This window comes from Mus musculus, chromosome 8 (genome assembly GCF_000001635.26).
Source record: "Mus musculus strain C57BL/6J chromosome 8, GRCm38.p6 C57BL/6J".
Taxonomy (NCBI): Eukaryota; Metazoa; Chordata; class Mammalia; order Rodentia; family Muridae; genus Mus; species Mus musculus.
In genome coordinates, this window is record NC_000074.6 from 3,292,501 (window position 1) to 3,557,500 (window position 265,000).

Below are 265,000 nucleotides of genomic sequence, written 5' to 3' on the forward strand. Positions count from 1 at the left end.
CCAACTAGTCCTAGCACATCAAGTCACAGCAGGATTAAGCAAGGTTCAGCAAGGCTATGGGAAGGGGATCCAAAGGCAAACAACAGAGTCAAAAACAGCCCCTGCTCCAATTGTTAAGGAACCCACATAAAGATCAAACTGCATATGTGCTACAAATGCATAGGAGCCATAGATCCAGCCCCTGAATGCACTCTGGTTCAGTCTGTGAGCCCCCATAGGCCAGTAGGTCTTCTTGTGGTGTCCTTGAACCCTCTGGCTACTTCAGTCCTGTCTCACACTCTTCCACAAGAGTCCCCTAGCTATGAGTGTTTGCATCTGTTTCCATCAGCTGCTGGATGAAGCCTCTCAGAAGACAGTTATGCTAGACTCCTAACTGCAAGCATAGCAGAGTATCAGAGGTTGGCTCTCTCCCATGGGATGGGTCTCAAGTGGGGTCAGTCATTAGTTGACTATTCCCTCAGTCTCTGCTCCACCTTTATCCAGGCACATCTTATAGGCAGGTTAAATCTTGGGTCAAAGGTTTTATGGGTGGGTTGGTGTCCTCCTCCCTCCACTGCAAGTCTCTCCTGGCTACAGAGTTAGCCACTTCAGGCTACATATTTCCGGCAGCTAAAGAGTCTCAGCTAGGGTCACCCCCATAGACTCACAAGAGCTATCTCACGGATTTCCATTCTCTCTCCAAGCCCTCTTCCAGCCCTTCCCCCACACCTGATCTCCTTCTGATCATTACCCTCTCTCCCACACATTTCCCTCTCCCCATCCATCTTCAATGTCTATTTCATTTCTCCTTCTGAGTGAGATTCAAACATCCTCCCTTGAGCCCTTCTTGCTAATTAGCTTCTTCAGGTCTGTGGGTTATAGCCTGGTTATCCTATATGTCCAATGTACAGTTATAAGTGAATACATATTATACATATCTTTCTGGGTCTGGGTAACCTCACTCAGGATGATATTTTCTAATTCCATCCATTTGCCTGCAAATTTCATGATGTCTTTTTTTAATAGCTGAATAGTATTACATTGTATAAATATATCCATTTTTCCTTCGTCCATTCTTCAGTTGAGGGACATCTAGCTTGTTTTCAGTTTCTGGGTATTACAAATAAAGCTGCTATGAACATAGTTGAACACGTGTCCTTGTGATATGGTGGGGCATCTTTTGGGTATATGCCCAGGAGTGGTATAGCTGAATTTTGAGGTAGAACCATTTCCAATTTTCTGAGAAACCATCAGATTGATTTCCAGAGTGGTTGTACAAGTTTTCACTCCCACAGCAAAAGATGGCTATTCCCCTTTCTCCCCAGCATCTGCTGTCACTTGAGGTTTTGATCTTAGCCATTCTGATTAGTGTAAAATGTAATCTACGGATTGTTTTGATTTGCACTTCCCTGATGACTAAGGACATTGAATATTTCTTTAAGTGATTCATTAGACATTCCTCTGTTGGGAATTCTGTTTTGTTCTGTATTTCATCTTTAAGTGGACTCTTTGGTTTGTTGATATCCAATTTCTTGAGTTCTTTATATATTTTGGATATTAACCCTCTATCAGATGTAGGATTAGTAAAGTTTTTTTCAATCTGTGTGTGGCCGATTTGTCCGATTGATGGTGTCTTTTGCCTTACAGAACCTTTTCAGTTTGGTGAGCTCTCTTTTATCAATTGTTGATCTTAGACCCTGAGCTATTGGTGTTCTGATCAGGAAATTTTTCCCTGTGTCAGTGACTTCAAGGCAGTTCCCCACTTTCCCTTCTACTAGATTTAGTGTGTCCCGTTCTATGTTGAGGTCTTTGATCCACTTGGATTTGACTTTTGTTCAGGGTGATAAATATGGATCAATTTTCATTCTTCTATGTGCAGACATCAGTTAGAGCAGCAAAATGGTTTTTTTTACATTGTATAATTTTGGCTTTTTTGTCAAAAATCAGATGTCCTTAGGTGTGTGGGTTTATGTTAGGATCTTTGAATCTATTCCATTGATCAACTTGTCTGTTTTTGTGCACTATTGCTCTATAATACACCTTGAAATCAGGGATGGTGATATCTCTAGAAGTTCTTCTATTGTTCAGAAATATTTTGGCTATCCTGGATTTTTTGTTTTTCCATGTGAAGTTAAGAATTGTTCTTTCAAGGTCTGTAAAGAATTTGTATTAGAATTTTGATGGGAATTGCATTGAATCTGTGGATTGCTTTTGGTATGATGGCTATTTTTAATATGTTAATCATACTGATCCATGAACATGGGAGATCTTCCTCAATTTCTTTCTTCAGAGACTTGAAGTTTTTGTCACACAGGTCTTTCCTTTGGTTAGTTAGAGTTATACCAAAATATATACTCTTTGTGGTTATTGTAAAGGATGATGTTTCCCTGATTTCTCTCTCAGCCCGTTTATTGTTTGTATAAAAGAGGGCTACTGATTTATTTGAATTAATTTTGTATGCAGACACTTTGCTGAAGATATTTATCAGCTCTAGAAGTTCTCTGGTAGGATTTTTAGGGTCACTTATATATACTACCATATCATCTGTGAATACTTTCACTTCTTCCTTTCCAATTTGTTTCCCATTGATCTCCTTTAGTTGTCTATTGTTGTATCCAGAACTTCAAGTACATTGTCGAATAGATACAAAGAAAGTGAGCAGTCTATCTGATTTTAGTGGGATTGCATTAATTTTCTCTCCATTTAATTTGATGTTGGCTATTGGTTTGCTGTATATTGCCTTTATTGTGTTCAGGTTTGCACCTTGTATCCCTGATCTCTGTAAGACTTTTAAAATGAAGGGGTGTTGGATTTTGCCAAAGGCTTTTTCAGAATCTAATGAGGTGAGTGTGTGATTTTTTCTTATAGCTTATTTATATGGTTATTACATTGATATATTTTTGTATATTGAACCATCCCATGCATGCCTGAAATGAAGCTTACTTAATCATGGTGGATGATGTGTTTGATATGTTCCTGGATTATATTGCAAGTATTTTAATGAGTATTTTTGCATCGCTGTTTATGAGGGAAATTGGTCTAAAATTCTTTCTTTGTTGAGCCTTTCTGTGGTATAGGTATCAGGGTGACTGTGGCTTCATAGAATGGGTTTGGTAATGTTCCTTCTGTTTCTATATTTGGAATAGTTTAGGCTGTATTGGTATTGCTCTTCTTTGAAAGTCTGCTAGAATTCTGCACAAAATCATCTGTCCCTGAGCTTCCTTTTGTTTGTAGACTTTTAATGACTACTTCTATTTTCTTAGAGGTTATGGGACTATTTAAATTTGTTTGTCTGATGTTGATTTTACTTTGGTAAGTGGTATCTTTCAAGAAAATTTCCATTTCATTTAGATTTTCCAATTTTTGTGGTCTTATGAAGTAAGACCTAATGATTCTTTGAATTTTCTCAGTGTCTGTTGTTATGCCCCCCTTTTCATTTCTGATTTTATTGATTTGGATTCTATCTCCCTGCCTTAAAAGGGTTTTTTTCTATCTTGTTGACTTTCTCAGAGAACTAGCTCTTGATTTTGTTGATTCTTTGTTTCTAATTGGTTGATTTCAGCCCTGAGTTTGATTATTTCCTATTGTCTACTTCTCTTGAGTGTTTTTGCTTCTTTTTGTGCTAGATCTTAATGTATGCTTTTAAGTTGCTAGTATAAGCTCTCTCCAATTTCTTTATGAAGGCACTTTTCTCTTAGCACTGCTTTCATTGTGTCCCATAAGTTTGGGTGCGTTGTTCCTATATTTTAGTTGACTTCTAGAAAGTCTTTAATTTCTTTCCTGACCCAGTGGTCATTCAGTAGAGATTTATTTGTTCATTTTCCATGGGTGAGTAGGCTTTCTCTTGTTTCTTTTGTTGTTGAATTCTAGCTTTAATCCATGGTGGTTTGATATGGTAAAAAGGGGTTATTTCAATTTTGTTGCATCTGTTGAGGTTTGCTTTGTCAATTTTGCAGAAAGCTCCATGGGATGCTGAGAAGAAGGTATATTCTTTTGTGTTTGGGTAAAAGGTTCTGTGGGAATCCATTAGGTGCATTTGATTCATAATCTCTGTTAGTTTCATTATTTTTTTCTGTTTAATTTCTGTCTTGATGACCTGTCATTGCTGAGAGAGAAACATTTAAGTCTCCCACTATTAATATGTGGTATTTGATGTATGATTTAAACTTTAGTAACATTTCTTTTATGAATGTGGGTACCCTTGTGTTTGGGGTGTAGATATTCAGAACTGAGACATCATCTTGTTGGATTTTTTCCTTTGATGGGCATGAAGTATCCTTGCCCGTTTCTTTTGATTACTTTTGGTTTAAAGTCTATTTTATTAGATATTAGAATGGCTACTTCACCTTGCTTCTAGGGCCCAATTTCAGGGTCTATGAGAGACCCTGTCTGAGTGGAATAAGAAAAGAATGATAGAGCAAGACACCCAATGTCTCCTCTAGCCTCGGTTCATGGGTGCACATACACACACATAAACACACACACACGCATTATACATATATGCAATATAAAAACATGGATGAGGATAAGCTGGGTGGTCCCACTAGCAGCCAGGTCCCACAGGCAATAAGGTCCTATGGGCAGGGCAGCCAGGAGCCATGAACAGCCAAGTCCCATGAGTGGAGTGGCGAGGACAAGATAAAGGCAGGAGAAAAGCAGCCAGGTAGTTGCCATGCATGTGGGCTGCAGTAGACCTTGCCTGGGGTAGGAGCTCAGAAGATCTGATCATAGAATGGACAAGACACAACCACACTTACATAAGCCAGGGTGGTATTGAGGAAGAATTTGAGGAAGAATTCTGAGCTGGTTCAAAGCCATTCACCCAACCTCAACCATGAATGTCTGCCATGCCCAAGAGAAACATAACTAGCAGCAGATCATGATGGTGCATCATTCTACCATCACCCCTCCTACCTTCTTTTTTTTTTCTTTTCTTTTTTTTTTATTTATTACGTATTTTCCTCAATGACATTTCCAATGCTATCCCAAAAGTCCCCCATACCCCCCCTCCACTTCCCTACCTACCCATTCTCAATTTTTTTGGCCCTGGCGTTCCCCTGTACTGGGGCATATAAAGTTTCTGTGTCCGATGGGCCTCTCTTTCCAGTGATGGCCAACTAGGCCATCTTTTGATACATATGTAGCTAGAGTCAAGAGCTCCGGGGTACTGGTTAGTTCATAATGTTGTTGCACCTACAGGGTTGCAGATCTCTTTAGCTCCTTGGATACTTTCTCTAGCTCCTCCATTGGGGGCCCTGTGATCCATCCAATAGCTGACTGTGAGCATCCACTTATGTGTTTGCTAGGCCCCTGCCTAGTCTCACAAGAGACAGCTATATCTGGGTCCTTTCAGCAAAATCTTGCTGGTGTATGCAGTGGTGTCAGCGTTTGGAAGCTGATTATGGGGTGGATCCCTAGATACCTTCTATGAGGGTGTCCTATGCCCCAGTGCATTTGAAATTCTGGGTTCAGGAAGTTGACACAAAGGCCAGATTCTGGGGACTAAGCAAGGGTTATGCTTATTCTAGATAGAAACATCATGAGCAGTTAAATTAACAAGAATGTTCTAGAAGGATGAGAAGAACAGTGGAAGTGAGGAGGTGGGAGTGAGAGATTGATTCGGGAGCCAGATGGTATAACTGGATTAGAGACTGGATTAGAGAGGAACAGCACACAAGCAGAGGGAACAGCAAGTACAGAGAGAGGCCCCTGTTCACACCTGGCCTGCTGCCTGCTCACCTTTTACCGGGTATAGACTTGGGATGGACATGTAGGCACATGAACATCAGAAAACTTCCTATCAGCACTCACTTTGCCTAAATTTTAATTATCTAAGCAAAGTGGGATGATGCTGTGTTGGTGAGGGATCGATCCCTAGAGGAAGATAATCAGTAGATTGGATATATATATTAAAAGGGGTTTATTAGACTGCCTTACTCAGTATACTCTAGTCATTGCTGTCTTCCCATTGGAGCACCAGACAGCTGCTCAGCCCACAAGGCTGATGTCTCAATACTCCCAATGTGGCACTTAAGGCCTGGAGGATCCCAAGAGAGCCATGGTGTTCAGTCCCTGTGGGAAGGAGCTAGATTCTGATCGTAGCAAAGTATGGCAGCGGCAGCTGGTAGTGAGAATGCACTCACCAACAAAGTCAGGCAGGCAAAACCCAGCAGTTCCCTTGTACCTTCTTACAGCTGGGTCATCTAAAGGAGGTGCAACATACTCTTGGGGAGGATCTCCTCTCAATTAACCATTCTGGAGGTCCCTCAAAGTCCCACTCAGTGGCATGTCTTTTAGTTGAGAAACTGATAGAGATGTCATGGAAGACTATTGCTTGCTAACTTTGAGACCTTAGTTTTATGTGTTTAACCTGGAATGCCTTCAGAATCCAGGAGTCTAGAATGGCCTTTGGATATTTTAAAAGAGAGTACAGATATTATGGGCAGCTACATCATTTTCATGCCCTCTGTCAGGGCACAAGACTTACAGTGTCCCTGAAGTCACTCAACACTCATTCTGGGTTTTTTTTTATTAGATATTTTCTTCATTTACATTTCAAATGCTATCACGAAAGTCCCCTATACCCCCCCTCCGCCCTGCTCCCCTACCCACCCACTCCCACTTCTTGGCCCTGGCGTTCCCCTGTACTGGGGCATATAAAGTTTGCAAGACCAAGGGGCCTCTCTTCCCAATGATGGCCGACTAGTCCATCTTCTGCTACATATGCAGCTAGAGACACAAGCTCTGGGGGTACTGGTTAGTTCATATTGTTGTTCCACCTATAGGGTTGCAGATCCCTTTAGCTCCTTGGGTACTTTCTCTAGCTCCTCCATTGGGGGCACTGTCAACACTCATTCTTTACCCAAATACCCTCATTCTTAACACCTCATACCCTCAGCCTCCTCTTTTACCCCGATGGTGACAGTTGAATGTCACAGACTGTCTCCAACCACTGCACCTTCCAGCCTACATCCTGTGAACCGGGTCATAGGACATCCGCAAAGGTTTCCAGTTACCAAGAAAAATATGTGACTCAGCAGTTCAACCCACGCAGGAAACCTCTGAATCTGAAGAATAGGCTATTCCTTACCCATCAACTGCACCCCTCCCACATCCCATAAGCAGATTCACAGTTTTCCAAGCTCAGTTCCAGGAACGGTAACCTGCCCTGACCTCTTCTGCCTCAGACACACCCAGCTGGTGCCTCCTTTCCCATCTAAAGACAGGGAAAAAAGGCCATGAGATCAATTCCATCACCTCACAACTCAATCTTGATCTCTGTGCACACCCACCCCATGGCCCTCCTGCCTGCCTGTCTGCATCTGGGACCAGCCTTTCTCCTTTTTGTCACCTAGCCTTTGCAGCTTCCCACAATCTGAGTCCACCTTTTGTCATCTCAAGTTTTTCTGTAAAATGAGGAACACGAAACAACTAAGGAATCCAGGAGATGACTAAGAGCCCTTGATGCTGAAACATGAAGAGCTGAGTTCAATTCTCCAGTGCCCATATAAAGTGAAGCCAAGTGAAGCCACAGGTGCACCTGTAACCCCAGATCCATGAGGGCAGAGGCAGGAGGATGACTGGAGTTTGCTAGATGCCAGCCTAGCTTCAGGCTCAATGAGAGACCTTGTCTCAAAGGAGCAAGGCAGAGAATGATGGAGCAGCGAACCTGACATCCTCTGCTGGTTCTATGTATGCACACAGGCATTCACAAAATCACACAAGCACACATACATACAAAAAGCCATACTCAAAAATAAAGAGTAAAGTGATAGTTGCTTATGACTGAGAATGGGAGAGAAAATATATTGATCAAAAGATTCAGGTTCTAGAGATGTGGCTTAGTTGGTACTTGCTAACATGCACAAAGCCCTAGGTTCCATCCTTAGCATCCTGTAAAATGGGCATGGTGACCTTTCCTAACCCCACTTGAAAAGTAAAGTCAGGCAGATCAAGAGTTTAAGGCCAGCCTTGGTTACATTGTGAGTTTGAGGCTAGTCTGGGCCATAGGATACGTTGTCAAATAAAAAGGAAGGCTGCAGAGATAACTCATTAATTAATACTATGTACTGCTCTTACAGAAGACCCAAGATCTGTTCCCAATACCCAAGCCAAGCAACTCACAACCACCTATAATTCTAGCTCCACTTTTAAGGGAACCTGGTGCTCCTGGAATCCTAAGGGACCTGCTCTTAACCTCTAAACCAGCCCCCGTGGTCATCTTTGCAAATATGATTGGACAATGCTACAGTCCATCCCTCCCCTGTGGTCATCTTTGTAAATATGATTGGACAATGCTACATTCCACCCAGCTCACTCTCACTTTATAGTTTTATCCTTTTAATGTGCTGTACAATGTCTCTTCAGGGTTGCAGTTCAGATCCCGAGTCTGTTCTGTAGGCCTGATTGATCAGTAGTGGCTTGATCACAATACATTCTTACCATCTGCATTGACCTGGTGTTGGAGTTATGTTGGATTTAAGCGAATTCCACAACACAACCTGTGTCTGCACATTAAGTCCATTAAGCACTAGCCATCTTGTTTACATGGATTATTGTGTTACCATAGGGCTGGTGTTCAAACATATTCTCACTAAGGACAGCTTTATTTTCATCAAAGTGAAAGGCCAGGAGTGAGGCTGCTGTGAAACACTTTCTACTTGCAGGGTGAATTTTGTACTTATCCAGTTTAAACTTATTCCCATCTCATTACAAATGGATGAGACTCAGACTGTGGTTATTTTATTTGGCTTTGACAGTTACTGGGAGGTCATCCCTAATCTACTTTTCTAACTGCTGTACTGGCTTCTCCCCCAGTGGTGTACCCCAAATACTTGCTATTTCTCCTGGCTTTGTACTTCATGGTCCATCTTTCCTCATGGTGGCTTCCTCCACTCTCTTTTCTGTGTCCTTCTCTCCTCTCTACCTGCCTACCTCTACTCCCTCCTGGAGCTGGGTGTAGCCATTTTTATTCAGCCAATAGTTTTAAATTAAGGAGCAAGGTTTACACAACAAAAGCTGGTATATTCGCTGATAATTAGCTCATCTTGCGGCAACTAGACCTTAGACTAAAGAATTTAACATTACATAGCAACAGACCACATCTCAACAGAATCTGTTGCAATCTTTCATCAGGGCTGTCTTCATGCATTCACATCAGTCTTGTCTTTGTTTCCTTTCCTGCTGTTGTAGAAGGAAAAAAACCATTCTGACAAAGGCAACTCAAGGGAGATGGGCCTGTTCTTCGATTTGCAGTTCTAAAAGGATATACTATGGTGCCCGAGAAGATATAGCAGCAAGAAGAAATGGGTTGGTGGTGGAAGGAAGAGGCACAGTCAGGAAGAGATGTGGGCAGGTAGGAAGTGGGACTGGTTATAAAGCTGTGATGCCCACTCCCAGGGAACTACTTCCTCCAGTGAGGCTCCACCTCCTGCAGGCTCCTATTGTACAAAGTTTCCTCCAAACTAAAATATCTCTCTAGGAAGAAGAGAGGAGGAGGGTCCCCAGACTTACTAACAAACTAAACAAACTTTACCTGTCTGAGAAGATGAAACTCACAAGATTAACCAAGGCCCTCCCTAGGGTCCAGCCCAGCTACTTCTGGGGAAACTCTCAGACGGCTGGGCTGCCACAAGTCCTGCAGTGAGCTCCAGAGCCACTGTTTTCATATGCACAGCTTTTGGGTGCTGTCCCCCATGCTAGAATGAGCTTTGTGCTGGTGCAGCTTTCTTTGAGTCATCCCTCAATAATCCCTAGCCCATATTCCTAGAAGCAACCCCAAAGAAATGCATTAGCTCACCAAGTTGGACTTAAGTAGAATGGTTGCTTTGGCCTATTTTGTGTTCTCCATCTGGGATTCGTAAAGAGTTATGTGACATGTGAAGAGACTCTGGCCAGCTGGAGCGTGACAAAGGTGGCTCTGGCAAACCTTGCCCTTCTTCCAAATTCCCTCTGCCTTGCTACTTTCTAATGTTAACCACCAAGATCTATTCCCTTATTTGGCCAATTCCTCCTACTGAGGCTGACTATCAAGGACCAGCCCCCTTTGGCTCACCGAATTAACATGCTCAATTAAAATTAAACATCTCATCCTAACAGAGGGTTTCCCTTGTACCTTTATAAACTGCTTTTTTCCTACCAGTCATGTCTTTCTCCTCTCTATCTTGAGCCAGTCCTTTGTCCTATGGGACAAATACTTCTTCGAATCTCCTTTGTTCCCTTCCCCCTTCTTCCTCTATCTCCTGACTTTTTTTAAAGATTTATTTATTTATTTATTTATTTATTTATTTATTTTATGTATGTGAGTACACTTATCACTGTCTTCTGGTGTGTCTGAAGACACACCAGAAGAGAGCATCAGATTGCATTGCAGATGGTTGTAAGCCACCATGTGGTTGCTGGGAACTGAACTCAGGACTTATGGAAGATCAATCAATGCTCTTAACCACTGAGCCATCTCTCCAGCCCCTGTCTTTGTTCCTTATTCCCTGCCCTTTGTACCCCTAGGGCAAATAAATCTCCTTTGTGCCAAGAATTTGGTCTTGGGGGTCCTGAGCTGATACTTTTCATCATGTCTCCCAAATTTAAAACATCAAAAAAGTTCCATAACCTTCCCGAACAGCACCACTACTGGAAAGAGTGTGTTCAAACAAGTGAGTCTATAGCAGGTGTTTCAAGCCTCAGCAGACACATAAACAGTTAATTTCAACCTGTTTCCCTGGTGTGGCTAAACTGTCCAATCTTAACAGACTTAGGTAGGGGGTAGAAAGTGAGGTCTGCATGAAATCAGTAAAACAAAGAAGCTTCCTGAAGCACAGAGGCTCTGGAACCTGGGCCAGAATGCCTCTTTAATCTAGACCTCTTCGGATTCTAGTAGGACATGCTCTTTACCCTCAACACTGCCCAGAGAATCTTCTCTCTGTGGTGGGCAACAGTAAATGCAGAGAGTCATAACGGAGTCAGAGTTATAAGTGTGATACTGTGACTGTTCAGTGGCCTACCATAAATGGGACATCTGTATCAACCCCACAAAGGCTCAGAGAATGTTGCAAAAGAAGGGGGCAGAATGCACATTAAGAGCCAGTGGATGAGGAAGAGTACTGTGACATGTTATCTTCTGGAAGTGATATGGCACTGCACTCATGAGCTCACCAGAGCAACAAGATCATCCAACAATTAGGAAGCACTAATTGGATTAGGTTACCAAGTGAGAGTACTCAAAGGGGGAAGGACATGAGGTATGGGTAAAGGGAATGTCTCAGCGGGCCCATGCCAAGGCCCCCTGAGGGACCAGCCACACGATGATGGTATAGTATAGAATAGAGTTTATTCATGGCATAGGGAGGGGAGTTAAGAGAGTAGTAGTGGCAGAGAAAGGCAGAGAGAGAGGAAGAGAGTAGAGATGTAGAGGCAGGCCATGGCCCTGAGCATGTGGAAGGGGCAATGGAGAGGGAGCAAGAGACCAAGAGGCAAGAGAGAGAGGCAAGAGAGAGAGGCAAGAAAGAGAGGAGGGGGGCAAGCAGCCCCTTTTATAGTGAGTGGGTCAGGCCTACCTGGCTATTGCCAGGTAACTGTAGGGAGGAGTTTAGACAGAACGCTAACAGACATGATGGGAGGCCCTGGGAGAAGGAAAACATGGTGGGTTTCATCAAGTCGCATTGTATACATATGAATGTAGACATGTATTTAAATTGTCAAGAGAAAAGCACAAGGCTTTCAAATTAACATTTACTACTTAAACACTTATGACTCCATGGCATTAGACATATTCACAGAGTCATCCGGCCACCAACACCCCCTACCTCCATAACACTCTCACCTTCCTAAACTGAAGCTCTATGTCCATTCAGCACTAGCTGCTCATCTCTCTCCCATTCCTGCTCCCAGCATTCCACATTCTGCTTCTGTGGTCCTGGTGACTTGGGGATCTTCTGTGTGTGAAATCATGTGATGTGTATTCTTTTATGGAAACACTGTTACTGAGCACTTTGTCTTCAAAGTTCAACCATTCCAAAGCAGGTGTCAGAGCTGCCGTCCTTCTTAAGGCTGAATGATATTCTGTCACACATACTTAAGTACATGGTGTCTATCAGTTAGGTTGTCTTCATCTTTTAAGTTTTGTAACTAGAGCTGTTCTGAACATCAAAGAAAGAGGATCAGATGGGGAAGGAGATGGAGCAAGAGGAAGAAGTGGAGGAGGAAATAGGAAGGAGATGAAGAAGGAAGAAGGAGGAAGGAGGAAAGGACGGAGAGGTGGTGCAGAGGAGGACATGGAAGAGGGGCTGATCAAACAGGAGGAGATAGAAGGGGAAAAGGAGGAGAAGATACAGAAGGAGATGGAGAGATGAGGAAGAGAAGGAGCAGGCGATGGATGGAGGGAAAGGGGAGGAAAAGAGGAGGAAAAGATGAAAGAGATAAAAAATGGAGCAGGCACAGTCATCTATAAGATGAAACACAGGGCCCCCAATGGAGGAGCTAGAGAAAGTTCCCAAGGAGCTGAAGGGGTCTGCAGCCCTATAGGAGGAGCAACAATATAAACTAACCAGTACCCCCAGAGCTCATGTCTCTAGCTGCATATGTAGCAGAAGATGGCCTAGTCGGCCATCATTGTGAAGAGAGGCCCCTTGGTCTTGTGAAGATCAGATGTCCCAGTACAGGGGAATGACAGGGCCAAAAAGTAAGAGTGAGTGCGTAGGGGAACAGGGCAGGGGGAGGGTATAGGGGACTTTCAGGATAGCATTTGAAATGCAAATAAAGAAAATATCTAGTAAAAATTTTAAGAAAAAAAAAAGAAATGAAGCCAGAAGAAGGGGCAGAAGAATGGAGGAGAAGAATAAGGAGGAGGTCTCACTAATAATGAACCATCACCAAAAGTCTCAAAACAAGATAAAGAAAGTAGAATTTAACAAGGTGACAATGGGTGGGAAACCTCTTGCAGGAGGAATGACACACCTTGTCAGAAATAACTTTTGACTCAAGACCTGGAGAACTAGAAAGGTTCATTCATCCATGAAGATGTGGAGACAGAAAGCAGAGAGCAGTGAACAGATGAGTCAGTACATGTAAGGGTCCTAGAGGAACAGTCTGCAGCCATAGTCCAACCTGCACGTGGCCGAATTGTAGGGGGTCCTGTTTGTGAAGAGAAACACACAATTGCCATTTATAACAGCTAAGTTCCAGAGATGGCACAAAGACATACTTGGTAAATGTGACAGTCGTTGAGACTGGTTTCTGAACCGTGGAAGTCAGCACAGCCTCCTGGAAGAGTGAACTTGGGAAGTCACTTGGATGTACAGGCATGGTACAAGCACCTGCTGGAATACTCCCCAGTCTGGATCAGGAAAGTCGTGCTTGTGGAAACAATGGGCTTGGAGTCATTTTCCTCAGATCCCCTGACACAGTCCTGGGCCACCCACACCCTCCTGTCAGGAAAGCAGCTGGACTTCAGCACTGTTTTTGTATTCTCCCAAAACCCTCAGCCCCAGCCCAGGCACCACATAACAACTGACTCTGTCTTACACAATAGCCATGATTGGGAAAGAAGCAACCAAAGACAAAAAGAAAAAGACAAAAGAGAGAAAGAAGGAAGGAAGGAAGGAAGGAAGGAAGAAAGGAAGGAGAGGGAGAGGGAGAGGGAGAGGGAGAGGGAGAAGGATGGAGGAAGGAAGGAAGGAAGGAAGGAAGGAAGGAAGGAGTAAGGAAAGGAAGTAAGAGAGAAAGGAAGGGAGAAAGGAAGGGAGGGAGGTTGAAGTGAGACAGAGAGGAGAAAGAAAGTCAATCAAAATACCTTAAGGGCTGGGGAGATAAATTAGATAAAGAGATGAGATGGATGGATAAACAGATTAAATTGATGGACAATTTAGTAGAAAATGATAGATTGCCACAGTTTCCACTCCAGCGGAGACAAGAACTACACGGACACCAAGGCGGGTTCATGCAGCAACTTCTTTACTTGTGGCTTTCCCCCTACAACTCTCTTCCCCCACAACTTCTTCTTCCCCTGTCCTTCTTGCAGCTTTCTCTCTTAAAGCTCTCTCCACACATGACAAGGACAACAACAACCCTGCTATCTTGTGCTGACCTCATCTCGCTCCACACCACCTCATTCAATCAGAAATCACACATGCTCCAGGCACGAGCTCAGGTCGGTCACAGATAGGCTGACAGGTCTGAATCACGAGGAACAGTCCAGCCTGGCAGGCAGCCCACGCATGCAGCCTCACTGCACATGCTCAGGCAAGGCAGCAAACATGTGGGGTTCACGGGGCCTGGCAATGGGCCAGAGTGCCATCTTGGCCCATGTGGCTGCACCTGCTTCCTGCATCTCCCCCTTTTTGTTTTATTAGTAGCTCTGGGATCAGCATCTGTCTTAGGTTGCCCCCATCCGTGCCACATCCTTACCTGTCATGGGAGTGACAAACTCACTTTTGCCATCCTGTCTTAGGTTGGTATGTGCATGTGAGGGTCTTACCCGTCATTGATTACTGATCCAGCATGTTGAGCCAACATTGGGGGGATGTTCCTGCTTCCAAGGCTGCCATAGCCTGCACTAAGGCTCATTTATCAGCCCTGTGCTGCCTTCGCATACGTGCCATCCACCAAAGCATTCCTCCACACACAACAGTCAGCAGGAGCACTCAAAAGGCCATCCCTCCCCAATTTTTTAAGAATCCCACAGTTCCCTGGATGGTCTCCATCCATTGCTTTGCAGTGCAAACACGGGTGTTGTTCACGGCAACAATCGATGCTCGCAATTCCTTCATCTTTGTGTTGAGATCATGACTCCAATTTCCTAGCAACATCACACCAATTGCACGTGACAGATTTGCAGCTCTGGAAAAATTCTGATACTGAACAAAGGTTACACACATTCCTGCCATATGAGTAATGCAGGAAGCAAATACTAACTGCTCCAAAATATTCATCTGTTCCTGCAACCAATCCACTCTTTGGTTAACCATAAGGATACCAGCTTTCGAATTTGTATTCCAATGGAGCCAAAGTCCTGATTTCCTCTTTTCAGTCCCCTTGAAGGGAAGCTAGCATGGTGACTAGGCAAAAGCAAAATTTGAGCAATTCTATCTCCAGGGGAAATGGCAGACACCCCTCTGGGGGAGGAAACCATGATCTTATTTTTGTGAACACCTTATTACTTTCAAAACACAGAAGTACATAAAGAAAAACCTTTTATTCAAACTTGGCTATATTCTGTTCTATACCCCTATACCACACTGCCTTCTGTTCCCTGCCTGTTCACTAAATGTCTTTTCCATATCTTTTCAATGCTTACTGAAATACAGATTTTATAGGCATAAATTTGTAACATATTTACATAGAGCATACATATGCATACCTAAGAACTTTAAGTGTTTTTATCTTACACAAAACAATGGTCCCTTTCATAGTGTTGGTTTCCTTCTAATACTATTGGCTAGTCCTCCCATCCTCTAAATAAGACCATCTTTTCTCTTTTTCTTTCACTTAAAACATTCTCCTTTAATGGCTCAAGTTTCTACTACTGAGTCTTCAGGAGCTTTCCTGCAGGTTGCAATGTTTTATCTTTGAGGAAATTGCTCAAAAAGTACCTAACCTTAACTCTTACTGCCTTTATCAGAGTTTAAACACGTGTTCAAGATTTTATAAAGACAGCCTGGACCCCATAAGCCAAAACTGACTCCTTCAATCTTTGTACAACCTTCCACTCCAGGGGTTCATGATACCGTTGCCCCTGTTGGTCCTGAAATACTGGGAAGGCTCCCACAATGGCGGGCACATTTTTCCAGACTTCTGCATGAAGACTACACTTTCCCCTTTTGTCTCCCTCATCTTTATAGGGGGGAGGAGAAGGCAACGGAGGGTCTGATGGTTCAGGCCGCCTACCACACCTCAAACTCCAGTGATGACTACAGACATCACTGTGCTATCAGTCCCGTCGCTGCCACTAGTAGACCCTTCAGAGCTAGATTCCTTCTTCTCCTTTTTATCTTTGGCTTGTTGCCTAAGCTGTTTAGGTTTTCGGTGGCTAGCCTGAGAAGCAATCTCCTTAGCCTCCTCAAGCGCCGCCGCTCCTTCCTCTATTTCAGCATTGTACTTTCCACTGGAGTCCCTCAAGCACGCCCTGACCAAGTTCCAGATGGCTAACATTTTTACTTTCATTTTAGTCACAGTTGAACCCATGTTGCTGAAATTCCCTTCGTCTCTATTCCTGAGAACCTTAATGCTTCGTCCCTTTTTTCCCGGGGAACCTATCTGATTTTCTCCTTCATGAACAGAGACAATCACTTAAAATGATTTTAATAAAGACAACTTGAAGCACCTGCTGCATGGGCACATTGTATGTTGTAACAAAAGACCAGATCCTCTCTCTCCTGTGTGTATGCACCTATGTGAGCACAGGGACCACCACACAGGGACTATCATTCACTGTACTGATTTTAAGAGAAGCTCTAACAAAAAGTCTTCATAAAATACTTAAGAAGTGGGATACACTGCAGCGAAGTAGAATACTTAATACTTATGTAAATGCAAAGCACAAAGCTCAGAAGATAAGACAGAAAGGGATCAGTACAGAGACTTTGGGGGGGGGATCTGGGTTCTCAAAAATGAAACTTTCATTACATCATCTTTACATTTTTTTGAGAACAGGAAGAATCTTATACATCTTTACAGACATCTCACCGACTAAATAGTCAATAAATATTTACCTATGTGGTTAAACACTGTATCAAACAGAACTAAACACAACAAAAAAACTTAAGAGAAAATGAATTAACAGGGAACATTTAAGATAACTACAATAAATGTTGACATGTGCCTCTGACAGAGTAGAATAATTTTTGTAAGTTAAAATTCCAAATAAAAAAGGCTTTCAGCAGTGGTATGTTCTCAGTATTGTTTAGATAAAAACACAGAATTTAGAGGTAGTCACAGACTCTTACAGTTTAACTAAAGAGGTTCTAAACTGGCCACTTAGCTAAATTTCCTTACCACTGCTTACTAAAATTTCCTTACCACTGCTTACCAAAATTTCCTTAGGCCTGTACTTTCTTTCCTAACCATTGCCGACCAATGCCATGAGTTCCCCATATGGGCCACCACTTGTCACTGTTTTTGCCTCCTGCGGAGACAAGAACGACATGGACACCAAGGCGGGTTCACGCAGCAACTTCTTTACTTGTGGCTTTTCCCCCTACAGCTCTCTTCCCCCGCAGCTTCTTCTTCCCCTGTCCTTCTTGCAGCTTTCTCTCTTACAGCTCTCTCCACACACGACAAGGGCAACAACAACCCTCCTATCTCGCACTGACCTCATCTCGCTCCACATCACCTCATTCAATCAGAATTCACACACACTCCAGGCACGAGATCAGGTCGGTCACAGATAGGCTGACAGGTCCGGATCATGAGGAACAGTCCAGCCTAGCAGGCAGCCCACGCATTCAGCCTCACTGTGCATGCTCAGGCAAGACAGCAAACATGTGGGGTTCACGGGGCCTGGCAATGGGCCAGATCGTCATCTTGGCCCATAGATAGATAGATAGATAGATAGATAGATAGATAGATAGATGGATAAATGGGTAGATGGATGGATGATAGATGTACAGATGGGTATTTACAACTATAGGTAACAGGGCACAGTTCTGTAAACTAGAGATAACCACATCTACCCTAGACCTCTCTGGACACCCAGGTTCATAGCTTTCTGGTAGCTGCTTGTCTGGATCCATGTCTCTGGGTTTGTCTCTATCTATACTTTTGAGTGTTGGCCCTGTACTCCCATGCCCATGACCAAACAGCCTAACATCTTCAAACTCTAATCCCACCCCTGCCCTAACCATATTATCTCCAGCTAACTGAGCTTGACCTTGTTCCTCCTCCCTCCTCATAGCACCTTCGCAGCCTTGGGTGTTCCTGAACACACCCTAATCTGAGTTTTTTTTTAAGATTTATTTATTTACTTATTTAATGTATGTGAGTACACTGTCACTGTCTTCAGACACACCAGAAGAGGGCATCAGATCCCATAACAGATGGTTGTGAGCCACCATGTTGTTGCTGGGAATTGAACTCAGGACCTCTGGAAGAGCAGTCAGTGCTCTTAACCACTGAGCCATCTCTCCAGTCCTATTCCAAGATTCTAAAGCATATCTTTCAAGACCCTTTAGCTTTATCAGGAGACATACTTGAAGCTTCAGGGAATCAAGGTAAGGGCAGTGTTCTCTATTTTTAATATTTATTGTTATCTTTTTAAAAAGATTTATTTTATTTTGTTTATATGTGTCTGTGTTTGAGGATGTGAACTGTGTGTGTGTCGGTGTCCACAGAGGCCAGAATGGGTCATCAGATCCCTTGCAACTGGTTACAGGTGGTTGTCAGCCTCCTAAGGTTCATATTGAGCCCCAAGCTTTGCTCTTATCAGATCCCCTTCAACCCTCACTGGCAAATTCACTTGTGTTCCTTCCTGACAGCAGAACCCAACTTCTTCCAATGTAGGCTGAAGACCTGAAGACCGGCATTCTCTTGGCATCTTCTGGGCCTTCAGCCTGAGAGAAGCTTCTAGGCTGAACAACTGAGTTCTCAGCTTTTCCAACATTAAGGTCTGTACCATGTCAGCCAATCTAATTCACTTTTAACATATATGCATTCCATCCACTCTGTTCCCCTAGAGAATTTTGCTAATACATAACTCAAGTGTGAAAAAATAAAATGATTTCCCTAAATGGAAAAAAAATAAAGACAATACATAAAAATAAAAGTAGAGAAAGGCTTAGAGACTAGCAGAAAAACAGAGACACCTGAAGGGGTACTTCTGATCAGAGACAACATTCCAGAAAAGCCACATGTGCTTCCAGGTGATACCCACACATGTGTCCAGGTCACTAAGATATCCAGGCCCCTAGTACAGTCCTGGACTTTGAGAGCTCACTCTTGCAGGCAGATGGCTGGATACTGAGTCCGTGAGAACCTTGCAAGAGAAACCTTCACATCAGTGACCTGGCATGTCCCTGAACACCATGCCCTTCCTTCAGAGTTTCCAGAGTCCCTGGAACATACAGAGGAAAAGGAAGGCCGTCAATGCAGGTCATCCTTGGGAGCTAACTGGGACGGAGACCTACAGAGACCTTTCCAGAAAGACCAGAGAAGTGACTGGGAAATTCTAGGTTCAGGAAACGAAAATGTCAGGAAGTGGGTAGAGGAGTTACCCTCAGAGGACGGTGGGAATTGAGGCCAATGGGTCCAAACTGATGACCTTAGGAAATATCACACCCCTCCCCTTGGCTATGACCTTGGGTAACCAGGCAGTGAGCCAGGTATCACATCCTTACTCTTCCTACCTCAGACACACAAAATCTGGCTTGCACTGCCTTATATAGTCAAGGCTGGCCTTGAATTTCTGATCCTTCTGCCTTCCCCTCCTGAGAGCAGATGTGCACCTCACGTCCAGTTTCTTCAGTGCTTCATGCATAACCCCGGGGCCTTGTGCATGCTAGGTAAGCACTACCCCAATGGAGCAATATCTCCAGGCTCTCACTGCTGATAAGTATCTGAGCGTTCTGCCCTCTTTTCTCCTTATTACATCTAGAACACTGCCCTGTCCCCTACATGACAGAAATACCATTGCTGGAGCTTTTATGACATAAGCCTGGGCTCTGGCAATCCACAAAGGATGATTATCTCAGCTACTCATACCCAGGACTCCAACTAAAGAGATAAGCAAGGGATGGAAAGACGGCATAGTCATAAAGTCATACCTGAGTTTGATCACCAGAAACCACATAAAAATGCCATGGGTGTACAACTGTACTCCTAAGGCTGGGAATGCAGAGGCAGGAGGATTCCTAGGCCTGCTGGTGCCTGCCAGCATAGCCTGGCAGGTGAGCCCCACCATGACAACTTGTCTCAAAGGAGATGAACAACCTTCCTGAGGGTGAGGATGACTCTGGAAGTTATCTTCCAGTTCCCCACCCCCCACATATGCACACAGAGGAGAAGCAAAGAGGGAACTGTAGAGAAAGGAGAGTTAGTCAATAAGATCACATTGGGAAGAGAAACAAAGAGGGCATGGTCCATCGCTAACCCTCCATTGTCTAGGCTCTAGTCTATTGAAAGGTTTAAGAAGTTATCAGAAATCAGTGTAATCTGGGTTGGGGAGACGACTTAATGGGTAAAGGTGCTTGCAGCAATGGCCTGGTGACCTGCACACATCTCCCAGAACCCACAGAAAGGTAGACGGAAAGAACCAACTCCACAAACTGTCTCTGACCACCACCCTTGGCCATAAGCACACAAATAATAAGAAAAAAAGATTCCCCCGAAGCATCTGAGTCTCTCCTTGTCAAGCCAGCTCCCCTCTGGCTCTAAAAGGCTGCATCATTCTTTCCTCAGTGTAGGATTCCTGACAAAACTGTACTTCTCTGGGTCTGTGTTCCAATAGTTAGATAGTGTCAGCATCTCTCTTTAAAATACCTTCTCTCCTGCCAGGACAGTTACTGTGTCACCTCCTCAGCATCCTAGCATCCCTGCATCCCAGCCATCCTAGCATCCCAGCATCTCAACACCCTAGCATTCCAGCATCCCCACATCCCAACATCCCAGCATCCCAGCCATCCTAGCATCCCAGCACACCAGCATCCCAGCATCCAGGAGCCCACTATCTTTCTTTCCATTCTCCTCATGCCCAGCCAGAGGAAGCTTTCGAATATAAAACTCCAACTTTGGCATCTCTCCTCAAAAATCCTCCCAAGGCTCCCTATTTCCTTAAGGGGTACAAACCTATAATACTGGGCTAGAGATGTTGTGAATTTGTCACTCCTCCAGCCTGCCTTTCTGTGACTTAGCAGCACATTTTCACTGTCATTACCAGTTGCCTCATTTGTTCTCTCTGCCTCCAGGTCTCTCTGTCTCTCTCTGTCTATCTCTGTCTATCTCTCTGTCTTTCTGTCTCTCTCTGTCTCTCTCTCTGTCTCTCTGTCTCTCTCTCTGTCTCTCTCTCTGTCTCTCTCTCTGTCTCTCTCTCTGTCTCTCTCTCTCTCTCTCTCTCTCTCTCTCTCTCTCTCTCTCTCTCTCTCTCTCTTCCCCGCCCACTCCCACTACTCAGATCTTCCTACTTGCAAGGCAATTTCCCTAGCCTGGTGCCTGGTTCCTTATTATCAGTGAATCTGCCTGAGAGCTGCCCCCAGTAAACCTGCCTTCATACTTTCAATTTGGCTTGAATTGGCTAATTTCATCAGCAGATAAAACCTATTGTTTTGGTGCTATTCTGATCACACTAACAAAGGAAAAATAATTTGGCAAGTATCTCCTTTGTGGAAGGAAAAAAAAAAAAGGTATACCAGAACCCATACAGGAAGAAAACAAAAAATAATGGCTGGGCAACTTGCTTTAATTAGGATGTGAAGTATAAAATCCCTGGGTCAGATTGAACAGTGTGTGGCAGTTTCTTGCCTCCAAGAGAGCTTCTGAGACCCAGAGAATGACTTCCCCAACACAGCACAACTTTGTTTCCTCTTCTCCCAACACCCTCTACTTCCTGCCTTCCCACATGGCTCCTCTACAGTCTGTAAAGCTGGCCTTTGCTGAGACAACAACTAAGCCAGAGGGCACTCTGTCAGCTTCCTGTACGGTGTTCTGAGAAGGAACTGAACTCTAAAAACTTTTAAGTTAGAAATAAGAGAAATCTGCATTTTCTCACTTTATGGGAGGTTAGGTAAAACAGCTGTCGCGTGTATTAGAGTCTTTGAACTTTACTCTAGACAGAAGCATTTCTAGTCCAGGGTTTCTAGGAATTGCCTAGAGAAATACAGTGGCCACTTGAGCATTGGTAATGAGTAAGTGGCTATGAGAGATAAGTATGGGTTGCCTGATCCAAGATAAAAAGACAGGCCACCATTGCCAGATTCAGGAAGGGGACTATATTTCAGATTGACACTTGGTCAGTAGAAGATGTCTGATCAAAAAAAAAAAAAAACTATACTTTTTATCATTTCTTTCCTTTTTCTTTTAGAGACAAGCACAAGCTTAGGTCTATTCCTATCAGTAAAAGCATCTCCCCCTCAGCAACTACCTTTAAAAGGAGAAAGAGACGGAGCTTGAGAGATGGCTCAACAGTTAGGAGCACTGACTGTTCTTCCAGAAGTCATGGGTTCGATTCCCAGCACCTACCCACATGGCCCTCACAACTGTCTGTAGCTCTAAGTTCTTATTACCCTCATAGAGACATACCTGCAGGCAAAACACCAATAAAAGTTAAGTAAATAAATGAATATGATTTTTTAAAAAATGAAAAAGATATGCTCTTGAATCTGCATGACAAACTACACCCTTTTACTCTAACATGCTACTAAAGCCATTTTTACTTCTTAAAGATGCTGCTAACCATAAAGATTCGAGAGACCACTGACACAATTCATCATGGCCAAATTAATTAAAGCAAGTGTTTTTATTTGTAAGAAAGGGTTGCTTCCTCCTAAGGGGATGTTTGAGAGGCTGGCCTTCGATGTGAGGAAGACAAGGTTTTTGTAGCTCAGGGAAAAGGGGTTTCCAAATGGGGGGGGGGGCGTAAAATAGGAGAGGTTAAGGAAACAGAACCTAAGCATATCAAGTTAGTCAGAAAGACCTCCTGAAACAGAGACATGGTTGCAAGATAGTTGTAACAAGGTAGCCATAACAACAGGTAGTCAGTTATGATAACCTTTTGAAACAAAGTATAGTTGTTGTTGTTCCTGGAGCCCTCAATACAGAACCTTTTGTAATTAAGATTTTGTAGGAGCATAGCCCAATACTTGAGAAACAGAGGTTTAATCATAAACAGGAATAACCTTGTACCTAGTTGTAGTCATTTTAACTGTGTGCTAAACTATTTTTGACATGCCCAGTTAAAATGCACCTGCAGATTTACAAATTTATCTATTTACTTAATGTGCACAAGTACTTTGCCTACATGTTTGTATTTGTATTATGAGTGTACCTGGTGCCTATGGAAGTCAGAAGAAGGCATCCAATCCCTTGGAACTGGAGTTACAGGTGGTTGAGAGACACCATGTGGGGGTGCTGAGAATCAAGCCTGGGTCCTCAGCAAGAGCAAAAGTGCTCCTAACCACTGAATCACCTCTCTAGCCTCCAAACTGAGTATTTTAATGATGTTTTAAAAGGCCTGATACTGCCTTATAAACTTGATGAGTCTAAATATGCTAAGACCTATTTAAAACAATTACTTTTCTGTTGTGGTAGACAACTAGCCTCTTCTTTAATCTCCCTGACAGCGGCAGCAACAACACAAGTTCCTCACTACCTGCTCCAGTGTTCTGGATTCCAGAATGAAAGACACACACACACAGCAGACAGCTCAGTCTCCATAGCTGACTTGTCTGGCCTAAGCTGGAGAGGATGCACCTAATATGGAAAGGGGGAGGAGGGAGGGACTGTGAGGGAGGGACCAGGAGGGGAAGCAGTGTTTGGGATGTAAATAGATAGATAGGTAGATAGATAGATAGATAGATAGATAGATAGATAGATAGATAGATAGATAGATAAGCATATCATTCAAAATCTTGGTTTTAAAAATAAATGTGTCTTGCTAGCATGGTGTCCCATCTCTTTAATACCAGCTCTTAGAGACAGAAACAGAATCTCAATGAGCCAGCCTGGCCTACATAGTGAGTTCCAGGACAGTCAAGGCTATGCAAAAGCTCTGGTGATGTGATTTCCTGATCTCTGTCTCAATTCTGGTTCGACAACATGGTCTCTATTGCCTGAGGAGATTGACTGAGAGATACACGTTCCTGCTCCAGGTGCTGTCTGTTGGATTGCTCTGCTCTGTGCTGCAAATCGCTTTATTCCAAAGGCTGAGATGTTCATGGATGTGTATAAATAGAAGCATTTGGAGGACTTTAAGGATACTTTTGATGGTTGCCTCTTAAATATAAATGAACCAATTAGCAAATAGGTTTTCCAGGTCCATAACTTTGATGGGTTTATGTGAGAGATGATAACAAGTAATTTTTAATCGTCAGTTTTAAAACCTGCTTCAAGGCTTACAAAAAAAAATCATCTTAACGTTTACAGATAATCTTAATGCATTATATCATAACACATTTGAAATAATTATTCATTTCTGTTTTTAATTGTTTGCTTGTATATTTATTCAATGATTTTGTCTTTGAGTGAGGGTCTTACAACAAGGCCCTGGATGTCCCAGAACTCACTACATAGACCAGGCTGGCCTTTAACTCACAGAGATCTGTCTTCCTCTGCCTCCCAAGTGCTGGGATTAAAGGTATGTTCCACCCTGACTGGCTGTGTTTAGTTTTAAACAAAGATAGAGCACTTTAGGTAAATACTTGTTAAATAATTAACATACTTGACTCAGGAGGAACGAAGACCAGGGTGTGGACGCTTTGCCCCTTCTTAGAATTGGGAGCGGAATGCCCATGGAGGGAGGTGCAGGAGCTGAAACGAAGGGGTGGACCATCTAGAGACTGCCATATCTGGGGATCCATCCCGTAATCAGCCTTCAAACGCTGACACCATTGCATACACTAGCGGGATTTTGCTGAAAGGACCCTGATATAGCTGTCTCTTGTGAGACTATGCTGGGGCCTGGCAAACACAGAAGTGGATGTTCACAGTCAGCTATTGGATGGATCACAGGGCCCCCAATGGAGGAGCTAGAGAGAGTACCCAAGGAGCTGAGTGGATCTGCAACCCTATGGGTGGAACAACAATATGAACTAACCAGTGCCCCCTTCCCCCCCCACCCCCCCGGAGCTTGTGTCTCTAGCTGCATATGTATCAGAGTATGGCCTGGTCGGCCATCAGTGGAAAGAGAGGCCCATTGGTCGTGCAGACTTTATATGCCTCAGTGAAGGGGAACGCCAGGGCCGGGAAGTGGGAGTAGGTGGGTGGGGGACTGGGGGGGAGGGTATGGGGGACTTTTGGGATAGCACTGGAGATGTGAATGAAGAAAGTACCTAATAAAAAAAAATAATTAAAAAAAAAGACGAAAGTAAACAGGTGACTCAGGAGGAGTCCAGTAAAGGTCACACTTCACCCTGCTTCTGGTGTCTCAGACCCTACGAGAAGCCAGTGGTTTCTGTTTGAAGAAAAACAATTTCAGCATGTCTTAAATTCTTAACTAATAATTATTTTAACTTAATCTATAAACGACCACCAGGAAGTCCTACCTTCCTCTCTCTGTTGCCCAATCACAGACTTTAGCCTTTTGTTGACTAACTTGGGGAGCAGAGTTTGCAAAAAAAAAAAAAAAAAAAAAAAAAAAAAAAAAGCTGGTATTCCGCTCAATCCGAGGGCAGCCAAATCTTGTAGTATAGTATTTAGCATTTGAATACAGAGCAGCACCAGACCAACTCCAACAGATCAATCCTAACTCCATTTTAATATTAGAAGCCATCTTGCCAAAAGGTCAGAATAAGTTCATTCCTGTTTTCTTTGAAACATGGATTTGACCAAGTCTTGACCCATTTTCTAGAAGTTGACGCGTTCCACACCCTGTATCCTGCCTGACTGCCACCCTGATGATAAGATGTTCTGCCAAGTTCCTTGGAAAGCCCTTGTTGCTATTTTGGGGTGCTTTTTTAGGGGCGTGCCATATAAGCCTCACTTCTTTATGTTCGGTTTTGTTTTCTGAGACCCCACTTTATGGAGATAGCCCTGTCTGACAGAATATAAAGCCTGCTTAGTTGGACCAAAGAATTTGGGTGATGGTCTTTCTCTTGTTCAGTAGAATCAATAGAGATTTCATTAAGGTTTGATTCTGTTTCCAATAGAGTTTTTCTTAAGTGGTGTTTAAAAAATAATGGCTTTAAGACAAGAGCTTTGCCTTGTTCTTTACATTTAAAACCTGTGGTTAGATTTTATTTTTAAATATCTTGTTTGTTTTCCCTTTGGGTAAAGTCTTTGCTTGTTGGACGGTCAGTCATTGCCTTCACCATGGGAGAAGTTCTGATTAGAAAGTTATTCCTGTTTGAGCAATTCTACTAAGTTACATGCTAACTGGGGAGCTCATTTCAATGAACAAGCTTTTAAATCTTTCTATAGAATTAGGCCTATTCAATAAACAAATAACACGAATAAATTATCAAGATAAAATTATCAAAACTATAGCTTGGGCTTCCTTTTAAGATTTACCCCTTTGGGGGCCTGGAGAGATTGCTCAGTGGTTAGCAGCACTGGTTACTCTACCTGAGACCTAGATTCCATTCCCAGCATCCACATGGTGGCTCATGATCATCTGTATTCCTCTTCGGGTGCCCTCCAACACATGGTACACAGAATTAATACACGCAAGCAAACACTCATACTCACAAAATAAAAATAAAATCTCAAAAAAATAAATAAAAGATGTGTTCCTTTTAGAAAACTCCCATCATCTCCACATAAAATAAATACTTGACAGTCTATAAAAAATTAAATGCAAACTATATGTGCCTCTACTAAACAATTATAAAGTAGTGTTCCTCAAAGGCTAAGAAAAAAGAACAGCACACTAAAAGACTGTTCTGACTGAAGAAAAGGCACTTTATCCAGATACCTGTGGCCCGCAGAATCCCAGGGATGAGCTGCATGAACTAAGTTATGTCAAACGTTTGCCATCTCACTTCACACTGAAGCAGCTCCATGTGGACATCAGAAACACTTGGTCACGTCTTCAGCCCCAGCTAAATGAATATGTCTACATAGTTTGTGGGAAGCCACATGTGCCGTTGCTGAGTGGCACTGACTACTGCTGGCCACCACGCATAAGATTGGACAAACAACCAATGTGTACATATGCAGTAAAGTTTTCTGCAAAAACACTGCCTGGCCCAGACATGATAATGAGGTTCTGTAAGGTACTAAGAGAGTAACCAATCAGATGTGAGACATGCAAATGAGGTATGATAATGAGGTTCTGTAAGGTACTAAGAGAGTAACCAATCAGATGAGGAACATGCAAATGAGGCTTAGTGCATAACCAATCCGGGTATGAGACACGCCTCTCCTAGGCCTATAAAAGCAGCACCAGTTCTGGGCTTGAGGTCTTTTCGCCTCTGCAATCAAGCTCTCCCAATAAACGTGTGCAGAAGGATCCTGTTGCAGCGTCGTTCTTGCTGGTCGAGTCCGGCGCGCGCAAGAATAGTTTATGTTGCTTAAATACTTTTACACTTAGATTTTTTTAATTCTATATTATTGATACATACTATTTCACTTGGCATATTTGTAAGAATAATGGTAGTCTTTGTTTTAATGAAGATGTAAATGAGGATATTACATCCTTTCATTAAATATGTTTTTAAACCTCTACCTTACTCAAAAATAGTTTTTGTGTTTAAAACATTCATGTGTTTTCACTATCTTTGTTTTAATTTTTTTTTCTCATTATTCAATATAATTTGGATTTTCTTACTCTAGTTTTTAAACTGACCAAAATTTATTTTTAAGTCTTCCAAAGAAAACTCCATTTGGAGATAACTATATTTTAAATCCAAATTCTTAGAGCTTTTGCTCTAAAAACAAACTTTTTCCAATTTTAAAAAAGATATAGCCCAATCAATTATATTACTGAGTACACAAAAAATTAAACATTGTAAAAGGTACCATAGCATACGTAGACGTTGAACAAATAACCTTTAACTCCATTTACTCTAGCTAGAGATACCCAAAGATTTTGCGTCAACTCTGACTGTATAGATTAGACACAGCAATTGGTCTTTTAATAACAGCAGCATTTATGTCATATCTTAGGTAATGATGTTTCTTAAATAAATTAGTATTCAAGGTATCCAAAGTACAACTAAAAGTCAATTAAATAATTATTATATTTTGATGTGGTGGTGCAGGCCTTTAATCCCAGCACTTAGGAGGCAGAGGTAGCTAGATCTCTATGAGTTTGTGGCCAGCCTAGTCTACATAGTAAGTTCCAGGCCAGCCAAGGACATAATAAGTTCACATGGATAGAACATGTCTTAAAAACACAAAACAAAACAAAACAAAACAAAACAATACAAAACAAACAAACAAAACAAAACAGATATCCTCCGTATTTGTACTTTTCTAATAAAAGGGAAGTAGACAGTACTACAGCAGCACCTCCTATTAATCTCACTTCCATTTCTCTTCTTTTTTAATTTTGTTTTATGTGAATGAGTGTTTGCCCCATATGTGTCCGTGCACAAAGAGAGTGTTGGATCTCCTAGAACTGAAGTTACAGATGGTGCTGAGCCACCGTGTAGACACTGAGAACCAGCAGTCCCTTCACCACTGAGTCATCTCTTCATCACCATTTTTATTTCCAACCATTAACATAAAAAGCAAGATTTTTACACCTACCAGGACTATAACCTTCTGATTTCTAATGGATCTGGACTGTTGTTTCTATCAGTGTTGTTGATACTTGGTACATAAGACTCTTTCTTAAAAGAAAGTATTTTACAATGTGATATTGTTGTGTAATTCTTCCTTAATATGGTTTTACATTCACTGATTCCAAACTGAACCTTCCGTAATAGCAGTGTGGTAAGACAGATCTTGTCAGTGTCCACAGGTAAGACCTATGCTACTTTGAAGAATGAGCATCAGTCTTTCCTAGAGTTATAGTTAGCCAGTCCACAGGATGTTATGGCCACAAGACCAAACTGGACCAAAGAGGAACTAAAATTCAGGGGACCACAGAGGTGGCTCAGTTTCTCAGAACACGGGCTGCTCTTGCCGAGGATCCAGATCCAGTTCCCAGTACTCACGTGGAAGGCCAAAAACTGTGTAACTTCAGCCTCAGGAGAACCCTGCATGCTCTTCCTGCTTCCGAAGGCACGGTACACAAGTGATACAGAGACTTACATGCCGCAACACACTCTCACACAACATAGCATAGACCTAAGAGAGTTTTAAAGAAAAGTTAAAATTTAAAGACAATAGGTATTTTAAATGCTCACATATGAATGTGATGATTCATAGAATGCAAATAGCCATAAATACAGGAAGAACATACGGTCAATCTAGCTTTCTTAAATATGCAAATTTTGGTTCTTTAAAATGCGTGTTTTCCCCATGTGTCATCTTCACTCCATTAGACCAGACAACGTTCTTGATGATTTTAATTTTAGACATAATAATCCTATTACATGTTACATGTAAATGCTACATCAGATAGAGAGTATAAAAGACAAGAAAAGTCACAATGAAGCCGGGCGTGGTGGCACACGCCTTTAATCCCAGCACTCGGGAGGCAAAGGTAGGCGGATTTCTGAGTTCGAGGCCAGCCTGGTCTTCAAAGTGAGTTCCAGGACAGCCAGGGCTATACAGAGAAACCCTGTCTCGAAAAAAACCAAAAAATCCAAAAAACAAAATTTGGAGCTGTGACGAAAGGATGGACCATCTAGTGATTGCCATATGCAGGGATCCATCCCATAATCAGCTTCCAAATGCTGACACCATTGCATACACTAGCAACATTTTGCTGAAAGGACCCAGATATAGCTCTCTCTTGTGAGACTATGCCAGGGCCTAGCAAACACAGAAGTGGATGATCACAGTCAGCTATTGGATGGGTCACACGGCCCCTAATGGAGGAGCTAGAGAAAGTACCCAAGGAGCTAAAGGGAACTGCAACCCTATAGGTGGAACAACAATATGAACTAATCAGTATCCCGGAGCTCTTGTCTTTAGCTGCATATGTATCAAAAGATGGCCTAGTCGGCCATCACTGCAAAGAGAGGCCCATTGGACTTGCAAACTTTGTATGCCCCAGTACAGGGGAAAGCCAGGGCCAAAAAGGGGGAGTGGGTGGGTAGGGGATTGGGGGGGTGGGTATGGGGGACCTTTGGGATAGCATTGAAAATGTAAACGAGGAAAATACCTAATTAAAAAAAAAAAAGAAAGAAAAGTCACAATGACTAAAAGTTTTTATGTGACCAGGTGGTGGTGTTTTGTTTTGTCTGCTTTTGTTTTTTTAAGACAGGATTTCTCTGTGTAGCCCTGGCTGTCCTGGAACGTGATCTGTAGACCAGGCTGGTCTCAAACTCACAGAGATCTGCCTGCCTCTACTTCCTGAGTGCTGGGATTAAAGGCATGCACCAGCACTGCCTGACTAGGAGTTTCTTTCTTAATGGCCTTCCCAGATGTTCCCCTCTCCTAAAGACTGCTGGCCTCACCTCACATCAGATCCTAGGGGTGAACCTTCCTAGTTATGTGGACATATTATAATACTTAGCAAATTGTATGTGACCTTTGTGTACACAAAAAATATGATGCTTGACCAACAGGGGGCACTATGACTGAGAATCCCTGGAAGGAATTATGCTTGAAAAGGTTGATTGAGTCATTACAACTTCAATCACATAGAGAAATCAAAACACTGCAGGTCCAGAGCCTAATTACAATTTGTCTTGAGCTACCTCTAGCCCACTAAAGAGCCACTCCACACCCACTCTGAACAATACCTAGCATTCTACCTAACAAGATAAAAATCTTTTAGGTAGGTATTAACTCATCGAGACTCTAGTTTTCCACCAATCAAAGGGTTAAGCACTGTCAGATAGTATCTGAAGCCTATAGCAAATGTCTTCCCAGCCCACCTACCTGACGTATCCATCAACATATTTGAAAAGCACCTTGATTCATTACTGCATTGGCCATTTTTGATCTGCACTGTGAAAGGTAAATGAAATTACTATCTCATTGACATGTGGTATTTGAAATGACCTAAATCGATGTTCCTGGGTCACACATATCTGACTCCAAACTAAACAACTCTATCTTCTCCCTTTGGAAGTGACAGCTGAGTGTTTGTGTCTTGGGTCACCCTGACTGTCATTTTTTTCCTGGCTTACTTCTTTCTTCTTTGTCTTTTGTTTATTTGTTGGGTTTTTTTGAGGGAGTGGAGGGGCTTGCCAAGGATCAATGGCCCAGTTCCCTGTGTGCTAAGCAAGTATGATACAACTGAGCTACACTGCAGCCCTGAATGATATTGCCCCATGCTCTCACAGTTTTTGTATTCCACAAGGTGGAAGGAGAGAACCGACTTTCCCATATTGTCTTCTGACTTATACATACACACACACACACACACACACACACACACAGAGGCACACACACCACACACACAAATATACCCACACAAGAGACACACACCACACATACAGACACACACAGAAACACATACACACCACACACAGTGACATACACACAGAGACACAGACACGGAGACACACACACAGACACACACACACAAACACACACAGATATACACACAAACACAGACACAGAGATGCACACACAGGCATACACACAGACATACACAGACACACACACTAGATAGATAGATAGATAGATAGATAGATAGATAGATAGATAGATAGATAGATAGATGATAGGTGTAATTTTAAAATTGGGAGAGACCTAGTAAGGAATGATGGAATGAGGAGCTGAGCAGTGAGGCACTTCTGCACCTCCAAACACTCTAACCATTGTAGCAGGAGAGCTGAGACCCAGACAGCAACATCAACATTACTATAGGAAGGAAGCCAGTGGGCAGACAGAGACTGAGGTCCTCCCCTGGGCTTTCTACAAGGAATGAAAAAAATTAAAAAGCCCAGAATACCCAAAACTCAAAGAGGTGGCACAGCATTTTTGAGCCCAACTTTTCCCTCAGATGGCTGGCCCCTCCCATCCTGGGGAGTCCATTCCCTTACTTAATTATCTGAGGCTATCTGAGGCCATTTCTCTTTCTAGCACACAAAGAGATAGACACACACAGAGAGAGACACAGAGACACACACAGACACAGACACACAGACACACACAGAGAGAGACACAGAGACACACACAGACACACAAACACACACACAGAGATACACACAGACATACACACAGACATACTGTGTAATTTTTTTCTGTCCTGGGATGCAAGAAAATTTCAGTCATTGCTCTCTGAATACCAATCCTTATCTATAACATCGATGAAGTCAACAACTGAAGGCCAATTTGTGTGACACAGCAATGACTCATCTGAGGGGGAGAGGAACAGGAAGAAGAGTAAGAGAGGGAGACAGGATAGGTAAGAGACTGCAAAGAGTGAAGGGAAGAGTATCGGTGACTATTCTTGGCTGGCAACTTAGCTAACTCTGGAATTAACTAAAACCCAAGAAGCTGGGTACATGTGTGAGGGTTTTTTCTTGATTGAATCTTTTGAAGTGGGAAGGCCTACCTTAAATCTGGGCCTCACCTTGTGGTGGCAGCCTATATAAAAAACATGAAAGAATGAAGCTTCCTCTGTCTTTGCCCGCATGTCCTTGTTCTTGCTGGCAAGTCCATTCCTTCAATGGCACTAGAGTCAACTCCTTCAGGATTCCAGTGTCTACAGAAGACCACCTGAGACATGAAACATCATGGACTGAACAATAATTGGTGTCTTAGGGTTTTACTGCTGTGAGCAGACTCCATGACCAAGGCAACTCTCATAAGGACAACATTTAATTGGGGCTGGCTTACAGGTTCAGAGGTTCAGCCCATTATCATCAAGGCAGGAGTATGGCAGCATCCAGGCAGGCATGGTGCAGGAGGAGCTGAGAGTTCTACATCTTCATCTGAAGGCTGCTAGCAGAATACTGACTTCAGGCAGCTAGGATGGGGGTCTCAAAGTCCACTCCCACAGTGACACACCTACAACAAGGCCACACCTCCTAATGGTGCCACTCCCTGCGCCAAGCATATACAAACCATCACAATTGGATTCTTAGACTTTCCATTGGTAGACAGCCAGTGTTAAATTAGCTGGACCATGGCCTGTAAACCACCCTAAAAGTCCCCCTTATATATTTAATTTATATCTATCTATCTACCTATTGATCGATCTATCTATCTGTCCGTCCATCCATCCATCTGTCTGTCTGTCTATTTATCTCTACATAGATATAGATATTATATAGAGGGATATAATATATGTAGATATACATATATATTCATTCTATCAGTTCTGTTCCTCTAGAGAATCCTGACATTAGTTAACCCTAACATCTATTAAGAGGGAGAGAGAGAACGGAGAGGACGGAAGAAGGGAGGAAGAGGGAGGGAGGAAGGAAGAAAGAGAGGGAGGGAAAGGGAAAAAAAAGAGAAGACAGCGGTGCACAGAACATGTCTCCATCTCTGCTCTCACAAGTCCACAGCAGTAGCAGAGAAAAATGAAAGTTGAGAGCCTGACTCTCTCAATTAACGTTGCCTTTTGACAAAGTCTCATGTAGCCCAGACTAACCACAAATTCACTACATAGCTAAGGGTGACTTTGAATGTCTGATCCTTCAGCCTCCTTCTTCGAGTGCTGGAATTTCAGGTGTGCACCACTGTACCAAGTTTATGCAGTGCTGAGGATGGAACCCTGAGCTTTGTGCATGCCAGGTACACACCCTGTGAACTGAGCCACATCTGCAGCCCCTCTTAATACATCTGTGTTTGCTTACTTGTGACAGGTCCTCACTATATAGCCCTGGCTGACCTCAAACTCACAGATCCCAGCCTGCCTCTGCCTCCCAAGTGAAGACATGTGCCACCAATACATTTTTACCTAGGAAGGCCTCTGTGCTAGCTAGTTTTATGTTACCTTGACAAGAGCAAGTCACTTGGGAAGACGGAACCTCAACTGAGGAAGATATCCTCACAGTTTGGCCTGTGGGCAAGCCTGGGATGTGTTTTGTTGATTGATGATTGATGTGGGAGGGTCCAGCTGTGGGCAGTGCTACTCTGTTGAGAGTCAGACTGACCCAAGGCTTTCTCAGAGGCTCTCATGAAAGGATAAAGGGAACCTAGTTCTGTGTTCTTACTGGGGCAGACTTGACAAGGCCAGGCTGGGGCTGCAGCCCCTGGCCTGGAAGGGCTTAAGGGCTCAGTTCCTAGGAACGAGGCTTTTTTCCCCTGAAGGGGGAGATAACCCTGTGGTCATCAGTGTCTGGGGTACCCTGTGTTTTCTTTGCCAACATTGCTTAATTGAGCTTTCTACTGACCTCGGCCCAATCTCCCCTGCAAACAGAAGAAAAGATGCTGTTCTGATTAATACACTTGCTTGGAACAAATCATCAACTTGCCCAAGACTTCTAATCCTAGCTGTCTTTTTTTTTAAAGATTTATTTATTTATTTATTTATTTATTGTATGTGAGTACACTGTAGCTGTACAGATGGTTGTGAACCTTCATGTGGTTGTTGGAAATTGAATTTTAGGACCTCTGCTCGCTCTGGCCCAAAGATTTATCTATTGTTATACATAATACACTGTACCTGACTTCAGACACTCCAGAAGAGGGCGTCAGACCTCATTACGGGTGGTTGTGAGCCACCCTGTGGTTGCTGGGATTTGAACTCAGGACCTTTGGAAGAGCAGACAGTGCTCTTACCCACTGAGCCATCTCGCCAGTTCACTATCTGTCTTCTTTATTTCTCATCCTCCATCTTCCTCCTTGACACCTTGACTTTTGAGATCTTTATTCCCACATGTTCAGGTCACAACACCTAGGCAGGAGAAATGGGTGCTGTAAGAAAGCAGGCCAAGCAAGCCTATAAGTTGAGCCTCTCAGTGGCCTGAGCATCAGATTCTGCTTCCATTTCCCACCCTGTCTGAGTTCCTGCCCTCACTCCCCTTGGATGGAGTGTAATGTATAAGTGTAAGCTGAAAGAAACCCTTTCCTTCCCAAGTTGCTTTTGGTCACGGTGTTTCCTCACAGCAGTAGAAACCCTAAGACAGCCTCTAAGAGGGTCTACTCACTGCAGCCTCCAGGAGACAGTGTGTTACAGAGCCTTGCCTCATCTATTCTTAGCTTCTGCTTCTGCAAAATGGGCCACAGAGACCTGACTCTCAGGACACTCACAGAGATAGAGCAAGATATAATGGTATAACCCACATATAAGGCACTCCTTCCAAACAGCCATGGAAAGTGGCTTTAAGTCATGGACATTGAATTATAAGGACATTAAGTTCCCAGTTATATTAAGACATGGTTTTCCTGTTGAGGTTCTTGAGTCTTCTGTGGTTTCCCTGGCAGTCCAGAAACGGCAGAGGGGGTGGGTCCTCAGTCAAGAGTCACAGGGAGTAAGGCTCTGCTGTCCCCAACCTCGAGTAACTCTTGACCTGGGAAACCAGTCCTTGAAGACTCGGGGTTTGTCAAAAACAGTTCCTTGGGGAAAGGATCTTTATCCACTGTGTGTGGGAATATAAACTTTTGCGGCCACTGTGGGGGTCAGTCTGGGGGCCCCTCAAAGGGCTAAAAATAGTACTGCTGTGTGACCCAGCTACATCCTTCCTGCGCTGAGACCCTTCCTCAAAGGAACGAGCAGGGAGCCAGAGGTAATGAGGACACTTAATGCCCACTAATACCCACATCACATAATTGTGCACAAGTTAGCATGCACATACACACATGCACAAGCACACACACACCACATCACAGAGATATTTGTACATCCGTGTTTGTAATGAGCACTCTTGGGAAGAACGAAGCTCAGTGGAAGACTTGCCTCCTTTGATCTGTGGCCATGGGGCATAGTGCCATGCCTATGCAGGTGGCCCTGGGTTCTGTGAGAAGCAAGGCAGGAAGTAGTACTTCCCCAAGGCTTCCGTTTTAGTTCCTGCCTAGGTTCACTCTGTCATGGACTGCAACCTGTAAGATGAAGTAAATCCTCCCCTCCCAGGATCCTTTGGGTCATTGTGCTTATCACAGCAACAGAAAGCAAACTAGTCATGCCATTCACAACAGCTAAGAGTCAGAATCAGGCTAAATGTCCACCTACAAGGAATGTATACAGGAAATACAGTGCATGCCAATTTGGATATGAAGAAGGATGAGTCGTGTCCTTTGTGGGACAATGGATGGAACTAGAAATCCCCATGTTAAGCAAAGACCAGCTCAGAAAACCAAATGTCATGTGTTTCCTTCATAGACGAAATCTTGGTGTGTGTGTGTGTGTGTGTGTGTGTGTGTGTGTGAGAGAGAGAGAGAGAGAGAGAGAGAGAGAGAGAGGTATATGTAAGTCACTCATGTACCACGAATACCATGTGTGGAAGTTAGAGAATCGGGTGCCCACCCTCACTTCTGTGGGGTCCCTCTTGTTTGCCACTGTCTGGTGGCAATCTGGGGCTTCTGGGGACAATCCTGCCTCTGCCTGCCATCTCACAGTAGAAGTCGGGGACTGCAGACTTCGGTTACACTGTTTGGCTGTTAACTGGGTTCTTAAGGTACGGACTCAGGTCCTCAAGGCTAAATGGCAAATGACTTACCCACTGACCCATCTCTCCAGCCCAGCAGTTTCTGGGAGTTGTTCCAATCTTTGTTACAGTGTATTTCCTTTAAGCAGGAAGGTGGGTGTTGAATGCTACTGTGTGTCTCTGGAGGTCAGAGGACAATTTGAAGCAGCTCCTTCTCCCCTTCTACCTGTGGTCCCAGGCGCTCAAGTTAGACCTCATGGCAGTCACCTTTACCCTGTGACCTCCCTCCCTGGTGGTCTTTATCATTTCATTCTTGTTTGTCCTTGTTTTCTTTCTTTCTCTCTCTTTCTCTCTCTTTCTTTCTTTCTTTCTTTCTTTCTTTCTTCCTTCCTTCCTTCCTTCTTTCCTTTCTGTTTCTTTCTTTCTTCCTTCCTTCCTTTGTTTCTCTCTTTCTTTTTTTTTTTTTTTTTTTTGAGACGGGGAGTGGGGGGGGCGTGTTTTCTATGTAACAGCCCTGCTGTCTTAGAATTCACTTTGTAGCATAAGCTGACCTGGAAATCACCTGCCTCTGCCTTCTGAGTGCTGGGTTAAAAGGCATGCACCACCACAGCGGGCAGAAAATTATATAGGAAAAAGATACTACACAGTCCCAAGACTCAGGTGTGGGCTTCTACAGGGTGTCTCATTTAGATGTGTCTTCAATGCATATAGCTATATCAGTGCATATATATACACACACACACATACGTGTATGTATACATATATAAATGATCTTGTGGCTTTCTAAGTTAAATATAACTTAGAAAGAAATATCTCAAATGATATAATTTATAATAAGGTTTAAAGATTAAACAAAGCTTAAAATTTAAATAACATTTAAAAACTAAGTACGATATATTAACTGATTTACTTAATACATTTCCATTTGTAAATGATATTGTAAGACTTTTATGAAGTATATTGTTCAGATTTAGGGTTGAAAAGAGTGCTGATATGGGAAAATTCAAGATTAGAGACATTTCTGCCCTAAATAAGAACCGTTTCTTTGTTGCCTTATTATTTTCATTTTGTTTTTGACACAGGTTCTCCTCTGTAGCCCTGACTGGCTTAGAACTTGCTATGAGGATCACGCTGGCCTAAAACTCGGGAAGATTGCCTGCCTCTGCCTCTGTGTGCTGTGATTGCAGGGTATGTAGCCATGAGCTAATGTTTTGTTTTTAAATTTGTTTTTAACATCTTAGTTTGAGATGTCATTATGAAAACACACAGTTTTTTCCTCTCTAGGCAATTTTTGCCTGTATCTGTTGTGTCCACATTTTAAATCTTCATCATAAAATCTCGGGGTGAACGGTTTCTTTCCTTTTTCGTCTCCTCTTCAACTTCCATGTCTTTCTAGCCCACCTCACTATCAGTGATTGGAACTTAGCATGGTGCTCAGATAACAAAGATAAAAGCGTTAAAGACAGAAGCATCTAGAGACTGCCATATCCAGGGATCCATCCCATAATCAGCCTCCAAACGCTGACACCATTGCATACACTAGCAAGATTTTGCTGAAAGGACCCAGATATAGCTGTCTCTTGTGAGGCTATGCCGGGGCCTAGCAAACACAGGAGTGGATGCTCACAGTCAGCTATTGGATGAATCACAGGGCCCCCAATGGAGGAGCTAGAGAAAGTACCCAAGGAGCTACAGGGGTCTGCAACCCTATAGGTGGAACAACAATATGAACTAACCAGTACCCCCAGAGCTTGTGTCTCTAGCTGCATATGTATCAGAAGATGGCCTAGTCGGCCATCATTGGAAAGAGAGGCCCATTGGACTTGCAAACTTTATATGCCCCCAGTACAGGTGAATGCCAGGGCCAAGAAGTGGGAGTGGGTGGGTAGGGAAGTTGGGGGGGGAGGGTATGGGGGACTTTTGGGATAGCATTGGAAATGTAAATGAAGAAATACCTCATTTTAAAAAGGGAGGGAAAAAAAAAAAAAAGAAGCAGTTGCGTGGAGGTGATAGATAATGATAGTTCAGAGATCCGGCGGTTTATCCCCCTCTCACGCCCGGGATTTTTATTCTGTGAAGCCTTTACCAGAAGTGCAAGTGAAAGTTTCCTAAAACTCACATCCCAGCTCTGCCACACTTGGCCCTGTAAAGTCTTCGGGATTCCCACATCATCCATTTTTCCCTTCTCTTTTACCGTGATTACAACCCTGTGACAGCACAAGGCATTGGATAGTCCTGCCCTCTAGTGGTCACACAGAGGATAGCAACTATGATTGGCAGATTTTTTTTTTTTAAAGCCCTCTAAGGGATGTGTGTGTGTGTGTGTGTGTGTGTGTGTGTGTGTGTGTGTGTGTGTGTGTGTGTCTGTGTGTGTGTGTCTGTGTGTGTGTGTGTCTGTGTGTGTGTGTGTCTGTGTGTGTCTGTGAGTGTGTCTGTGGGTGTGTGTCTGTGTGTCTGTGTGTGTGTGTGTCTGTGGGTGTGTGTGTGTGTGTGTGTGTGTGTGTGCATGCATGCCTGACTGCCTGAGTGTGTGTGTGTGCATGTGTCTGTGTGTGTGTGTCTGTGTGTGTGTGTGTGTGTGTGTCTGTGTGTGTCTATGTGTTTAAGTGTGCTAGGTCAATGCTGTGTTTCTTCCTCAATCTATCTCCACCTTATTTTTTGAGAAAGGGTCTCAGCATCTCCTACAGAGCCTAGAACTCATTTAAGAGGCAGTGAGTCCCAAGAGAATTCCTTCCAGCCCACAGACAGAGGGGTGGAAAGTGGTATCTGCCCATATGGCAGAGTCTCTTCTTATAGTTCTCCTATTAAGTGGCATGTCTCAACAGAACCTATAGCCAGTCCTTCCCGTTGTAGATGCCCCCGAGTGGAGAGGGGTTGCTGGAGGTACCATAGTGTCTGCAGTAACAGGATTCTAACATTCCAGGTATCTTCCTCTCTCTAGCTCCACTCTTAAAAATAAACTCTTACTACATTATCTACTGTGTGTATGCACACATGTATGACAGCATACTTCTGAAGGCTGGGACAGTTTGTAAGAGTTGGTTCTCTCCTTCCCACCCTGTGGGACCTGGAGATAGGACTCAGTGGCTAAGGGCTTGATGGTAAGTGCCCTTAACCACTGAGCCATCTCACCATCTCTCAGCGAAGCCCAAGCTCACCATTGCAGACTGATAGGCTAGCCTTGCCCAGTGCTATGGTTACAGGCACACACCACTGCACACTTTTTACACAGCTGCAGGGGACTGCACTCAGGCCTCTGGCCTACCTTGCCTCCCAACCTCTGTCCCACCCACATCTTACTCCCCGCTGACTTTTCCCAGAAAGTTTAGCTTCTTCACAGCCTTCAGGTCTCAGTTCAAATGTCCTTTCCTGACCTTCCAGTAGTCTGAAGCAACAGCTTTCTTGGCCCAGCCTGTATCACCCTACCTTGTGTGCTTCCTGTTAAAACCTTCTCTCTGCCTGTGCCTTCCAAGATCTGTTTCTTGGGTCATGGTTCACCTCCCTCACCGACCTGTGATCCACTTTAGGTCCATTTATCTCGTTCAACAAACAGTACCCAGAACAAGTGGGTGCTTGTTAAGACTGGGAATGACTCCGTTGGTTGAGAACTACCCAGCAAGCATGAGGGAAAACCTGGGTTCTAAATAAGGCTGGACAAGGTGGCGCGCATCTGTCCTCTCAGCACTCAAGAGGTAGAGGCGGGCATACCAGCTCAGTCATTCTCAGCTACATATGGAGCTACTTTAGACCCAGTCTCAAAAATAAATAAATGTCAGTTTCACTGACGAAATAACCACAGAATGTATACATGCATTGTTGTATCTCCTGGTGCCTCCTGCATGCATGTGAGTGAATGTTCTTTTAGGTTCTCTGGATAGTCCCCATATGTCCCCAGTATGGAACTTTGAAATTCCGTACTGGTGTTTGTGTTGTGCTAGTTTGGGTCTAAGCAGTTTTTGATGTTAGGAGACAGATAAGCACTGTGAGGTCATATGTTCCAGACACCAGTGTGAGATTATTTCTGTCTGTGCCTGTGTAGTATGTGTATGCATATTCACTCTTTATGTTCACATGAGTGTAACCACCCTGTCAGGAAAGGGTGTGTGTGTGTGTGTGTCTGTCTGTCTGTCTGTCTGTCTGTCTGTCTGTCTGTCTGTCTGTCGTGTGTCTGTGTGCATGTGTGTATCTGTGTGTGTGTGTATCTCTGTGTGTGTGTGTGTGTGTGTGTGTGTGTGTGTGTGTGTGTATCTGTGTGCAGATAGAATCCAGAAGTCAACCCCTCAGGCATCATCTACCTTATTTTCTGAGACAGAGTCTCTCAGTAGAACCCAGAGCTTAAAGATCTGAGTCAGCTAAGCTGACTGGCTAGCAATCTCCGTATCCTCCTGTCTCCGCGCCCCCAGCCCCACGTTTAGAAACACACACTATCATTTCAGGACTTTTTATGTGGTAGCTAAGGGTCCAACTTAATTCGTCATGATTTATGGCAAGCACACTATTGACTGAATCCCCAGCCCTGGGAGATTGGGTATTCTAATGAGAGATACTACACCCCTCCTCTTAGCTGTCAAAATGTTGGAACACTGACCCCAAAGAATTAAACTTCCCTGGGAATCTCATGTTGAGGGAAGAGAAAATCTGAACCCTGTGTCAACCAGAAAGGAAACTGGTCTACCAGGAAAAGATCCTTATAGACTGATAATGTGTCAGATCCCTTGCAGGAGATACATAGCTGAGACAGTGTGGGGTAGTGATGGAGAGGACCACACCAGGAGAGACCATAGCTGAGACAGTGTGGAGTAGTGATGGGCTGGACCATACCAGGAGAGACTGTAGCTGAGACAGTGTGGGGTAGTGGTGGGCAGGGCCACACCTTCTTCAGGGGAGCTTAGCTATTCAACCTTTTGCTGCCAGGACCCCAAAGATGAAATTGAGGTCACTGAATCTCCTTATTTGTCCTTCCCAATAAGGCCTCAATTATCAAATGTCCTTCTCTGCTTAACTCCTTAATTAATGTCTTAGGGACAGGTGGCTGAGCCACAACCCAGCTTCTCACAGGAAGATTCTAGGCAGGGCCTCTACCCTAAGCCAAACCCCTAGCCCCTCACTGGAGAATCCTAGGCAGAGGCTCTGCCACTGAGCCATGCCACAACCTCTAAGTGATATTAGAATATGTTTAGATTGTTAAATCTATGTAGTTAGTGCATACTTTTAGCTCATGTTGTAGAAGTTAGCATCTGGTTCTTCCTCCCAGCCCCATGCTCCCAGAAATAAGATTCAGACTCAAAACATATTACAAGTACCTTAGCCATATAGTTAGGCTTTTCTCTGACTGGAACATAAGTTATTATTATAACCCATTTACTCTACAGTCTGCTGGTTACCTGTGTTCAGGTACCATGGGTCCATGGTGTCATATCTCCCTGGGCCAATCTCCCACCTGGCTCTATCCCAGAATTCCTTCTGCCTCCCAGATGTTCTACCTCCTGTTTTCTGCTTAAGCCATAGGCCATCAGATGTAATATTGACAGGTACCACATCCATATAGACATAAGACATTCTTCCTAAACATGTATTTACCTTTTCTGCTGTGGAAGCGACTCAAGGTCTACCCTCTTACTCAATCATACTAGACCTTTTTCATATAGCCACCAGGTCCTTTTATGTCGGCAGTCAGGCTTTGGTTGTTTATTCCTGTGCCAGTGTTAGTAACCTGGCCTGACTGTAAGCCTGTCTAGCAATCCTGACCTGGATAAAGAGGCTCATGGCTGGCATCTGCTAAAGCCAGCATTTTAAGACATAACTTTTCCAGACGAGGGGCTTTTCTATGGTCAGTTCCCATATTATTCCTCAGTTTTACCCCCAACCAAAGGCCCATTGTGGCCTTAACTCCTATCCCACTATAGGACCACCTCTTCACTATTCTGACCCTTTCAAGGCAAGGTTCATCCATGATCAGTATTTGAGACGAGACCAATATAGTTCCCCCACAATCCACAATCATTACACCTTCCACAGGCTGTCACTAGCTGGAGCTGTTCCTAAAAGGAATCACAGCCTGTTTGGCTGGTGTGGACAGTTCCATCATAGCAGGATGATCCACAGGATGATCTGTGGCTGGCCTATTTCTCAGTAGAAGCAACACCTGAAGGAGATAAGGCAGAGCTGCTCTGGGGAGCCATTTTGGAGTTGCCCTGAGCAATGTTTCCCTCCAGCAATATTTATGTGCCCTGACTTATATGAGAGGATCAGCGAGGCTGAGTGTGGAGTACACAGAGGCCCACAGGATCATCAGGAAGCAGAGTATGAGCTGAGGTGAGTTCCTCCTTCCAAGGTAAGTTTGAAGTTGGTCTGGGTCAACTCCCACATTCCATTCTTGGCTTGGGTCCACAGCAGCCTTGGTGTGGGTATAATGTACCCATTGCTTGACACCTGCAACTTTAAAGGCTGAGGCAGTGGACAATTTTTAAGCAGTTTTATTCACATCTCTCAAGAACCACTGGAGACAGGTATGTCTGTACTCTCAGAAGTCCTTTGACTCCTTTGGGAGCAGTGGAGGTGGATAGCCAAACATGATCTCAGAAATAGAGTAACCACATTTACAAGACAAAGACCAAAGTGTGGATACTTTGATCCTTCTTAGAAGAGGGAACAAAATACCCATGAAAGGAGTTACAGAGACAAAGTTTGGAGCAGAGACTGAAGGAAGGAAAGACCATTCAGAGACTGCCCCACTTGGGGATCCATCCCATAAACAACCACCAAATCCAGACACTATTGCAGATGCCAACAAGATTTGGCTGACAGGAGCCTGATATAGCTGTCTCCTGAGAGGCTGTGCCAGTGCCTGACAAATACAGAAGTGGATGCTCACAGTCATCCATTGGACAGAGCACAGGACCCCCAATGAAGGAGCTAGAGAAAGTATCCAAGGAGCTGAAGCGGTTTGTAGCTCCATAGGAGGAACAACAATATGAACTAACCAGTACCTCCAGAGCTCTGGGGAACTCAACCACCAATCAAAGAAAACACATGGTGGGACTTGTGTCTCTCGATGCATATGTAGCAGAGGATGGCCTAGTTGGTCATCAATGGGAGGAGAGGCCCTTGATCTTGTGAAAGTCCTATGTCCCAGTATAGGGGAATGCCAAGGTCAGGAAGCAAGAGTGGGTGGGTTGGGGAGGAGGGGGAGAGGGAAGGGGATAGAGGATTTTCTGAGGGGAAACTAGGAAAGGAGATAACATTTGAAATGTAAGTAAAGAAATTATCTAATAAAAAAAGAAGAAAAAAACAAAACATTTAATGCATTCTAAACAGTGTAAGTGACAGAATTTCTGGCTGGGGAGATCTGTTTCTTGGTAATATTTGACTGGTGGCATTTTACCCATTCTCTCAAGTGGTCTGGTGGTTGAGGGTGGTATTGCATGACAAGTTCCAAGTTAATTCCCTGTGTGGGTATGAAGAGTTTCCGCCCAACTTAAAAGAGTGCATAGCATATCAGCAAGTACTGATACCTTCTACTGGGTTGAATGGCAGTAAAGTCCATTCAAGATGTCCAAATATGTAGGACCCCTGGTTCTGTGTCAGCATGGAGGCCTCAGCTCCCTGCTTGAGATTGTTCTGAACACATTGCAAACTGAGTTTGCTAGCTTGTTGGATCCGTGTTGGCAACTTTGAACCCACCAAATACCTTTGCAGCAATTTCTGTAGGGCAGTTTTTCCAGAGGGGTTGTTGGACTGAGCAGAAAGCTGTGATAATCAGCCAGCCCTCTTGATTTTTAGTAGCTCCTTTGTCAGTTATTAAAACATACCCTGTGGCTGCTTTGCTGAGATCAGTGACAAGGATGTCATCACAGTATCCCAGGACTGTCCTGATGGCAGTGGATGTTATAAGTAAAGTCATCCAGAGACCTGCTGACCAAGGTCCATGGCTATGCAGCTGTAGGATTCGTTGTTGATGTCTGTGGTGCATATTACCACTAGAGACCATGGGGACATTCCTGGTCTGGGCAGCCACCTGGGACAGCACCTTCCAGGGGCTGTGCAGAAGTGGCTGTGGCGCTCTGGAGAGCTGGCCCCACCTCTCATGCACTGGCAGCAGCACTTGGGAGACTGAGCCCAGCACTTTACCTGGACAGCACATCAGAGCTGGTCATGTGGGATAGGAGGCACAGGTGACATGGCCCCAAGAGTGAGCACAGGAGTGCTGGCCCCACCACTCCTCTTCCATGAGATTGTAGTATGGTCCATGGAGGGAGGAGGGGAGAGAGGCTTTCCCGGACTTGCCACCTTCAGCAGTCGGGAGAGCTGGCCACTGGGTCACGAGAGCAAGTGGGCAGGCCCAGCCCCTCACTGGCTGCTGCACTCAGGAGAGTGGCCCTACACCTCACTTGAGCAGCGTTGGTGGAGCTGGTTCTGGAGGTGTGGGGCAGGTGAGCCGGTCCTGAGGATATGAGAGAGGGAGAGCTGACCCTCCCTCTCATTGAATGGCCTAGCCAGAACAGTGCTGGAGAGCTCCCCCTAGTGGTGGACACGTATAATGGAGAGCCTGCACACTCACCAACTCAGCTAACAACCAAGTCCACCTCCAGTGCTTTGAGTTGATCCACTCCAATATCTACACCATCTGTTAATTGTTGAAGTGCATGAAAGGACTGCAGATCCAAAGCTTCAAGATCTTCATGACACACAACGGGATAACTGGGAAGAATCTCGTTGAAAACCCAGTATTGATGGTGTGTGTCACAGAAGCTAGAGACCTCAAACCAGACTAGTGACTCATTGCAGTTTACAATGTGAACAGCAGGACAGCCTGACACATTACAGCTTCAACAACAAGATGATTTCTATGTTTTGTTTTCTTTTGTTGTGTGTGTGTGTGTGTGTGTGTGTGTGTTTGGGGGATAGATTGCAAAGGCAAAGGGTGGATAAAGGGCAGGAGATGAGGGTGCATTGTAGCCTCCCCCAGCCTGAAGCTGGCTGGTGCAGACCTTGTTGCCACTGAGGTGGGGCCACCTGCAGTGTAGCTTTCCGACTTGGCTGGCTTCTTTTTTTTTTTTTGGTTTTGTCGAGACAGGGTTTCTCTGTGTAACCCTGGCTGTCCTGGAACTCACTTTGTAGACCAGGCTGGCCTCGAACTCAGAAGTCTGCCTGCCCCTGCCTCCCAAGTGCTGGGATTTAAGGTGTATGCCACCACGCCCGGCAGGCTGGCTTCTTTTGATGTGTCTGCCGCTGCTCTTCTCCGAGATCCTGCTGCCTGCTGAGACACCCTTGAGACATTCCGGAGACACATCCTATCCTGCACATTGCCTACAAGCTGGCTCCGGGCACCAAGGATGGACTGGCGGGGGGGGGGGGGGAACCTACCCCCTATATAAGCTTAGACTCTAAGTAAACGTTAAGGTGCCTTGAACAGAGTACTTTTGTCTTGTTGTCTTTATTTCTCTCCCCGTCTAGTCTCTTTTCAGCCCCAGCCTGCCTTTCAGGAGTACCTGGTTCATGTAGGCCACGGGCGGCTTACAACTACAGTACATGATGTGAAATTCACAATGAACCAATAAAAAGTGAGTACCAAAAACAAAAACCAAGAAACAAATTAAAAACAAAACAAAACAAAAAACATACCCTGGTGTGGGAAGCCGCCCCCACATTCGCCGTCACAAGATGGCGCTGACATCCTGTGTTCTAAGTTGGTAAACAAATAATCTGCGCATGAGCCAAGGGTATTTACGACTACTTGTACTCTGTTTTTCCCGTGAACGTCAGCTCGGCCATGGGCTGCAGCCAATCAGGGAGTGATGCGCCCTAGGCAATGGTTGTTCTCTTTAAAATAGAAGGGGTTTCGTTTTTCTCTCTCTCTTGCTTCTCTCTCTTGCTTCTTACACTCTGGCCCCAAAAAGATGTAAGCAATAAAGCTTTGCCGTAGAAGATTCTGGTTGTTGTGTTCTTCCTGGCCGGTCGTGAGAACGCGACGAATAACAATTGGTGCCGAATTCCGGGACGAGAAAAAACTCCGGACTGGCGCAGGAGGGATACTTCATTTCAGAACCAGAACTGCGGATCACGTTTATAAAGGTTCCCGTAACACAGACTGTTGAGAAGGATTCAACTGCCGAATTCAGAACTCATCAGCTGGGGAACGACGGTGATAAAGGTTCCCGTAAAGCAGACTGTTAAGAAGGATTCAACTGTATGAATTCAGAACTTTTCAGCTGGGGAACGAGAGTACCAGTGAGTATGTTTGGCCTTGAATTTTTTCTGGTGTTAGGAGCCCTTTTGTTCTTTTTCACATGCTATCAAGTGATTAAGATAGGGCTGAAAATTCTAGAGGAAATTCAGGACAATCTATCAGAAGTAAAGCGGGGAGAGAGAGTAGGAACAAAGAGGAAGTATGGTACACAAAATAAGTATACAGGCCTTTCCAAGGGTCTTGAACCCGAGGAAAAGTTAAGGTTAGGTAGGAATACCTGGAGAGAGATTAGAAGAAAAAGAGGAAAAAGGGAGAAGAAAAAAGATCGATTAGCGGAGGTCTCTAGGAGATACTCGTCACTAGATGAGCTCAGGAAGCCAGCTCTTAGTAGCTCTGAAGCAAGTGAAGAATCCTCCTCTGAGGAAACAGACTGGGAGGAAGAAGCAGCCCATTACCAGCCAGCTAATTGGTCAAGAAAAAAGCCAAAAGCGGCTGGCGAAAGTCAGCGTACTGTTCAACCTCCCGGCAGTCGGTTTCAAGGTCCGCCCTATGCGGAGCCCCCGCCCTGCGTAGTGCGTCAGCAATGCGCAGAGGGGCAATGCGCAGAGAGGTGCGCAGAGAGGCAGTGCGCAGAGAGGCAGTGCGCAGAGAGGCAGTGCGCAGAGAGGCAGTGCGCAGACTCATTCATTCCCCGAGAGGAACAAAAGAAAATACAACAGGCATTTCCAGTCTTTGAAGGAGCCGAGGGTGGGCGTGTCCACGCTCCGGTAGAATACGTACAGATTAAGGAAATTGCCGAGTCGGTTCGTAAATACGGAACCAATGCTAATTTTACCTTGGCGCAGTTAGACAGGCTCGCTGGTATGGCACTAACGCCTGCTGATTGGCAGACGGTTGTAAAAGCCGCTCTACCTAGTATGGGCAAATATATGGAATGGAAAGCGCTTTGGCACGAAGCTGCACAGGCGCAGGCCCGAGCAAACGCAGCTGCTTTGACTCCAGAGCAGAGAGATTGGACTTTTGACTTGTTAACGGGTCAGGGAGCTTATTCTGCTGATCAGACAAACTACCATTGGGGAGCTTATGCCCAGATTTCTTCCACGGCTATTAGGGCCTGGAAGGCGCTCTCTCGAGCAGGTGAAACCACTGGTCAGTTAACAAAGATAATCCAGGGACCTCAGGAATCTTTCTCAGATTTTGTGGCCAGAATGACAGAGGCAGCAGAGCGTATTTTTGGAGAGTCAGAGCAAGCTGCGCCTCTCATAGAACAGCTAATCTACGAGCAAGCCACAAAGGAGTGCCGAGCGGCCATAGCCCCAAGAAAGAACAAAGGCTTACAAGACTGGCTCAGGGTCTGTCGAGAGCTTGGGGGACCTCTCAGCAATGCAGGTTTAGCGGCTGCCATCCTTCAATCTCAGAACCGCTCCATGGGCAGAAATAATCAGAGGACATGTTTTAATTGCGGAAAGCCTGGGCATTTTAAGAAAGATTGCAGAGCTCCAGATAAACAGGGAGGGACTCTCACTCTTTGCTCTAAGTGTGGCAAGGGTTATCATAGAGCTGACCAGTGTCGCTCTGTGAGGGATATAAAGGGCAGAATTCTTCCCCCACCTGATAGTCAATCAACTGATGTGCCAAAAAACGGGTCATCGGGCCCTCGGTCCCAGGGCCCTCAAAGATATGGGAACCGGTTTGTCAGGACCCAGGAAGCAGTCAGAGAGACGACCCAGGAAGACCCACAAGGGTGGACCTGCGTGCCGCCTCCGACTTCCTATTAATGCCTCAAATGAGTATTCAGCCGGTGCCGGTGGAGCCTATACCATCCTTGCCCCCGGGAACCATGGGCCTTATTCTCGGCCGAGGTTCACTCACCTTGCAGGGCTTAGTAGTCCACCCTGGAATTATGGATTGTCAACATTCCCCTGAAATACAGGTCCTGTGCTCAAGCCCTAAAGGCGTTTTTTCTATTAGTAAAGGAGATAGGATAGCTCAGCTGCTGCTCCTCCCTGATAATACCAGGGAGAAATCTGCAGGACCTGAGATAAAGAAAATGGGCTCCTCAGGATATGATTCTGCCTATTTGGTTGTATCTTTAAATGATAGACCTAAGCTCCGCCTTAAGATTAATGGAAAAGAGTTTGAAGGCATCCTTGATACCGGAGCAGATAAAAGTATAATTTCTACACATTGGTGGCCCAAAGCATGGCCCACCACAGAGTCATCTCATTCATTACAGGGCCTAGGATATCAATCATGTCCCACTATAAGCTCCGTTGCCTTGACGTGGGAATCCTCTGAAGGGCAGCAAGGGAAATTCATACCTTATGTGCTCCCACTCCCGGTTAACCTCTGGGGAAGGGATATTATGCAGCATTTGGGCCTTATTTTGTCCAATGAAAACACCCCATCAGGAGGGTATTCAGCTAAAGCAAAAAATATCATGGCAAAGATGGGTTATAAAGAAGGAAAAGGGTTAGGACATCAAGAACAGGGAAGGATAGAGCCCATCTCACCTAATGGAAACCAAGACAGACAGGGTCTGGGTTTTCCTTAGCGGCCATTGGGGCAGCACGACCCATACCATGGAAAACAGGGGACCCAGTGTGGGTTCCTCAATGGCACCTATCCTCTGAAAAACTAGAAGCTGTGATTCAACTGGTAGAGGAACAATTAAAATTAGGCCATATTGAACCCTCTACCTCACCTTGGAATACTCCAATTTTTGTAATTAAGAAAAAGTCAGGAAAGTGGAGACTGCTCCATGACCTCAGAGCCATTAATGAGCAAATGAACTTATTTGGCCCAGTACAGAGGGGTCTCCCTGTACTTTCCGCCTTACCACGTTGCTGGAATTTAATTATTATAGATATTAAAGATTGTTTCTTTTCTATACCTTTGTGTCCAAGAGATAGGCCCAGATTTGCCTTTACCATCCCCTCTATTAATCACATGGAACCTGATAAGAGGTATCAATGGAAGGTCTTACCACAGGGAATGTCCAATAGTCCTACAATGTGCCAACTTTATGTGCAAGAAGCTCTTTTGCCAGTGAGGAAACAGTTCCCCTCTTTAATTTTGCTCCTTTACATGGATGACATCCTCCTGTGCCATAAAGACCTTACCATGCTACAAAAGGCATATCCTTTTCTACTTAAAACTTTAAGTCAGTGGGGTCTACAGATAGCCACAGAAAAGGTCCAAATTTCTGATACAGGACAATTCTTGGGCTCTGTGGTGTCCCCAGATAAGATTGTGCCCCAAAAGGTAGAGATAAGAAGAGATCACCTCCATACCTTAAATGATTTTCAAAAGCTGTTGGGAGATATTAATTGGCTCAGACCTTTTTTAAAGATTCCTTCCGCTGAGTTAAGGCCTTTGTTTAGTATTTTAGAAGGAGATCCTCATATCTCCTCCCCTAGGACTCTTACTCTAGCTGCTAACCAGGCCTTACAAAAGGTAGAAAAGGCCTTACAGAATGCACAATTACAACGTATTGAGGATTCGCAGCCTTTCAGTTTGTGTGTCTTTAAGACAGCACAATTGCCAACTGCAGTTTTGTGGCAGAATGGGCCATTGTTGTGGATCCATCCAAACGTATCCCCAGCTAAAATAATAGATTGGTATCCTGATGCAATTGCACAGCTTGCCCTTAAAGGCCTAAAAGCAGCAATCACCCACTTTGGGCAAAGTCCATATCTTTTAATTGTACCTTATACCGCTGCACAGGTTCAAACCTTGGCAGCCGCATCTAATGATTGGGCAGTTTTAGTTACCTCCTTTTCAGGAAAAATAGATAACCATTATCCAAAACATCCAATCTTACAGTTTGCCCAAAATCAATCTGTTGTGTTTCCACAAATAACAGTAAGAAACCCACTTAAAAATGGGATTGTGGTATATACTGATGGATCAAAAACTGGCATAGGTGCCTATGTGGCTAATGGTAAAGTGGTATCCAAACAATATAGTGAAAATTCACCTCAAGTGGTAGAATGTTTAGTGGTCTTAGAAGTTTTAAAAACCTTTTTAGAACCCCTTAATATTGTGTCAGATTCCTGTTATGTGGTAAATGCAGTAAATCTTTTAGAAGTGGCTGGAGTGATTAAGCCTTCCAGTAGAGTTGCCAATATTTTTCAGCAGATACAATTAGTTTTGTTATCTAGAAGATCTCCTGTTTATATTACTCATGTTAGAGCCCATTCAGGCCTACCTGGCCCCATGGCTCTGGGAAATGATTTGGCAGATAAGGCCACTAAAGTGGTGGCTGCTGCCCTATCATCCCCGGTAGAGGCTGCAAGAAATTTTCATAATAATTTTCATGTGACGGCTGAAACATTACGCAGTCGTTTCTCTTTGACAAGAAAAGAAGCCCGTGACATTGTTACTCAATGTCAAAGCTGCTGTGAGTTCTTGCCAGTTCCTCATGTGGGAATTAACCCACGCGGTATTCGACCTCTACAGGTCTGGCAAATGGATGTTACACATGTTTCTTCCTTTGGAAAACTTCAATATCTCCATGTGTCTATTGACACATGTTCTGGCATCATGTTTGCTTCTCCGTTAACCGGAGAAAAAGCCTCACATGTGATTCAACATTGCCTTGAGGCATGGAGTGCTTGGGGGAAACCCAGACTCCTTAAGACTGATAATGGACCAGCTTACACGTCTCAAAAATTTCAGCAGTTCTGCCGTCAGATGGACGTAACCCACCTGACTGGACTTCCATACAACCCTCAAGGACAGGGTATTGTTGAGCGTGCGCATCGCACCCTCAAAGCCTATCTTATAAAACAGAAGAGGGGAACTTTTGAGGAGACTGTACCCCGAGCACCAAGAGTGTCGGTGTCTTTGGCACTCTTTACACTCAATTTTTTAAATATTGATGCTCATGGCCATACTGCGGCTGAACGTCATTGTTCAGAGCCAGATAGGCCCAATGAGATGGTTAAATGGAAAAATGTCCTTGATAATAAATGGTATGGCCCGGATCCTATCTTGATAAGATCCAGGGGAGCTATCTGTGTTTTCCCACAGAATGAAGACAACCCATTTTGGGTACCAGAAAGACTCACCCGAAAAATCCAGACTGACCAAGGGAATACTAATGTCCCTCGTCTTGGTGATGTCCAGGGCGTCAATAATAAAGAGAGAGCAGCGTTGGGGGATAATGTCGACATTTCCACTCCCAATGACGGTGATGTATAATGCTCAAGTATTCTCTTGCTTTTTTACCACTAACTGGGAACTGGGTTTGGCCTTAATTCAGACAGCCTTGGTTCTGTCTGGACAGGTCCAGACAACTGACACCATTAACACTTTGTCAGCCTCAGTGACTACAGTCATAGATGAACAGGCCTCAGCTAATGTCAAGATACAGAGAGGTCTCATGCTGGTTAATCAACTCATAGATCTTGTCCAGAAACAACTAGATGTATTATGACAAATAACTCAGCAGGGATGTGAACAAAAGTTTCCGGGATTGTGTGTTATTTCCATTCAGTATGTTAAATTTACTAGGGCAGCTAATTTGTCAAAAAGTCTTTTTCAGTATATGTTACAGAATTGGATGGCTGAATTTGAACAGATCCTTCGAGAATTGAGACTTCAGGTCAACTCCACGCGCTTGGACCTGTCGCTGACCAAAGGATTACCCAATTGGATCTCCTCAGCATTTTCTTTCTTTAAAAAATTGGGTGGGATTAATATTATTTGGAGATACACTTTGCTGTGGATTAGTGTTGCTTCTTTGATTGGTCTGTAAGCTTAAGGCCCAAACTAAGAGAGACAAGGTGGTTATTGCCCAGGCGCTTGCAGGACTAGAACATGGAGCTTCCCCTGATATATCTATGCTTAGGCAATAGGTCGCTGGCCACTCAGCTCTTATATCTCACGAGGCTAGTCTCATTGCACGAGATAGAGTGAGTGTGCTTCAGCAGCCCGAGAGAGTTGCAAGGCTAAGCACTGCAATGGAAAGGCTCTGCGGCATATATGAGCCTATTCTAGGGAGACATGTCATCTTTCATGAAGGTTCAGTGTCCTAGTTCCCTTCCCCCAGGCAAAACGACACGGGAGCAGGTCAGGGTTGCTCTGGGTAAAAGCCTGTAAGCCTAAGAGCTAATCCTGTACATGGCTCCTTTACCTACACACTGGGGATTTGACCTCTATCTCCACTCTCATTAATATGGGTGGCCTATTTGCTCTTATTAAAAGAAAAAGGGGGAACTGTGGGAAGCCGCCCCCACATTCGCCGTCACAAGATGGCGCTGACATCCTGTGTTCTAAGTTGGTAAACAAATAATCTGCGCATGAGCCAAGGGTATTTACGACTACTTGTACTCTGTTTTTCCCGTGAACGTCAGCTCGGCCATGGGCTGCAGCCAATCAGGGAGTGATGCGCCCTAGGCAATGGTTGTTCTCTTTAAAATAGAAGGGGTTTCGTTTTTCTCTCTCTCTTGCTTCTCTCTCTTGCTTCTTACACTCTGGCCCCAAAAAGATGTAAGCAATAAAGCTTTGCCGTAGAAGATTCTGGTTGTTGTGTTCTTCCTGGCCGGTCGTGAGAACGCGACGAATAACACCCTGGGATGGATGGATGGGTAATTGGTTCCTGGAGACTATGGAGCTTTGTCTTCACAGAAGGCCAGCCTGTTTGGTTATCTGATCTACCAGACTTTACTTCTATCTCTATCACTATCTATCACTATCACTATCACCCACTGATTCACTCACCCTTGACTTTTTCTATGAGTCTGGCAGTGCACCACTGCCACAACTGGGTTTCTAGTAGCTGGAGGATATGGTCTCTTGTTTGGGGAGGCATTTTTTAAGCCCCTGAGGTAAATAGTCCTCTTTCTTTATATATTGCTGTCCTGATGTTGTGAGGGGCTATCATTGTCAGGGTTTCTATTCCTGCACAAACATCATGACCAAGAAGCAAGTTGGAGAGGAAAGGGTTTATTCAGCTTACATTTCCACATTGTTGTTCATCACCAAAGGAAGTCAGGACTGGATCTCAAGCAGGTCAGAAAGCAGGAGCTGATGCAGAGGCCATGGAGGGATGTTCCTTACTGGCTTGCTTCCCCTGACTTACTCATTTTACTCTCTTATAGAACCCAACACTACCAAACCAGGTATGGTACCACCCAAAATGGACTCTCCCCCCTTGATCACTAATTGAGAACATGCCTTACAGATGGATCTCATGGAGGCATTTCCTCAACTGAAGCTCCTTTCTCTGTGATAACTCCAGCTGTGTCAAGTTGACACACAAAACCAGCCAGTACAGGTGCTATTCCCCCTATTGGATGCTTCAGCTCCCATCAATAAAAGGTTCCACATCTGAATTGGGGGATCAGCTCGTCCTTTAAGTCAGGCTGTGAGGAGGAAATCTCATTCATAATTTCTCTGCATTCCTGGAGGGGCTTTCTATCCTCTTCAAGCAAGTATGCAGCTGGATTTAGGGCCAGGTACCATAGTTGTCATCCTCTCGGGTGAGGAGAGGGGCTGGCATTTTTCTCAGTGGCACACTGGAAAGGACTCTTCCTAGGAACACAGCTGGCCTGAGTCTGGTGAGCATCCCCATGGTAGCTGTTGCGCTATATAGCAGGAGGAGGTTAGTGAGCACCGTATGGAGGCGGATGCCGATGAAGGGACAGGTATGAAGGATCTTGCGCATGACTAGTACTTGTAATTGGAGCCGGGAGGGATGTGGCATCACGGGCACATTTTCATCCTCTGGGGAAACTGGTAGGGATGCTTCCTTGGTGCCTTCAGACTTCTCTGTCTTTGTAGCAGACGTTGTCTGAGGCTGGGAAGGTTCTGGAGAAGCCATCTGTCTTAGCTAGCATCTCCATGACACCATGACCAAGGCAACTCTTCTAAAAGACATTTAATTGTTGCTGGCTTACAGGTTCAGAGGTTTAGTTCATTGTCATCAAGGCATAAAACATACCAGTGTCCAAGCAGACATGATACTGGAGAAGGAGCTGAAAGGTCTGCATCTTGATTGGAAGGCAGCCAGGAGAAGACTGTCTCCCAGGCAACTAGGAGGAGGGCCTCAAAGCCCACCCCACAGTGACATACTTCCTCCAACAAGGCCACACCTCCTAATAGAGCCACTCCCTGAGACAAGCATATTCAACCACACCATCCCAGACCATCGGACACCAGGAATCAATATGTGAGAACCGGTCTGTGTAACCTCTCAGACTCTTGTTAATCAAAGTCAAATCTAGAATTCCTATTCATGGCCAGATGACATCAAAGGGAGAGCAATCGGTTTCACAGAGAGTCTTTAACTTGGAGGGTTACAGTTGTCAAGTATGGTGTGCAGGACTACGTGGTTTCACATCAGTGTATACCCCATAATGAAAGGAGTTCCCTAACGATGACTTAGGGGAGCTTATATGTACCTCCCTAGTCATGCCTGCTGCATAGGCTGGGCAAGAAGACTGGCTTCTCCCTCAAGTAGGTACCTGTCTGCCCAGCCACCTCTTGGTGATTTAAGAGGTCTGATCTAGCCAGGCAGTAGTTGAATACACATTTAATTCCAGCACTTGAGAGTCAGAAGCAGGCAGATCTCTTGAGAGTTTGAGGCCAGCCTGGTCTACAGAGCAAACTCTGAGACAGCCAAGGCTACCCAGAGAAATTCTGTCTGAAAAAAGAAAGAAAGAAAGAAAGAAAGAAAGAAAGAAAGAAAGAAAGAAAGAAAGGAGGGTGGGAGGGAGGGAGGGAGGGAGGGAGGGAGGGGAGGGGAGGGGAGGGGAGGGGAGGGGAGGGGAGGGGAGGGAGGAGGGGAGGGGAGGGGAGGGGAGAGGAGAGGAGAGGAGAGGAGAGGAGAGGAGAGGAGATAAAAGAAAAAAGAAAAAGAAAAAGAAAAAGAAAAAAAAGAAAAAGAAAAAAGAGGTCTTAGCTCAAGGGTCACTCATATAACCCCATACCTAATCACCTCCTATCATGGAAGGTAAGTGCCCATTTAGTTGAAATGACCACAGTAGATCTACAAGTTGGAGCCTAGTCAGATCCTGTAGCCACAGAGCTGTGGGAGCATCACAAGCATTCAGAAGGTATACATTTGTCTGATTCTCCTTGGAGACCAGCGCCACCTCAGTCTCCCATCGGGGCTTCAGATGCAGTTTCCTGGGGGGGGGGGGGGGGGAGTGTCAAGCTTGCATTCCTGCCTGTCCCCAGGAGCTCCTTACTTAGTCTCATCATTTCTACTCAGAGGCTACAGTCCAGTGTCTTACTGCCACCTTGGCCACTAGAAGCTCCAGAAAGACTTCAATCCAGGGTCCAGTTTGTGTTCTCATTTTATGCTCTAAAACCACAAGGTGGGGCAGGCAAGCAAGCGAGAATTTACAGAAGTGTTCAAGGCAGTCAGCAGGTTGTTAAGGACGGTGACCCATTGCTTCAGCGGTTTATCCAGATCATTCTGCTCTGGGCCGAGAGTGAAATCATCCCTGGCAAATAAGCAGTGCAGGCCGTGCTTTAAGTAAGTCACTAAATAAAGCAAAAAACTGGCAGCTAACAGCTGGTCTGTTCTGCCTTATTCTACTTCAGGCTGAGAGTCCACAGTGACAAGATAATGAATCACAGCAGGAGTCATGAGAGAGCCACAGCAGAGGCTGTGGAATCAGGGTTGACAGCGAAACAGCCGAGTCCACATGCAAAGAGAAAGGCTAAACCAGGGAAGAGCAGGAAATGTCAGGATCAGAACAAGATAAGCAAACAAGTCAGGCCGTCATCCAGCCGACCTAATGGACGGTAGGGGACCAACCCCGATGAAGCTCAAAGGACAGCTAGCGTGTCCTCACTTCCTGCTGTACACACCAGGTGTCGGGTGACAGGTTGTTCTGAGGTCATAGCAGTGTGATGTCACCCTGTTTTGTGCCCATCACTTTATGGGGTCCAGGTGAGAGAGTTAGACCTTTACCCTAGTCTGGTGTGTCTGATAAGTTCTGGGCCTTGTTTTCCTAATATTATTTTAATATTCATATGTGCCCCCACCACTTCCACTCACCCAAGTAGACTTATGGGGCAGATCCTTTCTGCTCTCAGGAATAAATCACATATCAGTCTGTGCTGGATGAAATGTGTCCGACAGATGAGACCGTTCCTGGGTTCTCAAAATAGAGTCAGAAGCGCCTCGTAAAAGAGTCTCCTGGAGCATGGCACAGTCAAAAAAATAAAAAATAAAAACACTGTTTTATACAATGTAGAGTAACTCAGAGTAGGGCTGTACTAGGGTTCTCTAAAAGAGCAGAACTGGTAGGATGAGTGAACACACACACACACACACACACACACACACACACACACACACGCCTTATTAGAGTAGCTTACAGGTGGTGGCCTCTATAGTCCAAAACTGGCTGTCTTCCTGGTGGAAAGGCCAGGAATCTGATAGTTGTTCAGTCAACACTTGGGATAATCTTTTTGTGCACTGTGTAAAGGTTGTCTTTGTATTATTCAAATGTTAACTTAGGTACCAGCAGAGAGTTTAGTACTGTCTGCCAGGACCTTCGTATTGTTATGTTTATTGGAACATCACCTACCTGAGTATTTTGTAAACATTCTTCCCCATCACCTTCTGACGGGCTTAATAAAGAGCTGAAGGCAAACCGGCAAGGAAAGGCAGAACATCCGGACGGAAGTGGGAAGTGTGGGAAGAACTGAGAGGCTTGAGAGTCACCAACTGGACACAGCAGACAGAAGGAACAGGTGCCAAGACTGAGTATGTGAGAGACAGGTAACAGGTCATGTGCCAGGATGTGGAATAGAATAGTCAGGTTAACCTAAATGAGGTGAGATGGCTGAGAGGTGGCCAGCTAAAGTCTAAGCTTAATAGATAATATGTCATTATTATGTCTATATGACATTATTCAGAAGCTGGCAGGTCGAGGCAGCCCAGCAATAAAGACTGAATGTCTCTGCAGTCCCAATCTGGTGCTGGAGGTCTGGAGGGTTCCTGGAGAGCTTCTGGTCTTCAGTCTAAATTGGAATCCCAAAGAAGTCTGAATCCAGTTCCAATACCAGAGAAGAAATGTCTCAGCAACAGGGTAGATGAACAGACTGGTATGAGTGAGGAGACACTGGAAGATATAACCCATATTCAAAGTGAATCTTCCTACTTCGAATAATCCAATTAAGAAAATTCCTCATAGGTGTCTGCCCAGCTGCTTGGGTTTTAGTTAATTCAATATGTGGTCGAGTTGACAATCAAAGTTAGCCACCTCAAGGGCACAGCCTGACCTCAGCAAGTATACACACACTGTCAAAAATGTATTTAGGCATGGTGGTACAAGCTCTCATTCCAGGCTGAGGCAGAAAGCATGTAAGTTGTGAATCTGTCTGAACTATAAATTAAGTTCAAGACCAAGCTGAACAACTTGGAGAGACCCTGTCTTAAAACAGCAAGGTTTATAATAATAAAAGTGGGATGGGGGTGAAGAGGTGGCCCAGTGGATCAAGTGCTTGCCTCATGAGTCTAAGGACCTGTGTTCAATCCCAGGAATCCACGTAAAAATATCTGGACACGGTAGTACATACTTGCACACTTGGGTAATTCCAGAGCCAGGGACATGGAGATAGGCAGGTTCTGGGGCTTGCTGTCCAGCCAGCGCAGCCTACTTGTTGAATTTGAGGCCAAGGGAGAGACTTCATTTAAAAAATAAATGGGAAGCACCAGTGGTGTGACACTTGAGGTTCCTCCGATGACATCCAAGGTTCCTCTGATGACACCCAAGATTCCTCCAATGACACTCAGGGTTCCTCCAACGACACCCAAGGTTCCTCCAACCTCCACCAACACAGACACACACACACACCTGCTTGCACATCGACACTCACACACAACGCATGATGCATTTAACCACCAGCTTTCAACTGTCCTGAATTCTTTTATCTCATTACATTTTTATTTATTCAATGTCCGTGTGTGTGGCTCTGCATTGCACAGTACACCTGTAGAGGTCAGAGGACAACTTGCAGCAGTCATTTCTCTCCTTCTACTAACCTGGGATCAGGAATCAAATTGAGGTAAGCAGGCTCCTTTATCCACTTAGCCATAACACAGGCCCAACATTCCAGAAGATTAATGATCCACTCCTGGGAGCCAAGACAAGCCGGAGAAGTCTGCAGGGGTCTGGCGAGTCTGAGAGGCTAGATGTGGTTGAGTGTTTGTGTGAGATGCTCTTGTGTCTCCAGATTGGCGCTGTGTAAACATGTGTCTCGGAGGTCTCCGTCTCCTTTGGGGTGGTTTGAATAGGAAACACCACCCATAGGCTTGTGTATTTGAACATTTGGTCCCCAGTTGGTGGTACTGTTTGGAGAGGTTATAGAACTTTTGGGGTACAGCATTGCTGGAGAAAGACTGCCACTAGGGATAAGTCTTGAGAGTATGTAGCTTCACTGCCCTTCCAATTTGCACTCTGCTTCTTGGTGGTAAATAAAGATGTGATCTCTCAGCTTCCAACCCCTGCTTCCTTGCCTTCCTGGCATTAAAGTACATCTAGCCTGTTGCACTCACCTCGTCCAGCAAGAAAAACGCAACACAGTCGGATTCTTCTCAACAGCCTTCTTTATTTCAGGAACACCTTGCTACGGGAACTCCGGAAACCCAGGAAGGACTGCTTATATACACCCCAGCACTGGGGAGAGCTATGTGTCCTCCTGGGATTGGTCAGTCTGCCGGCACTTTGATTTGTATGCACCTGCTCGGGAGGGGTTGGCGCCAGATTCGGGCTATCGCCTGCGCAGTGGCGTTGTTTATGGCGACGGTGTACCGGAGGCCGGCGCCATCTTTTAGGCGCCCGGCTGCCTACACTAGCCCTCTGGAACTGTAAGCCAAAACACACTTTCTTCTGTTGCTCTTGCTTGTGGTGCATCCTGTGTGCCACGGCATGGCCTCACTGTCTATACTCTATGTGTGTTCACCTGTGCATACAGTTCCACATATATGTGCAGAGCCCAGAGTATAATGTGTGTCTACTCAGAGCTTTCTGCGCGTATAGACACTACTATTCTACACAGCATGTGTGTAACTGTGCTCAGCTTCTCATGTCTGTGCAAAGACCAATGTATCCACCCAGGAATCTCTGCATGTGTGAATGCTGCTATTTGTACATTACTGTTTCCCAGAGGGCCACATTTGAGAACTCACAAGAGTTTCATGCTAAGAGACCACTCACTCAGTTCCAGTGTGGAGCCAAGTTTAAACCCTTCTTCTGCTCACCTTTTCAGGTACTGGTGTACCCATCCTGGTAGGAGTGAAGATAGTCTATATTCATTCCTATTATTAAGTGTGTATGTGTGTGTGCACATGTGTGCATATGTGTGCGTGTACCTGTATGTGTATTTGTTTGTGTGTGTATATATATGAATGTATATATGCAGGTGGCTGTGGGTATGTGCGTTTGTCTGTATATGAATATGTGCTTGTGTGTGCAACTGTCTGGGGTATGTGTGTTTGTCTGTGTGTGGATATGTGCGTGTGTGTGCATGCAATTGTGTTGGGTGCCTATAGAGGTCAGAAGGGGCACAGGACCTTCTATAGCAGAAATTAAGCAGTTATGAGCCACCCAGTGTAGGTGTTGGGAACTGAACTCAGGTCCTCTAGAAGACTAGCAAGCACTCCTAACCACTGAGCCATCTCTCCAGCCCTGCGCATACCTCTTGCCTTCTATTTAAACCTACATCTAATACCAGGTCTCTAAGGATGGACTTGGAGGGGAGAGGTGGGAGGAGCAGGGGGCCGTTTGGTCCTCTTACAGGTGCAGCAACCCTGAATAGATACATTTTTTCTACTTCTCACTGTTGTTTGCCCTGGTTGCCTAGACTTCCTCTGAAGACTGGGCTGGCCTCAGATTCAGAGGTGCGCCTGTCTCTGCCTGCCCAGTGGGATTGAAGGCGTGCACCACCACATGCACTTATTTTTGAGACAATGTCTCTCACTGAACCTGGAACACTGGATCAGACTGGGTAGCCTGCCCTTCCCTGGGATTCTCCTATCTGCCAGCTCAGTACTGGAGTTCTCACAGGTGGCCTTACCACACCCTGACTTTATTTAGTCAGGTGGGGGTGGGGAACTAAAATCAATTCCACTTGCTTGCACAGCAAGCACTTGACCCTTTGAGCCATTTCCTCGACTGACTTTCTTAGAATGAGTCGCTGAATCTGGTTTGTTAGGAGACTGCCAGGACTCAAGCTCTAACCTTAACAGCTCTGGTAACAGTGCGTTAGTTGAAGAAGTGGAGTTAGCGGTAGTGGCAGTATTTACACCGGGAAAACAGACAGATACCAAGCAGAATGATCGCTGGTAGACATTTACAAACCCAGCGTTCAGCTCCACATGTTTCCATGGGTCCACACACCCACATATGTGTCTGTCCCCATGTGTGTTCCAGCGTGTGTCTGTCTAGAGACATGTGACTTGCATGTCCCATGTGTCTCTGTTTGTGTGCCCGAGTGTTAGGGTGAGGCCCTCACACCCCGTTCCTCTTCAGCAGTTGGCGCCACAGGAAGCTGCCGGGTGGGGGTTCAGTGCTGCTGCCTCCCCTCCCCTCCCCTCGTGGGAGGCTTTACATTCTTTACTTTACTTCCCCGTGACGCCTACGGCAGGTACAGGCTGAGGGTGGACTCCCAGATCCTCATAACCCACCTCCATTTGTTTTCTCCTCTCCTTGCTGACCCCTGCTGCCTGCTGCTCAATATTGATGAAGACAACCATAAAAAGCCGGTGGCTTAGAAAGAGGAAACTGGGCAGAGTTGAGCCACTCTGTGGTTAGCCTGGCTCATGTGTCCCTTGAAACCCTGGTTGTGTGACATGGGAGCTGCAAGAGCTGTTAACAAAGCCAGTTACCTACCTGAGCAAGAATCGGGAACTCATGGGTGAGTGACTATCTTGAAGAGTGGTGGGCACTTCGGGATCTGCACGTCTGAGAGTCTGTGAGGCAGGAGATTGACTCCTATAGCCGGGACACAACAGTAAGAGAGTGGGGCAGCTGTTTGCACTGCAGAGATCAGGAATCCTAAAATGACCCTGGAGGGTGCTGGGGAGATAGCTCAATTGATAGGGTGCTTGCTTAGCATGGGCAAAGTCCTGGGTTTCATCCCCAGCACTGCATAAGTCAAAGCTGGGTGTTGTACGCTGTCAAGCATCACTTGGGAGATGGAGGCAGGAGGATTAGAGGTTTAGGTTATCCTCAGCTACATAGGGAGTTCAGAGGCCACCTGGTCTAGAGGAGACCTATGATGGAGTCTGAAGGAACCTTTTGTAAGCAAAGCCTGTGTGGGGACGGAGGAGTAGGGGGCCAGGGATGAGGGAGGAAGTCTAAGCGCCTTTTCAGCAGGTGTCCGTGTTTTGCCTTGTTCTGTTTTGTTTTGCTTTTGAATCTGGGTCTCACCATGCAGTCCAGGCTTGCCTCCAACTCCCAGCATTCCTACTTGTGCCTCCCCAGTTCTGGGGTAACAGGTATGCACGCATACCACCACACTGCAGCTTGACCTCTTCACCTTTCAAAGCATTGGCTCTGGGGTTTTGTTCAGCCTTGCCTGACACAGACTTGGAGAATCCTGTCTGCAAAGCAAAATTTTAAGGCTGACATCTGCTGAAAAGCCGATCTTTCCAGGTCTTCCAAATGGGGACCACCCTCTGCTCAATAGCCCTCCAGCTGTAGGCCCTTAACCCTGGGGAGTCACTGGTGGCTCCCTTTGTGGCCCAGTTTGAGGAACCTCCCACAACAACTGCCGGAATGGAGTGAGGTGAGGAGGCAGGCTGTGGTTTGTACCAGGCACACCCAAGACTACAGTTTCCTCAGTTTCTGTTGACTTTGTGCACTCTCGGGTGTAGGAAGGCGACCCCTGGAGCCATGTATCAGTGGATTTAGAGCTGACCACTCTAACGGAGGTGGTGAGTTAGGTAGGAGACAGGCTTTGAATGTGGCTCCCACAGGGCTGACCCTCCAAGAGAGTCACCCTGGTTTCTGAGGGAAAACTCCAAGTTGTACCCACCTTTAAGCACCCTTCTTGTGACTGTAAATTCCTGTCTGAGGCAGCTTTTCATGGGTCTTGAAGAGGACCTAGGGAGATAACACAGAATAAGAACTTGGTTCAGCTCCCCTAAACTCATGAAAAAAAAAAACAGGTTTTGAGCATGGTGGTGCAGGCCTGATAGCTCAGCACTGTGGAGGCAGAGACAGGATCACTGAAGCTCTCCGACTAGCCAGTTTAGCTGAATCAGTGAACCTCAAGGAGAGTCAGGGAAAGCCGGTCTCGAAAATAAAAATAAGAAAAAATAAGGTGGGAGCCAGCAAGACGGTTCAGCAGGTAGAGGCTAAGCCTGAGGACCCGAGCCTGAGCCCTGGGATCCATACGTTGGAGAGAGAACTGACTCCTGCAAGTTGCCCTCTGACCTCTGCTCACGTTCTGTGGATTGTGCCCACACGTGCAAATTAATAATCAACTAATAATTAACTAAGTTTATAAAAAAGACAGAAAGCGATTGTGGGAAACACTCCATGTCAACCTCCTGCCTCACACACATACACACTTGTACACACACCAGCATGTGCTCATGCATAGGTCACGCGCATGTGGTTAACTGCAAACTCCTCAGTGAATCTGGACTGAACCATCTCTGACCCCCAGGTCTCCCCAACTCCCAACACCGATCTAGGAATGCGCTTGGGCTCACTCCTGTGGTTAGTGCTGGAGCGTCATTTTAGATAGGTCATGTGTTCGAATCCTAACATTCCCACCTCTGGGTGACATTGCACAACCTCTCTGGGCTTCTATGTGAGGAAAAAGTCCCGAGGTCACACACGAGAGATGGTTGAGCTTGGTGCCTGGCAGATTGTAGCAGCTCAGAAAACATCAGTCACCCCGCCCTTTCCTTTGTTCTGTGTTCTTGTGGTGAAGTCTTGCTTCCTGGGCTGTCCCCACCCATAAAACATGTATATGTCACAGGCACTTCCTGTGTTTTACCTCAAAAGAAAGCCCAGTGGAGTCGGAGGGGTAGTTTGGTGGCGAAGAGTACTTGCTGTTCTTGCAGAGAACCAAGGTTCAGTTCCAAGCACTCACGTGGGGTGGCTCACAACCACCTGTAATTCCAGCTCCAGAGAGCACAGCACCCTCTTCTGATCTCCAAGGGCATTGCATGTCCAGTGCTCATATGGTAGGTATACATACATGTAGGAAAAACACATACATAAAATAAAAAGAAATAAATCCTCTTTTAAGGCTCATAATATACCCATCCCTCAGTTAGTTCCACTGCCCCTATTTCTCTGAGATTTTCTGTTTCCTTTATCCACTATCAACCTAAGTCTGAAAATCCTACTTAGCATGAAGTATCCTGAAGGAATTGGCATCACTTTAATTACTGCTTTTATTGTCTTTTATGTTTGATTTTTTTTAGTTTATCCATTTATTGGTTTTAAAATGTGTTCTATTACATTTCTTTATATGTATGTGTGGTGTGCACATGTGTGCATGTGTGTAGAGAGCAGAGAATAACCTGTAGAAATCAGTTCTTTCCTTCCCACCATATTGGTCCTAAGAATCAAACTCAGATCGTCAGACTTGCTGGCATGCACCTTCTCCTAACTGAGCCAAGTCGCCAGCCCTGTGTTGCTGATTTTCAGGATGATTTTCTGTGGGGGATGGGAGCATATGAGTACAAGCACCATAGGAAGCCAGAAGAGGGAGTTGGATTCTCTGGTGCTGGATTCACTGCTTATAAGCTACCTACCTGGTAATAATGCTAGGAATCAAACTCAGACGTTCTGGAAGAATAGCACATGTGCACGCACGCACACACACATGCATGTACCCATACACACATGTACACATGCATGCACACAAACACACATACACACATGTACACATGTATGCACACACATACATGCACACATACACACATGTACACACATGTACACACATGTGCACACACACATACAGAAGTCAGGAACAACTTTTAGGATTCGGTTCTTTCCTTCCACCATGTAGGTTCCAGAGATCTTCTGGTCTGGGGGCTAGAGCCATCTACCAGCCCTTGTTTTGTCTTTTTAGAACAGTCTTTTCAACCAGGCTGAATCCAAACCCATCCTGATCCTCTTGCCTCGGTCTCCCAAATGCTGAGATTACAGCCATGCAGCTCCATGCTCAGCATTGATTGTTCTAGTTTATTACTGGCTACACTTGTCGATCTCTGACTATGTCTAATTGAACTTCATCATAGGTATGTGAGCCTGGGGGAAAGTTTGTATGCAGCAGCTATTGCCATGGTTTCAGGCAACCACTTAGGACATTCAAATGCACTCCATGGACTGGAGTGATACTCAGTTGGTAAAGGAAAACACATTAATGATTAACTCAAGAGTCACCAATAATCAGTCAGTGCCAAACTAAGGGAAAGAATTAAAATCACTCTGCTTTGGAACAGTTTTAGAAAGGTAGAGGCTAGATTTGAATTCTCTACTTCTTTCTCCTTATCTTCTATCATCTCCTTACTGTCCACTGTCTGAGTCTGAATAGGTGCTAGACTGTATGTTGCCTTGTAAATCTATCCCAGTGTCTGTGTGTCCATGACTAAGTGCTTTGCTCTGTATTTATTGAACTGCAAAGAAAGAGCCACAAAGGGAAGGAATGGGTTTTTTTTAAGAAGAAGGGTTGAAGTCACCTGCTCCAGCTGACTCATGTAACAAACACAACTGGAAGCAGACTTATGAGCCTATGTTGAAACCTCATTTATGGTAGTTATTTGTCTTATAAGGTTCTTTTAACCTGTTGGCTATTTGATAAACAACTAAGCTGAACCATCGAACATGAGATGCTGGACCACATTCTGGTCCCTTGCAGAGAGCCTTTGGGTTCTCAAGGGTGCCCCTTCTCTCCTTGTTCCTTTCCTCTCTTCTGTTTCTCTTCCTTCCCTTGCTCTTCCTTCCTTTCCTCTTCCTCCCCTCCCCTCTGTTCCCTCTTGTTTCCTTCCCAGGGGAAGATAGCAGTCAGCCAAAGTCAAAACATGTAGGACGCACAGAGAGAAGACCAGAAAGAGACTTTGGGGACTATTTGGGTTCTGAGGGGGGAGGATTCAGGATCGTCTCTGGCTTGGTGGGGGCAGAGGCGGGATGGGAGTGGGTCAATGGTCGGGTGCAGGGAGACAGGATCATAGATAGTCCCAGGTTTACAGTTACGGTGGTTGGAGATCATGTGCCTCACACCACTATTCTGGAATTTGCTTTCAGTACAGTATTGCCTGAGTTTCATAGACAATTCAATATTTTATTATGAGGGAAGAGGGACTATGTAAGATGAGTTTGCCTTAATGTGAGCTTCTGAGTGTGTCCTGAACCAAGTAGGCAGAGCCTGGAATTTGGGGCCATTCGAGAGGAAACCAAGCATGGGGCTTCTACCACCAGGGGGCAGCACCCGCATGGACAAGTGTAAGTTTGCCATGTACCTGCACATACACGGCTTTCAAAACCACCTAATATTTGTTATTATTTTACATTCCCATGCCCTCCCAACCTATCCGCTTCTCTTGCTTGACTCCCCTCCCTTCAAATAGTTTTCATTTCTGCATATATATATATATATATATATATATATATTCAAATATATCATTATTCTCTTGACTTCCTCCTTTCCCTAGCTTTGACTTCTTTCTCCCTCATACCATACTATACTAGTCCCTCTCTCTCTCTCTCTCTCCCCCTCCCCCTCTCCCTCTCCCTCTCCCTCTCTCTCTCTCTGACAGTTTCATGTAGCCCAGATTGGCCTCAAACTTTGTATAGCCTCTCTCATACATATAAATATATATATATACTCTAGATTATGCATGTGAAAGAAAACATGCAACATTTCTATTCCCAACTCTGCTATACCTCACTCTTGGTGATCTTCAGTTCCATCCACTCTTCTATGAATGACATAATTTCATTCTTCACAGCTACATGAAGTTTTCAGTCCATTTTAGCCTTGAACTTCTGATGTTCCTGCCTCCACCTCCTGAATACTGAGAGTCACACTGTCTACAGCCACACCTAACTACACCTTGATGCTCAGATGTGGGTCCACCTGCACAAGTTGGAACTCAACACCTGTCATCCCAGTCATGAGGAGACAGAGGCAGGAGTCAAGAGGACCAGGAATTCTGGGTTGTCCTCTGCTCTATAATAATATTGACCAGCCTGGAGTACTTGAGGCCTTGTCTCAAAAAAGTCAGTTGCCTAGCATGAAGGAAGCCACAGGTTCTGTTCTCAGCACCACATATACCAGGCATGGAGGTACATATGTGTCATCTCAGCACCCAAGAGGTTAAAGGACAAAGGTTAGATGTTAAGAGCCATCCTCAACTACACGGTGAATTCCAGGTCAGTCTGGGTTACTCAAGATCCCTTCTAAAAGAAAATCTATATTCTCCCTCATATGTAGACTCTATCCTACAATGCACACAAGTATACTACACAGTGTAAGCAGCTGTAAGTGTAGACACAGCCTAACCTTGATGGAGCTAAGGGTGAGATTAGATGATGAGAAAGGGCATGAGGCAGGAGAGAGGATATAAAGCTGTCTTAGTCAGGGTTTCTATTCCTGCACAAACATCATGACCAAGAAGCACTTGGGGAGGAAAGGGTTTATTCAGCTTACACTTCCATACTGCTGTTCATCACCAAAGAAGTCAGGACTGGAACTCAAGCAGGTCAGGAAGCAGGAGCTGATGCAGAGGCCATGGAGGGATGTTCCTTACTGGCTTGCTTCCCCTGGCTTGCTCAGCCTGCTCTCTTATAGAACCCAAGACTACCAGCCCAGAGATGATCCCACCCACAAGGGGCCTTTCCCCCTGATCACTAATTGAGAAAATGCCTTGCAGCTGGATCTCATAGAGGCATCTCCTCAACTGAAGCTCCTTTCTCTGTGATAACTCCAGCTGTGTCAAGTTGACACACAACTAGCCGGTACAAAAGCTAACAGGTTTTCCTAGTTTCAGCTCTGCTATGCTTTTGGTGTTGTGTGTATGGTGTATACGTGCATGGAGATGTAATTGGAAGTGATAGCGAATCCTCACAGCTTCAACGAGAGGCTACTCTGACAGCACAGAATTCACGGAGATGCACCAAGTGAGGCACAGGGTGGGTGTTGGTGTGAGTGGCTTCCCTAAACCAGTTGTGTGATCTTTTTATTTGAGTTAGTCAGAACAAAGTGATTTTATTTTTTTTTTGGTTTCAAAAAAATTGACATTAAAAGAAAAACAAGAGCTAGAGAGGTGCCTTAGCAGGTAACACGCTGGCTTTGCAAGTTTGAGGACGTAAGTTTGGGTCCCAGGACCCATGCAAAAACAGCTGAGCACTGTGGTGTGTACTTAAAACCCCAGCTCTGGACAGTCAGAGACAGGCAGACAGACCACTAGGGAACACTAGCCAGACAGCATAGCCTAATGGGAGAGCTCCAGGCTAATGAAAGATATTGTCTCAAAAATAGTATGGACATTGATCCTCAGGAGTGACTAAGATTGACTCTGACCTTCAAGTGCATATTCAAGCACACATGTACACCATATACCAGAGTCATACAGTCACAAAATCATGTGTATGTGTGTGTGTGTAATAGAGAATTTTCACATTTTCTATGTAAATAGATAATTGCCCTGTCAAACACACAATGAGCACAGAAATACACAGAGAGGCAGACTGACAGACATAACCAAGCTCCCCTCAGATGCAGGGTGGGCTTGTTGTCTCTCAGGAGTGTCTTGTTGGGCCAGAGTGAGTGGCCCCCTGGGTCTGGACTGAAGGAGACCTGGAGGCGCTGAGCCCTGCTTTGCCTGTAGCCCCAGGATCTGCCCCTCTCCACTGTTACAATGTCTAGCTCTCCTCCTCCAACCCAGGCTCCCGTAAGCTGATGTCTCTGGCAGGCCTTGAAGGCAGTCTCCGCCCTCCCCCCCCCCCTTGCTGGCAGGGATCCCCAGTCTAAGCTTCTGCTCCCTGGGGCCGATCTGCACCCTCCTCACATGCATGAGGTACCCATGGCTGACTCGGTGCTCAACCACTCCTGGCCGGCTCTCTCCAAGCTGTGGCTGAAGAGATGGGCATTTAAGCGAGGTAAGGAGGCAAGCAGTGGACCGCCACCCAGTCAGACACCCCTAAAGCACTGGCTAATCGTCCGCACGGGAGGTTTGTTTTTGCTTGGTTTTTTTGTTTGTTTGTTTGTTTGTTTGTTTTTTTTCTTAGCTGATTGACAGGCTTTGCCCAAGTCAACCTCAGAGACTATAACTGCCAATTTTTCCCAGAGCACCAAGGACCTTAATGAACATTGGGGCTCCTTTTTTTTTCTCAGAGAAAACGTTTCCCCAAGGCTCTGTGAGAAATTTACAGTAGGAAAATCCACCACATCACCAGCTGGTGAGCTCCCTTCGGGAGCTTGGTAACTGAGCATGGGTCCCTAGCATCGTTGGCTCCTGGAATGGTGACAGGACGAGTAAACCATCCAAGGCAGACAATTGAAATGGGGAGATTGGAGGGGGTGAGGGACGTAGTCAGTAGGGTGCTTGCCTAGCTTTCGTGAGGTCCCACCCCAGTATGCTGTGACTTGGCCGTCATGCTAGCACTCAGGAGGTGGAGGCAGAAGGATCAAAAGTTTAAGGTCATCCTTGGCTACATAGTTGAATTCAAGGTCAGCAGGGACTCCATGAGATTATGTCTCAAAAAAGAAAGAGAAAAGGAGATTTTAAATTCTGAAGCATGCACCTCTCTCAAGCGTGCACACTTATGCAAGCACACACACACACACACACACACACACACACACTGGTTCATGTTCTTTCTAGGGTAACGGGGGCCTTGGTTTAACTATGTAGGGATTGGATTCTTAGATTACATTCCCTGTGGCTTGCATGAGCACTCCTTAGGATGAGACCATGTTCTGTTCCCTCCCTATCTCCCTCCCTCCCTCCCTATCTCCCTCCCTCCCTCCCTTTCTCCCTCCCTCCCTCCCTCCCTCCCTCCCTCTTGAGAGAGCATCTCACAAACCCTAGGCTGGCCTCAAATTCACTATGTGGTCAAGGATGACCTTGAATTCCTGATCCTCCTGCCCTGAACTGAGCATGGCACCCTTGGTTTTCTGGCCCTCTATGCCTCCATCTTCCCATAACTGCTGGTCAGACCTCTATCTATCCCAGCCACCTGCAGATATCGTATGTTTCCCTGTTCAGAATATCATTGTTTCTGTGATGAAGGGAACGGTGTACCTGAGAGTACCACCAGGTCATCTGATTCACACACTCTCTTTGTGCTGAGACCGGAAGACCCAGAGTCTATGGCTGGGGCTGGAGAGAGAGAGGTGGCCTGGGAACTGGGGTGCAGTTAAAGAACAGTCATCAAGATGGACTTACTGCCCACTGTTGACCTTCACTGAGGCTGGGCTCAGAGAGGCTGAGCAGCCTGCTCACACAGCCAGCACATACAAGGAACTGGAATTTGAAACCAATTCAGTTCTGGAGCCGCTTTTGTGATGGGTTCTATCGTTAAGCAGAGATGCCCACATGGGATGTCTCCCAGAGCCAGTGGAGGGTACTAAATCCATCTGTAGTGGCAGCCTGGGAGAGTTAGCTCACAGGGCATGGATCCCTAAGGTGTCCTCCTGCCGCCTGGGTCTTGGATCCTAGCCATCCAGCACGCCTTGTTTTTGGGTTCAAGCAGGTTGAGATGATGATTTGTAGGCCAGCAGCAGGTGGGGGAGTGAACTGTAAGCGCTGACAGTGACTCTTACACCCTTTTATGGCTGAGGCCACAGGGGCTGGTGGGGGCGGGTGATGCTGCTCTCAGTCTGAACCTAGCTCATTAGAGAAAAGCCAAGGATCCTGAGTCCCTTTCCCTGTGCAGGCCTTGCCTCGTCTAGCTGTCTAGCTTTGTTAGGTGACTCCTTTACCTTTGATTCTCTTGTCATTAGTCCTAAAGCACTGGGGGAAAAGACAATATGTGAGTGTGTGTGTGTGTGTGTGTGTGTGTGTGTGTGTGTGTGAGAGAGAGAGAGAGAGAGAGAGAGAGAGAGAGAAAGGCATGCATGGGCCTCTGCTCACCTGTCTCTACCCTCAAAGCAATAGGATTGCAAGTATTCATGGCCTCATGTGGCTTTTTACACAGATGCTGGGCACTCCGGTCCTCATATTTAGGGAACAAATGCACTTCCCTCAACACCAAGAAGGGCTTTCCCATGCTCCTTTAAGATTCAGTAACTGACTCTCTGAGTCCCTCATAGGACCCTCTGGGGAAATAACGAGGCTAGACTACAGAGCCAGGCACAATGTGAGAGATGACTGAGACCTGCTATGCCCCCATGCCCAGGGCAGAGGGGCTCTCTATTCTCTTCCCTCAGCTGCTACTATAGTACCACCTTCTGCTCATAATTTTTAAGTTCCTTTGCAGTCAGTGACGATGCAGTGGTCTATATCTGCCCTGTGGTCCCTTTCTCTCTGGCCTCTCAGCCTCAGTTCTGCCCACTTGCATCTGTAAGACTCCAGCCCTGCAGATTACCTGAATGTGCATCTCTCCATCTAGCTAATCTCCCCACCCACCCACCGGTCTACCCATCCATCCGAGCATTCTCCCTTGCAGCCCTCCACCCAACCATCCAGCCTGGGATCTAGCCAGTAAACTAGCTAACTGTCCTATATTTCTATCCTTCCTCTGATTCATCCGCCCAGCCATCCTTATATCTATTCTTTCTTTCTTCCATACAAACTGTCATGTAACTATAGAACCATTCCAATAGATAACTATCTGCCATCCACCCATTCACTCATGTAACTCTACATCTTCTATCTGACTAGTCACCCAGCCAAACCTACAGTCTAGCCAGTCCAAAATCCATCCACCTCCTACCCAATCACCCACCCAATCTCCTAATCATCTATCCATCTATTCAACCAACCATCAATCAATATCCATTCATCCATACATTTAACTACCTACTTCTCATCCATAAGTCATTTAGCCATCAACCTGTCAAATCAACCATCCTACAATCTTCCATCTATTCAATCATCCACATACCCTTCTATCTCTCTCTCTCTCTCTCTCTCTCTCTCTCTCTGTCTGTCTGTCTGTCTTTCTTTCTGTATCTGTCCCCCCTCTACCTTGTGCTTGTAGACAAGGATGTAAGCTCTCAGCTACTGCCCCAGCATCATGCCATGCTCCCACCATAATGGTCAAAGACTCCAACCCTCTGGGACTGTAAGCCCCCAAATAAATTCTTTTATTTTATAAGGAAGAAAGAGAGAAAGGAGAGAGAGAGAGAGAGAGAGAGAGAGAGAGAGAGAGAGAAGGAAAGAAAGAAAGAAAGAAAGAAAGAAAGAAAGAAAGAAAGAAAGAAAGAAAGAAAGAAAAGAGAGAGAGTTTATTCTGGCTCAGCTTAGGGGTGCCATCCATCATGGTGGGGAAAGCATATTGGCAGGGTCTTGAAGCAGCTGACTGCATTGCAACTACAATCAGGAAGCAGAGGGCATTGAACGCTGGTGCTTGGCTCACTTTCATTAGTCAAGGGCCACAGTTTTGAATGGTGCCACCCAGAGTGAACAGGTCATCCTGCCTCGGTGAACCTAGTCGAGAGCATCCCTCCCAGGCATGCCTAGAAGCTTGTCTTCCAGCTGATTCTAGATCCTGTCGAGTTGACAGTCAATATTAACCACCACACTGTTGTCCAGGGCAAGCAGTGACAGGTACAGAGTCAAGTCCTAGCTTCCCCTGTCCAGGAGGAAGTCCTGATCCCTTTATTCCTCCTTTCTGTACAGGCTCTGAGCCCAAGCCATATGCCCAGCCCCTGGACTCTGCAGCTGCAGCCTCAACCACCAAGGGTAGCTGTGGACCCAGGAAACCTGAGAATCCAGATTTCTTCTCAACTGTGGAAGATGAGCAGGCAGGTATTAGGTGGGTGAGATGGGCAGGAGATGATATCCATGCTGGTAGCAACTACACTTTGTTCAGTGCCAAGGTTTGCTTGGTGCTTGAGAGACATTATTTCACAGAGCCCACTTGGGCTTGGCTAGGGATGAGGTCTTAACAATGGCTCTCATGACAACTCCCAGCATTCTTCTTGAGAAAACTAGTACTAGGATAGGAGTAAGATATACAGGAGAATAATCCTAAGAGGAAAGACACCAAGGAGTATCATCATGAATACAATTCCATTCCAGATCTGCAGGGACAGACAGACAAATAGTGACTGTTGAGTCCCTCAGGAGAGTTAATTTTAATAGTGTTTGTCTGAGATGATATATTAGTCCATTTTCCATTAATATAACAAAATACCTAAGCCTTGACTCAGCTACACTATAAAGGGAAGCTCTTGGAATTTTTAAAAAGCACACTTCTTCTGTACATATGTGTATGTGTGTGCATGTAAGCAGAGGGCAGCCTCAGCTAGCAGTACTTGGATGTCATCTATGTTGTTTTCCGACATAGAATCTCTCACTCACTCAGAACTCACCAGCTAGTGTAGGGAGCAGAAGAGTCGGGATCAAGAGTTCTGGGCTCTTGGCTAGAGAAACAACTGTACCCATTCCCAAGTTCAGCATGTTTATTATATAGAGTTATATATGTTTATTATATAGAGGGTTTATTGCATTCAGCTGGACAAGGGGGCAGTGCTAATATGCACAGATACACAAGAGGCAGAATTTAGAGTATACAGTTGAATCGGGAAGACAGAGTTAGCTAATCTCAGTAGGAAGAGTCCTGTAGGGGAGCAGACTTCAGGCCATAGGCATCCAGGAGAGAAAATTGGGTGGACATTTTCTGCACATCCTGTTAAAATCCTTCCTTGCCACCCCCCACGCCAAGAAAGGCTGTGCCAATCCTATGAATCAGAAGAGCTGGGGCCTTGTCACTCTTGCCTGTGTCAGTGTTGCCTTTTTCACTCTTGCCTGTGTCAGTGTTGCCTTTGTCACTGTGGCCTTTGTCACTGTGGCCTTTGTCACTGTTGCCTTTGTCACTCTTACCTTTGTCTCTGTTGCCTTTGTCACTCTTGCCTTTGTCAGTGTTCCCTTTGTCACTCTTGCCTTTGTCAACAGTTGACTCACTCCAGACCTTCTCTGCTTGGTGAAAGGATACCAACTCAGGTGGGTAGGGAAGGAAGGTAGATCTGAAAGAAGTTGAAGAAAGGCAATAAATATGATTGAAAAATTTCCAAAGAACTCATACAAATTGAAATGTGAAATATGTGTGTATGTGTGTGTGTTATATTATATATATATTACATATATATAATAATTCTTACCCAAAACAAAACAAAATATCTGAGTTTCTGCCACTCATTGATAAGGTATTTTATTAGCTGTCTATAATTATGATGAAATTCCTGAAATAGAAACGCTTATTAACAAAGACTATTTTGGCTCATGGTTCTAGATGTTTCAATTCAACATCAAGCAGTCCCAATGCTAGGGGTGCAAACAAACCACTAGACTCATGAATGAGCCAAAAACAGAAAAAGAATTTGATGTAAGGCCACACAATTCTTAGAGCATCCCCACAATGACCTAAAGACCTCCTACCAATCCCTTGTATTAAAACTTCCACCACTAAAGAGCACCACCATGAGAATCAAACTGTTAGCACCCAGACCTCTGCCATACAGTACTCACATTTAGACTATAGCAAGTCGTATCATCAATCTTATCAGGACTTGTGTGGGAAGGAAAACTTGTATCTCAAAGTAGGAAACCAGAGAGGTAAAAAGGGAAGAAGGGAGGGAGGGAGGGAGGGAGGGAGGGAGGGAGGGAGGGAGGGAGGGAGGGAGATCAGTCTGAGCCAGTGACATAGTTCAGTGGATAAGGTGCTTTCTGCCAAATCTGATGACCTAAGTTTGATCCTCAGGACCCACATGGTAGAAGAGAACTGACTCCTGCAAGTTGTCCTCTGATTTCTACACGTGTGCCATGGCAAACTTATACACAAATATACACAACACACACACACACCTAATTTATGTGAAGATAAAGGCTCGTATCACCAGCCCAATGACCAGGGTTCAATCCCCAGGACAAAGTGGAAGGAGAGAATAGACTCCCACAAGTTGCCCTCTGACCTTAACACATGGGTCATATACCATGGCACAGAGCAGGTGGGGTGAGACTATCCTAACATTGGAACTTTAGGGAGGTAGAGATAAGTGGACTTTGAGTCTCCTTGGCTAAACTAGGCTACTTGCTGAGCTGTGGCCAGTGAGATACCTTGCCCCAAAATAACCAAAGTAAAGCTCGTGAGGCCCTGAATCCCAGGTTGTCCTCCGCCGATGGTCTGCATTCCAGGTGCTATCCGTAGGGATCTACCTGTGGGGCCAGAGCAGCCAAAGAGTTGTGGCTTTCTGGAGGGGGGTGGGGGGAGCAAGAGCAAGGAAGGCAGCCAGGAGCTATTGCCACAACAGGCTGAATTGGCACAGGGGCTGTGGCTCAGAGCCAAGACTGCCTTAGGCTGGAGCAGCTCCCAGCAACAACAGCTTTGGGAGAGAATTCTCTTCCCCAAGGTGTTGCAGCTCTATAAGACAGACACTCTCAGACGGTCTTGGATGAAATAACTCATGTATTTTATTCCTTGTGGGTAGGGTCTTATATACATTTTAGAGTAGGTTGGGGTCTAAAAGCAGATGCTTTCTATGAGCTTGATCCAAGATGTTAGGGATGCCTCATCTGCATGTGGAGGGGCTTCAGGTATTGCTCCTATGTAACTCATTGTCACAGTCCTCTCCATGGGATATTGTGGTCACATGTTCCAGGACAAGAATCTGGTCGGGAGTAGATTAAAACCTACCAGTTCTCAGATATGAAAATTACTTGGATTTGTCAACCTGCAAGTTTTCTGTCTGGTGGCATGGTCCTCTGCACCACAGTCCTCTGGCTTCCACATACACATGTTTACACATGTACTCACACCTTTACACATCCATGCACCTACACCTTCACACAGAGATGTACCTACACCTTTATACACATACATGCATCTACACACACACACGCACACACACACAATGGGAGCCAGAAAGCTTGGAGTTCCATGGTCCCTTCCTAAGGCACATTCACAATTATCCCAATGACCATCAAGTAAGGCACTTATTTTTTTTTCTTTCTTAAAGCAGGGACTCACTGGGTATCCTTGGCTAGATTGACACTCACTGTCTAGACTAGGCTGGACTTGTCTACATGTCTGCCTGGATCTTCCTCCCTAGTGCTTGGCACAGGCCTTATATATTAAAGGCTCAACCCCCACCCAGAGGTGCCACCCTGGGAACCAAGTTTCTAATAGATAATCCCTATGGAGATTAACCAAATCCAAGCCACAGTGGCTCTAAAGCTGTTTGTCACTACCTCAGCTGCCAATATATGTGGGTTTTTTTCTAGAAGGATACAACTCAGCCATAGGACCAACAGCTGGTGTACTTCTTCCCCCAGTACCGGGCACTGGGTGTTCATCTTAGTTTCATTTCCTCTTGCTGTGATGAAATAGTTTAATGAAAACAACTTAAGGAGGAGAAGGTTTACTATGGCTCACAGTTCAGGAGCACATTCCATAATGGCAGAGCAGTCAGGACAGCAGAAGCTTGAAGCAGCTGCACTCAGAACTAGGGAGAAACAAGGGCTAGTGTTTAACCCTTCTCCAGCTATACAGTCTGGAATCTGGGAACAGTCCCAACCACAATTAAGATGGGTTTCTCCCCATCTCAAGTAACCCAACTACAATAATCCATTCACATCACACGCACCCTTTCTGAGCCTCAAGGACAGCCTGAAAGATTGTAAGAATCAGAAATAATGAATGCCTACAACAAAACAGTATCTGCCTAACATGTCAGGGCTGTTGCACACATGAACTCACAGTAGCACAAGACCCACACAAGATGAAGCCAGGCAAAATCCCAGCATGAATTGTGGAGGGCTCACAAAGTCCCACACCTAGCTGATGATGGCTCCAGGGGAAAGGAGAGTCAGCTCATTTTTTCAGTGATGCATAGTTCAGTCAATGGTCCCACACCCCTAAACATACAACATGGTAAGAGGACTCAGTCTGGGGAGAGTGGGGGACACATTCAGTTGGAAGAGAAAAATAGTGGTGGAGATAGGGGAAGAACTGGAGGGAACGGAATGCAGAGCAGACTTGATCAAAACACGTCATCTACAGGTATGAAATCCTCCAACAATAAAAATCAATTCTTAAAAAAGAAAAACAAACAATGATAATTCCTCACAGGCATTTTCAGAGCCCCACCTCTCAGATGATTCTGAACCATCAAGTTGATAGTTAATACTACCTAGCACAATTGGCATTTGGCAATCTCTTCTAAACTAAGAAGATCTGTGTGAAGGCTAGCTGTAATGGTCAACTTGGCCCAACCTAGAATCTCCTGGGAAGAATCTCAGTACAAGTGCCTGTATCTGGTTGACCCATGGGCATGTCTATGGAGGAACTGTCTCAATTTTATTAACCTATGGGACTGCAGAGATGGCTTAATGGTTAAGAGATCTTCCTGCTTCTGCATAGAACTTGAATTCAGTTCTAGTGCTCACATTCTGCAGCTCCCAATGGCCTGTAACTACAGCCCCAGAGAACCTAATGCCTTCTTCTGTCTTCCATGGTACACTCACCCACCCACAGCATGCACACACACATGCATACACAGGCACACACCCACATGCACACACACACACCTTATTCTCCCAGTCCTCAGGAGGCAGAGACAGGCAAATCTCTGAGTTCCCAGCCAGCCTGGAATTAACTACAGAGTGAGTTCCGGGATACTCAGGGCTACACATGAAAACCCTGTGTGGGAAGTAAGTAAATTACATTAATTGGTGTGAGAAGACCCAGTCCACTACTGGTGGCACTGTTCCCTTGGGTTTTGGTCTGTATACAAGTGAAGAAATCGTGCTAGCAGCAAGTAAGCAAGCAAGCATTCCCCTCTGCTCCCACAACTGTGGGGCCATGCCACTGTGGCTGGGCTGTGATGGACTCTAACCTGGAGATGTGAGCTAAAACAAACTCTTTCTCCCCTAAGTTGCTTTTGGTTGAGATGTTTTATCCCAGCAACAGAAATGAAGCTAGGACAGTGTTATGACCAAGCAATACAGTCATGTGTTACTCCCTCCCTTCATTTATATAAAGGGGACAAAGAGACCCAAGAATTAGCCCATGTGCCACAGAGACTGGAAGGAATTCGGATGGTACCAAGACTGGAATATAGTTCTGGACCCTGCAGGAGCTAGGACTCTCAATGTAAGAACTCTGGGACATGAACATTGGGATAGATGGCATGGTAGTAGAGAAAATATAGGGCACAGATAAGCACTCAGCTTTGGGAGGCTAGGATGAGGCTCTGACTACCCCCAAAGAATTTTTCTTTCTTCCTGCCTGCATCCACCCTTATCTGGTGTGTGTGTGTGTGTGTGTGTGTGTGTGTGTGTGTGTGTGTGTGTGGTATCTGTGGAATGTATATCGTATATATGCATGTCTGTATGGGTATATAAAGAAGTCAGATGTATGTGGTGTGTGTGCATATATGTGGATGCCTAAGAAAGCCAGAGGAGGACAATCCATGTTCTGTTCTATATTCTCTGACTTGTTCCCTCAAGACAAGGTCTCTTACTGAACCCACAGCTAAGCTGGCAGCCAGCAAGCCTAAGCAAGCCTCCTTTCTCCATCCCAGTAGCACTGGGATTGCAGATATACCATGCATAGCTTTTTACATGTGTGCTAGGGATTTGAACTCAGGTCCTGATACTTGATCAGCAAGTGTTCTTACACATATGCCATCTTCTCACTGTCATTATCTTGATCATATATAATCAGTCCCCAAAGTCAGAGACCTGGATGTTTTTCTTACCGCCTTCTCTCACATCAGACACCTAGTATCATAAACACTGAACTCAGAAAAGCACACATGTCTCCCTATGTCTTCAGCTGTAACCCAAGGTTCTAGGAAAGCAAACACAATGATGTTAACAGGTGATCTCTCTGCTGCCAGTGTCTTTCTGGGCCTGTCTGCTTTTATCTTAGTCCCTTCCAAACCATTTGTTCTGCAACTAGAATAGCCTTTCTTCCTTTCACATGCTCTCTCTCTCTCTCTCTCTCTCTCTCACTCTCTCTCTCACTCTCTCGCTCTCGCTCTTGCTCTTGCTCTTGCTCTCTCTCTGTGTGTGTGTGTGTGTGTGTGTGTGTGTACCTGCATGTGGAGACCAGAAGACAACCTTAGCTGTTGAGCTAGGGTCTCTCTCTGACAGATAAACAAGGGTTTTAACGCCTGAAGTAGGACTGAGTGTGGTGGCGCATACCTCTCAATCCCAACACTTGGGAAGCTGAAGTAAGAGGATAAAGAGTTTGAGGCCACACTGGGCTACTTAGTGAGCTCTTGTCTCAAAAAAAAAAAAAAAAAAAAAAAAACAAAGCTGAATAAATGTCTCAGTGGTTAAGGCTGTTCCTCCAAAGTATACAAGTTCAATTCCTAGCACCTACATGGCATGGTGACTAACAACTATCTATAACTCCAGTTCCACAGGATTGTATGCCCTCTTCTGGCCTCCACCCGCACAAGACAAAATATCTATACACATAAAATATTTTTAAATTTTTTAAACAAAAATCACTTTAATTAAATTAAAACTTGAAATATAAAAACAGTCATATTTTCTAATACAGAGTGAGGATTTGCAATGTGCAAAAGTCTTTGCATTTCCAAACATCCTCACCCATAATAATTATGTGAGGTGGCCATAGTATGCACATTTCACACTGAGGCGCTGAAATCTTAAGATTTCTCCATGGTTGAGGCCAGAGAGATAGCAGTATATAGCGGTAAATTTAGCTAAACCCCTTAGTGCTCCCAATGAGTCACATGTGTGCACCTGTCCTAGAGCTGTCTGGATTCACAAAAGGCAGACAGACAGATACACACAGCATACACTCACATGTACATGCACACGCACATGTACCAGTTAATTTTAAATATGCCTTGACTAGCTCAAAGGCTGGGCAGTTCTAATCCTCCACCGGGCTAGCATACACCCCTCCAGTACTCCGGACTCAACACGTTCGGAATCTGTTTTATCTTGGCTGCCCAATTACCTTCTGAGCAGCCCCTTTCCCTTTACAGGGAAAGTAAAATGAAATATCTTTAGCCTTTTATTTATTTATTTGTGTGTGTGTGTGTTCATGTATGTATGTATGTATGTATGTATGTATGCATAGACATGTGTTGTGACCAGAGGACTTGGTTCTGGTCTACAGCTGCTTTCCCTTTCCAACTACATTTTGGATGAATTTTCTTCTGCAGCTCTACATCTGTTCCATCCTCCTCTTTGACATAGCGGTCTCCCTCCATTCCTTTCTCCCAGTTTCTAGCCTATGCAAATCTAATGGTCCCACCTCAGTCTACCTGCCCAACCACTGGCCGTTGGCTCTTTATTGATCTAACAAAAACCAACTGGGGAAAAGGACCTTCAGCATTTGGATGCGCGGATTCCTGGATTAATTCAAAGCATTAGGACCAATCCCCAATAGCTTGATGCTCAAGCAGGAAGACCTGAGTTTAAATCCAGGTCGTATGCACCTCTATCATCCTCCTCTAGGCCAAAAGAGATAGGCACACCCCACCACACATATACACATATGTCACACACACGCAAACACACACACCACACATACACCACACACACACACACACACACAAATAAATAAATAAAATGCAATGCTAAAAATATTTAATGAAAAACAAAAAGATCATGTCCAAGGTTAAACTAACAGAAGCCTTTGCAGGTAGTTGGCTGTAACTCCATGTCAGAGCACTTACCGAGCCTGCTCAAGACCCTAGATTCCATTCGGTACTGGGAGAAATACTCAGCTCACTAAATAAATAGTCAGCATTTGATGTGGACACTGACTGTAGTCCTTCTATGAGCCATCCCTTCTCATACCATGTGCTTTATGACAAGTTCAGTATCCTTTGCTGGGCCTAGGGGCACAGGCCTGACCTCACTGCTGCTCGCGTGTCTGAGGATCATAAGTTCAAAGTCAACCTAGCAAGAGACCCTGTATTATAATTTCATTTCTATTGCCATGATAAAAAAAAAAAGCTTTACCAAAATCAGTGTAGAATAGAAAGAGGATTGTATTAGTTTATAATTGTGTGTGTTACAGTCCATCACTGCAGGGAAGTCAAAGCAGGAACTTCAAAGAGCTCATTCTATTATATCCACAGTCAAGATCATGCACGCTCACTTACTGTTTCAGTTCAGTTCCTATTGCTGTGACAAACACCATGACCAAGAACAATTTGGAGAGGAGAGCACTTATCTCATCTTACAATTCCAGTTTAGTTCTCATCAGTGAAGGAAGAAAATGCAGAAACTCAAGCAGGAGCTGAAGCAGAGACTATGGAGGAATGCTGCTTACTGGTTTGCTTTCTGTCTCATGCTCAGCTCGATTGCTTGCACAAATCAGGCCCATGTGCCTAGGGGTGGTGCTACCCACAGTGGGATGGGCCCTCCCATACCAATCATCAGTCAAAACAATCTCTCACAAGTATGACTGCAGGCCAATCTGATCTGGGCGATTCCTCAATTGAAGCTCCCTATTCTTAGGTGACTCTAGGTTTTGCCAAATTGACAATAGAAACTAACCAGGACATTTGTTTTCCTCTTTGTCCTCATTTAAATTTATCCAGTCTGCCTAGAGAACAGTGCCATCCACAGTGAATTGCCAATTAACTTAAGACAATCGCCACTGATATGCCCGCAAACCAACCCAATTCCTCACCGAAGCTTTCTTCCCAGGTGATTCTGTGTTGTCAGGTTGACAATTAAAACTAATCATCACAAGCCTGGGGACTCTAGTGGAAGAATAGGGGGAAGGGTTGCAGGCCCTGAAAGGAATAGGAACACCACAGAAAGACCAACAGAGTCAACTAGCCCTTGGGCACTCTCAAAGACTGAACCACAAACCAAAATGCATACATGGGCTAGACCTAGGCCTCTCCACACATTCATAGCAGATGTGCAGCTTGGTTTTCATGTGGATCCCAAGCAACTGGAGCAAAGACTACCCCAAAAGCTGTTGCCTGTCTGTGGGATATGTTTGTCTAACTAGGATGCCTTGTCTGGCCTCAATGGGAGAGGATGTGCCTAGCCCTGCAGAGATTTGATGTGCCAGGGTGGGAGGAGACCCCATCTGCTCAGAGGAGAAGGGGATAAGGGGAAGGACTGAGGGAGGGGGTGACTGGGAGGGGGGCAGTGAATGGGATGCAAAGTGAATAAATAAAAATAATTAAAGTAAAAAAAGAATAAAAATAAATACATACTTCACAAGCATTGAAAATGAAAAAGTCATGTAAAAATTAAAAATCTACCCATCATAAACATATTTTTTCAATAATTTATTTATTCATTCACTGTACATCCCAATCACAGCCCCTCTTCCTCTTCTCCTCCCAGTCTCACCCTTACAAATCCCTCCCCCCATTACCGGCTCCTCTCCCCCTCAGAGAATGGGAGCGTTTCTTGGGTACCACCCTGACCTGGGAAATCTAGTCCCAGCAGAACTAGGCACATCCTCTCCCACTGAGGCCCAACCAGGCAGTCCAGTTAGGGTAGGAACTCCAATAGCAAGCAACAGAGTCAGAGACAACCCTCGCTCCAATTGTTAAGGGACACACATGAAGACAATCTGAACATCTGCTGCAAATGTACACACCTATCTTAGAAGAACTGAAAAGTAACAAATGAGTGTTGGGATGTAGGTCAGTGGTAGAGTATGCACTAGCAGGCCACACTCCAATTCAATCCCCAGCGCCAAAACAAAACAGGCTAAGTGCCCTACCCAAAAATGGTTGGGTTTAGTTTTCTTTATTTGTTTGTGTGTGTGTGTGTGTGTGTGTGTGTGTGTGTTGCTGTGTATTTGTGTGTTGCTGTGTATGTGTGTGTTGGTGTGTGTTGGTGTGTGTATGTGTGTTGGTATGTGTGTGTATGTGTGTGTTGGTGTGTGTTGGTGTGTATATGTGTGTTGGTATGTGTGTGTGTGTTGGTGTGTGTGTGTGTGTTGGGGAGTGTGTTGGGGGGTGTGTATTGGGGTATGCATGTGTTCACAGATGTAAGTCCAAGTTTGATGGTGGATGTCTTTCTCAATCACTCAAACCTTATACATTGAGGCAGGATATCTCATTGAACCTGGAGCTAACCATCTTGCTCTGGGGATTTCCTGTCTCTGCCTCCCATACACTTGGATTATAGTGGGGCTGCCCCACCCACCTATCCTGCTTTCAGATGGATTCTGAGAGTCTGAACTCTGGTTCTTACACTGTGCCTTCTCCCAACTGCCCTGTGTGCTTGTTTCTATAAGGCAGGGAGGGTCTCCTGTAGCCCAGGCTGTCTCAAACTCACTAACTAACCAAAGATGACCTTGAAATACTAATCTTCCTGCACCTCTCTGGTGCTGAGATTTTAGGCATGTACCACCAGACAGAACTGTGTATATGTGTGGTTTGGCTGATACATAGTCTCATATGAGCTACCTCACCTGGCTTGATTTTACATCTGTATAAACATGTCTGGGTATGTGTGGATGTGCGTCCATGCCAGAGGTCAGAGCTGAGGATACTTCTCAATTTTCTCCATCTTACTTTTTGAGACAGGGTCTGTCACTGGAGCTGAAGTTCATGTATTCGGGGAACTTGATGGTTACCTCTTATCCCTGCCCTCCCCAGTCAATGAAGTTACAGAAGGAGCCACCACATTGTGACTTTTATGTGACTGTTGGGAATCAAATTAGGTTCTCATCCTTGTTGGGAGAGCAATTTACCTACCAGGCTGTCTCCCCAGCCCCGATTTTGGACTTTTCCAGTTTGGGAATATTTGTGTAAACCTAATAAGATAATTTGGGAATGAAACCCTGTCTGAACATTAGATTCACTGATGTTTCATGTATACTTAATACACATGGCCTAAAGGTATTTCATATGCTACTCTTTATCTCTGTATTTGTTTGTGTTGTGGGTGTGTGGCATGGGGTGAGAGGGTACTTTTAAATTAAGCCTATTTATGTAGAAGTTTGTGCACATGAGTGCAGTGACCACAGAGGCCAGCAGGGGGCAAGAGATCACCTGGAGCTGAAGTCACTGGCTATTGTACATTATGTGCAGTTATATTCCATATGTGCATATGGGCCATAGGGGTGATGAGAACAGAATCACCTTCTACAACAGCAATGCTTGCTTTTCACTGCTGATATATCCAACCTGTTTTGTTTTGCTCTTTAAATTTTTTCATGGTATTTTTTATTCATTTTGCTCCAGTGCTGCTGCACTTGTGGTTCTCAGGGATTGAACTCATGTCGTTGGGCTAAGGAAGCAAATGCTTTGATCTGCTGAACCATTTTTCTGGTGCCTGATCACTGCATTTTGATTGTCATCTGTCACATGTGGAATTTTCCACCTGCATTTATTACGTCAGGGCTCAACTTTTTTTGGGGGGGAGGGGGGGCCTGCAGGCTTTGGGTTTACAAATCTGCCTTGATTGTTTGCTGTTTGTTTGAAACTAAGATACTTTGTTCCATGGCAAAATAGAAATAGAGACACTGTGCAGTTGAAGTTGTATGGTCTTCAGTGAGCTCTCTCTTCCTAAGAGCTAGTGAAATAAGTAACTAATTACATTTGAAGGTAGTCTGTACCACATAGTAAAGCCTGTCTTCAAACAACACCCAAGAATTGGAGGTGTTTCTCAGAGGTGGGGTCACTCCCTAGAGTTCCCTATGAAGGGATGGGGGTGTGACTCAGTCATAGAAGATTTGCCTAGCATGCTCAAGGGTTTGGGTCTCCCCACCCCCAGCCCCAGCACTGCAAAAAATAAAGTGTATTATGAGACCGCATGTGGTAGCCCAAGAGGAAGCTTGGGATGTCTCTACTTTGAACTCAGCAGAAATTTCGTGGGGGCTGGGGCCAGCCCAAGGCTCCCTGAGTCTGTGGAGCAGGAGCAGAGATTTCTTAGATCTGCTTGCAGGGTGTCAGGCCTGGGACAGTGTTTACCTAGATCTCTGGGAAGGCCCCCAGCGGACGGGTTCCCTCTTTTCTCGCCCAGGGAAATGAGTCTGAAAAAGTTCAAGCTTCCAGCAAAGGAGAGGCCGGGCTTTCCCTCCTTCCAGCGTGCCTGCTGGCTAGGAGCTGGGACAGGCTGTGCTTTCGATTCCCAGAACCCTCCTTCCAAGCTCTGGCCTGGCTCCCACCTCTGCCTGTGATGAGAGAGGCCAGACACTGGAAAAGGCGGGAGCCCAGCACCAGCCCAGAGCTCATCCTGACATGTTTATATTTATGGGGAGATGAAAAGCAGAGATACAAGGAAACCTTATGGGGAAGCAGCAGTGAGAGATGGAAGCCCACGCGAGGTTGTCCATGCATCAGGACCAGGAGTGGAGCAATCCAGGGGATAGGCAAGATCTGAAACAAGACTGCAAGCAAAGCCTTAGGAGAGCAAGGACAGGGTCACTCCGGCCCAGCCACATCCATTCTGTGATTGTTTGACTGAATGAAACCTAGATGTGGCATTTAAGAACAGAGGGAGGAAGAGTGGGCTGGGGAGATGGCTCAGTTTTAAAGCACTTGCTTCACAAATATGAAGCCCAGAATTCAGATCCTCAGGACCCACATAAAAAAAAAAAAAAAAAAAAAAAAGACGCATGGTGGTGTATGTCTCTAACTCCAGCCCTTGCAGAGGGAAATCACAGGGCTAACTGTCCAACCAGCCAAAACAATATAAGTTCTAGGTTCAGTGACAGACCCTGTGTCAACACACACACATGCACACGCACACTGCTAGCTTCATGATAGAGTGCTCAGCTACCCCCTTAAAGCTCAGAGAACCACTATGACATGTAGACATTTTGCCTCTGGGTATACACATAAAAGAACTGAAAGGAAGGTCAGCAAGAGTGCTCAGTAGGTAAGGGAGCTTGCCACCAAACCCTGACAACCTGAATTCCACTTCCAGGACTCACATGGTAGAAGGAGAGAGCAGACTTCTACAAGTTGTCCTCTGATGTAGGAACAAACAAATAAATGGAGAGAGAGAGAGAGAGAGAGAGAGAGAGAGAGAGAGAGAGAGAGAGAGAGAGAGAGAATAATTGAAAGTGGGGCCGGTGGCCAGTTGAGAAACTGCATGTCTGTAGTCGCAGTACAGAAGTCAGGAGACCTGAGGTTTGCAAGTCTGAGGCTAGTGAGTTCCCATCACCCAGAGCAGTCCAGCAGAGCTGGACTGAGAAACAAAGCAAGCAAAACACTGAACACAGATCACAAATAGACACCTGTGAGTGTGATCCAGCCTTTCCTCAGCCATGACTCACAATAGCTAAAAGACAAATAAACACAATGTAACGTGGGCTGCAGAGATGGCTCAGTTGGTAAAGTCCTTGCTATGCAAGCGCCAGGGCCTGAGATCATATACCAGGAGCCTTCGTAAAACAGAATAGCCTGGAGTTAGTTGCAGCACAAGCTGGTAATCCCAGTGTTGGAGGGGGAGAGACAGACAGATCCCTATGGATCACTGTGTCCAACTAACATGGACAAATGGATGCATTTCAGGCCTGACAGACCGTTTCTCAAAAACCAAGGTGGATGGTACCTACAATGGTTATTTTTGATTGTTGAGTTGACACAATGTAGACACATCTGGGAATAAAGTCTCCATCAAGGATTGCCTACAGTGGGTTAGCCTGTGGGCATGTCTAAGGGGCTTCCTCTGATCGTATTTGCTGAAAAGGAAAGGCTCAACCGACTGTGGGTGATGCCATTCCTTAGGACTATAAGCCAAATAAACTCTCTCCCTGAACTTGATTTAGACACATAGTGTTAGACATTTAGTATTTTATCACAGCAACAAGATAAGACCCTGAGGAAAACTGACTAAAGTTGACCCTCTGACCTTTATTTACATGCACATACACTATGCAATGTTCCTCCACATACCAGTACACAAACACACATACACCTACACATATGTGTGAGTGCATGAGTGCACACACATACACACACACACACACGAGTGAAATGTAGCCTATGCATACATCTGTGACTCTGACTAAAAAGCATAGAGATCCAGCATGGCTGCCTTTGGGGAAAGTGAAACCTTGAATCCCAGGCTAGGCATATGTCTCAGTCACTCTTCTATTGCTGTGAAGAGAAACCAAGACCAAGGAAACTCTTATAAAAGAAAGCATTTAACTGGAGGCTTATTTACAATTTCAGAGGTTTCCTCCATTGTAATCCTGGCAATATTTAGGCAGATGCTGGAGCAGTAGCTGAGAGCTACATCATGACCTATAGGCAGAGAGAGAGAGAGAGAGAGAGAGAGAGAGAGAGAGAGAGAGAGAGAGAGAGAGAGATTGATTCTAGGCTTGTCATGGGGTTTTAAAATCTCAAATCCCAGGCTGGAGAGATGGCTCAGCAGTTAAGAGTACTGACTGCTCTTCTGAAGGTCCTGAGTTCAAATCCCAGAAACCACATGGTGGCTCACAACCATCCATAATGACATCTGATGCCCTCTTCTGGGGTGTCTGAAGACAGATACACTGTATTATATATAATAAATAAATAAATCTTTAAAAAAAAAGCCAGGAAGTGGTGGCACATGCCTTTAATCCCAGCTCCTAGCACTTGGGAGTCAGAGGCAGGTGGATTTCTGAATTCAAGGTCAGCCTAGTCTGCAGAGTGAGCTTCAGGACAGCCAGGGCTACACAGAGAAATCCTGTCTCGAAAAACAAAAACAAAAACAAAAACAAAAAAAAAAGAGAAGAGAAGAGAAGAGAAGAGAAGAGAAGAGAAGAGAAGAGAAGAGAAGATATCTCAAAGCCCACCCCACAGAACACATCCCTGCCAACAAGGCCACACCTCATAATCCTTTTAATCCTTTCAAATAATGTCCTCCCTGGTGACTAACCATTTAAATATATGACCCTATGGGGGTATTCTTATTCTAACCACGATAATCCACTCCCCATACTTATATCATGTTTACAGCAACATGTATTAAGTTCATCTTCAAAAGTCTCCATAATCTATCACAGTCTCAACATTGTTTAAAAGTCCAAAGTCTCTACTAAAACTCGTGATACTGTACCCTCCTGTAAAATCAAAACCAAAAAGCAGGTCACATTCTTCCAATATACAATGGCACAGAATATACATTAGCATTCCAAAACGTGAGCATAGTGAAGAAATGGTGGACTAAAGAAAGACTGAAAACCTTTCTTACTCAAACCACAGCATGCCACTGGAGAGATGAGTTCCCATTGGACAGGAGGTAGATAAGCCCATCTGTGTGTTAAGGAGTGGGAAGTTGAGTCCAGGAGATCTCACCTCTGTTACCCCTTAACCAACACCCTCTTTTCCCAACCTACAGGAAGATGGTTTTCTGAGGCACCTCAGCGAGAGCACAGAAGACTTCAGCCTGGATATGGGAGCCCTTCAGGGCAGCGAGTACCTCCGGGATCTAGGCTTAGGGGCCCCTTCTGACCTCCATCAGTCTGAAGTGATTATGGACCCTGAGACCCACAGACAAGAAGCCAGAAGAGAGTCCTCCCACACAAGCTGTGAAGGAGCTTCGGCCCTGCCACAAAGACGCAGCTGGGAGAGGTCCCGGAGCTGCTCAGGGAGCTGTCGAAGGTCAGCCCCCACCACTGTCTACCTTCCAGGTGCCACAAGGAAGGAATCTGGGAATCTGCAGCCAGGTTTCAGGACAGACCACTGTCCTGACTGTTAACCAGCGGTGTGACTTTTGCAGAGGATATACAAACAAGTATCTCTTCACCCCAGAGAGGGCACCAGTAATAGACCAAAGAAATTACCCCTTCCAAGTCCAGCCCAGTGAACCAACTTCATTGGAGTTTACTTACAGGAGTTTGGGTGAGGGGTTACTTACATGGATGTAGATAACTCAAAAGCATTTACATCATGAATACCAACTCTGATTCACAAAAGCTGCAAGGCTGGGGCTTCCTATACAGCTTGCAGTCAGCTACACCAAAGAGTCTCTTCTCCCCTAGAAACTGCATATGAACTTCTCATAAAACCTCAAGTTCTTGAGCTTTCTCATGAGTTTCTGAGGGTGCCTCTTCCCTCCAAATGGGAAGTTTCAATTGGGAAGAAGCATGCGTGAGCATGTATGTGAAGGGTCCTGCACACACAAACACAACATAGAGCCACTGGGGTGTCTATGCTGCTAGAAGCAGCCAAATATGTACTCTCACAAACGTGTGTGTGTGTGTGTAGATTCTCACACATACAAACACATATGTGTGGTATACATAGAAACTACCTGCTTCCCACTTACTGTGTTAAACCCATACATAATGTCCTATAAACAGTGGGATGTCAACACAAAGTTTGCCCACCATCTGCATGCTACAGACTTACAAAGTGATCAAAACACAAATGAGTATTCATCCCCCTGCACACACAAAAGTAGAGGGGCCTCAGTCATCTCCATCCTCCACTGGTGTGCCTCAACTCCTCTCAAGAGGGTTCAAGGTGTAGCTTAATGGTAGAGTGCTTGCCTAGCATGCACAAGGCCCTGGGTCTTACCCTCAATATTGAAAACTGGGGAAAGGAAGGAAGGGAGGGAAAGAGGGAGGGAGAGAGGGAGAGAGGGGGAGGGGGGAGAGGGGGAAGGGAGGGAGGGAGGGAGGGAGGAAGGAAGGAAGGAAGGAAGGAAGGAAGGAAGGAAGGAAGGAAGGAAGGAAGGAAGGAAAAGAAGTAAAAGAAGAAGGAAGAAAGGAAACTCCCACAGAAAGAGATGGGGAAGATTTCCCTGAAGACAGAGACTTATTATTGCGTTGGTAGGGTTGGACCCCTCAGTGTGGCCCACCCCTCTCCCTGACCTGGGAACACCCCTGAGTTCACTCCTTCCTCTGTGTGCCTAAGACCATGGCCAGGTGTATACTGACCACTAAAGTTTCAATATCTGCCCTTCCCCCAGGCTCAGCCTTGATGCCTCCACGGTGGACAAAGGGGCCTGTCTCCCCCGGACTCTGGCTAGCCTTGCTCTGAATCTGTCTGGAAATGGGCAGAAGATTTGGACCCAAGGATGCTTACCTGTCAGTGGGACACCAGCACCCTCAAGCAAGGTGGGCAGAACCTGTACCAGTCCATCCGAACAGTAGGCACCCCTCTGGGCTTCGATGCTGTGGATGGAAGGGAGAACCAACCCCATGGCTATCAGGAGTCACTGATCATAGTGAGAGCATGGAGGAAGGATCTCCCTAATTTGGCCCATGGCTGTGGCATCTCTGGGTCCTGAGATACTATGTGCCATAGTGTGTGTGTGTGTGTGTGTGTGTGAGAGAGAGAGAGAGACAGAGAGAGAGAGAGAGAGAGAGAGAGAGAGAGAGAGAGAGATACAATACCACAGGGTGGGCGTGCTATAAAGAAAAAAGGTTTGTTTTGGTTCATGAGTCTAGAAGTCTAAGTCAAGAGTTGTATTTGGTGATGACTTTCTTATTGGATGGTCCTTAGAGGTGCAGTGAATCACAAGGCAATGGACAAGGAGTGTCTATGTATCTATGTCTATTCCTTCAGTCTCTATCATCTCGTGTGTGTGTGTGTGTGTGTGTGTGTGTGTGTGTAAGCATGTAGGATGGGGAGAGGGTGTAGAAACCAGAGGATGGTCTCTGATATAATTTCTCAGTGCCATACACCTTCTTTTGAGATAGATTAAAACTTGCTAAGAAAGCTGAGCATGGGCATGATGTCTTGTGCCTTTAATCTCAGCACTTGGCATGCAAAGGCAGGTAGAGCTCTATGAGTTCAAGGCCAGCCTGGTCATAGTGAGTTCTAGGATAGCTAGGGCTATATAAAGAGGCTCTATCTCGCCAGACAGTGGTGGTACACACCTTTAATCCCAGCACTTGGGAGGCAGAGGCAGGTGGATTTCTGAGTTCGAGGCCAGCCTGGTCTACAGAGTTAGTTCCAGGACAGCCAGGACTACACAGAGAAACCCTGTCTTGAATAAAAACAAAAACAAACAAACAAACAAACAAAGAACAGTGCAAAATCGAAGCTAAATAAATAAATAAAGGCTCTATCTCAAAAAGAAAGAGGAGAAAGATGACGAAGGAGGAGGAAGAGAAAGATGAAGGAGGAGGAGGAAGAGGGAGAAAGGAGGAGCAAGAAAGGGAATGGAAAGGAAGGGAATGGAACAGATGGAGAGGAGAGGAGAGGAGGGGAGGGGAGGGGAGGGGAAGGGAACATTGCCAAGTAGGCTAGCCAGCAAGCCCCAGGAATCTACCCATCTCTACCACCCAGCACTGAGATTATAAACATGTACCACACGTCCAGATTATTTTACCTGTGTCCTCATAGCACTTTACAGATTGAGCCATCTCCACAGTCCTCTGTCACTTCTGATAAATCTGCCTGGGGTTATGTAGAAGGGCTCAGTCAGTAAAGCCCTTCTACATAAATTTGGATCCCTGGCTCCTAGTAAAGGCTTGGCATAGCAATACAAGCTTGTAATCCTACCAAGGGGCAGTGAGAGTGGATACTAAGCAATCCTTGGAGCTCCCTGGCCAGCTGGCCTGACCCATGTGAAGAGCTCCAGACTCAGTGACACTCAATGAGAGATTCCATCTCAAAAACTAGAGTGAAGGACTAGTAAGAAGACTCAGTGTGTAAAGGCACTTGCCACCGAACCAGATAACCTAAGTTCAACCACTTAGTCCAATGGCAGAAGAAGAGAACCAAGTCATTGACCTTCACATGTAACCACACACATAAAACACACACATTAACTAATTCAATTAAATACAAGGTGGAGAGTGAGGTAAACATTCAGTGTTGACCTCTGGCCTCTGCACACATGTGCACATAGCCACACAAACACATAAATGCACTGTGCATACACTTACACATTCCTTAAAGGTTAGATGGGCACAGTGATACAGAGGGGTAGGGTACAACTCTCATCCCAACACTCAGGAGCCAGAGACAGGAAGATCACTATGAATTTGAGATCAGCCTGGTCTACACAGTGAGTTGCAGGCAGCCAAGGCTACAGAGTGAAACCCTGTCACAGAAAAAGATTACAGTTGGGGAACTCCAGCCTGAACAACATTAGTGCAACCCTAGTCTCCTCCCTAAGGCCTCATGTTTACATTCAGATGGTCAGATTTCCACTCTTTTAATACCCCACCATGGAGATTTAACTCCTACCTGAGTTCAGATAGGACAGACCATAGACACATCTGGCACCAGCGTCTAAGATGGGCCATGTTCCCATCAAAGGAGAATCATGAGGCTGGAGAGAGAGCACCATCAGAAAAGTATCTGCTTTACAAGAATGAGGCTGTGAGTTAGATCTCAAGAGCCCATGTCTAAAAAGCCAGGTGTGGTGGGGCACGCTTGCAATCCCAGCTCTGGGGAGGCAGAGGAATGGAGGATCCCTGGAACTCACTGGCTGATCACCCTAGATTATTTTACAAGCCTAGGTCAGTGAGGAGTCGTCACCAAAACAAAACTAATAGGTTGTGCTTTGAGGAACAATTCCCACAGTTGTCTTCTGGTCTCTACATGAAAGCACACACAGGTGTATACATACACACACCACACCAGAGACAGAGGCGGAGAGAGACGAATCCTAGCCATAAATGTTACCAGTGGGCTTAGGCGAAAGGGAGCCTGTCCTGAAGCCCCAACCAGGCAGAGATGAGCCCTACCTAAGGTAGAACTTACAGTGAGAGGAAAACAGGTTGGGGTCTCAACCATGGAGAGTGTGTTTCAGACTTGTGAGAGCAGCTGATACCTGGGGAATGCATGCTTTGGGACTATGACCTGTGATCCCTGAACATGACCAATGGATTTGAGTCCCACAGCCTCAAGTGTAACTAGGAGTTCTGGGAGAGGGTTACAGTCTGTGACTGAGTAGAGGAAGCCCCTGGTGTAGCTGGAGTCTGGAACTGGGGGAGGAGGTGTGACACTGGCTGTGTGTACCTGGGATACACAAGGGCAGTCTGTAGCCCAGGCTTCAAATCCTGTTCCCCCAACAGGAATGTAGCAGCCCTGAGAAAAGGCTAAGATCCAAGTCAGTGCCTGTGTCCTGTGAGATCAGCTGTATGGAACTGGCTTCAGACTCAGATGTGTGCACATCACCTGTACAAGGTAGCCCAGCCTGGGAAAGTCTTTCTGGCATACCAAGTGGCTGAGGCAGGGGAAATCTCCATGGGTGGAGCCCCAGCAGGGCCACAGGGAAGACAGGAGCTGATGGCAGAAGACAGGGTCACTTAGGCAGGAGGTTGGCAATACTTAGGTCCAGAAAGAGGTACCACCTCCAATGTCTGCCATCTACTCCTCTCTGGAATGCCTCTAGCTCTTCTACTCCTTCCCCCTTCTTTCTTCCCTGTACCTCATTTTCTTCCTCCCCTCTCCCTCCTCCCTTTCTTCCCTCCCTCCCCCTTGCCTTTCTCCTTCACTCCTTTAAAATTGTTTATAATTGTAATTAATGTGTGTAGCGGTAATTTTAGCTACACTGCTTTGTACTCCCTATGGGTTGCACATAAACACCCGCCCAAGACCTATCTGAATTCAAAAATGAAAGAAAGACACGCGCACACACACACACACACACACACTCCTTCTGGTACTCTTAGTTTAACACCCTCTAATTCTATATTCTATCTTTGTTGCCCTGGCTCCTGCTGGGCAGCCCTTCTGGGGGCCACATTCCTTCTCACCTATTTCGGATGATTTTCCTTCTGCAACTCTTAATCTGGTCGTCTCCCTCGTTCCTCTCTCCCAGTCCCTAGCCAGTGCAAATCTAAAGGTCCCGCCTCAGTCAACCTGCCTAGCTATTGGCCGGCTCTTTAATGATGGATCAAAAACCAGTTGAAGACACAGACCTTCGGTGTTTGGACACCCAGATTCCCGATTTTGTGGGCCAGATTAATTCAAATCATTAGAACCAAACCCCAACATATGTGTGTGATGGCGTGTTGGGAGGGGCATGCACATATCATAACACACATTGGAGGTCAGAGGACAGGAGCTGGTTCTCCTTTCACTGTGTGGATCCAGGGAATTGAACTTGCAGCAGCATCCTTGGGAGCAAGCACCTCTACTTACTGAGCCATCTTCAACCTCCCTCCCACTCCCCTTTTCCTCTTTCTCCTTCCCTCCCCTGTTCTGGCTCTCTCTTTATTTCCCTCTTGGTCTCTGAATCTCTACCAAAGGCCACACTTCTGTATTCTCACTCAAGCAGTCATCATACAAATCCAACCTGCTATTTTGAACGGGTCTGAGCCTCCTTGGCTTCCCTCAGTAAGAAGGCACAGTGAACAGCTCCTGAGTGTTCCTGGGACAGCCTCCATGTTTGCCCAGGCACACTATGATGATGATGCAGTCCCTGGTCCAAAGCTTCCCGACTCTCTGCCCTGAGAGATTGCTAGTGTTATACTCGTAGGCTGGAGGTAGGCAGGTGTAGAGCTGGATCCTTCCTCATTCCTGTGTCCCCTAGGCCTTGAACCCCCGGTGCTGGAGTGTTTGGAAAAGGACCATGTGGAGCCAGAACATGTGTGAGTGTCTGTCCCAGAACAGACAGGAGTGCCCCAGGGATCCTGCTAGGGGGAGGTGGGAAGAAGCTGGGACCACCCACCACTGGGGCCAGGGGATGCAACAGTGCTGTTTGTAAGCAACCATAGCTGGGGCTGGGGCTCATCTGATAGATACCCTATGACTACATAAGCCAGGCATGTGGTAATATCTACCTGTCATCCCACCACTCGGTGGGTAGAGGTAGGAAGATTGGGAAGAGTGAGTTCAAGGTCATCCTCAGCTAACTGTGAGTAGGAGGTTGGCCTAAAATACATGAGAACTTGTTCCAAAAAAAGGGGGGGGGTGTTTTTTATGTAGCTTAATCTTACTTAGACTCACATAATGGGGCCTCTCTCTCAAACAACCTTTGCCTAAAGGAAAGACACCCCAGAATCTTCAGGGCACCCAGTTAAGAGTGTACATGGGACCTTGGGCCTGGCCAAGTAATCGTGGTTCGTGTGTGTGTATATCCCATCTCTTCCTAGGTTGATAGTACAACAGGTGCTTCAGGAGCTGAGGCAGTATCATGGGTAAGTGAGAAGGGAGCAGGCATGAAGGAGAGGACAAACGTGGGACAGGTAAGGGAGATATGTGGTGTGTACACAAGGGACAGGTGTCGGCATCTGTAGGGGAGCACACAGTTACAGGATCTGGTAGGAGGAAGAAGGGGGCTTATGGCTGTGATGATACATGCACATCACCTCAGCGTTAGGAGACTGACAAAGCAAGAAGACTGTGAGTTTAAGACTAACTTGGGCTGTGTAGTGAAACTCTGCCAAAGAGGGGAGGGGAGGTAGGAAGAAGAGAAGGAGGCAGGAGTTAAGAATACAATGAAGGTGGTAGAGGGAGGGGAAGAAGAAGAAAAAGGAAAAAATGAGGAAGGAAATGGTGCTGAGGGGGAGGATGGAGAGATGAAGCAAGGAAACCCTATGGAGAATGAGACAAAGAGAAGGTCTCTGATTCCTGAGATCTGTTAGAGAACTTTCCCACGTGCTCAAGTGGTTTGTCCAAGGCTCAGTACTGCTGCCCTCTGCTGGAAAGCTGCTGTAGTGCCCCTGGATGTAAGTCCACAGTCAGTGGTGGGCCCTCAGACAGGAGCCCCTGTGATGCACCTCTAAAGCTCTGGGGATGCAGAAGTGAAGGATACGAGTTGAGTTGCCTGCATACCTACATGTCCGTCCCACTCTGCCCCTACAGGGCCCGTCAGCGAGCTCGCATGTCCACCAGCCCTGGAGGAGCCCACTCCAACCTCACCTGGTTTGAGTTCCTGTCTGAGTAAGCACACATTGCCAGAGGTGGCTATAGTAGAGCCTTTATGCCAAGTCTCCTAAGAGCTGACTTCACCTAGAGAGCAAAGGCTGAGACATGATAATCACAGGTTCAAGGGCTGCCTGGGCTGCAGAGTAAGGGGATGGAAAGTGAAAGGAGAGGAAAAAGAAAACCCTAGGGAAGAAGAGACAGGGAGCTGGGAACCAAAGATGGGATCACATTAGGGGGCAACATATTCCTGGGGCACCTTCCAGAGTTGCCTCAGAAGGTACCTGAAGCTTTCCTCACTGTCCAGGAGCGAGGATGGTGCGTGCAAGATTGAGAAGCCCGGCAAGAGCACCAGAGTGAAGCGCAGCCTGAGCTCCCTCCGCAGCAGGGTCACGAGGCAGAAGGAGAAGGTGAGGGGGCTGAACTGGAACTTGGGGACTCGCACTTCCTTTCCATGCTCCGTAATGTACCCTTGACTTGGGAACCCTGGGATCCAAGCCAGGACTAGATAAACAGAGGTGGAGGGCGTAAAAAGACTAGCCTCTGCAGGAGATATCCTAAGACCCATCATTTTCTCGTGCAGGGGAAGAGTCCAGCACATCTAAAAGATAAGACTCAGGATCTTCCAGGGAAGCGGGAGTGTGTCAATGGGCACCAGCTGATGCGAGGAACCTTCTCGGGCCACTCCAGCTGTCCTCTGTGTGGCGAACCTTTGCTGAACTCAGGTGAGTCCCAGCCCCATCCATCCATCCAATGGAGTGTCAGCCTTTTTTCTTCATAATGTCCCTCCATTCTCTGGTACCTCCTGGCTCCATTTCACCCTCTCCAATGTGAGCAAGTGTAAATAGCAACCTGGAAAGGGCCAGAGGGACCCGTTGGGCACTGAAGATGGTGATTAAGCTCTCTGTCTCAGCTTTGGCCTTTGTAAAAATCCAGTAGGATCTGGACTCAGGCAGAGTATTTATCAGATGTGGTGACAAAATAGCATGTGTTTCCTGGTTAAAATCTCAGAAATGTGTTTTGTTGTAGCACTGGGACCTGGCTGGCCAAGGTCATGTTATCTACAGGTGTCGGGTTTCTCCACACCCTTCTTGCACATTCTGGTAGCTCTCCAACCTCGTGACAGCATCATCCTACAATGTTCTTGTGTGCACACTGGAGTTCCAAACTCTCTTGTCTCTTTTTCCTTCCACTGTATGTGTGCTTATTCACGTGTGCACTTAAAGGTGCTCGTGTATGAACACCAAAGAACAAGCTTGGCAGTCTTTCCTCGTATGCCTTTCCATCATGGTTTAATGTGTGATTTGTGTCCAGGTGAATCCATGTACATACATGCACACATGTCCTCGTGCATGTGGAGGCTAGGGATTAATTCTGGGTACCTGCCTCTATCACTCTCCACATGATATTTTGAGACAAGGTCTTCGGAGAATCTGGGGTTTGCTGACTCAGCAAATCCTCCTACCTCGGACTTGTGCACTGTGTGCCCTCATGCTCAATTTATTGTTTATTATTTTTATGTGGGTTCTGGGGGGTTGAACTTGGATCCTCATGCTTTCAGGGAAAGTACTTTTTCTGATGTGTCACCATGCCAGTCTCCAATCTCCTTCCCTTTAAGGACCCATCGTCACTTTGGAGTAAGGGCTCAATCTAGACCATTATGAAGCTCATTGTGAGTTAAGATGAAGTAAATGTGCAAGGAAAAATTTCCAAACAAGATCTTAATCTTTATTTCAGTTGCATCTTATTTATTTTTATTTCCTGTGTAGATGTGTGTGTGTGTGTGTGTGTACATGGAGGTCAGTTCTCTTCTCTCACTATGTGGGTTCCGGGATAGAATTCAGGTTATTAGTACTTTACTGGCCCATGGGCTTATTCTGCAATAAGAGAAGGGATGGGGCTATAATATATTAGTTGAGAGGAGACAGTTCAACTCATAGCACAGAGTTTCCTCCCTCCTGGAGCTGTCCAAAACTGCTAGGCAAGGCTGGGCTGGCATAAGTCTGTGCTTGGCAAATAGACCTAGGTTACTGGAATCCCTGGAGAGAGAGAGAACTCTGATTGTCCCTGGGATTTAGAACTTACCCTTTTGAAATCAAGCCCAATTTTGAGGAGAATTAAAGAGAAGGTGGTATGTATGGTAGTTGCTCCTTAAAAGACATGTATGTTGTATCTTTTAAGATGTAGTTCAGCTGGCAGAGCATTTGTCTAGCATGCAGAAAGCTCTGGGCTCCGCCTTCAGCACAGGTGGTGCATGCCTGTGTTCCCAGAATTCAGGATGTGGAGGCAGGAGGATCAGAAGCTTAATACCATAGTAGGTTAGTGTTGGGAGCCGCGCCCACATTCGCCGTTACAAGATGGCGCTGACAGCTGTGTTCTAAGTGGTAAACAAATAATCTGCGCATGTGCCGAGGGTGGTTCTCCACTCCATGTGCTCTGCCTTCCCCGTGACGTCAACTCGGCCGATGGGCTGCAGCCAATCAGGGAGTGACACGTCCTAGGCGAAGGATAATTCTCCTTAATAGGGACGGGGTTTCGTTTTCTCGCTCTCTTGCTTCTTACACTCTTGCTCCTGAAGATGTAAGCAATAAAGTTTTGCCGCAGAAGATTCTGGTCTGTGGTGTTCTTCCTGGCCGGGCGTGAGAACGCGTCTAATAACAGGTTAGATAGTAAATTCAAGCTTGGATACATGAGATCCTATCGTGTGTGTGTGTGTGTGTGTCTGTGTGTGTGTGTGTGTGTCTGTGTGTCTGTGTGTGTGTCTGTGTGTGTGTGTCTTTGTGTATCTCTGTGTGTGTCTCTGTGTCTGTGTGAATGTGCACATGTGTCCATGCATGTAAACATTAGTAGCAAAAGGTCAAACTACAGAGTATTTACAAGCAAGACTCAGGCAAGTTCAAGGTTCAACTGCAGGACATCAGCACTGTTGGCCTTTGAGGCTAATCATCCCCCTAGAATGACCTTGACCCACTAGGCACTAATAGCACCTGCCTAGTCTAAAGTCGTGACAAAATGTCTCCAAACATTGTCAAATGTCTTTTGTTGGTGCAGGATGGCCCAAGGTGAGACCTGGTTATCTAAGACTACCAGCAGGCCCTAGGGTGTGTAAGAACAACAGACCTAGTGCCTCCCAGACACCTGAAAGACCGGCTTTTCTTCATCACCCTGTCCCCACCCCTTTTTTGTCATAGTGTCATTTTACTCATTCAGGGACTATAGGACAGTCTGCCTGTGGCTACTGCTGTTTATTGTAATGGTGACTGGACACAAGAGACATGACACATTAGGCCAGTATTCCACAGCTGAGCTACACCCCAGTCCCTCATTGGGGGATTCTAGGCGGGTGCTCTACTACTGAGACACACCTCCAGCCTGATTTTTACTTTTGAGATAGAATGTCTTCTTTTGAGACAGGGTTTCTCTGTGTAGCCCTGGCTGTCCTAAAACTTGCTCATCAACCAGGCCGGTCTCAAACTCAGAAATCTGCCTGCCTCTGCCTCCCAAGTGCTGGGATTAAAGGCCTGTGCCACCACTGCCTGGCGGTTGTCTTCACTTTTGAGTAGGTGTGGTGTCATGATTTCTTTCTCCTTTTTCTTCTCTCCTCTCCTCTTCTCCTCCTCTTTTCCCTCTACCCCTTGACCTCCCATCTTTCTTTCTCTTTCTCTTCCTTTCTTTCTTTTTTCTTTTTTTCATTCTTTCTTTCATAAAACAGTCTCATATAGCCCAGGCTGCCCCCAAATTTCAAACTTGCCATGTAGTCAAAAATGAGTGGGACTTCCAGTCCTTCTGGAATTATAGTCATGTATCATTACAGCCAGTTTATGCGGTGCTGGGGCTGGAGGCCAGAGCTTCACGAATGCTAGACGAGCACTCCCCAAACTGAGCTGTATCTTTAGCCTTTCTTATTGTATGTATTGCCTGCTTGTAGCATTCAGGTAACCATGGTAGGGCTGAGTGGATTGTAGCATTGTCTGCTAAGCTGGAGTTCTTTTCTGGAGGGCTCCTTAGAGGTACACACTGGCAGCAAGCACCTTTACTCACTGAGCCATCTTGCTGCCCCAAGGATTTTAGTTTTGTTTGTTTGTTGTTTGTTTTTGGAGACAGAGTCTCAGGTAACCCAGGCTGCCCTCAAATTGACCACGTAGCCAGGGATGCTTTAAGCTTCTGCTTCTCCAGCTCCCACCTACCTAGAAGTGGGATTGTTGATCTCCATCACCACGAATGGTTTTTCATATGGGTTGAGGGTGGAAACCCAAGGCTTCTCAAACAACAGACAAACACTCTTAAACATCTCAGCCCTCCAAAAAGTTTATGTATTTCTCTTTCTTAGTTTTTTGTTATTCTTTGAGGAAGGGATTGCTTTGTTTTATATTGCTTTTTAAAAAGTAAAGCCTTGATATATCACAAAGGCTGTTTCCAAACTCCTGGGCTTATGTGATTCTTCTGCTTTGGCCATTTAAATACCTAGGACTACATGTGTGTGCCCCTTTGCCAAGCTAGAAGTTATCTTGGGCAAGAGAAAGCTAAGTGGTCAAAAGCACTTGCTGCTCTTGTAGAGAATCCATGATAGGTTCCCAGCACCCACATAGTGAGTGGTTCATAATCATCCTTAACTCCAGTTTCAAGGAATCGAATTCCTTCTCTGGGCCTCCTCAAGCATATGTGTGTGTGTAGGTCAAAGAACAACTTTGTGGTAATCATTCTCTCCTTACAAGATGTGGGTTCCTGTTATCAGCTGAGGCTGGTGGCAAGCACTTTAGCCCACTGAGAGGTTTCACTGCTATCTCACCTCCAATAGGGTCTTTGATATGTTTCTCAGTGTTCAGCAGCTTGTTTGCAGATATCGGATGCTTCCTAAGTGGGAGTGTCTGGTATGCGAATGTGTGTTAGAATAGAGACAGTTTATTAGAGAACAAAAAGATACCCCTAAATCAAGGGACAAGACTGAGGCTCAAAAGCTAGCAGTAGGTGGTCTGAGAAATCCGTTGTGCTTCTCATACCCTGTCTACCAGCTTTGAGGATTTTTGTTGTGACAGTTTTGCTTTCTGTTCTTTTCCCGTTTTTCCTATGTGTTTGTGCATGTGGTGTGTGTATACGCGCCAGTATGTGTGCGGGCACACGTGTGTATGAGTGTGTATACCTATGTGCATATGCATGTGGAGGGCTGAAGTTGATATAAGGACAGGCTCCGCCAAGTGCAAAGTTCTAAAGTCCCAGGTGCTTGGAGGAACTACCTATTGCCGAGGCTCTGCCCCCTTCCGGGCCCCGCCCCTCTGGGGACGGCCTACTCATGCGCAGCTTGGTCTCGCACTGCATACCGCTTCCGGCTCCTAGGAGGCCGGGCGGAGACTGCGAGAGCGACCCGGGAGCCAGCAGGGCGGAGAGCGGCCTGTGAGGGACCCCGCGGAGGTGAGGGAGCCACGGCGATTTTCGTGGCGCAGGGGCCGGGGTCGCGGACTCTTTGGAAACTACCTGGTATACAACACCCCCTCCCCCATGGTGCCGCAGGGCTGAGCACGCCTCCGATACAGGTGACCTCTTCCATACAAGTGGGGCTCCAAGTGGAGAATGTGGGGGTGCAGTGATGCAGACCATACCCAGTCACCCTGTCCCTGCGCCGTGGACGCTGTAGCCACTTTTCTTGGAAAGGAGAGAGAAAAGCCACACAACTGCATGCAGATTTTTGTCCCTGGCTTGGGGACACCAGGGCCAGGGGCAAGGGTGGAGTGTCCCTCACAGCAATCTCTTGCACCACTTTAGGCCCTCTGGAAATCTTGACATCGTTGCCTGCGAGCGTTTGGGTGCAACACCGTGCAAACTGGGTGTTTTCGTTTTTTTGCTTTCTGGATTTCTTCTAGGCGAAGAATTAAACCCGTGCGGTACAACTTTGATTGCTCCCAGGCAAACTGAGCGTTTTGTTGTTGTCCTCTCTTTATCTTCTTTTAAAGAATTACCGCCTGTAGCTCGGTGAAAGAAACGACTGGCCAAGCGAGGGAAAGTTTCTTGAAGTTTTTCACCCTCCGTCTTTGCTCGGGGCATTGGGACCTGGAGCTGACGTTCAAGGCCCCTTTCCATTTCTTGCTGGGAGCGTGACGAGTATGGGCGATTTGAAGATTGAAGGGCTTGGGTTTGGGTTTTTTGTTTGGGGGTTTTGTTGTTTTGTTTTGTTTTGCAGGTGTATGGATGGAATGGTTAGCCTTTGAACTGTGAGGAGAGAAATCTTGAGTGTCACATCAGACCTGAGCTTCTGGTCCCAGTTCTATCATATGAGCCATGTAACATCACCAAGCCTCAGTCTCTTCCTTGTCAAAATGAGAATAAGAACTTGATGTGGGTTCAGTGAGGTAACACGTGAAAGGGATGTAGTGGAATGTCTGGCATATGGTCGGTGCTCAGTGTTACATAACCTGTGGATATGGACCTGCTTCCAGACCCAGAGGATTGCTGTGTGTGAGTGTTGTGTGTGTGTGAGTGGGTGCCTGAAGCCAGAGGACAGCTTTGTAGAGTAGATTGTTTTTCTCCCTGAACATGAGTTCTGGGATTCGAACTTAGCTCGCCAGGCTTGTACTGCATGTGTTTTTGTCCACTGAGCCATCTCTGACCCCGAAGCCTAGACTGTAGGTGGTGTGAGTCTAGGACAGACAGTTGGATGTCTTCCTTGTTGGGTCAGGATTTAGACTTGTCCTGTTTGTCACTCCTGTTGGTCCCCAAGCTCATCTGGAGGGGAGGGACAGTGGCTTCTTTAAAAAATAATAATAATCTTTGTAATATATTGTGTTTTATATCAGTTGTTTTATTTTTATTATGTTGAGCCTTGAACCTAGTTCCTTGCACATACTAGGAAAACTCTCCACCAAGCCACTCCCCTATCCCTTATTTCAATTATTTATTATTATTTTCTGGAGGTCAGATGGCAACATTGTGATTCTGTCTTTCCACCTTTGGCAAACGGGCACAGCTCGAGTCTTAACCCCGTCCCAGGCTGGCCTTGAATCCCCCTCCCCCCTCCACTTCTCAAGGGCTGGGCCCCTTTTTCAATGTCACGGGTTAGGGAGATCCAGAGGTTCTGTGATTTCTCTTGTAAGTTCCTTGGTGAATGCCCAGACTTTCTCTGTTGGAGTGGCCCACGGCAACTTTGTTGCATAGCTGGGTGTAATTTGCATTCTTGTCACACAGGAGCAATTTGGCCACTTGCACTGCTTACCACCCCAGGCACCCTGGCTGTGGTAAGCAGCTGAGTCTCCCTGTGTTTATCTACTGCGAGATTAACATAGTTCTGATTTAACATAGTTCTGATCTTGTAGAGGTCTCCTTCATTTCTCCCGTCCTGGGTCATGTTTCCATTTCTTTCAACTCCCTATGTGACTTTTCAGCAATTTTCACCTCCAGCTGCTTTAAATTCTTTAAAGCCCCAAATCCTGTCGAAGACCCACCCCTCTTGTTTCTTTCTGTCTTGTTAAAGCAAACACTTTCCCTGCTGAACGGGAAGGGGAGATGGCTACCTTGTGAAAAACTCCCTCGCCAGGTGCAAGACAGTTCAGGGGGTAGCTCTGGAGGGACTGGAGGAATTTATTTTTAAAGGAGGAATGCAGCTAGCTAGCTGAGGGAGGAAAACTTTAAAACAACGTCCTCCCTGAGAGCACGGTGCTGGTCAGTTCCTGCTGCCATCTGTCTCTCCTGGGATCTGTTTCTTTCTCATTCAAATCAAGTTGGGAGTAAACTGAATTCAGCTGTTTTCTCTGCTTTTGTGAGCAAAAAGAGCCATCCCTTCAATTAAGTTTAAAAGGTAGTTAGGCTCTGTTAGAATGTGGCTCCTTTGGTGGCTTTCCTGAGTGCACAAAGCCCCAGCTCTCTGTAAGCCAGGGTGTGGTGGTAGCACAAGTGGTGGAGGCTTAGACGAACAGGAGTTCCAAGTGCTTCCTTCCTTGGTGCTAGCGAGTTTGAGGCAATCCTGGGCTACATGAGACCAGTCTGAAAAACAAACAAACAAACAAACAAAACCCCAATGTACTGATAGCAAATACACTGACTTGCATCATATCTTGAAAAAAATAAGTGTTCTAGTTACACATTTAAGAAATACTGTAATGGTTGCATTTTCAATATGTCAGCTTGGTTAGGCTCAAACATTCACTTCTGTTACTCTTTTAATGTGACAGTTTCATTGGGATACAAGTCATATGCCATAAAATTACCTTAAAACTATACTGCTCAGTGACTTTTGTATCAGTGGGCAGATGTAGAGCAAAACCATTGAGCCTTGTTGGGTATCTGCAGTAAGGGTGTGTGTTGCTTACAGGGGTGGGTATGGTAGTTACTGGATCACTGTGATCTTCATTATGCAATCCATGGAACTGTTAACTGAATTTTGGGAAGGACAGGGACTTGTGGGCATGGCTCTGTTCTGCAGTGGTTGCCTGGCAAGTATAGGCTGTGTGTTCTATCCTTCTAGCCAGAGGAGAAAGGAGAGGGGCAGATGGGAGGCTGGAAGGTGGAGATCCTTCTATACTTCTGCTAGACATTTAGAATGGTGCAGCTAGCTTTGGAAAAACTGATTCTGACAGTCCTGAGGTTAAACCTAGGATTAAGTGTCTAACCCAGAGAAAGGAATACAGAGCTCTATAGACATGTATGGCAGGGCTGCAGGAATGGCTGGATGAGTATGGGTACTTGTGTAAGCATGAGAACCTGCGTGCAGGTACCGGCACTAGCCCTTATATTTAAAAATAGAAAGAAAGAAAGAAACAAACAAACAGAAGCCAGGAGTGTCCGTGCTTCGCTTGAGTTCTAGGCCAGCTGGGTCTGTATGGTGAATTCAAGGCCTACAAGGGCTCCATATGAAACTCTGTATCAGACAAACACACTATGTACACACATACCTCTTAATCCCAGTGCTGTGGGGGAGATGGAGATAGGACCTGGGCTTCGTGGCTCCAGGTGAAGCCCAGGTTTAGTAAGAGACTCTGACTTAAGGGAATAAGAAAGTGTCAGAGTAGGATACACACCATCCTCCTCCAGCTCCCACACTCATGGGCACAAGTGCCTGCACACACACACAGGTGTGCACACACCATATACAAGTACTTTTGGAGGTGGTCCTTGATTTCCAATGGGATCACATCCTTGTCAGTGATTGGAGACTGATAACTAAGTAAGGTGGTAGGCTTCCTTTTGGTGTGATAAAAACATTTTAAAACTGGCAACTGGGTCTGTAAGATGGCTCATTGGATAAAGGAGCTCACTGCCAAGACTGATGACCTGAGTCTTTGTTCCGGGACTCCAGAGAGAAGAAAGAGCCAACTCTTACGTGTTGTCCTCTGACTTCCACACGCATGCTGTGGCACATGCATGGACACAAGTATGTAAAATGTAAAATTCATGGCAACCGTGAGTTGAGGACTGTTGGGAGGAAAGGAGCTAGAAGTGGGTATGTGTGCACGTGTGAACATGCACACGCATGCACATGTGTATCAGGGTCAGAAGATAGCCTGGATTATCAGTCCTCACTTCTTTTGAAGTATGGCCGCTCTTTGGCTGCAGCAGTCAACTGAAGCTGTTGGGATACTCAGGGTTCCTGTTGTTCACCTCCCACCTCACCGGAGGAATGCCAGGGTTATAGATGCGCACTACTGGGCTTGACTTGACTTTGGGATCTGAACTCAGATCATCATACTTGCCCATCCTACACTTCATCCTCTGAGCCCTCTTCCCAGTCCTGCCTTGTTTTTTTGACACTGGTCTGGAACTCATGAGGTAGCCTAGTTTGGCTGGCTAGCGCAGTCCAGGAAATTCCCCAGTCTTAGCCTCCCCAGTATCAGGGAAGTGCCACACACATGTGCCACCACACCCAGACTTTTTAAGTGAATTCTAGAGTTAAACTCAGGTCCTCAATGCTTGCTTTACCCACTGAGAGATCCCCCCAGGCCCATGGGATGAACTGCCAAAAACAAATTTTAATTACATGTATTTATTTCTTGAGTCCACACATGCACCGCCCCAGTGTGTATGTGGAAGTCAGAGACAGCCAGCAGGAAGTTCTTTCTTTCTACTGTGTGAGTTCCAAGGACCAAACTCAGGTCAGCAATCTTGGCAGCAAGCGCCTTTACCCATTGAGACATCTCGCTGGCCCTGGGACAGAATTTTAAGGAAGAGTTTGAAACTGAGTAAGCCAGAAGGTCAAGGGATAATAAGCCTAAGAATGCTAAAGAAACATGGTTGAGCTCAGGATCAGCCTGGGCTAAAGAGTGAATCCCAGTGCACTGGGGTAAAGTCCCTTAAGATAGTGCCCCACAGAAGAAAGCTACAAAGCAGGTCCAATGTGGCGAGGGTTGAGGCAGAGGCATGGGGGTGCAATCTACATGGTATAGCCCTGGTAGGGCAGGAAATCTTCCTTGGGCAGAAATTGCAGGGTTGAGCCTTCAAGGTTCCTGATAAACAGAACAGTGTGGTTGAAGGCATTGCGTTGGTCCTTCCAACATAAGCTCAGGCTGCCAGGTTAAGTGGCAAGCGCCTTCACCAAATGAGCCATCTTGCTGGCCCAAAAGCATTGGTTTGTTTGTGTGTGTGCCTGTATGTAATGTGTGTGCGTGTTCTTGTGTATGTGCACATGTGTGTGCAGGTACACATGTACGTATGGAGGCAATAGGAAGATGCTGTTTTATCACTCTCTGCCTTAATCCTTTGAAATTGGGTCTCTCACTATACCTGGACCTAGGTTGCAGGCATTCTCCTTTCTCAGCCTCCCACAGTTCCAGGGTTACAGGCACATATAGACATGCCCCACTTTTTATATGAGTAACGGGAACTTAGGTCTGGCACAGCGGACATTCTTTTCACTCACAGAGCCATCTTCCGACCCCCCACCTATTTTTGAAACAGGGTTTCTCACTGAACCTGGAGCTTACTGATTCAGTAAGGCTAGCTGGACAGTCAGCCCCAGGGATCCTTTGTCTACACCCCTGGTCTAGGATTACAGCTGGGCTTAGGTGGTTGCTGGAGATCTGAACTCTGGTCCGTGTACTTGCTGGACACAGCCCCCAGGCTGCAGGGATCTTCCTGTCTCTGTATACCCAGCACTGGGGTCATAGCCTAGCTTTTAAAGTGGGTACCGGGATCCAATTCAGATCCTCACACTATGCCAGTTGACGCATTTGCCCCCTCCAGAACCCTTGGCTTCTAGCCTCTCTCAGTGAGAACTATGTACAATACTCTCCCAGCATTTTGAAGTTCAGGTAGTAGATTTAGACTCACTTAATCCAAAAAGGAAGCAATGATGAGGGTGTCAAACTCTTTAGAGTCCCGGGCTCTCTGGAGATAATTTACGGTAAAGAATAATTGAGGGCCAACTAGGTGACTCGTCAGGTAAAGGTGCTTGCTGCTAAGCCTGATGACTTTGGCACACATGCCCCACCTCAAATGTAAAAGTGAAGCCGCTGTGGAGACACTGGCATATAACTTTAGCATATGGGAGTTAGAGACAGAAGAACCAAGAGTTTCAAGGTATCTTCAGCTTCATCATGAATTCAAGGGCCATCCTGTGCTACATGAGAACCTGCTTCAAAAGATTCATAAATAAATGGATACATTGTATCGTAGTGTGTCAGATACTCATGTTTGTCCCTGCGGTTCATACTCTTTCCAGCCCCCAGGTAACCACCTTAAAGGGGCTGGAAAATGGTTAGACTGTTTGTTGCTCAGGGGGAAGGACCAGAATTTGATCATCTTCAGACCCGGAACCCACATAAATGAAAGGTTGGCAATACACCTGTGATTCTGGCCTCAGGAAGCAGAGATAAGGGACCCCGAGAGCAAACTGACTATGGAGACTAGCCATACTGGTGAGCCCTTGCTTCTACTGGGAGCCTCTGCCTCAGTGAATAATGTGGAAGACTAATTGTGTGTGATTCCCAATGGCAATCCCAGGCCTCCAAATGCTTGCTTGAACATGACACACACACCCCTTGTACTGACACCCATACACATATGTGTATCCACATGCATGGAAAACATGAACACACATTCACACACACCCATTCACACATGTGAAAACGGGAAAGGACAAGACTCTATCTTTAAAGACAAAGGTGGGGGGAAGAAAATGTCCCTCCCATCAACCCCCCTCCCAGGTTGCACCCTGACCTTGATACACGCCGGATATGTTAAAATATATTCAAGCTCACACCATTTTAGTTGTAAAAAGGATGCTAACGGAGGCCTTTGCAAAGTTCTGGAATTTTCCTGCCATAGGAATTAGCTACTGATTTACATTTAAAAAATTTTAGTGCATTTTTACTTATTTTGTATGGCAGGAAGGCTTGTGTGGAGGTCAGATGACAACTTGCATGGCTCAATTCTCAACTTCCACCATATGGGGCCTGGGCCTGGGCCTGGGCCTGGGCCTGGGGATCGAACTTAAGTGGCCAGGCTTGGCAGCAATCCTCTTTACTCACTGAGCCATCTTGCTAGCCCCATTTACTTACATGAATACTTGGCATTCTTCTTTTTATGTTAGAAGCTTCTTTAAAAATTTTTAATTCTCTTTTTTTTTTTTTTTTTTTTTGGTTTTTCGAGACAGTTTCTCTGTGTAACCCTGGCTGTCCTGGAACTTACTCTGTGGACCAGGCTGGCTTCGAACTCAGAAATCCGCCTGCCTCTGCCTCCCAAGTGCTGGGATTAAAGGTTTAATATTCATCTTAATTTTATGTGCGTGAGTGTTTTTTTCTTGGTGTGCGTGTAATGGACCATATTTGTGCCTGGTGCCTGTGGAGGTCAGAAGGCATTGGCTACCCTGGAACTGGAATTGTGGACAGTTGTGTGCCTCCATGCCCATGCTGGTAATTGAGCCCAGGTCCTCTGCATGCACAGCCAGTGTTTTTAGCCTCTAAGCTGTTGTAGCCTCCTTAGGCTTGTGGGGAAGTTAAGGTGCTCAGAGAACAAAATGCCTGCTCCCAGTTTGCAGGCTTAGCACTCTGGCGCTCAGGATGATTGCCCATAGTTAATTCCCTCTGCATTTCCCTCACTCTAATCTCTTCTGCTGTCAAGCATAATAATAATGGGTGTTCCCTCACCTCCCACTGATCCCTGCCTGGTGGAATTGGCCCTCCCTTCCAGAACAAGCTAATTAGATACAGTAGAGGGACCAGCAAACTTCTCTGCAAAGTGGCCTGCACAAGCTCAAACCAGCCAACGTCTCAGTGAGGACAGGGAAGGGCTCATGAAGTGCTACCCCTAACTGAGAAGTCACTGACAGTTGGAAGGAGAGTTGGGGTTCTTCACAGATGTGGTCCCTGAAAGGCTACCCGTGCTCCTGTCACCAGGTACATACATATCAGCAACAGTGAGTGTGCACCACAAGTTTGGGGTTTTTTGTTTGTTTTGTTTTGTTTTTAATTTTTGTTTTTTGTTTTTTAAAGAGCACAGGAAATTGGGAGGAGAATGTGGTGCAGGGGATAGAGGAGTTGGAATAGAGAAAGGAGAAAATGAAGACGTGACCTTGTTCCAATAAGACTTCATTTACAAATTAAAACTGTCTGACCCATGAATCATTGTTGGTCAGTGTTTGTGGTAAGGGTGAATGCGAATGAGGTTGGGGTGTGTTTGTGTGCATGCTTGTGCCCGTCTCCACCTCCCCAAAGCTGGGATGATAGGAGCATACTCCCATAGCCTGGCTTTTTTACATGAAGTCCTCATGCTTGCCCAGCAAGCACTTTACTACCCCAGCCGTCTCCCTACCCCTTAGATTTGGCCTTTCTACAGTTCTGTCTCTAGGCTGTGTGGCGCTGTAAAAGTTGAGGTGTGAAGGCCACAAATGAGATAGAGGGTGTACTGGCTAGTTTTGTGTCAACTTGACACAACTGGAGTTATCATAGAGAAAGGAGCTTCAGTTGAGGAAATGCCTCCATGAGATCCAGCTATAAGGCATTTTCTCAATTAGTGATCAAGGGGGGGGGGGTGTCCCCTTGTGGGTGGGACCATCTCTGAGCTGGTAGTCTTGGTTCTATAAGAGAGCAGGCTGAGCGAGCCAGGGGAAGCAAGCCAGCAAGGAACATCCCTCCATGGCCTCTGCATCAGCTCCTGCTTTCTGACCTGCTTGAGTTCCAGTCCTGACTTCCTTTAGTGATGAACAGCAATGTGGAAATGTAAGCTGGATAAGCCCTTTCCTCCCATGTGCTTCTTGGTCATGATGTTTGTGCAGGAATAGAAACCCTGACTAAGACAGGGGACAGCTGACTTAGTGTCTCAGAATCTGGGTGATGGTGTGGACCCACTCTTCCTGCATGGGGTCCAGGGCATGGGTTAACAGAGAGTTCAGGGGCTGGGTGTGGTGGTGCACGCCTTTAATCCTAGCACTTGGGAGGCAGAGGCAGGTGGATTTCTGAGTCAGCCAGCCTGGTCTACAGAGTGAGTTCCAGGACAGCCAGGGCTACACAGAGAAACCCTGTCTCAAAAAAACAAAAAACAAAAACACCAGAGTTCAGGGACTACCAGGTTATTGATTTATGGGTAGGGCCATATGTGGAGGTTAAAGGACATTTTGGGAGAGTCAGTTCTCTCCTTCCACCGTGTCAATCCTGGGAACCAAACTCAGTTTATAGGACATGGCAGCAATTCCCTTTATCTGACGAGCCATCTTGCCAACCTTCCATCCGAGGCTAAAAACAATAAGACCTTCTAGTTATTCTACTCCCTACGTCCTCGTCGGAAAGATTCACTTACCTTGGGCAAGTTCAGACCAGAGCGTCCCTCCCGCAGCAGATCTTTCTGGGATTCCCCTACCCTGACTCCATTTGGTGTATTTTTCCAGAATGCAGTGGGTCAAAACACTCATTTCCAAAGTCATTAAGAAAAGAGATCCTCCCCCCACCCCCCAGGAGGAGGGCATTCTGTGTACAAGGTTTGGTTCCTGCCCAGGGCAGGTTGCTTTTCTATTCACTGAAAGAAAAAAGTACTGAGCTCTTCAAGTATTCGCCCTCCTTCTGGCCACCTCTGCTGACACACATTCTTTATTTCACCAATAAAGCTTGGCTCTGTCCCTCTGTTTTAAGAGTTATTTTTATTTTCACACGTGACTATTTCCCTGAACGATGTCTATACACTGCATACATGTATCAGCAATGGAGGCCAGAAGAGGGAATCGGGTTCCTGAGGCTGGAGATACAGGCAGCTGCGAACCACAAGGTGTGAGTGCAGAGAACTGAATCTGGGTCTTCTGCAAGGACAGCCAGTGCTCTTGACCGTCCCACCTCTTTTCCGTAGAGGGGTGGGTGGGGCTTGGAGCTTTTTGATATGCAGTCACTGTCACTGAACATGTCTATCTTCTGTAACGGGCTGCTTTCATTATTTCCAGACTCTAACCTTGATTTTATCTAAGAATACTTTTATTACATTTATTCATTTATTAATTGAGTGACCATCAGAGGGCAACTTATGAGGGTCATTGTCTCCTTCCACCATGTTGATCCTGAAGATGGAGCTCAGGTTGCTGGGCTTGCAGGCAGCACCTTTACTGGTTGGCCATCTTACCACCCAGTTTTGATGTCTGAGTGACCAACTGAGTCAACATAACATTTTTAAAAAGATTGAAACCCAGTATAATGTAAAAGAGAAACCCATGTTAGTGTTCACCCATCATCCCGGCTCTCTGCAGGTAGAGGCAGGAGGATCAGTTCATGGTCATCCTCAGCTACATAGTGAGTTTAAGGCCAGCCTGGGGTAGGTGAGCCTCTGTCTTGGAAACAAATGAAAACAAAACACAAAAGGTACCTGCAACTCAGGCTCATCCCTGGGCTATGTAAGAGAATTCGGGGCCAGCCTGGGCTTACATAGGTACTGGCTTTAAAAATATAAATAAATAAAAACTCAGAAGAAAAGCAGCTATACTTCTGGGGATGCCTACCTGAAGTGGGGGAGTTGTTTTGCTAGGACCTCCATAGTTCAAAATCTAGGTTGCCTGTTTGCTTTGTTTCAGAGGTTTATTTCTTTTCACTTTTTTACGTGTGTGAGTATTGTTTGCCTGCAAATACGAATGTGTACCAGAACAGGGTGTCAGGTTCCCTGGACGGGGAGTTACAGAAAGTTGTGAGCCACCTTATAGGCACTGGGAACCAAGGCCTGATCCCCTGCAGGAATAGTATGAACTCCTAGCCACTGGGCCATTGCCCCAGCCCCTGGTTTTAAGTTGTTTTACACTAACTCGTTAAGTATGAGAGTGGTGAAGGTGAGAGAGAAAATGCATGCACATACATGGCACTTGTGTGAAAGTCAGAGGACAACACAGGGAAGTTCTCTTCCACCATGTAGGTTCTGGGGATCAGCAGCAGGCGCCTTTACCTGTTAGCCACTCCACTGGCCCAGCATCTGGCTTTGATTTGGCCAGAAGCATGTAAAATTCATGTGGGCCTTTCAGTAGGTAGGGCAGGTATGTTGAGGCAGAGTCTTTAGCATACCCTTGAACTCTCAGTATATAGCCCAAGCTGACCCATGAGACTCAGCCTTCTATGTGCTAGGATAACATCCATGCACCTAGCTCCAAGTATATGAAGTCCCTCCACCGAATTCCAGAAAACAGTGTGACATTGCAACTTGAAGTGGTCTTATTCTACAGGACAAGTAATTTCACTGTGCAGCTCTGGTAACAGTGAGGTGACTTGCCTCAGGCTTTATCTCCTCAGTCCCCTTCATCATGAGCTCATTCCTCTGGGGTCATACATGGATATCCCTCTCCAAGAACACATATAAAGGCCATTTCTTCTGGCCAGTGACTTGGTTGGTCTGTCTGTCTGTCTATGTCTCTCTGCCACTGAACCGGGAGTTGTTTGTTGTAGCCTGCAAGCCTCGGTGCTCCTTCTGGTGTTAGAGGTGCGCGTGACCACTGTCCACATCCAGCTTTTATGTGTAATGGAGATTTGAATTCAGGTCTTCATACCTGCACAGCGAATGCAGTGACCACTGAGACATCTCCCCAGCTCCTTACTGGTGGCTCTAACGGGTGATGGTCATAGTTCGTCAACTTAGACCATCCACTCCACCACCGTGTAGCATCCACAGTTAACCTTGATGATGGCTCGCTCCATCTGGGAGGCATCTGTTCATGAGCTGGCCTGTCAGTACCACATGGGTTTCAGAGTGCAGAAATAGATGCATGGGCAGGGACCTTCCAGGTGTGATGGTGGTGGAGCTGTGTCTTCCGGAAGCCACTGGAGTCCTGTCATTCAGGACAGTCGGCCATGAAGCTTGTAGGGCAGGTTCCAGGTTATCCCTTTTTCTTTTCTTCTTTGTCTTTTGCTTTTTCCTTTTTGTTTTGTTTTGTTCCAAGTCAGGTGGAGGCAGAGCCCAGGATCACCATAAGGAAGGGCGTGGTGTGTGTGTGTGTGTGTGTGTGTGTGTGTGTGTGTGTGTGTGTGTGTGTTTCCTTTCCTTCTACCATGTAGGGTCTGGGAAATGACACTCAGACTGGAAGACCTTGGGTTAGGGTTAGAGTGAAGGGTTCCCCCCTTTCTTGTGTTCAAATAACCTTTATTTTAAGGCACTATGGATGATAAAGTTAAAATGCCACAGAACGAGGGAAGTACTTTTGACAGTTCCATGACTACGTACATTATTTCCTTTTTATTATTAACTTACTAATTTCTTACTATCTATTTATTTATGGTTAGCATACAGACTGGTGGCTGTCACAGTGACACTTTGTACACAAGTGCTGTTGAACTTTGTGCATACTTACCCTCCTGAGACCCTCCCTCATCGCACCGCCATCCTCATCCTCCCAAATAGCCTTCCTTCTGTGGTACTGGTTTTGTGTTTTGATAAAAGGTTATGTAGAAAGGGTATGTTGTGTAGACCAAATTTGCCTTGAACTTGTTATATAACATAGATTGGAGTTTCTGGTCCTTCTGCCTCCGTCTTACAAGAGCTGAGATAAGACTGTACTACCATGCCCAGGTCTTCATTGTTTGTTTGTTGTTTTTATTTGAGACAGAGTCTCACGTTAGCCAGGAACTCTCTGGGTAAACTAGGCTAGACTGAAACCTGTTCTGTTTGTGCCTCCCAAGCACTGTGACTACATATACCACTGTGCCTACTTTTTATTAGTTTTATTACATTTTTTAAAAGATTTATTTATTTATTTATTATATAGAAGTACACTGTAGCTGTCTTCAGACACACGAGATGAGGGCATCAGATCTCATTACAGATGGTTGTAAGCCACCATGTGGTTGCTGGGATTTGAACTCAGGACCTCTGGAAGTCAGTGCTCTTAACCATCTCTCCAGCCCTATGTATGTATGTATGTATGTATGTATGTATGTATGTATATATGTATATATGTATATATGTATGTATGTATATGTTCATGTATACTTGAATGCATTTAGAGGGGGTTATGAGCCTTTTGCATGTCCACATGTGTGTAGCAAACGTGTGTATATGCATGTAGAAGCCTCAAATGATGTTAGATTCCCCCCCCACACACACACACACTTTATTGAGTGATCTCACTGAACCTTTATCTCACTGAGTTAGCCAGTCTCAGTCAGTTAGTTCATCTAGGGGACCCTTGTCAGCTTTCCAAGTGCAGGAATTAACAGCAGCCACCATGCCTGCCCAGCCTTTACATGGGTCCAGGAGATCCAAAATCTGGTCTTCATGCTAAAATGGTAAACACTGTCCATTGAGCCACCTCTGCAGCATGCGACTGTTTTTGTGTTTATTTAAACCTCGGCTCTATGTATGAGAGGAGCTATGACATAATTCTTACCCCGTCACCCTCTCCTGTTTCTCCCCACATAGTCTCTTCATTTTGATGTCTCACACAATCTAAATTGCACACATAACATAGAGCGCCATTTATTTATTTTTGGTATGTGAGAATGGGTATGGATCAGTATGTGTGTGTGCCTGTGAGTGTGTGAGTGTTCGTGTGCACATGCACACCAGCGAATGTACCCAGGTGTGTACACAGAGGCCAGGAGAGTACATCAGGTACCTTGTTCTATCTGTGTCCACTTTAGTTCCTCGAAAACAGGGTCTCTCGCTGAAGCTAGAGCTGGGCAGGCAGCTGGCAAACCCCAGAAATCCCTGTCTCTGACCCTCTCCACTCCCGCACACACTGCAAGAAGTTCAAACTCAGGTCCCCATGCTGGCACAGCAAGTGTTTTAGCCCCTGAACCATCTTTCTGGTCCCTAACGTGGTTTATAAGGCAAGCTAGGACTCAACTTGGTCATGTTGCCCTCAAGCCTGATGGTCTAATTCAGTCTGGTGACCATGTGGTAGATGGAAAGAACACACACCAAACCAACGTTTGTTTGCTTTTCTTTTAAGGCTAGAGCACACACCTCTAATCTCAGCACTTGGGAGGCTACTCGGGAGGGTTGGGGTGGGGATCTGTCTGCCAAAGTGTGCATATGGAGTTCAGAGGATAGCTTGCAACATGAGTCCTGTGGATTGAACCCAGGTCATTGGGTTTGGCAACATGTGCCTTTACCTACTGAGCCATCTTGCTGTTCCGATGACAATGATGACTTTGACAGTGACAGTGACCATAAAGGCAGGCTACAGTCTTGAGTCTTAGAGTCCATATGGAAAAGCCCTGTCACCTCAGCCTTCTACTCATTCTGGAACATCAAGTCAGTCCATGGAAGCTGGTTGACCACTTGCTTAGCTCCAAGAATATCATATTCTTGGGGACCACAGGAAACGTGCGCAGGGCTACTGAGATCATTCCGAGCTGACTGGCCTCTAGCCAAGCCCATAACAGGATGGGTGAAACTTCTTCATCCAAACTATTTATTAGTGAACTGTCATGAACCTGAAAGGAGGCTGCCCCAGGCCAAGCTCCTGTGCGGGCATCTAAACCTTTGCTTATTACTTTATCATGTAGAGAATGATGAGGGAGAAAACCTCCTTATCTAGGCTGGAGGCCACACAGACTACTGGAGGGGCCTGAACTACCTTGTGAGAGGCTAAGATCTAAAAACTCTCAGCAGTTGCCTGAGGCAAGCCAGCTGTAAAGAAACCCACGCTCCAGTCTAAGTGAAGTCTTCCCAGCCCCAACATTGTTGGCATTGGAGCTAAAGAGACTGTGGTGGGCTGCCCTGGGGAATGTCTTCCAGGAGTACCCTTGCTCCCTCATGGAGATAACTAGAGGCAATACAGGAACTGAGCATGTTGCTCAGGGGTTGGAAGTGTGGCTTAAAGATGGAACCACTACCTAGAATCCCCCACTGCAGAGCTAGGAGTGTGGCTTGGGTGGAGAACCTACCTGGAAACTCCAGAGAGAACCCTGTGGGCATCATACATGGCTTAGCGTGTACAAAGCCTGCCTGGCATGCATGAGATCCTGGGTTTAAACCCTGTGTTTGCCTGCTTTTGACAAACGCCATCCTTTGGTGTTATCAGTGTCTACTGGACCCTTCAGAAAGAAGGAACCCAAAGACTTTGCTTTCTGTCCCATCCCCGACCCCCCTTCCCTCTACAGACCCTGCCTCATCGACCCAGGTCATACCCCTGCATCATCTGTATCCTTCCCCCTCCCGACCCCTATGTTTCACAGGGTACAGTGTTCTGCTCACCTGTCATTCCATCCTCGGGCTTCCTTAAAGGCCTTACCATTTGAAATGCAGATGACCAAACTGGTTTCCTCCTCTGTCCCTGTAATGACTGGCCTGCCTGTAACATTCCCTCTGTGAAATGCAGGTTCTGTCATGCCTCTTCCTCTACTGACACCCTAGCCGGGGAAGTAAAGGCACGAAAGAATAAACCACCACGTGCCCAGCCCTGCTGGCAAACCCCATGCCATCCCTCTCAACTAACTTGTACTTAGTAAGCCTTCATTCCTTTGTCTCACCTCCTGCTCTTTCCCATTGTTCTCTCCTGGAATGCGGTTCCTCTTCCCTCTTTCCTCCTAACAGCCTCTTACTCATACTACAAAGCCTACTGCAGATGACCCTATGACATCTTCCTTGGGTGAAAGAAACATTTCAGCTTTCTTCGGTAACCATTGGCTATACTGCCATTCTTTGGTCACCTGGACTCCTCTGGGCTGTGACCCAGTGTCATTCCCTTACCATACTGCTAAAATATCCAGAGATATTTTAACTCTGAGCAGATTTGTAAATAGATTTTACTTGGGGGATGGTAGCCTGGGCATTTGGGAATCATCAACTGCAGAGCTGACCCCCAGTTCCACCCATCCTTAAGGACTTATGGATTGTATAAAGCCCATCCATTTGGTCTCTTCGGCATTCTAGAAAGTACCAGGATTAATTGCTTAGGCAGTAGCTTGGGGACTAGGGATTTAGCAGAGTAGCCCTGCTCTATCTCTGGACACTGGACTCTTTGTCACTTGGTCTTAGCAAGACCCCAGTTAGCTGAGCAGGCGTGGGAGGGACATCACTTGTTAGGAACATGAGGTTTATATAAGCCCTGGGGAATGTAGACAGCCGATTTTGCTTAACTCTAAACTTATATTGGGACTTGAATGAGTCACTGGGTGAAGGTGTTTGCCACCAGCCTGATGATGACCTTACGTCTGTCCTCAGGACCCACAGAGTAGGAGAGAAACAACTCCTCTTGGCGACCACAGTATACTCTACATGCATTGTGGATGTGCACACTCATACAGTTAAATATAGTAATAAAGGCATTGTGTGTGTTTACTTTTTGTTTTGAGACAGGTCTCTCTTCATAGCCCTGTCTGTCTTAGAACTCGATATGTAGATCAGGCAGGTTTCCACCTGCCTCTGTCTCCTAAGGGCTGAAATTAAAGGCTTGTGCCACCATGTCCTCCCTGAAGTATTTATTTAGGTTTGGTTTTTGGTCTTCGGAGCCAGGGTTTCTCTGTGTAGCTCTGGCTGTCCCGGAACTTGCTTGAGGAGAAGTTTAGCCTCAAATTTAAAGATCTGCCTGCTTTTGCCTCCTGAGTGCTGGGATTGAAGGTTTGTGCCACCACCACTCAGCTTTGAAATAATTTTTTAAGTTTATGTTTTTGGAGAAAACTCCCATATATCACAATATCTTTAAGTCTACTTTCCTAAACTTGGGAAAAGAAAATAGTTCTACCCCCCCCCCCCCCCCCCCCCGCCTCCAGTGCTGAGGATGGAGCCCAGGGCTTCAGGCACTTTTAGGCAAGCCATCTCAGTCCTATTTATCCTAAATATAAACATAGGATTCATTCCCATTTTATCTATACCTCATACACACGGCTTGAAGATAATTTCTTTTGATAAATTGTTTTTGGAGACCATGTATGTGGAGGAACTTATAGGGGCAGTTCTTTGCCTACCTGAGTCTTGGAGCTCAAACTCAAGATGTCAGGCTTGTCTTGACAGTAAAAGCCTTTTTTGGCTCTAGCTGAGCCATTTGAAAGTAATTTGGGGCAGTCATTTTTCTTGTTTTTGTACAGGTCTGTTTTGAGTGTAACCCATCATGACAGACTCAGTGTGAAATTACTATATCAATTTGGTACTCTAAAAATTTTGGATTTTGGTGCAGTTTATGTTTCAAGTGTGGAGATCAGGAATGTTTGGCCTTCAGAATTCAAAAGAAGCTAGACATTTGAAAACTAATGTATCAAGCAAGCTAAGTGTGATGGCGCGCCTGTGAGTCCAGTATTCAAGAGCCTGAGGGGAGAGAATCACCGCTAATTTGAGACCAGGCTGGGCTATAGAGTAAGAGAAAAATTAACGATGAGCCTGGTGCCAGCCTGCCTTCTCCACCTGAGAGATTGAGGCTGGGTGTTCGGAAGTTCAAGGTAAATCCCTGGCTATAGAGAAAGCTGGACGCCAGCCTGGCTTACAAGAAACCCTGTCTCATTCAAGAGTGGAAAGTCTGGAGCCGGCACTCAGTGGGTAGAGTCTCACTTCACATGTCTGAGAACCCTGGGTTCTACCTTCAGCACTGCACTAACCAGGTGCAGTGCTGCACAGCAGAAATCCCAGCACCTGGAGGATAAGCTTGTCTTCCACTCCGTAGAAAGTTGGAGGACAGCCTGGGCTACATGAGAGGAGAGAAAAAAGGAACTGAGGGAGTATGGGGGAGAAAACACCTTGCAGCCATCTTCCTTAAGCCATTTATTTATTTATTTATTTATTTATTTATTGCTCTTATTTTGCAATTAGTTTAAATTTATAGAGTTTAATAGGATTGTGTGGAGTTCTGCCTGCTCTCCCTACTATCAACCTCATTTAGAGTTTGTTTGTAATTCTGTGTTTATGGGTGTTTTGCCTGCCTGTGTGTCTGTGCACCACTTTGTGCCTGGTGCCTGTGAAGGTCAGAAGGCAGCAGCTTCTGATCCCCTAGAGCTAGAGTTACAGACATATGTAAGCATCCGTGTGAGTGTTGGGAATCAAACCTGGGTCCTTGGAGAGCAGCGAGTGCTTTTAACTGCTAAGCCATGACTCCAGCTTCCTGACCTTCTTCTTCTTTTTTTTTTTACATTTATTTAATGTATGTGCCTATACACAGGCAATGGCATACCTGCAGAGGTCAAAGGGCAACTTGGAGAAGTCAGTTCTCTTCTACCATGTGGGTTCCAGAGATTAAACTCGGGTTACCAGGCTTTGTGGCAAGCTCCCTAATCTGCTGAGCCATCTTGCTGGCCCTCCACCTGATTTCTTTGAGACAGAGCCTCTCATTAAACCTGTAGCTAGCTGATTGGTTAGAATGGCCAGCCAGAGGACTTTGGGGATCCACCTCTCTGCCTCCCCAGGGATGGATGTTTCTAGGCCTAGCTTTGTTGTTGGTTTTGTATTTCGAGACAGGGTTTCTCTGTGTGGCCCTGGCTCTTCTCCCTCTGTAGACCAGGCTGGCCTCAAACTCAGAGATCTCCCTGCCTTCTTGCCTCCTGGGTGCTGAGATGTGTAGCACCACACCCAGCTTTCTGGACCCAGCTTCTATGTGGGTCTGGGGACCCACATCAAGTCTTCCCGCTTCCCCAGCCTCACTCAGGAAGCCATCCTGAGTGTTGGCTCCACCCACTGTTTAATTCCTTTTAGACTTAATTTTAAGTTCATCCCATGCTATCAGCAGGGCCAGGTGGGCCAGGGGATTATTCAGCGATAGAATTCATACCCAGCCCCGGGTTCAATCAGTTTGTTCAAAATCCACGTCAAGGAAATTGGCTGTAGAGAAAGAGGTAGCATTTCTTCAGGACCCTTGGAGGTGTTCCCTAAGGCCCATTTCTTATCGACTCGGAGTCTTTACAGGTGGAAAACTTGTTCTCATTCCCGACACTGCAGGACTGACCACACCAGGCAGCCAACTGGTTTCTGTCCAAGAATGTTCCACTTTTTTTTTTTCCGCCTTCCAATTCCTTCTTAGATGAGTCACCTGCAGTTTGCCTTAGTTACTTCTTATCTTTATTAAGCAAGAATCCAGCTGTGGGTAGTAGACGTTAAGAGACCCGCAGGGCGTGGTGGCACATATCTGTCATCTCAGTACTGGAGAGATTGAGGCAGGGGAATCCAGGGTTCAAGGGAAGCCTGGGCTGTATAGTAGCAACCTTGTCTCAAAGCAAAAATAGCAGCTGTCGAAATAGGTCAGAGAGCAGAGGCACTTTCTGCCAAGCCTAATGACCGGAATTTGATTCCTGGAAACAACATGGTGGAAAGAAACTGTTCCCTTGAGGAGGCCCTGGACTTCCACCCATGGGCACATACACCAAATAAATAAACGAGCTGAGTGTGGTGGTACCCACCTTTAATGCCAGCACTCAGAGGCAGAGGCAGGCAGGTGGATCCCTGAGTTTGAGGTCAGCCTGGTCTACATAGCTAGTTCAAGGCCAGCCACATCTACTCTCTGGGTGGATAAAATGAAACAGCACACACGCTGTGTGGTATTTGCTGTTGATTGGGTCTTGAATGCCTCTTAAAAATCCATGTGTTGACTGTGTCCCAGCCTGTGGTGCTATTGAAGTGTTGAGGTTTCTTTTGGAATAGAGCCCATGACAGTTGGGTCACTGGGGCTCACCATTGAAGTGAGTATTTGTTGGGATCCAGACCCTTTCTTTCTCTGCTTTTTAGCCGTGATGAGGGTGAGGCCTTGTCTGCTACACCATTTTGTCATGATATCTCAAATCACCATGGAGCAGAGCAAGCATGGAACTTGGAAATGAAATAGGCCTACTCCCCAGTTAGGTTGATTGCCCCAAGTATTTTTGTAACAATAACATGAAATCCCTGAGCATAATCTTGGATATCAATTTAGAAAAAGGCCTTATTAAACTGAATGGTGTGGCTTAGTGATAGAGGATTCTAGGCAGAGAGGCTTGGGATGTGACTCAGTGGTAAAGCATCTGTCTAGAATTCACCAATGAAAGGTTTGGAGGTACAAGGTCATGGCTTGGTGGTACAGCTCCTTCCTAGAATCCCCCAGTTGGGCTGTGGATATGACTCAGCAATATTCTTGTCACTACCATAAAACCTTTGGAGAGTTAACATTTATTAAGAACAATAAGGGTGGGTTGGGATGGAACTTGGTGTTAGAGTATTCGTTCACATTAATGAAGCAAAAGAAATGATTTTTCTTTTCCAAAGCAGGAAGGGCTGAAGAGATAGCTCAGTGGCTAAGAGCATACACTGTTCTTGCAGATGACCAGAGTTAAGTTCCCAGCACCCATGATTAGAAGCTTACAACTCTCTGGAACTCTGACTCCAGAGGCCCCCACACGCCTCTGCAGGCACCAACATTTCTCATACCCATACCCATAATTGTATATGTATATACATAATTAAATATAATAAAAATCCCCTTTAAAAGTTTGTGTGGGCAGTATGCCAGACACTGAATCAACATAAAGGGATTTGGCCACCTACTTCTAGCCTTGCTACCTGCTTCTCTTTACCCCAGATCTGTGCATCAAGGGGGCGTGGGGAGGTTGCCCAGGGGTACCGTGTGTTCAGAGTAGAACTCTTTGGTTGTTTATAAACAGCTGCACTAAAGGCAGAAAGTCCCACTAGGTAGAGCTTTGTGGGACTGAGAAAGTAGCTTTCTTCTTTTCCCCTTTTATCCTGTTGGTACCCTCAGCCTGTGGGATGTGGCTGTTAGGGCCAGGGTCAGTGTCCCACACTTAGCTAGTCTACTCAAGAGATCAACCAGTCTTGCTTGCTGGCTTAGATGCTCCTTATATCATGCTAACACTCAGGATTAACCCGGACAAGAGCTGTGGATGCCCGGGGGACAAGAGAGATCTAAGGACCCGTGCTTAAATCCTTGGCACGTGTGAACAGCTAGCCATGGCTGTGTGCACACTCCTGTAACCTCAGCACTTTGCTGGGTGGAGACAGGAGAACTGCTTAGGTTTGGGGGCCCCAGCATAGCTCCAGGTGCACTGGAAGACTCTGCCTCAAAGGAATAAGCTTGAGAGTGAGAGAGCAGGACACCTGATGTCCTCCCCTGGCTTCTGCACACACACACACACACACACACACACACACACACCATTCTTGTATTTCCTCACATGCACACACTAGTTAATAAAACAATGACTAAACAGCAAAAGATAATAAAACAGTGGTAGAAAAACTAAGAAGTTAAAGCAGGAGAAAATAGGAGCTTGGGGCATAGCTTAGTAGAGCCCTTACCTAACATGCAGAGGCTCTGAGTCCAGTCTGTATCAGAAGAATTTAAAACCCACCACAGATAATAACCCCTGAGGTGGTAGCAGTGGTCCTTACAGTGCAGACAGGTATACCTGGATGCCTGCCTGCGTGCCCTTCAACACAAGGATGTGATGGTCTGTATGCTGTCACTGAGAGGTTGGTGGCATACAGAAGAGCTCCTTTTGTCCTCTGTGAGGTCGGAGTCCTTGTGATGACATCATTTCCAGCATTGTACTGGGTCTGACTTGCAGAGGGGGCAGGAAGGGGCTTGGCAGGACAGCTCAGCGATCAGGGTGCCTGCCACCAAACCTGAAGACGCAGTAGAAGAACAGAACTAACTCCTGCAAGTTTTTCTTTGACCTCTACACAAGCATGTTACCCACTCCCTCAATATATATATCAAAGTGTAATAAAGAAAAAATTTAAAAGAGAAAGCAGAGCTTCTAAGAGCACTTACCGCTTAGGCAGAGGGCCCAGGTTCAGTTATCAGCACCTACAGTGCAGTCCCCCAGCCACCTCTGGGCACCAGGTATACATGTGGTGTGCGTGCACATACTACATGCACATACACAGGCGAACATTTATACTTATACGCAGAGTTAAGGCTCCCAGGCTTTGAGTGTTTGTGCTCGGTCCTTACATGACCCTGGGGAGAGGACTTTCTGTCTGTCTCTCCAGCTGGCTTCTTTCATATGTTAATCTTGATGTCACTTTCTCCAGATCTTATTTACCAGTCAGCACAGTGCTCAAGGGAAATCTTCTACCCAGCAGCTTCCCAGCAGGTTACCCAAAAAGGCCTTGCCCTGAGCCAGGTGACCAGGCCGTATCCCTAGAGGCCCATTCTTCAGTAGAAGGCAAACTAGTGATTGTTTGGGGGATGCAAGAAGGGTCAGTATCTGCCCCAGCGGTACCCCAGCCTGGCCCATGCTTCTGATGTAGGGAGACCCTTTCAGCTGGGAAGAGGCCCTAGAAAAGCACCGAGACAATTACAAAAAGAAGATTAGAGAGAAAGCTTATGCCTTGTCATGAGACTGCCACTAGGTTGAGATCAGCCTCTACCACACAGTGAGATCCAGCTTAAAAATAGCAGTAGTAATAAAGTAGTCATAATGGCATGGGGAGATAGATAGCAGTTTGTGGGTAGATAGAGATCAGGCTCTAGCCCCAGGGACTACATGGTGGGACCTTTAAGAGGAAACTGATTCCCCTATCCCCATAGCAGAAATAGGAGCCTCATGCCTTCCTGGGGAGAGCCTGCAATCCAAAGCAGGGCCAGGGAAGGGATGATGAATGTACGGCCACCAGTGCGCGATTTGATGCAAACTCCCTTCTCCACATGAGAAACCCTGGCACCAGAGTTAGGTCTGTTAGCCAGCAACTCAGAGACAGTGTCTCGGTGAGCCCACAGGACTCAGAAGGAGGAAGAACTGCTTCAGGCAGATCCTGTGGCCTGAGCAGCAGTCTGGTCCTTTCTTATGCAGGTGTCTCCTCAGCCACCATCTCCCTGGTCTCCTACAGACCTTATTGTGTAGCTGATGATAACCCCTGATACAGTGTGAACACCACATGCGTATATTGTTACGACACATTGGAGATAGTGACCAGAATAAAGGTCACACAGGACTGGCACAGAAACAAATCTCTGGGCTCGGTGGGTAAAGGGCTTGCTGTGCCAGCACGAGGACCCGAGTTCCAATCCCTGATCCCTATGGAAAAGCCAGATGCAGTGGAGCACACCTTTAATGGCAGCACTCCTACTGTGAAGTGGGAGACAGATGACAGGATGATCACCCTGACACCTGAGAGCTAGTGTGAGACACGCACATACACGCACGCACGCACACACACAAATCAAAATTAAACAGGTTCCCCCAAGTGTTTTACATCCAGAATCCCTCAACCCTCCAGCTGTCGTCTGCAGATGAGGAGGTGACTGTTCTGGGTTTAGAGCGAGCATCCTTTCTGACTCATACTTACCTTCCAAGGTACAAGATGTCCTTTTAATTTTGCTGTGTCCCCTGAGGTGTAGAACAAAGCAGTTTATTCCTCCCACCCATGTACTTTATACTTTTCCATACTCCCTTTCCTCTCTAACATCAGAACGAGGCAAGGCAGAGAAATCGATCGGTCGTTCCCACCCTCCACCTTCCACCCCCGCTCTCATCGATCCTCAGGTGGCAGAAACGCCAGGAACTGTGAACTGCAAACTCCACCTTGCATCCGATTTTGCTCTTAATTGTCTCTCTAGCACAAGCAAGCACCTGCTAGAACTCTCCAGACCCAGGGAGCGCTTTTCAGCCTGTAACAGGAATCTCCCCCAAAGAGTAGATGACAAAATGCGGTATCAATGGTGCCTCTGTGTGGAGGGACCAGTTTTCGCTGTTGCCCCACCCCACATACACTTTTGTTTTCTCTAGAGTGGCCTTTTTACAGAAAACTGGACATTTCCATTCCAGAGCCACTTCCTTGGAGTGGCATCAGCGGGCCAGTAAGATTACTGGGACCTGTAGACTGGAAGGAGATGAGTGGCTTCCATATTTGTTGCTTTAAGATACTCATTTCCAGGCCTGGGATAGTGTAGGACACTTGCTTAGCATCAGCCTGGCCTTCTTTCCTCCACAGGACAAAAGGTTGACAGTTTTCTTTGTTCTTTCTTATTTACATTTTTATTTATTACTGTTGTGGGGGAGGTGGTGTGCATGCCATATTGGGGATTTGGAGGTCAGAGGACAACTTGCTTGCAGGAATCTGTTTCCTTTCGATCATGTGGGTCCTAGAAATCAAACTCAGGTTGCTGGGCTTGACCCCAAGCACCTTCATCCACACTGGGCATTGTCCGGCTGGCCTTGAGCCTGTGGCACTGCTCCTGCCTGGAACACCCTCTCCAAGTGCTGTAGCATTACAGATACGAGCCGTCATGCCTCCTTTAAACACTGGTGACTCTAGAAGCTTCTGTGTTCTGGGATTATACAGTAAAGGTTACAAGTGAGAAAGATCACTGAGCGCTTCATACTGGTCTTCAGGTAATTAACTCCCTGATTGCGTAAGGTGCCATATACATAAATAAGAAAAAAAAAAGTCTTTGTGGCCAGTGAAGTAGATGGCTCAGCAAGTGAAGGTTCCGGTCACAAAGGTTAATGAGTTCCCACATGGCAGAAGGAAAGAATGAATTAACTCCCACCAATTGTCGTCTGACCTCCATACCCGAGTCATGGTATACGCACACTACATAAAAACTTTAAGTCATCCTGAAAGCAGCCTGTTGTCTGTTAACAGAGAGTGAGTGGGTTTTCTTATCCCTGTGTCCGTTTTCACTGTTGGCTTAGTCCCCTCCCCCTCCTCTCTTGCAGAAACAACTCTGTGTCAATCACACAAGTGCTACCGCCACCAGGGACCTGCAGATCAATCCCGCCTCTCGGCAGGGAGAGCAGACAGTGCTAATTGGGCTCTAGAGTAACTTTTGTTTTCCCTTCCCAACACTGGAGATCCAGACCAGGGCTTTTGTGAATGCCCGGCAAGCAAGCTGCCCATCCAGATCAGCATTTTTCCACTTTAAGAAGGGGTCTCAGGGAGGCTAGGATGGGTCACCAGTTTGCTATCTAGCTGAGGATGTCCTTAAACTCTTGATCCATCTGCCTCTACCTTCTCAGTGGGGGTAGATTACAGGCAGGTGCTACCGTGCCTGGCTTATTCAATGATGGGATTGAATAAACCCAGGAATTCAGGTCCCAGGGCTTCCTAAAGGCTAGGCAAGTATTAGACCGTCCCCCCAAATTGTCTTTACAGATAGTTTTAGGCAACAGCAAGCTACATTTCCCTGTGTGGCCAGGTCTGAACCACACTCACACTGCCCCCCATGGCTGTCTGCTTTAGGAAAGCAGGCATCAGGAGATGTTTTCCACACTCCCCCCCCCCCCCCCCATGGCTGTCTGCTTTAGGAAAGCAGGCATCAGGAGATGTTTTCCTGTCTCAGAGCTGAATGACTCATGCAGGTGGAATGATGGAATGATGGGCTTCAGACCAGAAAAATGGCAGCTCCCAACCCAGCTGTGAGTGTGTGTTTGCCTAGCAGCTTTATTGAGGCACAGTTCACATACTGGCCCAGCTGGTCTCTTAAGTCTGCAGCCCAGTGGCTTTTAGTGAGCATAATCAAGTTTAGAACTTCCAGAGGTGGGCTGGAAATGTAGCTCAGCGGGTAGAGCATTTCTTCAGCATGCACTGAGCAAGCCCTGGGTTCCAGCCCCAGCACAGCATAAACTGTCAGCCATCCCCAGTACTAAGGAGGTGGAGGCAGGAGGATCAGGAGTTCGATACCGGCATGGGATACATGTTCATGATTATCTTCCCGGACCTTGCCCAGCCTAGACATTGCCTATCCATGCATTCATGCAAACAGCAGTCTTTTGAGTTTGATTTCTAAATATTTGGAGTTTTTTTTTATTATTACTTACTATTATGTGCATGTGGATACATGTGCACCATTACATGTATGTGGAGAGCAGAGGAAACTTCCGGACATTTGTCCTCTCTTTGCACCTCGTCAAGGGAAGGGTTTCTCCACCACTCCGCTTTCTACTCCAGGGAGCTGGTCTGAACCCACCTCCCATCTTGCTATAGGATTTGGTGAAGTTACAGATGCATCACATCCAACTTTCATTGTAAGATTAATTTTATTTTAGAGCATGTGAATGTGTGTGGGTGTGTGTACATGTATGTTTGTGCTCAAGAAAGCACGGGGTTTCCAGGTCCCCTGGAGCTGGAGTTACAGATGGTTATGAACCATCCAGTGTATGTGCTGGTAACCAAACTCAGGTCCTTTGCAGGAGCAGTGCATGCTCTTGACCACTGAGCCATCTCTTTAGCCCCAAATTTAGCTTTTCCACACACTCGGTTTGTCAGGCATCAAGTACTTTTCCCCACTGAGCCTTCCTTTTTGCTGGACCTGACTTGCCTGCAGAGCATGGTTGTGTTCTTCGATAGCTAGACAGCATTTCCCTGGCTACACTGGAGCACACTGGAGTCAGCTGTGACCAGTGGGCTGGTAGATGATTGAGCAGTTTCTACTACTGACTTCCACGGACTGCACTGCTGTGAACGGTCCATTTTGGCACAGCTTTAACACATATCCAGGATGATTACAGCGTTTCTGTGGGAGTGTGGATGTGCATGTGGCACTTACCCTTCCTTGTGCACGCAGAAGCCAGAGGTCAACATCCGGCACCTTCCTCAGCCAGTCTCCACCTCAGTTTTTATTAAGATTTATTTTTTAAAGATTTATTTATTTATTTATGTATTCTGTGTAAGTACACTGTCTTCAGACGCTCCAGAAGAGTGTGTCAGATCTCGTTACGGATGGTTGTGAGCCACCATGTGGTTGCTGAGATTTGAACTCAGGACCTTCGGAAGAATAGTCAGTGCTCTTAACCGCTGAGCCATCTCACCAGCCCCAAGATTTATTTTTTGTGTATGAATGTTTGCCTCCATGTCTGTATATGTGTACTGTTTATGTAGAGGAGCCTATGGAGGCCTAAACAGGACATCAGATTCTCTGGAACTGGAATTGCAAATGGTTGTATCTGTGTGCCACGTGTGCTCAGTGCCATCCTAAGGAGGCCAGAAGTAGGCATCAGATCCCCTGAGAGCTGGAGTCACATGGTTTGTAAGCTGTCATTCGGGTCAGGGAATCTTTTTGTTTTTGTTTGTGTCTTGATTTTTCCCTATGTAGTTCTGGAACTTGCTCTGTAAGCTAGTTTGTCCTGGAATTTGCCCTGTAGACAGGGCTGGTCTTGAACTCAGAGATACTGATGCTCTCTGCTTCCCAAGTACTGAGAAATTAAAAGCGTGCACCACCACTGCCCCGCTTGGGTTGGGGGATCTTAACCTAGGTCCTCTGGAAGAGCAGCCAGTGCCTTGCCTGCTGAGTGCCTCAAGCCCCTCCACCTTGACTCTGAGACACATTCTTCCCCTGACCTTGAAGTTCATTATTTTGGCTACCCTAGCCAGCTGTCCAGCAAAGTCTTGCTGTCTGCACGTGACAACACAGGTTCCAGGCATGCACGGCTTTTACGAGAATGCTGGTGACATACACGCAGTTCTCTTGCTTTCACTGCAAGCATTCCTAACCTGCTGAGCCAATTCTTTTAACATTTTCCAAAGCAGCACAAGGCTTCCATCCTGTGTAGCATGGTAAATGCTGTTTAGAAGAAGTGAGAGAGAAACACATGGTTTCATTTGTCCCAGCAGGCAGACCTCCAGGTCTCTGGGCCGCTGGTGTGTGGAGAATGGCTGGGCCTGTTTGATCAGGTGTGATATACGACGTGCAACCACTGGAGGAACTGTCACAGAGGAAGCCTAGCTCACAACTGACTAGAAACGGGCAGCACAGCACTGCATACAGGGCATACTGGGAGAAAGCAGAAATGTAGACAAAATCCTCATGGGTAGCTTTTTCTAGAAGAAGCAAGAATGGACAGGGTTCAGTTTGATAGGTGGGGAGGGGTGTCCAATGACCCTTTCATGGGAGTTGCCTAAGGCCATCAGAAAACACAGATATACAGTTATGAAGTGTCAATGGAAATAATTTTATATTGGGGAGAAGGGGTAGTGACGTGGTGAATTAGTTAAACCAGTTTGGCTCCAAGTAGGTCACACACATCACAGCTGCCTAAGAGCTCTCTGGATTCACGAATGAAAGACACACACACACACACACACACACACACACACTCACGCCAGCTGATTTTGATATGCCTTGACTAGCTCAATGGCCAGGCACTTCTTAAACCTCCCTGTGGCACATGCTTCCTTCTGGTATTCCTGGCTCAACACCTTCCAAATCTATATTTTATCTTTGCTGCCCTTTTACCTTATGGTTCCCATTGGGAAGGTTGAGAACCTTGCCTTATAGTCTCGTACTTGGCTTTGAGATGATAGAAGCAGACAGAATGTAGCCTAGAGTACAGCTGGGAAAGAAGGTGGGTGGGAACCAATGGTGTTCTGAGAGACTGAAGCAGGAGGATTGTCTTGAGTTCAAAGCCAACATGGAGCCTCAAGTCAGCCTGGGCTACCGAGTATGGCTCACATTAATGGCAACTCCTGTTAATGACAGAAGTTTATGGAAGGGAGGTATCTTAATTGCATCTCGCTCCTGTGATAAGCATCTTAGGGGAGAAAGGGATTTGTTTCAGCTTACAGTTATAGGTTGAAGTCCTGGGAAGTCAGTCCACTAGTCACATTGCACTTACACTCAAGAGCAGAGAGAAACAAGCAAGTGCAGGCAGACTGACTTGCCCGCCTGGGTTTAGCCTGCTGTCTGCACTCTTACACAGGTCAAGACCCCTGCCTAGGGAGTAGCATTGCTTGCAGTAGGCTGGACCACCCCCACCCCCAGACACATCCACAGGCCCATCCAGTGTGATGGTTCCTCATTGAGACTCTTCCCGGGTGACTGATTGTAGGTCATGTGCCCAGTAAACGGTTAAAGCCAAGCATCGTGAGAAACTTGTTGTGACTGCAGGAGCAACAAGCTTGTGAGGTAGATATCAGAGCATGCTGATGACCCATAGCTACATAGACCGGGCCTATGAGTGTTGACTATGGCTTGGCCACTTTGTGTAGTATTGAATATTAATTAATAAATCCCGTCGAGGGGCAGTACCCACCTCAGTAGCTTATGTTCCAGAGTGAAAGACACATATACAGCCTTTACATTTTACTATGCTTTAAATAGCACAATAGTGGGGCCACTGCCTAACTTCCACTGCTGCTGGAATCTACCTCCCGCTGATAACCCACTGATAATGAGTTACTACTTACTTAAGTCTATGTTCTATCTGGGTTGCTCTAGACCCAGTTGGGCAGCGCTCTGAGCCGGGTTCTCCTGGTCCTTCACATGGCTGCCATGCCTCTCTGTCTCACACTCTTCTCAGGCATGGCGTTGTCTCTCCTCTCCTTCACATTCTCCTGGATGATCACCTCCTCCTCCTCTTCTTCCTTTCCCTCCTCTTCCTCCTCCACCACCACCCACCCACCCACCCCGAGAATCATAAAATCTCGTCTCTGTCTGTCCTCCCCAGTTATTGGCTGGTGGCATCTTTATTTACCAATCAGAACCAACTAGGGGCAGGTTCCCAGAAGCTAAGTGCAGACACTCTCTCCTGTAAGCAGTTTTATGGGGAACATGATTAGCAGTAATACAGGCAGCTACAACTTTCCATATGAGAGATATGTGGGTATTTTTTTTTAAGTTTACATTTATTTAGTGACTGGTTTGTGGGCACAAATGCAGTGAAACAGCTTGTGGAAGTCAAAAGACAATTTTCCACAGTTGGTTCTAGTTCTACCATGTGGGTCTCAGGGCTCAAAATCGGGTCACCACGTTCAGGGTCACCACGTTCTACAGCAAGTGCCTTTGCTCAGAGAGCCATCTCAGGCCTCAGTGTGAGTCTTTTATTGTCTCTAGGGATTGGCTTGCCTTGGTACTTGAGAAAGATTGGTCCCACCAGGAAATGTAAATCCCAGAGAATCAAAAGCATGAAACCCCAGTATAAAAGAATACAGAGAGATGGCTCAGTGGTTAAGAGCACTGACTACTCTTCCAGAGGTCCTGAGTTCAATACCCAGCAACCACAAAATGGCTTACAAACATCTGTAATGGGATCTGATGCCCTCTTCTGGTGTGTCTGAAGAGAGTGACAGTATACTCACATACATAAGATAAATAAATTTTTTTAAAAATTAAAGGCACAATTCACACAACTGTTTAAGGCAGAGCTCCTGGCTCATAATTTGGTTTGATGGCTGCAAACATTACAGAGAGAGTCATTTTGGACCCATCCACCATAAGATATAAATACTTGTGCTAGAGGGCTGCCTCAGGATAAGAGCAGAGCTTTTGAGAGGATCAGAGTTTGGTTCTCGGCACTTAACTGCTGGCTTACAATATCCTATAACTCCAGTTCCAGAGGATCTGATATCTTCTTCTGACCTCCACAGGTACCATGAACTTGGTACACAGATGCACATGCAGGCAAAACACTAATATGCATTTTAAAAAATACATTATTATAAACAAATACTTTACATTGCATTCTACATTATACAAAGAGCATTTAAGTGTGCTGCAGTACTTTAGGTGTTGGTGATAGTTTTTGCTTGGAGGATTGTTTGTTTATGACAGCGTCTCACTATGTAGTCCTGGCTGATCTTGAAGTTGCTATGTCAAGCAGGCTGGCCTTGAACTCAAATATCTACTTGCCTCTGCTTTCTGAAGTGCTGAGATAAAAGGAATGCACTACCATACTCTGTCTGCTCTAATAGTTTATTTTACTGTTATTGTTTGCTGTCTGCTGTACTGGGGAAACTGAGGTCTCAGTTTGGGTCTGTAGTCTCATTAGTAAAAGAATTTTTTTTAATGGACTTGAAGCTCAAAGATAATTTTATTTTGAGAAAAATGGGGGCTGAAGGGATGGCTCAGTGGCTTAGACTGTGTGCTGCTCATACAGAGGACCTGAGTTCAGTTCCCAGCACACGATGGGACAGTTCTCAGTGTCCTAACTCCAGCTCCAGCACAGCTCATGCTCTCCTCTGGCCTCCTTAGGAACCACATACATACACACATACTATACATAAACAGAAAGTAACCATCAGAGCTTTAGAGTTTGAAGGGAAACAGCAGACAACTATAAACAGTACACCTGAGGAACAGAGAAAGAAAGAACACTGTGCCTTTTGCAATGGAGGTTAGCAAAACCTGCGTGGTGGACGACATGGAGGGCTTCAGAGAGAAACTGAAAAGCCCAGAGCAACCAGGAAAGGGAGCTTGAACTTTCGGCCGGTATCCCAAGGAAAAGGAACAAAACAAAGAATGGTAAACATTTCGAGGACTCAAAACTCCACCACCGCCTGCACTGAGGGAGGGGCTCTTTCTCATTAATGGGACAATTTACCTTTCCTTCCCTGTAGCATGAGTGACAAGCCAAGCTGACAAAGAAGATAATGTGGTCTGCGATGTTTTGAGTAGCTTATAATGCCAGGTCTCCTCCCAGGGACAGAAGAATGAATAACTTAGATTCTATTCTAGCTTGACCAGGAGGAAATAGCTTTACGTTAATGGGGCTTTGATTTAAAAACTAAGAGGTAACTTCCCTTTCTGGTGTTGGGAGATGAGGAAAGGCAGGACAGGACACAATGCAGGAACAGATGGACAGGAGGTAGGCTCATACTCAATGATCTCCAAGGTAGCTGTTAGTCCTTGTAACAGGTGGGGATCAAACCCTGGGCCTTGAGCATGCTAGGAAACACTCGACCATCAAGACGCACCTCCAGCCTTTTGTTTTAGGTTCTTGTTTATTTAGTTTGTTTTAATGTTTTCAACTGATGGAGGCAAAGCTTGTTTGCACACGCACGCGTGTGTAGGTCAGAGGACAAATTGCAGGAGTCAACTGTTCCCATCCACTATGTGGGTCCAGGGGATTGAGGGAATCAAAATCAGGTCATCAGGATTGGTACCAAAGGGACCTTACCCACTGAGTTATCTCACTAGCCCTTTTAGTGTACTTTATGCGTATGCACTCCTCTATAGGTATATATTTGTGTGCATAATGTATATGTGTGTATGCATGCCTGTGTGCACAGCTATGTGTTAGTATACTTTGTGTGTGCGCGCGTGTGCACGCATGCATGTACAGGTATTTGGTGGTGTGTCTCAGATCTCTTGAAACTGGAGTTAGTTGCAGGTGGTTGTGAGCCGCCATGAGGGTACTGGGAACTAAACCTGTGTCCTCTGCAAGAAAAGCAAGTACTCTTAACCACTGAGCTACCTTTCCAAGCCCTTTGTCCTTTTGTTTTTGAGACAGGCTGACCTTAAACTTGTGATCCTCCTGTCTCATTGTCCTCAGCATTTGGATTACAGGTTCCCAAGGCCCACCATTAGCAATATGTATAAACATTCTTTGGAGCTGGCCGTTCCTAGATGATATTTGTACTTTCTTTTCTCTGAACAGCATGAAAGCAGAATCTGTTCAACTTTGGATCAGACCTTAGTTCAGGAACTAGCTAGCCATGCTAAGAGGCCCAGCAGAGGCCGCCATTCAGGTTTGTCCCATACTTGTGTGTTTAAATCATCATGGCCTTGGGTGGGGTTTGGTATGGTGTACAAATAGCAGGAAATTCCTGCCCTGACCTGAGCCGCTTCCATTTATGATGTTTTTTTCTATTTGTAAATGGGCGTGTATGCATTGGTGACATCTACGTGGCCAACATCTACCATAATAATTACAGTTGTCAGACTTTTATTAACTTGACATCAGAACATTTGAGGCAGGGGTCAGTGACATCCCCACCATGCCAGGCTGATAAACATATTGAATGTTATAAGGGCTGGCTCAGTGCCTCAGCTGGTAGATCACTTGGCTAGTGGATATGAAGCCCTGGATTCCACGTCCAGCAGCCAGGAAAGGATATGGCGGTACACAGCTGTGATCCTCGTGCTTGGGAGGCGGAGGCAGGACTTTCAGAAATCCGAAGCTGTTCTTGGCTACTGAGCTCCAGGCCTGCCAAGGCTACACAGAGAGACCCTGTCTCAAAGGGGGAAAATAAAAGGGTATTTTTATTTAATAACTAATAAATAAAAAGTATTATTTAAATATGAAATAAAAATAAAAATTAAAGGATGAATTTTAATTGAAAATATTTGCAGCATGTAGTCATTCATATCTTAAACTTCATGACCTCTCTGTCAGAAAATTTCCAATGTATCCTTAGTCTTTTTGTTGTTGTTGTTTTATTTTTGAGATAGGGTTTCTCTATATAGCCCTGCTATCCTGGAACAAGACAGAGACAGAGAGAGATTTGTCTGGCCAGTGGTTTTGGAGTCTAGAGCAATAGCACCCAGCAAGGGTCTTCCTGCTATTTCACCACATGGAAGAGAAGGGCAGGCTAGAGAGCTAAAAAGAAGTGTACTTTTTCTTAACCAAATAAATCGTGAGAGGGTTGGGGCATGCATGGTTCAGGGGTAGAACCCCTGCCTAGAATTCTCCAGTGAGGGTTGGGGTGGGGAATGCTCAGAGAGAGTGAGCTGGAGAACACTTACCTAGAATCTCTTAGGAATTAGGGTGTGGTTCAGTCATACAGACCTGTGAGCGAGCATGCGCACTGTCTCTGATTTCATCCCCAGCTGGCTGTTTTGTGTTAAACCTTTTTTTCAGTCAGTGGGAAGGAAACATTACCATCAGTGGGTGTGTGGATCCTCCTGTCCAGACCCTAAAAAGTAAGCAATTGGAATAAATAACTGTTCAGAACTCCTATGTGTGTTGGGTGTGTCCATAAAACAGAATAATGAGCCTCAGATATACCCTGATGTTAGAGTCCTGCCCTATAGCAGGACTGATGAGCACAGCCAGCTAAGTCAGCATCGTGCCTCCAGGTCTGTGGGTCTCTGCATTATCCTCATATCCGATCTCAGATCAATTATCATTCTGAATGTAGTGTCTGTGCCAAACACGCCAAATGCAAAGCTCCCAGTAGTAGATTATTTGCTGTGAACACAAGCTGTCCTCTGCCGTTGCCCCCTGCAAAGAGCAAGCAGAGTGTGGGAGAGCCGTTCCTTCTTTTTTTTTTTTTTTAATTGTTACCCAAAGAGAAAATTCTGTGCCATTTGTACACCACACAGTCACGGTAGGGACCAGTTTCCAGCACACCAGCCCCACTGCTCCAGCCAATACAGCAGGGGGAGGCACACCTTCTTTTTCTAGAAGGATCCCACCCAAGGCATCAAAACCAGCACAGCACAGCCTGGGTACAGCACCAGGCACCAGCATGGGAACCACACACTCTAAGGGTGGCAACAGGCGGGGGTCACTCCCTGGCCACCCCGAGCTGCCCTTCTATGGCTCTCTCCCCAAGAAGTGGAACGAGAATGTCTTCTTGGATAATGAGCTATTGACCTCCAAGATTCTGTCCGTGCTGAGGCCCCAGACAGAGCGAGGCTTCAGGACAGGCAACCTCCGCTACCCTGCCCACTTTCTCAGCTCCAGCCCTGTATTTGCCTCTGTTGCAGCCTCCCTGAAGGAGCACCCTCGGACCACACTTCTGTCTGATGGCAGCAGCCCAGCTCCTTCCAGGAATGTCGGCATGACCATCTCTCAGAAAGGGGGTCTCCAGCCAACACCGAGCCCAGCTGGATCTGGGGTGCGACTTGGGTAAGCTAGGGGGGCAGGGGGTACCTTTACCCTGGCAGGTGCACTCACAGGGGGAGAGAAAAGAAACTCATTTATGCCCCATGGTAATGATTATTAACACATGCTTTCTAAGTCCTGGTGTTGTTTAAAATTTATCATTATCAGAGCGGTCTTAACAGCCTAGGTTGGTCTAGTACTCACAGGGTAGTCAAAGATGACCTTAAACCTGTTTTTCTAGATTGCATTTATTTATTTGTGTAGATGTATTGGGGCACATGTGCCACAGCAGACATGGGGGTCAGAGGACGACTCTGAGGAGTTGGTTCTCTCCTGCTGTTTGGAATCCAGGGATTGAACTTAATTATCAGTCTTGAAGGCAAGCACCTTTATTAGCTGAGCTATCTACTGGCCCAGTCCATGCATTTTCTTTTTGGTTTTGATATTTTGTTTTGTTTCAGTTTTTTGAGACAAGGTTTCTCTGTATAGCCCTGGCTGACCTCAAACTCAGAGATCCACCTGCCTCTGCCTCCCAAATGCTGGGATTAACAGTTTATGCCACCTATCACTGGCTATGTTTTCTTTTTGTAAAACCAGTGCATACCTGATTATGTTCAGCCGGGGGTAGAGGCAGTTTGCGTAGCATACTGGCTTGGCATCCCTGGACAGGGCTTACTCCTATTCCCAAGACATGCTCAGTGTCTATGCCTCTCTTGGCTTCACAGTACATCAAGATGGTTCGAATACAGGACCAGAAGCATTGACTTGGAGCCACAGCATAACATAATGGTTATGTGCACTGATGAGTAGCTGGGGAAAGGGGCTGATATTCTTTTCCCTTTGTAAAAAGTCTCTCCTGTTACCCATTGCTGTGAGACTGTGTATCCTGTAAGTGATCACTAGTAAAGGCAGGGGCAATTGGGTACTCCTGCACACAGACTTACTGAGTCATCTTACTACTTCATCATAGCTGAGCATGTGCTCTGCCACACCTCCAGCTGCTACAATATTTTTAAATTTCCAGAAAATGTGAGCAAGTAGCAGAGTCTCCAAACTCCTTTCCTAGCCTTCCCAGCAACACACACAGACACAGTTGCCTCTGTTGTTAAGCCAGTAATGCACATCTGTTACAGTCGCACCACCAGCTGCTACATCTGCACATCTGTTACAGTCGCACCACCAGCTGCTACATCTGTATATCTGTTACAGTTGCACCACCAGCTGATGCATGGAACAGCCTAAACTAAGTGAAGCTTTAGTCAGTAGTCCAGGCTTTTCCCCTAATGTGGTCTCTCTGAAGACTCACCTAGAATTCCAAATTATGTTTCTCAACTTCTTTCCCTTCTTCCCTCTTCTTCTTCCACATTTCCTTCCCCTCTTCCTCTCACTGAAGGTGGAATCCAAGGCCTTGAGCATCCTGAGCAAGCACTCTTAACACTACGCTGTATCTGTAACCAAAAGTTTCCTCATTTTTTTTAAAAGATGACCTGTGACAAGTTAAAGAGTACTCCTGGAATCCAGAAAGTTCTCCAAACATCTATCTAGAAGGAGGAACAACCTCATTCGCCTTACATATTCCAAGGAAACATACATGCCTATTTAAGCCACTTTTGTTGTTTGTAGACTCGGCTCTCTCCTTCCACTCCATGTGGGTCTCGGGGATTGATCTCAGGTCACCAGGCTTAGAAGCATCTTCACCCACAGAGCTGTCTCACTGGCCCTGACTAATTTTTGTGAAATAAACATTTCAATCATCTCCACTCAGACCAATTGCTGGAGACATGGATGAAGCTGACTCCGTGTTTTTAAAGTTGAAGCAGACGGCAGACGACTCTCTGTCACTCACATCCTCGAATGCTGAGTCTGTTTTCATAGAAGGTATGGTCAATGCTCTCTGCTCTCCTGGGGGATGCCACATGGTTCCTGGCTCTACTGGGAAAAGCCAGAGGCTTCAGCATGTCCTCCATAATTGCAACAGGGAGATATGGCAAGCTCTGGACCCTTAACCAACAACATTCTGTCCTTCCCCCAGACCCTTACATTGCTTCACTGAGGTGTGAGATCGAATCAGATGCACATGAGTTTGAGGCCGAGTCCTGGAGCCTCTCTGTGGATTTAGCATATGCCAAGAAACAGAAGAAGGAGGTGGTAAAGAGACAGGACGTCCTATATGGTAAGGGGTCTAACGCCTGTGCCGCCATGCTGGCGTTCTCTTTAATTCTTTCTTTCCTTTCTTTTGTAAAAATCATTTTGTGTGTGGTGCATGCCTGTACGAGTCCAGCCTTATCTGGAAACGCCTTTGTCCACTGAACCATCTTGCTGGCCCTGTTTTGGTTTTGGTTTTTTTTCTTGTTTTGTTTTTTGAGATAGACAGTCATAGCCTCAAAATTACCATGTCACCTCAAATAACTTTAAATTTCCTCTTCCTCCCAAGTACTTGGAATTACAGACAGACACTGCCCAACCTGATTATGCAGTGCTAGGAATGGAAGCCAGAGTTTTGTGCATGCTAAGCAAGGTCTCTACCAAATGTGCTAAATCCCAGCACCTTCTTTTTATTTATTTATTTTTTTCTTTCCCTAATTCCACCTAAGAGTCTGAGGTATGTAGCCAGTCTCTTGGGAGAACTGGTCATTTGCCTCACTTCCTGCTCTCCCAGGACAGCCCTACCCGGGAGGTTTTTGTTGGCACAGGTCCCTGCAAACCAGCCTGACAAGTGCCCAGGCTGATTCATGCTCACCTAGTTAGTGACTGTCTCCTTCTGTTTGGTCTGCTGGGACAGAATGTCATCAGCAGGGTGGCATTTAGAGACTGAAACATCCAGAATTTGGTGAAACCAGCTTCCTGGTCTTAGACAGCGCCTCCCTGCTGTGCCTTCAGAGTGCTTAAGAACAGGCAGGAGCCTCTTTTATTTGTATGTGTGTTAGTTCCAAATCCAAAGCACATGATAGCCACTGGTTTCATCTCTGATCTTCTCGGATTTTGTTGTTGTAGGTTTGTTGTTTTGGGGTTTTTTGTTTGGTTGGTTGATTTTTTTGTTTGTTTGTTTGTTTTTGTTTTTTAGTTGGAGGATTTCATACCTGAATACAGTGTTTATATCATTTTTATACCTTTTCATACACACTCATGTGTGTGGTGTGGGTGTGGGTGTGTGTGTGTGTGTGTGTGTGTGTGTGTGTGTGTGTGATGTGTGTCCCACAGGTAGAGAGGTCAGAGTCTTTTTCTACCTTTTGTGAGTTCCAGAGATTGAACTTGAAGTCACCAAGATTATGCAGCAAGGGCAAGTATCTTTGTTCTCTGAGCCAGCCAGCCAGCCAGCCAGCCAGCCCAGAATCCTATTCTATAAACACGTTTTCCCACCTGTGAAGATTTTACTTACCTCACCTAATAACTTCTCAGAGGCTCGCCTGTTTTCTTTGTTTTTGTTTTTAGGCAGGGTCTCTTGTGTAGCCCAGGCTAGCCTCACAGATGCTTTGTAACAGGGTGACCTTGAACTTCTGATCCTCCTGCCTTCGCTGCCAGAGTTCTGGGATGACAGGCCTGGTCCACCTGGTTCTGGGTCATGGGATGCTCAGGGAAGAACACGGGTTCATGATAGGCAAGCACTTCTACAGCCATGCCAGTTACTAACACGGAGGTTAAATTTGAGCACATGAGTGGACCACAGACATGGGGTTCAGGGTCCACTGGAGTCTGTATCTGATAACATTTATTCAGAGACGTGCAAGCTTCACTCCCACCAAGGCTGTGTTCCTCAGCACAGCCTTCTTGACCTCAAGGACAGAGGCTCCTGGGACATTGAGCTTCCACTGCACATTCCTAAATTTTTTTTTTCAACTGCTTTTGCTTCAGACTCACATAGCACTGAGGGGAGGAAAGGCATCTAATTAAGAAAGGCTAAAGGCCACGTGTGATGGGAGGCACCTGTTGTTACTGTGGCAGGAAGGATGTTTGAGCCAGTCACATCTCTGCTCCCCAGTGGTACCAAAAGGAAGGATCACTGGAACTCCTCACCTTCCAGCCTCTGCCTTCCGTACTTGGGCTTCAGTAATGCATGCGACACCCAGGTTTTTAAGGTGCTGAGGACAGACCGTGGCCTCGTGAACATCCTTACCTACGTCAAGACTATTCCTTCTTTTCTGTTGTTCATTTTGTTGTTTATGAAGTAACTGAGCTAGAACCTAGGGCCCGGTGTATATGAGGCTTGTGCTACCTAGCTATGACTCGGGTCCCAAGACCCTGTGTCCAAAAAAAAAGAGAAAAAAAAAAAGGAAGAAACAAAGGCTGGAGGTGTGGCTTAGTTGGCAAAATTCCCGCTGCACAAGCACGAGTTCAGATCCCAGCACCCATATGAAAAACTGGGCATAGCAACGCAGGCTAGGTACTGCAGTGTGTGTGTGGAGGTCAGAGGACAACTTGGGCGAGGGAGGCGTCTCTCCTATTACATGGGTCCTACGGATTGAACTCCAATTGTCAGGCTTGGGAATTGTGGCCTGACATGTTTCCATGTGCTGCTTGCTGATGACGTATTGGACGCTTACCAACATAGGCTTGAAACGGTTCTTTTCTTTTAATGTGTATGTGTGGGTTTCCTCCATGTGTGCCTGGGCACCGCTTATGTGCCTGGTGTCCCAAGAATGCCTGAAGAGGATATCAGATGCTCTGGAACTGAAGTTTCTAGAACTAGAGTTACAGATGGTTGTGAGCTGCTGTGCAGGTGCTGGGAATCAAACCCGGGTCCTTTGGAAGAGCAACCAATGGTCTTAGCCACTGAGCCATCTCTATAGTCCTATTTTCTATTTCTAATGTAATTTATTAAAATATTTATTATTTTATATGACGTGAGGGGGCTTAGTATCTGTGTGTGTACCATGTATGTGCAGGTAATAGCAGAGGCTAGGAGAGAACAACAGATGCCCTGGAAGTGGAGTTACAGGTAGTTGTGAGCCTGCACGTGGGTGCTGGAAACGAAACCCATTTATATATATATAAATGTATGAAAGAGAGAGTGTGTGCATGCACGTACATGGTCCCAGCCATAGGGGCAGGGACATGGGCCGAGAGCTGACAGGGTCAATCCAGCTGCAGCAGGTCTCAGGATGCGCGTACCCTGGGAGGTAAGGTGAATCTTCCCACGCCTCTGTCCCTACAGAGCTGATGCAGACAGAGGCTCATCACGTGCGCACACTAAAGATCATGCTGAAAGTATACTCCAGAGCCCTGCAGGAAGAGCTGCAATTCAGTGGCCAGGCAGTCAGCCGTCTGTTTCCGTGCGCTGATGACTTACTGGACATGCACAGCCATTTCCTTGCCCGCCTTAAGGAGCGCCGGCAGGAGTTCCTAGAGGAGGGCAGTGATCGGAATTACGTCATCCAAAAGATCGGAGACGTCCTGGTTCAGCAGGTAGGTACCGTGACCAGGATGGGCCGCACCCATCTCCACCCTGCCTTGCTTCTCTCTGATGGAACGATGATGGCTCTGGTACATTACAAGCCCATCATTCCCGGAAACCACACAGCGCCAGCTCCCGTCCAGATTGCTCTTATCTCAGGAACCTGAGCCGGGAATGGCAACCGAACATGTGGGAACACTATTCAGAATCCCATTCTCAGCTAGCTCTTGCCTGGCATGCAGAAAGCCTTGAGTGCCACCCCGAGCACGACATGCCAGGCATGCTGGTTTCTGCCACTTGGGAGGATCAGGAGTTCATCGTCATCATCATCAATGACATAGTGGGACATGGGGGGCTAAGTGCATACTGAGGCCTAGAGGGCCTATCTCAAAAGGGCAAAAAAATTTGTATGATTTTGTTTTGTTGGTTGGTATCTTGTTGGGTTATGTGGGAGACAGGAGGTTCAGGCAGGGCCTCTTATAGCTCACCTCACTTGAACCTTGAAATGGTCCTCTTGATTCCTTCCTGAGAGCTGGGACTACTGGTGTTCCCGCATACCTAGTTTATGCAATGCTGGGGACCGTGGCCAGGGCTTTCAGTATGCTAGACACAGACAGTTTAATGAGTTATGTCTCCTCCAGCCCCTAGCTGCCAGGGGTAGTGTATGCATACAGTGCGGGTGCCTACTGAGGCCAGAGGTTGATATCAGGTGTCCTCCATCATTTCATTTGTAAGCCAGGCAGTGGGGGCGCATGCCTTTAATCCTATTACTCAGGAGGCAGGCAGATCCCTGAGTTCGAGGCCAGCCTGGTCTACAGAGCATGTTCCATAGCAGCCAGAGATACACAGAGAAAGCCTGCCTTGAAGGAGAGAGAGAGAGAGAGAAGGAGAGAGAGAGCAAGAGAGAGAGAGAGAATAATCATTTATGTGTGACCACGCATGTGCCGTGGTACCTGAGGAAGTCCGAGGCGGATTTTCAGGAATTGGCCCCGCCCGTCTACCATATAAATCTCCGGGATCAACTCAGGCCGTCAGGCTTGAAAGCATGTGTCTTTACTACTGAGCCTTCTTGACAGCTCCAGTCCTTTCTTTGTTTATTTATTTCTTTGTTTCTCCTTTCTTTCTTTTCTATTTTTTGTTTTGATTTTTGATTGTTTTATTTTTATTTGTTTATCTATGTAATCCAGGTGTCCAGGAACTTGCTGTGTCGACCAGGGTGACCTAGAAGTCACAGAGACCGCCCACCTGCCTCTGCTCTTAAGTACTGGGATTAAAGGCTGGGGCAGGGTCTTTGAATGAACCTAGAGCTGACTGTTTTGGCTGGTTAGCTGTCCAGGGAGCCCCTACAATCCTCCTGCCTCAGCCTCCCAGCACTGCAGTTACAGGCACATGCTGCCTGAATCAGTTCTTTAGGCAGGCATTGAAGACCTAACTAAGCCCAGGCCACTGAGCCATCTCCCCAGGGGTCAGAGCCATCCATTGCAGGCTTCCTTACTTCTGCTGCTCCTTCTGATCCTAGCACAAGATGGACAAAAGGGAGTGGGATCAAGAGTTTGAAGCCAGCCTCACAACCTAAGAAAACCCTTCTCTAAGCCAGAAGGAAACCATTACACACTCATTGCAAAAAATGGCTATGAAAGGGAATTTTACTTTTAGGACTCAGTCCATAGCAGTAGATTAGGCCACCTGACTGTGTGGACCAGAAGCGCCTGGAGAATGGGGACAGACAGAGCTTAGGACAATTTTTGTTTTTTGTTTTTTTTTTTTGTTTTGTTTTGTTTTGGTTTTTCAAGACGGGGTTTCTCTGTACAGCCCTGGCTGTCCTGGAACTCACTTTGTAGACCAGGCTGGCCTCGAACTCAGAAATCCACCTGCCTCTGCCTCCCGAGTGCTGGGATTAAAGGCATGCGCTACCACACCCGCCTAGGACAGTTCTTAGCATGAACAGATGAACCAGATGGAAGCAGTCACAATTCGTTTCCTGCTAACTTTTCTGTCTCCTGTCCATATTAGTTCTCAGGAGAAACCGGGGAGAGAATGAAGGAGAAATACGCTGTGTTCTGTAGTGGCCACAATGATGCAGTCGGTCAGTACAAGCTATTGCTGCAGCAAAGCAAGAAGTTTCAAAACTTAATCAAGGTAAAGAAGAAACAAAAATTAAAAACGTTGTGTTTGTGTGAGTGGGGGGATGTGGATGTGCTGGACAGGGGCTGGGAGGAGGTTGTGCAGATACACACATGTACCATACCACAGGATAACACTGGATGTTGGTTCTTCTCTGCCTTGTTTGGGATAGTAATTCCTGTTCTCCACCAGACTAGCTGACCTTGGGGCTTCTGGGAGTCTCACTTTTAAAGTACTTTGATTACAGACACACACCATTATACCTGGCGTTATGGGGGTCTCATTAGATACCCCAGTATGGCTTAAAACTTGCAGATCCTCCTGCCTCAGCCTCCCAAGGTCTGTGCTTACAGGGGTGTACCACCATGCCAGCTCACTCTTGCATTCATTCATCGGCTGACAGGCTCTCATGGAGTCCATACTGACTATAAACCTCTGTGTCGCCAAGGGTGACCCTGAAGTCATGATCCTACTGCCTCTGCCCCACCAAGTATTGTGGTGACAGGAGTGTATCACCACAACCAGTTTATGTGCCAGTGGGGATGGAACCCAGGGTTTCAAGCACAGCGCCAGCCCTCACGTTTGAGATCAGTATATAGTTCTGGTTAGCCTTGAGCTAGAATTCCAGGCTTGTGCCATAACACCCAGCCATGTGGGTCCTTTGAGTGAGGCATTGTCCCACTGAGGAACCACCCTTCAGAGCTATTGCTGTCTTCGTAGAGTTAAACCTGCCTTCTCTGGCTGGTCCCTGTGACCCTAGGGGCTTGTGGCATGATGCTGGGATATCTACACGGCTGATGGTAAAGATGCTTGGCTGTTACCAAACCTAATTTTAGTCCTAAGATGGAAGGAGAGAACTGATTCTGAAAGTTCTTTGCTAACCTCCCTAAAGGGGCACACACACCAAACTAAGTAAATATGTATTTGTTTAAAAAAACCACTAAAAACAAACAAAACACCACTAACAAACAAAACACCACTAACAAACAAAACACCACTAAAAACAAACAAAACAGGTGTAAGTCATCTCAGTGCTAAGAAGGTAAAAGCAGGAGGTAGAAGTTAAAGGTCATCGTAAGCTACATAGAGTCCAGCCTGGGCTATGCATGACCCTAGCCTTAAAAGGGAGTTTGAGGGGAGCCAGGCAGTGGTAGCGCACTCCTTTAACCACTCAGGAGGCAGGGGCAGGTGGATCTCTTAAGTTTGAAGCTAGCCTCGTCTACAGAGCGGGTGACAGCCAGGAACACAAAGAAACTGTCTCAAAAAAAAAAAAAAAAAAAAAAGAAGAAGAAGACTGTTCACCTCTCCTGACACATTCCCGTCTCTCATAAAAGCCGTGGAAACAGCCCCTGAGAATGTGCAGCATGCTAGGCAGAGTACAAGGAGCCTGCCCAGCCCCCAGCAGGAAGCCAGTTTAAGTGCCACTTTGGTTCTTAGTTAAAGATACGTGTTCAAGGAAAGACTATCTCACAGGGCATGGTATTACAAATTTCTGATCCCAGAATTAATGGGCCAGCCTGGTCTGAGATCTCAAAAACAAAAACAAACAAAAAAACTTAGGTGAAGAGTGGCAGAGAAGAACCCCTATTCTGATGCCCTCTTCCGGTCTGTGATGAACACACACTCATACAGACAGCAGCCCCCCCCCCCCCCCCCCCGCATAACAGTGCATGCCAATAGTCATCAAACTGTGTCTGCCTGTCTGTCGTCTTGAGATAAGCTTAGTAATGAGTATTTGTTCCGCATGCTTGGGACTCTGGGTTCAAACACAAATACAAGGGGTTAAGGATGGTGAAGGAAGGAAGGAGAAGAGAAAGACAGAGGAGTGAGGGAAGACAGGAGAGCCAGGTGTAGTGGCACAAGGCTTTAATCACAGCTCGGGAGCCAGAGGCTGGCAGAACAGCCGGGGTCACATGGAGAGCCCTGTCTCAAAAATACCAAAAAAAAAGAAGAAGAAGAAAAAAAAATTAAAATAAGCTGTTTGTTTCCCATTCCACAGAAAATTGGCAACTTTTCCATTGTGCGAAGGCTGGGAGTGCAGGAGTGCATCCTTCTGGTCACACAGCGCATAACCAAGTACCCGGTGCTTGTGGAACGCATCATCCAGAACACAGAAGGTGGGAACACGCTCTGCCATACCCCTGGGTCTGGGTGGATTGGTGCCTCAGCCCACCAGCTCTGGAGTTTATCAATGGACTGGCCAAGTCACCTCTTTGTAATCCCCTACACTGGGTGCCAGGCACGTGACATGGGAAGAGAAGAGCTAGGTGAGCCTCTGCCCTTAGCAAGTGCTGGGCAAAGGCAGATCCCAGGTCAGTATGTCTAAACTAGATCTGAACCAGATGGAAACAAGATGATTCCTGGGTTATTACATGATTTCTGGGACTGGAGATAGCCCATCATTAAGAGACCAGCTGCTCTTGCAGAGGACCCAGGTTTGAGTTCAAGCACTAACATGGTGGCAACCATACATAACACCAGTTCCAAGGGAATCTGACACCCTCCATAGGTACTATATGTATGGTGCACAGACATACATGCAGACAAAAATACCTATAAATGTAAAATAAAATTTTTAAAAATTTAAATGTAAATGTTAAAAGAAAGGAAGAAAAGAAAGTAACAAAAAATGAAAAGAAAGAAGAAGAAGAAAAGGAAAGAAGAAAGGTCTTGTGTTAAATGGCCAGGGCAAGATCTGAGCTGGATGCAGTGGGCACAGACGTTCTCTTAGGGGTCTAGTGTTGTGTGACATTAATAAATTTCAACTTAGCTTAGATAGGATTTGGGAACTGACTATAGACCAATATAACCTACCACCAAAGTACAACTTGATGAGCCAATGACTTTGTTGAGGATGTTTAAGAGTATGGATATGGCTGGGCAGTGGTGACACATGCCTTTAATCTCAGCCCTTGGGAGGCAGAGGCAGGAGTAGGGGTGACTCAAAGGTAGCTGCTTTACCAAAAACCACCCCAGCATGGGTTAGGACTCCAGAAAACTGGATACCCGGAGTTCTCTGTAGATCTTGAAGACAGCTAAATACGTTGGAGAATCTCCTCTCTTTGGCAATCCTTATTGCTTAAATAATCTTAGAGAGACCAACTGTGTAATTCTGGTGAGTTTCAGGGAATTTCCTGAGACTTGCGAGTGTTGTTTACTTTCTGAGTTTTAATAGCTTCCCTCCAGGATAGAATGTTTCAGCTCAGAGGAAATAGGTAGAAACATCCACATATTCTACACCAGCCTGGGCTACAATATGTGATCTTGAATCAAAACTCAAACAAAAGAAAAGATGACATGCTGATATCCACAGAGAACACAGTAAAAAGGTCAGAAAGCATTCCAGGTACTCTTGGGGGCCCAGTGTGGTGACCACCCCATTCCATATTTCTGGTAGGTTTGGGTCATGTGAAAATAACAAGTTTCCTTACTGCAGAGACTGGTATCAGCTCAAGACACCCCAAGACCAAGTTCCCCACACAAGGAGATTTATTTGCCTCAGAGGGACAAGGGGCAGGGATAAGAGACAGACAAGAGAGAGCACAAGGCAGAAGGGAAAGAGAACAAGAAGAAAGGGAAAAAGATAACTTTTCTTTGAGGGACAAAGGGCTGCCTGTAGATAGAGAGGAAATGGATATAGTCCGCAGGCAAATGGGAGTATATAAAGGTAAAAGGGGAAACCCATGTGTTAGGATGAGGTATTTCATTTTAATCGAACAGGTTAATTAGGGCAGCCACTAAGGGGTTTGCGATTGCTGAACTTCAGTGCTTTGATAGCTGACCTTGGTAGTCAGCCTCAGGAGGAGGAAGTGGCCAGATACTTGGTCACTAGCTTTAGGAATGTTGTTGAATGGTTTTTAGCAAGGCAGAGGGAATGAGGGAGAAGGGCAAGACCTGCCAGAGCCATGTTTGCTGTGTTCTGGCTGGGTAGAGTCCCTTCACCTACTGTGTTCTTCAGGTGGGAGGGGCCTTCTCTCGGTCCGGAGGTGGAAGGAATTTTTTTATGAAGAGCTAAAGGACTTGAGAGGAATCTAATTACAATAATGGTAGGAGCGTGTACATTGTGCTGGATAGCTTATGCCATTTGAGCAAAAGCTAAACTCTAAGCCAAGCATGATGGTGCATACCTATAATCCCAACATTCAGGAGGCAGAGGTAGGAAGATCTAATGTAAGTCTGAGGCCAGTCTGATTGACACTGAAGTCTGGCTAGCCAGGGCTACGGAACAAGACTTGTCTCAACAAAAAAAGTAAAGGCCAGGAATAGTCCCAGCACTCAAGACAGAGGATCTCTGTGAGTTCACAACAGCCTGGGCACGTAGAGAAACCCTGTCTCAAAAAAATACAAAAACAAAACTAGCTCAGTGTGGTATTGCAGGCCTGTAATTCTCTGAGCAGTGGCCCAAGGAAGCACACCTCATAGATCCAGATGCAGCAGATCACCTTCTGTATGTCTCTGAGTAATGGGCACAAAACCCAATGCCACCTCTGCTTACACGTAACAGCTGGCACTGAGGACTACAAGGACCTGAGCCAAGCCCTGAGCCTCATCAAAGACATCATCTCACAAGTGGACGCCAAAGTCAGTGAGTATGAGAAGGACCAGCGCCTCAAGGAGATTGCAGCCAAGACGGACCAGAAGTCGTCTGGCAAACTCAAAAACGGGCTAACCTTCCGAAAGGAGGACATGCTGCAGCAGCGCCAGCTCCACCTGGAAGGCGCCCTCTGCTGGAAGTCCACCTCAGGGCGCCTGAAAGGTGGGTTTCGGGTTCTATCCACATGGCGCTAGCTTGGAGTTCTGGTTGCTATGTTAAAGTGATAGGCGCCACCTTAGAGCTCTATCTTGGATTGGCATTCCCTCTTGAATTGTCACCAAGCTAAGAGATGGGAATAAAACCAAACTTGCAACACTTGAATGTTTTCAAGTTTGAAGGAGCCATGGACTACAAAGAACTGGACAGAGGAAGTGTTTAACTTAGACAAGGTCCTCAGAAATGGCCCTTCAGGGGTGGGATTGTAGGTCAGTTGTTAAATGCTTTCCTGACATTCATGAGGCCTTGGGGTCTATCTCTAACCCCAAGTAAACTTGAGTGTAGTAACAGTCAGTCCTAGGGAAGTAGAAGCAAGAAGATTGGAAATTCAAGGTTATCCTCAGCTCCATAGCAAGTTTGAGGCCCAGAGTAAGATCCATGAAACCCAGTCTCAGAAGAGAAGAAGAAAAGGGCTCCCTATGCCACTCATGAGTGAAACTCTCTGCAAGAGATGCTCACACCTTCATACAGGGACTGGGATTCAGAGGGCCTGAGGCCAGCACTGCCAGCATCTGTGTAGGCAAGATATAACCTGGGGCAGAAGGACAAGTCTATTTCAACAAAGAAAACAAACACTAGCCTCCGTTGATCCCCATCCAGGCATGGTGGCACATGCCTGTAACCTTATGCTGGGGTATGGCAGAGCTAACTGGCCAGACAGCCTAACCAAATAAATGACCTTCCGGTTCAGTGAGAGACTGTGTCTAAAAATTCAGGTTGAGGGCCGACAAGATAGCTCACTATCCACTGGTATTTGTTGCCAAGCCTAACAACCTAAATTAGATGCCTGTGACCACATGTGGTGCCATGTGCCTTCCACCACATGTGGTGGAAGCATAAAATTAATAATACAGAAAATAAATCAATTTTTAAAAAATAAGTGATCAGGGAAGGTACCCCAACCCCATATCAACCCCTAGTGTGTGCACACACACAGCTTATAAACACTGCACATGCCACCCATATACACAAAGTAGTAATGTAGCAGATGAGGAACTGGAAAGATGGCACAGCCATTAAGAGCATCTGCTGTTCTTGTAGAGGACTCTAAATTTGGTGTCCAGAACCCACACTGGGCAGCTTACAACTGCCTATTGCTCAAGTTCTAGGAATCCAACACCTCTAGCCACTGAGAGCACTCTCGCGCGCGCGCGCGCACACACACACACACACACACACTCTGCATGGCACACTGGAGCTCTGGCTTGAGTTCTGCATATTCTGAGCAGGAGCCACTGAAGGGACTGTCTGAGGAGAGCCTCTGGCATTCATTGTCTCTGAATCTCAGAACTCAGGAACTTTGGAGAGGGGTGAGTTAGAAATGGAACTTCTAGGAACAAGAAGCTAAGCATCATGGTGCCTAAGCTGTCCCCAGCCCCTTGGACATGTGAGCACTAAGATACTCCCTGGTGTGCTGTTCTCTGCAGATGTCCTCGCTGTCCTGCTGACCGATGTGCTTTTGCTGCTGCAAGAAAAAGATCAGAAATATGTCTTTGCTTCTGTGGTACGTGTCTAAGTCTTCAAGGGTCCTGCTTGCTAGGACAATACCGTGGTGGGCCCAACAAAGGCAGGTGTCTATGACAAAACCCAAAGAAGGAACACGGATAGGAAGATACACTGAGAGACACCATGTCTCATCAGGGTCCTTCCAGAAGGTTCTTGCTCCCTGGTATGACACTGATTCTCACTGAAAGGTCTCAGCTGGGACACGAGGGTAAATTGTCATTGGGTAAGAAGTTTATTAAAAGAATTAGTAATGCCATAAGCACACAGACTGAATGGCAGGATGGAGGAAGCTCTAAACAGAGTTCAGGCTCATTCAGGCTCAAGAGGCAAAATAGGGGCCGTTTTTATAGGTATAAAAGGAAAGGGGAGGGTTCACATAAGCTGTCTCTGATTTCTGCGTGGCAGACCAGAGGAGCAGGGTTCCAAGAGTGTTCCGCTTGGGGGATGCGAGGAGGAAGAATACATCTAGCTCAGGCATGTGAGTTTGTTTGAGGAAGTGAGAGAGAACAAATGGCTTGTCATTCTTCTGGAATGGTCCCTGCGGAGACTTTACTGACTCCAAGACAGATGTCTGTCTCCTCCCATGGCGGCAGAGATGCCAGAATCTGCTTTGAGGATGGAGATAGTAGGCGGGGCTGCAGGTAGGCAGAACTTGAGCAATGTCTGGTCTGGAGTGCCCAAGGAGCCCCTTACAGAGCCACAGACATATTCTCTGTCTGTGGGAGAGGAAGTGGGGAGGGCATGGGGCTGTCCTCTTAACCGTGAGCCTGGGGAGAAAGAGAAAGGCTGCTGCCTGATTATCCCAGAATGGAAAACATCCTCAGTCTTCCCAGGCTCGCCACTGTTCTGTTTCCCCTGCTGCCCAGCATCCCTGGGAACTCACAGACTCCAAGGTCGGCTCAAAAGAGCCTTAGCCTGGTGCACAGATGTTAGACACCCTAGTGAGGCAAATGGTGAAAGGCCTCTGCTCTGGAGCTCTGTAGAGAAGGGGCTGGGGGTGAAGGGGACAGGGGGAAGAGGGGCGGGCGGGAGGAGAAGGGGCTGGGGGTGAAGGGGACAGGGAGAAGAGGGGCGGGCGGGAGGAGAAGGGGATGGGGGTGAAGGGGACAGGGAGAAGAGGGGCGGGCGGGAGGAGAAGGGGATGGGGGTGAAGGGGACAGGGGGAAGAGGGGCGGGCGGGAGGAGAAGGGATTGGGCAGGGGAGCTGAAGAGAAGGAGCTAAACTGAGCTTATGTGGCACACTTACAAGAACCATTTGGGATTTGCACCATTTACATTGACAAAGAAGTAAAGACACCAAGACCTAGAGGTTCTGTGTCTGAGCAGGCAACTGTTTAGTCCCTGAGTAAGCCTGGTCAGTGGTCATGCCCTCCATGGATGTGTGTCAGAGAAAGGAGGGAGATGGGTGAAGGGAGTGAGGAAAGGTGGGCCAAAGGAAAGAGCTGGGTGGGTGCCCCAGCCCCTCTTAGGTTGTCAGCAGAAGCGATAGAAAGAGGTGATATATAAATAAAGACAATCCTCTACCAAAGCAGGTTACCCTTTAATCAAAGTGAAGGATAGCAGTCTCTGCAGGAGTGGAGGTTGTGCCAAGATGGGGGACTTAGTGTTTTATAGGGCAGAAAAGGGATCCCTTGCAGCAGAAGACCCCATCTGCTGATCTGTCCCCTCAGGCTCAGAGTGTAAGCACTGCCAGGGTTGGTATGTTGATCTTAAAGCACTTGAGAATTCTCCCGTCCCTTGTCACCCCGTCCCACCTCTCCACAGACTGGGTCAGATTATCCCATCACAAATGCCGTTTAGCCCAGCACACCTCTATGCCACCATAGTCTCACAGAAAGCAGAGGTGCCCACGGTGAGAGCTGTGCCCCCCCCCCCATACTGTCAGGAGACCTCGGGGCAGTAATAGACTTGAACCAGTTGAGCCCTAAGCTTCTGGGAAACACACAAACACCACCATCTTCCCAGACCCTCTTGTCTTCCTGCCTCCTTTTATGATCACCAGATGGACCACTCTGTATCCCACATACTGTGTCACAGGCCTGTCTTAGTCCCCAGAAATGCAACCACGGACACCCGACATTAATATGTTCCAGGAGTTCTTCTTTGAAAAAGCATACACACAAAAAGAAAATTCATCCAAGCTGGGCATGATGGCACACACTTGTCATCTCACGGTTTATAAATTCAGGGCCTTATATGGCCCAGGTTGACACTGGAACTATTATTTAGTTGAGACTGGCCTTGGACTTCTGAGCTTCCTACCTCCAAACCTCAAGTGTTGGGGTGGCAGGCCTGTGACACCACAGCTGGCCTAACGTTACAGTCCTATAAGGATACCAGTTATGATGGATTAAGGCCAGTATAAAAACAAACCTTTAATGTGATTATATACTTAAAGGTCCTGTCTCTACACACCATCATGCTCTGAGATACTTTGGCTTAGGACCTCAATATATGAATTATAAGAGAGTCTGGCATCCAGGCAGTGGTGGCACATGCCTTTAATCCCAGCACTTGGGAGGCAAAGGGAAGTAAATCTCTGAATTTGAGGCCAGCCTGGTTTACAGAGTGAGTTCCAGGACAGCCAGGGCTGCACAGGAAGAAACACTGTCTTACAAAACTGAGGTGGGGAGGGGGAGTGTTTGTGTGTGTGTCTGGGTGTGTGTCTGGGGCAGTTTGACTCATAGCACTACTTAGAGTGTGCCTTTGGAGGCCAGCAAATGGTTCAGTGGGTGAAGGTGCTTGCTGACAAGCTTGCTAACCTGACTGAGTTCAGTACCCAGAACCCACATGGTGGAAGGCGAGGACCAACTCCCACAAGTTGTTCTCTGGGAAAACATAGTCTCCACAAGTGCATTGTGCATACATGTGCACATACACACAAAACGTTAAAAAATATTAATAATAAAAGAGAGACCAGGTATGGTGGCACACACCTCTAATCCCAGCACTTGGTAGGCAGAAGTAGGTAGATATCTGTGAGTTTGAGGCCTTCCTGGTCTACAAAGTGAGTCCAGGACAGCCAGGGCTTGGTTACACAGAGAAACCTTGTCTTAAAAAATAAATAAAAAATAAAAATAAAGCAAAGGAGAGAGCTGCCCTTTTCTGGGTGGGTGGTGAACTCCCAGCACTTAGGAAGCTGAAGCAGGATCGCTATAAATTTGAGGCCAGCAGGGTTTCACAGTGAGTTTAAGGCCAAAAGAACCCATTAAAAAGAATACTAGGATATCAGTTGAAAAGTCTCCAGTTAGTAAACCATTGCTGCTTTGTGCTTGAAGACCAGAATTCATTCCCCAGAATCCATACAAAAAAGTAGGGTGTGGTGACATGCACTTGTAACGACATCCTATTGCCACCTGCCTAGCAGAGTACCAAGCACACTTGTGACATCATCTAGGAAACCAAAGTAGATGGCACCTGAGGAACGGCAGCTAAGATCACTCTCTGCCTTCCACACGAATGTGTATGCACACTGGGAGTCAGGGCACAGCTCACCTTGCAGTCCCCCTCTATACCGGCCTTCTCTCCAGACTCCAGCGTTTGGATATAGCAAGACTAGAGTTAAGTTTCCATCACCTTCCTCCATGCAGGACTCAAAGCCACCCGTCATCTCTCTGCAAAAGCTCATCGTGAGAGAGGTAGCCAACGAGGAGAAGGCCATGTTCCTGATCAGCGCCTCCATGCAGGGGCCAGAGATGTATGAGATGTACACCAGCTCCAAAGAGGACAGGAACATCTGGATGGCCCACATCCGCCGGGCCGTGGAGAGGTGAGACAAGCTCAGGGTCTCCCTCCTGCCTGGCTCATGCTCTTGGGTTTGAGAAACCACTCACTTGTGGCCTTGATCTCCCAGACAGACCACTTGGTTCATTGTTTGGTATGGTGGGTGGGTGGGTGGGTGGATGAGTGGGTGGGTGGGTGGGTGGATGGATGGGTGGGTGGGTGGGTGGGTGGATGAGTGGGTGGGTGGGTGGATGGATGGATGGGTGGGTGGGTGGGTGGGTGGATGAGTGGGTGGGTGGATGGATGGATGATTTTGAGAAACAGTCTCATGCAGCTCAGGCTTTGCTCCAACTCACTTTGTAGCCAGTGATGATCCTGATTCCTGCCCCCACCTCCCGGGTACAGGGCTGAAAGGAATGCACCACCACACCCAGTGTATGCAGTGCTGGGGATGGAACCTAAGCTTCACGAGTGCTTAGTGAGCACCCTAGCACTTGTCATAACTGAACTGACAGAGTCTAGTCCTTCTCCTTCTAGTAATAGCAACCTGTCACCATGCTCACACGGCCTGGATATCTCTGTATCCAGTGAATGAGAGGCCAGGCACTTCTAACTTGGACCTTTATTGCGGGCCACTCAGCTAAACAGCTTGAGGCCAGCCTTGTTAGAGCATGTTATAATGCCCTATCTTTGTTTTCTGGGCTCCTGCTTTACACTCCCGCCATGCTTAGCTCTGAGTGGCCCATGGCCTCCAGTGCCTGACAGTCATCTGGAAATAGCCACCTCCATGCCACATGAGAGGCTGGAGCGAGAGTTCAGTGGCTAACGGTGCTTACTGCTTTTGCACAGGACCCAGGTTAAGTTCCAGGTACCCACATAGGGTGGCACACAACTGCCTGTCATTCTAATTCAGGGGATCTCATACCTTTTTCTGGTACCCACAGGTACCTGCACGTACATATGCACATACATATAAATTAAATACAATAATAAATAGTTACTAAGAAAGGTATACAAGAAGCTGAGCTTGGTGGTGCATGCCTATACTCCTCATATCAGCAACCTGAGGCAGAGGGATCACAAGTCATCCCTTTGAGAACTGTCATGTGTTGTTGGTGCCCTTGTCTTCCCTTCTCTTCCTCCAGTCGAAGTCCCCCACAAAAGCACAGGCCTGGGGCTATGACTGATTATTGATAGAGTGTTTACCCAATGTGCACAAAGCCCTCACTGCAAACCCCAGCACCATATAGCTCAGTTTGATGGTGCGTGCCTATATTACAGCACCTGAGTAGTAGAGGCAGGAGGACCAGACATTCAACATCATCCTTGACCACAGTAGATCAATGCTACCCTGGGATGACACATGGTGCCTGTTGTCTTTAAAAAGCAAAACCAAACAAACAAAAAACCAGGCGGTGGTGGCACACACCATTCTTTAATCTTCACGGTCAGAGAGGTAGAATCAGGAAGATCTTGAGTTGAAGGCTAGCCTGATCTACAGAAGGAGTTCTAGTCAAGGCTACACAGAAATCCTTACTTGAAAAACAAAACAAACAAAACAAAGCAAAAAAATCAGCAGTACAGGGTGGGGATGTCGGTCAGTGGAGGAGCCCTTTTATAGCTAATCCTGGCCCTGCCCCAGGAATCTTTTTCATAGTTACATGCCTTTATCAGAGCAGTGAGCTATGGCATGCATGTGGAGGTTGGAGGATAACTTTGGGCAGTCAGTTATTCTCTTCTATCATATAGATCCTGAGGGTAGAACTCAGGCACCAAGGCCAGAAGAGGATATTGGATGTCCTCTGTCATTCTCTGCCTTTACTGCTGAGACAGTCCCTTCTAGATCTAGGGCTCCATTATCCCCCAAGCTATCTTGACAGCACAAGAGGGTCAGGAAGAGATTGCTCTGCAGTACTGGTGTCGGGACAGCTAAGCCACGAGACACTGATGGCAGCCGTCTGTCCCCTCCTCTCCCTGCAGCTGTCCTGACGAGGAGGAGGACGTTTTCAGTGAGGCTGAGGAGAAAAAGATAGCTGAAGCCCGCACCATGAAACTCCAGGAATTTCAAGGTAAGAGGGGTCAGCACCTTGGGCAGGTTCCTCTTGCAACCCGTGGGCCCACATCAAGCTTGTGTCACTTCACTGAGGTTTAATGCTCTTAGCATAAGGTTCGCCCGTTTTGAAGAGTTCAGTTCAGGGGCTCAGTAGGGTTGACTAGCTTCCCCTGGGTTCCAGCATCAGTACCACACATACACAAGGACATGCATGGGTCAGGAGTTCAGGGGCATCTTCAGTTATGTGGTGAGCAAAGCTTGCCAGAGCTAAAGGCCAAACAAACAAATAAGCAGAAGAGTAAAAATTAAACAGCACAATAAAAAATAAGTACATGGAGCTGGGTGTGAGGCAGAGGCAGGCAGATCTCTCGAGTTTGAAGCCAGCCTGGTCTACAGAGTAAGTTCCAGGATAGCCAGGGCTACACAGAGAAACTGTCTCGGAAAGAAAAAAAAAGTATTATGTATGTGGGCAGTGGACATACAACCAATGTTCTTAACCACTGAGCCATTTCACCAGCTCCAGGAGGCTGAGCTGGGAAGATTAGTGGGAATTCGAAGGCAGCCTGTATTAAAGATAGCTTGCCACCAAGCCTAACAATCCATAGCCTGGCTGTAATTGGGTGACCAAGGAATGGGGAAGCTCCACCCTATGGGGGGGTGGGGGGATAAAATCCTATCGCAACAAAACAAACAGGGACTGGAGAAATGGCTTAGCAGTTAAGAGTGCTTGCTGCATCACCATGTAGGCCAGGGTTCAGACCCAACACCTACATAACGAGCCAGATATCCTATGCACACACGTAGCGACAGGTCTGAAAAGTGAAGGCAGGATTTGCTGGCTTTCAGCATAGCTGAGAAAGCAAAGCCCCAGTTTGGGAAGAGACCCTACCGCACGTGAATACGCAGAATGATGGAGAAGCACACCTGACACCCTCTTGTGGTCTTCAAGCGTTTGCACAGATGTGCACACCCAAACATATTCATGCACGCTCATATGCACAAATAAATAATTTGGGAGGCTTTTTGAAACAGGGTCTCTCTATGTAGTCCTGGCTGTATTTCGTGGACCAGAGATGCCTCTGTCCCCCAAGTGCTGCAATTAAAAGCGTGTGCCACCTTGCTCAGCAAGTAAATGTTTAAAAAAAAAAAAACAACAGCAACAACAACCCAGACTGGCAAGGTGGATCAATGTGTAAATCCTTGCTGCCAAGCCTGATGACCCAGGTTTAATCCTCTGGTCCCACCCTCACAGCCTGACTCCAAGGCCAGGTCCCTAAGGCTGACCACCACCTCTGGGTTCTCCTGTAGAGCGACTGAGCCTGAAAGACCAGCTGATTGCCCAGAGCCTTCTGGAGAAACAGCAGATCTACCTGGAGATGGCTCAGCTGAGTGGGCTGGAAGAGTCAGCCCAGAACCGAGGCCTCTTCCGAGGAGGAGGAGACCCCTCTGAGACCCTGCGGGGGGAGCAGATTCTCAGATCGGCCATGAGTGAGAGTAAGTTAGCCTCCCCACTGAGCTATGCTATGATATTCCAGGGCGGGTTACCTGGGGGACCAAAGCCAGGCTCAGTTCTCTATTGCTCACCCAGGACCACCGTCATTTTGCTTTTTTTTATAATCCAGGGAATGGAATCCAGCATGTGCAATGGCTCTACAGCTGAGCTCTACCCAAATCCTTTAAGCACTTACTCAACAAATGCTCCCTGGGTGACCTTATGTTCTGGGGTAGGGGGAGGAGGGGATAAAGCTTGAGCCTAAGAGATGGCCAGCAGGTAAGGGTACTAGCACCCACATACGACAGCCTGAGCTCAGTCCTAGAGATCCACATGGTACCAGGAGAGAACCAACAGTACAAATACAGGTTGTCCTCTGACCTCCACACGCGTGCTGTGTCACATGTGTACACTGGAACACAAACCAATTAATCAGTGTAAGCTAGATTGTTGTTAGGAAAACATAGGTCCCTAATAATATCCTCAGGAAAATACATATGCTCTTTTGAGGGACTTCTGGAGTACAGAATGTACCCTAACCTTGGGCCAGAACATTACCTCTAGCTCTGGCAGGCTTGCAGGCTAAACGCCCGTGGTGTAAACCATGGGGTATATATCACCTGCCGTCTTCACACAATTCTAGCTTGACCATACAGAGACACCTCTGCCAACCTCAAAGCTAGACCTGGTAAGGGCAGCCTTTATTGCAACAGGACCACCTAGCAGTACCAGTGCAGCCACCAGGGCTCCATGATGTCGAGCAGGGTAGGAAACCAGTGCTTAATGGCTCTCTTCCATCAGCAAGTCAGATCACTCAACCCTTTGCCAGCACAGATTAGCAAAAGACCCAGTGGGTGTCTTGCTCTCTCCAGCAACACCTGCAATGCCCTTTCACCTCTGCCTCCTGGGCTATTGTTCTTTGCCTCCAATAACACTGACAAATGTGGCACTTGGACTGGGACTATTTTCCCTGCTTCTTCACCTGGCTAGAGACTTTGAAATACTAGCAGGCCATTGAACGGTATTAGACCACTCTTACCCTCATGGATAGCCCTCTTATGTGGCTCTTCATTTAACATGTGTCTCTTACTAGACCTAGGTAAGGACTGGTACATCACATCCCTAGGCCCAGACAGGGAACTGATGACAGACCCAAGTAACATTAACACCAGTCCAACTTGGTGAATCAGTAAGTTTGTTTGGGTCATCTACAGGAAGGAGCAGGGATGAAGGTTTGCTTACAGCTTAAAAGCAGCTGTATCACTGAAAGCTACCCCAGCCTAACAAAAGCTAGGACCTTGAAACTTTCTTCAAGACTTGCAGGTGAATTTGGCTGGACAGGTTGAAGAGCTCTTCTCCCCAGCAGTCCTTTCTGTAGGTAACCTTTAGTAAGTTTCAGGAACTTCGTGAGATTTGTACATTGTTGAGTTCCTGAGTCTTAACAAGCTTCCCTTCAGAACTTCCTGAATCTTAAGGAGCCTATCTCCAATGGCTGCCTGATTGCCTTGGCCTCTCCCTTAGATGCTGAGGATGATGGGGGCTCTGTTGTTAGAGTGCTTGACTAGCACTGGCTTCTACCTTCACCACTGCCTAAGCTGAGGTAGTGGTGTATACCCTTCATCTTAGCACTCACTGCCACACTTGCTCCTTGCTCATGTCTGGACTTCCCCACTACCCGTAGTATAACCTCATCACCTGCTGACTCATGTCCCCCACCTCTCCCTCACAGTTGAGGGCATCCAGAGCCTGATCTGCCAGCGGCACCTGGGCAGCACCAGTAGCCAAGTGGAGGAGGGAAGTGTCTCTGCAGGCCTGCCTCGGCGGGCTGAGACCTTCGGGGGCTATGACAGTGTGGGAAGCCCTAGCAAGGGTAAGTGTGTCACTTTCCTCCGAGGCTGTGCCTTGGGAAGCCCATGCGCAGCAGATCCAGTGTTATGTACGGTGTAATTTCTTGAAATTTTAGTTTTGAGCCTTAGCCTTTAATGGCCAAGTTATCTCTCCAGACTTGGGAGTGTAATTTCTGACTGAGAACATTCCTCGGATTTCTGGGTATTGTGGGCTCTGTACTACAAACAAACAAATAAAAAATAAAATAAAGCAGGCCTCCAGGAATACACTAGCCTGCATTTATTACATGGGCTGGTCTCAGAAAAGGGGGATCCCAAGCCTTGTGGGATTCATAGCATCCTCTTGTTTTCTGCTTGGGGTCTCCAGGTGGCAGCTTTAAAAGGAAGGTATCCAACAGTGACCTCAGGCCCCAAGACTGGCAGGGACCTGCTAGCAGCCCAGACTCCAGGCCCTGTGACAACAGCGCCCCCAGTGGCTGCTGTGAGGAATCGCCACAGGCTGTAAGTGGCTTCTGATCATTTTGATTTGCATGGGTAAAGACAGTCCACGTTGACATAACGCGACAGCCTTCAAAATTACTCCTGCAAACTCCTGGGAATGGCAGGTAGTAGCTTGGGAAGGAGGCAGAGGGGAGGATGGACACAACATAGTTGCCTCAACTTCATCAGGTCCAAAATGCCCCACATTGTTTCCACAAGCTATACAGAGTGTGTGGTGACATCTGCCAGGGCTCCTGACTGGCCCTTCCCTTTGACGCAGCGCATCCATTGCTGTTGAGGTTTCCAGAGGCTAAGGCTACCTGCCCTGGCTGTCTTGAACTTGAACTGGATGTGTATGTGTTTATTGCATGAACAATAAGCTTCATAAGCAACAAGCTTCACTTCCAAGCCCACCCTACTGTAGAGCGTCAGCCACCCACCCATCTCCCAGCCATCCCAAAACCTTCGTTTTCCAGACTCTCAGATAGGCATACATCAGATGGCCATAGTCACAGCCCAGCACTGAGTTCTGTCTCCTCCCGTAGTGTGCTGTGGTGGTTTAGATCCCATTTGATACTGTCATTCTTGTCTTAATAGGTGGAGATGCCTAGCACAGAGAGCCTGCCCACTGTCCTGGAATTAGAGGTACCGCCCCTGCTCCATCTCCCACAGGGACAGCATGCCCATATGCCCTATGTACCATCATCAAGTAGACCAATTTGGCTTTCTCTCTGCAGCTGGTCCACCGGGTCCAGACACTGTCGCAGTTGCTTCTTAGTCTCCAGGTACCTGCAGCATTAGGGAGGGACTGGCTGCTCCTGCCCTTCACTGATGGGCTGGGTCTAGCCAAGGGCATGACTCTCATCAGACCCACCCCGTCCCTGTCCCTGTCCCTGTCCCTGTCCCTGTCCCTGTCCCCAGGCGGTCATCGCTCAACAGGATAGCTATGTGGAGATGCAAAGAACGGCCATCCAGGAGCGCGAGAAGCAGTTCCGGCTGCAGTCAACACGTGGGAACCTGCTGCTGGAGCAAGAGCGGCAACGCAACTTTGAGAAGCAGCGTGAGGAGCGCGCCGGTGTGGAGAAGCTGCAAAGCCAACTTCGCCAGGAGCAGCAGCGATGGGAGCGGGAGCGGGCACGCCAGCAGCAGGAACTGGAGCTGGCCGGTGCGCGACTGCAGGAGCGAGAGGGCGAGGCACGCCAGATGCGCCAGCGGCTGGACCAGGAGCGCACCGAGCTAGAGCGACAGCGCCAGGCCTACCAGCATGACCTGGAGCGTCTGCGTGAGGCCCAGCGAGCAGTGGACCGTGAACGTGAGCGCCTGGAGCTGCTGCGCAGGTTCAAGAAACAGAACACTGTACCAGGGGCACTGCCCCCGGAGGTGCTGGCAGAGGTTAGTGGGCCTGTATGGCCAAACCCACTAAGCTGGAAATGTGGCTCAGTTTTGTGCTTGCCTAGTGTGCATGAAGCCCCTTGTTCCAACCCCAGCACTGTATTTAAAAAAAAAAAAAAACATCAAATGTGGTGGCATAGCCCTGTTATTCTAGCACTGAAGAGTTAGAGGTAGGACATTAGAACATCCTTGGTTACATAGCAACTACAAGACCATTTGGGCTATGTCAGACCCTAGGGCATTGGTGCCGGGCCTAACATCACATACTTTTTTACCTTTAATCCCAGCACTTAGAATACAGAGATGGATCTCTGTGAATTTTAGGCCAACCTGGTCTACACAGAGTTCCAGGACAGCCAGGGCTACATAGAGAGGCCCTGTCTCCAAAAACAAAAAAACAAAAAAAAAGTTTATGAGTAGTCAGATATAAGTTGTGTGGCCACATTTGAGAGAGAGAATATGAATATGGCTCAGTGTGACCATGGGTATACACATACTGATGTGCTCCAAGAACTGTCAATCACCAGAAGCAACTATAGATGGAAGCAGTGCTCTGCAGAGTGCAGAATAGACCTTCCTAGCTGCAGACTGGATGCAGAGCTGGGTGGGCAACACCCATTCATCTCTGAGCATTTAACAGCCATGTTTGATCCTCCCCGGGCCAAAGCCACCAGAAGGCTAGGAGGCCTGGTGTGGGTTAATAGCCACCAGCAGGCTTAGCAGCAGTAGGATGTGTCTTCCGTTACTTCCAGGCCCAACCTGCAAGCCACCCTCCCAGCTTCAATGGCGATGGGCTGGAGGGGCACTCGGCCCCAGCCAAAGCACCAGGAACCCAAGGGAGCGCGATGCTACATGGCACAGGACCTGACAACGTAGAGCGACCCGAGGTGGCCCGCTGGGACAGTGCCCCCCCTGAGAGCCGGCCAGCCAAGAGCGATGTGCCCATCCAGCTACTCAGTGCCACCAATCAGATTCAGAGGCAGACAGCCGTGCAACAGCAGATCCCCACCAAGCTGGCCGCCTCCACCAAGGGTGGCAAGGAGAAGGGCAGCAAGAGCAGGGGTTCCCAGCGTTGGGAGAGCTCAGGTGAGCTGCACCCCACCCCCACCACTCAGAGAAGCTGCACACCCCTCCCAGTGGACCTGTCCCAGCAGCATATCTGGAATGCAGACAGGGAGGCAGATAGGCAAGCACCAGTGTGCGCAAGAAGACAGAGAGGTTCACTTTTCCAGTTGCATTTCTGTTGTGATAAAATACCCTGACTCACAGTTCCAGGTTTGAGTCCATCGTGGTGAGGAGTCAGAGCAGTGAGAGCTTGAGGCAGCCTCTCATAGCCATTCAGGAGCAGAGAGAAATGAATGCATGTATGCTTAGTGTCCGGCCAGCTTTCTCTGAACCACGGCCCAAACCTAAGAAATGGTGGCGCCCCAGGCTGGGACTTCCACACCAGTTAAGGCAAATAAGACAGATACTCACAGATCAGCCTGATGTAGAAAATCCTTCCCTGAAACTTTTGGCCCAGGTTGTGTTGACAAAACTAACCATCATGCTCATTTACTTAGGGCTTACCAGCTGAGGCACAGGACAAACACTAGGGCTGTACCCAGCATCTTTGTCCCCTCACCATAGAGATTCCCTATCCCCTGTTGACACAGAAGGTATTGTGGGACTACTCCGTAAGCAGAATCCATGTCCCAGTGATCATGGGGAAGGGATGTCTGCTTGGAAGCCACACACTTCTCTCTTGCTGACACTGAGTGACTCCATGCCACCTTTCAAAGTACTTATCTGGTGCCCACTCGGAAGTACGAGTAGGGAAGACCCACCCCACCAGATGGCATAGAGCCGGGTCCTAGCGCCTTCCCTCTTCCAGCGTCCTTCGACCTGAAGCAGCAGCTGCTCCTCAGCAAGTTCATAGGCAAGGATGAGAGTGCATCACGGAACCGCCGTTCACTGAGTCCCGTCCTGCCTGCCGCCCATGGGTCTGCACCTGCCTCAGGTGAGCCCAGCCACTGGCCATTGTGAGCCCAGCCACTGTTTGTGGTGGCATCTGACACTCCCGTAACCACCCCCAACTCTCTTCCAGACCCCTGCTTCCCAGCCCCAAGCCCGGCCCCAGCTGCCACACCCCCCGAGGCCTTCAAGTTCGGAGGCACATCACTACCACCTGTCTCCCCAGCTTCCTCGCTGCCAACCACACCACTCGCCACCACAGATGAAGTTAGTAAGGAAGATGTCATCTTCTTCTGAGGGGCCATGGCCCCAAGGGCAGACCCCTTTCTGTCCTGATACCCTTTATGTCTCTGGGGATCCTATGGGTGACTGTACTGTCTGGCCGTCCCCTTCCCCTGCACAAGCACAGCCAGGCACTTGTTCCCTTGAGATTGCCCAAATGGTATGCCTTGAGTCTCACAGCTCGCTATAGATTTAGTGGCAAAACATGGGTAGCCCCCTTGAACACACATACATACATGCATATATATGTATATGTGTGTGTGTATATATATATATATTATATATATATGTATGTGTATATATGCTCAAAGTTCTTTTAAGTTGAAGGTGGAACCCCCCAGAGGTATAAAGCCCAAGACTTGGGAGCCAGCCAGGAGACAGAGCAGGGCAGGCAGGTCTGAGAAGATACCGGCTCCAGGGGCAGACTCCATAACCCCCAGGAATCTCTGAATTAAACTGAGTCATTTTGCACCAGAAGGCACTAGAATCACCCAGAGTCCAGCGAATCTCCACTTCCAAAGCAGCAACTGGCACTGGCCACAGCCTTGACCAGAAAATGGCCTGGGCAACTCCAGAGGATACAGAAAGACTCAGGCAGCCCCGGGCAATCCATGGAGCAATGGACTGGATCTGCGGGTTCAGAAATCAATCTGATGAGGGGTTACCAACTGTCACTCCTTGCAGTAGGCTGGGGTCTTCCCAACTCTGCTTCTCAGGGGGCACCTGCCATGTCCGCCCATCCACCTTACCTGGGATGCAGAACCCCAGTTTCAGCAGGGCAGCACAGACCGTGTTTGATCGCTGTGAAATGAGCAGATTTTTCCTGGTCCTGTCAGTGTTCTCACAGAAAAGCAGAGCTAACACATTCAGGGACATGTGGAGGAATAGCCTAGTGACATTGCCGGTGAGTAGCCACAGATGGCCATCTTGGTACCACCTCAGCCTGTGCAGGAGTCGGGACAGCAGCTGGTCTTCTGGTCTGGTCTTGTTCCTAGACCTGGGCAGGTCTGAGTTCCAGGTCTACCACATTTAGACCTGGCTGAGGTCCAGAATCATCCCTTAGCCAGGTTTCCCTGCTATACCCTACCCTGAAGTACTAACAACAGGCAGGACCAAGTCCTACGCTTATGGTTCTTAGTCTCCAGAGCCCATCGTCCTAAGAAACCACTACAAAGACCCTGCCCTGTGATACTTAGGTAGACAGTACCTTAGATGGTCTGCAGACTGCCAGGCCATCCCCACCTCTGTGGAACAGGGAAGTGTCAGAGGCTGCTGGCATGAGCAAGAGCCCTCCAGAGCCAAGACCTAAGCACTCATGAGCTCAGGGAGCGACTGTGGGCGTAGTTACCAAGAATCCAACCGCGAGCTAGTAAGACAACAGGGTGCTGAAAGTGGTGGTCTCTGACGACTTCCGGGTGCCAGGAATGGAGCAGGGTCCCCCTTGTCCTCATCCCTAGGCCTATGGACCCCAGCACCCGAATAGCTCTTACTCTTGTCCTTCTGTTTCTATCTTGTGTCCGGAGTGTGTCTATATCTTCCAGACCTCATTGTGCCATGTTGCTAATCAGTGTTTTGTGGTTTGTTTTGTTGGTTTGGGTTTTGTTGTTGTTGTTGTTTTGTTTCTGTTTTTGTACTGAGATGTATCTGAGCACTTTAGAAAAGCTGACTTTTAAGTTCCCACTCTGTGAAGAGAACATTCCAGTACCTAACAAGAGCTGGGTGGGCTCACCACCAGACACCATGACTTTTTGGATTTAGAAGTTCAAATGGTTTCCACTTGGCCCTGGGAAGGATTCAGTGTATCCCCCACCAGGTGGCCAGGTGGTTCTCAGCTGTGTACTGTAAACAGTAGGACAGTGTCATCAGTTACCTGTCACCAGCAGCCATGGGTCCCTTCCTGGCAGATCTCATTTGTGAAGATGGTGAGCCAGCAGCATTCAATCTCCCTTGTCAATCGTGTCCATGATCTTCGCCTACCCCTGATTATTTTCACAGCGATAGCAGAGCATCCTGGCAACAGGGTATTCTGGAACCACGCTAGAACTTGTGACCAGATTCTAGCAATAAAATTATCCAGAGCATCTCAGGCTGAAACAGACCTTCTTTGGGGATTGGGAATGCAGAGCGTGGAGCTGTGCCCTGCCAAGGTTTTTGTTGATAAGGAACACAAATGTCGAAGGTGAGCCAGTGCAGAGTAGATCCGAGGATGTGGTTCAGTCAGAAGAGCCTCGCTGAGCATGCATGAGGCCCCACATCCTATTTCCAGTTTGGCATGGTGGGGCACAGTTGCCATCTCAGCACTCAGGAGGCAGAGGCAAAGGATCCGAGGTGTAAGGTGGGGCTGGGGAGATGGCTCAGTTCGTAAAGTGCTTGCCATGCAGGTGTGAGGGCCTGAGCCAGGTTAAAAGCCAGACTGAGCAGCATACATCTGTAATCCCAACACTCATACAAGATGGGAAGCAGAGACAAGAGACTGGCCAGCTAGCATACCGTACACAACAGTAAGCATTGAAGAGACCCTGTCTCAAGCACCCAAGTTTGTCCTCTGACCTTCACACACACACACACACACACACACACACACTTTAGTTATTTACTTTTTTATTTTATGTTTAAGGTCTGGGGGCTGGAGATGTGGTGGTTCAGTGTTGAAGAGCACTGGGTACTCTTTGACATGGCCTGGGTTTGTCTCCCATGGTGGCTCCAAATCATGTTAACTCCAGTTCTAGGGGACCCAACCTCCATAGGCACCAGGCATGCGTGAGGTACATACACAAGTAAGTCTTTTTCTGAAAAATAAAAGTTTAGTTGGGTATGGCGGCACACACCTTTAATGCCACCACTCAGGAGGCAGAGGCAGACAGACCTCTATGAGTTTGAGGCCAGCCGAGGCTACATAGGGAGTACATAGGGAGACCATGTCTCAAAAAGAAGTTTCACGCGTCCTTGACTACATAGTAAATTCAAGGCAACCTAACCAAATAAGACCTTGTCTCAAACACAGAAAAATAAGCTGTAATGGGGACTGGAGCTCAACTGATGGAGGACTTGGCTGGTACACATGAGATCTTAGAACCACTGCACAGCTCGGGTGGGCTGCCTTTTCTAGAAGTATCTGTCCTTTGGTTCCATGTCTGCACCATACACTGTTCATGTCAAAGTCTTCCTGTGCAAGGCTTGGACCTCAAGCTCAGCCTGTCTTCCTGGCACCCTGACTAGGTAAGGCACTCATCTGAGAGCCTCATGGGCTCAGTCTTTAGGTGGGGAACAGATACCAGGACTCCTACCTGATGGTCTTAAGAGTTCGAGCAGGTGGGACCACCAGAGATAGGAGCTGATCCTGGCCTACTCATGAGCTCTGCACAGGTGCCCATAAGCAAAAGGGTGGAATGCTTTGCTGGGGTCCTCTAACCCTCCACCCCAGTGGGTCCAGCATCCCGGTGGCCCACAAACACCTATCTTCCACATTTAAAAAAAAAAAAAAAAAGTTTCTTGGACTTTGGCCAACACCAGAAGGGGAGAGGGCCAGAGGGCATTGTATCTTGACAGTAGAGCACACAAGTCATCCATCCCTAGTAGGGAGGGGGAGAAAGGGAAAGAAAAGACATTGCTGTACTTAGGAAGGAGCCTTGCCTGTGCAGCAGGACTGTCTCAAGACAAACACAAAAGGTTGGATCATATAAAGTTCAAGGGCCACTGTCTCCTAGGCTGGGCTCAGAGTCTCGCAGACATGCTTAGCTTTCAGATCAAAAACGATGCATGTGAACAGGTGAAGGCCCCATGAGTACTGGCGCCTGCAGCCAAGCCTAACAAACCAAGCTCAATCTCTAGGACGTGGATGGTGAGAGCCGTGACACACACGTGCACACACACACACACAAATGTAATAAACACTCAAACTGCTTAAGAAGAAAAGGCACAATCTACCATGGTCTCTTTGATAGAGGACACAAATCCATCTACACATCTTCAGAGAGGCCGACAACCATGGCCTGGCCCCAGCTTAAATGGGAACACTGCAGCCCTTGAGGTCCCTCATTTAAGGGTGGCCTTCCTGGAGGCAGTGACCAACAGTTTCCCTCTGAGAACCACAGGAAGTGCAGAGCGTGATCCTAGTCCTGGGCTCAGTGGGCAGAGGTCAGTCAGATTCTGAGGCCAGTAGGCTGGGGGGTAGAACAGAGATGAGTGGTTTCCCACTCGTGTTCAGTGCACTTGTGAGAGCAAACCTTGTGACATAGGCCCAGAGGAGGGAAGGCCAGAGTGAGACTGCTCTAATCACCTCATGCACACACTGGCACCATACCAAGAGATTTTAATAGACATTCCTATATTCCAGCTTTGCCGAAGCCCGACCTGAGGCATGTGTCTCTCCCACTCACCTTTAGGCAAGCCAGCAGGTAGGAGGCTCTAGCAGTGTCCTCCTGGGACTTTGCAAACCTTGCCCTTGGCTCTGAGAGTCCTGAAGTTCTCATGTGCCCCCCTCTTCCCAAGAAAGCAGCTTCCCCTGAAACCCTGGCTGGGGCCTGAGAAGATCTCATTTCAGCCCCTTTCCCACCCTGCCCAGGGGCCAGCACCGGAGTACACACTTATGGATGCACCAGTGGCCAGTGATTCCCACTCTGGGAATCTGAGTCCTGTTGAGCACCACAGTGTCCTCCACCTGCCACTTCAGGGCCTCATCAAGGGCTGTCTGCCTCGGCCTGTCTGCCAGCCCTGACAGCTTGGCATGTGCTGAGGATGGAGGAGATGGTGCCCATGAGACCCACCAGCCAAGGAGGGAAGCGGCCAGCCCACAGGACACCTCGGGGCAACCAGTGCACAGCATTTGCCAGGTCAGCCAGGTTGCTGAGTAGAGTTAAAACCTCTGAGCATATCCTTGCCTCCATGGCCCTCCGCTTGCTCCTGGGCAGCTGGCTGTGGGAGAGAAGGAGAAGGAGGAGAGCCACTCTTGTTGCCTGCATTTCCATATCCCCCAGAAGAAAAAAAAAAAAAAAAAGGCAAGCACAGAATGGCTCATGGCCTCAATTCCACACCTTCTCAGAATCCTTGGGCATGGGGCATAGAAAGTGTGACTGTTGTCTAAACTTCACATCACCCACACTACTACATTGTGATCCAGCCACGATGGCTCAGCCTATCTATAGTCCTTATTCTAACACACCTGTTTCCCTGCTGGGGAAAAGCAAGACTTCCCACCCAGAAGCTAAAGCAATGCTCTGTGAAAACATACACACATTATACACATCACACAGAGATACTGCATGCATCACATACACATGCTCTCAAGTACTCCTTTAGTAGTGCTCTCTCCCTGAACCTAACAGCCATCAGGGCTGCTGACTGCTGACATTCCCTCATATATGGAGAGGTGAGGAAGGTCACTGGACCTTCATCAGACATTTTAGCTGCTTCCTTCTGACCTCCCAGCCCTGCTCTATGCAATGCTACCCTGACTGCATGGAGGTACTGCGAAGCTATGAGTAAGTTGTCACCCACGCTGGAGTGAGACTTTCCAATGATAACAGCTGTTTGGAGGTCACCTACACTCAGGCTCTGTTTGGTTCCACAAGTTGGAATTTGATTAAGCCATACTTTAGTTTGTCATTGGTGCCTTATGAGGCATGGCAGACGTATCTTTCCAACTCTCCAGGAAGAAAAAGTTCCTACATCAGCCCTGCAAGACTCAGCAGGGGTATGGATCAGAGAGGTGACCACTCTATACACCTCTCAGGGAAGGTTAGGACAAGGTACCTTGCAGAGGTGCCTGTGGGGCTCCGCAGCTTCTGTCTAAGCTTCAGCATTGTCCACAGGGCCCTGCAACACAGGAGACAGGGATGCTCTGTCAGAGCAGCGTGACAAGCTGGGAGAGAGGGGCCGGTGGACGGGCGGGGTCAGCTCCCCACAGCAGTTAAGGCAGCCAGAGCCTCTATCAGGGGACTCTGAGACTGGCCACTGTCCGTATGTGGTCAGCCGTGGCCCTGCTTGCAGCCTCCTGCGTAGTGACCAGCTGTGCCTGGGAAGAGAGACTTGTCCCTGTAGGGCAAAGGCTGGGGTTTTTTCTAGTTGACTTTAATTGTCAAACTGACTGAGCCTAGAATCATTGGAGAGGAAGGCCTTGACTAAGGATCAGATTAGCCTGTGGGCATATAGGGTGTGGGGGTCATGTCATTTACTAGAAAGCAAAGGAAGTCTGAGTGAGCAGAGTCCTGGGTGAATATGTGTGGTGGCGGGGGGGGGGGGGGGGGGGGGGTACGGCCATGTCAGGGATTCCAGTGACAAAGCTTCCCAAAAGGATGAGGCTCAAGAGAGATGGCAAAGGTTTCCCAGGGGGTCTGAGTAAAATGATTGACCAGTGTATGCAGAAACTGGTGACTGCAGCTTCCTCCTCCCAGATATTTAGTCTGAAGCTGCTTCCTCCTAAGACTAGCTGACACCCCCTCTCTCTCCTCCCCCGCCCCCCCATACTGCACACAATAAACTGAGGTTCCTGGGTACAGCGGCAATGGGTGCCACACCATTACAATGCGCACACCCTGCCTGACCTCAGCTTTTCTTTCCTTTTGGAAAGAAACAGTCAGTCAGTTGGATGGTTTTGTTTTCGAGACAGGATCTCACTATGTAACCTTGGCTTCCTATACAGACCAGAGTCCCCACTTCTCTGTACATGTACCCAAGTCTCTGTCACTTGATGTCACAATCCTTTCCTCATTTTCTTCCCCTCCCTGGTCAGGGTTCCAGATCCAAGCTATGCAGGGGATGGTACCGATAAGTGAGCCATCAGGCAGGGTTTCTCTGTGGTTCTCTGCCTTGAGTTCCTGCCCTGACTCCCCTTGCCTCTTCCTGATCCTCTGTTCTGAGTTCTGGGATGGCAGGCATGTACAACCACATTTGGCTTATGCAATTTCTGAGGGTGGAAACCAGGGCCTCATGCATGCGGAACCACATTCCTATCCCAGGAGAGACCCATCGCTTAATCTACATCCCAATCCCACCAGCAAGGGTTGGTGTGGACCTGCCTAGTAATAGACAGGAGGCCATAAGCAGAGGCCCAGGGTACATTAAAAGCTCAGCCCAAGTCTCCACTCTCAAGTCTCTGAGTGCTGAGAGACCGTCACCAGTGTGCACAGGGATGCAGACAGCAAGCTTCAGGGGACCCTGGAGGTCAGCTGTGGTCAGCAAGAAAACCACACTCATGAAAGCACATCAGAATATTGGCTAAGCATGTCAAAGAAGCATACATCCAAAGGCTGGAAATAAACTGGTAGAGCCAGGCATGGTGGCACAGACCTGTTGTCCCCTCTTCTTGGGAGTCTGAAGCAGGAGGATCTAAATTCAAGGCCTGCCTGGGATACTTCATGAAGTTCCAGCTCAAAATAATAAGTAAAATGAAGAGCTGTCAAGGGGGCTCAGAGGGTGAAGGCATTCGCGGCCAAGCCTGGAACCCTAAGTTTGATCCACTGGATCCACATGGGGAAAGGAAAGAACCAGCACCCACAAACTGTCTGACCTCTACATATGCACCATGCATGTTACATGTGAACACACACAGAAGTAAATAAATGAAGTAAATAAAGGGTTTTTTAAAAATAAAAAGGCTGGGGATATAACCCTTAACAGAGAGATCAGTACTGAGGGCAATCAACTTAGCTAGGTTGGTGGTGAGGCCCAGACCAGTGAGAAAAGAAAAATAAAAAATAAAGTCGGGCTGATGGCGCACGGCTTTAATCCCAGCACTCGGGAGGCAGAGGCAGGTGGATTTCTGAGTTCGAGGCCAGCCTGGTCTACAGAGTGAGTTCCAGGACAGCCAGGGCTACACAGAGAAACCCTGTCTCGAAAAACCAAAATAAATAAATAAATAAATAAATACATAGATAGATAGATAGATAGATAGATAGAGGTGGAAGGCCAGCAAGATGGCTCAACTCCAGTAAGCTGTCCTCTGAACCCCACTTGTCCACTACGGTACACACATGCCCCACATGCCCCACATGCCACATGCCACATGCCCCACATGCCTCACATGCAAATGTTTAAAAGACATTTTAATCAAATAATAAAAAAAATTAAACTTAGAGGACAATGACTGAGGAATGCCATCTCAGGTTGACCTCTGGCCTCCACATGCTCATGTATGCCCTCACATGCATGCAGGGGTAAGAAAAGTGATGGGGAGCCAGGGAGATGGCCCCATGGTTAAGACCATTGCTTACAGCAATTGGGACTTTAGTTCTGACCCCAATGCACAATGGCAGGCTGGGCATGGTCTTGTACAGTAATCCAAGTGCTGAGGGTTGAGGAGTGGGGACAGAAGGGCCACTGAGGCTTGCTGGCTGCCAAACTAGCCGAAAACACAAAGTCTGGGTTCAGGCCAAGACATGCCCTCAACAGAAAGGTAACAAGAGTTCCACATCCTCCTCTGCCCTGCCCTCAAAAGGTGAGGGCACACACACATACACACACATACACACACACACCACCACCACATACACACACAAACACAATCTATAAACTCATGTTTAATGGGACTGAAGGAGGGACTCGGTGGCTAGGACCAAGTGTACTGCTCTTGCAGGGGTGGATTGGGTTCCCAGCATTTATGTTGGGCAGCTCACCACTGCGGGTAACCAACCCCACAGATGCCAGCATCCTCCTTTGGCACAGGCACACGCACTCATATGCACTAAACCATCAACACAATAAGAAATCAATTCTTTCTTTAAAAGCTTTCAAAAATAAATGCATCCATTAAGAGAGAGTGATGACAGAGAGAGAGGAGTAAAGAAGCTGGAGATCAGAAGCAGAGACACATTCGAAGACACTGAGGTGTCAGCTTTGGAGGAGGAGCGGGGCACAAGCAGAAATGTGGGCTGGCTAGATGAAGACACACATGGACACACTGTGGAGCCTGCAGAAGGTCCTGGCCTTGCCCCACCTGGACTTTACACCATGGAGCTAATTTCAAGCTTCTGGCCTCCAGTACTGTGAACTAAATGACCTGTTGTTTAGATGATCCCATTTGTAGCCAACTTTTACAGCAGTTACCTTACCAGAAACAAAACAGAGGGATAAACATTGGGGGGGGGGGCTGCAGAGATGGCTCAGCAGCTGAGAGCACTGGCTGCTCTTGCAGAGTACCTGATTTTGGTTCCCAGCACCCACACAGCAGCTCACAACTGTAACTCCAGTTCCAGGGATATGACATCCTCTTCTGGCTTCTCATGGGGCACTGCACACACAGGGTGCACAGACATACATGCAGACAAAACATTCAAACACAGAGTTAAAAATAATAAATATAAGGAAAGAGATTCTAATACGTGAAGGGTGGCCAACTTTTGGGCCTCTGCTGAGGTAACAGCCATTGGGGACTTCAGGTGGCCCCTCTGGCAGATATCACTTACTTGACAGCTCCAAGAAGTAGAGAGAGAGTCCAGAGGGCTGTGTTCAGTGTCCACCACCAAGCAGAGTCCACCCGGAGGACCTTGGCATCGGCAGCCCAGGCGATATGCTCACAAGGATAGTACAGTTGGTCAGTCACATTACTCAGGACAGACAGCCATCGGATGAAGATGTCCTCCTCCTATAAAATCAAGGGGTGGGGACAGGCCTGCAAGTCAGACCTCCCCACTACCCATCTAGGATGGTCCCATTCTGACCCCACAAGCCTCCCCCATGACCACAGTCTGTGTTCTGGTGCCTGGGCAGTACAGCCTACTGCTAACAGCTGTGCAAGAAAAGAGCTAGGCCTGGCTTCCTCTCCTCATGCTCACTGGACAGCTCACTGGCCCTCAACTTAAGCAACGGAATCTCCTCAAGAGCTGTCAAAACCCTAAGTCACAAACATTGCAGGAGGACAGGGCTAGACACCAAAGTTTGTTGTTGCTGTTACTTAATTTTTACTTACTTCTTTGTGCCTGTAGCACACATATAAACACGCCCATATGTACGCAGTAACCTCCAGGGCCAGAAGAGGGCATGAGAACCCTGGAAGCTGGAGGTAGAGGCATTTGTGAGCAGCTGTGAGCAACAGGTGCTCTTAATCGCTGAGCCATCTGTCTGGCTCCACAAATTTTGTTTTAAAGAAAGGGTCTCATATATCTGAAGCTGGTCTCAAAATCACTCTATATGCGATTGACTTCTAGGGTGTGTGTGTGTGTGTGTGTGTGTGTGTGTGTGTGTGTGTGTGTGTGTGTGTGTTATATGCACATTAGTGCAAGTGCTTTTGAAGACCAGAAAACGGTGTGATGTTCTCTAGAGATGGAGTTATAGACAGTTGTGATTCCCCTAGTGGAGGGGTGTCAACATAGGGAGGGTGTGAGAGTATAGGTGTGTGTGTCCACAGCATGTGTGTGGCGGTTGGAAGACAAGCTCACTGCCATCAGTCCTTGCATTCTATTTTGATGGGGACAGTCTTTCTCCCGACTCCTCTCACCAAGCTAGCTGTCCTTCATGCTTCTGGGGACTCTCCTGTCTGCACATGTCACCTCCCTGTAGAAATGCTACTGTCAGAGGCATTACCTTAACAAGATGTATGTGGGCCTGAGATTCGAACTCAGGTCCTCATACTTGTGCATCAAGCACTCTATCCACTGAGCCATGTGCACAGTCTGTCCTGTTTGTTTGTTTCTGAGACTGTCTCTCTCTCAGTCCTGAAGCTCACTAAATAGGCCAGGCGGCCTGGGCAAATGGGATTCCCCCAAGGATCTTCCCATCTGTGCCTCTCCAAAATGGGATTACAAATGTGGGCCTCCACCCCCAGCTTATTTTACATGGGTTTTGGGAATCACACTCAGGTTCTCAGGATTACACAATTATTTCACCGACTGAACTATCTCCCTAACCCAGATCTTAAACCTCAGATCCACTTGCCTCTATTTCTCAAGTGCTAGGATTACAAGTGTAGGCCACCACCCCTGATGTGGGGACTTTCGAAGTGTGTGTGTGGGGGGGGGGGGGGAGTGTTCTCTGTCCATCTAAACTCAGATGATCAGTTTACCTGCCTGGTGAGTTTGGGAGTATGGCTCAGCAGCAGAGCCCCTGCCTAGAATCCTCCACTGAGGGGCAGTATATGTAGCTTAACAGTAAAGTGCTTAAGTAAAATGTGCAAGGCTCCAGTTCTGTGGCCAATACTACCATAACAAATAGTAAGATCACCCAGTAGGAAGCACTTTGGAGCAAGCCCTTAAAACATCCATGGAAGCCACTGCTCTTGATCCTTGGGAAGTTCAATTTCCCTCTCCCTACAGCCCCATTAACCATTACCTTTGTTCCCAGGCCATACTGCTTAGTGTAGACAAACATGGCCAGGTCATCAAAGAGTCTCAAGACAGTCCTGCAATGATTGAACTGGGCTGACACCACCAGCAAGCGCCTTCCCACTTCGGACCTGTTGGGGCATTGTTCCACTAGGACCCCACCGATCAGCTGGCAGCAATACCCCAGTGTCCGGATCTGTGGGAGACCAGAATCGGTTACCATGGTTCCAATCATGGCTGAGCTGCAATCCCCTACCACACACCCAGCCATGGACACTTTAGGATGGAAACTGGAAAGAGTTGCTGGGCACGGTGGATCAGGCCTATACTTGTCAGTACTTGAGAAACAGAGGCAGGAGGATCACCTCCAAGTTTAAGGCCAGCCTGGGCTACTGAGATCCTGTCTCAAAAAAACCCAGAAAGTTCTAAGAGTCATCAAACTGCCAACCCAATCTGAAAGGTTTTTATCTTTTGTTTCTTTCTTTTGGTTGCTGAGGCTGGGTCTCACGTTCACCTCACTCACTGCATAGCCCAGCAAGTCACTGCCATGCCCCTGCCTCAGCATCCGCAAGGCTGTAATAACAAGCATGGGGCACTTAATCTGGCTAAAACTGAAAGCTTCTTTCGTTCTCTCTTCCTTTTTTAAAAGATGTAACATTATTCTAATTTGTTAATTTGAGACGGGGTCTCCGTAGCCCAGGCTAACCAGACACCGTGGTCATGATTAGAATTCCTGATCCTCCTGTTTCCACCTCCCAAACTCTGGAATGAGAGGTGTACAAGCATCTGGTGTACTTGAGACTGAGACCAAATCGTGCACAATGCACAAGCACTCTACCAATTGAGCCAACATCCCAGGCAAGGCAGAAGTTAAGAGGAGAGCTTGACATCAAAATCCAAAAAGTGCCACATAGCCGGGTGTGGTGAGGCACACCTGTCATCCCAGCCAGTATTTGGGGAGCTGAGGCATAAGGACAAGAAAGTTCAGGGTCAGCCTGGACTACAAGGTAAGTTATAGGCAACCAGAACTTCATAACAAGGTCCTGTTTCAACAAAGAAAGAAGAGGGGAAGAGAGGAGAGGGGAAGGGGAGGGGGGGAAGAGTTGCCATGGGGAGTCCCATTAGAGTGCTAGCTTGCTCACCAATGGTTGAAATGACAGAAAACAAAACTATTTCCCACCTCCTGGGCTCTCCTTTGCCCACAGGCAGGGGCATAAGGCTCTTCCGCCTAGCTCTGCCTTTAGCAGGACTGAAAAAGCAGTCTAGGTGGCAAAATAGCCATTTGCTTGGAAGACTTTAGAGAGGGGCCATTCAGTAAGACACTTAGAACACGGAAATTTAGCAGGCTCACCGCCCTTGTATCTTTGTTTCTTTTGTTTTGAGACAGGGTATCCTGTAGCCCAGGCTGGCCTTGAACTCCTGATCTTTCCATTAGAAGTGCCGAGATCACTGGCTTGTGCCAATATATCTGGTTTGTGCGGTGCTGAGGAAGGACCTAAAGGTTTCGTCTATGCTAGGAATGCAGTGGGCTACAGTCCCAGATCTTTTATTATTTCACTTGCTTATCAGAAATGATTAGTTTCAAGCTGTGTGTGATGGCACACACCTGTAATCCCAGCAATTCGGGAGGCTGAGGTAGGAAGTTCTCAGGTAAGACACCAGCCTGCCGACAGCCTGCTGTCATGTAAGACACCGGTCCCTTTAGGACCCCCTCTCTGGCCTGTTTTCCTCATCTCTGAGACCTGACCAAACTCCAGGTCACTCCGGTCCCGCCAAGGCCCCAGACTTCCTCTCACCAGGCGGTCCCGGACCCGGTGGGACTCCAGCGCGGAAGCCAGACGGTTCAGCAGAGCCATGGCAACTCGGTCGTGACGTCACCCAGGGCGGGGTCAAACTCCTTTGGAAAGGTCCGAAGGTCCGCGCAGGCGCAACTGCCTGCCCTTTGTCCGAGTACTGCTACCTTGTAGGCGTGCTAGCCCGAACCCAGTTTGCAAATGTATTACTGCCACGTCTGTCCTCCCTGCCCACGGACACCCAGAATGACCTTCTAAGCCTGTTGAAATTCGCTCCACCGCTGCTTAGGCAACTCCGCAAGCAAAATGTTTCAAAAATTAATTCATTGCCTACGGGCGGGGGGGGGGGGGAGCGGGGAGTGGGGACAATCAAAAGCTTCACTTGTGGGCTTCATGTACCTGCTTTATCAGTTTGTCTGTTCTGAGCATCTGTGACTGGTGTACTCTCACAAGGCATCTTGATTTTCACTTTCTTTGAGGGGTGATTAGATTTCTTTCTTTTTTTTTTTTTTTTTTTTTGAGGATTTCATTTAGTTCACGCTATCTTTGAACTCACCATGTGCTCAAACTGGCCTTACACTCCTTATTTAGTCTCCCAAATGCTGGATGATAGGCATGTGGCACAAGGCTCCAAGACATCATTAGATATGTTATATTAGATATCATTAGTTACCTGGCTAAAAGGCACCTTTAGAAGAAAAATGAGCTCGGCAGGGAACAAGTACCTTTAATCCCAGCATTCAGGGGGCAGAGGTTCTCCGTGAGTTCCAGGCTAGCCAGATCTACATAGGGAGCTCTGGGCCAGCAGGATGGCACAGTTGGTAGAGGCGCATGTAGGTCAAGCCTGAAGACATGAGTTCCATCCTTGGGACTGGCATAGTTGAAAGTAAGAACCCACTCTGGTGCTAGCTGTCCTCTAACCTCCACAGTTATGGTGTGGTGCACATGCGCGTGTGTGTAAAAACAACTACAAAATAGTCAAAGTTCTCTTCCACTCTTCCTTCCAGGAAGGACAAAAGTTGATCGCTAAAGGTGTTTGATCCATATCTACCTGAGCAGGGCACCCAGAGAATTCACCTTAACCAGCTGTGTTTTGTTTTGTTTTGCTTTGTTTTGTTTTGTTTTTTTGTTGTGTTTGGAGGAGTGAAGACACAAGTATTTTGAGTATTTGTTTTGAAACAAGATCTTATGTAGTCCAAGCTGGGCTCCAACTGAATTAATTTGTAGCCAAGACTGGCCTTGGACTCCTCCTGGTCCTCCTGCCTCAACCTCAGAAGTGCTGGCATGACAGGTGTGTGCCACCAAGTCTGGTTTGTGTGGTGCTGGGATGGAACCCAGAGCTCTCTGCATGGTAAGCTAATGTTCTATACTGAGCCACATTCACAGACCCCAGAACAGTATTTTTTTTTAAAAAGATTTATTTATTATTATAAGTACACTGTAGCTGTCTTCAGATGCACCAGAAGGGGGCATCAGATCTCACTATGAATGGTTGTGAGCCATCATGTGGTTGCTGGGATTTGAACTCAGGGGCTTCAGAAGAGCAGTCGATGCTCTTAACCACTGAGCCATATATATATGTGTGTGTGTGTGTGTGTGTGTGTGTGTGTATAACATATATATATAATATATATAGTGTATAACAATAAATAATATGTATATATTATTTATTATATATATAATATATGTGTGTATAACATATATTATATATATATATAGTGTATAACAATAAATAATTTTTTTAAAAAGAGGGAAAAAGAAAGAAAGGAAAGGAAAAAGAAAAGACCCAGAATCAAGCAAAGAAATTATTTCACTCAGGTCAAATTATTTCACTCAGGTCTGATATGGTGAAGCAGTGAGTTTATTGAGGCTGCTTAAGGGAGCAGGGTAACGCAAAAAATCTCTAGAAAGCCACCCCAGACTGGAGGATGATTGAGAGAGCTGCATTCGTAAAGCTCAGCTGGTAGGCAGCCTAGCTATTCAGACAGTGTCCTCTCCCCATCTGCTCTTTGTGTGTTTATGTGTGTGTGCATGTATGCACATGCAGGTGCTGTGTGCTCATGTGAGCATATGCTCTCAAGACCAAGTGTATGGGTGGCCTCAGAGGGCACAAGCATTGAATCCCCCAGAGCTAGAGTTACAGACTGCTATGAGCTGGACGAACTTTGGTCCTCTGGAGGAGACATATGTGCTTAATTAATTCCTTGGCCGTCTCTTCAGCCCTTGTTTGTTTCTAGAAGAGTGGTTCTCAGCCCTTCTAATACTGCAACCCTTTAATACAGTTCCTCATGCTGTGGTAACTCCAACCATAACATTATTTCTTTGCTACTTCGTAAGTGTAATTTTGCTGTTATAAATTATAATGTAAATATCCAATATTCAGGATATCTGATATGGGAGCCCTGTGGGAGTCACTACCTACAGGTTGAGAACCACTGCTTTAAAAGGTGAAGGAAGGGCTGGAGAGATGGCTCAGCGGTTAAGAGTACAGACTGCTCTTCCAGAGGCCCTGAGTTCAAATCCCAGCAACCACATGGTGGCTCACAACCATCTGTAATAGAATGCAATACCCCCATCTGGTGTGTCTGAAGACAGCTACAGTGTACTCATATGAATAAAATAAATAAAACTTTAAAATAAAAACTGTTTCCAGGTGTGGTGGCACATGCCTTTAATCCCAGCACTTCTGTAGGTGGATTTCTGAGTTCAAGGCCAGCCTGGTCTACAGAGTGAGTTCCAGGGCTATACAGAGAAACCCTGTCTTGAAATAACAAAACAAAACCAACAACAACAAAAAACTGTCTACCTCTCCCATTTAAAAAAAGGGGGGGAAGGGTGAAGGAAGTAAAAGATGATTCGATCACTGGGAATGTGCCCTGGAAAGAAATATTGGTATCTAGGCCTGTTTCTGTCTCTTTGGCAGTCTGTGACTCTAGAATGACAAGAAGGGGCCAGGGACTCAAGGACATCAGTGCCTGAGTGCAGCGTCAAGATACAGATAAACAGAAAAACATGAAGAATATTACTCTCACCCAACCTACCCCCACATACACATCTACTTCTAAATTCATCACTATTCTCCATACCATTTCCCAGATTACAAAACTGAGGCTCTGAAAACTCAAATTCCATGTTTGAGTCTCTGACAGAATTCAATCCCAGATCCTCAAGGCTGCCCCCAGAGGTAGTCACACCTATGTGACAGCATTATCTGGGAGTACTCTTGAGGTCACAATGACCTGGGCCAGACCATCTTGGGTTAACCTCTAGAAAGGACCAGAAGACCATCCCCTGGGATAACCAGGGCCAGAAGGGATCAGAGGGATCAGACAGGAGCCAAGGTCAAGATTCATTAACCCAGTAAGGTAGGTCTGTATCTTTGTCCCTGTACCCTATAGTACTCGGATCTGAACCTAGGATCTCAAATATGCTAGACACACACACAACCACTAAGCTACCGCTTTAACCAAAGACACAGGTTGGATGTAGCCTAGGTATTGGATATTGGTATGGGGAATCCCTTTGTAAATTTTGTATACTTTGCAATCTTTGTGTACTTTGTAAATTTTGTAATCCCTCGTGGCAAGAAAGTAGCCAGCCCCCTCAGCCAGACCTCCCTAACTGTCATAAAGGTGTTTCCAAAATCTGTAATAGTTACAAAGGTCATCTCTAGCCCCTCAACAGGACCCTCCTTAGATGCTAATTGTAGGTGTAAAGTCTGAACAAAAGCCTCCAAGCTCTGAACTTCCCACAGAAACCCACCAATTCCTGAGTACGAAAATCTATCAATCCCTGAAGAGAAAAACCTGTCAATCCCTGAGCTCACCCAAGCTCAGAACTTGAAATCCGCCAATCCTGACCCTGGAAAGCTCTGCCCTAGAAACCTCCACCCTGCAAGAACCCTACTTAAGCACTGTACACTGTCCAGTTGCTTGCTGTCCGTTCCCTCCTGGGACCATAGGCAGCCACTCCTGGATTCTTCCATCCACGCCCTGGAGATATATATGCTGCCTGGTGTGACTCTCTCATTGATTATATATATATATATTCCCCTAGAAGATACAACACCCCTGCGGAGGAAGCTTCCTCTCAGAACTGTGTGGTTCCTGGGTTTCTGAGTCCCAGGATACCTTCCCATCGAGCAGGAAGGCCAACACCAGGCTGGACTCCAACTTGATATGCAGTCTAGGATGGCCTTAAGTTTACGTTCTTCCTCCCTTCACCTTCTAACCTTGGGATTGCAGGTGTATCACCACGATTGGCCTGTGCCTCGCAGAGGATGGAGCCCAGGTCTCCATTCATTTTAGGCGAGCACTCTGATCATCCCATGGTACTGGCATCTCTAATACACTGGGGTCTTCTGCTGCAACTAAGCTTCACCAATAACCTCTTATAGGCTCTCTTCATGATGTCCAGCCTCAACTCCTTTGCATAACCCCTTCAGTCCTAGCCCATCAACTGCAATTGAGGCTGTACCTTCACCAATGACTTTTCCTGACCTCTCACACTGCCAAGCCTCAGCTTCTCTCCATGACCCCCTCATGCCTTCAAAACCAGTACCACCTGGGTGACTCTTACACATTACCAAGTCCAGATGCCAGTAGAAGGTCTATCTCTGGAATGCAGCTTCTTTGTGCTTCTTAGAAAACACTTTCCAGAAGGCTTTACCTCTTCCCCCCCCCCCCCCCCCCACAGACAGGGTTTCTCTGTGTAGCTCTGGCTGTCCTAGAACTCACTCTGTAGACCAGGCTGGCCTCGAACTCAGAAATCTGTCTGCCTCTGCCTCCCGAGTGCTGGGATTAAAGGCGTGCGCCACCACACCTGGCTCACCTTTTCTTAATAACCACTAATTTCTTAGCTCCAGCTAACCAGCATCAATTGTCCCAGAAACCCCTTCTAGTCTTGACTTTAAAACCAGAGCCATATGGCTGAAGCTGCTGAGTTCTGCTGCTTGCTGGGGCTGGAACATGCCCCCTCTTGTTTTTGTTTTTTTTTTTTCAAGTTTTTTTTTTTTGTTTGTTTTTTTGGTATTTTCTGTTTGTTTGTTTGTTTGTTTGTTTGTTTTCGAGACAGGGTTTCTCTGTGTAGCCCTGGCTGTCCTGGAACTCACTGTGTAGACCAGGCTGGCCTCGAACTCAGAAATTCGCCTGCCTCTGCCTCCCAAGTGCTGGGATTAAAGTCGTGCGCCACCACCGCCCGGTTCCTCTTGTTCTATTATATCATCACCACCTTCCTGTTTTCCAGCTCCCTCATTGCCTAAGCTTGTCTGTCCTGGAACTTGCTCTGTAGACTGCCCTTGAACTCACAGATCTACAAGCCCCTGTCTCCTCAGTTCTGGGACCTAAGCTTTTCTCTACTTGGTGATTGTTCTGCCCAGGCTGGCCTTGAACTCAAAGATCTGCTTGCCTCTTTCCCCTGTGATTAAAGGCATGTAACACCATGCCTGAGCCTAAGCTTTTCATGGGCACTATACCTCAATATCCAGATCAAAAGCCTGTGTCTTCAGCCTTTTTTAAATTTTTACAATGTTTTATTAGATATTTTCTTTATTTACATTTCAAATACTATTCCGAAAGTTCCCTATACCCCCCCCCAACCCGGCGCCCTGCTCCCCTACCCACCCACTTTTTTCTTATTTTTTATTTTTTATTATTTTTCTTTTGTTTTTTTTTTTGAGACAGAATCTCACGTCTTCCAGCCTTAAGATCTGGATCACAGGTGTGCCCTCAATTTCTGGATTCTAGTTCATTCCAGATTAAAGTCCAAATGAAAACACTAACCAGGTAGTAACACCTAACTTGATACAATCATCTCTAGTTCAATTGCAAAAGTGTAAGTTTAGCTGGGTAAGATCTTTCCTGGTGGTCACTGCTCCTTTAACTCCTCTTAGTATCCATGAACACAGGATGCACATTCACTCCACTTCCCTGGGACCCCTTTACCCTTTGAACCATACATTTTGTATATTTTCTCTCTAACCTTGTTACCCTTGATCAAAATGCTCTTCTTTAGAGTAAGTAATAGAAGCTAGGCATGGTGGCGCACTTTAATCCCAGCACTTGGGAGGCAGAGGCAGGCGGATTTCTGAGTTCAAGGCCAGCTTGGTCTACAGAGTGAGTTCCAGGACAGCCAGGGCTACACAGAGAAACCCTGTCTCAAAAAAAAAAAAGAGAGAGAGAGAGAGAGAGAGAGAGAGAGAGAGAGTAAATAATAGCATAGAGTCAAAACTGGGTTGTTTTGAGACTTCCTTTCTCAATACAATTAATTTGACTCTCTTCACCTTAGCCTCAGACAGACCTTTAGGACAAGGGCATAAAGCAGCCATATTCTTCAGCAAATTATCACAAGAACAGTCTATAGGCCACATACTAAAATTCTTCTCCTCTGAAACTTCTAGAGCCAGGCTTACACAGTTCAAATCATCCTCAGCAACAATGTCTTCCATTTTCCTACTAGGGTAGCCCACTAAGCCCCACTCAAAACATCCCACTGCTTCCTACATTCACAGTTGTAGAGAGAATATCTTGTCTGTTGTATGGATGCATCACCTGTCAATTAAAAAGCCTATGGCTTATAACTTAGGCAGGAAATAGAGGTGGTACATCTGGACAGAGGAAGGACTCTGGGATAGAGCCAGGCAGGAGATTGACACGGAAGATGTGAAAAGACAGATACATGGCACCTGAGCACAGGTAACCAGCCTCATGGCAGAATGTAGGTTTAAATAACTGGGTTATTTAGTTATGATCTATTCAGAGAAGAGTCTAACTATATCATCAAGATATTTGTAAATATATTTTGAGTCTGAGCCTTATTTCTGGGAGTATGAGGCTGGGCAGTACCAGGCCTAACTTCTAAACAAAGTCCGAAAATTCACATTCTTTCAAACAAAAGCATGGTCAGGCCTATCACAGTAATGTAGTATGTAGCATGGCACACTTCCTCTAACAAGCTCGCACCTACTCCACAAAGGCTACTCCCTGGGCGAAGCATATTCAAATCACCACAGCTACCAATGTTTGTGTTCAGGTCAATTTCACCATTTATACCAGTGGTTCTCAACCTTCCTAATGCTGCAACCCTTTAATACAGTTCCTCATGTTGTGGGGACCCCCCCCCCAACCATAAAACTGGTTGCTACTTCATAACTAATTTTGCTACTATTATGAATCATAATGTAAATCTCTGTGTTTTCTGATGGTCTGAGGTGACCCCAGTGAAAGGGCCATTCAGCATTGACCCACAGGTTAAGAACCACTGATTTACGCAACCCGGAACCCAGTTCAAGGTCACTGTCAGTGTGCTTCTTCTTACCTCAATTAACTCCCAACATTTCTCACAGGCCTGCTTGGAGGCCTGCCTCCTGCATGATTGCAGAGTAACTGGCCATCACAATGTTTAAATATTTATTAATATATATATATGAATATCTAAATGAATATGTGTGTGTGTGAGTCTCTAGCCCCATCATTAGCTAACAAAAATCTGAGAGTTCTTGTTCTATTTTTGTTAACTGATGTCTGGGGTAACCTGTCTCAGGATTTTTTTTTTTTCTTTCCTGTGATAGCAAGTTAGGGAGGACAGGGTTTATTTCATTTTACAGCTTGTAGTCCATTGTCTAGAGAAGTCAGGGAAAGAACTCAAGGCAGGAATCTGGAAGCAGGAAATGATACAGAGGCCATATAGGACTGCTGGTTACTAGCTTGACCCTCAAGTTCTGTTCAGCCTTCAGCTGCTGCCTTATAGAAGCCAGAACCACCAGCCCAGAAATGGCACCACCCACAGTGGGTTGGGCCTGCCTACACCAATAGTCAAAGAAGAAAATGCTTCCCAGGTCAATCTAGTAGGAGTATTTTCTCAATTGAGGTTCTGCTTCTTTTTGTTTTTAAAGATGTATCTATTTATTATATGTAAGTACACTGTAGGTGTCTTCAGACACCCCAGAAGAGGACGTCAGATCCCATTACAGATGGTTGTGAGCCACCGTGTGGTTGCTGGGAATTGAACTCAGGGCCTTCAGAAGAGCATCAGTGCTCTTAACTGCTGAGCCATCTCTCCAGCCCGAGGTTCCTCTATTAAAAGGACTCTAAGCTAACGTAGCTGGCAGAGTACCATAATACCCTCTACACAGTAGGTGCCAAATAAAGAGACTGTCTCTTTCTTTATTCTTCCTAGGGTCGGGCCAAAAAAATGAAAGCCAATGTCCTGTTGTGGGAGGTGGTATTTATCAGGAGCCCAAGCCTTTGTCTTCTCCCCTTGCAGGTAGAGCGGGGCCTCACGATGCCTGTGTGCCCGTTGTCCCTGGAGTTCCTCAAGGCCTCACACTTTTCTTTGGGTCCTGATCCGCGGCTGCATGATGGCACTATGCAGGGCACATCGCACAGGGACTTCCCAGCCTATTCCGCTGTCACCTTGGTCCAGCCCCCCTCGTCAGCACCACAGCAAGGCACAATCTTCCAAAGGGAAGCGCGGTGGGCTTCCCAGAAGCATGTATCGGAGATGCGCCGTGCGTTCTCGCCACCGCCCACGTTACAGTCGCAAGATGAGCTACGGGAGCGAGCAATTGAGCACTCGCAAGCCATGCAGATAAGCAATCTGCACTTGCACGCGGATATGCGTCCTGGTCTCAACTTGTCCATTGCACGTACTGACTATGGCTGGCCAGAGCTACCACCAAGCGCCCGCCTGGACATCCGAAGCGCACGCCTCCTCTTTGACCGGGATTCAATGCCCTCGGGGGACAGGAAGCAGCTGCGCATGCCGCTCACCTCGTACCAGGCACACTATCCGCCCTATGATGCCATCACCCCTCAGCCTTGTGTGCCCTGCAGCCATCTAGGTGAGCATATTCCCTAGCCATGTTGTACCCAAAGGCACTCAGAGTCGAGTCGTCGCCCCTTGCCCCCCACCCTACCATAAATGGTCACTTGTCAACATAGAGAGGAAAATGCTTCTAGCTGCCAACCGGTAGAGATGCTGCTGCTAAAACCTCCAGGGCTAAGGATGTGACTCAGTTGGTAGAATATTTACTTAGCATGCACGATACCCTTGTATTCCACCCTAGCACTAGGTAAACTAGGCCAACAGCAATCATCTCAGCGTTGAGGAAGTGGAGACAGAAAGATCAAGTTTTCTAAGATCCCATATCTCTAACTCACTCTCTCTCTCTCTCTCTCTCTCTCTCTCTCTCTCCCTCTCCCTCTCCCTCTCCCTCTCTATCATACATACACACACACACACACACACACACACACACACACCCCAACAACAACAACTACAGTCAAGCATGATTGTGCATGCCTGTAGTCTCTGCACTTCAGAGGCTGAAATAGAAGTTCGAGACAAGTCTTGGCTACAGCATGAGTTCAAGTCTAGCCTCGGTGACTTATTAAAGTTCCCCAAATAAAAAGGGCTAGGGATGTTGCTCGGTGGTAGAGCACTGAATTGGTGATATACAAGGCCCGAGGGTTTTTGGAATTTTCTGGCAATGTCTCCAGTACAATTGTAGTTGCTGTCAGTAAGAGAACTCCCTTTGAGTTGGGCTTTGGGGGTGAGGTGGGGGTGGGGGTTGTTTCTATTTGCTTCTTTTGTGTGTGTTTGGGTGTGATTATATCAGTTAGAGGACAACCTCTGGTGTGAGAGCTCAGACACCTTCCACCTTTGTGGGTCCAGAGAATGAACCATGATAGCCATTCTTTTGGTTTTGAACTAGTGAGATTAGTATATAGCAAGCTAAAAATAACAGGAAAAAAAAAAAGCAACTGTAGTAACTAGCCTTAACTAGTAAAACATCCTCGTATTGGGTGCTCAAAGAATCCAGCAGAGACCCACCAAGGTAGGGAATGCTCACCAAGGTAGGCACCTGGAGCCCTTCACCCAGACAGTCCCAGGCAGAGCAACTTCCCCTTAGGCAAGGCTTCCAACCAACAACAGCTGGGAACGACCTGCAGCAGAAACTTACAGAATGGTGACACATGCCTTTTACTCCAGCATGAGACCCTGTCTGGGGGTGGGGGCAGAGGCAGATGGATTCCTGTGAATTCCAGGACAGGCTGGTCTGCAGAGAGAAAGAGGGGGTGAGGAGACTGGGGAAGCTGAAGCAGTCAGAGGGAGTTCCTGACTGAGCTGTCTGTCTCTGCACTGCGAGCTTGCTTCCCTACCGCAAGGGCTTTTCCATCACGAGATGAGCAATAGCAATGTCTGTTGGCAATGGTTCACCTTCTAGTGGTTCTCCAGTACATGTTTCCATTCTTGGGCTCTCTTGCTCTTGCTGCTTTTCGCTTCTTGTCAGAGTTAGGGGGACATCCCACCCTTGGAGAACACTCTAAGGCAGGCATGCTGAGGTCTAAAATGGGAGGAGGGCCTGGCTTCCAGAGCTAGTTTCTCAGTTCATAAAACAGGGTGTGCATTTGGCCTGGAGCTTACTCAGTAGGCTACACTGGGTAGCTAGCAAGCTCCTGGGATCTGCCTCCTTAGGCTGGGACCACAGACGTGGGCCACCATCACTGAATTGTTTGTGTGGACTCCCAGGTCTTCATGATTGTGGGACAAGTGCTTTACTGCGTCTCCCCAACAGTGCTTTACTGAGTGTCCCCAACCTTCTTTTCTTTTTCCTGTTGAACACCAAATTCAAGGTGTCAGATATACTCCAATATGCTCAGAGCATATACAGAGCAAGTGCTCTACTGTGGTCCAGCTACCACGCCCTCATTTCTATCAGGCTTCAAGTCTCTGCGCCTCAAGGGTATAAAATGAGTGAAAGGCTTAATTCAGCCTAAGCTAAGCCTATGACCCAGCACACAGAAAAGCATGGTGGCCAAGCTCAGAAGAAAGAGGGGAGGAGCCTTGGCATGGAGGCCAAGCCTGTAAGCTAGCACTGTAAGGAGACAGAGCAGGGTTATCAGTTCATGGTCATCTCCAACTATGTGAAAAGTCTGAAGCCAGCCAGGACTACATGAGACCCTGTCTGGGGTGGAGGCAGGAGAGGATAGAGGAAGGGAGAGAAAGGGAAGGGGGATAACCTTAGCCTAGGTACCTGTCTCCGTACTTGGTGGCCATATTTTTTCTTACATTTATCATGTTTATATGTATGTGCACATGCCCCAGGGTGTGAGTGTGGATGTCAGAGGCCAGCTTACAAGAGGCATTTCTTTCCTCTCACCATGTGGAACTCAAGGATCTAACCCCGGTCATCAGGCTTGGCAGCAAGCACATTTACCCACCATCCATCTCAACAGCTCCCCCTCTTTTAACACTGTTTTTAGTTCTTTGTTTTGTTTTTATCTGAGAGATCTTCCAGCCTCTAATGATCATGGTTGCCCAACTTACCTTCCTGTGGGTAGAGTTCCAGGTGGCCTTAAGGCTGCAGAAAAATCAATCCCATTCTCTCCCACGCCCTTCTCATTCTTCTTTCTTAGGGGGTCCTAACACCCTGAAGTGGAACTACAAGGGACAGAAAGACACCTCCTACAAGAAGCAGTTCCAAGCTCTCCCAAGCCCACCAGCCTTGATGTGTAAGAGGGTAAATCAAGGTGGCATTGGCTCTGCTGGGAGTGGGTGGTAGCCATGGCAACCAGGGTAGTTCTGACCTTTCACCTTACTTTGTTCTCAGGCCTCCTCCAGTGTAAACCTAGGAGACAGCAAGGTTGGCTATAGTCCCCTGTGTTCCCTCGTGAAGCAGACCTACACACCTCAGGGGCTGTCCCCATACAGGTACAAAGGCCACTCTCTCCCCCCCAGTTGGCTTTCGGCAACATGTTGGGTGTACTACTCAGGGCTCCTTAACTTTTGCTTGCCTTAAAATTGTTCATCCCAAGCTCCACCACGGCATCACATTGCCTACCAAAGCACCTGCTGGGAAGATGGCTCACTGCCTGAGGATGAGGGTCTGAGTTCAAATCCTCAGCACCTACCTAAAAAGCTGGCTGTGGCCATGTGCCTGCCATCCCCATGGAGTGATGCACACAGACAAGCGGAATGACTGGGGCTTGTCAACAGCCAGCCTAACTCCAAGTTCAGTGAGACTCTGTCTCAGAAGGAGTAAGGCGTGAGCCAATGAGATGACTCAATGGTTAAAGTGCTTGACAGCAAGCCTGATACCTACTTGAATTCAATCCCCAGAATCCACATAGCGGAAGGAAGGAACAGATCTCCATAAGTTCTCCTCTGACCTCCACATGGGCACCATGGCAAAAACACAGGCAGGTACATGTGCACACAGAGTTAGGCACACATATACCCTGTGTGTATATGACACACATATACCAAAGCACCAAAATCAGGAAGAGAGGTGTTTCATAGTTAAGAGAGTTGCAGGATAGTTGATCACACTGTAAACCCCCAAGATTGTGTTATTTACCAAAACCAAACAAACAAACAAAAAAGAAAAGCTGTTTCTAGCTGTGGGCATGGCTTACCTTAAATCCTAACCTTTAATCCCAAACAATAAAGGAAAGTTAGTTTGTAGAAGGAAGCACCCATGTTTGAAAGTGATGTCTAATTAATTGAGTGACAAATCAGAGAAAGATTTGGCAGAACAGGATATGCCCAACTCTCTCAAGAAGAGAGAGGATAGAGAAGCAACGTAAGAGGGAGTCCAGAGGGAGAGAAGGAGGAGGTAGTTTTACTGAGAGAGTTTTTCAGAGACAGGCTGAAGAGAGAACGAGATAGACACAGGTAAAGACAGAAGGAGCCAGAGAATCATAACAGACTGAGAGTTGAAGGCCAAGCAAAGCAATTCAGTCAGAGGCTGAGAAAGAAACCAGATTTAATCACTCAGCCTAGGGAGGAGTTTGAGCCAGGACAGCTGAGTTGATCCAGCCAGCCAGAGGTCAGTAAGAACAAGAAAGAGTGAACTTTTTCAGCAGTAAGTCTCAGAGGCTAAAAACACTTTAAGCCTAGATTAGATTATACTGAGGCTAGAAGCTTTCACAATTAGGCCTAGGTTAGCAGACAGAGGCAGAAAACCTGGAACAATTACATCAGGCGAACAAAAGTTACTTTTACATAGATCACTTGCTGCTCTGGCAGAGAACCAAAGTTTTGTTCTCAGCGTCCATATGGTAGCTCACAACAACTTGTAACTCCAGTTCCAGGAGATCCAACACCCTCTCTTAGCACCTACACACAGGGGCACATACACACGGGAGCACTGTTCCTTGATGAACAATACTGCCTGCTGTTGTAGAAAACCCAAGCTTGATAACCAGTGTCCACATGGCAGCTCACAACTGTTTCTAACTCTAGTTCCGGGAAATCTGACTCCGTCCTCTTGTCTTCTCAGGCACCAGGCATGAATGTTGTGTACAGATATACATGCAGGCAAAATACCCAAGCACATGAAGAATAAATTAAAAAAAAAAAAACTTTTTTGTTGTTTTTAGTTTTTTGGTTTTTTTGTTTTGTTTTGTTTTGTTTTAAATGTAGCGCTGGCTGCCCTGGAACACTCTCTGTAGACCAGGCTGGCCTCAAACTCACAGAGATCTGCCTGCCTCTGCATCCTGAGCAGCTGGGATTAAAGGAGTGAGTCACTACCACCTGGCAAATAAAAACATTTTTAAAAAGGGAAGTTGGATGTGGTGGTGAATGCCCTACATCCCAGAACTTGGAAGGCTATAAATGAAATTTTTCTTCTTTATTAGATATTTTCTTTATTTACATTTCAAATACTATCCCGAAAGTTCCCTGCCCCCCCCCCCCCCCCGCTCCCCTATCCATCCACTCCCACTTCTTGGCTCTGGCGTTCCTCTGTACTGGGGCATATGAAGTTTGCAAGACCAAGGGGCTTCTCTTCCCAATGATGGCTAACTAGGCCATCTTCTGCTACATATGCAGCTAGAGACACGAGCTCTGAGGGAAAAATGAATTTTTAAAAGTTGATGATTTTTCTCTATCTTGGATAGCTCCCAATTAAATGAGAAAAAGACGATAAGATTTCTCTAATCAAGCTTTATGGAACAATAACTGGGCAGCCATTGATCTCTTCTAATTCTCTAAACTTATCTGGCTCCATCCCAGCCAAAATCCCCAAGATACTTGCATTTTAGTAGTGGTCTGGGTGCTCTCTGCTCCAGCTGTGTTCCCATGGTATCGCTTCTGGAACCCTTTCTTGTAGCAAATCCTCTCCTTTCCTCTCATCATCCACATGGTAGCTTGCATGCAAGCACGTGCACATGCGCCCTCCCTCCCTCTCTTCTTCTCTTCTTCTCTCCTTCCCTCCTTCCCCTGACAAGTGAAAGTCCCGCCCTATTCTCTCTTCTGCCCAGCCATTGGCTGATCGGCATGTGGCACAATGTTTACACAACATTGAAACAGGAAATAGTTAGAATAAGCTTTACAATGCAGTGTCTGGATTGCAACATGATATGGGGGCAGAGAAATCAGCATTTGTCTAAAACAAGGATAATCTTTACACAGTGCACAAAAGCATTATGCCTACAGGAGGCAAAGAAAACAGTGTGTTTTACTGTGAGGTTGAGGCTAACCTGGTCTACTTAGTACTGGGCCAGCCAAGGCTTCCTAGTAAGAGCCTGGAGAGATGGCTCAGAAGTTGAGTGCTTGCTGCTCTTGCAGAGGAGCCGAGTTTTATTCCTATCTGTAACCCCAGTTCTTAGAGATCTGACACTCTTCTGGCTTCCGTGGGCACCAGGAATACATGTGATATTCTTACATAAGACCGGCAAACACTCATACACACAAAATAATAATCTTTAAAAATAAAAGACTGGACATGCCTTTTATTAAATTTTCAATTTTATTAAATTAAAAGATGACACATGCCTTTAATTCTGGAACTCCTGTTCTGCTTTGTTTTCTGTGGCTCTGATAAACACCAAGGTCAAAAGCAACTTTGAAAGGTGAAAGGAACGATATGTGAACAAGATAAGGAAACGATACCTTGGTTGAATGTAACCATGGAAACCAAGCCTAGAGTGTGTGCGAGAGTACGATAAAGTTGAATGTATGAACGCCTTAATTATGATTGGCTAATTGTAGCTTAAATACCCCGGTCTGGCCCGATGTCATAGCCTGGCTTGGCGGCGGTGGCGCATCAGGTAAGGTTCACGACGTGTTCTGATTTCGGGTTCAGCTGGAGCTCGGTCCTAGGTCCGGGCTCGGCGGGCATCCTGGTTGGTCGGTGGACTCGACATCTCCGTGGGACTCCGGAAGCAAGTGAGATGTGGTGGCCAGACCGGGATATTTAAGCTACACTTAGCCAATCATAATTAAGGCGTTTCCACATTACTTCATTGAGCATTTACCTTACTTCAACTTTATCATACTCACGCTCGGACACTAGGCTTGGTTTCCACGGTTACATTCAGCCATGGTATCCTTTCCTTATGTTGTTTACATCGTGTTCCTTACAAAAGGAAAGTGTTTGGTTTATAGGTTATACTCCATCACTGAGGAAGGTCATGGGAACTCAAGAAAGAACCGAGAGGCAGGAACTGAAGCAGAAACCATGGAGAAATGCCACTTGCTTACTGGCCTGTTTCCCAGCCTTCTTTCCTATACAACCCAAACCATCAGCCCGGGGTGACACCACCCACAGAGGCCCAGCCCTTCCCACACCAATCATTAATGAAGAAAATGCCCCACAGACAGGCACCACAGACCAATCTGATTGAGACAATTCCTCAGCTGAGGGTACCTCTTTCTGGGTGATTCTAATTTGTGTTGAGTTGACAAAAACTAACCGACACAACTCTGAGGCAGAGACAAGTAGATCTGGAGCATTCCAGGTCAGCCAGGGTTATGTAGTGAGACTATCTCAAAAACTTACACAAATATTAATTAGTGCACCCCAGGCTTAGCCATGGTTCACTCGAACCTATCACCTTTATGGAAAATTCTGGGGACCTACCTTGATCCTAACTTACTTTGCCTGAGGTATGACAAGGTCCAGGCTGCAGCCCACATCCACCAGGTGAACGTTGGTCCTGGAGACCGCCTGTTCCATGACAGAACTACCATGAATGACTACTTCTACTCCAAAGAGCCAGGTGAGAGCCTACTGTGCCCACTCCAACCCTGGCTCCCTTTGCAGCTTTGTTTCTAGGGCTTAACACTGACATACCCCTCCCCTGGCAGAGCCTTTTGTTCTTCACCATGATAAGACTCCGGAGTCAAACATCCTGAAAGGAAACTGGTGCCCTGGCCCTGGCAGCCTCCATACCTCCTCAAAGTTCTTCTACGGTGAGGTCAGCAGGAAAAGGGAGAAGGCGGCGGTCTGCCGGTGTGCCCTCGTGGGGGAGAAGGGGGGTCTTAAAGGCAGAACAAGATGTGGAGCTCAGAGTAGACCACAGGTCCTGGCTTTGACATACACAAATATCAGCCTCGATGGTTCTATCTATAAAATACAATAACCCACAATTTAAGCCCATCTGGAATCCAGAGGGTGGTAGCTATCCACATGGCACAGAATGACTCCCAGGGCTCCAATCCCTGGACTGGAGATACCTAGAAACCTGTATTCCTATAGCCACCTCCTGCGACACAGCCTCCTGGCCGACAGGTGTCCCATGAGAAACTGAAGGATCACATAATCTTGGGAGACTCAAAGCTGCTCGGAAACTTCTTCCAAACCTCCATGAGCTCAGACTATTGCCCTCCGACTACCCCCATAAAACAAAGAACCCTCAAGTTCTCTTTGTTGGAGAGTAACCTCCCTGAGGGCACAGGTGGTAAGTGTGAGCTACCCTTCTGAGAGACCCGCCCCATCCCCAAAGATCCTCCCTGGTTCCTCAAAGCTCTTCCCATCACTGAAACCTCCCTCTTCCCCAAATCCAGAAAAGCCTGTCCCTCTCTGAAGCCCTCCCGCACCTCATTCCCCTCTTTTAACACTAAAGACCTGACTCTATCACTGGAAGGCCTATTTCTTGATGGAAAAAACACCTCATGCCCCTTCCATCTGAAAGCACCGCACCAGTACTAATGGCCGCAGCCCCAATTCCCTCCTTATTCCCACAGACCTGACCATTCCTCTCTATCTCCAAAAACCTGCTGCTGTTCCAGAGGCTCTGCCCATAATTGAAAGCTCTGCCCCTGGACACTTATCCCCCATCTTTTTTTTTTTTTTGGTTTGGGTTTTTTGGGTTTTTTTGAGCCATGATTTCTCTGTGTAGCCTTGGCTGTCCTGGAACTCCCTTTGTAGACCAGGCTGCCCTCAAACTCAGAGATCCACCTGACTCTTTGCCTCCTGAATACTGGAATTAAAGGCGTGAGCCACCAACTACTTGCTTTTTTTTGGGGGGGGGGTGTTGAGACAGGATTTCTCTGTATAGCTCTGGCTGTCCTGGAACTCACTTTGTAGACCAGGCTGGCCTCGAACTCAGAAATCCGCCTGCCTCTGCCTCCCGAGTGCTGGGATTAAAGGCGTGCGCCACCATACCTGGCACTACTTACTTTTTTTTTTTTTTTGAGTAAGGGTTTCTTTTTTTTTTTAATATTTACTTATTTATTATATGTAAGTACATTGTAGCTGTCTTCAGACACTCCAGAAGAGGGAGTCAGATCTTCTTACAGATGGTTGTGAGCCACCATGTGGTTGCTGGGATTTGAACACCGGACCTTCGGAAGAGCAGTCGGGTGCTCTTACCCACTGAGCCATCTCACCAGCCCACTACTTACTTTTTATGAAGACTCCATAACAATCTCCAAAGGCTGCTCCCTCAAGCCCCACCCACATCCTCAAGTTCCTCCCCTTCCTAAAGTCCCACCCCATTCCCAAAGTCCTGCCCCTCAAAATGCCTATCACCACCTTCCTTGAATTGATTCCACTCTGGATTGACAACTCCCATCTTCCAGGCTGTGGTACCTCGCCTTGTGTAACTCCAACCCTCTGATGTGGCCAACGATCCTCTCCCTCATCCATATCTACCTCCTTCCTCTGAGGAGGCTCTGCACAGAGCCCTCTCTGGCCCCGCCCTTCAGACCCCCCTGTATTCTGACCCCGCCCACACTTCAGACAACCCTCAGTCTCTGTTCAACTCGAGCCCTGAATCTCCCTCATTTAGTCCCTAATATTTCTCCTGTTCCGTTTTCTCTACCCCTCCTACCCCCCACCTTTCCCCAAACCCAAATCTCAGAATTAGACTTTTTCACCACGAACCAAATGATGATGAAGCCGCATGGAATAGTTCGAGCCTCTATCACTGAAGATTTGTTACAGAAGGTGAGCCATGGGAAAGGGATGCATCATCCCCCTCCCTCATCAGCATCTCTCAAACTAGTGTTAACCCCAGAATCACAGTTAAGTGGCCTAGGGCCAAATGAGTGCTGGAAGATCAAGCCAAGAGTCAGTCTCTCTCTCTCTCTCTCTCTCTCTCTCTCTCTCTCTCTCTCTCTCTCCTCTCTCTCTCTCTCTCTCTCTCTCTCTCTCTCACACACACACACACACACACACACACATACACATTCTCTCTCTCATTCTGAGTGTGTGTGTGTCTGTGTGTCTGTGTCGCTGTCTCTTTTTCCTTCGTCTCTATCCCTCTCCCCCTCCCACTTCCCCACCCTCTCCCTTCCCCTCCCTCCCTCCCTCCCTCTCTCTCCCTCCCCCTCTCCCTGCCCCCCTCTCCCTGCCCCTCTCTATCTACCCCTCTCCCCCCTCCCTCCCTCCCCTCTCTCCCTCTCTCTTTCTCCCTCCCCCTCTCTCCCTCCCCTCTCCTCTTGAGAGGAGGTTTCTAGTTCAGGCTGGCCTGGAATTCCCCGCGTGGCTGCTGATGATCTTGAACTCCTGCCTCTACCTCCCCAGTGCTGAGGTTTCAGGCATGCACCACAATTTAGAACTCAACGATCTTGCTGATGACAACCCAGCTTCAAGATCATACCTAGTTTCTTCCAAGGCTCAGGTTCATAACAACTGGGATACATTTATTGCCTAACAGGGTTTAAGGCTCAAAGAAGAGTTCGCTTCAGAAGCTACCTAGGACCATCCAAAGTCCTATGGGGTCATTCCAGGGACCATTTAAAATAATTTTTTTAAAATTTTTATGGCATTTAATTTTAGTGGGTTGTGTGTGTGTGCACCCATGGACATACATGTGCCATGGTATATATGGTAAGGTCAGGGGACAACTTGTAGTACTCAGTACTGTTCTTCTAGCATGGGGGCCCCAAGGGTCAAACTTAGGTTCTCCAACACAGCGTTCAAGCACCAGTCAAACACACGCTAAAAATAATCTTTTCAATGCTGAGGATCAAGCTAAGAGTCTCTCTCTCTCTCTCTCTCTCTCTCTCTCTCTCTCTCCTGACTGAGCCTCTTCTCACCCTCCAATGTCCTCACCAGAGTGGTCTTGAGGTGGCCAGGGTGGGTCAGCAACCACAGGACTGTCTGGCTAACTGCCTACCTTGACTTCACAGTGCAAATACAGTCACATAGAGCCCCCACTGGGCAGACAACGTTTCTTCTCTACTCAGAATCAAGACGAGTATCCCTTCAAGTACCAGGGCCCATTGGTCCAGAAGCTAAGTAGCATGCATGAGAGCCATCTGCCAATGGGCACACCCAAGTACCTTGGCTGCTGGCATGAGAAAGCAGATCCTCGGGGCCCCCAGATCCCTATGTATCCTTGCCTGAGTCAGCAATAAATGTCACTTGATTGTCAAATTGACAGATGGTATCTTTTACTTTATTTTGCACTGATGTGTTTGTGTGTGATTGTGCACATGCCACGGTGGGGGAGGGGTGTCAGAAGCCCAATCTGTAAGAATGGGTTCTCTCCTTCCACATATGAGTTCCAGGGAACTGATCTCAGATCCCCAGGAACCAAACTTTGTGGCAAAGCCTTTACTTACTGAGCCATCTTGCCTGCCCTTAACAGAATTTAGAGTAGCCACGAAGCAAACCTCTAATTGTGTCTTCAAGAGAGTTTCTGGATTAGGTTAGTTGAGGAAAGAAGACCCTAAATGTGGTTGACACAGTTTCATAGGTGTAAAGGTGCTCTTAATGGCTGAGCCGTCTCTACAACACTGAACTGTTGAGTTTTTATGAGCTATATACTTCTCATAGTGATGTGCCAAGTAACTAACAAAGAGGTCACCTTGCCCTCTCCAGCAGTTATCATGAAAGGGGAGGCTTGGAGAAGGGCCAGTAGAAGGGGATGCACTAGAAAGAATGACTTCATAAAGATACCATAGCAGCTGTGTCATACCTGGTGCAACATACCTGGAGACTCGGGTAAGAGGATGGAGAATCTAAGCCTAGGCTGAACTACCTAGTGAGTACCAGTTTTATAGAACAAGACCCCCAACATGAAAAAGCCAGAATGAAAGACAAAACATGGGACTGGAGAGGTGGCTCAGCTGTTAAGAGCACTGACTGATCTTCCAGAGGTCCTGAGTTCAATTCCCAGCAACCACATGGTGGCTCACAACCATCTGTAATGGAATCAGATGCCCTCTTCTGGTGTGTCTGAAGATAGCAACAGTGTACCCATATACATAAAATAAACGAATTAAAAAAAAAAAAAAGACAAAACATAAGACAGTTGAGCAGACTTTCCTGATGTTTGAGTGACACAGAAAGCATGGATGGTGGGACCGAAGATGGCTCACTGGTTAAGAGCACCAGCTGCTCTTGCAGATAACCAGAGTTCAATTCTCAGCACTCATGTCTAATAGCTCACCTGTGACTCTAGCCCAAGCGGATCCACCGCCCTACCTTCTGAGCAGACTGCACTCACATATGCAAACACACAGAGATATGAGCATAGGCACCTAATTAAAAATTAAAAATCAGTCATGCAGGAGAAATGTCTCAGTGGTTAAGAGCACTGCCTACTCTTCCAGAGGACCTGGGTACCTCAATTCTCATGTGAGCCCACGTGGTAGCTCACAACCAGTTGTAACTCCAGTTCCAATGGCCCTTATGGCACTTACATCCATGTGATACACAGATATACATGCAGGTAAAACACTTATACGTACAAATAAAAATACCTAAATCTTTTTTTTTAAATCTTTAAAGTAGTTGACATAAAAAAATAGAAGACACTAGTTGGACAGAGGCATTGAGAAGGGATGTTAAGTGTGGAATAGTCCTAGGGCTCCAGGGACAGGAACTATTCAGGTCATATATGGGCATATATTAAAATATATATATATATATATACATATATATATATATATACATACACACATTTTATACACACACACACACACACACACACACACATATATATATATATACATATATATATATATATATATACATACACACATTTTATACACACACACACACACACACACATATATATATATATATATGCGCTAGGCATGATGGTACATGCCTTTAATTCAGCATTCAGAAGGCAGAGGCAGGCAAATTTCTGTGAATTGAAGGCTAGCCTGGTCTATGAAGAGAGTTTCAGGACAGCCAGGGCTGCAACACTGAGAAACTCTGTCTAGAAACACACACACACACACACACACACACACACACACCACACACACACACACACACATATGTTTTCATTCTCCTAGGGTTGTGAACCACTTTATGTGAATGCTGGAAATCTTACTCTGTTCCTCTACAAGGGAAGCAAGGAGTATTTAACTGCTATGCTGTCTCTGTCTCTTCAGAGCACCACTGTCCACTTTTTTTTTTTTTTTTTTTTGAGAAAAGACTTCTGGGGGCTGGATGGAGAAATGGCTCAGTGGTTAAGAACACTGACTGCTCTTCTGAAGGTCCTGAGTTCAAATCCCAGCAACCACATAGTGGCTCACAACCATCTGTAATGAGATCTGACGCTCTCCTCTAGAATGTCTGAAGACAGTTAAAGTGTACTTACATATAATAATAAATAAATCTTTTTTAAAGAGAGAGAGAGAGAGAGAGAGAGAGAGAGAGAGAGAGAGAGAGAGAGAGAGCCGGGCATGGTGGAGCACGCCTTTAATCCCAGCACTCGGGAGGCAGAGGCAGGCAGATTTCTGAGTTCGAGGCCAGCCTGGTCTACAAAGTGAGTTCCAGGACAGCCAGGGCTATACAGAGAAACTCTGTCTCAAAAAAACAAAACAAAAGTGTTTTGTTTTATTTATTTTCTAAAAGATTATTTACTTATTTAATGTGAGTACACTGTTGCTGTCTTCAGACACACCAGAAGAGGGTATCAGATCCCATTACAGATGGTTGTAAGCCACCATGTGGATGCTGGGAATTGAACTCAGGACCTCTAGAAGAGCAGTCAGTGCTCTCAACTGCTGAGCCATCTCTCCAGCCCCATTTTGTTTTATTTTGTCTACACAAATTTACTTAATGCAGGTTGCTGGGTAGAGACCAGAGGAAAATTTGTGGAGTTGGTTTTCTCTTTCTACAATGTGTGTAAGGAGGGGGATTGAACTCAGGCCGCTGTCAGGTTTGACAGCAAGCATCTTTACCCACTAAGCCATCCTTCTGGCTTTCACCTCTTTTTTTTTCTTTTTTAACTCACTGTGTAGATCAGGCTGGCAGGCTTCTCCCCTCTGAGTGCTTAGGTTAAAGACGTGCACCACCATGCCTGGCCACATCACAATCTTTTCAATTGTGCCAAATTGGGCCAAATGTTACTGGGTCCTGTCTCTTAGCAGCAGACCATCTATCTAGTTGAAAGTCAAAACTGGCCAGGCAGTGCTGGCTCATGCCTCTTAATCACTGAGCCATCTCTCCAGCCCCAAGAACATTTTGTTTTTAGTTGCTTTTGCTCCTGCCTCTATCTCCCAAGTGTTAGGGAGTGATAGGATTGGTCAGTGGATAAAGGCACCTCCTGCCAACCTGGTAACCTGGGTTCATTTCTTGGAACTCTTATGAAAGAGGGAGAACGTTGACTCTCCTGTGTTGTCTGTCATCTGACTTGCACATATGGGCACTCACTGAAGCCTTCTCTACAATAAACACATTGTTTAAAAAATATTTATTTAAAAAAAAATGGGCTGGTGAGATGGCTCAGTGGGTAAGAGCACCCGACTGTTCTTCCAAAGGTCTGGAGTTCAAATCCCAGCAACCACATGGTGGCTCACAACCATCTCATAACGAGATCTGACGCCCTCTTCTGGAGTGTCTGAAGACAGCTACAGTGTACTTATATATAATCAATAAATAAATCTTTAAAAAAATATTTATTTTATGAATATAAGTGTTTGCTTACATGTATGTATGTGTGCTGTGTGTATGCCTGGTGCCAGAAGAGAATGTTAGATCCCCTGGAACTGGAGTTACAGAGGGTTGTGAGCTGCCATGTAAGTACTGGAAACTAAATCTGAGTCTTCTGCAAGAGTTGCCAATCCATCTTAACAGCCCCATAAATGTAATTAAAAAAAAAAAAAAAAAAAAAAAGCAAGGTCGGGGGGCTGAAGAGATGGCTCAGTGTTTAAGCACACTGACTGCTCTTCCAGAGGTCCTGAGTTCAAATTCCAGCAACCACATGGTGGCTCACAACCATCTGTAATCAGATCTGATGCCCTCTTCTGGAGTGTCTGAAAACTGCTACAGTGTACTTACATATAATAAATCAATCTTTTTTTTTTTTAAGGTGGAGGCAAAAGTATTAGAAGTTTAAGGACATCCTCAGCTACATAGTAAATTTGAGGTCAACCTGGGCTACAAGAGACCTTGTAGAGGAAAAGAGGAGGGAAGGGAGGGAGGAGACTAATATCTGTGTACAGTGAGACTGATCTCAAGGGGAAAAGAGGGTGCTCTCTGGAAGGGGGTGTTGGGAGACTTCTGTGGGTGGCATGGACTCAGGCTGGGTAGTTTTAGGGAAAATTATGGTTAGTGCCATGGTTATGGTTAATCCCAGTCTGTGGCTGGGATTCCAGCTACTTTTATCTCAGCGATGTGGGTGGGTTGAAAGTAGTGTGGGTTATGGCTGGCAAACGGGCAGTCATGTGTGTTATGGGGACAAGAGGAGATGTGTGGTCATTGTTCTAGCTGCAACCTATTCTTGTGTCTATCTTAATTCAGCTTTGGTCAGAGGGTAGCCTTGCTGTACCATTAATTTCTCTTTGTGACCACTGTTTATACTCAGGCAGCAACATCCAGAGTCCAGCTGCCAGATCCCCCTGGGCTTGTTTTCATTCCCCCTGCGGTGGAGGGAGCTGGGGCTTTAAAGTGTGGTCTAGAGCCTTCCTTGGTCCTGGCTAACGTCTTCCAGAAATCAGCTCTTGGTCCAGCCTCCTGGACTGCCTCTGGTGTCACCTGTCATTTGAATAGGAAGCTGAGAAAATGGAAGGATCAGAGGGCAAAAGGTTACCTAAAATTAGTGAAAGATTCTACTATCAACAAAAACTCTGTGTGTGTGCACTTGTGTGATAGAGACAGGGGAGGGGGAGAACTTGTACTTACACATATATGTGGACTAGAGAGATTGACTTCAGGTGTCTTCCTCAATGGGTCCCACCTTATTTTAATTTTTTAAAATTGCATTTATTTATGTAGTGGTGTGTGTATATCTTCCATGTGGAGGTTAGAAAATAGTTTGATCTTTCCACCCATGTTGGTCCTAAGGAATCAGACTCGGGTCCTTGGCCTTTCACCAAGCACCTTTACCCACTAAGCCACTTGGTTGTCCCTCCAACCTTACTTTTTGAGACACAGTCTCACAATGACCCTGGGAGCTCACTGATTCAGCTAGACTGGCTGGCCAGTGAGCCCTTGGGTCTTCTTGCCTCAGCCACCTCAAAGCTAGGATTCTAGATACCCACCACTGAATCTGTCCTTCCACATAGGTGACAGAGATCTCAAGCCAGGTCTTCAGCTTCTGCAACAAGCAGTTTACCGACTGGGTCACCTCTCTAACCACCTGTCTTACCACAAACCATCACCCACTGAGCCATTTTGACAGCCCTAAACTTTCTGAGATAATACTAGATGAAGAAAAGACAAGTGCATATTTAAATTGCAGGCCTTCTCAAAGCACACCCTCCCCCGGCCTCTTGCTTATATAATTTGAGTATCATGATAGCTGGTGTTTGAAACAAGATAGAGAAATGAAAAAGAAGGCAAGACAAAGGTAGGCAGAGACAAAAGGCAGAGGCAGAGAAAATGACTGGGCCAGAGGCAAAGAAATTAAAAGAGGAAAAAATAAATTACGGTAGAGAAGGAGAATGGGGAAAAAAGGAGGACTGGAGAGATAGTTCAGCATGTAAAAGTGCACGGCCAAGCCTGCAGACCCTGGTTCTATCCCTGGGATGGAATAAGGAGAGAACGGACTCCTGGAACTTATCTACTGATTTCCCCATGCGCAACACGGCATGCATAGGCACTGAATCCATTTTTTAAAGAAGATAATGAAAGAGATGGAGAGGAGGGGACAGAATGGAAGAAAGATGGACAGATGGAGACAGAGATACAGATGGAGAGTCAAGATCGGGGGTCGGAGAAGGGGCCCGAAAAGTCACATGGGTGCATGGAGGGTTAGGGTGGCGCGGGTTGGTAGGGCGCAAACAAAGACTGGACGCGCGCCAGCTCGGGTGGCCCTGGTCGGGACAAAGGCTTGGCCCGGGGGCGGGGGGGTGGGGTGGGGCGGCGCGGGGGCAGCGATGGCGCCGGCCGCGGAGGGCTCGAGCGAACTACAAGTCCCAGCAGCTCCCGCAGCGGCCCTCGGCCGGCCCCTCTCGCTCCCCGGGAGTGCCTGGCGGGGCCGCTGGGCCGAGGGGGCCGCCAGCGGGTCTGGCGATCGGTGGGGTTTCCTGCAAGCCTGGGGCGGGGAGACACCGGCTGGCCAGCGCGAGTGCAGCCAGGCCGGGCAGGGGCGAGGGGCATCGGGTGAGTGACCCCGAAAGCGGATCGGGCTGGATTGGGGAAGGCTGGACAAAAGGGGGAGGTGGTTGGGAGGAGACCCCTCAACACTAAGAGCAGGGTGCGGGGCGCGGCCCCAGGCTATCTCTACGCACCCCTTGCAGAGTACATGGTGCCAGCGCTCTACTTGGGGGGTCAAGGTGGCGGACGCGGTGGGAAGGGGGTCCGGAGGAGCTCAGGCCTAGTACGTTTATCCGGCCAACGGCGGGACCACCCCCTAATCTACAGTGAATCTGAGATCCGGATGGGTGGAGGCGCCCGCTAGCTCGGAACCCACAGAACAGAACACCTCCTTGTTTCAGAAGGGGGTTCTTTTTTTCTGGAAACCAAGAGAAGCTTGGGGCATTGTTCTTCCTATGTGGGACTTTATACTCCATAGTGTGTGTGTGTTCAGAAGGGAGGTGTCGTGTTACCTCAAGAATCCCAAGAAAAATCCCAGTTATTGTTATCTTCCACATTCAGTCTTAGGATGTAGAGCTCTGGAAGCTCATTTTCCCAAGAGATGATCGGGGTGCACCTGCCCTCTGCACATCTACGAGACAGATGTGAGTTTCCATTCAAGATGGGAGTTCATGAGGCTGCTTCCTTCGAAGGCAATCTAAAAATACCTTGTCTCCAGAAATCTGGGCGGAGACCCCGGGGTACTGCCCACTAATCTCCAGCAGTTGGGCCTAGGTAGAGAAACTGTTGGGGGAAACTCAGCGCCCCTCTGTGTACTATCTCCTGACTGTGAGGTTGGGGTCAGGTAGGTCTCCCTAGTCCCCTGGAGCCCAGCCCAACAAAGAGTTCACTTAGCCCCAAGGTAGAGAGGTGTTACTCTTTCTCCACATCTGCCTCTTTCCCTAAAACAGTCTTCATACCCTAATCAAGGAGTGTGTGGTTCAGGAACTCCCTTCCCTTGAAGACATTCCTCCTCAGCCCTCTGTGCCCCACCCCCCAGTTCTCTCTGTAACCCCCCAGAGGCCCCCCCCCAAGCTATAGTTATCACCGGCTCTTCACCAAGGGGTTAAAATCCACAATCTTATAAGCCAATTGGAAAATTGCTATATTAACTGCTCTCTCCACCCTCTGGCTGTGGAGTTCTTAGTGATCCTTCTGCCCCTTTCCCCAGAAGGGGGCCATGTATGCACCCCTCCTTAGTTTTGAAAAACGTTATTATTTTGTAGCCCAGGCTGATCAGATCTGCCAGCCTCATCCTCAAAAGATGCTGGGATAACAGATGTGTGCCACCACTGCTAGCTCAGGTTTCCACTCCCTGTCCTCTGGTTTAAGACAGAACATATCTCACTCAAGCTAGAATTCTAGAGAGGTCTAGAATTCTTTCCTGGAAGCAAACAAGGAGCCCTGCAGTTTTCACCGTGACAGAGAAGGACTACTAGGTATCCTTAACTTCCCATCCTTACCACTACCCATTCTACTTCGGTAAGACAAGTCACACACATTCCCCTCTTTATCAGGGACCCCCAGATCTACCAGTTTGCAGGGTGGGGCAAGAATTCAGACCATGACCTCATGAAAAAAGAACCACAACACCCTTTCCCCCAGATTTAGGGTATCAGATCTGAGAACCGCCTTCCATAACACCCAAGTCCACGTACTACATAGAGCTCGGGATGGGGGTCTGGGATGCCGCTCAGAGGGTGGAGTGCTCATCTACCATTCAGGAAACCAGTACCACATAAGCTGAATATGCTTGTGCACTCCCTGTACTTCCGCACAGGAGGTTGAGGCAGGAGTATAAGTAGTTTAACATCCTCCTTGATTACGAGTTGAGAGACAGCTGGAGCTATGCAAGCCCCTGTTCAAAAAAAAGAACAAGATCCCAAGATGGCCCCCATCCAGGTTTGAGGTGAAAAGTGAGAGTCCCAGCACTAGGATCCTTCTCTTCCAAATCCTAGCTGGGACACCGGTTAGGACTCTTCCTGTGGTTAAAGTCAAGAACAAGAACTGTATATGTTCACCAGGGACTTTGGTGTGGCATGGCCAGTCCTCTCTCCCCAAGAACCTCCCTCCACCAACCTCCTGTCCTCATACTGCAGGTCCTGTTCCAGAAGCTGCAAGCAGTTCTACTTTCAGGATGAGGCGCTCAGTTCTGGTTAGGAATCCGGGCCATAAGAATCTTAGGCCCCTTTATGGAGACCTTCACTCAGACCCAGAAGACCTGGACTCCAGTCCCAAAGATCCTGATCCTATTTCTGAAAGCCCTGAGCCAGAGCCAGAAGACCTCAACACTGTCTCAGAAGATGGAGACGCCAGCTTAGAAGATCTGGACCCTGAAGCAGACGAAGCTCCACGATCCATCTTGGGGAAGCCAGACTTGGATTCCCAAGATCTGGATCCCATGTCTTCGAGTTTCGACCTCGATCCTGATCCTGACGTGATTGGCCCGGTGCCACTAGTTCTCGACCCAAGCAATGACACCCCCAGCCCTGCTGCTCCAGATGTGGATTCCCTTCCTTCTGGCCTCACTGCCACCCCCGAAATCTTGGCCACCAGTCCAGCGGTGCTTCCTGCCCCTGCCAGTCCACCTCGTCCGTTCTCTTGTCCTGATTGTGGGCGAGCCTTCCGTCGCAGCTCTGGGCTGAGCCAGCACCGACGCACACACAGTGGAGAGAAGCCTTACCGCTGTCCCGACTGTGGCAAGTCATTCAGCCATGGCGCCACACTGGCCCAGCATCGTGGCATCCACACAGGTGCACGGCCCTACCAGTGTGCTGCCTGCGGCAAGGCCTTTGGCTGGCGATCCACACTGCTCAAGCATCGAAGCAGCCACAGTGGGGAGAAGCCACACCACTGTCCCGTGTGTGGCAAGGCCTTCGGTCATGGCTCGTTGCTGGCCCAACACCTGCGCACGCACGGCGGCCCTCGTCCCCACAAGTGCCCAGTGTGTGCCAAAGGCTTTGGGCAGGGCTCTGCGCTACTTAAACACCTGCGCACCCACACAGGCGAGCGTCCCTACCCATGCCCGCAGTGCGGCAAGGCCTTTGGGCAGAGCTCAGCGTTGCTCCAGCATCAGCGCACCCACACTGCTGAGCGTCCCTACCGCTGTCCCCACTGTGGCAAAGCCTTTGGGCAGAGCTCCAACTTGCAGCACCACCTCCGAATCCACACTGGTGAGCGACCTTATGCCTGCCCACACTGCTCCAAGGCCTTTGGGCAGAGTTCAGCACTCCTACAACACCTCCACGTGCATTCTGGCGAGCGCCCCTACCGTTGTCAGCTCTGTGGCAAAGCCTTTGGCCAAGCCTCCAGCCTCACCAAACATAAGCGTGTGCATGAGGGAGCTGCAGCAGCCGCCGCCGCTGCTGCTGCTGCCGCCGCTGCAGCGGCCGCAGCAGCTGGGCTGGGCCTCGGGTCTGGTTTGAGCCCAGTATCTATGATGAGGCCAGGGCAGATCTCTTTCCTGGGTCCTGATGCTGTTTCTGTGCTGGAATCTGGCCTGGGCCTCAGTTCTGGAGCCAGCTCTGCCCGAAGTTCTGCCCCTACTTCTGTACTGGGTTCACTCCAAAATCCCATCCTTCAGACCCACTCAGGATCTATCTCTAGTCCCGATCTTGTTTTGTCTTCTGACCCTAAGCCAGGCCATGTTGCTGATCCTGATGTGGTACCCAGTCCTGACCAAGAATCTGATCCCAGCCCTAACCCCGATCTTGTCCCCAGTCCTGACCCCAAACCCAAGTCCCAAACTGACCCCTGCTCTCCGACTCACGACAGTTCCAGCCCAGCCCTTCCAACTGGAGAAAGTCCCAAGTGGGTAAAGGAGGAAGGGGCATTGCTGGGGCCTGATGGATAAAGGGGGCACTGGCATCTATGGTGATGTGAGGAAAGTGTGTGTTATATTCACAGTAAAATCCTCCTGCCTCCTGGCTCTGTGTTGTTACTTGCCTGTTTCAGTTTCTCCTGCTGCTGGTGAGAATGGAGGGTGTGGTCCAGGCCAGGCAGATCTGTGAAGGCACAGGCTCTGGGCTTCCTAGCTTACCATACAGGGCCCCACAGAGAGTCTTTTTCACCTGTTATGTCTCTGCTCTCCTCGGTCTGGACACTAGTCAGGTCACACAACCTGTGTGGGCGTTTTCCTTAGCTATTTGCTCCAGTGCTGGGATTTCTGGCATGATGATATTCCAGTGGGATGACCATAGGGGCTACTAAAGGACACCAGAGACAAGCCCACTGGATCCTTGGGCTAACCTCCTTGCCCTTGAAAAGCCACCGGAAGAGTGCAGGTTTCATACTCCTGTTACACATTTTATGTGCTTAACGAACATCTGTTATCCTGTGTAGCAGTGTGGGCCTGTCACCTAAGCACTCTGTAGGTAGCAGCAGGGAGATTAGACTATGTAGTAAGCCTGTCACGAAAAGCTAGACTGTCATTTGGTGATTTATGTTAAATTATTTTATTTGATGTGTATACATGCTTTGCCTGTAGGTATATCTGTGTGCCGTGTGCATGGAGTGCCCACACAGAGCAAAAGAGGACATTGGAACCCTTATTATATATTTATGAGTTACAGATGGTTATAAACCACGATCTGGGTGAAAGGAATTGAACCCAGGCCTTCTGTAAGAGCAGCAAGGACTCTTAACCACTCAGCCATCTCTTATATATTTGAAAAATATATTTTGTATGTGTGTCTGCGTGTCTGTGTGTGTGCCATAGCATCTGTGTGTGGAGGTCAGCTAACTTTCAGGGGTTGGTTTTCCTACCATAAAGGTTTTGAATATTGAACTCAAGTCATCAGGGTTGGCAGCAAGTGCCTTTACCTAATAAGCCATCTATCAGCTTGCTTTATTTTATTTAAATTTTTATTTTGTGTGTATGAGTGTTTTGCCCACATGTAAGTGCATCATGTGCAAGCCTGATGCCTCTCTGGGAAGCCAAAAGATGATGCTGGATCTCCTGAAACTGGAGCAATGGGCAGCTGTGAACTGCCATGTGGGTCCTATGTACTGACCCAAGTTTAATCATTGAAACCATCTCTTCACCTTATGTGTTGGTTTATTTGTTTATTGAGATAGGGTCTCATTTTGTAACCCAGGCTGGCCTAGAATGTACTATATAGTCCAGGCTTGCCTCAACCCCCTGAGTGCTAGCATTATAGGTGTTAGCCATCATGCCCTAATAAACATATAATACTGAGGTCCCAGAAGAAAACAAGACCAACACAGTTTGGTCAATTCTAGTTTAGAAATATCTCAAAACCAAGGACAGAGGGTGGAACATTCTAAAACCATAGCAAGATTTCTGATTAAGATGGAAGGATCACTTTTCCTGAGGAACGTTTTTGCTTTATTTGGAGGGTAGGGTATCACTACACAGACCTAGCTGACCTCAATATCCATCTTCTAAACAGCCCAACACGCTTACCCCCTCTGTGTGTGTGAGTGTGTGTGTATGTGGTGTGTGTGAGTGTGAGTGTGTGTGTGTAGTGTGTATGTGGTGTGTGTGTGGTGTGTGTGTGGTGGCAGCATATGGACTTGTAGGTGTGGATGACAGTGCCTGTGTGTATGCACACATAGAGGCGAGGGATTCAGGTTGGCATCTTCCTCAAGTCTTTACTTTTTTAAAATTTAATTTTTATTATATATTTATAAGTATTTTGCTTTCAGGTAAGTCTGTGCCCCATGACTGTTGACTTTGGAGGTCAGAAGAGGACATTGTATCTAGTGGAACTGGAATTATAGGCAGTTGTCAGCTGCCATGTGGATGCTGGGAACTGAACTCGAGTCCTCTACCAGAACCAGTTCTCCTCACTGATGCACTATCTCTTCAGCCCCTCACTTTTATCCTGGGGCTCACAGACTGGTTAAACTGTTGGCCCCAGGCCCCAGGGATCCTCTCATCTCTGCCTCCACAATGCTGGGATTACAGGTACCAGGCCTTAGTTTTTACACAAATTCTAGGGATCTGAATTCAGATCTTCATGCTTTCATGGCAAGCACCTGAGCCAGTGAACCACCTCCCTGACTATTGCACCGAGCCATCTCCCTAGCCTCAATGCCTGGCTTTTGAGAAAGTATTATAATACTTACCAATGTTATTGGACTGCAAGGGCCATCATGCCATGTTTCCACAGCGCTGGGGACTGATCCCAGTTTGTGCCTGCTGAGCAAGCACCCTATCAACTGGGCTACATCCCCAGTACTGTGAGATGGTCTGAATTATTTCATTGAATCCTTTGTACAGCTCTGGGAGGCAGGTAATCCTGGGTGAATCCCGTTTTGCAAAGAACAAGAAAATTTCAATTGATTATTATTAATAATAAAAGGGCCAGGCAGTGGTAGTGCGTGCCTTTAATCCCAGCACTTGGGAGGCAGAGGCAGGCGGATTTCTGAGTTCGAGGCCAGCCTGGTCTACAGAGTGAGTTCCAGGACAGCTAGAACTATTACAGAGAAACCCTGTCTCGAAAAACCAAAATAAATAAATAAATAAATAAATAGAAATTAGCTCACAATTTAAGGCACGGTGGAAAGTTTTGAAGTGATGGTTAGATTTACACTCAAATTGTCTTCCTTGCAGAGCTGCGTTTTTAACTATCAAGTTCCAAGCAAGACTGCCATAAAGAGGTGAATGGCAGACCAGCGGTCAGTTTAAGTGGGAAGTTTTCTGGTCGTTGCAAAGCCTTGGGAAGTCACCAGGAGGTTCTAGAAGGTGGAAATTCTTTGGAGGTCCTGGACTCTCCGTAGGAGGAGACTGGCTGTAAAAGATAGGACTGAGGCTGTTGCAGTAGCGCAGAAAGTCTTTGGACTGTTAAAATACGGTTCTATTTGGTTTAGGAAACGGTTTGCTTGTAGCTCAGATGGGAGACAGAAAAGGTTTCTGGGAGTAGAGGGGCGGATATTTTCGGCTTAGGACGCCGGATCATCGCCGGACACTACTGAGGGTAACAGGTGAAGCTCTGGACTCAGAAGTTACAAGGCTGTCGCCGAGCCAGATCGGATCCAGTTCCCGCCACACCTAGAAGCCAGTGGGTCCCTCAGACCTTTTGTTAGAGTTGCTATCGGCACTAGGACCGCGCGACTATTTTTAGTCCACAAGCGGCCAGCGAGGGGCGCATGCGCACTGCTGGGAGGCTCTGCCCCGCCCCTTAGAAAGGGTCGCGCTTGTCACGTGTTCAGTTCAGGCGCCCCGCTCACGTGACCGCGGCGCATGTCAGCTGATGCGGGAGGGTTTGAAGCGGCGCCGGGAGGGAGCGAGGCTGCAGTGACCGCGGCGCGCGCTGGGACCCACCCGCGTCTCGCGCTCACCCTGCGGCCATGGCCACCCCGGCGGGCCGGCGCGCCTCAGGTGAGCGCGGGCGGCGGGAGGGCGCGCCCAGCTCAGCGACCTCGGGTGACTTCCGCTGCAGTCCAATACTGGAAGATGGGCTTTCGGCTTCTAGAACCTGGGCGGCGGGCGGGCCAGCATCTCCTACCTCAGGCGGAGAGCTTCTACCGATCCTAGAATCTGGGCGGCGGGTGGGCATCGAGCGTCCAGCTTAGTGTTCTGACTTTCAGGGCGGACTTCTCAGTGTTCCTATGGGAGATTGACGAATGATTCCTCCTAGAATCTGGGCAGTGGGTGCACAGCGACACCTCCGACCTTGGACGTCAAGCGCCCAACTTCCCGTTCGTCAATTCCAGTGCGGACTTCTCAGATGCTCCATAGGGGAGAGATGGGTAGATGGCTCCCAGAACCTGGGCTTCCAGTTCTCAAGTTTTTCAAGTCCTCATATGAGAGAGATAGACAGTAGCATCCTAGAACCTGGGTGGTGGGTGTGTACCAACAACATCTCTAACCTCAGGTGAACAGCTTGCATAGTACCCAGAACTCAGGTAGTACAGGTACCAGCAACTCTTGGCCTCAAGCACTGAGGGTCTACAGTTCCTAGAACTGGGTGGTGGGTGGACACCACTTCCCCAGCCTCTTTCTCCAAGCTCTCCATTTTTCCCTTTAAAGTGTGGTGCAGACTTATGGAGGAGAGATGGGCAGTTGGTTCTCAGAACCAGTGGGCAGGTCCCAGCCTTTAAAACCTCTGCAGAGAGCTTATTGTTGATGACAATTCTAAAGGCCAGTACAAACTTAGTTGCCTTATGAGAGAGAGATAGAGCGTCCAAAGAACTTGGACAGTGGGTGGGCTTAAGATTCTCCAGTTTAAGAGGGCAGGACTCCTGATAATCCCAGCCTCCACCTCCCTTGTGCTGGGATTCTAAGCATGTATCACCATGGATGGCTGTATTATTGTTATTACGAAACATTTCTTTCCAGGGTTGTTTGTGACCTGTGAGAGTATTGCCTTCCCCAACCTAGTCTCTTCTCAGTTTGTAAACAGGCGCCAGCCAGCCAGCCAGCCAGCTAGCTAGTTTCTTCCATTAGGACAGTATTTGAAGCCCGAGCTTTTGTTAGCGGTAGTTTGGTTTTGTTTGGATCAGGTTCTTAGTCTATAGACCCTGAACTTCTTTTACTTTTGTTTTTGTCTGTTTTGAGACAGAGTGTCTATGTAGCTCTGGGAGTTCTGGAATTCTGGTATCTGCCTTCTTTGCTTCCAGAATTCTGCCAGACTTGAACCTGTGATACTCCTTTTTCAGCCTCTGAGTACTGTGATTACAGGCCTAGTCGAGTCTTCCTCCTCCTCTTTCTCTCCTCCTTCTGGATTGAACCTAGGGCCATGTACCACACTACCACTGAGCTATGGCCCAAGCTATAGCCAAAGTTCTAGTTCCTCAGTTTGCCAGAACTCAGACAGCAACCTGCAATGAGACCCAAGGCTTCCCTTCTGGAAGCCAATGCCCAAATGTTCAGCCTCCCTGAACGTATAGGCAGGAATAGAGCTAAAGGGATGTTCTCCACAAATTAGGGGACTAAACTACAGTTCCTCAAACTCATACCTTCCTAAAATGAGATTGTGTGCTCCCAGTTTCCTGGCTTGTCACTAAGAAATCTGGGGATGGCATCTTGTGTTGATCTCTCACTGTGTGCTGCCTGCAGACATTCATGTGGGAGTTCTGGCTGGTAATGCCTGGGATGGGCTACGCTGTGATCTTAGCTAAGGCGTTACAGCCTGCCTTTGGTTTTCCTCCCTACTAGCTTGTAAACATGCTCATCTAGACTGAAAAGGGAGGAGCCAAGTAGGAACCACGGGTAGTGACGTGGCCCAGCCTTTCCTGGCAGCTTTGGGGCTGGAAGAGTTGCTCACAGATAGAATGCTTCTATAGCATTCCCCTCAGACCTAGCTATGCACTGAAGCATGGGCCATTTTCTGGTTGGTCTGGCAGGATTCTCAAAGTAGTTTCTAGATCTCAGCCTTAGAGGTAGATAGATGGTTTTAATTTCCACTTTTTAGACGATGTAGGGAGGTGGACTGTCTTAGTCAGGGTTTCTATTCCTGCACAAACATCATGACCAAGAAACAAGTTGGGGAGGAAAGGATTTATTCAGCTTACACTTTCATACTGCTGTTCATCACCAAAGGAAGTCAGGACTGGAACTCAAGCAGGTCAGGGAGCAGGAGCTGATGCAGAGGCCATGGAGGAATGTTCCTTACTGGCTTGCTTCCCCTGGCTTGCTCAGCTTGCTTTCTTATAGAACCCAGGACTACCAGCACAGAGATGGTCCCACCCACAAGGGGCCTTTTCCCCCTGATCACTAATTGAGAAAATGCCTTGCAGCTGGATCTCATGGAGGCATTTCCTCAATTGATGCTCCTTTCTCTGTGATAACTCCAGCTGTGTCAAGTTGACACAAAACTAGCCAGTACACCCACTTAGGAAACATTCTTGAGGTTGATCATCACACTGTATCACAATTCTATAAATACACTAAAACCCACCAGATTTTACATGTGTGTGTGTATGAGTGTGTGTGTGTGTATGGGTGTGTTTGTGTGTACACTTGTGAGTGCAGGAGCCCTGTGTCCAGAAGGGACAGCGGATCCCCTGGAGCTAGAGTCACAGGCTGCTGTGAACTGCCATGTGTGTAATTGCAAAGCCCTGCAAGAACAGTACGTGTTCTTAATCACTGAGCTATGTCTCTAGCTTCCATCCTGGGTTTTGATTCTCTAACACTGAAAGAGAAAGAGAGAGAGAAAAAAAGAAGTTGCTTTAAGACTTAAGCAGGGGCTGGAGAGATGGCTCAGCGGTTAAGAGCACTGACTGCTCTTCCAGAGGTCCTGAGTTCAATTCCCAGCAAACACATCGTGGCTCACAACCATCTGTAATGGGATCAGATGCCCTCTTCAGGTGTGTATGAGGACAGTGACAGTAGTGAACAACAAAGACCATCCTTTGACTTCTGTCTTAATCCGGGTTTTTATTCCTGCACAGACATGACCAAGAAGCAAGCTGGGGAGGAAAAGGTTTATCCAGCTTACACTTCCATACTGCTGTTCATCACCAAGGAAGTCAGGACTAGAACTCAAGCAGATCAGGAAGCAGGAGCTGATGCAGAGGCCATGGAGGAATGTTCCTTACTGGCTAGCTTCTTGGTCATGATGTTTGTGCAGGAATAGAAACCCTGACTAAGACATGGACTGAGTCTGGAATTTGGCTTTTGGCTGTGGGATTGCCAGAACTTGACTCCCTGCAGGGCTGACTGCAGAGGACAACCTGTAGGTTTGTCCTTTCCTTCTACCATGTGGGTCCCAGGGATTGAACTCAGGGTGTCAGGTTTGGCAACAAGCACCTTTACCTTTACTGATCCACCTTGCCAGCCCGTTTTGGGGTTATTCTGGATCAGGCTCTAATCAGCGTGGCCTGTGTTTTGCTATGTAGTTCAGGCAAGCCTTGAACTTCTACGTAGCTCTTGAGTGCTGGGTTTACAGACATGAGTCATTATATCAACCTTTATTATTATTGTCAGTTTCTAATGAGTTCAAAGGTTATTCTTGGGGGATTTGTCCTGAGAACACTGGAATTTGGGCCCTGCTCTGTGTTAATTACCTGTAGACGGGAGTTTGGGTAAGTGTGAGGGCTTTGCCAAGCCCTCCAGGAAGCCAGCCAGCCAGCCCACAAGAGGACTGGTGGAGATATATATATATATATATATATATTTTTTTTTTTTTTTTGGCTAGCCTCAATCCAGGCTCTGTGATAAAGGCGTTCTGTTTCTGAATATTGAGTTCTTAGCTTGTGGAGGATGATGGGTGCTTCATTTGGAAGATGAGGTTGAGGCTCAGTGAGGAGACTAAACTTAGATTGTCAGGCTTGGTAGCAAACATCTCTACTCTCTGAGCCATCTTACTGCCAACTGTTAATTTTCAAACTTTGGACAAATGGCTGAAGTGCCTATTTGACATATCTAAGTAGATATTGGCTTCCAGGTTCATCCCTCACTTCCTACCTGTTACAGGACTTTCCTCGCTGGCAGACCCCACCCTGCCCTCTAACTCTCCAGCAGGGTCCGGGCTGCCCTTCCCTATATAATGAACCATTTCGGTTATCTGGACCCTTCATCTACTTTTTTAGGCCTTCTGGCTGCTGCACCTGGTTCCCTTCTCTGCCTCCTCCTTTTCCCCTCCCCCTCTACCTCTCCTGACATGGCTGTCCACTCTGTACTCTCCCAGACGTCCCTGCCTTTGGCTATGCTCTCCCACATATCTATAATAAACGTTCTCTTCCACCATACCTAGGGACAGTCACGTTCTATTTCTTTTTTTTTTTTTTTCATTCACATACCCTTACCCCCTCCTTTCTCCCCAAGACAGAATCCTAGACTGGCCTAGGATGTAGCTGAGGGTGACCTTGAACTTCTGATCCTCTTGTCTCTGCCTCACGAGTGCTAGGATTATAAGCATGTGTCATGCCTTTTCTTCTTTCTCTCACTATATGGCCCATGCTGGCCTAGAACTTGTAAGTCTCCTGCCTCAACCTTCCAGTGTTGGGATTACAAGTCTGTGCCTTCTCCCTGATCTACCTACGTCCTTCCCACTTGTCTTCCTGATCTTGCCAGGATCTCATGTATCTCAAGCTGACCTTAAACTTGAGGTATAGCAAAAGATGGACTTGATTTCATGATCCTCCTGCTTCCGGCTCCCAAAGGCTGGAATTTCAGATGTGCACCACCATGCTCCATTTTTTACATGCTGGGATTAGACTCAGGACTTTGTACATTCTAGGCAAGCACTCTACCAACTGAGCTACATCCTGGCCCTGGGTTTTTTTTGTTTGTTTGTTTGTTTGTTTTTTCAAAATACTTTTTATTACATTTACTCATTGCACATGAAGTTCTCTCCCTCTATCATGTGGGTTCAGAGGATCAAGCTCAGGTTGTCAGGCTTGGCGGCAAACACGTTACCTACTGAGTCATCTTACGGTTTTTCCAATACATTCCTCCTTTCCTGTAAACTTGGTGGAGGCTTGCTGGTGAAGGAAGCAGAGGGCATCGTCCACCCCTGACCTACTCTCCTTTTCCATCCTTTTAGAGACTGAGCGGCTGCTGACCCCCAATCCTGGGTATGGGACCCAGGTGGGGACCTCACCAGCCCCAACAACCCCCACAGAAGAGGAAGACCTCCGCCGCCGCCTCAAGTACTTCTTTATGAGCCCATGTGACAAGTTCCGGGCCAAAGGCCGCAAGCCCTGCAAGCTGATGCTGCAGGTGGTCAAGATCTTGGTGGTCACTGTGCAGGTGAGACCAGCCAGGCAGGACCTTGGCCAAATGCTTCCATAGTCACTGTTTGCATCTTAGAGTGGCCCCTTGCTGCCATGTAATAATGATGACAGTGGTATTACCAGTCAGGAAGAAATCTGAGATTTGTGGTCAGTTAATTCTTTTTAGCTCCCAGCAGCACTGGCCACTCTCTCACCTCCGTTGTATACCCAAAATGTCCCCGAGGCTCACACAATTATTGTGTAAAGTTACCCAGTGGCTGAGCACAGAATAGATGGGATTTGAATCCAGTCAATCTGATGTTATCCTTTCTGATCTCCCCTCAGCAAAAGCAGACCACTACTGTTCCCTATCATGGAGGCATGGATTTAGCACACACCCTATCAATCAGTAAACATACACTGACCATTCACTCACCACTCCTGTACCCACCTTGTGCTGTGCACTGGGGATGCTTTGATCAATAGAGCATGGAACTTAAGAGGCAAAAAAGAAAAAGTACAAGGAGGTGGTTTGCTGACTGGTTTTTATGTCAACTTGATATAATCTAGAGTCATCAGACAGGAGGGAACTTCAACTGAGAAAATGCCTTCAGCCTAAGATCTGGCTATAGGAAAGCCTGTTGGGCATTTTCTTAATTCATGATTGGCTGAGGAGAGCCAAGCTCATTGTTGGAGAGGCTATTCCTGGGATAGTGGTCTGGATTCTATAAGAAAGCAGGCTGTGTAAGCCATGAAGAACAAGCTAGTAAGCAGCACCCCTCCATGGCCTCTGCATCAGCTCCTGCCCTATTTGAGTTCTTGTCCTGACTTTCTTCCATGATGAACTGTGATGTGAAAGTATAAACAAATAAACTTCTTCCTCCCCAAGCTGCCTTTGGTTATGGTGTTCTATCACAGTAGTAACCCTAAGACAGCTGGGGATATGGCTCAGCTGGTGGAGTGCTTTCCTGGCGTGCATGAAGCCTTGTGTTCTATCCCCAGTATTGCATAAACTCATTTTGGTGTACACCTGTCATCCCAGCTTGTGGGAGATGGAGGCAGGAAGATGAGGAGTTCAAAGGGATCTTTGACTACATAGTGAGTTACAGGCTATCCCGTGCAGTGCCAGTAGGGCCTTGTCTCACCTCAGTGTACATCTCTTGGGCTTTCTTTTTCTTCTTTCTCTCCCTGTGCCTTGCTGAGTTGTGCTATCAAGGCCAACCTCTGGCTTCTTCTTGGCAGCTCATTCTCTTTGGGCTCAGCAACCAGCTGGTGGTGACATTCCGGGAAGAGAACACCATTGCCTTCCGACATCTCTTCCTGCTGGGTTACTCTGATGGGTCTGATGACACCTTTGCAGCCTACACACAGGAGCAGCTCTACCAAGCCATCTTCTATGCTGTGGACCAGGTATAGTGAGCAGGCGTTAGGGGGTTGAGGGAATACAGTACTGAACAAGTCAGGCTGACAGATCCTCTCCTTCTCTACCCATAGTACCTGATACTACCTGAGATATCCCTGGGCCGGTATGCCTATGTCCGTGGTGGGGGTGGGCCTTGGGCCAATGGATCAGCTTTGGCTCTCTGCCAGCGGTACTACCACCGTGGCCATGTGGACCCAGCCAATGATACCTTTGACATTGATCCAAGGGTAGTCACTGGTGAGTAGCCAGGGCAGGGCCTAACTATGGGGTGTGTAGGCTTCTGGGATTAAAATTCTGACATCTAGGGTTCAGAGATTTTTCTCAAAAGTAGATAGCCTATCTAGAATCCCCCAGTGAGGGCCTAGGTAGATGTCTTGCCTAGAATCCCATAGTGAGGGGCAAAAGGTGAGGCTGTGTGTGTGTGGGGGGGAGTAGAGAAAAAGAAAAAAAGATCTAAAATTTTAACCTTGTCACTTGCACACCTGTGTGATCAGATTGTATAATCAAGAATAATTTGGCTGGGAAGTGGTGCATGCCTTTAATCTCAGCACTTGGGAGGCAGAGGCAGGTGGATTTCTGAGTTCGAGGCCAGCCTGGTCTACATAGTGAGTTCCAGGACAGCCAGGGCTACACAGAGAAACCCTGTCTGGAAAAAAACAAAACAAAACAAAACAAAACAACCAGGAATGTACAGTGTGCTTAGTGGAATGCGTGACACATCTACTCACTGAGCATCTGGAGGGCCTGTGGACCGCTGTGGTCTTTATAGAGCATAGGCAGAAGGTTAAATGTGAAGGGATGGGCTGGAAGTGTAGCTCCAGTGGACTCTGGCCTAGCACACAGATTATAGACTTGATCCCTGGTGCTAGAAAGAAGCAATAAAGCATAAACTGGGAGTTAAAACAGTGAAGAAGGTCCAACAGGACTGTAGGAGACCAGCCTGGGCCTCCCTGTTCCCTGAGTTCTTTTGTATGACTGCCTGTCCGCAGACTGTATCCAGGTGGATCCTCCTGACAGACCCCCTGACATCCCCAGTGAGGACTTGGACTTCTTGGATGGCAGCGCCAGTTACAAGAACCTCACACTGAAATTCCACAAGTACTACCCTTTTCTCTTGAGGGGGCTGGGTCTTTGAGGGGCTCAAGGGTCCAGCTGAGGGTGGGGAGAGTGGAGTGGCCAGAGTCCAAACATTGGAGCTGAGGCCACTTTCATTGAGTCAATAGGGGGCAGGGCCCTCACCCAGTGACCTATCAGGTCGCTGAGTGAGCAGTTTCCTCTGCTAGCTGCAGAGTCAGCATGGGATAGGAGTGACTGACACTGGGCCCCTGCCCCTCACCCAAGCCTCCCCCAATAGGCTGATCAACGTCACCATCCACTTCCAGCTGAAGACAATTAACCTGCAGAGCCTCATCAACAATGAGATCCCTGATTGTTACACCTTCAGTATCCTGGTGAGCAACTGGGTGATCCTCTGGACCCCCAAGCTCTCCTGCATGGTTGAGGGACTTCAGAGGAATATTCACTCAAGACGAAAGGAGAGTGATGGGTAGAGTCTGGGACATGGACCAGCTGTCATGGGGGTTGGGGGTTGGTATGAGAGTGATGGGGTAGAGGCTAGGACATGGACCAGCTGTCATGGGAGTTGGGGGTTGGTATGAGACTGATAGGTAGAGGCTAGGACACGGACTAGCTGTCATGGGGGTTGGAGGTTGGTATGAGAGTGATGGGATAGAGGCTAGGACCGACTGGCTGTCATGAGAGCTGGGATTGGTGTTTGGAGCTGCTCCAGCTTACTCTACCCTTCAGATCACATTTGACAATAAAGCGCACAGTGGGCGAATCCCCATCCGCCTGGAGACCAAGACCCACATCCAGGAGTGCAAACACCCCAGTGTCTCCAGACATGGTAAACTCTCCCATCCTCAGACCCCCCTATTACCCCCAGATTAGTCCTGACTCTCCCAGACATTTCTTGGGCCTCAGATAGTACTGTCCAGGGGCCCTTACTGTTCATGATTTGTCTGTGACCCCAGGCCAGTGTTGATCAGGCATCTTGACTGTGTAGGAGCATCCTGGGTATCTTAGTTAGGGTTTCCATTGCTGTGAAGAGACACCATGACTAAGGGAACTCTTATAAAAGAAAACATTTAATTGGGGCTGGTTTATAGTTTCAGAGGTTCAGTCCATGGCGGGAAGCATGGCAGCAAGCAGGAAGACTTGGTACTAGAAGGAGAGTTCTACATCTTGATCCAAAGGCAGCTAGGAGGAGACTGTGTTCCACAGGCAGCTAGAAGGAGGGTCTCTTCTGCACTGAGTGGAGTTTAAGCACTAGGAACCCTCAAAGCCCACTTATACAGTGACACACTTCCTCCTGGGGGTGCATTGGAGGACCCTCCCCTGGGCTCCTCCAACAATGCCACACACCTCAATAATGCCATTTCCCATGGGCCAAGCATATTCAAACCACCACAGTGGGCCTGGTCAAGTTCATCATAAGGAACCAAGCCTGTCATCCTTGTCTGTGTGTAATGAATCCCAGGTTACCTTGTCCCAAAATAAAATAAAACAAAATGGGCTGGAGAGTAATTCTGGCTGATAGGAGGCCCTATGTTCAATTCTCAGTGCTTTGAAAACATTTCTAAAAATTAGTTTTCCCGTAATCCCAGTATGAATTCAAGACCAGCCTTGGCTACATAGTCAGTTTGAGGTCAGCCTAGGATGTATGAGATCCTGCCTTTGAGACAAACAACTAAACAAGTTGGAGTTGTATTTTAGTGGTCGAGCACTTAGCCTAACACCACATTGCTCCATACCAGTGTTCATCAGGGATTTTTGACACTCTCCATGCTACACACACACACACACACACACACACACACACACACACACATCCCTCTCCTCCAGGGCTTCTTTCCTGGCCCAGCCAACTCCTAGTTCCAATCTTCTCTGGCCCTGCGCGGCTTTTGATCGCTGTCTCCCGTTTCCTGTAGGAGACAACAGCTTCCGGCTTCTGTTTGATGTGGTGGTTATCCTCACCTGCTCCCTGTCCTTCCTGCTGTGCGCCCGCTCACTGCTCCGTGGCTTCCTGCTGCAGAACGTGAGGCCCTGTTGTCACGAGCGCTGGTGCCCGCCTTGCCCAGCCCTGGGGCCATGGTGGGGGTGATGACCTAGGGGTTTCTAGACAGACCCTCACCTGGGCTTCTCCCATAGGAGTTTGTTGTATTCATGTGGCGGCGGCGGGGTCGGGAAATCAGCCTCTGGGAACGGCTGGAGTTTGTCAATGGCTGGTACATCCTGCTGGTCACCAGTGACGTGCTCACCATCTCGGGGACTGTCATGAAGATTGGCATTGAGGCAAAGGTGTGAGTCCTATCAGTGCCTGTTCTCAGGACCCAGTGTCTCTGTCTCCAGGCCTGCTTGGGGTCCACCTCCCCTCCAGGTAGAGAGTACAGCCCATGGGTTGACTCCTTGCTTCTGCCCACAGAACCTAGCCAGCTATGATGTCTGCAGTATTCTCTTGGGTACCTCCACTCTGCTAGTCTGGGTCGGTGTCATTCGCTACCTGACATTTTTCCACAAGTACAACGTGAGTGTCCTGTGCCTGAGCCCCACCTGGGCAGTATCTGCCCCACGCCTCTCAAATAAACCCAAACACACAAAGCAGTCACTAGTTCCTGCCAATCAGTGACTCATCACAACACTTTCTTTGCTTGCTTGCTTGCTTTTTTCTTTATTAATTAAAAAAACACTTTTTGAGACAGGGTGCCTCTGTGTAGCCCTTGCTACAGTAGTATTAGAACTCGTTCTGTAAATCTGGTTGGGTTCGAATTCAAAGATCTGGCTCCCTCTGTCTCTCAAGTGCTGGCCCTAAAGACATGTGCCTAGCTTTTTTGTTTTGTTTTGTTTTTGGTTTTTAAGACAAAATCCTTTGTAGCCCTGCTTGGCCTTCCTATCTAGTTAAGGATGACCTTGAACTTCAGATCTTCAGTTCCTTGGGAACTTCACCTCCCAAGTGCTGGAATGACAGCTGTGTGTCATTATGTAGTGCCAGAGATTGAACTCAAGTCTCTGTGCATACTACACACTCTACAATTGAGCTATATCACCAAACCACAGATCTCTTTCTTATACCCACCTACCACAGACACACGAGTCTTTGTACCTGGGCAGGACCACGGGAGCCTGTCCCATCCAGCTGAGTCCAGCTGTGGTATGTTCTAGACTCCTCCCAGCTGGGTCCTGCCCTGTCTAATCTCTGAGCAGCCCTTCTGACCACATTGGTGAGGCCTTCCCTGCCATCTGAGAGCTAGTTGGTTTGTGGCCATTGCTTTCATTGTGGTCCCCTTGCCCTTCTGCAGATCTTGATTGCCACGTTGCGAGTGGCACTGCCCAGTGTCATGCGTTTCTGCTGCTGTGTGGCTGTCATCTACCTGGGCTATTGCTTCTGTGGCTGGATCGTTCTAGGGCCCTACCATGTGAAGGTATGGGATACTGGGGGCTGTGGGTGTTTGTTGAATTACCATCAAGGGACTTTGTATTTTTTTTCATTTGTATAAGTAAATGTGCTTGTGTGTGTGTGTGTGTGTGTGTGTGTACGTGTATGTACTCTGTATACACATGTATGTGAAAGCCACAGGTCAGCCTTTACTATCATTCTAAAAATTCATTCACCTAATAGGTTTGTTTTGTTTCTAGACAAGGTCTCACAGTGTAGCCTTGACTATCCTGGAATTCACTGTACAAGTCAGGCTAGCCTCAAATTCACAGACATGCATATGTCTGCCTCCAGAGTGCTGGGATTAAAAGCAGGTGGCAAAATATCCACACAGGGTCTAATTGGCCTGTAGCTCATGATTAGGATAAATTAGCTGGCCTGTGAGCTCCAAGGGATCCTCCTGTCTCCACCTCCCCAGTGCTGGGATTACAAGCTTTCACACCCAGGTTTTTATGTAAGTGCTGGGGATCAAACTTGAAACCTCATGCTTTCTAGTCAAGAACTTTACCAGCTGAGCCGCCTGCTATGCACCCTGTAGCAGTTTTGTGTTCTGTCCCTTCAGACCCTCAATGCTCCTGACGTTGACTCTACAACTTGGTCATTCTTGTGGTCACTGATGACTGTCTTGTTTGTGTTACTCCACCTGTCAGCCCCTCTGAGGAACCAGCCCTTGACCCTGTGACCTTTCTGTTGACTCCATGACCTTGTATTGATATGATGACCCTCAGATGGGCCCAGTTGCCATCTTCCTGCCCACTGACCCCTAGTGAGCCCAACAGCCCCCCCCCCACTCATGTATCTTCTCACCTACCTCACTGCCTACAGTTCCGCTCGCTGTCCATGGTTTCTGAGTGTCTGTTCTCACTCATCAACGGAGACGACATGTTTGTGACGTTCGCGGCCATGCAGGCCCAGCAGGGTCACAGCAGCCTGGTGTGGCTCTTCTCCCAGCTGTACCTCTACTCCTTCATCAGCCTCTTCATCTACATGGTGCTGAGCCTCTTCATTGCACTCATCACCGGCGCCTATGACACCATCAAGGTCAGCCATCTCTACCATCTCCTCCCTGGGAGTCCTGGCTTCCCCTTCCCCTCCCCTGAACATTTTCAGCCCTGAGTTCCAAGAGTCGCCTGGCTTCACAAAGTTGTCCTGGCTTCACAATAGTTGGAACAGGTAAGACTCAGAAGCTATATAAAGTCCAAAGGAAGAGTGGCCAGGAACTGGGTTTGGAGTAGTTGGGGTTGTTTGAGTCATCCTGGAAGAGTAGCCTAGGATGTACCATAACTGGATTCAGTTGGATGGGCAGGAAGGGACGGGCTCCCATGGTCCCTCATGGGTACAAAAATGTGCCAGTATTTTCTCTCTCTCTCTCTCTCTCTCTCTCTCTGTGTGTGTGTGTGTGTGTGTGTATGTGCCCCCCCTCTGTGTGTGTGTGTGTGTGTGTGTGTGCGTGTGCATGCATGTTACATGTATCAGAGGACAAACCACAGGAATTGGTTCTCCTCCTTCACTGTATGGATCATAGATCTGAACACAAGTTACCAGCTTTGCAGCAAGTGCCTTTACCTGCCACACCATCTCACTGGCTTCCTCCCTCTCTCATACCATCTTTTATTAAAAACCATTTACTTATTTAGGGGTGAGAGGAGGTTGTGCACAGCACAGTGTGTTTGGAAATTAGAGACGACTTGTGGAAATCAGCTCTCTTCGTCCACCATGTGGAGTCATCAGGTTTGATGGCAAAACTTTTATTTCCCCTCTGAACCTTCTCACATGTCTGTTAAGATCTTTCCTTTGAGAGTGAGCTTGAACGTCTGCCCAGTGTCCACCACCTGAGAGCTGGGCTTATAGATAGATGCATACTATCACCTCCATTGTATGTGGTCCTGGGGGTAGCAATCAGGACTTCCTGCATACTATGCAGTCACTCTACCAGCTGAGACACACATTCAGCTTAGGGGCTTTTTCAAGACCACCCTAATACCCAACTACAGCAGGGACAACAGGGTCCCCCTGTACAACCCTCCATGTTTCCTCTATACCTATTGCTACTTGCTGTCCATACACAGACCATTCATATTCCTCACTATCACTAGATAGACAATGACCACTTGATTCTCCTTGATACCCAGCCCCCCAGACTCCTTACAAGATGTTTGCTGGGTAAATTCTGCCTCCCTGCTACCCCACAGTCCTCTGTGCTCTCATCTAGGAAACTACAGCCTGCAGGAATGCTACTTCTTCTTTGTACCCTATAAGACACCACACACATACACATGCACACACACACAAGGCAAATATACATAACTATCCAAAAGTCAGTGCAGCTAGGTGGCTGCTTGGGACATTCCCTTCATCTCTTGAGAATTCTAGATTGAGGAGATGGGAGCCCGAGGAAGAGCATACTTGTAGAAAGGAACATCCAAAGACTGGGAGGCAGAAAGGACCTGGAGAAATAGCAGTGGTGCCAGGAAGTCACAGGGAGAATGTTCGGGGACTCTGCCTCATTCTGAGGCACTGGCAGTGGATGTGTGCACTCTTTCCCACATGGATAGAAGCTCTACCACAGGTACATTACTGTCACCCAGGCCCTAAGCAGCCACACTGAGTCTCGCTGCAACACTTGGATATCACGCAGGACCCGTGGATGCAGGAGTTCAGGCCTTATGCCCACTAACTCTTTTACACTGTTCCAGCTGAGATGCTGGGTTACTAAATACCAGTCTAGGCTTCTGGCCCGCAGCAGAAGGCACTGAACCAATGAGCCTGAGACCTGCGGCCACATCCGGGGATAGGGAAGATTTCTACAGTGAAGCAAGCCACAAAGCAAAGGTCCAGAAATGAGACCCAGAGTGGTCACATCAGAGCAACAGCAGGATGTCCAGTTGGCCGGACCTAAAGAGCACTAGAGGTCAGGACCATCTTTCATGCTGAGTTCGGGGAATCGTCTCTTTCCAGCACCCAGGAGGTACTGGCACAGAGAAGAGTGAGCTCCAGGCCTACATCGAGCAGTGCCAGGATAGCCCCACATCTGGCAAGTTCCGTCGTGGCAGTGGCTCAGCTTGTAGCCTTTTCTGCTGCTGTGGAAGGTTGGAGCCCCAGATCTGGGTTGTGGATTGATTAGAGGCTGGGGGAAGAAGTGTGTGCCAGAGAGACTGGGTGCCTCTTTTTTCCATTTCTCTCTTCCAGGGACTCCCCGGAGGACCATTCGCTGCTGGTGAACTGATCCAAGATGATTGCCACTAGACTTTATCCCCATGTACTGCTGGGACCCCAGCTTATTTATTTTTAGAATTTGCTTTAAAAGATCTGCGTCTGACAGGCCTTGTGAGGGCTTGGGCTGATCGAATCGGACACAGGGGAAAGGGAGGGCATGTAGGGCGGCTGTTAAATAAAAGGGAATGTAAATGCGGTGGTCTAATTTGTAACAGGTGAGGCAGCCCTTTCATAAATCGTCAGCTCCTTTAAGAGGCCGCCACACTAGGCATGGCTGGCGCAGTGCGACCTTCCAAGCATGGCGGGAGGCGGGGATGGGGCGTGTCCTGCAGCGGAATAATTTAAAGGTGCCGCGTCTGAGGCAGCGGGCAGAAAACTAGGGGTGTTGGCCGAAGCTGGGTGGACCTGGTTGCAGCTCCTGAATGGTACGAGTTTCCATCGACCGAGCAAAGGTGTCCCTTCGAGGACTGTTAGAGAGCTTCAGCTTTGCCCCGGATCGATTTGTCCTGATTCCGGGTAGGTCCCGACTTTTTGATGCTCCAATACCACCCCACCCCCATTCCTAAGTTCCTTGTCCCGGTGTTTCCGCATCGGTAGTCAGATGCGACCTGGAGTACGGAATGGAAGTAGTCAATCTAACAATTTTCCAGGTAACATCTCAGGGCCCTGCGATCCTTCTAAATTCCCATTAATAATAGTCTAAAGGCATCAGAAAGATCTCCAGCGTCCCAGGAGAGTCCCGGTAGCGTTCCTACCTTCCCCGGTATCTTCCTGGAAGCTCCTAGACTCCTAAGTAGTTATGTGTATCTCCGGATCTCAGTAACTTTCCAGTGCGTCGTTCCTCCTACCCTCCCCCAATTCCGGCGTCCCTGGTTACACATCCTGCATCATTTCACTAATCCCAGGGATGCTCCGCACCGCGAGACCCGGTAACTTTCCTTTTACGTGACAGTTAAATCTCCAAGCCCGAGCCTATAACACTTTGGGAGCTCATCTTACTCCGATGGCCCTAGAGCCCCCTTTTCAATAGATTGCACAGCAGTGCTTCCAGTGCACGCCCCAGCTTCCTTGATGGGCCCAGGCTTGGGTCAGGAGCCCAAAGTCCAATTGTCCCTCAGCCTCCTGGCTTACAGGTCCTGGTTTCTTCTGGAGTGAGACATCGCGTCTTTACAGGGTGTAGGAAGGGGTCTCGCCTAAGGGTTGGTTAATCAAGAGTAGTCAGACATACGGAAGGCCAGGCTAAGGAAGGAACCACTGCCAGAAGAGATCATGGCTTAAGGGCACCTGCCAGCGAGCTGCTGACTGTGGGTGCCAGGACGGCTACCCTTTTGGCCACAGGGTGCAGATGAAAACGTTACGGAGTCTGGTCCGCCTTATGCATAAGTGAAGTAGGACAAAGAGCTGGGGGCTGGTCTCATCCCTTGATCTGGGCGGGGAAATCAACTTGCCCCTATCCTTCTGTCTAGCAGTACCCCTCTAGACGCTCTCACCCCAACCCCGGCGAATGGAGGAGTCACTCCAGCCAAAGGTATCTAGGGGGCGTGGCTTGTGAGACGAGCTAGGGGTAAGGAGCCTGTAGGCGCTGCTGGGTAGGCTTGATTGACATCTTGTTCTGGTCCCTTTTGCTCCTCGATTTCCAGGACTGCAGGCTACAAGACCTGCTACCTAGTCCGAAACAATCGATGGAGGCCCCACTGCAAACCGGAATGGTAAGAGTTGGGGAATTTTTGTACCGGACTACAACTCCCGGCGGTCTTGCCGTGCACCACGCGATTCTCTCTCCGAGAACCAGGCATGTGCAGGTGAAACTACGTTTCCCGGCATGCATAGCGGGAGACCTAGTCTCTCGGAAGGCTTAGTTGCTCCCCCCACGTAGGGGGATGGGAAGGAAACCGCATTGACCCATTCTGCAGATGGGGACACCGAGTCACGAACTGAATACAACCTCCTCCGGGGCAGAGGTGATTCAAAAGACCCTGGAGGAGGGCTTGGGGAGACGGATATGCGTTGCCCAGCCTGTGCCGTTCGTTCCGCAGGTGCTGGGCGTGATGATCGGGGCCGGAGTGGCGGTGCTGGTCACCGCCGTGCTCATCCTCTTGGTGGTGCGAAGGCTGCGGGTGCAGAGTGAGGATTCGGGGGGAACCTTTGAGGGAATACTATAGGGATGGAGGGGAAGCTGCAAAACCTGGAGAAACCAAGCGGCTGGGGTGGGGATTTGTTGAAGCCTGCGTGGAGCTCAAAGCACCATCTTCCCTCCACCCCCTTCCCCGTCCCCAATCCCCAGAAACTCCAGCCCCGGAGGGTCCCCGGTATCGGTTCCGGAAGCGGGACAAAGTGCTTTTCTATGGCCGGAAGATTATGCGGAAGGTGAGTTCCAAGACCTACTGCTGGTCTGGCTGACCACAGCAGCCCAGCCCTTTCCTATTTACACGTTAGTGACCCTCTCTGCCTTCTTAGATCTCCTTAGAGCTCTCCTTCCTCTCCCTCCAATTGACTCAATATTCTAAATTCTCCCAGGTGTCACAGTCCACTTCTTCCCTGGTGGACACATCAGTCTCCACCACTTCCCGGCCCCGCATGAAGAAGAAACTGAAGATGCTTAACATTGCCAAGAAGTAAGGCAGACTCTGAGTGTATTGGGTATGAGACGGGTCAGCTCACACCGGAGTTTTTGCATTTCTAAGTTCTTGAAACATACTGATTGTCTGGGAAATATTCCCATAGTAGAGGGACATCTCAAGGCCCTCAGTTGGCAGGGGCTATCTCAGGGTTCTGCCATCTCAGACATGACACTTCCGGTGTGGGCGTGCTGGTCGCTTAAGGCTTGTCTCATAATGTTTCCCAGTTTCTGGAAGCTATCTGCCGTATATTTAGGAATCTACACCTATTGGAGAGTTTATTCAACGCGGCATGTTGCAGTTATCTCAGATATTTGCATGACTAGGTGGAGGGGCTGTTTCGAAATTCTGTTCTCCAGGGAAATCATTCTATCCACACAGGAAAGCATCTCTCTTGGAGTTGTCTGTGTTGTTCACCCTGTATAGTTCTTTGCCCTGTGGGGGCTAGCTCACATAGTGTGTGTGTGTGTGTGTGTGTGTGTGTTGTTGTTGTTGTTGTTGTTGTTGTTGTTGTTGTGTGTTGTTGTCATCGTCGTCATTGTTGTTATTTGCTTGGGTTTGTTTTGATTTTGGGCTTCAAGTCCTCCTTCATGTTGGGATTATAGGTATGTGTCAGTATGCCTAGTTTATATGATCCTGAGGATTAAATTCAAGGCTTTTTGCATGCCAGGCAATCATGCTGCTAACTGAGCCACATCCCTATTCATTCACTCATTTTTTGCAGAAAGCATTCTGCCACTGAACTATCACTAACCCCTACTTTACTTGAATTTTTTATTACTTAGAATGTATTTACTGTGTATGTGTTTGTATGTGGGCATGTACTCTTTTTGTTGTTGTTGTTTTGTTTTGTTTTTCGAGACAGGGTTTCTCTGTATAGCCCTGGCTGTCCTGGAACTCACTTTGTAGACCAGGCTGGCCTCAAACTCAGAAATCCGCCTGCCTCTGCCTCCTGAGGGCTGGGATAAAAGGCGAGCGTCACCACGCCCTGCTTGGCATCTCCTAGCATGTGCATGGCAGTTGGCTCTCTCCTTCCACTGTGTGGATGTCAGATTGAACTCAGTTTGTCATGCTTGGGAGAAAGTACCTTTACCCACAAGCCATTTTGCTGGCTCTACTGTTTTGTTTTTCCAATTTATTTAACTTACTTTGCAGTATACAGTGTTAAACTCAGAGACTGACCATGGTAGGCAGACGTTTTTGCCAGTGAGCTAAACTTAAGCCCTATATTATTTTTTTGAGACAAGGTCTTGCTTAGTTATCCAGGTTGGCCTTGAACTTTCTCTATAGCCCAGGCAGGCTTTGAACGTGTGATTCTTCTTTCTCAGCTTCCTGGGTAACTGGAATGACAGCCTATGCCCGTCATGCTTCCCTTTTTAAGAATTCCTTTGTGTGCCAGTAAGATGGCACAGTGGTTAAACACACTTGCTATCAAGCCTGGAGATATGAGCTCCATCTCTAGGACCCATATGGGGAAAGGAGAAAACTTACCTTCAAGTTGTCCTCTGACCTGCACAACACACACACATACACACACACTAGATAAACAGATATAAATTTGAATTTTTAAGAAAATAATTCCTGGGGCTGGTGAGATGGCTCAGGGGTTGAGAGCACCGACTGCTCTTCCGAAGGTCGTGAGTTCAAATCCCAGCAACCACATGGTGGCTCACAACCATCCATAACAAGATCTGACGGCCTCTTCTGGAGTGTCTGAAGATAGCTACAGTGTACTCATATATAATAAAATAAAATAAATAAATCTAAAAAAAAAAGGAAAGAAAATAATTCCTTTGCATTAGAAACTTAGGAACATTATCTCAGATGTTTATCAGTGTCTTTGAGAAGGCTCTTCCAGGGATCTCTGTAAGTTAAGAGATGGTTCTGGGATCTTCTTGCATCATGAGGTCTACCCTAAGGTCTTTTTCAAGAGTGTATTTATCACAGACCTTTTTATGATTTTGGTAGAAAGACTGTTGGTAAACTATTTGCTTTGCAAATATCAGTATCTGGGGCTAATCTTGAGAACCATATTTAGGAAAATATCTGGGTATGATAGCTTACTTGCCATCTCAGCCCTGGGGAGCTGGACACAGGCAGATCCCTGGGTCTCACTGACTGGCCAGCAGTGAGTTCCACACCACGGAGAGACCCTGTCTCAAACAGATAAGGTAGAGAGCATCTGAGCACTCACACACATACAGACACACACATCACACACTACATACACCACACACATACACATCACACACAAACACAAACATACACACATACCATGCACACACAGATACACAGCACATAACACACACACAAGTGCATCTCTAGCTTGTCTGAACCATGAATTAGCTGTGGTAATCACATGATGTTAAGACGCTACCCTGAAGTCTTTCTGAGATCAGGATGATTATCTCAGAACAGTGAGCCAGGAAAAGGCTTGCTTGGTTAAGATCTCCTCCATAGAGCATTCTTCCAAGCCTGGTATGGCACACACCTGCCATCTCTATACTCAAGAAGTAGAAGCAGGAACATCAGGAGTTCAAGGTCATCATGGGATACTTATCCAAGTTTTAAGCCAGCTTGGGTTACAAGAAACATTGCCTAAAAATACCAACAAAACAATAAGAACAAAATGGAAGAGTTCTATCTAGGTTTCTCCGTATCACTGAATTTAATTCATATGAGAGGGTCTATCTCAGGACTCTTGTGCTAGTGAAGGGGCCTGCCCCACAGCCCCACAGCCACTTTGACTCACAGGAAGGAGTTTTCCCTGAGTTCTTAGCTGAACAGCTGTACCTAAATTCTCCACATTAGAAGAGGGGTAGCTCAGGTTATCTGTCCAGATCAGAAAAGTTACAGTGGGGTTCACTGAGACCTGAGAGGAAGCTATCTCATGGACCTTTTGTTTCTCTCTCTCTCTCTTTGCTTTAACTTTTTCTTTTCTTCCCTCTGTTTCCCTTTCTTGCCTTTTTTTTTTTGTTGTTAATTAATTTAGTTTATGTGTGATGTATGTGCCCGTGTGTGGGGGTGCACAGAGGATTGCATCAGACGTACTGTTTTTTTGTTTGTTTGTTTGTTTGTTTTTGAGACAGGGTTTCTCTGTGTAGCCCTGGCTGTCCTGGAACTCACTTTGTAGACCAGGCTGGCCTCGAACTCAGAAATCCACCTGCCTCTGCCTCTGCCTCCCGAGTGCTGGGATTAAAGGCGTGCACCACCACGCCCAGCTTGTACTGTTCTTTTGCTCTCAGCCTTATTCCCTTGAGGCAGAGTCTCTCACTGAACTTGCAGGTGATGGTTTTAGCTAGATTGGCTGAAATGACCAAAGGGAAGGATTAAATGGGTGTCTTAGTTCTGCGTGAGCCTTCTGTTACCCAGCAGTTCTCAGCCTGTGAGTTATGACCTCTTGGGGGCCGAACACCCCTTTTAAAGAGGTCACCTAAGGCCATCTGCATGTCAGATACTTGCATTACAGTTTATAACAGTAGCAAAATGACAGTTGTGAAGTAGCAATGAAGATAATTTTGTGGTTAGGGGTCACCACAGCATAAGAAACTGTATGTATGAAAGGGTCGCAGCATTAGGAAGGTTGAGAACCACTGTTCTAACCTCCTCCCATCAGGATCTTACGTATCCAAAAGGAGACTCCGACCCTACAACGGAAGGAGCCCCCACCTTCAGTGCTGGAGGCTGACCTCACAGAGGGAGACCTGGCCAATTCCCACCTACCCTCTGAGGTACTCTACATGCTTAAGAATGTTCGGTAAGTGTCGGGGACTGGGTGTTTTCAGGGTTCCTTCAGAGTCTGGGACTGCTTTGACCTCCTTCGTCCCTTTCCCACTGCCCATCTTCTAGGGTGCTAGGTCACTTTGAGAAGCCGCTCTTCCTGGAGCTCTGCCGGCACATGGTCTTCCAGCGTCTCGGGCAGGGGGACTATGTTTTTCGGCCCGGTCAACCAGATGCCAGCATCTATGTGGTTCAAGATGGGCTGCTGGAGCTCTGCCTACCAGGGCCTGTGAGTGGACCTTGCGGGGCCACTGTGGGAGGCTGGGCACTAGAGTTAGATACCGCTTTTAGGTATATGTAATCAGAAGTCTGGTTAATGATGGCTTAGTGTAGAGCCTAGTGGTAGAGCCTTTGCCCAGTGAGGGACAGCAGGTGGGGCTCAGTGGTAGGGCCTCTGTCTAGAATCCCCCATCAAAGTGCTTACTGTCCAGTACTTGCCTGTTATGTGTAGGGCTCTGGGTTCTAATTCTAATAATATAGAAATATCAGAGGACCGAGTGGCCATTTGGGAAGATCCAACAGATGGGCAGAGAGTGATGTGCAGGAAACAGCAACTGGTTAGGAGGTTTGTGAATTCGGTTATTACTGGCATGAGTCGGAGGTGAGGTCCAGTGGCAGCCACCCGGAGGAGGCTGGCATTGGTCTGTGGCCCCTTGTCTCAGGATGGGAAGGAGTGTGTGGTGAAGGAGGTGGTTCCTGGAGACAGCGTCAACAGCCTTCTGAGCATCCTTGATGTCATCACGGTGAGTGACAGTTTTAAGCTGGGTAGAAAGGTGGGGCCCTGATGCTGTTCTTGTCACTTGAACTCATCTCTTCCTCCTGAACGTATGTCTCCCAGGGTCACCAGCATCCCCAGCGGACTGTGTCAGCCAGGGCTGCACGGGACTCCACAGTGCTGAGACTCCCAGTAGAAGCCTTCTCTGCTGTCTTCACCAAGTACCCTGAGAGTTTGGTGCGAGTGGTACAGGTCAGCTGGCCTTTCACCTTCTCCATGGTGGCAAAGCTTATCCCGGGTATCAGCTTAGTGGTGGGCCAGGCAGTTCTTATTGCTTATCACCTCTGAGCAGCCAGACCTCTGTGGAGGCTGCTGGCACTGACTGCTCACTCGCCTGACCACACCTCTCTCCTGGTCCTGCCCTTCTCCTGCAGATCATCATGGTAAGGCTGCAGAGAGTCACCTTCCTGGCGCTTCACAATTACCTGGGTCTGACCAATGAACTCTTCAGTCATGTGAGTTGGACAGCAACACGAGAGGATGTGGAGACTCAATGAGGGGCATTTGGATATGCTATAAAGGACTCTGCCTCCACTCCACCACAGGAGATCCAGCCCCTACGCCTTTTCCCCAGCCCCGGCCTCCCGACCCGAACCAGCCCTGTCCGTGGCTCTAAACGGGTAGTCAGCACCTCAGGTACTGAGGACACCTCAAAGGAGACCTCTGGCCGGCCCCTGGACTCCATTGGAGCTCCTCTGCCTGGACCTGCAGGTATGTGAGGTGACTGCCACTCTCTGCCAGGAACTTGCAGCCCGCTTAGCCCAGTCTTGGCCTCTGTGCTCTCTAGTTCCTCAGTTTGGTGCATTTTTCCTAACATTTATTTATTTCATGGCCGTAGAAAGCAGTGAGGGTCAGATGGCAACTTGAAGTTCTCTGTCCCTACCTCAGAGCTAGAACTCGGTCAGCATATTTACTCGCTGAGTCTAGTTTTGCAGACTTAAATTGATCCTAGATCCCCAGATTCCTTCTGTTCCTCACTCTCCTAGTCCTGGCTTGAGGCCTAGGAATTTGCGGGCAGGATCCTGAGCATTCGTCTCTCCCCAGGGGATCCCGTGAAGCCCACATCCTTAGAAGCACCCCCAGCCCCGTTACTGAGCCGCTGCATCTCCATGCCAGTAGACATCTCAGGTTTGGAGCCCTGGTGGGCGGGAAGGAAAGGATGGATAGTACGGGAAGGACCATCAAGGGTCTAGATTTGAATCTGGGACGTGCTGGTTTCAGTCCTGATTTTGTATCCTTATCTACAAAATGAGTGTATAGATCCTACTTCCTTGGTTCTTGGTTTTTTTGGTGGATATGCTCTGCAATTGTTCTCCTCCCAACTGTGTTAAGATGCAGAGGTAAAGTGCAGTCATTGGCTAGTCATGTCTGTCATGGTCGCAGCATTAAATGGAGTTAATATTGGTATAGCTGTGGTCACTAACCTGTCTTTTTTACTTATTTACTTTGGAGCTGGGGGTAGAACCCTGGACATGTTCTAGCCAAAGACTTCATCGTTGATCTCCACCCCAGCTACATCTTTATTTCCTCTCCTCCACGCATAGGCTTGCAAGGTGGCCCTCGTTCTGATTTTGACATGGCCTATGAACGTGGACGGATATCTGTTTCTCTTCAAGAAGAGGCATCTGGGGGACCTCAGACAGCATCCCCTAGGGTGAGGCCTTCTCTCTTCTCCAGTCTTACCACAACCCCCCTTTCAGAACTCTGGCCTTGGCCAGTTGTCAAGTCACTTGAAAAGGTCAGTTGGGAGGGCACATGGGAAATCACTAGTCCTGCCTTACCCAGACCCCCACTCAGGAGCTCCGGGAGCAGCCAGCGGGTGCCTGTGAATATAGCTACTGTGAGGATGAGTCAGCCACAGGCGGATGTCCCTTTGGGCCCTACCAGGGCCGCCAGACAAGCAGCATCTTTGAGGCTGCAAAGAGAGAGCTAGCCAAGCTGATGCGGATTGAGGTGAGCAGACTGTGGAGGGATGCAGGGTGTGAGGGAGACAGTGGAAGGCCTGGCTGGACCCATCTCAGCTCCTCTCTCTCCCCAGGACCCCTCTCTACTGAACAGCAGAGTCTTGCTACATCATGCCAAAGCCGGCACCATCATAGCCCGCCAAGGGGACCAGGTAAGGCTGACCCTTGAACTGTGGTACCCAGATGTTATCCTCTGACCTCTGATCCCTGACCTTTATGTAGTGATTGCTGCTTTCCTTCACCAGTGACCAACTTATCATCCCCATAGTTTTTGGCCTCTTACCCTGGGAGGTTATGATGTGTTGTTTTGAAACAGGGTCTCACTGGGTATCCTTGGCTTGCCTGGAACTCACTCTTTAGGCCAAGCTAGCCTTGGACTCACAGAGATCTACCTGCCTCTGCCCCTGACTGCTAGGATTGAAAGTGTGCACCACCATGTATGGCCTATCCATACAGGGTTCTATCATCTTTACCCTCTCCCTTTGCCTCAAGTGCTATTGGGCTGCTAAGCCTTCACCACTCATCCCTGAATTTTCTCTCTTTACATTCCCAACCTCTAACTCTCTCCTATGGCTCCCATGATCCTGTGGTGCACCTCCACGTTCTGTCCTTGGTGCCTGCCTGCTTGGATAGGTATGCATGAAATAGGTAGGAATAGGGCTAGGACTAGGGTCCAACTGGAAGAGTGATCTCCTAGCATGCATGAAGCTTTGGGTCTCACCCCCAGCACAACATAAGCTAAGTGTCATGGTGCATGCTTGTCATCCTAGCACTTGGGAGGTAGAAGCAGGAGGATCCTGATTCAGAGTCGTCCTCAGCTATATAATAAGTTCATCATACTCAGTCTGAGCTACATGAGACCTGCTCTTCAAAAGCCAAGAAAAAAATCTGTTTATATAAAAATAGAGATCAAGGACTGGAGAGATGGCTCAGTGGTTAAGAGCACTGACTGCTCCTCCAAAGGTTCAATTCCCAGCAACCACATGGTGGTTCACAACCATCTGTAATGGGATCGGATGCCCTCTTCTGGTGTGTCTGAAGAGAGCTATAGTGTACTCATATATATAAAATAAATAAATCTTTAAAAAAAATAGAGTGTGTGTGTGTGTGTGTGTGTGTGTGTGTAAAGTTGATCCAGAGACTATAAATTCTCACCTGTGTTAAGAAAACAGAGGAAGGGTACAGTAGTCATCAATTAATTGTGTCTGCCTTGGTTGTGGCACTTGGCATGGAGTTAGGTTGGTCTTTCGTCTTTATAATTAGGATTGCTACTTCTAGTAATTCTGGCACTGGGATGGAACCCAGCACTTCACACATGCTAGGCAGTGCTTTGCCACTGAACTATACTCCAACTCCATCTGTATTGTTTCTGTTGTCTGCATCCATTCGCATACTTGTAGGATGGTTCTGTGTAGTCCTGAGGCACCATTTTGGAGCCTCCTGATAGCATCCAGGGTGTGGCAGTGTGTCTCCCATCCCTCCATTCTCTTTATGAGGAATCTGAGGCCCAGTAAGGGAAGAAACTGTGAGGCTAGGATCTCACTTTCAGATGTGGAAGAGGGAAATCAGGTGGATGGGTGAGACGTGAAATCTACATTTTTTTCATATATATACGTATATGTGTGTGTAAAAAGTGTGTGTGTATATGTATATATATATATATATGTGTGTATATATATATGTGTATATATGTGTGTATGTATGTATATATATATATATATATATGTAACACACTTTTTGGCTTACACTAACCTATTTGCTGTCAGGACAGGAACTCAAACAGGGCAGGATTCTGAAGGCAGGAGCTGATGTAGAGGCCATGAAAGGGTGCTGCTTACTGGCTCGATTTTGCTCACCCTGTCTTTTTTTTTTTGGTTGTTTTTGTTGTTGTTGTTGTTGTTGTTTTTCGAGACCGGGTTTGTCTGTATAGCCCTGGCTTTCCTGGAACTCACTTTGTAGACTAGGCTGGCCTCAAACTCAGAAATCTGCCTGCCTCTGCCTACCGAGTGCTGGAATTAAAGGCGTGCGCCACCACACCCGGCTCACCCTGTCTTCTTATAGAACCCAGGATCACCAGCCCAAGGATGGCTCCACCCACAATGAACCAAGCCCTCTGCCACTGATCACTAATTGAGAAAATGCCTTACAGCTGGATCTCATGGAGGCATTTCTTCAAGGGAGGCTCTTTTTTCCCTGATGACTTTAGCTTGTGTGATTGTGACACAAAATGAGGCAGTACAGTACACAAGAATCTTCCCAGCTGAGGTTTCTGTATCATCTCTAAGGCTCAGCATCCGAAATGGAAATTTTCAAATCCACAGTGCTCCCAGATCTAAAACCTTGTGCCGACATAATATCGACAGTCCACACCTGGCCTGTTTGATGACTATAGTCAAACAGAAGCAGTAACCATAGTGTATGAAATTACCTGGAGCAGGAGAGATGGCTCAGCAGTTAAGAGCTCTGGCTGCTCTTCCAGATGTCCTGAGTTCAATTCCCAGCAACCACATGGTGGCTCACAACCATCTGTAATGGAATCCAGTGCCCTCTTCTGGTGTGTCTGAGGACAGCTCAGTGTACTCATACATAAAAGAAATAAGTCTTTAAAAAGAGGAAAGAAATGATATTTAAGGGGATGGAAGGATGGCTTAGTTGGTAAGGTGTGTGCTTTGTAAACACAGGGGTACTCGTTTGATCCCTAGGACCATGTTAAAATGCAATGCCTATAATCCCAGCTGTAGGACGGTAGAGGCAGGAGGATTGGGAGAGTTCAAGGTCCTATTCAACTATGTAGCAAGAGTGAGGCCAGCTTGGGCTATGAAAGACAATGTCTCTAAAAAGTAAGCTAAAAAGAATTATCCTAGCTGGGCATGGTGGTGCAGGCCTTTAATCCCAGCAATTGGGAGGCAGAGGCAGGCGGATTTCTGAGTTCGAGGCCACCATGGTCTACAAAGTGAGTTCCAGGACAGCCAGGGCTATACAGAGAAACCTTGTCTTGAAAAACCAAAAAAAAAAAAAAAAAAAATTATCCTAAGGTTATGCATATAAGGTGTATATGAGACAAAAATAACACCTGTTTAGACCTGTATCCTGTCACCAAGATACCTCATTTTTCTTCTGCAAATATTCCAAAATCCAGGGGAAAAATTCAAAATACAAAACACTTCTAGTCCCAAGCACTTGGCTGTATTATAACAAGCGATCTGGTGAAACAAGTTTTGAGAAAGGCTGTTTTATCCTTTCTTGGACATTCTGAGTGAATTCATTAGCTTGTTCAAGTCCCCCAAGAAGTTCTGCACTGAAATGTTACTAATCTAGGGCTGGCAATCAATGGCAGCTCATTGGTAAAGCACTTGATATACAATCCCAAGGACCGGAGTTCGAATCCCTAGCACCCGCATGAAAAACCAGGGTAATGTTTGTTTGTAACCTGAGAGAGCAGCAGACATGAGACTTGCTAGTCATTTGCCTAACCTAAGCAAGCACTGGGTCCCAGCGTTAAACCTTGTCTCAAAAACCAAAAGACAAAGTGAGCCAGGTGCAGAAGCACATGCCTTTAATCCCAGCATTCTGGAGGCAAAGGCAATAGATCTCTGTGAGTTTGAGGACAACCTGGCCTTCACAGTGAGTTCTAGGATAGCCAAGGACAGATAATGAGACCCTGTCTTAAACAGAAAAACAACAAAAAGATGAACAGCACCTGAGGAATAACACCTGAGGCTATTCCGTTGGCTTTCATATGCACACATACACCTGTGCACACACACACCTGTGCACACACATGCTCCCAATTTAGTAACGAGTGATAGCCTGGTATTAGTAATGCTTATGTCATCCATACACTACCTGGAAATTGTCTTAGAAAGTTATATGCATGTATGTATATTTCACTTTGCTCCCTCAGCACTGTTGGTTCTTTTGCATCAGACTGGTTGGTGTGGTTGACATAGAAAGCTTTCTCATTTATAAAGGGGTGGGGCTAGGGTGCGTCTTGATGGCCAGGCCAGCCACAAAAGAGAGACACGTTCACTGAGCAGATGCCATGTCGAAGATCCTGTCCTACTTGCTAGATAGAGTCAAGAAAAAGTTGTATGTCTTTGGTATACAATTAGTCAGCAGTTCTGATGGACGTCATTCAAAGGTGCATATAAATCCTGTAAACTCAGGGGACTTAAGAGCATCAAGAAGCTCAGTCTTGGCACCATGAAGACTGGATTAAGCAGGGAAGTGCCTCTAAGGATGTGACCGACAGCGGAGATAGGGTAGGAAATTAGTTATGTATACATGGAGCAGAGTTCAGTCTAGGTAGAAAGCAAATTGTGCAAACGTTCTGGGGTGACACTGCCTAGCTTTTGTATGTCCAGGAATCTTTTAATCTTTCTTCCCACATATTGTGTGTGTGTGTGTGTGTGTGTGTGTGTGAGAGAGAGAGAGAGAGAGAGAGAGAGAGAGAGAGAGAGAGAGGACAACTTGGGGGAACCTATTCTTTCCTTTCACCATGTGAGATCTGGGATTGAAATCAAGTTGTCAGGCTTTACCACATGAGCCATCTTGCCCATCCCTGCTGAGGCCCCAAGTAGCTCAGGCAGTGGGTAGGAGGGGAGGTGAAAGAAGAAAAATATTTTAAAGTATCTCCGGATGGAAAGAAATATGCTCCATGTAGAAAACAGAAGGGATCAAATGGAATACACAAGAGCAACAGAAACTTATTGCTTTAAAGATTTTTATTCCTTGTTTTGGTATGTGATTATATATGTGGGCATATATGCCACACCATATATGTGCTGATCAGAAGACAACCTTTGAAAGTCAATTCTCTCTTTCCACTATGTTGGGGCCCAGGGATTGAATTTGGCTGTCAAGCTTGGGAACAGCAAGGGCCTTTACTCTGAGTCATGGCAGAAGCCCCAAAGAGGATCTTTTCAAAGGGGATTCCATTATTGAATAGTAGTTCATAACTCATATAGTTTGCCTATTTAAAGTGTACACTTTTCTGAGTTCTTGTACATTTAATGAGTTGTGGGGTCAGTTTCAAAACATTTGATCACCTTGAAAAAATCTCATTCCTTTAGCTACCAACCTCTCACCACAGGCCAGGCAATCACTAATCTGTCTGTCTCCATAAATGCATCTGTTTTATTTTTGTGAGATGGGATCTCACATTGTAAGCCTGGCCTAGAGCTCTTTCATGTGGCTGAGTGTAGCACTGAATTCTCTATGTGGCTAACAGTGGCCTTTCTCATCCTCCTTTCTCTGCCTCTAAAGTGCTGGGATTATAGGCATCTGCCCCAGGATTGGCTCTGTGTATGCTTTTGCAGCCTCCAGTTGGGTTTCTTTTCAAAAGAATTCATAGGCCTTAATCGGGGCTAAGAGTTCAGTGATCCCCTAGCAATCTGTCTGTCCTAGGTTGGGATTCTGGTGTCAGTACATAGATGGGATTATCCTGTCTGCAGACTTCAACCAACAAGGACTGATTTAGTGATGGACTGATTTAATGATTTAGTGTGGCTGGACAGATGGCTCAGGAGCACTTGCTGCTCTTCTAAAGGACACAGATTCAACTCCCAGCTCCCATATAACTTACACCTTCTTGTAATTCTGGATCCAAGAGATCCATTGCCCTCTCTCCTCTGGACTGTGAAGGCACCAGGCAGATACATGGTGTGCATATATGCACACAAGCAAACACTCTTACACATAAAACAAAAATACATCTTAAAAAAAAAAAAGGCTGGGCATGGTAGCACATGACTTTAATCTCAGCACTCTAGGGGCAGAGATAGGTGGATTTCTAGAGTTCAAGGCAAGCTAGGTCTACGTAGCACTTCCAACATTTCCTAAGCAATACAGTGTAGCAATTTTTACATGGTATTGAAGTATAAATCATTGCCCAGAAAGAGTTTAAAGTCCGCAGGAGACTGCAGGAGTCTCCTGTGATATAGACAGATTCTATACAAATCTGGCACCATTTTGTCCAGGTGAATTGAGCTTTGAGAATTTTGGAACCCACCAGGTGTCCCTGGGAACAATTATGTTGGACATCAAACAAAGGGTGATTGCTCATAATATCCAGTCTTTCCCTTTTCCCACTTTTGCATTCTCTGGTCATGGGGATTACTGATATGCACCAAGGCACCTGTATATTTGATGCTGGGATGGAACTCTAGGCTTCATCTGTTATGAAATCGCTCGAATGAGCTACATTATAAATTATGGCAGGGTTTCACATATCCCAGGCTGATCTTGAACTGGGTTTGTAGCTGAGGATGACCTTGAGTTTTTGGGACTGGAGTCATGAATCACCTGATTAAATGGTGGTAGGAATTGAATCTGGGGCCTCTGACATGCCAAGCAAGCACTCCATCAACTGTGCTACATCCTCTTTTGTTTTACGCCATCTTATTTCCGAGACAAGGTCTTACTATGTGGATCTGGCTTGCTTCAAACTCACTTGTGTCCTCAGCCTCACAGTGCTAGAATTGTAGGTGTGACACCACACTGACTGTTCTTCCAGAGGTCCTCTTCTGATGTGTCTGAAGACAATGACAGTATACTCATATAAAATAAATGAATCTTTAAAAATAAACAAATAAATAAATCTTGAAAGCAAGCAAGCAAGCTAGGGCTTCTTGAACCCTAGGCCAGCTCTTTACCATAGGAGCTATATGCATAGTCTTTTCTTCTTAACCCTTTGAAAAGCTTTCTTGTGGGGTACACTAGCCTGAGTTTAGGAGAGAAATGATGTGACTGGCTCATCTCATTTCCCAACCTCTGTCTCCCACAGGATGTGAGCCTGCACTTTGTGCTCTGGGGCTGCCTGCACGTGTACCAGCGCATGATTGACAAGGCTGAGGAAGTGTGCCTATTTGTGGCACAGCCAGGGGAGCTGGTGGGGCAACTGGCGGTGCTCACTGGGGAACCTCTCATCTTCACACTACGTGCCCAGAGAGACTGCACCTTCCTGCGGATCTCCAAATCCCACTTCTATGAGTAAGGCTTGGATATGGGGTAGGATTGGCACCTAGATGACCAAAGCCCAGCTAGTTTTTTCCAAGGGCAAAAGACCAAAACATAGTCCCCCACCCCATTCTAGAAGGTAGAATGTAGCCCCCAAATCGGACCTCCCAACACCTTCTAGGGCAGATGTGATTTCTTTCTGTTTCACTCCCAAACCAACACCCATTTTCTTCCTTCCTTTCAATGTACTCCAAGAAGGCCTGGTCACACACACACATCCCGTTTTGCTTTCAGGATCATGCGTGCACAACCCAGTGTGGTACTGAGTGCAGCTCACACGGTGGCTGCTAGAATGTCCCCCTTCGTGCGCCAGATGGACTTTGCCATTGACTGGACAGCTGTGGAGGCTGGTCGTGCGCTCTACAGGTGCCACCCTTGTCCTGCTTCACTGCTCAAACCCTAGATACAATTCTGTCTGACTCTCCACTTTTCACCCACCCCAGGCAGGGAGACCGCTCCGACTGCACCTACATTGTACTCAATGGACGTCTCCGTAGTGTCATCCAACGAGGCAGTGGCAAGAAGGAGCTAGTTGGGGAGTATGGTCGAGGGGATCTCATTGGCGTGGTAAGGGCAGCCCCCATATCTCTCTAAGCATAGTTGGCCCTTCACCCACATGCACATCATCGGAGAAATCTGATGGAATTGGAGACCCAACCCCAACTTTAGTGCCAACCCAGACCTCTTCCCTGGCTCCTTCCTGTGAGTCAGAAACAATCAGTAAAGTGGGCGAGAAGCCTGGACTCCACTCTCTGTGCCTCTTCAGGCCCCCATTATCACCTGGGTGAGTTCTTATTTTGCATCCCAGGTGGAGGCACTGACCCGGCAGCCACGAGCCACCACTGTACACGCAGTGCGAGACACTGAGCTGGCCAAGCTTCCCGAGGGCACCTTAGGCCACATCAAACGTCGGTACCCACAGGTGCATCTTCTGGCTGGGGACCGCAGGGGCCGTGGCTTGTGTGTGTGTTTGCGCCTATGCGTGTGCGCGTGTGTGTGTGTGTGTGTGTGCGCGTGCGCATGCGCGCCTGGCTTTTCTAGTCAGGTTGCAGCCCAAGTAATGGTATTTCTAGCCTCCCAGGTGAAGGAAACAAAGGTGAGACCTTTCAGTCTCACTGAACACCATTCTCTTCCACCTCTCCAACCCTCTGCCTTAGGTTGTGACCCGCCTTATTCATCTGCTAAGCCAGAAAATTCTAGGCAATCTGCAGCAGTTGCAAGGACCCTTTCCAGGTGAGAGTTTGACAGCCTCAGGGCGTAGTGAGGGACTTAGTCTGGCGGCCACGAACAAGCTATCAAATGGCATGATGGGAAACCGAGTTCAACCCTAAATCTTACTGGAACTGGAAGTTGGATTTAGTGTTTGCTGGAAAATGTAGTCCTTGTTTCTAGGCAGTTTGTTAATTTGTCTAAAGTCTTAGCAGATTTTTTTTTTAAGTAAGGGCAACATTTTTACGGCTTATTTATCGTGAGTACACGCTCAAGTGCAACTGCACACACATATGTGAAGGTCAGAGGAATCCGTTTTCTCCCTTCTCTTTGGATCTTGGGGATCAACTCAGGATGCCAGGCTTCACAGCAGCACCTTACCTGCTGAGCCATCTCTCAAGTCCATGGGGTAGATTCTTCAGCAGGGGGGATGCTTCCCCCAGTGGAATCACATGAGCATTCTGGGAAAGAATCATAATACGATTACAAATGAGCTCGTGCGTGGCATACGGCACTAGGGGCACATTGGGAAATGGCTTCTGAAGTTAAACTGGCCTGCTAGGAAATGTGGTTATTTATACTGGAGAGTACTTTCTGTGAGCTAGAATATATCATGTTACAGTCTGTTCAAGCCATGCCACCAAACGCACCTGAACTTCCACATTTTTGCTAACCTTTCCTCCACATAACCTTCACATTCAGGAAATAAAGGTCGAAGTCATATAAGTAGGAAAGACATAATTTTAAAAACACACATAAAGACCCCAATGTCAGGAGCTGGTAAGTATGGAGGGAAATGAAGCAAGGTAATTACGCAGGGCTGCAGGCAGAAAGCTGGAGAAAAGGATGGATGGATGGAAGGAAGATCTTTGGGGACTGTGGGCTGAGCCATCCCAGGGTTACCTAAAGCTGGATGTGGAAGAGAAGTAGGAAGGTCCACACAAGGTTTCATGGTTTGGAGCTTTGTTTCATGTTGCTCAGGCTGGCCTTGAACCCACTGTGTAGCCAAGGATGGCCTTGAGTTTATACCTTCTGAGTGCATAGGTGACAAGCATATGGTACAACATGGCTTATGTTGTGAATGGAGCCCAGAGCTTTGTGCATGCTAAGTCATGCTTTGGACCTATAGCCCCAGTCCAGGGATTAGTGCTTTTGAACCACAACAAGGAGTAACCTTAGAGGGAAAGAAGGGCCTTGGGAAGTGTTTGAGTTCACTAAGGTGAACTCAACTAAGGTGAACTCAATATGGGAGAGACGAACCAACCAGCAAGTAAAGTCTGAAGTCTGAAGTGAGGCCTTGGCAAGAGATGGAAATGACAACTCCATCTAGGCTGGTAGCTGAGAAACTGAAAAGTCACAAGTATATTCTTGTCTTAGTCGGTGTTGGGACATAGTAGCCTGAGTCAGGATGGGATGTGCTCTGCGTAGGCACAGTGGATTTGAATGGTTCTAACATTGCATGGTGGGTAGCTGGGTATAGTAGCACACATCTGTTATCTCAGCCCTTAGAGGTTGGATGCAGGAGGCAGGATTTCAAGGTCATTCCCAGCCATGTGAGACCACATATCAGAAAAGAACTGCAACAAAGTTGTGTAATGGGTCTCACTGAGATTAAGGCCCAGAGTAAAGGGTGCTGGCCATGTCTTAACAAGAAACACCCAAGGATGGAATTGTATGTGGGGCACTACACCCATGGCCTCTGTATGGTGTTATCATAGCTTAGAATAGTGAGGATCGGGCTGGTGAGATGGTTCAGCAGGTAAGAGCACCTGACTGCTCTTCCGAAGGTCCTGAGTTCAAATCCCAGCAACCACATGGTGGCTCACAACCATCCGTAACGAGATCTGACTCCCTCTTCTGGTGTGTCTGAAGACAGCTACAGTATACTTACATATAATAAATAAATAAATCTTAAAAAAAAAAAAAGAATAGTGAGGATCTGGGGGGGAGGATGACAAAAGGCAGGGATAGAGGGGAATGAAAAGGAAGTGGGGGGGGGTGAGGAGAAGTGGGGGAAGAAGAGGAGGGGGAAAGGGAGATAGGTAGAAGAGGAGGTGGTGGGGAGAAGGAAGATACCTCTCTGAACACAGAGTTGCTCAGCCGATCCCTGATTGGTGTCTCAACAGGCTCCGGGCTCAGTGTTCCGCAGCACTCGGAACTGACCAACCCAGCCAGCAATCTGTCTACTGTAGCTATCCTCCCTGTGTGTGCTGAGGTGCCCATGATGGCCTTTACTCTGGAACTGCAGCATGCTCTGCAAGCTATTGGTGAGCGATAGGGAATCTGTTCAGTGGAACGGTGTGTCTATACTCCAGTCACCCGTACTAAGTGGTGGGTGAGTGGGTGGTGGGTGCGAGGGAAACGGAGCCTAAGCCGTGGGGATGGGTGACAAGCGCTCTGTCTAACTTCCATTCCTCAACCCCACTAGGTCCCACGCTCCTCCTTAACAGTGACGTCATCCGGGCACTCCTGGGGGCTTCAGCACTGGATAGGTGTGTGGGGGTTGGGGAGTGGGGCTGGAAGGGCAGAAGGCCTGTGTTGGACATTCTTTCAGATTGGGCTGGAGAACTAGGCTTCTGAATCGAGGAGTCTTGCCTGTCGGATCAATAGGGAGACGATGTGGGGCAAATCCCTTTTGGTAGCAGGGGTGTCAAATTGGAAACCCAGGGGCCATATGCAGCTCTTATAGTTGTGAGATACTGTGGCTCAAAGCAAACTTAAAATATTATGAGGATTTTAAAAAAATTGTTTGGGTTTTTTTTTTTCTTTGTAACTTGCTTATGTGGTTCTTGAGCATTAACATTGTTGATTTCATGTGGCAAAGTAATGCAAAACAAATATATGTGAAAATAAATATATATATATACATATATATATATGCCTTTGCAACACCTGAGTCCCCATTTCAACCCCACTCCCTGCCTTGGCGTGCATTTTAATTGTTGGGACCTGGAATTATCTAAATATTCCCAGCAGTAGAATTGCACTATCTCTATATTGGGAGAGGTTGTGGGACTCCAGGCCGGCTCCAGGATGACCCTCCCTCATTATATCTCAGCATTCAAGAATTCCGGCTGTCAGGGTGGTTGGCCCAGCAGGAAGATGCCCATCGCATTGTGCTCTACCAAACTGACACATCCCTGACGCCTTGGACCGTCCGTTGTCTGCGCCAGGCCGACTGCATCCTCATTGTGGGCCTGGGGGACCAGGAACCCACTGTTGGCCAGGTCTGGAGACTGTATGCACTGATTACCCACACATACACCTCAGTCTTCCCCTCAGGATCTCATCCCTTGTCCTTCCGTGCCTGTGGAAGGCCATGTACACTCATGCTGCTGTTCTGTGAGGGAGCTGAGCTTTGCCGGGTGTGGGTAGAGAAGGTATCAATGACCTCCACCTGTCTCTGTCTTCCATAGCTGGAGCAAATGTTAGAGAACACTGCTGTCCGTGCCTTGAAGCAACTGGTTTTGCTGCACCGGGAGGAAGGCCCTGGTCCCACGCGCACTGTAGAGTGGCTCAACATGCGCAGCTGGTGCTCAGGGCACCTGCACCTGCGCTGTCCTCGCCGCCTCTTCTCACGGCGCAGCCCAGCGAAACTTGTAAGGGGTGGGAACCTAAAAAAGGAACCCAGGGGAACAATCTGTCTTCTACCTCAGGGGTCGGGTTTGGGTGTAATATGAAGAAGAGCCTTAGGAAACACACCTAATGCTTAGGTGTATAATTTGAGGGATACTCTCCTCCAGTGGGGGTTGGGGCCAGAGAATAACTGTTCTTCCATCTGGGACCGAGGCTTGGGCGTGGCTTGAAGAAAGGCCCTGAGTGGCACGCCTCTGCTGCTTCCTGTTCCAGTTTGGGGACACACCCCTTTGCCTGTGGGCGTGGCTTGGTGTCACGCCCTCTTCCACCTTGAGTGGCATTTGGTACATCTGCCAAAGGTTGTAGTTTAGGGGTACAGCATGCCCCACAGTCGGGCAGGACCAGGGCTTGGGCAGGACCAGAGAGCTGAGACAGAGCCTGAACCAATTGCGGGAGTGGAGGTGAGGGGTAGGTAGCAAAGATGAGTATGTGCCTGAGTGGTCCCCTAGACTTGTTCTTTGTTACCTCAGTCTAACACATCTTTATTCTCTCCTGGATCCCAGCATGAGCTGTATGAGAAGGTTTTCTCCAGGCGTGCAGACCGTCACAGCGACTTCTCCCGCTTGGCACGAGTACTCACAGGAAACACTATTGCTCTGGTGCTGGGTGGGGGCGGAGCCAGGTAAGAGACAGGCTAAGTAGAAGACACAGCTTCCTTACTGTGTCCTAAGGATGTGTAAGGGGTGGAGCTTATTACCCGGGAGACACCCCCACAGCCTGGTTAGTGTGTTTTTTTTTTTCAGGAGGGGAAGTGAGAAGAGAATTCCTGGGGGTAGGTCCCCAGAGATCCCCAGCTTGTCACCGACTCCCCTCTATTCTACAGAGGCTGCTCGCATATTGGGGTGCTGAAGGCATTAGAGGAGGCAGGAGTCCCAGTCGACCTTGTGGGAGGCACATCCATAGGTTCCTTCATTGGGGCCTTGTATGCCGAGGAACGCAGCGCCAGCCGAACTAAACAACGAGCCCGGGAGTGGGCCAAGGTGTGTTTTGTGGGGGGTGTGAGGAGATGGGGTTGCAGGGCCCAAGAAACGCAGGGGGATGTGTGAAGATGCCATAGCCTGATCCGGTAGTATGGGTAGGGCACTGGGACTTTGGACTAGAGCAATCATTGTATTGACTGACACTCTCCAGCCCTGTGTGTATGTGGATATTCCTGGAGCCACGATCTCTCTGTGACTAAGCAACTGCTTTTGACCATTTGATTCCTAGAGCATGACTTCTGTACTGGAGCCTGTATTGGACCTCACATATCCTGTCACCTCCATGTTTACTGGCTCAGCCTTTAACAGAAGTATCCACCGTGTCTTCCAGGATAAGCAGATTGAGGTATGTCCGTCCCCTACCCCTGGCCCTGCTGCCTCTTCCCCGGGGTTTTCCACCATCTTCCACTTTGGTTCTCACCCCTTCCCAGGACCTGTGGCTGCCTTACTTCAATGTGACCACAGACATCACTGCCTCTGCCATGCGCGTCCACAAAGATGGTGGGTGCCATCCTGCCAAGCCCTGCTACAACCTTGTTGGCCGGCTGTGTGGGGATGGGTTGTAAGGGGAGGGGCAGCTGAGCATCTGGGACGTTGTTAACACAAGTGACCGTCCACCTGGGCCCGTCCACCGATCACTAACCATCACCCACTAATGTCCCGAAGGCCCCAGGTATGTCCGCTCTCTGGGGGTGGGGAGCCGGGAGGCTTGTCGGACACCTCACCCCCTCCCGCCATCCCCCACAGGCTGCGTGTGGCGTTACGTCCGGGCCAGTGCCTCCTACTGTCCCTACCTGCCCCCACTCTGCGACCCCAAGGACGGGCACCTGCTGGTGGACGGGTGTTACGTTAACAACGTTCCAGGTCAGCGAGCCCACAGGCTGGCCGGGCCTCCGAGTGTGTCTGAGCGTGTCTGTGCGTGTCTGTGTCTGTGTATCCCACCGGGCAGGCTCCCTGTGGCGGTATGTACGTGCCAGCATGACGCTCTCGGGCTACCTACCCCCGCTGTGCGACCCAAAGGATGGGCACCTGCTCATGGATGGTGGCTACATCAACAACCTGCCAGGCAAGTGGCTGCCCACTCACATCTGCATGGACACTTATCACCAGACACATGCCCACACTGACTTCTGCACATGCCGACTGGAAGGGACAGGTCTATATGAATGGAGAAGCTCAAGAGGACACACACAGCTTTGCACAGAGTTATAGACTGACACACATGCATGCATGCATGCATATATTCATGCATACAGATATACGAGTGTATGTGGACAGTAACATGAACATTTGAAAAGTACAAACATCAGACACGGTAGCACACACTGTGATCACAGCTCTTGGGAGGCAGAGGCAGGTGGATTATTGAGTTCAAGGCCAGCCTGGTCTACAGAGTGAGTTCCAGAACACCCAGGGGCTAAACAGAGAAACCCTGTCTGAAAAACAAACAAACAAACAAGTTCAAGGCTTTCTTTAGCTACATGATGGATTTAAGGCCATCCTGGGCTGCATGAGACCCTATCTCAAAATATATATTATTTTTAATTAAAAGTAAGATATGCTCATTTGGTAGAGAATTTGCCTAGTATGAGCAGAGGTCTACATTCTATATCCTCTGCTCACACAAAGCCAGGCATGATGCTGCTCACCCATTATCCCAGGATTCAGATTGAAGCAGCAGGATTGGGAATCCAAGGCCATTTTAAGCTACAGAGCAAGTTCCAGACAAGCCTGAGCTACAGGAAATGAAGTGCCTTTCCATTCTCATGTGTCACAGTGGACACAGAGAGGCTGGCATATGAGGGACAAGAGCTGGAGCCTAGTTACACGTGCACATGCATAGAGATCACGCTTCTACATGTGCACACCAGCTCCCTATGCACACCTGTTCTCTCGGGTGCTTACATAGGCAGAACACATGAACATGTGTGAATACACACATACTTGAGATGGAATTAACCACACTGGCCACACCTTCCCTGAACAGTCTATGGAATATGCCTGTATAGACCTGAAGATTGAATAAGGTGCCTATGTGACCAAGATAAGCATTTTTTCACACCCACCAACTTAAAGGTTCTTTTTTGTTTGTGTTTTAGACAGGATCTAGTGTAGTTCATGGTAGCCTCAAACTTGATAGGTAATCAGAGATGATCTTGAATTTCTGATCCTCCTGCCTCCACGTCTGGGCTGCTGGGATGACAAATGTGCTCCACCATGCCCCGTTTGCATGGTGCTAGGGATGGAATCCAGGGCTCTTGTGCTGCACAGACACTCTACTAACTGAGCTACATTCCCATCCTGCTGCTGACGTCACACACATAGGTGGGAGGTCGATGCAAGTGCAGCTCTGAGAAAACCTCATTCTCTTTGTGGCTGCACAACCTTTAATGCCAGCACTCCAGAGATCTCTGAGTTCGAGGCCAGCCTCATCTACGTAGTGAGCTTCAGAACAGCCAGGGCTACACAGAGAAACCCTGTTTCAAAAAACAACCAACAAACCAAAAGAACTCGGTCTCAGAAGTGTATGCTCCAGAAACATAAGTTAGTTACACACAGACACACATGCTTGATCTCATAGACCAGGATCTGGCCAGCTATAGCACACTGTGTGCATCTGGGCCTGTGCTTGACTTTATGAATAAAGGATTTCTTTATATTTACATATGTATTTGTGACCACAACACATGGAGGTTGAAGGACAATTAATAGGAGTTTTCTCATTCTAAAATAACCAGTTGAACTCTGGTTATAATGGTTTGGTAAGTGCTCCACCTGCTGAGTCACCTACATGACCATGTTTAGTTAGTTAGTTAGTTAGTTAGTTAGTTGTTAAACCCGAACTGACCTCTAGCTTCCTACGTAGCTGAGGTTGGTCTTGAATTTATTCCTCCTCTGTCCACTTCCCAAGTGTTGGGATTCTAGGCCTGAGCCTGGCTTAGAAATAACGATTCACTGGGATAGCCATGCCCATGACCCACCTCTCATCTACTGTCTCTGTTGCAGAACAACAGGGGTGAAAACTCAGAGCAGAACTAAAAGCGTTTTCTAATGGTCCTGCAAGCACTGGAAATGTACTATACATGTAAACACTGCCACAGTCCCTCATATGGCGTTCACATAAGTGTTCACAGACCTACAGATAGACACCATACTTGGTTATGCAAACGTAACCTGAGCTCCATCCCAGTACCCATGTAAAGATGGTCACAGCGGAGGACATCCATAGCCCAGCACTTTGGATGGGTGGGGGGAGTAGACTTTAGGATCCCCAGGGCTCACTGGCCAGCCAGTCTAGTGGAACGGATGAACTCCAGGTTCAGTGGGTACCTTTTCTAATTTAAAAAAAAAAAAAAGGGTGCAGTCAGGCTGCAGGCAGTTAAGAATGTGCACTGCTCTTGAAGAAGACTTAAATTCTGTTCTCAGCACCTACATCTTCACAACTACCTGTAACTCCATCTCCAGAGACATCTAATGCCTCTCTTGGCCTCTGCAGACATTGTGCACATATGCACATAAGCACATGCAGGCACACAACTATGTACACAGAAATAAATCTATTATTTGTTTTGTTTTGTGTTTTGAGACAGGATATCTCTGTGTGTAGTCCTCAAGGTCCTGGAATTCATTCTGTAGACCAGGCTGGCCTTGAACTCAGAAATCCACCTGCCTCTGCATCCTGAGTGCTAGGATTAAAAGTGTACATCACTTAATTTTTATTTTTATTATTTTTATTTTTAAGGTGTCAGGTGATAGAGGAAGACACTCAGTGTTAACCTCCAGCCTGCACACAATACACACACAAATACACGCATACACACACATACGGGTGGATATTTCCTGGCATGCATTTAGACCGGCTGAGCGAGAGAGATGCAGTCATAGGAAGACATGGTGCTTCCCATGGGGTCTCAGAGAAGAGAGATGTAAACAGACAATCACAGGCATGTGCAGCTGACATGCATACCCAGCAACATAAACTCAAGGATAACTACACAAAGTTGAATAGGCAGTCAGGTATTTCCTTGGGCTGGGGTTGGCTCTGTAGTACACAGACATACAGACATACAAACATAACTGCCATTCTCACTGGACCATCTTATCTTGGCTTGTTTGCATAAATTTCCATGTCATTTGCATGCTTGTCATTTGTGGTGTTTGCATGCTCCCCACCCCCCAACCCTCATGTGCCCATTTGCATTGTGGTATCTGTGGGTCGTTTGTGTATCCCTGTCCTGCTGGGAGGGGCTGCTGACCTCCCGGCTCCACAGCGGATATTGCCCGAAGCATGGGAGCCAAAACGGTCATTGCCATCGACGTTGGAAGCCAGGATGAGACAGATCTCAGCACCTATGGGGACAGCCTGTCTGGCTGGTGGTTGCTGTGGAAAAGGCTAAACCCCTGGGCAGACAAGGTAAAGGTTCCAGACATGGCTGAGATCCAGTCCCGCTTGGCGTACGTGTCCTGTGTGCGGCAGCTAGAAGTCGTCAAGTCCAGCTCCTATTGCGAGTACCTTCGTCCATCCATTGACTGCTTCAAGACCATGGACTTTGGAAAGTTTGACCAGATCTATGTGAGTAGGCAGGCTGTGGGAAGTAGATCGGTGATCAAACAGTAACGTTTGCAGTAGATACAATATGGATATGGCTGTATGTATTCTATATTTGCACTACATTTGTTGTGTGCATTGCCTGAAGCCCTGTGTAGTAGTTTCTACCATCATGTCTAATAAGTAAAGAGTGAAAGCAGTGATCAGCTAGTAATGTCTGCCACAGGTCTGGAGCGGGATGTAGCAATATGTTGTATGCAACTGACCCTGAAAAACATGTCATAGCCCACATCAACTGAAATTGATCAGTAGTTGCTGCCCAGAGGCTCCAAGTTAAAATGTCTGCTGTCCTTCTTTGATTAACGGAAGGATGTATCATAATAGACTAATGTCTACTGTAGACATGGTCATGACACTATTCACAAATACATAGTTTCAGGCCTTGAAAATAATTTTGCACATTACCATCTTATGTTAGTTGGTACTTGAAATACCTCATGGGACTGAGTGGGAAAGAGATTTGAAGAGATTGATTAATAATGTCTGGCAGGGACAACAACTGGAAATCTGTGGGCAGTTATGCTACATATCACTCGGAAATAGATTTAATTCAGATGTCTGCTCTCCCAGAAGTCAAGCACTTAAATGGGGAGATTGAAGGAAGCTGTGTGTAAATGCAAGGGCAGGTGGTGCTGTCAGGCATCGTCCCAGCCTCGTTGTTTCTTGCAGGATGTGGGTTACCAGTATGGGAAGGCTGTCTTTGGAGGCTGGACCCGTGGTGAAGTCATTGAGAAAATGCTCACAGACCGGAGATCTACAGACCTTAATGAGAGTCGCCGTGCAGATGTAAGCCTGTGATGCTTCTGCTGGGACCAGACTTAGTCAGAGATTCCAGAACCCCAAGCCCTTCTATTCTGGAAAACCCAGATGATCCAATATATCCCTGGGTTTTATTGAGCCCCCCAGGTCTCAGGCACCACCTCAGAGTCCCCTATGAACTCTTTATTTTTGTTTTTTTTTGGGGGGGGGTTGTTTGTTTGTTTGTTTTTGTTTTTTGTTTTTTTCGAGACAGGGTTTTTCTGTGTAGCCCTGGCTGTCCTGGAACTCACTCTGTAGACCAGCTAGCCTTGAACTCAGAAATCCACCCGCCTCTGCCTCTTGAGTGCTGGGATTAAAGGCGTGCACCACCACGCCTGGCTCCCTATGAGCTCTTAAAACCCTTCAGACCATCCCTACTCCCAAAGTCTCACCCACCCCACCCCACCCCACCCCACAGATACTTGCCTTCCCAAGTTCTGGGTTCACTGACTTGGCTGAGATTGTGTCCCGGATCGAGCCACCAACAAGCTACGTCTCTGATGGCTGTGCTGATGGTGAGGAGCTGAAGGGACCCTTGAGAGTTGCGGGTGCTGGACCTGGAGATGGGGGGGCATGTGTGACTGGAAATACCAGCCCAGACCCATGTCTCTCACCTGCACCTTGATACTTCCTATCCCAGGGGAGGAGTCGGATTGCTTGACAGAGTATGAGGAAGATGCAGGACCAGACTGCTCAAGAGATGAAGGGGGCTCCCCTGAGGGTGCCAGCCCTAGCACTGCCTCAGAGGTGGTAAGAATGGACAGCCCAAAGATCACATGGCCCCAGCAGATCACATGTGCAGTGGGAAGGAACTAAATAAAGTCTTGGGGCGGGGGCAGTGCTGGATGGTATTCGAACACAAGTTTAGAGATGGGAGATTCATGTCTCCCCATCTTAGGACTATGAACTAAATCCACATTGGTTTACTTCTGTTGCTGTGACAAAATACTCTTCAGAACACCTCAGGAGAGAAAGGGTTTATTTATCTCATACTTTAAAGTTACACTCAATCTTTGTAAGAGAGTCAAGGAGTCAGGAGCTTGAGAGAACTGGTGACATTAGGTCTACAGTCAGAAAATAGCAATACGTGCATGTATGCCTCTACTCAGATCTCTTTCTCCACTCTACAGCCCCGTGTAGGGAATGGTGCCACCCACAGTAGGCAGGTCTTCCCACTACAATTAACTGCATAAAGTCACCCCTCCCCACCACATGCTCCCAGAACAACTTGATTTAGGCACTACTTCATTGAGACTCCACTCCTAGGGTATTCCAGATTATGTCAGGTTGACAATTAAAATTAACCATCACAGTGTGTTAATGGCCCTGGGGCAGGAAGTATGTCACAATGTACAAACTGGTTGTTTCTAAAGTGACATTTATCAAGCAAGGCTTGAGATGAAACTAGTTTTGAGTGGTGAGGGTTTGGCAGCTCTATTTGTGGCTATCATGTAGATGTCACGAAGTGGATACATGGCTGACGTTCACCCTGTCTGGATAACACACATGTATTGCCTGTCCCTATAGGAAGAAGAGAAGTCCACACTCCGGCAACGACGCTTTCTGCCTCAGGAGACTCCCAGCTCAGTCGCAGATGCCTGAGGATCTTGACAGGGAAGCCCTGTTCCTAGACTGGGTTATGGGTGAGCTTGTGGGGGAGCTCACACTATTATTCCCACTGCTGCTATACTTCAACACTCCCTGGGCCCTTCCCCCTTGGCTCCAAGGACCACACACTGGACTGACTTGCCCTGTCCCTAAGGGGAGGGCAGAACTGCACTGATAACCTTTGACCAACTATGTGACCTTCCCCCAAATAAACTCTTACCCCTTTCGAAGCAGCCTGGTGCTGTCTTTGGGTTCCTGGGGCTCCTCACCATACTGTCTGTGCTCGCACGTTGGGCTTAGTCTGAAGGAGCCTACAGCTTGTCCCACTGAAGTAACAATACCCATGTGGGTACTCTGTACCCTGTCTCCAGACAAGTTCTGAGCATGCTTTGCCGCTTCTTACCTGGCTTTTGGGTGATCCCACAATGTCTTGGGTACCTTTTACTCTCCCTACTAAATCCCCACAGCCATAGACTATAGAGACAGCTCAGAAGGGGCACAATGTGCTCTGATTTGCAGAGGATCAGAGTTGGACTACTAGTTCCCACCCCAAGTAGCTCACAACTGACTGTAACTCCAGCTCCAGGGGATCTGATGGCCTCTTCTGGCCTCCTACTCTTCCTACACTCTTTGTATACTACCTCTCATATACACTTACACAAAATGAAAAACCTCCTACAGCCTATGCACCTCAGCCAGTCCTACTGTGTGCAGGAGCTATGTGTGACAGTGTATACTACAAACTAAGTCCTAAAAGATTACCACCTCTGCTCAAGACATGGGCATCCATGGGAATTTCTAGAACTTTCTTTTTGGTCAGATTGGTGGTGAAGGCCTATCATCCCAAAATACTCAGGAGGTTGATTCAGGAAGTCATAAGTTCAAGATCAGCCTGGACTTCAGAGGGAGTTCAAGGCCAGCCTAGGCAACTTAGCGAAACCTTAATGTTACTCCTAAGCATTGTCCCTACTACGTGCTCAGAAAAGGAGGTTTCCCAAAATGAACATGCTACCATGGACTTTAAGATGTGTCTCCGATTCTTGATTAACTGTCCCAGCTTAGGCTGTCAAGCCATGCTATCCTTTGGAAAGGGAGCCATGGAAAGTGACTGTAGAACTCTACAGGCCTTAGTTGATCCCTGGCAGCTGTAATGAGATACCTGACAAGCAGCTTGAGGGAGGGAAGGGGAACATGGGAGTGATTTATGGTCTCAGGCACGGAAGACATGGTGGCTGGCTGGTCACATTGTATCCACAGTCAAGAAGCAGAGAGGGGGTGGAAAGTAGGGCTGAGATACAAAACCTTAAGGTCTATGCCAGTGACTCACTTCTTCCTAAAGCTTCCACAATCTTGCTAAACAGTACTGCACCCACCAGCGGCCACAGGGTTACTGGGTTCCTGAAAGGAAAGCTGGGGATGGATGGGAAGGATGCTGAGAGAAATAATGAGCCAAGACAAAGTTCTATGATCAACGCTCAAATTTTAATGTACAGCACTGACTATATATGGGAAAACCCAAGGACGGGTCCCTTTGTTTCAGCTGGGTTCTGTTGCTTGTTTCAGCTGGATTGAGTTGCAAAGTAGGCTCTTCAGCAGTTCAGTGGGCAGGCAGTTCTCAATTCTCTGGCAGAAGAATATAAATATAGCAAGGCCAGACACCTGCCTCCAGTGTCTGAGGAGGTTTGTTTAGCCAACTCAAGGCTGGTGGAGGGCACAGTTCCTCCCCTTTTATTCATTAAAAATTAGCTGGACTGGAGCATAAGTAAATCATGGTTCTGCCTGGGAATTACAGTGGCTGGTGGCCATGGCTGGCTTAGGACTGAATCTATGGTACTCTTTCTGACCCTTCCTGAAAAACACATGCAGCTTGTTTGTATTTATTTGCACAAACATGGCCTTTTAGTGTTTATTCTGAACAAACACAGCCTCTTGGCACATCCTCTTGATAGAACCTAGTGGGAAACCCCGACTCAATTCCCGATTCGGCATGCACCCAAGAATCACGAACAGACGACCATCTTGATGTAAAAACAGGAGGTAGTTTTAATGGCGGAGCTCTGGGCTGACACGTATCTCCCGCAGGAGACAGTGGTGTTGACCCTTTAATGGCGGAGCTCCGGGTCGAAATGTATCTCACACAGGAGACAGTGGTTTCGACCACGAGGCTTGGAAGCTAGGGGTTTTTATAGAAAAGGGGTGGGGCTGGGGGAGGAATTGGCATGGTTTCACATGATTAGTCCATTTAAACATCAGCAGACTGTTAACATTTAACTTAGGTCAGAGTGGGAGACAGGAAGGCGCAGGGCCAGTCCGGACATGTAATGGCGGGCCTACCTGGGCATGTCCTGGCCTGTTCTATGTTCTCAACCCCAGGTTTTAAAACTCACAAACAACTGGGCTATTTGACATAAATTACATGAATCACAGGTCTCAATTTTTATTTCCTTTCACTCTCTCTTAGGTTGAAAAGAGCCATAGATCAATTGCCCTCATAGCACACCTTTTCTCCATTCAGACCAAAGCCACAATATGCACTCAATGCATCTCTTCATAGCAATGAATCACTGCCATCTGAGCTTTGCTGAAGGTGAGCCTTTATGGAGGTAACTGACCTGCTTGAAATACAAAGTCAAAAGTTAAAAGCAACAGAATTAAGGTTGTTTGTGTGGACGTCCCAGGTATTCAATTCAGTTGCAAATTAGCAATGATCAGACCCAAGGTCTGGCCTCCTGGTGTTGGGGAGGTCACTTTGAGAATCAACAGACAAACTGTTACTTCTCAGGAAATAGTGGAGGCTATGGTCCAAGTTAACTCAGCTGGCTAATAAAGATTTTTAGCTATCTTCATAATTGGATTCTCAGGGCTGGCGAGATGGCTCAGTGGTTAAGAGCGCCAACTGCTCTTCTGAAGGTCCCAAGTTCAAATCCCAGCAACCACATGGTGGCTCACAACCATCCATAACGAAATCTGATGCCCTCTTCTGGAGTATCTGAGGACAGCTACAGTGTACTTACATATAATAAATAAATAAATAAATCTTTTTTAAAAAATTAATTGGAATCTCCAGTATTGAATTTATTTCTAAGTCAGTCCATGACTGAGTCAGAATAACTGTCACATTAAAGGAAAGGGAAGAGTCATTATAACCCATCCTTTTGATTAATTTTTCTAAATCAACTTCCATAGTCTCTTATGTTCTCTGTCCCACAAGGTTAAAAAGCTTGAAGCAAGGCAGCTTAGCTTGTCTAATCCGGGACACAGGCAAGCAAAGGTGAGTCAAGAACATATACCCAATACAGCTTTCCTGTCACCATTGTCAGGGCACTCAGCAAGCTCACAGGTCAGCATTATCCTTTTGCGTCAGTTTGTCACACCAATCACACTGGCAGCTAGCAAGAATTTTGTGGAAAAAGAAAAAAACAAAACCTTAAGCATGCCCTCTTCTTCATATTAAATACCTGATCAGGATCATGCCATATGCCAATAAGTGGATCCTTCCATCTTACCTAGGCATGAGTATGCCTAATTATAGGATGCTACAGACACTCAGCAAAGAGTTCCTTGGCATCCAAATTTAAAATTTTTTACAAATAAAAAGCATGATTTAAATAATGTGCATGCGGATATAATTTCCCCCTTTTCGTTCTTTTTTAAAGATATTCTTTTAAAGTTCCACAATATCTTGTCCTTGAGTGTTGACAAAACGTCTCAAATGCTTGACTATAATATCCAGTTCCATTATCTGTATTAATCCGATTTGGAACACCAAGCATATAAAAAAAATTAATGCAAGCAATGACTAATTACAGTTTTAGTTGCTTCTCCTGTTAAAGCAGTTGCAACTAGAAAGCATGAAAAGGTGTCAATAGTCACATGTACATATTTTATTTTTCTAAAATCAGAAATGAGTATCCATATGAAATAATTGATTAAGTATAATTCCTCAAGAATTAACGCCATTATGTGGTACAGGTAGAAACTGAGGACATTGAGAATAAGTCTTTACAATTTGACATGCAGATTCTCTAAGAATACCAAATTATTATCTCAAGCCATTACTATTTTGATGATGTAAAGAATGAGATCATGTAACCAATTGCTTTTGTGTAAGGCCTATAATCTGCCTGGGATATAAATCTGGAATGGCATTGCCTTAAGGGGTCTTGTCGAGGCAGTCCAGGATGAGTTTTTAAATGTCCAAAGACAGTCTTTTAAAGGAACAGTATTTTCTTGTAACTTGAGTTCTATATGCATAAACAACTGCAAAATTTGAGAATTAGCAGTGTCTAAAAAAGGAATAATTTCAAGGAATTGTAAGCCCTGATACACACACACACACACACACACACACACACATACACACATATATATATCAGTATACAAATTAAAGCTTGATTATTCAACATTTCAAAACACTGACTACAGCACACAATTCAATTATCTGTGCTGAAGCAGGAGAAATCTCAAAAGAATAAACATGTGGTCCAATCACATATACTTCTCTCCCATAGAAGGACTGTTTTTAAATATAGTAGATGTATTCTTTATAGGTGTATGCATGCATAAATTTACAGAAAATAGAAAAGCATGCATAGGAGCAATTTTAACAACTTGTCTTTTGGATAATGATTATCAATTTTGCCTAAAAAATTTACTATGCAATAGGCTAAATATCAATATTCTGCAATAATCAATTTAGTTGCTGTTTGAAACTAGGAATAGACGTCTTGTCAGGTTTTAAAGTCATTCTTTCCAAAACCACCTTCATGATTCTATCCTACAATTTATTAACACCACAACAGCGTCATAACAGGATGTTAAAACTTTACTTGGAGATGAAAAAAGATGAATCCACATTAATGCTCCCTTTGCCAAAGAATTGCTGTGGGCACACTAACAATAAGTAAAATAAGCAGCTAACAGTTGATTACCATTGACTACAATTGTTAACAATTGATTAGAGAAGCTTCCTCTACTTTCTGCAAAGCTATTTGTCTCTCACCGTGTAATTTGCATCTCCCTTGACAACATCCAACAAAGACTTAAGGTGAGGTCTTAACCAATTAATATCAACTGGAAGCTTTTGAAAATAATTTGAAGTAACCAAATCTTTTTTTTTTTCTTGAATTTTCTGCACCACACTTTTTTCTATGATATAACTGAGACCCTAAATATTGAAAAAGATATTGCCTCTGAATCTTTTCTGGAGCAACAACTACTCCAAAAATTTTAAAGCTCATTGTGTAAGAGCAAAGGTTTGTAGTAAATGGTCCTTCAGTAGGATCAGCTAATAAAATACTCTCCACATAATAGACAATATACACAGAAAGATTCAAAATCATAGCTCTTGTATTGAAGCAGAGACTTTTTTTTTTAAACATAATTTAAGGCTATTAGCCATTCAGAGAGGCAGAACTTTCCAATGATTATAAGATCACTAGAAACAAACTCTTTACAATTATCAGGATGCAAAGGAAAAAACAACCTTCCAAATCCATAATAATTCTATATGGAGTAGGCAGGCCAGATTGTAATGCCTCTACAAGTTTCACAGCCCTATTGACCTTTTATAAATCTTAAGTTTGAGCCTTATTATGAACAACACCTGGATAGATCTGTAATAATGCTGTTTTGGCTTAAAAATAGTTCCTGAAAAGCAAGGAGAGGCAAGGTCCCAAAAACTTCCTTAGGCAGGGTTTGCAAAACAAAAGAAATGCCACACAAGCCTCGCTGAGGCTGCTCTGAGATTTGCATTAACTCAAATGTAAATATTTCTTAATCTGAGCATACTGCCTGTGTCCAGGGCCAAAGATTATCCCTCTTGTAGTGAGAACAGGTTCCAGGGGAGCAATTCTACTGCCTGTCTATGCCTCTAATTTTTGGACAGTCTTTCCTAAGATGATTTATTCTTAAAACGTTCTTAACCCCAGGGCCAAAAAGTGGGAGTGGGTGGGTAGGGGGTTGGGGGGGTGGGTATGGGGGACTTTTGGGATAGCATTGAAAATGTAAACGAGGAAAATACCTAATAAAAAAATAAATTAAAAAAAAAACATTCTTTATAACCTTAGTGCTATGAAAGCATTGCTTGTACTGTAGTCCCCTGCAAGGCAGCAACCGTAACCAAACCCTGATTGTGCGAGGGTCCAATTTCTGCACAAAGACAAATATATCTAGATAAGTCTGTCTTTGTTTTGTATGACCAGATGGCCACAGACAAGCTGCATTAGTGTTCTATAAGACAATTGTGTGAAAGGAACCCCTACTTGAAAATCTCCAAAAGTTCTACTAGCTGTTTTTAGTAGCGACTCCACAACATCCTGAAAAAGTTCATCAGGAGCATGTTTGATACCAAATAAATTCTCACTGAGTTCTCCTTTTCAACCTTAGGGGTTAAATTTTGCTTCTACCACTGTATCCAATAAAGCTTGTGTAAAAGGAGCAGCAGGCCCATACTGGCCACAGCTGTTTTTAACTTTGATTACTCTTGTAATCATCCTAATTACAAAATATGGGTGAGTTAAGATCCTGAGCTTGCAATCAAACTGCAAACTGCAGTCAATGGAACACTGGCGATTTAACTATAATTTTAAAGTTTCTTTTGCAATATTAGAGCATAACCATAATTTTTGGAAAGCAAAACACAACTTTAAAGAATCCATTCTCTTTAAAATCAATACCAGAAGCATCACTTTCACATTACAAAGTTCGGCTGTCAATTCTTATATATGATTGCATGACAGTGCAACTTTTAATGCTTCATTAAAGAGACACTGTTTTAAATCTTATCCCTTATAAGTTTAGTTTCTAGCATAAGAATTACATAAAATGTTATCCCAATTTAGAAGTATCTTTAGAGGCCTGTTTCCTGGGCTGGTTCATGCCACATGTTGTTGTTTAAAATGACTCCAACCCTGAGTTACCAGTTTTAAGCTAACTTTCTTGTTACCAATATAACACTTTTTAAATCATATCCAATAACTTACAAGCCAATACTCTATGACCAAGACATGCAGAGCATATTTATACCTTTAAGACCATTCAGAAACAAAATGAAGCGGCTATACGAATCTTATAAATTTAGACCAATCAAAGAAATTTTACCTTTTCTAGCTATAATTTCAAGAGAAAAAGCATTTTGTCATTTGCTAAACCCAGTAATCACAACTGCAGAGATTTTTCTAGGGAAAAAAAACAACTATCAGCTTATTTTCTTAAAACTAAGCAGCTATTGGCCTCTTTTAAAAGGAGCTTTTTAGCAGGGCTTCTGCTGTGCTTGACTCCTGGCTAAGGGTGCGAGACAACTTAAATCAGCCTCCACTGTGCAAACTGAGACTGAATCAAGAGATGGATAGCCAGCAGATAAAGTTTTAACCGTTTTTTTCTTTTCAACATAAAACATAGAACAATAGTCATTCAAACAATGAAGCAATAACAGACAAACATTGACATATGGACAGATTGGTGCACCAAACACAGACAGTACGGAGAGGGTAGAGAACTTGATATAACCAGAACTAAGGATGTCTCCTGTAGGGGCCAGAGAGAAAGCAGGTTGTCTCCTGATTTCCTTCTGTCCCTGGAAGAGCTCCAAAATCCATTTTCCTTCTCTCTTGATCTCTCTCTTTCATGTCACTTGTATATCTAGCATCTCCCTTTATTGGGTTTATTTATTTATTTATTTATTTATTTTGGTTTTTCAAGACAGGGTTTCTCTGTATAGCCCTGACTGTCCTGGAACTCACTCTGTAGACCAGGCTGGCCTCGAACTCAGAAATCTACCTGCCTCTGTCTCCTGAGTGCTGGGATTAAAGGCATACGCCACCATGCCCGGCATTAGTTGTTTTTTTATTTTTTACTTATTTTATTTTATTTTATTTTATTTTATGTCCCACTCCTCTCGCCTGATGCAGTACTTGACTGTGGTCAAATGCCTGTTTAGAATTTTCACTCCCATTTTCCACTGTCAACCACTAGCTGATATCAGCGTTAAGCCAATGCTGACTCAGTCTAGCCTCTATTCTTTTGCACCCTTGCACTCAACAGCCTTCAAAAGATGAAATCTATAGCACTAACATTAATGCTTACTGTGCAGGATACCATCTTATTCTGTTTTCTGAGGAGCCCCACCAAGACAGTGTCCCTCAGTTGTTCTTTCCATATTCAGGCCAGTTGTTCGGGCACCACCTGTAGCTACCAGCAGCCACGGGTTACTGGGTTCCTGATCAAGCCTCAAATTTTAATGAACAGCACTGAATATATATATGGGAAAACTCAAGGACCCATCCCTTTGTTTCAGCTGGGTTCTCTTTGTTTCAGCTGGATTGAGTTGCAAAGTAGGCTCTTCAGCATCTAAGCATCGATGGTCAGGTCTCAGTTCTCTGGCAGGAAGATGTAAATGTAGCAAGGCCAGATGCCTGGCTCCAGTATCTGAGGAGGTTTGTTTAGCCAACTCAAGGCTGGGGGAAGGGCACACAGCACCACCAGCTGGAGAACAAGTATTGAAACATGTGGGCCTAGGTGGACATTTCACATTGAAACCACACAAGTTTCTGGGTCAGTAAGTTGGTTATGACACATGCCTCATCAGATACCATTGTATGGGACTACAGCCTGGGCCTGGGTCCCTTAAGACTCCAATTGAGGCCTTGGCCACAGGCTGGACCAGATGGAGCAGTGGAAAGTTTGAGGAATTTCTTTAGGCCTGATGAAAGAGACCTTGGAAAATACATAATCAAGTGAACTGGTGTGCGCATATGCGTGCACATGTGCACTTGAGCACACACAGAGGCCAGAGGAGGATATACAATGTCTTACTCTATTACTTTCTGCCTTACTTCTTTGAGACTGGGTCTCTCATGGAACATAGAACTAGGCTGGTGGCAGTAAGCCCCAGAAATCCTCCAGTCTCCATTTCCCATAGCACTGTTACAAGTGTTCTGTTGCCCATTCCCTGTCTTTCTTGGTTTGAGGAAATTTGAATTCAAGTCATAAGCTAATGCAACAGCACTCGTAACCTGCCGAGCCGTCTCTCCAGTCCTAAAATGTAGCATCTTAATCATTTAAAAACAAATATATTGGGGCTGGTGAGATGGCTCAGCAGGCAAGAGCACCCGACTGCTCTTCCGAAGGTCCGGAGTTCAAATCCCAGCAACCACATGGTGGCTCACAACCATCCGTTACGAGATCTGACTCCCTCTTCTGGAGTGTCTGAAGACAGCTACAGTGTACTTACATATAATAAATAATAAATCTTTAAAAAAAAAAAAAAACAAATATATTGCATTTTTATTTATTGTGGCGGGGGTGCATGCAAGCTATGATTTGTTGAGTGGAAGTGCTTGCAGGTATTGGCTCTCTCCTTTCACCTGTGGGACCTGGGGCTCAAACTCAGACCATCAGGTTTGGTTATAGGCACCTTTACTTCCTGAGACATTTTGCTGGTCCCTACCTTAATCCTTGAAAAAGAGATTTATATATGTGTTTACTTATGTGTATATGTCTGCATGGGAATATGTGCATGTGCATTTAAGTGCCCACAGAGGTCAGAAAAGGGTGTCAGATCGCCCCTTGAGCTGGAGTTACAGGCAGTTATGAGCTGAACCGCATGGTCACTGGGAACTGACTCATATCTCCTGCAAAACCAATGTTCTAGTTGGGTTTCTCTTACTATTATAAACACCATGGCCAAAGGCAACGTGGGAAGGAAAGGGTCGGTTTCATCACACAATGCTTAGGTCATACCCTATCACTAGGGAAGCAGGGGTAGGAACCTGCAGAGAGACACAGAAGCAAAGGCCACTGAGTTGCTCAGTTTGCTTTTATACAAACCAGGCCCACCTGCCTAGGTAAGGCGCCACTGGCTGGGCCCTCCTACATCATTAACAGTCAAGCCCACAAGCCCACTCAGTGAAGGCAGTTCCTTCAACTGTGATTCTCTCTTCCCAGGTGTGTCTAGGTTTGTGTCAAGTTGACAAAAACTACTCAGCATAAGCAGCGATGGCTTTTAGCTGCGGAGCCACCTCTCCAGCCTCTTAACCATTGTTGAAATGTAAAGTTTCTCAGTGTTTGTTACATTTGAGTTGTGCAGCCATCTCCCCTGTCCCTCTCCAGAACCTTTCCATCTTCCCAGGCTGAATCTGTTTCCATTAATCACTATGTCACATCAATCACTATGTCACATCAATCACTATGTCACATCAATCACTATGTCACATCAATCAATCACTATGTCACATCAATCAATCACTATGTCACATCAATCCTATGTTGCCCTGCAGCGGTCATTTTAGCTAACTGCTTTGCTCCCGGTGGGTCACGCGCACTCGCTGAACCTGCCCAGGAGATCTTCATATCAGCAAATGAAACACACACACACACACACACACACACACACACACACACACACACAGAGAGAGAGAGAGAGAGAGGTCAGTTAATTTTTGACATGCCTTGACTAGCTCAAAGTTCTAATCCTCCCCACAGTTAGCACACACTTCCCTCGGGTACTCCTGGCTTAAGGCCCTCTAATTCTATATTTTGTGTTTGTTGCCCTGGCTCCTACTGGGCAGTCCCCTAGTCTATGCTGTCCAAGACACTTCTGGGCAGCCCTTCCGGGGGCCGCATTCCTTCTCACCTATTTCAGATGATTTTCCTTCTGCAGCTCTAAATCTGGTCCGTCTCCCTCTAAATCATGGCAATTCTCCTCCTTCCTCTCTCCTGGTCCCTGAGCAGCACAGATCTACAAGGCCCCACCTCAGTCTTTCTGCCAACCATTGGTGTTGGCTCTTTATTGATCGATGAAAAACCAACTGGGGGCAAGGACCTTCAGCATTGGACACGCAGATTCCTGGCTTTGGGGGCTGGATTAATTCACAGCATTAGAACCAATTCCCCACCCCACCCCAGACCCCGGTACCCAGTACTGTATTTCCTGTCTATGGGTCTGACAACTCTGAGGATCTACTGTGCATAGAATCCTCCTGAGTGTGTATTTTTATGTCTGGCTTATTTCACCAAGCATCACATTTTCAGTCTGTTTAGAAAGGAACGTGGCTCACTTTTCCTTCCTTCTTAGAGCTGAGTGATGTTCCATTGTGTGAATGGGCGACATCTTATTTATCCATTATCCACTGAAGGTTCTTGGGTGACTTCCACTTTTTGTCTGATTTAAACCATGCTGGTGAACAAAGGTGTCTGGTCTGCCCCTGCCCATGGGAGTAGAACTGGTGACTCTTATGTGTTGAACTATTTCCTCCAAACACAGCAACACAATCTTTCAGACTGGCCACTTATAGAATCCTAAAACATCTGTTCTAGGGACAGCAAGAGTCCTGCCTGAAGTGCTACCCAGATTCCCCTCTGCTGTTGCCTCTGAGCCCCCAATGAGCCTAAACCCTCAGAATCACTGAGTTTCAGGGACAAAGGAGCATATTAAAATGCAAATGTGGGGTTGGGGGTAGAGAGCTGACTGTGTGCTTAAGAGATTCCTTGCTGTTGCAGAGAATCTGGGTTCAATTCCCAGCACATAGGAATTGAACCATAACTCTCTGTAACTCCAGTCTCAGGAGATTAGATGTCTCTTCTGGCCTCTGCTGACTCCTCTGGCATGGCAGACACACACATGGTAAAATATTGGTGCATATAAAAAAATTTTTTTAATGAAAACTCAGTCCAAGTTCTACCACATGGCAATGCCTCCATCGTAACTATCTTCTTTCTCTTATCATTCTAATCCCATCAGCATCTTTTTAAAAAAACTTTGTGTTTTTTTTTTAAAGATTTATTTATTTATTATATGTAAGTACACTGTAGCTGTCTTCAGACACTCCAGAAGAGGGAGTCAGATCTCGTTATGGATGGTTGTGAGCCACCATGTGGTTGCTGGGATTTGAACTCCTGACCTTCGGAAGAGCAGTCGGGTGCTCTTACCCACTGAGCCATCTCACCAGCCCATATGTGTTTAAAATTTAAGTTTATGGGTGTATTGTCGACATGTCTCTGTGCACATCATGCATGCCTAGTGCCTGAAGAAACCAGAAGGTGACACCAGGTTCCCTGGAACTGAGATTTCATATGGTTGTGAGTTGCCGTGTGAGCACCAGGGATAGCACTCAGTTCCTCTGGAAGAGCACCAAGTACCCTAACCACTGAGTAATCTCTCCACTCCCTTTGGTTTTGACTCAAAATTTGAGTATGTGTGTGTGTGTGTGTGTGTGTGTGGTTTGGTGTATGTTTACGTGAACGTGTGTGTGTGTGTGTGTGTGTGTGTGTGTGGTTTGGTATATGTTTATGTGAGCGTGTGTGTGTGTGTGTGTGTGTGGTTTGGTATATGTTTATGTGAGTGTATGCACATGCAAACACTTGAGCTCACAGGTGTAGAGGTCAAAGGGAGATTCTTCAGAATTGGTTCTTCTCACCATGTGACATGAACTCAGGGTGCCAGGTGTGGGGAAAGTGGAGGTTTATCCACTGAACCATCCTACCAGCCACTTTGTTTATTTTATTGTAACAAGACAGATCTGTGTAGCCAAGGATGACCTTACATTTCTGATCTTCCTGCCTGTGTCTCCTGAGTGCGTAAATGACAGGTGTGTACCACCACACCTGGACTATGCTGTGTCGTGATGAAATCCAAGGGTTTGCGTTAAATTATTGGGCTTCTACTGTTGATTGTTTGTTTGTTTTCAGTCAGGGTCTTATGTAGCTGAGACTGGCCTCGACTTCCTGACCCTTCTGCCTCCACCTCCCAAGTGATAGGATAACCAACTGAGTCAAACATCCCCACTGTCTTAGTCAGGGTTTCTATTCCTGCACAAACATCATGACCAAGAAACAAGTTGGGGAGGAAAGAGTTTATTCGGCTTACACGTCCATACTGCTGTTCATACCAAGGAAGTCAGGACTGGAACTCAAGTAGGTCAGGAAGCAGGGGCTGATGTAGAGACCATGGAGAGATGTTCTTTACTGGCTTGCTTCCCCTGGCTTGCTCAGCCTGCTCTCTTATAGAACCCAAGACTACCAGCCCAGAGATGGTCCCACCCACAAGGGGCCTCTTCCCCTTGATCAGTAATTGAGAAAATGCCTTGCAGCTGGATCTCATGGAGGCATTTCCTCAACTGAAGCTCCTTTCTCTGTGATAACTCCAGTTGTGTCAAGTTGACACAAAACTAGCCACCTACTTAGGAAACATTCTTGAGGTTGATCATCACACTGTATCACAATTCTATAAATACACTAAAACCCACCAGATTTTACGTGTGTGTATGTGTGTGTGTGTATGGGTGTGTGTATAGGTGTGTTTGTGTGTACACTTGTGAGTGAAGGAGCCCTGTGTTCAGAAGTGACAGCGGATCCCCTGGAGCTAGAGTCACAGGCTGCTGTGAACTGCCATGTGTGTAATTGCAAAGCCCTGTAAGAACAGCACGTGTTCTCAATCACTGAGCTATGTCTCTAGCTTCCATCCTGGG

General features: G+C 46.8%; 6 protein-coding genes and 2 long non-coding RNA genes across 52 annotated transcripts; 5 read left to right on the top strand and 3 right to left on the bottom strand.

The window, feature by feature from the left end:
• Nucleotides 1–55,489: 55,489 nt before the first annotated feature.
• Nucleotides 55,490–63,209, bottom strand: Gm30369. 5 transcript variants are annotated; one of them, XR_870090.2, is made up of 6 exons: nt 63,099–63,209; nt 62,353–62,420; nt 61,746–61,918; nt 61,206–61,307; nt 56,363–57,434; nt 55,490–56,021 (listed from the first exon to the last, which is right to left on the bottom strand). It is a non-coding gene; the product is annotated as a predicted gene, 30369 (long non-coding RNA). The 5 variants fall into 5 exon arrangements; XR_378675.3 differs by having other exon boundaries at nt 56,363–56,503; nt 56,898–57,434; nt 61,206–61,918; XR_870091.2 differs by lacking the exon at nt 61,746–61,918.
• On the top strand, nt 60,838–164,101 carry Arhgef18 (rho/rac guanine nucleotide exchange factor (GEF) 18). Of its 9 annotated transcripts, none has more exons than XM_030243210.1 (29): nt 60,838–61,230; nt 72,128–72,252; nt 87,758–88,020; nt 89,333–89,480; nt 92,397–92,508; nt 93,860–93,917; nt 94,422–94,466; nt 95,134–95,211; nt 95,501–95,603; nt 95,777–95,918; nt 134,849–134,990; nt 136,732–136,844; nt 136,999–137,139; nt 140,119–140,369; nt 142,372–142,497; nt 144,482–144,599; nt 146,987–147,238; nt 148,720–148,796; nt 152,389–152,567; nt 154,502–154,590; nt 155,883–156,068; nt 157,796–157,936; nt 158,281–158,414; nt 158,991–159,038; nt 159,107–159,178; nt 159,315–159,785; nt 160,538–160,871; nt 161,659–161,784; nt 161,872–164,101. In XM_030243210.1, the coding sequence occupies exons 1-29, from the start codon at nt 61,227–61,229 to the stop codon at nt 162,033–162,035; spliced, it is 4,242 nt and encodes a 1,413-aa protein (XP_030099070.1). In that variant the 5' UTR covers nt 60,838–61,226; the 3' UTR covers nt 162,036–164,101. The 9 variants fall into 9 exon arrangements, with proteins under 9 accessions (XP_030099070.1, XP_030099072.1, NP_001357597.1 ...); NM_001370668.1 differs by having other exon boundaries at nt 60,937–61,230; nt 159,131–159,178; XM_030243209.1 differs by lacking the exon at nt 60,838–61,230 and adding an exon at nt 68,026–68,441 and having other exon boundaries at nt 159,131–159,178.
• Gm46029 lies at nt 133,066–134,354 on the bottom strand. The gene is made up of 2 exons (XR_001778492.2): nt 134,145–134,354; nt 133,066–134,052 (listed from the first exon to the last, which is right to left on the bottom strand). It is a non-coding gene; the product is annotated as a predicted gene, 46029 (long non-coding RNA).
• Nucleotides 164,102–164,604: 503 nt separating the features above from the next.
• Nucleotides 164,605–175,148, bottom strand: Pex11g (peroxisomal biogenesis factor 11 gamma). 5 transcript variants are annotated; one of them, NM_001368377.1, is made up of 6 exons: nt 175,072–175,148; nt 173,283–173,471; nt 171,422–171,600; nt 167,772–167,834; nt 166,787–166,934; nt 164,605–164,809 (listed from the first exon to the last, which is right to left on the bottom strand). In NM_001368377.1, the coding sequence occupies exons 1-6, from the start codon at nt 175,129–175,131 to the stop codon at nt 164,729–164,731; spliced, it is 720 nt and encodes a 239-aa protein (NP_001355306.1). In that variant the 5' UTR covers nt 175,132–175,148; the 3' UTR covers nt 164,605–164,728. The 5 variants fall into 5 exon arrangements, with proteins under 5 accessions (NP_001355306.1, NP_082870.1, NP_081227.1 ...); NM_028594.1 differs by lacking the exon at nt 173,283–173,471; NM_026951.3 differs by having other exon boundaries at nt 164,605–166,934.
• Nucleotides 174,213–194,683, top strand: Tex45 (testis expressed 45). Of its 10 annotated transcripts, none has more exons than XM_017313004.2 (9): nt 174,213–174,282; nt 183,331–183,907; nt 186,486–186,589; nt 186,680–186,780; nt 190,960–191,072; nt 191,161–191,270; nt 191,552–191,753; nt 193,158–193,243; nt 194,431–194,683. In XM_017313004.2, exons 2-9 carry the CDS (start codon nt 183,349–183,351, stop codon nt 194,656–194,658), a joined length of 1,503 nt encoding a protein of 500 aa, XP_017168493.1. In that variant the 5' UTR covers nt 174,213–174,282; nt 183,331–183,348; the 3' UTR covers nt 194,659–194,683. The 10 variants fall into 10 exon arrangements, with proteins under 10 accessions (XP_017168493.1, XP_006508984.1, XP_006508985.1 ...); XM_006508921.1 differs by lacking the exon at nt 174,213–174,282 and adding an exon at nt 176,386–176,419; XM_017313002.2 differs by lacking the exon at nt 174,213–174,282 and adding an exon at nt 178,265–178,437.
• A 5,954-nt stretch (nt 194,684–200,637) lies between these two features.
• Nucleotides 200,638–204,708, top strand: Zfp358 (zinc finger protein 358). The gene is made up of 2 exons (NM_080461.2): nt 200,638–200,809; nt 202,882–204,708. Exon 2 carries the CDS (start codon nt 202,920–202,922, stop codon nt 204,633–204,635), a length of 1,716 nt encoding a protein of 571 aa, NP_536709.2. The 5' UTR covers nt 200,638–200,809; nt 202,882–202,919; the 3' UTR covers nt 204,636–204,708.
• Nucleotides 204,709–208,018: 3,310 nt separating this feature from the next.
• Mcoln1 (mucolipin 1) lies at nt 208,019–222,732 on the top strand. The gene is made up of 14 exons (NM_053177.1): nt 208,019–208,127; nt 213,238–213,443; nt 214,649–214,816; nt 214,901–215,066; nt 215,819–215,927; nt 216,184–216,280; nt 216,636–216,735; nt 217,820–217,926; nt 218,040–218,189; nt 218,314–218,415; nt 219,188–219,310; nt 220,150–220,365; nt 222,283–222,413; nt 222,514–222,732. Exons 1-14 carry the CDS (start codon nt 208,097–208,099, stop codon nt 222,548–222,550), a joined length of 1,743 nt encoding a protein of 580 aa, NP_444407.1. The 5' UTR covers nt 208,019–208,096; the 3' UTR covers nt 222,551–222,732.
• Nucleotides 222,733–222,734: 2 nt separating this feature from the next.
• Pnpla6 (patatin-like phospholipase domain containing 6) lies at nt 222,735–251,767 on the top strand. Of its 20 annotated transcripts, none has more exons than XM_006508831.4 (35): nt 222,735–223,056; nt 224,007–224,068; nt 224,181–224,249; nt 224,577–224,664; nt 224,825–224,907; nt 225,058–225,155; nt 228,775–228,915; nt 229,008–229,167; nt 229,601–229,681; nt 229,777–229,905; nt 230,088–230,168; nt 230,259–230,424; nt 230,758–230,841; nt 231,258–231,367; nt 231,511–231,666; nt 231,752–231,829; nt 238,462–238,667; nt 238,929–239,060; nt 239,138–239,261; nt 239,503–239,616; nt 239,852–239,927; nt 242,030–242,170; nt 242,332–242,395; nt 242,962–243,130; nt 243,320–243,502; nt 244,043–244,161; nt 244,363–244,519; nt 244,749–244,865; nt 244,951–245,020; nt 245,469–245,585; nt 248,791–249,092; nt 249,798–249,914; nt 250,345–250,441; nt 250,567–250,676; nt 251,454–251,767. In XM_006508831.4, the coding sequence occupies exons 2-35, from the start codon at nt 224,045–224,047 to the stop codon at nt 251,526–251,528; spliced, it is 4,038 nt and encodes a 1,345-aa protein (XP_006508894.1). In that variant the 5' UTR covers nt 222,735–223,056; nt 224,007–224,044; the 3' UTR covers nt 251,529–251,767. The 20 variants fall into 20 exon arrangements, 17 of the variants coding, with proteins under 17 accessions (XP_006508894.1, XP_006508890.1, NP_001346051.1 ...); XM_006508827.4 differs by having other exon boundaries at nt 224,010–224,068; nt 231,499–231,666; NM_001359122.2 differs by having other exon boundaries at nt 222,911–223,056; nt 231,499–231,666; nt 251,454–251,763.
• The last annotated feature ends 13,233 nt before the right edge of the window (nt 251,768–265,000 follow it).

Bases quoted from the DNA above. Each gene is read 5' to 3' on its own strand.
- Arhgef18 (XM_030243209.1), top strand. From the start codon at position 68,351: ATGCATGAGGTACCCATGGCTGACTCGGTGCTCAACCACTCCTGGCCG. The intron at 142,498-144,481 runs GTAAAGAAGAAA...CCCATTCCACAG, and splicing joins AGTTTCAAAACTTAATCAAG to AAAATTGGCAACTTTTCCAT. The intron at 152,568-154,501 runs GTGAGACAAGCT...CTCTCCCTGCAG, and splicing joins ATCCGCCGGGCCGTGGAGAG to CTGTCCTGACGAGGAGGAGG.
- Pex11g (NM_001368376.1), bottom strand. From the start codon at position 174,959: ATGACAGCAGGCTGTCGGCAGGCTGGTGTCTTACCTGAGAACTTCCTA. The intron at 173,472-174,881 runs GTGTGTGCCATC...GGTCTCCCACAG, and splicing joins CCGAATTGCTGGGATTACAG to ATCCGGACACTGGGGTATTG. The intron at 167,835-171,421 runs GTAAGTGATATC...CCTGTGTTGCAG, and splicing joins CTACTTCTTGGAGCTGTCAA to GGCCCTGTGGACAATGCTGA.
- Tex45 (XM_006508921.1), top strand. From the start codon at position 176,396: ATGGAACCCAGAGCTCTCTGCATG. The intron at 176,420-183,330 runs GTAAGCTAATGT...CTCCCCTTGCAG, and splicing joins AACCCAGAGCTCTCTGCATG to GTAGAGCGGGGCCTCACGAT. The intron at 186,781-190,959 runs GTACAAAGGCCA...ACTTTGCCTGAG, and splicing joins CAGGGGCTGTCCCCATACAG to GTATGACAAGGTCCAGGCTG.
- Zfp358 (NM_080461.2), top strand. From the start codon at position 202,920: ATGAGGCGCTCAGTTCTGGTTAGGAATCCGGGCCATAAGAATCTTAGG.
- Mcoln1 (NM_053177.1), top strand. From the start codon at position 208,097: ATGGCCACCCCGGCGGGCCGGCGCGCCTCAG. The intron at 215,067-215,818 runs GTGAGTAGCCAG...GCCTGTCCGCAG, and splicing joins TGATCCAAGGGTAGTCACTG to ACTGTATCCAGGTGGATCCT. The intron at 220,366-222,282 runs GTCAGCCATCTC...GTCTCTTTCCAG, and splicing joins GCGCCTATGACACCATCAAG to CACCCAGGAGGTACTGGCAC.
- Pnpla6 (NM_001359124.2), top strand. From the start codon at position 224,454: ATGGGGACACCGAGTCACGAACTGAATACAACCTCCTCCGGGGCAGAG. The intron at 225,156-228,774 runs GTAAGGCAGACT...TCCTCCCATCAG, and splicing joins ATGCTTAACATTGCCAAGAA to GATCTTACGTATCCAAAAGG. The intron at 244,866-244,950 runs GTATGTCCGTCC...ACCCCTTCCCAG, and splicing joins TCCAGGATAAGCAGATTGAG to GACCTGTGGCTGCCTTACTT.